Raw genomic sequence first — 265,038 nt, 5'->3', positions numbered from 1 at the left:
AGACATTATAGGTGTCACTAGACTACAACTAAGGATGTAGGAGACTGTCGTTTTAGCTCTGTGTCCAAAGCAGCTTACATATTAAACAGGGGGAAATGGCATTTGAGTTAAAAGTGTTCATTTGAGGGACCGTGACATAAACACACACTGAAGTGAACTTTGGTTTACACAAACAATTGTTTTATAGGTGCACATAAAAAATGACATGCTAGTTTTCAAAGTAAATCATAGCCAACTTAATTACATACCAACTTTACTCATAAGCTTTGTCTTTAAAGACATACTCATACCATCTGCTACATACCCAAACCTTCTGGGGTTTATCCAAAGCTATACGGAGCACATACACAGAAGTTCTCACAGTTAGCTAGATGGTCTTCATAGTGATGTAAGCTCGGAAACATAAGACAATTGTTACTTTCCAAATCCTTTCTTAGAGGAACCAGTCCATCTTTAGATACAGGGCCGAGAGGTGAGAGGTGAGTCCATCAATGGCCAAACACACAGAGTGGGAAACAAATGCTCTTTTTTCTTTTTTCTCTCTTTTTTAAACTGTATTTTATTGTTGAGATAATGTACAGAGGTGTTACAGTTGCATTCATCAGGTAGTGGGTATATTACTTCCCAAATCTTGATACCCCTTCTTATGTTTTTGTCCCCTTTTTCCTTCCTCTTCCCCCTCCCAGTCATCTTGTTTTCCCCCTTCCCTTCCCTATTTCAAATAAACAAATGCACATACAGTATGCCACTATGTAAATTCAGATATAGTAACCTCATGAGATTAACCATAACTGGAAAAGAATAAAGAAAATAAATAACTTCACATATACATTTAGAACAGCAACCACAAAGATAAACCTCTTGTTTCATTAACCTAGAGTTCTTTTTCTTTAGACTCATCCTGTATGACCTTATGTGCACCGTTTTTGAGCTATTGTGATCCTTTGTTAGGAGAGTCCTAAACGTGAGAAATGAGGGAAACCATTGAGCCTATGTTCCTTTGGGACTGGCTTACTTCACTTAAGATGATTTTTTTCCAAGTCTTTCCATTTCCTTATGAATGATGCGCTGTCATTCTTTCTGATGGCAGCATAGAATTCCATTGTGTATAAATACCATATCTTGATCCATTCATCTACTGAGGGGCATCTGGGTTGGTTCCATATCTTAGCTATGGTAAATAGTGCTACAGTGAACATCATTGTGCTAGTAGCTTTAGTATGTCCTTGTTTCTGGACACCTAGCATGCACTAAGACCCGGGTTTGATTCGTTGGTACCACATACATAGAAAAAGTGGTGCTGTGGCCCAAGTGGCAAACCACTGGCCTTGAGAAAGCCCACGGCAGTGCTCTGGCCCCAAGTTCAAGTGCCAAGATTGGCAAAATAAAAATAAAAATTCTAAAAACAAAGATTGTTATTGTGCATAGCAATAGCAGCCGTCCAGACCAGAGTGGAGACAGCAGGGCCCCGTACAGGCAGGCACTGCTTTACAGGAACCAAATCTGTGCTTGGCCTCTGTTTCAAGAGCCTTTGCCCTACAGAGACAAGGTCTTTGCTAGAGGGCCTGCAAACCACGCTACCCTTTGCTCTAGAAAAGAAAACCCCTCATACTGTTAGTGTGGGAACAGTCTTGAAGAGATCAGCTGGTGCAGTGGCAGTAGGTGAGTGCTTAGTCTAAATGCAGAAATGGGGACACTGCTGGGAAAGCCTTCCCAGAAAGGAGGAAGATTGGTGGAAGTTTATGGAGGAGGAAGTGTCGTCTTAGGAAGCCTGGAAAAGCTAAAAGTGTGCATTTCCAGCATAAAGTTCAAAATCAGAGACTGAACAAATCGCAGAAGACAGAAATGAAATGTCTTGGGCTGTGATGAAAGCAGAGGGATTTCAGTAGGTGGTTTATGTATACAACTGAATCCATGGCTGAGGTTGGAAGCTGCTAGGAATCTGGAATTTAATCCTCTGAATAGAATAACAACTCTGTACTACACAAAATGAGGGCAAGTTAGGCCTCTTAGGTCACAGAGATAAGGATAAAGAAAATAGCAGACATACCATGTGGTTCATCCTGGCATTTCTTCTTCCCACAATGCCCTGAGTTCCCTCTCGCTGGCTGCAGGGAGAAGTCAGAGCAGTAGACACACAAGTCAGCAGGCAATCCTGCAGAGCTGGGGGGAGGAGGGTGGGGAGGAGCACCATGGGCATCAGAACCGTGCTCCCAGAGGACTCAGGGAGCAGACCCTAAGAAAAGCCTGTACTCTTCTTACTCTTGCTTTCAAATAAACTTGCTGGGCCAGGAGTGTGGCTTAGTGGTAGAGTGTTTGTCTAGCATGCATGAAGACCTGGGTTCGAGTCCTCAGTACCACATACACAGAAAAAGCTGGAAGTGATGTCGTGGCCCAAATGATAGAGCTCCAGACTTCAGAAAGCACAAGGACAGTGCTCAGGCCCTGAGTTCAAGCCCCAGGACTGGCAAAGTAAATAAATAAATAAATAAATAGTAAATAAATAAATAAATAAATAAATAAGCAAGCTTGGTTTGCCTGCTTTAATCACTGTCCTGCTTGTTAGTTCTTTTATTGGTGAAGAAAGGAACCTGGACCCCTTGACAGTATCCAGAGCATTTGTCAATCTATGGAATTTAAATTTTCTGTCTCCATGCTGTAGGGAAGGTATTGAGACTCAGAGGAATGCCACAGCTGGCTGCTAAGTTCTGAAATGGACACCTGACCTCAGGCCTGCTTCCATCGTCCATGGAACCTCCATCATGTTCAAATGAAGGACTGTTAAGCATAGGAATGGAAGCAGGAAAAGTAATCTTGTTTAAAAAATAAACAATCTGGCCACTGAGAATGTGCTGGGAACATCTCGTCTACTCAGGGGTGGAACGGGAAGGGCCCACTGTCCAAGAGAAAAACTCCGAAGGCTTCACATCAGGTGGTGGTGCTGCCTCAGCACAGTGGCTCACACCTGTCTTCCTAGTGACACCGGAGGGGAGATCTGAGAAGCAAAGAGTGAAGCCATTCTGAGCAAACAAATCATGAAAACAAATCTCCAATGAATTAGAAGGGAAAAAAGCTAGCTCAAGTGGCAGCATATATGTGAATAAAAATAATAAATTGAATAGTGAGAGAGGGAAGGGGAGGGAGGGAAAAAGGGAGAGAGGAAAGGAGAGAGAGATCCTACCTGAAAAAATAACTGTAACTAAAGCTAGAAAGAATGAGAACGTGGCTCAGTGATGACACGTGTGCCTAGCAAGTGCTAAGTTCTGAGACCAAATTGAGAGGAATGGAAGAAGAGTGAGGAAGAGGAGGAAGAAAGGTGAGAAAAAGGAGAAGATATAAGTAAAGAGACAATTTTGCCCTCTGTTTGACCAGCAGTCATTCAGAAAGAATATGATGGCATTATTATTAGAAAAGTTAGCAATCACACCTAGCCCAGGAATAGTGAGTGGAGAAGCCAGAATCTTAACCAGGCCTGCCACTTCCGAACCATCACACCTGCTGCTGCTATGCTGTACCCAGAAAGAAGCCTGCCCATGACTGTCACTAACTAAACTTTAAATCACACAAAAACTTGGCATTTGACACTCTAGATGGGCTGCCTTTCTTCCCTCCCTCCCTCCCTCCCTCTTTCCTTCCTTCCTTCCTTCCTTCCTTCCTTCCTTCCTTCCTTCCTTCCTTCCTTCCTTCCTTCCTTCCTTCCTTCTTGTCTCCCTCCCTCCCTCTCTGTCTTGTTCTAATAAATGAACTAAACTACAGCCCTAAAGTAAAGAAAAAATTGCTTATTTCTTCTGATAAAAATGAAAATATTGATTTGTTTGGGACTTAAACCATGAAGAGGTCAGTTGGCACAGACACTGGAGCAGCGTGGGACCCAAGTTCATGAGTTCACCAAGTGCAGAGCACGTGGGTCCATCAGAGGAAAGACTTGCTGCCTTCTGTCCATTTCAGAGAGCACAGTCTGACTCACTTGTAATCACTGCTGTCCAAACAGCACCCCTGCTGGCCAGCTACTGCTAAAGCAGGATAACACTCCTGCGAATCAAAAGGTAGGCAGTTGGTTAGGTGACAGGTTCTCAGATGCTCCAGTTCTTTCACCACAATGGAACATCTATATGAGTGCCACAGAGCCCATAATGACTGCCCAAGCTTAAAACACAACATATGCATTCTAGCCAGAAGAAAAAAAGTGAGGAGAAAAGAAAGAGGGAGACCCAAATGGTGGGCTCCCTTGTCTCATCCTAGGAAAGCCCTGATTCCACCCTCACAATCTAACCATCACCCAAAGCCCTCGCCTCCAGCTACTGCCACTTTGGACATTAAGATTTCTATTTTGAATTTGGCCATATCCAAGACATGGCAAAACATTTTATCCTTTTAAGAAAGTGATAGTCGCGTGCCAGTGGCTCATGCCAATAAGCCTAGCTACCCAGAAGGCTGAGATCTGAGGCCAGTCCAGGCAAACGAATTTGTGAGAATCTTATCTCTAATTAACTGGCAAAAAGATGAAAATGGAGGTGCAGCTCAAGTGGTAGAGTATCAGCCTTGAACAACAACAACAACAACAAAAACTAAGGGAGACAGCTGGGGTCCTGAGTTAAAGCCCGGTATGAGCACATCAAAACATTTTTTTTTAGTGACAAAGTAAGTGATTTCTGTTTATATTATCAATTTGATTGGACTTTTTCAGATTCTTGTTCCTTCCTTCTTTCCTTCCTTCCTTCCTTCCTTCCTTCCTTCCTTCCTTCCTTCCTTCCTTCCTTCCTTCCTTTTATTTCCACAGTGCTGAACTTAGGGCCTGGTACTTGCTAGGTAGGAGTATAACCACTTGAACCACACATCCCACACCTTTGGCTTTTGTTATTTTCCCTGGGGCTTGCCTTAGACCATAACCACCCTCTTTATGTTTTCCCACAGCTGGCAAGAGAAGCACAGGCTACCATATCCAGCTTGCTGGTTGAGATCCAGGCTTTGCCTGGGTTGGCCCTGAACTGTGATTCTCCTCGTGCCTACCTTCTATACAACAGGAATTACAGACAAAAGCTACCATGCCTAGCTTTAGTAACCGGCTATTGGTCGTCTTCCTCGGACTGTTGTACTGGCGATTAAGCACCTAAAACACACACTACACTAAGCCCTGCCCAAGTGATGAAATTCAGACAAAGAAAATGGCGGACATGAAATCTGACATCCAATTTAAGATTTCAAGTAAAAAGTCCTCCTTCTACTCAGTCTAGAGAAATAGCTGAGCGCAGAACAATCTCCACTCTATGATTTTCAGAAATTCCTTAACTCTTAACCATGTGCTTAGCATAATTTTGACCCTGGCTCTACTAGAAAACAAAGCAATCCTGTGATCCAGACAACTTATGAAAGCCTCAGATCCTTTCGAGAACAATGCATGAACTCATTGCTTCAACCTTGTGTTCTCCTTGGCAAACCATTTGCTCCATTAAAAAAGCATAACATGGGGGCTAGGAGTTTGGCCTAGTGGTTAAAGTGCTTGCCTAGCATGCACAAAGACCCGGGTTCAATTCCTCAGTACCACATGCATAGAAAAGAGCCGGAAATGGTGCTGAGAATAAAGTAGTAGAGCTCTAGCCTTGAGAAAACCCAAGGACAGTGCTCAGGCCCTGAGCTCAAGCCTGGGACTAGCAAAAAAAAAGCATAACATTGTGTACCCGATGCTATCTATGGACATGGTATTGGAAATATAAACACAACTACATAGACATAAAAATCTATAACTCAATAGGTATAATGTTTTATTACATAAACATGTTTTATTACATGGTCTAATTTTAATTATGTTCTAAAATCTAAGTGACAGTGGTTGTATATAGAGATTCCCTTCTTGAACACTTGTTTTTTAAATACGTCATTTGAAATATGATGTAAAAATCAATGTTAATAAAGTCTTTAATTTAAAAAAAAAAGCATAACATGGGCCAGGAGTTTAGCCTAGTGTTAGAGTGCTTGCCTAGCAAGCACAAAGACTCGTGTTCAATTCCTCAGTACCACATACATAGAAAAAAGCCAGAAATAGTGCTGTGGCTCAAGTGACAGAGCTCTATCCTTGAGAAAGCCCAAGGACAGTGCTCGGGCCCTGAGTTCAAGGCCCAGGACTGGCATGAAAAAAAAGCATAACATGTAGCCAGGTGCTGGTGGCTCACACCTGTAATCCTAGCTATTCAAGAAGTTGAGATCTGAGGATCGCTGTTCAAAGCCAGCCCATGCAAGAAAGTCTGTGAGATTCTATCTCCAATTAACCACCAGAAAATCAGAAGTGGCACTGTGGCTCAAATGGTAGAGCATTAGCCTTGAGCTGAAGAGCTCAGGGACACTGTGCCCAGGCCCAGAGTTCAAGCCCCATGACCAAACAAATAAAATCTCAAGTTTCATTTCCTCTTTCCTGCTTACACAGCACAGAAAGGATGATGTGATATCTCCTTTTATAAACAAACATTATGCTGGAAAGCAAAGGTGGCAAAACAGTTGCAGTTATAAATAGCAAATCCAGGCTTCCAGGAAGAAGTGGGTGTTTTCTAGATGGTTTTAACTGGACTGTTTGTGTTGAAAAGCTTCCCATGTGTACATGTAGAGAACAGCCACCTCATCGTGTCAGCCCTAAAGAGACCTTCCGCTGACCCATCCTGGCCACGGAGGTGTGCCTGGCTGAACCACAGGACCCACGACCCAACCACACAGCCCTGTCACGTCGAAAGCTTAGCAGTTTTACTCTCTGGACTGAGATGAAGAGAAATGAAAGAATGATGGTGCATTTCCTTCTAGAAAGGGAGATGTTTGAGATGAGCTTTGGTTCTGTATTTAAAAGTTTGGTTAGCCAGGGAGATGAAAAAGAGGGGGAGAGAGAGACAGAGATAGAGAGACAGAGAGAGAGGATGGAGAAGAGGAGGGGGGAGGAGGAGGAGGAGGAGGAGGAGGAGGAGGAGGAGGAGGAGGACAGAAAGGAGAAGGGAGAGTGAATATAATAAAAAGAAAACAAACCGGACAATGTGAGAATTTAAATGTGAGTTCTTTCCAAGGAAATGCAGCTGAGTTGGAGAATCCTGAGACACAGTTGGGCTGGTGGCACCCACAGGTAATGAATGAGAAGGGTGAAGCAGGAGGAACACGTGTTCAGGAATAGTGAAGTCAAGGTCATTAAGGAATGAAGACTGCAAAGACATTTGAACTACTAAAAAAAAGTGCACACAGGAGTCACTCTGTGATGTTACTTCGTAGTAGTGAATAGACATTAACCTCTAATCAGGAATATAGTTTATAAATATGATCTTCTATCTCAAAAGTGATTTGAGGGTCGTTTTCTTTGCTGAGATACCTTTGTTTGGCTCGTTCTTTAACATTTGAGCTAAGCTTTCTAAACCTTTCATGCTCTCTTCTTGAATTTCTTACAATATTTCTTTTATTTTTGCCAGTCCTGGGGCTTGAACTCAGGGTCTGAGCTCTGTCCTTGGGTTTTCTCAAGGCTAGTTAGAGCTCTACCACTAGGATTACAGGTGTGAGCACTGGTGCTGGGATCAGATCGCACCTCTCGGAATACGGCAGATTTAGTGGACACCCTTGCCTCCCACTTAGCCCTTCTTCAAGGCTGGTGTCAACCAGCACCTCGGCTGGAATCACTCTTGGCTTCCCCCAAACACTGCTGTGCTATTTTCTATTTAATTTCCTTTAAAAAAAATTCAATGGAAATGTATTCCCTAGAATTTATTTGCTATTACCTTGTAATCAGGGAAATAGCCATTTCCCCTGGGGCTATTTTGGTACTGTGGAAATTACCCAGAATGCTTTCTAATAAAATAAAAAATAGACTGAAAATCCTATCTAAGTTTTCTCAGATTTGTCTTGCAAAATTAGCCATCAGGACACAGCTACTAACATAGAACAATAGTATAAATATTGCCACTGTAAATGATATACAGAATGCTGAACATGTTAGGGTTTTTTATTGGGTTTCTGCTGATAGTCTTGGAGATAAAAGACTGGGTTTGTAACAGAAACTAACTTTCTGATCTTAAACGTGCAGATTTAGAAAGAGATCTTCAAATTTATTGAGTATATATTTTTTAAAGCAAGCGTTATTTGTCTTGTTATCAAGAATTTGTGCTCTTTGGCAGCAGAATTCACCAATTGTATTATATTACTGAGCAATAATTAGGAAAACAAATTTGTAGAACAGCTTATCTGGAAAACTATGGCACTAGATATACAGCACAAATTCCAACCTTTGTGAAGTAGAATGCATTAAAGGCAGAACCAACTAATCATGTGTATAGACAATGTGTTTGCAAACTCCCAAGAATGGTCTGCAGATGTATTTACTGTAATACAAAACTGGAAATCTGCCAGGCACTGGTTGCTCACGTCTGGGATCCTAGCCACTCGGGAGGCTGAGGTCTGAGGAGCCTGGTTTGTGGCCAGTGTAGACAGAAAGATCCTCGACACTCTTAATCTACAGTTCACCACCCCAAAACCCAGAAGTACACTTGAGCACTAGCCTTGAGCCAAAGAGCTCATGATGGTCCAAAATGAAGATAAAACAAAACAAACCCACCAAAATTCTGTAATTACAAAGCCAGAATTCATTGTGTGTGTGTGTGTGTGTGTGTGTGTGTGTGTGCGCACGCGCGCGCCTGCGTGTCACACACACACACACGGGATATGTGTGTGTGTGTGTGTGTAGGGGGGGGTAAACTGGGTTTAAGGCCAGGGTTTTCATGCTATCTCTTAGTTCAAGACTGATGCTCTATCACTTAAGCTCTACCTCTGTTTCCTGGATTGGGAGCAAAAGTCTCACAGACGTTCTTGCCCATGCTGGTTTTGAATCACAATCCTCATACCTCAGCCTCCTGAGGAGCTATGATGAGGGGAATGAGCAACCAGTGCCTGGCATCAGTTCCTTATTTTTAACTAAGTTTTGAAGACTATGAGTGTCTGAGGAGGGAGGAAGGATGGGGAGGACAAGACCGAGGTGATCTTTTTTTTCACAGTTCAGGGTCTATGGCTTCTTTACAATGGATGATCATGCCTTCAGCACTTATTCTGACAGGCACCATCCTCAGTGCTTTGTAAAGTCATACAGACTTTACCCATGCATACTAAATGAATACTAGCTCCAAATCACAGGGAAATCCCACGTAATATTGAAGTTGGCCTTTTCAGTAGAAAAATAAATAAATTTGTTATCTGGCTGGAAAATTCTGAGATATGAGAGGGCCCTCCTATTAGACTTGGTTTCCCTATACTTTCTGTCTCTTCTTGTCGTGGTACACGACTGCTCAGACTTTGCCATTTTTTCCACTGTTTCTCTGCATGTGCCAGTGATCTCCAGAGAGATAGGCTGGGCTGCCGAGATGTAGATAGAAATATGGGAGGGGATTTGTGAGGGGAGCTTGCTCCATGGTTACTACACACCTGTAACCCCAGCGCTTAAGGGGTTAAGAATTTGGCATGCATTTAGAGGATGCACATGAAGTTTTCCTGCCTTTAACAAATAGGGGCAACAAATTAAAGAAATGATGGCAGCTTTTGAGTAAGTGGCGTTTATACTGGGCAAAGAGCAATGAGAAGCACGTGTGCTTCTCTTCATGTACCTGCAAAACCAGTGCCATAGGAGTTTGAATAGGCACAGCTTTAGACTGGCAAGATCCTGATACTTTCATCTTAGATTCATAGAAATATTTTGTTCAGTGGCACAAACAAATGTGACATTTCCCTTTCCTCCCTATCCCATACTGCCCTCTAGTGGTGAAATGGCTTCCTTGCCCAGCCTTGTATCTCCCCAACTTAGAGAATGAACAGGCAGGGACTTCCACTTCATCAACAAATCAGATCAATGAATCGGAGCTGATTTGTGAATATGAGTTTCAAGTTAGGTCATTGTAAGTAGTTACTTCTTTTAAGCGAAAGCTATTCTTGTAGGAACACTGGTCCTACCCTCCAGTATGGGATCCTCCTTACCTTTTGTAATGGAGGCCCTGGGAAACTCAAAGCAGGAGGGAAGCCTCCTGGTAGGACCACTTCCTGGGCTCAGGCTGTGGCTGGGAGCAGCTTTCTGCTGAGAAAAGAAAAAGCTCACGGAGACATGATCTGAGTCGCATTCAGACACCATGCTAAGGACCCAGGAAGAACAAGTCAATTGAAAGTCAAAACTCAGCCTGTGCCAGCGACTCACACCTGTAATCCTAGCTACTCAGGAATTAAATCACATCCGAGATGTGGCTGTTCTCTTCTTTGTCAAGACATGGCAACTTACCTGCTGCAGTAAGGTAAGCTTTCACCTCCTTGTCCAGGCCCTCACTGGGGAGTCAAGCTCAGAGCAGAACCCCTGAGGGCACCAGAGTCAGAGTAGGCGTTTCAGTGTTTGTTGCATGAAGAAAATGTGTTCTTCATTCTTTATGCATACAATGCCTTGGGGCATAGGGAAGAGTGCATTCAGGAGTGTCTGATGACTCCACCTTGGGCAGAGCAGCACCCCGACAGGTAGATTCTCAAAAGGTACTGGGAAGCCATTGACAGGAAGGAGAGACCAGAGTCATAAAGAAAATCATGTCCCTGGAAAAACATGACATGTCAGTAACAGAAATGAACCAAATGCTTCTGTGTACATAGATGAGAGCTCACAAGCATGATTTTTTACTGTTGAAACAAACTCAGCTCATTCCAAGCCTAGGACATCTTTGCAGTACTGGCCCAAAATGGCACAAAAGACATCTCATCCCTCGGGCTTCCTTGTCCAATTCTACGTTCTCATATTCTGAGATCTAAGGGCCCTAGGGCGTGTATTCCCTTCTTTAAGGGAAGTGCTATGACTGTGGACTATCACTGTTACTTCCACACTGTTGCCACTGCCGATTCTCCTTTCTCTGCTGGTTAGCAAAGGTGGAAATCCAGCCAGGTGATATATGACCTGGTTAATTGAATAGCTTAGGCTACAAGATTGCTGGTTGGCTGGTTTTTGATTTGTTTGTTTGGTTGGTTGGGAGTTGTTGGAGAGGCTTGTGGTGGATTATTTGGAAGGAAGGTGATACTTTTTTTTTCCTGTTTGTTTATAGATAAAAATCCCTCTGTGTTCCAACCTGGCTCAAGCTCATGATCCTTCTGCCTCTTGGCCCAAGGCTGGGATCATAGATAGAAGCCCTAAACTGGCTCATTTCAATCTTTTAAATTCAATTTTATTGCAGGGTATTGTACAGAGGGGCTACCGTCACATACCTAAAGTAGTGAGGACATTTCTTCTCAAACATTGCTACCCCCTCCCAAGTTTTTCTCCCACTTTCCCTTCCTCCCAATCCCCACCCCCAGGCTCTTTCAGACCTGAATGATGCTAAACTTTATCCACTAAAACTGTGCTAGAGAATATTTTTGGCAGTTCACCAGAGCGCTGATGATAACCAACTGCAAGAAGGATGGCCTCCTGTCAATGGGAACTGACATGATCTCAGGTTCAAAACAGTCCAGGCCAGGCGCTGTGGTTCACACCTGTAATTCTAGCTACCCAGAAGGCTGAGATCTAAGGATCTCAGGAAAAGCCAGACAGAGAAAGTCCCTGAAAATCTTATCTCCAAAAATTCCAGGTGGAGCTGTGGCTCAAGTGGCAGAGTGCTAGCCTTGGGAGCCCTGAGTTCAAGCCCCAGGACTAGCAGAGAGAGAGGGGGGGATGGGGGGAAGAGAGGCAGAGAGAGAGGGAGAGAGAGAGAGGGAGAGAGAGAGAGAGAGAGAGGCCACCCTTCTGTTGTGATGTGGATATGAAGTGTTCCCCTCAAAAAGGTTATGTGTTGAGAATTGTTCGACCATGGACCTAATCATAGAGAAGTCATTGGATGCTGAATCCTCTCCTCTTATCAATATTCATCCCTTGATGGATTCACAACATGATGCTATGTATTATTACCTCTACCTGTACAAAGGTATTCCAATTCAACATATTAATTTATGGGTACATTGCTTCCCAATCAATGTCAGCCCACCCATGTTCTCCCCATCTCTCCCCACCCCACCCATCCTCACACATTATATGGTATTATTGAGGGATAGGGTGTGGTTGGAGAAAGTAAGTCACTGAGAATAAGTGCTAAGAAATTATAACTTGTCTCCAGTCCATTCCTGCATCCTGGCCACCATGAGGTGAGCAACTCTCTCCACTATACTTTTCTGTCAGAATGCACTGGAACCTCTGAAACCATGCACAAAACAGTCTTTTCTCTTTAAATTGCTTTTTTTTTTCAGGTATTTGTCACAGAAACCAAAAACTCAAGAAAATACAGCATTTCATTAGCAGGACATTTATAAGCGAGCACTTTGTATTCACATACGAATCTGTCTGGACAGATAGACAGACATATGAATGTGTTAAGTGTGTAAGTCTGTGTTCCTTCCTTAGCTGATTTCATGTGGGTATTGAAATGATCATTTTAGTAATTGGCTCTCTACCATCCAAGCAATCTAACTAAAATCATTCCCCCTTTGGTGTACTTTAGTAGCATAACATTTTAGAAAACACCTTGGGTTTTGATTGTTTTCTTCACTTAGTTGAATCCTTCAAAGTATCTTTGACTTGTAGAAGATCCTAGTGTTTCAATGGTATGTAGTTGTTGTAACTCCTACATTTTTGGGTATGTGTACTGATACTGGATTTTAAACATGGGGTCTACGTACTGTCCATTAGCTTTTTGCTCAAGGTTAGTGCTCTACCTCTTAAGGTACACCTCCCCTTCTGACTTTCTGGTAGTTATTAGAGATAGGAGTATCACAGACTTTGTTGTCTAGGCTTACTTAGAACTGACAACTTCAGATCTTAGCCTCTCGAGTGGCTAGGACTACAGGTGTGAACCACCAGCTCCCAGCTCAACTACAAATCTGAACAGAATCACAGAAATCTGGGAGAAGACAGAAAAATTTTATGATTACAATTCATCATATGAATGAGAGAGAAAACAGCAACGTTCACAGGGAATCCAGTCTGGGGGAATTCAGTGAAAAATGCTGAGCCTCAGTATAATCCTGACCTACGCGTGAAGTATAGCTTAAATGTAATGGTAGTGTGGTTTATCTATGCATGTTCTCAGCTTCTAGTTCTTGTTAGTAATAGTAACTAACATTAATCTCCTGAGATTGGCTGTTCATATATTAGTTTACAGTTGAGATTGTTGCTAAGTCAATCTTATGGTTATCAGGGGCTAGGAGTTTGGCCTAGTGGTAGAGTGCTTGCCTAACATGCATGAAGACTTGGGTTTGATTCCTCAGTAATCAGATTGCTTACATAGTATTACAAAGCCAGAGATCACTGTAGGCTCTACATGTAGAATCCACATCGCGTGTTGGTCACTGGGAAAGAAATAATGGCTACTCTTTCCATCTCTATACTCCAGCACTGTTCTCTCTGTAACTGAAGATGGCAAAGCAACCTTATTTCCCCAGCATGCTTTTCTCCTTTTACCTGGCCCCATTTTTCTGGTCTCAATTCACACATCACTTACTTGATGTCATCTTGTCTATTTGTAGTTCCCATAATTATGCTTGTGAATTAATTTATTTCTTTTGTCTCCACTCTAAGCTTCCTAAATGAACTTACTGGACTTTTGCACTGGATGCTAAAGAAAGCTCATCTATTTACCAAGTACTTGCCTCCTTCCTTTCTGTTAGAGAAGCAAGAGTTCTGGAGCTAAAGTAGCCATACTGCAGGAAAGAAAACCACACAAGGACAGCAGAGCCAAAAAACTTGAAATGGAGGAAATGACACTGAAGTTGCCCTTCCAGCCCTGACCAAAACTCTGTACCAAGTCAGTTGACAAGGATTTGAGACAATACTATTTCCTGTCTGAGCACTAATAGTGATATTAATATTTAGTGCACAACTGGTATGTGCCAGAAACTATTTCTTGTGCTCTTAAGGCACAAGCTAAGTAAGCCCGTAAGTGGCTTAGCAAGGTTAGCTGCCAATGACAATTCAAGGTCTGAAGCCAATCTGTACAATTATAAGGATGTGAGGGTTCCTGCAAGGCAGGGAAAGCTGGGGAGCTTTCTGTGGGGGACAGTGAGGAAGGCCTCAGGTGAAGAGATGAAAGCAGCTGAGTGGACCAATGGGAAACGGGTAAGGGAATGCAAGGCATGCCAATGCCCCCTCCAGGACACCAGGCTCCTTGGGAGGGAGGGAGGATTTCATTTATGTTTACACTCTGATCAGTGGTCTACTACAAGCAACCAAGCTTACTCAGCACTTAGTCAAACACGGTGAGTACTGCAAGTTTTAGATCAAGTGGAAACCCTGTGGTGCCATTTATTTTAAAGTTCCATCAGGAATTCCAGTTCAGCAATACCTTATTTTTCCATATAATACCAAGTATAAAAAGGTTTCACCCTACAGTGGTGATGGAATGAGCAGGAAATTGGGGCCATGGAGCTTCCTCTATTTAATAATATTCCATTGTGAGCTGAGCATCCACCAGATCCATTCCCACCAATTCTTAATGTAGAGTGCAAAGTCTTGGAAGAGTCTAGAAAGGGTAGGAAGATGAGGAGGCCTTTGGGCAAGGAGAAGACCATCTCTCACCACCTATGCTCACACCACAGAGGTTTAGGGTGAAGGGCAAGTGAAGGTTATCCCTCTCCCCTGGCTTTTTTTTGTGTTTGGGTTTTTTTTTTTTTGGTCAATTGTGAGGCTTGGCTCTGTCCCTGAGCTGTTCAGCTCAAGGCTACCGCCCTACTCCTTGAGCTACAGCACTTCTGGTTTTCTGGTAGTTAATTGGAGATAACTGGAGATACGTTTCAGACTTTAGTACCCAGGCTGACTTTGAACCATGATCATTAGATCTCAGCCTCCTGAGTAGCTAGGCTTACAGGCATGGGCCACCGAACCTGGCTCATATTTTTAAAGTATCTTTAAAACACTACCTAATTTTAGTTTCCTGAGTCTTGCCATGGTCCCACTGGGTGATGCAGCTGTCATGCTCCTGACCATGGTTCAGAGAAGCATCTGAAGCCACTCTCAGAAGTTAAGCTCTGTTGTCACATGCTGACAGTTGTTTCAAGTGTTATCATCTACTGACACCCTAAGTCTGGAAGAACTTTTGGAAATGTGCTAACAATGCTTAGTTTGCCCTTCAAAAGCCAGCAGATATGGCCACTCTAGCACAAATGTAAGGCTACAACATCTGTAACTGATTACTCTTCTGAGAAATATTTATATCACAAACTTCAATATTTGGATATCAAAAGGCTTAATTTGGCAACTTCAGATGACTCAATTACTCCAAATATATTCACTCATTTTACATAGACACTAGTTTCCCCTAGTTGAGACTGAGCTCCACTCCAATCTTTATACTCTGACAAAGCTGGACACCCCGTGTGTATCCATACAAGCTCAACTGGATGGAATACTTTATGTGATAGATTAACAAGTGGAGAGAACAAAAGCAAAAACCCTAAGCTGTCCTACAGCCATTCTACTAATGCCCAATGCATATACGCCCCGGGCCGCAGAGGCCCTCAAACCATCCGATGTGCGATGGAACGCCACGTCTGCTCACAGCTGCCACTGCCATTGGCCTCTGCTGACAGCTTCCTATGGTCCCTGACTGTTATAAACACGCAGGCTCCGCTACAAGAGGGTTTCCCTCCCCTACATGGACATGCCAGCACTGAGCCACATTCTTACACAACTGAGAAACAAAGGAAAAGTACACTCCCAATGCCAAAACTGACCCACTTCTACTACCCCCGTGTTTCAGGCTATCCCAGGACAGAGGGCAGAAAAAGCACTAAGCTTCCACAGTCAAGCCCACCTAACCACAGCAGGCCCATCTGCCCACTGCAGAAGGAACAATATCACTATGTCAGCATCTCCACCCACTTACAAAAATCTCTTCCTGCTTTTTTTTTAAAATGCTTCTAAGACTTATGAGTGTTAAAATAAAAAAAAAGAAAGCATGGTAAAGACCGCTTTATTGTGGTGGTAGTTAGTTCAAGTCAATAAATATTGATCCCCCAGGAAGAACTCCATTCCTCATTACATCACTGGTCCACAGCAGATGAAGGGTGTGGAACCAGGCGACTGTTGCGGGGACTTCAGTCAGTTCTACTTCTTGGGAAAGGAAGCCATAGCCAACTGATATATGGCATATGCTGTTCCTGAAAAAGCAAACAAACAAAGAACTTAAAAGAAATCAGCTCAAGGTTACCACCCTCCCCTTGAGCCACAGCCCCACTTCCCATTTTTCTAGAGGTTCATTGGAGATAAGACTTTTGTGCCTCGGCTGGCTTTGAACTCTGATCCTCAGATCTTAGCCTCCTGAGTAGGATTACAGGCATGAGCCACCTTGCCCAGCTCATAAATTTAAACTTTCTAACACAAATGCTCAAAGCCAAGATTGGCATGAAAGACTATTCTAATGACAACTCAAAAATATATTTTGACAGATGCTGGCCACATTTTCAATATTATATTAAATATTTAATCTAATTTCAACATTAATTTCTAGAGAAAAGGTTACACATAAATGTCAACATAATATGTTATGTCAATATAATATAAACTTGAGCTGCCTGCCAGTGGCTCAAGCCTGTAATGCTCACTGTCAGGAGGCTGAGATCTCAGAAACATGGTTCAAAGCCAGACAGGCAGGAAAGTCTGAGAGACACGCATGTCCACTTAAACAGCAAAAGGCAAGAAGTGGAGGCATGCCTCAAGTAACAGAGCACCAACCTTGAGAAAAGTAAAACAAAACAAAGTGAGAGCACCCTGGCCCTGAGTTCAAGCCCAAGTACCAACACACTCAGACACAAACACGCAAATCAAGAATATATATATAAAGCCTGATATAGTAGCATATGCCTGTAGTTTCAGCAATTGGGAAGCTGAGGCAGGATGATTGAGTTCAATACCAGCCTGAGCTAAATAGTAACAAACTAAAACACAAACACACCAAAACAAGTTGTTTCTTTATTAACCTAAGTTTGACTGGTAAATTGTAAGGATGACAAAAAAGCCTTAAAAATTAGAGGAGACTAGAAATAGGATGTAGGTCAAGGGCCAAGTTCTACTCCCAGGACCACTTAATAAAAAGATAGCATTGCCTTCCCTAATGTGTACTAACAATGGCTTTGAAGAACATAATGTATTATTGTATTAATAAAGCCCCAATAAACAAGCCAGATATAGTGGCTCATGTCTATAAGCTCTGCTGCCTAAGAGCTAGATATAGGATGTAGATACAGGACAATTACAGGCAAAGCCAATCAAGGCAAAAAGTTGACTGCAGTTCAAGGACAGCTGGACCTGGTGGGCACACTTGTAACCCTGACCACGAATGAGGTATAGACAGGAGCAGTGCAGCCTGAGGCCAGCCACGTAAGTGAAAAATGACTAAACAAAAAGGGATGGGGATGGCTCCAGTGGTACATACACTATGTGCCTAGACCCAAATAGATGGCAATCCAGTCAACAGGCCTGCCTAGGGATTATGTAACTACTGCCTCCCGCCCCGCCTTTCAGGACAGCCACTTCAATCCTTCCCCATGCTCCTCTCCATAGAAGCCCACCAACCCTCCACAGAACAGACAAGCACCACAAATTTAGCCACAAATATGTGAGTAGGGGTTCAGATGTTACCTGTCACTGTGCCTAGCAGTCAGTGTTTACAAGAACCTGCTGCAAGAGGCAGAATTCCAGAGCATTCAGTGACATAATCAGAAAGCCCACATCCATTCATCACAAGGTTAACCGTAAGACTTTGTTTTTGTTTTAAAAACACATCAAATAGGCCGGGAGTGTGGCCTAGCAGTGCTCACCTAGCATGCACAAAACCCTGGGTTTGACTCCTTGGTACCACATATACCGAATAAGTCAGCTCAGACATGGCACTGTGGCTCAAGTGGCAGAGCATTAGCCTTTAGCAAAAAATGTCCAAGAACAGTGCCCAGGCCCTGAGTTCAAGCCTCAGGACTGGCAAATAAATAAATAAAATCATGTTAAATGAAAGGGGGAGGGAAGGAATGGGAGAGGATAAGGGAATAGATGGCACTATGTGAAACGAAATGTACTTATTTCCAGATATATGTAAAGGTAACCTTGCTGTATATTGCCTCTAAAACAACAATAAAGCAAATTGGGGAGGGAAGGAAAACACATCAAAATGAGCAAAAACCACAATATGTCTCAAAAACACATCAAAATGCTCTTAAAATTTCAGCATATTTCAATCACCCTGACTGTATCCTTACATGAGATACATTAAGTGAGTCCACTCTGGAGAAAGACTACTTGTGGTAAAACACTACAATGAAATTAAGTTTCACTATCAAAGTTCTATAGACAGCCAGAGCCTGTGAAGGTCTTACCTCCCACTGTGAGAACCATGGTCGCTCTGTACAGGAGAGCATCACCCACTCCGCCCTTCAGATGCACTGGGATTCCATTATCCTCCTAGGTTAGAAAAGAAAAAAGGGTTACTGAATTGCCATTTATTTCTAATTAAATTTGCAGAGATAAATCATTCATATAAAACAAAACAGCAATTAAACCCTTGAAACATTTTACGTATTAAAATTAAAAAGGCCTCTAATTGTCTTCCTTTTATCCCACAATTTCTCAAATTTAAACTCCTACAAGTCAGCATTCCTATCTTAAAGCTAATTTGAGATCCAACAGAGGCATTTTTACCCTAGGAATATATGTAAACATTAAAACTATATAATATACTCATCAAACTACAATTTCAATATGATGGAAAATAACAGTCACACTAAGTCACAGGAAGGGCTTTTTTTCTTCCTCTCCTTATAAAGGAGGATATTTAGGAATATACATTTTTATCATTAAAATTTCACGGGGAAAAAAATCAGAATTAACAACAAAAAGCACTCATAATCTAACTACTTAAAGAAAAATCACTCTACAGCACTCCAAATTTCCAAGAGATAACTACCATTTATATAGCACAGTGCAGATCTCTACTTCTTAATACTTGTATTATCAATTCCTTTATATATATTTTTGTTGTCTAATACAAAATGAGATTATGCTACATGATTTTCCAGACACTATTTTTGCTCAGAAGTCTTAAAAACCATCTTGTTGGTCAACTAAAAATTATCTTATTCTTGTCAGTGGCTACATGGTATTTCACCATGGATAACTATTTCTGAATTAGCCAACCCTCTATTAATGCGTACTTACTTGTTGGATTTTCTAAAACATGCACCCCACTTTCATGTACCTATGCAGTTATTTTTACAGGGAAGTCTTTAAAGAGTGGGCTTTCTGGATGAGAGGGTACCATGACTTGTGTTTAGTACTACTCTCCTAACCTTTTGTCCCAATTACACTGCTAGTTAAGGCAGATGAAAGCACTGGGGATGAATGTACTTATCTCCCATATCAGCTAAACATAACTGGATAAATCTTTCCACTAATTACTGCAGTAGTATCTTGTCATATTAATGTATTTCTTTGGTTTGTTGCATAAAGTCTAACTTTTTTTGTTCCTGTTGCTTTTTTTTTTGCCAGTCCTGGGGCTGGAACTCAGGGCCTGGGCACTGTCCTTGAGCACTTTTGCTCAAGGTGAGTACTGTCACTGGAGCCACAGCACCTCTTCCAGCTTTTGCTGTGAATGTGGTACCAAGGAATCAAACCCAAGGTTTCGTGCATGCTAAGCAAGCACTCTACCACTATGCTACACTCCAAGCCCCAAGCATCACATTTTTTTTTTGTTGCTGTTCTGCTTGATAGACAATTTACTACCAATTAATGATCCCAAATAATGACATTAACAAGTATATCAAAGAAAGTGCACCATTTTTTTCCCAGCATTCCTAAGTTCTTAGATGGGACAAAATGCTTATAAGAAAACAAATTAATAATTAAAAACAAGCAGGTTTATTAATGTGTGCAGTGCACCCTCTGCAGGGGGAGAAGTCAGTCACTAAAGCATTGTGGTAGAGTGTCCAAGCCAAGCATTTTTATAAAAGCTAGCTTTTCAGTTCCAAGAGTGCATAAAGAGAGGGCAGTCTTATGACTATAAATTCAAAGAGTTCAGGATTAGGCCATTGCTTGGTGACACAGAGATGGTTTAACGGGTCAACAAATTTTATGCCAAAGGATTATATTTATTCCTGCCTTTTCCTTTCTCCCTTCCTTTGGCGTAAATTTGAAGTGTTGGCTCCTTCAGGCCCCAGAAAAGGCCTAGGCCCACGTACCACAGGATGGCAGTACTCTTGCTCCAGTCTGGCAGGGCTGGCATACACAATAGTGCACCTGCCCCCTAAAAAATGTTCTCATCATATAATCCTCCCAAATACTTCTTTATTGACCACACAGCACCACTTCTGGCTTTTTTGTGTATGTAATACCAAGGACTCGAACCCAGGACTTCATGTATTGCTAGCAAGCACTCTACCACTTAGGCCATGCTCTTGGCCTCTGCTTGCTGTCTTAATGACAATGAACAGTTAAATTTCCTTATTATACTTTTGCTAATACAAAAGGCTCACTGAAGCAGGGCTCACACCTGTAACCCTCGCTACACAGGAGGCTGGATCTGAGGATCAAAGTTCAAAGCCAGCCCAGGCATAAAGTCAATGAGACTCTTATCTCCAATTAACCTCTAGAAAACAGGAAGTGGAGCTGTGGCTCAAGGGGTAGGGTGGCAGCCTTGGGCTGAAGACCTCAAGGACAGCGCTCAGGCCGTGAATTCAAGCCTCATGACCCACCAAAAAAAATAAATAAATAAGGCTCACTAACAAGCAGACAATTCTAGATTTACTTGTCTCCATATTTTGCAACTCTTATTACCAACCACAATCTCCTAAAAAGTAGCTTGGTACCTGAAACAGCTTTTGTTTTTCTTGAACTTTATTTTCCCAATGCCTGCGTGGAGCAGTGCTGATGGTCCTCTGAGTAACTTGACGAAGAGCCTGAAATGAGAAACCCATTTACATTAGACAGACTTAAGAACCTTCCAAGCTTCTAAGGTGGTTATAAAATCTTTAATCCTTCCTTTTAGAGAAGGAAATGGCAACAGAAACTTGGACCAGCATCCAGATTTTTCAATTCGGTCACCTATCCTCTGCTCTGCTCTCCACATTAACATTCCATAGTCTCCAGGGAGCGCTCATATGCAAGAGCTAACCTCACCTAATGTGAACGTGTAGCCTTGGTGTAAGCACTAAGGAAAACATTGATATAAATACACACTTATGCTCAAATGCTGTCATTTCTCACATTATTAAAAAAAAACTATTATCTGACAGCAAAATGCACCAAGGTGATCCCCTACACTTAATTAAAATGATGACATTCATCACTATATTTATCCTGAGGTGTTTATTTTCACAGTGCTGGGGTTGAACTCAGGTCATGCTAGACAAGCACTCTTATCAGAGCCACATCTTCAGCACTCTGCAAATTTTAACAAAGTGCATGCATATATATATATATATATATATATATATATATATATATTTTTTTTTTTTTTTAAGAAAACACTGGGCGGGCTGGGAGTTTGGCCTAGTGGTAGAGTGCTTGCCTAGCATGCACGAAGACCCAGGTTTGGTTCCTTGGTACCACATAAATAGCCAAGAGCTGGAAATGGTAGGCTTAAGTGGTAGAGCTCTAGCCTTGAGAAAGTCCAAGGACAGTGCTCAGGCCCTGAGCTCAAGCCCAGGACTGGAGGGAGGGAGGGAGGGAGGAAACAAACACTGGACCGGGCTCCGGTGGCTCATGCCTGTAATCCTAGCTACTCAGGAGGCTGCGATCTGACGACTGCTGTTCAAAGTCGGCCCCGGTCTTTCGGCACTAAAGACCTTGAGACTCTTATCTCCCTTTAAGCACGAGAAAACGAGAAGTGGCGCTGTGGCTCCAGAGGGAGGGCGGTGGCCTGGAGCTGAAGAGCTCAAGGACCACGGCAGGCCCAGAGTTCAAGCCCCACGACCAACAACAAAAAGGAAAAGAAAAAGAAAAAGAACACTCCCATTCCAGTTAGGTGCGCTGCTCACGGAAATAAACCCGGTCTCCACTTTCCACAACACACGGTTATTGAACAGCTCCATACGATCTCCTTCATTACAATAACCGTTGTCAGCACGTTCCAGGACGGATTTAGGAGAGCCGCTCAGCCGAGGCCGGGGCGGCGGAGACGGGCCCCGCGGGCGGGGGCTTCCCGGGCCTCCAGGGGCCCTGCCCCCTCTTTCTGGCAGACCAGGGCCCCGGGCGCCAGGTCGGGGAGGACGCGGACAAGGTGACCCCGGGCCGCCCGCTCCCAGGACAGAGCGCCGCTCCCGCGCCCTGGCCTCCGCTCCCCACCCCGAGCCCACGGCCGACGCGGACCAACGGACGACTGACCAGCAAATTTCGCAGCATCTTGGCTCGGTGACCGCTGACTCGATGAGAGAACACCGGAGCGAGAGCCACCACACCGGAACCGGAAGCGGGGCCTCCTGACGGAGGAGGGTGCCGGAAGCAGACGTCCGCGCCAGCCACAGACACCGGAAGCGGAGTGAGAGCGCCCCCTCCCGCCTGGGCCGCTCTGGCCGGCCCGGAGGTCGGCTCGCTGACCCCAGACCTGACCTTCACCCAGGCCGGCGAGAACCGGCCTCCCCGCCTAACCAGGGGAGGGAAGGTGCCACCGGCTGCCACCGGGCAGGCAGCCCTGCTCCGAGGCCCACCCCGCGCAGAGGCGCCGGTAATGCCCGCCGAGGAAGGTAGCGCTGACTCCATCCACCAAGGCGTCCCCCAAGCTGACGCTGGGCCTTGTCTTCCTTGGCCCCGGCTGCCCCTGACCTTGTCTTTACCGTTTTGGCTTAGTTCCATTATGGATTAGCCCTTTTATTTCCCCATGTGGATTGTTACGGGTCAGGAGGTGGGGATTCCACATCCCTCCAGAGTCCACCACATAGGGACGCAGTGCAGACTCGGGAGCTGACACTGTGGCCCTGAGCGGCTCACGCTGGGTTTTTAAGGGCAAAGCCCATGCGGTGGAACCTGGCCACACAGGTGGCCAATGGGATAGTTACATACACAGAGGGGCCACAGCCAGCTCCGGCCGCACGCAGGCAGCCTACAGGGTCACAGCCCAGTGTTTGAATTTACCCATCACGGTAGTTGGATTTGGGCAGGTCTCCACACAAAGCGGGCCCGGTCCATCCAAGCGAATATCCCTCCTCGTGGGGGTGGGGATGAGGTTGCCTGTGCCTAGAAGGGCAAAGGTGGCCTGGCTGCTTTACCACTGTTGACCTTCCACAACGGGGCCGGGAACTCTTGGGCATTCAGGATGGCACCAGTCCCTGCTCTCTTTTTAACCAGGATCCTCCAAGTTTCTGAAGAAACCGTCCCTCTCAATGTCAGCTTTTCCAGCAGCACCACATAACACAGTGGGTTACCGGGTTTGGTTTGGTCTGTGTGGGTCAGTGTGAGGTTTGAACTCCGGGCATGAGTGCTGTCCCTGAACTCTTCAGCCCTAGGCTACCACCCTACCCTTGAGCCACAGCCCCACTTCCTGTGTTCTAGTGATTAACTGGAGATGAGTCCATCAGCTTTGTATTGTCAGATCTCAGCCTGAGTAGTTAGGATTACAGGCCTGAGCCATGGTGCCTGGCCTCACCATTTCCTAAATTTGAAAATACCTTACCTTTCTTTGCTTTGTAAATGTATCCAGTCCCTTGGCTTGAAATGCCATTTGTATGCTGACAACTCTTCAGCTATGTCCGGAGCAACACTGCCCTTTACCTCAAGGCAGCCCCACAGAACAGTCTCATGAGCCAATCACCATTAAGACCAAAAGTGAATTCTGCTTACCATACCTCATTTTTAAACCTCCTTCTCGGCAATTTTTCTCATTTTACGAACCAAATTTTCACTGCTTTCCTTCTTACCTTACACATACAGTAGAAGATTTGTCTGGCTGCAATTTCAAAATGTAATGTGAATCTGGGCACTTCCCAGTTGGATTTCGGCAGAAACCATTCGCTGGTCTTCATTTGCACTCTTACCTTCCATTCATCCATCGACCAAACAGCAGGGGTCCTTTCCAGGAACTTGTTTGATAATATGACAAAACTAAGACCTGTTTAATTTACTGACACACCCCAGGCCCTAGAATAGTAACTAACCCACAGGGCAATATGCAGTAACTACTGATGAAATGGAAAGCATAGTACCCAAAAAAGCTGAAATCTTCCATACTTGGGATTCCTTTCAAACTCACATCATTCATTAACCCCTTGCTCCTGTTGTGTGAATAATATGAACAGAAAAAAATAGGCTGGTACCAAAACATCAGTTTGATTTCCTTTTGTCCTTGTCTTTTTAATAATATAGAATCTCTTTGGGGATTGTCTCTGAAAGGTTCTTTAAAACTATTAACAGCATTGAGGACATTCTATAGATACATGGAAAATTCTAGAATAAGTTGTCAGCCAGGCACAGTGGCTCATGCCTATAATCCTAGCTACTCTGGAGGCTGAGAGCTGAGGATCGCGCGCGGTTTAAAGCCAGCCCCAGCACTAAAGAACTTGAGACTCTTATCTCCAATTAATCACTAGGAAATGGGGAGTGGGGCTGTGGCTTCAGGGGTAGGTCAGAAGCCTTGAGCTGAAGAATTCAGGGACAGCACCCAGGATCAGAATTCAAGCCCGATGTCAGGGAAAAAAAAGGTGGGAGGGTTGTCTTCTCAAGATAGGTATTATATAGGATTGTGACCATATTTTTACAGAAACAATATTGCCCAAAGTTATAGTCTTTTTTTTTCCCCCCAGTCCTGGGGCTTGAACTCAGGGCCTGGGCACTCACTGCCTTGATTACCTTTTACTCAAGGCTAGCACTCTTTTCCTTGAGCCAGAGCACCACTTCTGGCTTTTTCTGTGTGGTACTGAGGAACTGAATGCAGGACTTCATGTGTGCTAGGCAAGGATTCTACCACTAGGCCGTACTCAATCATACACAATCTTCCTTTTCCTGAAAAAAAAAAACCAAGTAGCATAACCTGATTTGGTCCTGCCCATAGCAAAGAACAAATCATAAACTTTTGTGATTTTTGTATGGAGGGGGCTGTAATTCTGGAGCCACACAATGTATTCTCATGACAAAATCATATAATATATAATTACAGTACAGCTTCATGTAGATTTAATGAGTAACCAATTCTTAACTAGTAAGAATAGTTGCCATGTAACTGCTTGGTCACCTTTGGAAATCAGGATGCACTTGATCTTCACTGGTATATTATTTTGTAATTGTTAAGTGGTTTAGCTAATTGCCAAGATCAGATTTTCATTTTCAAGGGGTCAAATTAATGATATTTATCTCTAGCTCTAAGGTCCATAATGTATAGTAAACTCATAAACTGTTTTATATAAACACTCCTTGTTGAATTATTGACCAATTGCAATTGGACAGGGGAATTTGCAATTTAAACAGGGGAATATATATATATATATATTTTTTTTAATCCTTGGCCTTCTGGAACATATCTAATTAGGAATATAATATACAAATAATAAATTTTATGCAGAAACAAACAACTGTCCAAGTAAATAGTATAACAGAAGTTGCCAGGGGATATTCAAAAGGCAATTTTTAGTAGGAGCCAATATACTAAGAGTAAATAATGCAGAGATTAAAAGCATTCCAGCATTCCAATTAACCCACACAAAAAGTGAAAGTGGAGCTGTGGCTCAAAGTGGTATACTCCTAGCCTTTAGCAAAAAAGCTCAGACGCACCAAGGCTCTGAGTTCAATCCCCACAACTGACAAAATTAAACAAAAATTCTAGACTTAATAAGAAAACAACTAATGACCTGGATTGATTGATAACTTACTTGGAACTGTAAAAGCAGAGGCCTAAGAGGAAAGAGATAGTCATAATTGAGTGATATGACTGGTTGTGAATATAGCTCCGTGATAAAGAATTCATGAATCATACAAGAGACCATGGATTTGGTCCTCAGCGTAGCAACATAGTGAAGGAAGATTAATTATGTAGTCTATTCCAGTTTCTTTATCCTTGATAGAAAGATAATAAAAGCAAGATACACCTGGTAGCGATTTATTAGCTTAGGCAACTGGAGATAGAAAAGCTAAGGGACTGGTAGTGTGGCCTACTAGTAGATCACATAGCATGCACAAAGCCCTGTGTTCGATTCCTCCATATCACATACACAGAAAAAGCTAGAAGTGGTAATGTGACTCAAGTGGTAGAACACTACCTTGAGAAAGCACAACGACACTGTCCAGGCCCTGAGTTCAAGACTCAGGACTGGCAAAAAAAAAAGCTAAGGGTTTTTGATTAAAGATTGACTAGTATCAAGAGTTAGCATAAAATTTATCCGTACAGATGAGAATCACTGTAGAGATAGAATCATCGCCCTCCCCAGGTTTGGGATATGACTCAGTAGGCCTTGGGCTCAACACTCAATACAAAAGAAACTCCAAGCTTCTGTGGGATTTCCCCATTTGCCTTATTGGACTTAGATTAATTCAGTGTTAATCTGACCAACCTTTACTTCTCAGTGCAGGAGAGATCTAGTTATAAGACAGTGAAGTCTGCAAAAGGATGGAAGCAGAAAAGATAAGTTGGTGGTTCACACATAAAACCTCAGCTACTCAAGAAACACAGACTGGGAAGACCCCTACCTGAAGCCGATCCTGAACTAAAGCACTAAAAACAGTAACTCAAAGCCAAAAAAGGCCTGGCGTCATAGACAGGCACAAGATTTTCAGTTCAAAGCTGAGGAGAAAAGAGGAGGAGGAGGGGGAGGGGGAGGAGGAAGAAGAGGAGGAGGAAGGGAGAGAGTAAATATAAAATGTTTTTAAAAAGCTTTGTAGGCTGGGAGTGTGGTCTAGTGGTAAGAGTGTGTACCTAGCATGCACAAAACCCTGGGTTCGATTCCTCCATACTACATACATAGAAAAAGTTGGAAGTAGTGCAAAGTCTAAGGCCTAATGGGAAACAGGGGAGCTCCAACAACTGACATAGCAGTCAAGCTGCTGTTTCTACTTTTCTGGTTCTTGAAGCAGTTGGCATGTCAAAGTGGAAAGGAACAGACAGCAGTCTTCCACATTAATCTGGATATTGCAGAAGCCATGTGATAAAATTGATAAGCACCCCTTAGTGTCATCAAAGTGCTATGGAAGGTCATCTTGTAGAGGGTTTGAAAGTTATAAAACCATCCAATGCTGGGCACTGACACCTGAAATCCTAGCTACTCAGGAAGCTGAGATCTGAGGATCAAGGTTCAAAGTTAGCTTGGGTAGGGAAGTCTAAGACAAGTGGAGCAGTGGTTCAAATGGTAAAGCACTAGCTTTGAGGCAAAACAAAAATAAAATCAAGCACCCAAGCCAAGAATTTAAGCCCCAGGCACACATGTACATGTACACACACACACACACACACACACACACACACACACACACACACACACACACACACACTCTATCAAACATGAGAGGTATATTTGTTTCACAATGTTCCTGAAACCATAGGTTGGCCCCCAGCTTTCTCTCTTTTCCACTCTAGGGAGTGAAAGGCATTAAAAAAAAATCTGAGAAAAACTATTATCTTAGAACAGTCTCAAAGGTCAAAGAAGCCAGTGTCAGAAGATTGGGTATGGTACGATTCCATTTATTCTAGAAACCTATGAGGCTGAAGAACAATTCGGAGGTTGTCAGGTCTAACAAATGTGGGATTGGACTTTTGAAGAAATGGTATGTAGGTTTTTAAGAAAGGTTGGCTAACCTCTGCATCTTGCTATGTATTAAAATTTACAGAACTGTCTGCTACAGGAAAATGACTTAAACTTACCATATCATCTTTTTTAAAAAAAGTGTGGGGAGAAGGGGACCGGGAGTTTGGCCTAGTGGTAGAGTGCTTGCCTAGCATGCATGAAGACCCAGGTTCGATTCCTTGGTATCACATACATAGAAAAAAGCTGGAAGTGGTGCTGTGGCTCAAGTGATAGCGCTCTAGCCTGGAGAAAGTCCAAAAGTCCAAGGACAATGCTCAGGCCCTGATTTCAAATTCCACAACTGCCCCCCCCCCCAAAAAAAAAAGTGTGGGGAGAGGGAGCAGATGTAGTGACTGAGTTGGACAAAGGAAGCAGAAACAGCTAGCCATCGGGCCAGAGTCCATAAAAGCATTTAGTACATGACAGGAAATGTCTCTGTATGCATCCCACTTGCTACACATAGACATCTGACTGTACTGATAATTCTGGATGGCCTGTAAAAGGTGTTGAAATACCCACATGGCCCTTGTTAGAAAAATGGTTCCCTATTCCTGATCTAAAGGGGAGGTAAACTACCTAAAAAATAACCAACTCAAAGCAGGGGCTGGAAGAGTGGCTAACAGGGTAGAACAACTGCCCGGCAAGTAAAAGGCCTTGAGTTCAAAAATCAGTAGTAGCTGGGAGGGCAGGGTGGCTCAAGCCTGTAAATCCTAGCTACTCAGGAGGCTGAGATATGAGAATGAGATATGGCTCAAGGTTCAAAGCCAGAGGGCAATACAAAGCCAGAGAAACTCTTATCTCCAATTAATCACTAGAAAATGGGAAGTAGGGCTGTGACTCAAGGGTAGGGCAGTGTCCTTGAGTTGAAGAGCTAAGGGACAGCACCTAGGCCAGAGTTCAAGCCCCATGACCCAAACAAACCAAGTCAGTACTGACTACTAAATACATAAAAACTAAAAGGACTGTAAAAGGAATGCCAATGAGACGCATGCTAGTGATTCACAAGCAGAGCTGAGATTTAGAGGTGAATGTTAAAGCAAAGAGTGGCGGGAGGGGCAAACTTGCAAAGGATGTTAAAAAAAAAAGCATGGAAGTTCTAACCTTTAAGTCCTGCCTCACCTCTCTTCTCAGCTCCCACTGGTAGAACAGAGAAGTTTTTATGGAAGTATTCACAAGAGGTAACTAAAAGAAAATGTTTGCCAAGCACAAATTAAGTGAAGTAGAGGACAAAAAAGAAAGAATTAACACGTTACAAAGGAAGGTCAGCATGGTATCACATGACTGTCATCTATCTCTTCAGAAGGTGAAATGGGAGTACGGTGTAAGTAGAGCCCTTGTCAAACATGAAGCCCTGGGTTCAATCCCCAGTAGCTTAAAAAACTGTAAGAAAACACATGTTGAATGGAAACCACATTGTAAAAATTTTTGTTGATTTTTGTCGGTTGCACAACTTGAACTCTGGGCCTGAGCTCTTCAGCTCAAGGCTACTGCCCTATCCCTTGAGCCATAGCACCACTTCCTGTTTTATGGTGGTTAATTGGAGATGAGTCTCAAGGACTTTGGTGATGGGCTGGCTTTGAACTGCGATCCTCAGAACTCAGCCTCCTGAATATCTAGGATTACAGATGGGAGCCACAGTGCCCCCCTCCACCCCTTCCTCCCACAGAGGAGAAACAATCACAAAGAAAAAGCCCATGCTCATGAGCACTGGATCTTTACCGCTAAGCAGTGGTTCTTAAAATTGTTCTAGCAGTGAATTTTTTACTTTGTCAATCTTCTCATGAATAGCTTAAATTTTGCATTGCTAATGAAACCTATTACTTTTCAAACACTGTTGATAAACACAAAGCATTCCAAAAGTGTTCTGGAGTCTAACATATAAAGATTGTTAAGGCAGGCTAGAATATGAAGGAAGCCATCTATAAGAACAAAAGAACAACAACAAAAAAACATAAACCAAGAAAAACCCCAAATCCTGACATTAACGCAAAGTAGGAAAACAAACAATGATGCATTTGTATCCACAAGTATTCCCAGAAAAATAAGGTATTCATAGGGGCCCTAATCAGAGGATATTTCAGAAAGAAGAAATGAAACAAATCATAGAAAGTAAATGAATTTTCACAATATATTGCCAATTCAACAGAAGGAAGACAGTATTAAAAGATAAAAGTTGAACTCTAGATAATGGCTTCTAAATTTACAAGAGGAAAAGCACAGAAGAAAACGAAGTAGCAATCTAGGAGAAACAACAATCTAAGATCAGGTTACTCACAAGCAGTAACAGAAGCTAGAAGAGTAGAGCAATGTCTTCAAAGTAGTTACAAGTCTTTTGGCTTAAAATTGTATGGGCAACTAAAATATAATAAAATGTAAGGGAGTTAGGGAGCATTTTAAACTAGGCATGGTAGCATATGCTTGTATCCCTGCCTTTGCGAGGCTGAGGTAGGAGGATCCCGACTACGCTGCAAGAGTGACTTCTAGGTCAGTGAGGTGTGTATGTGTGTGGGGGGGTATTTTAGACATGTTTACTGAGAAATTTTACCTGAAATATGCTAATTCTAAGGCAAGAACTCGTGTTTTAAGGAAGAGATCCAGTAAACAGGAGTAAGCTAGGTAACAGGAGACCCACGGGCTGGGTGACATAGTGAGTCATGGGAGAAGAGCAGTGCAGAGAACAGCCAGTTTGGACTGCAGTGAAAATCAGGTCATTGTGGACACTGGGTACAAAATGCTTCAAAACTAGTGATAAGTACATAGTGGACCTGACAGAGAAGTTGAAATTTTAAGACGGATTAGAAGTGAGCTGACTAACTGCAGAAAAAAGCTCTACAAAAGAGAACTGTAACTATGGTACCCTGCCTTGCTCTATAATATTTTTTTTTTCGGTCAGGAGACTTGAACTCTGGGCCTGGGCGCTATGCCTGAGCTCTTCAGCTCCAGGTTAATTGGAGATAAGTCTCACTGACTTTTGTGCCCAGGCTGGTTTTGAACTATGATACTCAAATCTCAGCCTCCCGACTAGCTAGGATTACAGGTGTGAGCCACTGGCGCCTGGTTTATAATATTAATTCTTAAACAATGGCTGAAGTACTAAGTACTATTAACTATATAACAGGAGGTAAAGTGCATCACATGGAAGTATGCCTAAAGGTTAAAATCAAATAAGCAGAATGAAGAAAAAAAATTTTTTGAACGCAGTACCTGAGCATTTTGCTCAAGGCTAGCTAGTGCTCTCCCACTTGAGTCACAGCTCCACTTCCAGCTTTTTTGGTGATTAATTGGAGACAAAAAAGCCTCAAGGACTTTTCTGTCCAGGCGGAAGTCAACCATGATCCTCAGATCTGTCTCCCAAGTGGCAAGAATTACAGGTGTGAGCCACCAGTGCCTGGCAACAGAGAAAAATTTTCATTCGAATGATTACATCTGAGAAGGAAAGGAAGGTTCTGGCAGAGACAACTTCTCACCAAAAAGCATTTGGAACTTGAAGTTGTGCCGCACATTACTGTATTTGATCTATAAAAGCAAAGGGCAAAACAGCAAAGAACATCACCATGGCCTGATTTGTTTTTAGACAATATATTTATTTGGAAATTTCAAATTTTTAACATTAGGAAAAATGTGATATTTCAGTTCACTGAGTCGTCTATGGGTTAAAGAGGTCCTCAAATATGTCACCAGACCACTGGAACTCTGCTCATCACACCTCTAGTAACAGCAGCTCTGCTCTAGTCCCTCCCCCTCCCCTCAAGCTCACCATGTTCTCAAAGAACAAAACTTTACAAGGTAAACAACAAAGAAGGGCCACACAGAATCTGCAAGGCAGTGTCTATCCCTCAAAGGAGGCAGTGGGGCTGCCCCCTCACCAACCCAGCTTTTCATTTCCGGTGCATCGTCCACTGGTTTCCCCATCCGTGGAGAAACCTCTTTCCGTTTACATTCCCCTTCCCATAATTCCAAATGCAGCCTTAGCAGTCTATACTCAGGTAAGCATCGGGCCATAACCTGATAAGAATAGATGCTCCTTAGTATTATAAATAAGGCTTGCCATGCATGTTGCCAGAGACTAATATAGGTATAATAATTTTTAAAAGAATGGCATTTTATCAAATCTATGCGTAGTTAAAACTTATACTCACAGACCCTGTACTTTTAAAACGGAGTGCTAACCATGGGGAATGATGCCAGGACCTTGTTATTTGAGCAAGATACTTTGTTTGTTTCTATTAGTGTAGAACACACTAACAGGATATTAACTTCATGATCCAATAAACATATCACTCTTCTTGAACGATCACCCTATTAGGTAGTACAATTACTTTTCCAGCTTATTTTTTAACTGCCTTATGATAGCAATACAATTTCTTAGCTTTTACTTATTGAACAATTCCTTCAATTGAGAAACTTTTCCTGTCAAAATACTTCCTGACAAATTGATACATTTCTCTCATTTCCTATTTAACCTAGGTTAAAATTAAGACTATGATACATGAATATGACATAAGTGCTTCCAAAACAAAAACGATCAGCTTCCCAGAAACTATATGAATGTTTCACTTCCTTCTACAGCCATTCCCTTGGTGCTCAAATGGCAGGAGGCAGGCAAGAACACAGGCCACCTGTGCCCTTGGAAAACCTACTGCAATCCTACTCACTTTTGCTCAGCAGAATCCTTGCTCCTTCAGTCAGAAAGGAGGTGGAAGATAATAATCCGCCCTCCCCAAAGTTTGAAGAAACCTCTCTTGCGCTCATGAAATGTTCCAGAAAATGAACTGATATGTGTGAGATTATTGGAGGTGGGGGGAGAAGCATGCTAAAGGACTGACTCCCCTTCCCACAAAAAAAGAGGCTACTTTTGATAAGGAATAGTCTGTACTCAGAAAGTTTATAATACCCATATATCAAGTTAACTCATGCAACAATATTTGTGTAAGTTAAAAGTCACTATGAATTACAAGTTCTTTTAACTGAACTTCATTTTATACAAAACTGAGCAAGTGTGGCACATTTCCACTTAGAACTATTTCATTTTTTGAAGCAGATATTATTCAAAATCGATACATTATCCAGACCTTTTGAATGGAAATATAACTGAAGGAAATCATTACAAATCCTGCATAAACAAGCATTCTTCTGCATAAACATGAGTTACTTTAGGTTTATAAAAAAGGGGTTTCAATGTAATTAAATCATCTCTGATTCACACATTATCATGCATGTGGAAAAATATTTTACATTCACTTCAAGAATTAAGTTTCATAGCAAACAAATTACAGCATTTATTCAATAAAGTATATTAAAATAATTCCAGTTAGTAGAAAATAACTTCATAATTTATCATGTACATAATCTGAAATCCTCACAATTTAAGTAAGAAGTTTCTAGAACATCTTTTGAAAGTACATCTTAAGAAAACTTAACCAAAACAATTGCAATCTTAACTAAAGAGAATGTGTATACATAAACACATTTGACCTGTATGTCAAAACTGATGAGAGGAAATTAATCCAAAAATGTGTACACTGTAATAGTACTTAAGCAAAAAACACTTACCTGCCAGTTAAGAACAGCTTGAGGTATTTCCAATGCAGAAGTGATTTTCTTAATGTTAAATACACAAGAATGAAACGAGTCTCCATTGAGCATTTATGAGGGGTTTACAGTGGAGAGGGAAGACGATGCTCTGCAAGCAGCACCCATCTCACCTATGTTCCTGTCTTCACTTACGATGTGTAAAGCCTCAGGGAAACCATCGGGTATGAAAACATTTCAAGTGAGTTGGGATTCCTGACAGCCACATTTGAAATTCTTCTTTTAAGACCTTCTTGATCTCTCTAGACATAAGCATTCATTTCTATGCCATACAAAGTAATTAAGTATGTCCTTTGAAATCAAAGCTAAGCTTAACAACAACAAAAATTGTACATAATGGATAAAATGAATAGACTGATATCACCTTTGAATACAAAGGTGGCACTTTAAGCCTTCACACAAGACACGAGAAAACGATGAAGTGTTTTATTTGGATTTGGTCTGTCTTCATCTTTCCCTAATTCTGAATTGTGAAAGGTTATCAAGTCATGACACTCAAATATCTTGTAATCCTTTCTCTTCACACACTGGGCACACATATACAGCATCATATGTCAATATATTATTATTAACACAGCATAAACATTTAAGCAGTAGACGCATTTCACATGAAAGAGGCTCTATGCATCATGTGGCTGGTCCCAATAAAAGGCAAACACCAGAATGCTATTTAAGCAGTTACTGTGTTGATATGATCAATATAGCTAATTTTTATAATACCCGTCCTATATTTTGATAAGTCATTCATAGATAAGAAGCAAAGGACAAAGACTTTCTTTTTTAAAAAAGAAAACTTATGTGCCAACTTCAAAATGACGTACTAACCAGACATCAGCATTCAAAAGCTAGGTTGAACAGGACTGGCCTTGACGCACATGCAGTAGATTTGTTTTCAGAATATAAAATTATATGGTAATGTCAGCAGTATTACTACTGTTTCTATATTTATGATTAATTACTAGCAGTACAACTCCCAGAAGGAAAGAGATGGATCCAACGGTGATGTAAGCAATCCCCAAAAATGGATTTTTTCCTCCCATCCATGAAATAGTGGTCAAGATCATCCGTTTCCGTCCGTCAAAGGCATGTACTGGGTAATCTGAAGAAGGTATAGGAAGACACTGCCATCTCTAAGTACTTCACACATAAAATACACATTTGTATAATTCTATGATATATAAGTATCTTGTTCATATGTTCCCAATCATAAAAAACATACTATTATCTAAAGGGTTAATGTAACCAATTACTGCTTGTTCTTGCTTGCCTTTCTGTTTTTGGTTTTGTTTTTAGAGCTTGGAGATCAGGCCTTGTGCATGCAAGGCGACACTTTTAACTCTGAGTTCTTTGCATCCCAGACTGAATCTAGCAGATTACATGCTTAATTTTAAAGTAGTAAAAGCCAGCTGGGCGAGATGGCTTACATCTGTAATCCTAGCTACTCAGGAGACTAAGAGCAACTTGAGAGTCTTATCTTCAATTAATCTCTAGAAAATGTGAAGTGGGGCTGTGGCTCAAGGGGGAGGGGGGTAGCCTTGAGATGAAGAGCTCAGGGACGATGCCCAGGCCCAGAGTTCAAGCTCCATGACCTACCAAAAAAAAAAAAGGTAGTAAAAATCAAGAAACTGGCCGTCTCTAGCAGGTCAAGGACCATGTGGGAGAGTGGGGAGAGTGCAGTCATGAGCTGGGCTCTGGGGATGTATCCCTGTAATCCTAGCTGAGACCAGACCACGGTTAACGGCCAGTCTTGGCATACATGTGTGACTAAGCATACCTGTGAGATCCCCTTCTCTGCACACTTTTCCTCCTAGCTATGTGGGACCACAGTTCCAGACCAATCTCAATAGTGTTCAAGTGATTATATGTCAGTGGAGAAATTGGGCCTGGAGACATGTACAGGAAGCATACAATAGTAAATGTAGGGGCTAGGAGCATGGCCTCTAGTGGCAGAGTGCCTGCCTAGCATGCAGAAGACCCGGGGTTTGATTCCTCAGCACCACAAACAGAAAAGGCCAGATGTGGTGCTGTGGTTCAAGTGGTAGAGCACTAGCCTTGAGAAAGCTCAGGGACAGTGTCTAGGCCTTGAGTTCAAGCCCCAGGACTGGCAAGAAAAAAATAAGTAAGTAAATAAATAAATGTTAAGAACTTGTTTAGCATAAAGGGAGCTGTGTAGTATTTCTTCCCGAAAAAAGACTACATGTATCCATGGACTGATCTGACCAACTAGCTACGTGAACTAGACAGGAATACAGCTTCTGGCAGTGGCCAGTGCTGAAGTCATGCCTCTCACTCTTCTAATTACCACCTGTGTAGCCTTCGCCAGGGACTTAATTGCTCTAGGCTCCTGTATTTTTCTTGTCTCTATGGACTGGTATCTACCATATTACTGCTTGAATCAAATAAATAAACTATTAACATATAGTAAGAATGAAATAAATACTGATTATTGAAGATGAACCTAAGTTACTAAGGTAGAAAAATACAGGTACAGGCTGGAGATATAGCTGAGAGGAAAAATGCGTTTACCACGTTCAAAGATCTGGGTCTGGTCTGATCCCCAGCACCACAAAAATTAACTGTAGTACTAACACTTTTCATACTATGAACAGATCAATAATTACTACTTATTTTTATGAATAAGCACATGTGCTGACTTTTAATGTCTTTCCAAAATCTAGTAGAATAGCTTAGTGTTCTTAATATCCATTTGGTAATAGATATATTCATTGCCTTTTGTTTTAATCTCAGTTATAGTAAATCAAGTATCTATATTTTAAGTAAATATCAAGTGATATGCTTGAAACTCTACTATAAAACAGTCACAAATTCAAGACATTTCTGTAAGATACAAATTAAATTCAAACGAAAGTACAAAATAACAAGCCACATAACTGAGGTATGGCTGCATAGACTCCTTTCAAACTCTGAATTTGAATACAAAACCGAAAAAGGATACTGTATGTGATATTCAAATAGTATCGTCCAGCTGGCAATGTTGGATGTAAATCATTTCTTCGTTCTATAAGACGATACAGCTTTCGAAAAGTAGGTAATGCTGCAGTACGCATCCAAACCATAAAATCCTCATTTATGAATCCATTATTATCTTCGTCAGAATCTAGCATGTATACTGGTTTAAGCCAATTTACTGGCTTTGTTGTCCCTTATAGAGAAGTGGAGAACGGGGAAACAAAATATGAAGAGTGTCAATAAAAATTCACTCTACTAGAACTAACATGCGCAATATTCAATCTGGTTATCTTCAAAAATACAAAAATATTTATATTCTAAGAAGTGTTAAAAGTGACTTCTGCCCATAAGAACTGGACAAAAGTTAAAAATTTGGATTATATCTCAAAAAAAGAGAACACAAAAAGGAGAATATATACAAAAGGGCAGATTATTTAGTGAAAAAATTTAAGAAATACTACACAAACAAAAATAAGTTTAGACTGAAAACAGGTTATATAAAGAAACGCTACAGTTTTTAAAACAGTATAGCAGACCTCATAATTCCAGATAAACTGGATTCATGATGTAAGGCAAACAATTCCTTTAGAATTCTAAGATCAGAAGAATATTTATTTCAGTTGGTATGAAGTCAAGAAACAAATGCTTCATTTAAAGTGTTTCATTTAAAACTCTAAAGAGGGAAATGTTAACCTACTTCATTAAAACTCCTAGTTTTCTTTTTAATGGAACATTAGTATTTTACCTTTAAATCGTTCTTCCAGGCTTCCTGCTCCAGGAGGATTCCTGAATTTCACATTTTTATCTGTCCACCAAGCAATACCTTTCTTTTTCAAAGGAATAGGTGAAAGTACAGGGTCAGATTCATTGGCAAGCAGAAACAATTCTAATGTATCTAAATATAAAAGAAGGAAAACATTATTAACATCCATTGAAAGCCCATAGTGTCTGCTTTATTCTACAAGAAACATGGCTCTGATACTGCTCCTAAAAGCATAAATCACACAAAATGTATGGTTCATATCTGCTCTTTATTTTTGATGTGAATTTACTGTGGCCCTTTCATCATTCTATATGGGCTTCCTGCTTCTCACAGAAATGTGATTGTTTAAATATTAACCTAAATAAAAATTCAAAATTCTTATCCCTTCCAAAACATTGCTAAGAAGCCAGGAGCTGGTTGCTCACATCTGTAATCCAAACTACTCAGGCTGAGATCTGAGAATCCCAGTTCAAAACCAGCCTGCGCAGCACAATCCCTAGGAAACTCTTAGATCCAATTAACCACTCAAAAACTGGAAGTGGAGCGATGGCTGAAAGTCATAGAGTGCTAGCCTTGAGCAAAAGTGCTAGGGACAGCACCAAAGCCCTGAGTACAAGCCTCACATCTGACCACCACCATCACCACCAACAAAAAAAAAATTGCTAAGAACTCATGGCATAGCCCGGTGTGGTGGCTCACACCTGTAATCCTAGCTACTCAAGAGGCTGAGATCTGAAGATCTCAGTTTAAAGCCAGCCCAGGCACTAAAGACCTAGAGACTCTTATCACCAATTAACCACTAGAAAACTGGAAGTGGTGCTGTGGCTCAAGGGGTAGGGCAATAGACTTGAGCTGAAGAGCTCATAGGACAACACCCAGGCCAAGGAGTAGAGTGGCAGCCTTGAGCTGAAGAGCTCAGGAACAGAACACAGGCCCAGAATCCAAGCCCCAACGACCACCACGACCACCACCACGACCACCACCACCACCACCACCACCACCACCACCACCACCACCACCACTACTCCACCACCACCGACAATCGACAAACAAAAAACAAAAACAAAACTCATGGTTTATCCATTTCCTTATCAGCACATGTTAGTCAACAGGTTTATTTAGCTACTAAAGTTTGAAGTATACTTAGTACAAGTGAGTATATTCCGTAAGTGTATGAAATACATCAGAATTGGGGAAATTAATACAATTTAATATATGTACATATATGGTATACATATGTGAATAACTTCCACATAATTTGCTGAAAGGATATTTTAGGTACATTGGGTTAAATATAAAGTTTATTTCATTTGTTTCTTTCGAAGATTTTTCCTGTGACTATTAGAAAGTTTTAAATTCTCTACATGGCTCTCATTTATGGTCATGTTATATTTCTACTAGACACAACTATTCTAAATGATCAATTATAATTCACTTTTTAGTACAAATAAAAGTCAGTGAGAATGACAGCTTGGCTATTATTCTCTATGAAATAGGAAGTAAGTACCTCTGTTTCATCTACTAAAAGTTAAAAATCCTATAGATGAGAATGCTTAAAAAAGAGTCATAATGCATTTCAAACCCCCCTTACCTAACTGGGTATTCATCTTCAAGTTGAATTTCTCAATTTCGTTCCTATATACTAAACAATCAAATCTGTCATAAGATTATTCAAACTGTTGTAATTATGATTGTATTTGTATCATACCATTGAACATGCTGTTGGCAATAGCTCCACAAGGAGCAATTGGTTTGTCTTCACTTCTTCGATAAGGCTCACATTCCTTACTAGGATTCTGGTTTGGGAAGAAAAAGAGAAAAATAATTACCTAAGCATATGTCATGTCACCAACATGACAAGCTCTTAAGGTTTTTAAAAAAGGGAAAATATGGTAGAGTGTTTGCCTTGTATGCACTAAGACCCGGGGTTCAATTCCTCAGTATCACATACATAGAAAAAGCTGGAAATGGTGCTGGCTCAAGTGGTAGAGCTCTCACCTTGAGAAAGCCTAAGGATAGTGCTCAGGCCCTGAGCTCAAGCCCCAGGACTGGCGGAAGGGGAGGAGAAGAGAGGGGAATATAATTTACTCTGTATGTGTAAGGAATAGAAAATAAACATCCTAGGTAATTTATGGATGGACCTAGAAAAAAAATCATGCTAAATGAGGTAAGCCAAGCTCAGAGAGAAAAACAGCACGTTTTCTCTCATGCGGAAGCTAGATCTAAAATAGACTGAGACATGATAAATTATACAGGACTCTAGGCATGCACACACAGTGAGACAAAAGGAGGATACTCTTGGGAGAGGAACACAAAGGCATAAAGCCTATCTATATGCCTCTGATCACACAAAATAGACTTATCAAAATGAACTCTAGGAAATAAAAACAAAAGGTTTTTTCCTTTGTTTTTGCTTTCTTTCCTTTTTGTGCTGGTTGTTCATCTGTCTTTGGAAAGGTACGTGTAGGGCCCAGAAATAGAGGGACAAAGGGTAAACAAATGTAACAATGCAAACACTATGTTGACATGAACTATACAATGTATGGGGATAGGAGAGAAAAGATGGGAGAGAGAGAGATGGAAGGAACAGGGTATCCAAAAAGAAATGTACTCTAACTTATATAACTGTAACCCCTCTGTAACTATCTTTATAATAATAAAAAAAACACTTCTTAGTACAACGATGAAAAAAAGTCATGCTCCTTTATTTTATGAGCTTACAGGTAGTTAGGAAAATAGGTACTAGAATTATACATACACAAATTGAACTATGAGTCAGGAATTCTATAGGAGTGATTTATTGTGACAGCAGGAAAAACTGCTGAAGAACAAAACGTTTGTCTCTGAAAAAAAAAATCATAAAACAAGAGTAAGCACCAGCCATGTAACGAAGAGGCAGATGAAGTTTTAGGACTAGGGAATAGCACATGCCATGAAGAAAGTGCTTGACATCTCTGAGGAGACAATGCAATTAGAGTTTGACTTGAAGGAACATAATACCACTGGACACACATGCCTGGGTGAGATCATCTTGGGATTTTCATTTTACACATTAATATGCTATGCGAATAGTCACAATAAGGATCTGATACATATATATTTTATTACAGTAAGTCTTCCTTGACCCTCAATGATGAAAGCAAGTTACCTAAATAATTTTTTTATTGTCAGGATAATGTATAGAGGGGTTGAAGTTACATTCATCAGGCAGCAGATGCATTAATTCTACAACATTGATACATCTTCCCATGTTTTTGTCCCCGTTTCCCTCTTCCCCCCAATCATTCAAATAAACATATAAATGTATATACAATATACCAGGTAACAAAGTCAGATACAGTAACAATATGAGATTAACCATAAGAGCGAAAAGAGAAGAGAAATAATGTAGTACATTAAAAACAACAATCACATAAGATGAAGCTCTTGTTTCCATATCCTAGAGCTCCTTTCATTTAGTCTCATCCTATATGGCCTTATGTACATGGCTTTTAAGCTATTGTAATCTTCTGCTAGGAGAGTTCTAGATGTGTACTAATTATTACAAATGAGGGAAACCACTGAGCCTATGTTCCTTTGGGTCTGGCTTACTTCACTTAATATGATTTTGTCCAAGTCTTTCCATTTCCTTACAAATGTCATTCTTTCTGATGGCAGCATAGAATTCCATTGTGTATAAGTATCTCCTGGATCCATTCATCTACTGAGGGACATTGAGATTGGTTCCACATCTTAGCTATGGTAAACAGGGCTGCAATGAACACCGTTGTGCTAGCGGCTTTAGTATGTCCTTGTTTCTGGACATTTGGGTAAATGCCAAGTAGTGGGATTGCTAGGTCATAGGGGAGCTCTATATTTAGTGTTTTGAGGAATCATCCATACTGCTTTCCATAGTGCTTGAACAAGTTTATACTTCCACCAACAGTGTAGTAGAGATCCCTCCTGGCCACATCCCCACCAGATTTCTTGATCATGACCATTCTAACTAGAGTGAGGTGGAATCACAAAATTGTTTTGATTCATATTTCTTTTATGGCCAGAAATATGGGGCTATCTTCATGCGTCTATAGGCTATTCTTATTTCCTCTTCAGAGAAATCTGTCTTTAAGTCTTTAGTCCACTTTTTTTTATTGTAATGTATAGAGGGGTTACAGTTATATTTGCCAGATAGTAGGTGCATTACATCTCACACACTGATACCCCTTCTCATGTTTTTGTCCCCATTTCCCTCCCCCCAACCTTTAGTCCACTTTTTAATGGGCTGATTGTTTGAGGATTTGTTTTTGAGAGATGCGATTATTTTAGCTGCAGGTATATTTTAGATATGAGGCTTTTGTCTGTTATAAGGCTAGTGAAGATCTTCTCCCCTGCTGTGGGCTTTCTATTTAACTTGCTAGCTATGTCTTTTGCCATATAGAAGCTCTGTAGTTTAATGCAGTACCATTTGTCCAAACTTTCTTTAATATGTTGTATTTCTGGGTCTTTATTAAAGTTTCATCCTGTGCCAAGGAGACCTAGTGTATCTCCTATTTCTTCTTGTAAAGTTTTCAGGGTATCTGCTTTTACCTCAAGGTCTTTGACCCAGTTGGAATTAATTCTGGTACAAAGTGAAATCTTACCAAAAAAACAAAATCATGGATGAGAATGGAAATATCGCAACAGAAATTACCAAGATTCAGAGCATCATAAAGGAATACTTTTCAAACCTTTATGCCAACAAATTTGAGAATCTAGAAAATATGGATGAATTTCTAGTCAACAGTAACATACCCAAACTGATCTAAGAAGACCTATACCAATTTAAACAGACCTATTTCACGTAATGAAATAGAAATGGCAATAGGAGACCTCCCATCCAAGAAAAGCCCAGGACCTGATGGATTCACAGCTGAATTCTATAAGGCCTTCAGAGCAGAGCTCACACCAATGCTCCTCAAACTCTTCAATGAAATTGAAAGGGAAGGCTCTTTGCCAAATTTATTCTACCAAGCCAGCACAACCCTCATCCCAAAACCAGAACGGGACTCATTACAGAAAGAGAACTATAGACCCATTTCTTTGATGAACACTGATGCAAAACTTCTCAACAAAATACTGGCCAATCGTCTTCAACAACTCATCAAAATATTATACAATATGATCAAACAAGATTCATCACAGGGATGCAAAGTTGGTTCAATATACACAAGTCAATTAATGTAATTCAACACATCAACAGAATCAAGGACAAGAATCACATGATTATCTCAATGATGTAGAAAAAGCATTTGACAAGATTCAACACCCCTTTATGTTAAAAGGTCTGAGAAACTAGGAATCCATGGAACATTCCTCAGTATAATAAAGACTATGTATGACAAGCCTACAGCTAGCATTATACTTAATGATGAAAAGCTAAAGCCATTTCCTGTGAAATCAGGAATAAGACAAGGATGCCCACTCTCTCCACTCCTCTTTTAACATAATATTAGAACTCCTAGCCAGAGCAGTATGGCAAGAAACAAACAAAGGGGATCCAAACAGGAAAAGAGGAAGTGAAACTTTCACTCTTTGCAGATGACACAATTCTGGATTTAAACAACCCTATAAACTCTCCTCCCAAGTTGCTTGAGCTGATACAAAACTTTGGTAAGGTAACAGGGTATAAAATTAATCCTCAGAAATCAACTTCCTTCCTTTATGTCAACAACAAGAGGATCAAGGCAACAATCAGGAAGGCAACTCCTTTTGCAATAGCCTCAAAGAAAATAAAGTACCTAGGAATTAACAACTAAGAATGGTAAAGGATCTTTATGATAAAAACTTTAAAATCCTGAAAAAGGAGAAGTAAAGCAGAACTGATCCATGCTCCTGGATCAGAAAAATTAACATCATGAAAATGGCAATCCTGACAAGGGCTATCTACAAACTCAATACAATACCCATCAATATCCCAATGTCAATCTTTAAGGAAATAGAGGAAGCAATCCAAAAATTCATATGGAATAATAAAAGACCCCATTATAGCAAAACCAATCCTTAGCAGAAAGATCAGCCCTGAAGGAATATCAATACCAAACTTTAGACTCTAATAGTAACCAAAACAGCTTGGTACCGGCACAAGAACAGGCCTAAGGACAATGGAATAGAACTAAAGACCTAGAAATCAACCTGCAGACCGGTGGCCACATAATCTTTGATAACAAATAGGATGGAAGAAAGACAGCCTCTTCAACTAGTGGTGCTGGCAGAATTGGTTAAGCATCTGTAGAAAACTAAAGTTGGATCCTTCTCAATAAATTTTTCAGAAGTAGGAAAAAAGAAATATAAATAATTTCAAATCAATCACCAATTCTAAGTCTTTGAACAAACCTAATCTATAATCCCTTCAAAATTTCAAATAGGTCTAGAGGGTTTTGGTATGTCTCACAATAATTATCATCTCATCTCCTCTGAATTAAATCCAAAAAGTGAATTAAAATTTTAAAAAGTGCAATAAAAGTCAAATTAGAAAATTTGGGAGTAAACCCTAGATGAATTAAAAATATGAATTAAAAATACTGTAGACTTAGTCCAAACTCTGTGCATACCAGCAAGTCTCTTAACATACTTGTATTTCTTAGTTTTCTTTAGAAACCAATAATAAATCCAGTTAGTATAACCTAAGGTCCACCTGGCTATAACATAGCAAGTTCACCAAACCTAGGAGACCCCAAATTGCTCTGGGCTTATGAATGTTTGTTGTACTGGCAATAATAACATAAAATGTTTAGGCACTAATTACTACTCTGAAAAGCTATAAACAATAGTCTAAAGTGATGGGCCTAGCAGTGAGTGCTTGCCTAGCATGCACAAGCCCTGGGTTCAATCCCTTCATACTACATACACAGGAAAAAGCCAGAAGTAGTGCTGTGGCTCAAGTGGTATTGTGCTAGCCTTAAGAAAGCTCAAGGACAGCACCTAGGCCCTGGGTTCAAGCCCCAGGACTGGCAAAAAAAGAAAGAATCTAAGCTGAGCTAGACCCTGGTAGCTCATACCTATAATCCTAGTTTACTCAAAAAGCTGAGTTCTGAGAATTGAAAATCAAAGCCAGCCCAGGCAGGAAAGACCCTGAGTTCAAGCCCCATGACCAACAAAAAAAATAAATAAAATAAAAAATTGAAAATCTAAGGTGAAACATCAACCTGGTTGTAATGGAATTTGGATCACTTTAACAATTTATACGTGAGCTATTTTAATATTTCTAACTGGTTATTACATTCTTATTTTAGATACTGCATTTTTTATAATTTTACTTACAAGCAATGCACTAGGATCTCCATTTAGTTGACTATCATCTCGAGATTTCACATAACGACGATGATTTTGATAGAAGCTAGACAGTCCATAATACATAAACACGTTGCCCTAGAGAAAAATGAAAGGGAAGTTTTTCATATGAAAACAGTTACAAATTAGCTTGTTTACTGTGTACAAAAAGCTAAGCAGTCTAGTCTATACTAGCTTACAATCTGTGCTAAGTACTCACCCCAGGGTAGGGTGTACACCTCGGCAGTAGTGTTTGCCTGGCATGTGGGAGGCCCTGGGTTCAACCCCTCACTGTGGGGAGGTGTGGGGGGGAAAACACTTGTAATAAAAGGTTAAGAAGACATGTTCTAAAACCGTAAGGGTGCTGGTAGCTCACACTTAACTACTCAAGGAATCTGAATTCTGAGGATATTGGTTCAAAGCCAGTTGGCGTAGGAAAGTCTCTGAAAAACTTATCTCCAATAAACTACTCAGAAAAAGACAGAAGGGATGCTGTGGCTCAAATGGTAGAGTGCTAGCCTTGTGCACAAAGAATGTCAGGCCTATGCCCTGAGTTCATGCCTCAGGACCAGCATTAAAACAAAACAACAAAAAAATAAAACACCTCTCATAAATCTAGTGGTCCACTCTATGAAACTTTAAAATATTCTCAAATTCAGGTCAGTCTGCAATCAATTAGCAACAGTTCAGAGGGCAAATGGCCAAACTTTCACTTCTTATCTAAGTGAATTCCAAGCTGAATTATAACATAAAACTTCTTAGTGGGACACATTGTTAACAATATATCGATAATTACTACAATATCACTTTATGATAACCAAGAAAAGTACTTTAATGTATTTAGTGTAACCAACTTCAAAATAACTTGGGAAACAAGGGGAATACATATATACCGCAACTATTTAGAGGATGTAAGAAGCCATTTCGAGAACTAAAATTTCTGGAGGTACTGGAAATATTTTATTCTAGTTTTAGCTTCTATTTTCTACATAGTCTATGTTCAATTGAAAGAAATTCAGCAACATTTTGTAAGTGCTTTATTTGATTTGCTACTTTCATGTAAAGTTTAATTTTATTTATTTATTTTTGGTTAGACATGGGGCTTGAACTCTGGGCCTGAGCACTGTTTCTTAGCTCTTCAGCTCAAGGGGTAGCACACTACCCCTTGAGCCACAGCACTACTTCCAGTTTTCTGATGGTTAATTGGAGATAAGAGTCTCATGGGCTTTTATGCCCCAGCTAGCTTTGAACTGCGGTCCTCAGATCTCAGCCTCCTGAGTAGCTACGATTATAGGCGTGAGCCACTGGTGTCCAGCCTTAATTTTATTTTTATTCTTGAGAAGTGTCTCAGTACGTAGCCCAAGCTGGCCTGGAATTCTTGATGCTCCTGCTTCAGCTTCCAGAGTGCTGGTTTTATGAGGATGTACTATTATGTCCAGCTAAAGTTAGAGAGAAAGAGACAGACAGACACACATTGGGTGGGGAAAATCCAACTACTTACCAAAATACAGAATTAAACCCTGTAAACATTTTCATTCTATAGAAAGAAATTATTTATATGGAAACCTTACTTAAGAGGGGGGATATCAAAATTATATTACAGAAACAAGATGAATATACTTTTGAGATAAAAATCATCTCACACAAAACCATTACACTAAAATCAATTTGTTAACTGAGAAACAGCCTTCCAATGAATACAACAAAATAATTAAGTTCCCTGAAAAGGCTTTAGTTCAAAGGTTTTGAAGAACCTACAAAAGAATAAATCTGAGGTTGATTGTTCTTACAGAAGGGGAAGTTCTGAAATAAATTATTTTTGGATAGCAAGGAGACTAAGGAGTTTCTAAATCACTCACATCTCTCAATGCTTCAATTCTGCCTACAATGACAAAAGCAAAATGGACTGAATCTTTACAGTTTATTACATTCAAAAGACATTCAAATACATTATTTCTATTTAAACAGTTAAATAAACTCCTTGCCTCTTTCAAGTGAGCTTCTATGCTTTTGGCAAAGGCAGAGTTGTCCATTTAGCCTGGTGTAAGAGCAGCCATAACCAGCAGATGGCAACCACCTACCTTAGCATCAGACTACTCATCACGTTCTACCTTCAGAAAGCAAAATGCAGAAAAGTCTAAAAAGGTAACTCTCCAGTGCTGCTCACTGAAGAATAATTTTTCAAGTTTGATTTGCAAACCGAAAGCAGTACAAATTAGTCTTTTCAAGCCTATTCTGAATGTTTATACCCCTTTACCCATACTCTGTTACTAAGAATAACAGATCATCATTAATACAAAAAAAAAAAAAAAAAGACACTAGCAGACAGACAAGACACGGGAAGGTATGGAGGTGTGTGATATGAGGTGTATTCCCAAAATACAAAAGGTCAATAGACAGACATGGGTGGAGAAGTTGGGGAGGATCCAATTACGAAAATACAAAAGGTCTTTTCACAAGTTTTTACATTTTTGGTAATGACTTATCTCACAAAAAGTTGGTACATCACTACTTTCCAAAAGTAAAACGTTTTATAACTGAAAGTATGCAAAACACTTTGAGAATTTCTAAATACTAGTAAACAAAAGCATAAACATTATAATTTGGTATAGTTATAAATTAAATTTTGCCTACAAAATAAACAAGCCAGTCAAATAAATGTATTTAACTAATAGACAGAAAACTACAATAGCCAAGTACATAAAACAATCTTGCCCAAAAGAGTATATGGAGTCCAATCAATTAAATTGAGTTTTCTAAAACAAACAACAAAAAAAAGTAGTTTTAAAAGTACAATATGATTGTGTTTTAAAGCCTGGCTTTCCTAACACAAACCTCAAAGGACTTATCCAGTGTGAAGTTGATGGTACAAATGCAAGGTGTCACTTCCGGAGACAAACACTTATGGCAGGGACTAGAAGGCTCTGTTCCAGTATAATCAATCTGCAAGAGAAAAAGTTAGGTAAGCACTTCCTTGTAGAAGGAGGACACCTAAGAAATAACCTTCTATTAAAGGAAAAAAATCAGTCCAATAAAGCAACCAAGAGCCGAGGCATAAACTGCTACTAAGATCATCTACTGGTTTCCACAGATGAGGAATTCAGTACTGAAGTAAGCCCCACTGGTCTTCTCTTGGCTGGTCTTTCCAATCAAAGCTCTCCCCCGACCCCCACCCCATCTGTCTTTTTTACATTTATGCACATAACTAGTCATAATCATAAAACTCAAAATGGCTTGAAGTATAAGGCTATAAACTACTAAAACACTAGCATGCATTTACACATACTCTTCATCCTTGGCTCCTGGCAGGAGGCTTGGCCACTGGCATTTCCCAGGTAATGGGAGGACCTGTGTACACATAAGCCACCTGATTCATACCAGAATTTATGCCAAGATGGGGCAGGAGTCACCAGTACTTTGGCCCAACTCAACTTCTAGTGAAAAGAGCACAGGCCGGGAATTTATAGTTCACATGTGCCATGGTCAGTGTTCAATCAATCATGTAGCCCACTCTTCAGACTGGACACAGGTGTATGGTGTGTTCTTTCTGGAAGGTACACCCACAGAGGTGCTGGGGGGATTGTGTGCTCCAAACACACAGTGAGGGCATAGGAGCTCCACCCCAACTCTTTCACCAAATGTGGGTGGTAACTGAAGAAAAGGCAGTCTAATGTGAAGAGGGGCAGGCATCGCAAGAGGCTTGAGTTTGAAGCCAGCTGACAAGCAGGGGTGGCTAGGTCTAGGGACTTGATTTATGGGGGGGTCAATCTTTCAGCCTACACATTAAAACTGGTGGCTCACTTGTAAACCTAGCTACTCAAGAGCTAGAATCACTCCTGTAAATCTAACTGCTCAGGAGGCTGAGAACTGAGGATCATGAGTTTATGCCAGTCCAGGAAAAGTCTGTGGAACTCTTAAGCCCCACAAGTGGGGCTACAGCTCATCAGAAGCTAGGAACAGTGCCCAGCCACTGAGTTCAAGCCCCAGGACTGGCATAAAAATTAAATAAGAACTTGTGGCACCTGATGGTAGAGTGATTAGTATTAAAACTTTTACTATGACAAATGGACAGGTCTAACTAAATTAAACCTTTTTTTATTACAAATAAGAAATTCCTAGAAAATTGTTATTTTGGAAGGTTCAGTAAACTTTCCTAGATTACCAGCTGCTTAGTCTAAGCAAGCTCTGTTTCCCACCCCCTGACCTCTCACACAAGGATGTACCCTTCCTGTAATACAAACTTGGGACCCGCAGGTTATAAAAGTGAAGATGAACTTCTGGCAAGTAACTATAGTTTCTGTCTTACTTTACTCTTACTAGACTGCTTAACATCCAAACACACTTGTACACACTGTGGAATTTTCCACAGTGAGAATCTGCGAGGGACACACTTCAGGAGACAAAAACAAAAATGGCTCTTTAACATTCTAAGCTTACAACAGGCAGCACTAAGGCACAGAATCTAAAGTCAGCACAGTCTAGATGTTTGTGCTACCCTGAATCAGGAGAGACACACACAGGTGTGGAGATGATTATAGTCCAGCAGCCAATGAAGTAGAGAAAGAGGGAGGGAGGAACTCAACAGCAGTCTGGGCCAGAAAACATTTTTAAAGCTCATTTCCCCTGCCTCCTATCCCAATCTCTATATCCCCATTCATTCTGATTTTGTAGAAAAACTACCCAATGTCCTATAATAAATTCCTTTTCTAGCCTAGCCAGCAGCAGTGGTGGTTACTGCTGTTAACAACAAATTCTCTGAAAACAGGTCCTTTTAAAATGGGTTCTTTTAAAATGCTCTTTCAGAAAGCAATAAAGTTGTTTTGTTTTGTTTTGCCAGTCCTAGGCTGAGCACTGTCCTTGGGCTTTCTCAAGGCTAGAGCTCTACCACTTGAGCCTCAGTACCACTTCCAGCTTTTTTATATGAATGTGGAACCAAACAATCGAACCCCAATCTTTGTGCATGCTAGGCAAGCACTCTACCACTAAGCCAAACTCCCAGCCCCGGAATAAAGTATTTTTAAGAGAAGTGATGAAGTCAAATATTTGACAGCTGGGCCTATTCCCACAGTGGAGGCTTGGAACACTCTCTCAAATAGGACTTCCTGAACACACTCTAATGGGGAAATCATTTACTCACCTAATATTAAATGGGTGCCTATGCATTCTAAGCAATGATAATCTAGCATATCACCTCACCTCCCAAAACTCAGCCTCTGGTAAATCTTTAAAATGGATTGAGTGTTTTGATAAAAAAAAAACCAAACAAGTTTCATGTCAGCAAGTTTCTCCAGGACTACTACAGAATAGAGCTTCCCTAGAGGACCATAGTACAGTACTCGTCCTTGGCTGAGCACATAGCATATGAATGCACCCAAAAGATACATGAGTTTAAGATTTCATGTACAGTTGACTTGCAGAGAAAGATCTGAGTGGGCTGGAAGCAAAACAGGTTCAAGTGGCAAGCATGGGGCCTTGAGTTCAAATTCTACTACTGCTAAAAAATGAGCAATATTTGCACAGTTTCTACAGTGTAGATTTATAAAACAATTGGCCATTGGGAATAAAAGAAACTTAAATCTCGGGGAAAAAATGGTGAAATTACATTGCAAAGTAGAGCTAAAGGTTTTATGATTTAAGTTACTATAAACTAAACAATGTGGCTTTCTAGTACAGGGGGTTAATGGGTAGCAGAGGACCAATGGAGTTCCAGTTGGTAAGGCAGCATGGAAGCATCTAGAATTGCTGGTAAAGGAGAAATGAAGACTGCAATGGAACAGTATCCTGTGAATGGATACTGGTGTTCACAGGAACAGAAACACCAGCAGCATCATGAAGAAGACATTGATATATGCAGACATCAGCCAGGGGCTAGGAAGAATAAGACCTTTCTACAACTGTCTGCAAAAAAATTAACATACAAGTTGCATTCTAATGTCACTAGTTTGACACCACAGGAGCAAATTTCTCTGCTCTGTCACTGAGAAATCTCTGGGTCTTCGAGAATGCTAAGCAAGTACTCTACCACTAGGCCAAACTCCCGGCCCCCAGTGCTGGCACTTTTAGAGCCAGGTCCACGCCTGCAATTCCAGTTATAGGGAGGGAGAGACTGGAGAGATCAAAGTTTGAAGCCAGTCCAGGCAGAAAGTTAGAAGATCCAATCTCAACCAACCAACAGGTATGGTGGTATGTGTCTGTGCTTACAGATAAGCAGGAGGTGCAAGTAGGCAGATTTCGGTCCAAAGAATGTCTGAAAATAACTAAGGCAACTAAGTACAGCTCAAGCGAGAAAGTGCCTGCCTAGCAAGCACAAGAAAAGGCCCTATAACCCCAGGTCCAAAAATTTTAAAAAGGGCTGAAACTTTCAGCCACATTTAACATCTAAGGAGGGAAAGAAACTGAGAGTTGAGTAGATCAATGGCCAACAACAGAATCAATCATGCTAACCTAAGAAGGCTTGAAGGACCTCCCTATGCATGAGCACATGGGGTACTGGAGTAGAGTACACCAGGAAGGCTCCTCCCTTTCTCCCACACCTCTCCCACAAGAACCTCTTCTGTCCAGCTGCCCTCTGCACCCTTTCAATATCCCTAAGAACAAGTTACACAAAGGTGAGCATTTCTATGAGTTCTGAGTTGCTATAGCAAACACAGCAATTCCAGGAGTAGTCAATGGAAAAGTTGATTTATAGTCCTTTATCAGAATTGCAGGTGTTTGGGACTTGTGGCTGACATCTGAATTGGGAACAGTGCCTATATAGCTGATGTCAGAAATACGATGTTGAATGGTGATCAAAACTATAAAAAAACACTTTTGGGGGGCCGGGAGTTTGGCCTAGTGGTTAAAGTGCTTGCCTAGCATGCACGAAGGCCTGGGTTCACTTCCTTGGTACCACATATATAAAAAAAGCTGGAAGTGGTGCTGAGGCTCAAGTGGTAGAGCTCTAGCCTTGAGAAAGTCCAAGGACAGGGCTCAAGCCCTGAGCTCAAGCCCAGGACTGGCCAAAAAAAAAAAAACCAAAAACACACTTTTGGGGTTTTTTCCCAATCCTGCTTTGCCAAGTGCTGGTGGCTCTGAGGCTTTGAGTTCAAACCTCAGTAACTGTCCTCCACCAAAAAAAAAAAAGTAATGCACAGCTTGTACTATTAATCACCAACTAATATTTTCCATGCCATGATTCAAATCACTCTTTTAAGTGAATATCATCAATGTGCAAAATTATCAAACAGCTTTCTATCACACTGAATGAAAGCTTAAGGTCCTTACAGTGGCTCACATGACATGCACCCCAGTACTCTAACACCATCTTCCCAAACCCGCTGCTTCAAACACACTGCCTCAAACATACTATTTCCATCTACTGAGTACTCTGTGCTAGGCTTCGGATCATTTTGCATAAACATTCTCCCCTCAGATGGCAAGATGGCTCAGTCCCTTACCTCTCATACATCTTTACTCACATACCACTTAAATAAGACCTCCCCTGATACATGATTCAGAATTGTAGGCCCGCCTTTCAACTTTATATATTTTTCTTACAACACTTTTCACAATCTAATATACTTTAAAAGCAGCAATAAAATATGGACTGAATGAATGTAGATGAGAATGGACATTATTAACAGGTAATTCTCAAGTACAAGCTTAAACCCTGTTATCAGAATAAAAGTACATTTTCTAGTCTTCACCCAGGGTTACATGTACCCTTGTTACTATGGGGTGATGCATGGTGGCAGCTTTTAACAACTTTCTTTAAAGGGCTGTTGGCCCTTTGCTCTTTACCCGTTAGTCTCACTGTGACCCAGAAAAACACAATTAGAAGTCTAGCCTCCATCTTGAACCTTGAACATGAGATCTAATTCCTAAGAACAACAGAGCAATAAACTAGATGGGATAAAGATTCACTAAAACAGCTTCTCCAGTGGTTTCACACTCTGTTCCTACAGAACTTCACATGAAAATGAAAATCCTGATTATTCATTGCAGAACCTAGTACTAAACCATCTGTATCACTTTCATAGTTTACTGCATTCACTATCCTAAGTCTACCCACAATCTTGAACCAGTTCTTCTCATTTTTATTTTCTGTAGAGAGCTTTCAACTGCCTACCCCTAGATACTCACTTAAATTAATCTCCTTTGTTGGACTGCAGGTAAACTTCTACAAGTTCAATCTGTAGTTTTAAGTTGCAGGTCCGAGCCCACTTTTGGTGTAAAGCTTTCTCTGGCCATTGGACACCAAAATTACTTTTCCTTTGACTTACTAAGACACATGCTATACTTTCCACACAGGATAATGGGTTTTCCTATTACATTTGGCTCATATTCCCCAACAAGGTGCCAGGTTCCTTAAGAAAAACCTTTCAGGGGGCCGGGAGTTTGGCCTAGTGGTAGAGTGCTTGCCTAGCATGCACGAAGACCTGGGTTCGATTCCTTGGTATCACATGCATAGAAAAAAGCCGGAAGTGTGCTGAGGCTCAAGTGGTAGAGCTCTAGCCTTGAGAAAGTCCAAGGACAGTGCTCAGGCCCTGAGCTCAAGCCCAGGACTGGCAAAAAAATAAAAAAGAAAGAAAGAAAAATCTTTCAGGAAGTGGCACTGTGGCTCAAGTAGTAGAGCATAGTCTTGAGCTGAAGAGCTCAGGACAGTGTCCATGCCTTGAGTTCAAGCCCCACAACCAACAAAAAAAAAAAAAAAAAAAGAAAGAAAAGAAAAAAAAAGAAAAGCCTTCCAATGAAAAAGAAAAAACTTTGTTTTGACATCCACTATGCTCAAATGAGATATATATATATGTATATCATACCCATTTCATATATATAGATATGAAATATCTATATATGTGAAATACACAAAAGTGACTTGTCTGATAACTACTATACCCTCTTTCAGCTAAAATTTCAAGGGTAATCTGATCTAACATTCAGGTTGAAGTCTATTGAGTATAGCAACTCATCAAGCTTCAAAAACCAAAATTTATACAGAAGCAACTGTTCCAGACTTAGAAAGGAGGTAGAGGAGGAGACACCATTCCTTTTTTTGTTTTTACATAATTAATAAACCTTAAAGGTCAAAAACACAAAAGACACAGTTCAAAGTACAATGGTTACCTGGAGACCTGCCCCATTAACTTAAATCCAAATGGCAAAGAATGAGAGGTAAAACAGATACGTAGATGAGTGGATTAGGTGGAGAGTTATATATTTCAGCTTTGTTTCCTACAACTGTAATTGTTCCTTTAAATCAAACTGACATGAATTCTTAGCAATTCTATAAATATACCCTATGCCTAAGAAACAGGCTGAATTTAATATGAAGGGAAAGGAGGAATTTGAAGGACATGTTATTTTTTTACACTGTACAAAAGAATGGAAAACTGCCATTTTGAATGTAAATTTATCTAAAGGGAAATCAATATAAGACCTACACAAGTCACTCAACAAAATGCTGAGTAATTAGATAAATCGTTTTAAGTATTCATCAGATTAACATTTTATTTTTAAAGGCTTTTTAAGTGCATCTCTTGAATTGAGTTTACTACACTAGAGAATTTATCTGGAGTCCTTCCTAGACAATCTGATGAAGACAAAAAGTAACTAAAACTATAAAAAGCAATCCTCTTCAGACTGCATGAATTTTACCTGATAGGGAAATGAAAAATGATGTTAAGTGAGCCAAGATCAATGGTAAACTTAGCTAAGGGATATTATATGTACTAAATCTGAGCAAAGGTAATAGAGTGCAAGTTATTACAAGGATCAGTATACCTACTTCAAACCATTATAGAACATTAGAAAGAGAACCTTTACAGCTATTTCTGTAGCAAACACTTTGCTAGCTAAATTTGTTAGCATATTTCTTTTTTCTTTTGGTCGGTCATGGGACTTGAACTCTGGGCCTAAGCTCTTCAGCTCAAGGCTACGGCCCTACCCCTTTGAGCCAGTGCCACTTATGGTTTTCTGGTGATTAACTGGAGATAAGAGTCTCACAGACTTTTTAGTGGGGCTAGCTTTGAACCTCTATCCTTAGATCTCAGCCTCCTGAGTAGCTAGAATTACAGGTATGAGCCACCGGCATCTGGCTGTTAACATATTTCTTTACAACTTTAAAAGTAGACATTTCTTTTCTATAAAGGGCCAGAAAAATAAATATTTCCAACTGCTCAAACTAAGAAGCAAGTTCTTCGTAATAAAACTGTATAATCTGAATCATATTTTTATTGATACAATTCAATTCATAAGATGAATGTAAGTAATTCCTTTCGGTGGGGGGAATAATAGTTCTCACAACTATTCAAAGTTAGTGTTCCCTTCTTATCCCCACACTGAATGTAAATGTCCATCCTTAAACCATGCTTAGTATCTGGCCATACAAAATTGTCAAGCAGGCCATATTTTCTTTGCCATCTGTTGCTCTAAGTACTAAGTTACTTTAGCAATAAAAACACTATTATTGGGGCCAGAAGTTTGGCCTAGTGGTAGAGTGCTTGCCTAGTGTGCACGAAAATCCAGGTTCAATTCCTCGGTACCATATACATAGAAAAAAAAGGCTGGAAGTGGTGCTGTAGCTCAAGTGGTAGAGCCTTAGCCATGAGAAAGTCCAAAGACAGTGCTCAGGCCCAGAGTTCAAGCCCCAGGACTGGCCAAAAAAAAAAACCACTATTATTATAATTTTTTTCATTTCTAAGGGTCCTCTTTCTGCAACTGTAATCAAAATCTTCACACTTAAAATGGCTGACAACCACTAAAAAGCTGTCAACCACTAAAAAACCACCCCAAACCAGAATAAAATGGAAGGAATGGGGGGGAGGGGGAGAAAAAGGGTAAAGGGGAGGAGGGAGGAGATTAGTCAAAAACAAGATACATATTTGAGAAAACTCCTTAGTTTTTCTAACTCTGGACTTAATTCAAAACAATTTCTCCACATGTTTGATACTTAAACTTTTAACATACAAGTGTGCATGCACATGAGTGCAAAGCTTCTACTAACAATTATTTGTAAAGTTGGTACCAAATTCTCAGTGTTAAAGCACTTGCCTAGCAAGTGCATGGTTCTGGGTTCAATCCCCAGGACCAAAAAAGAACACACACACACACACACACACACACACACACACACACACACACACACACCTACACACACACACAGAGTCAAAAACAAAAATACCCAATTATTCACAATTTCCATTTCCTTTTGTCCCCAATGAGATAAATTTCAACACATATCTTTTTTTAAAAATTAAAACTTGAAGTTATAACGTTTTCAAGTTGAACAGCATCTTAGAGATCATCTAATCAGAATTTTTGGTTTGCAAATAAAACCTAGGACTTACAAACATGCCTACATAAACAAGCTAAAAAAGCAGAGTTGGGCCTGACTCAGCTTTTGTGTGTCCTTCTGACAACACTCAGCTGCAACACTTCAGCTTTGAAATCACAACTACACATGAGAACTACTTAAGAAATTTCCACCTCATCAACTATTTAAAGAACAGTACTGCATTTCAGAAACTCCCAAATTTTAAAGTTGTCCGAACTTCAGTAAATATCATTAGTTTTCTTATAATTTAGTAACCATTGAGTCTGTAAAATTCAAATTACTGTTGCTTTTATCACAGTATCTTCAGACACTAAAATGAAATGATTTGAATTTCTAGTATCACTTAATTTTCTTCTGCCTCACCTACTATGACTGTGGTAAGCACAGGACTAGTGTAAAAGGCTAAAACTAGGAATCAAGTCCTACTGTCAAATCTTAACTTGTCTGACATGTCTCATCTGCTTAAGGATGATCATAGCACTACACACTGTGTATCAGCATTGCTTCTAATTCAAACATCTTTAACCACTGATATACAGATATAAATATGCAGATAAATCACTTTATTTACTTTAGTGATGACAAAAGAGAACACTGGAGTAAGTAAGTAAGTAAGTTGCTAAACTGGAATTTATCCCAGCCTCCAATTACACAACTTTGTTCACAAACTGATTATGTGACCCCAGTGTGTCTGGGAGAACAAGAAATACAAGTTGAGTAGTCCTTATCCAAATGCTTAGGAGCAGAACTTCACAGATTTGAGAATTTTCAGATTTGATGGGGGGAAGGGGAAGGAAGAGGAAGTTAATATGAACTTTACCAGGTAAGCATCCTTAATCTGAAAGTCTGAAGTTCAAAACACTCAAAACTTTGTAGGTGCCAAACATGATACACACAAAAAGAAGCTTCATTTTTCTATTTAAAGAATTTATTCACATTGATTTTTTTACATCATATTTCAAATGACGTTTATAACAAACAAGTATTCAAGAAAGGAATCTATACAATCACTGGCACTTAGACTTTGGAACATAATTAAAATTAGACTGAGGGTTAGTATGTCATAGATATGTATTTATGTAATAAAACATGTCTATAGAGAAGCTTCATTTTTTTGAAGCATTCTGGACTACATCTGCAGGCCTATAAAAGAGAGAAAAATAATAAATGGAACAAAATGCATGCTGGAAAAAAAATCAGTGACACTTGCTTTAGTAAATAAGATGAAAATGAATGTTTAGTAAAAGATTTTAAAACTAGACTGGGCACCAGTGGCTCACACTTGTAATCCTGGGGATCCTGGTTCAATGCCAGCCCAAGTAGAAAAGTCCATGAAACTATTACCTCCAATTAACCAGCTAAAAGCAAGGAGTGGAGGCTGGGAATGTGGCTTAGTGGTACAATGCTTGCCTATCATGCATGATACGCTGGGTTTGATCTCTCAGTATCATATAAACAGAAAAAGCCAGAAATGGCACTGTAGCTCAAGTGGCAGAGTCTAGCCTTGAGCAAAAGAGGCTCAGGGATAGTGCCCAGGTCCTGAGTTCAAGCTGCAGGAACAGGCCCCCTCAAAAATAAATAATAATAATTTTAAAACTAGTTGGTGTAGATACTATTAGCAAAACGGAATCAATTAAAAACTATTTCAATCTGCTACACAGGAGACTGAGATCTAAAGATCACAGCAAAAGCAAAGCAGTAAATCTCTTATCTCCAGTTAACTACCAAAAAGCCAGAGGCTTTTTACAAAGCTTAAGAGGTAGGGCACAAGCCTTGAGAGAAAAAGCTTAGGGACAGCACACAGGCCCTGAATTCAAGCCTAAGAACAGCTAGCTCATATACGATTATACAGACAGATGGACTCTGGTAGGTAGGTAAGTAGGTGATTGATAGATCGATATACTCATTCTTGCTTTAGAGATAACAAACCGGGAAAAAGGTTCCCCTACTCCTTACCCTATTTAACAATGGTTAAATATATATTTTGAAATCAGAACAGAAGAAATCTATGGATTACTTGGTATCCATGCTCATACTTTCAACACATAAAATCGCCCTCAAAAAGGAAAGAGGCTTCACACTGGACACCACGCAGTGTTTATTCTAACCTCTTCACCCTGCAGAATGCTGAAAGACAACAAATTAACCCCTAGTGTATTATCGTCATCTCTTCTGTAGGCAAAATGTCAGCATAAACAATACCAGCCAAATGGTTTGTACAGTGTACAACTTAACTCACGGAGTTTACAATGTGGAAGGGGAGAAAAACCTCCCGGGAGGAACGTGGGGCATAATCACTAATAAACTGAGCCTGAAAGCAAAGGCAGCTCTGCAGTTCCGGGCTACCTTTCCCTACAGCACGCGTGCCCTGCCACTCCAAACATTCATTTAGGTCAGCTGTCTGCGAACATCAGCAGGAATCAGTATTCTCGGTCACTCCGGCTCCTCCCGCCACAGAGGCCGAGGTGTTAACCCCCGAGAGGGAGCGCTCGGAGCCTGTCACTTTTCCCCTTCACTTCCATTTCTCGCCGTTGAGCAACTCTTGCAACACGAGGGGGGCGGGGGGAGAGTTGGAGCAAAACCGACCACTCGGGAGCCGCAGGAGAGCGAAGGAACGCAGGGGAGCGGTGGGGGGATCCCGGGGCCCCGGAGCGGACACCCGGGCCCGGCGCGGGCCCCCCGCACCTCCGGAACCGCGGGCCCGGCGCGGGCCCCCCGCACCCCTGGGCCCCGCGCGGGCCCCGGCGCGGACACCCTTCACCTCCGGGGACCGCGGGCCCCGGCGGACACCCTCACCACCAGGGACCGCGCGGGCACGCCTCACCTCGATCTCGCAGATGTTGTTGGAGGTGACGAAGATGCCGATGCCGATGGGGATGAAGATGAGGCCGATCACGAAGAAGGTGGGCAGCACCGTGCCGGCCGTGAGGATGGGCTGCCAAGCGGGCAGCCGTTGCTGTTTGAAGGCCGTGTTGTCCGGCCTCGGGGTCTTCGCGGAGCTCCCCGGAGCACACGGGGGCCCGCCGTCCACCTCATCCTTGGCGTTGTAGCTCATCGCCATCGAGCCCGGGCTACGGCCCGTGACGCGCCCCACGGAGCCGCCGGCCGACCCTGGCCGGAGACGCGCAAGCGCAGGCGTAGGCCCCGCCGCCAACGCCGCCGCCGCCGCCGAGGGCGGAAGGGGCGGGACGCACCCCACGGAGCCACCTGCCGGCCCTGGCGGGAGTCGCGCAGGCGCAGGGCCCGCTGCCGCCGCCGCTGCCGAGGGCGGAAGGGGAGGGACGCGCTTCCGGAGACGGCGGCCCACCCCAGAAGGAACGGGAAAGCGAGGGAAAGGAGGAAGTAGCAAGAGGGACCGGGGAGGGGGAAGGGGAGCAGGAGAGAAGGGGGAAGCAAGAGGCGGACGTACCCTCAACATTGGCGCTGTGACGACGAAGTGAGGGGCTCAGTCCCCCGCCCCCAGCCTGAGGTTACGTTGGCGCATGCGTGGCCCTGAGACTATCCGCGCTTGCTTAGTAAGCGCTCTGGCGCTTCTGTGGGCGCACACCTGCCGGCTCTTCCGGTTGTCATGGCAACAGCAGGTGGCAGGCATAATTGCAGTCTCGCGGAGGTTTCCCCCTCGGGCTGATTTGGCGCCGGGATCTCAGCCTCCTGAGTGACAAGGATGACAGCCCGAGCCGCCGCGCCGGCTGGGAGCGTGTTTCAAGGAGGCCTCCGCCAGACAGGGCGCCGCATGGGCTTGGGATGCTGGTTCCCGGTCCGGCGTGCACGCCGTGACTGGGCGAGCCCCGTTGTGCTTGAAGGAGTCACTTTTCCTGCACCAAATGCCTTCCTGTGAATTCCGTCCGTTTTCTGTCTGACATTCTTTTTCTGCAAGCTAGTTGAGGAGTCTGCAGTAAGCTGTGCTTTTTTCCTCTCTTTTTCTTTTTCTTTTTCCTCCAGTCCTGGGCTTGAGCTCAGGTCCTGAGCACTGTCCTTGGACTTTCTCAAGGCTAGAGCTCTACCACTTGAGCCTCAGCACCACTTCTGACTTTTTTCTATGTATGTGGTACCAAGGAATCGAACCCGGGTCTTCATGCATGCTAGGCAAGCACTTTAACCACTAGGCCAAACTCGTGGGCCCAAGCTATACTTTTTCAAACACGTGATGATTAATAGTATTATGTGAAATGAGATAGTAATCTCAAGGAAATGTTCTTGACAAAAACAGTGACTAAGGATATAAAGTAGTAGCAATAATAAGATCAAATCCAGTTAAAAAGTATAAAAAGTGTTGACCTCCATTGACTGGAGAAAGCACTTTTTCGTTTACACTTTCCTGTGTTTTCCAGAATTTGTCTCCTAGGAACATAGTGTTTGTAACATTTTTTAAAAAATTACTTTCAATCCACATTTTCTTTAACATCTAGACTAGAGAGTAAATTACACCATCTGAAAATTTCCCGAACTTTTTTATTTTTTTTTTAAGATCTTGTCTGTTGTTTTGTATTTTGGAAAGAAACGCAGATGACTGTGGCTCATGCCACAGTAATCCTAGCTACTCTGGAGGCCATGACCTGAGGATCACAATTCAAAGCCCTGCAGAGAAGTGTGTGAGACTCTTAAATTAACCAGCAAAAAAGCCAGAAGTGTAGCTCAAGCCAGTAGGAGTAGCTCAAGAGGTAGAGCATCAGCCTTCACAGTAAAAGCTAAACAAGGGCATGAGGCTTGGAGTCCAAACTCCAGTACCAAACTAGTACAATCCAGAGATGATTTAAAGTAAATGAAAGGTTGTATATAGGTTATATGCAAGTGCCACACCTTTCTGGTCGTTTGAGCTTTGCTACTCCTGAGCCATACCTCCTGACATTTTGTGTTGGTTAATTTTGGAATAAGGTCTCACTTTTTATCCTATCTGTACTTGGACAGCGTTTAGACTTCCTGTCATAACTAAGATTGGCCTGGAACTTGAGTCCTTCTGATCTCAGCTTCTGTCAAAGCTAGGATGCCAAGTATACCACCATATCACATTTGGATTGAGAAAAGGGTCTGAAGAACTTCTGTTTGGCCTGGTCTCAAACCTAATCCACCTATTCTCAGCCTCCCAGGTAGATAGAATTGCAGGCATGACCCATCAGTACTTGGCAATGCTAAAACATTCCATAGAAGGAACTTGAGCCTCAGGATCTGAGGGTCCTCAGGGGGCCTGGAAACCAATCCCCCTTAGAAATCCAGGGACAAATGTACTGTGCTTTTGCTTTTCTTTTTGCTGAATGATTAGGATGCGTTTATCTGCTTCAATGTTTTGTTTGTGCATGGACTAGATCAACCAGTTTCTGTTCATATTTTTTATTTTTAATAATTTTTTTGCCAGTCCTGGGGCTTGAACTCAGGGCCTCGGCACTGTCCTTGGGCTTTCTCAAGGCCAGTGACTCTACCACTTGAGCCACAGCACCACTTCTGGCTTTTTCAGTGCCTGTGGAACTAAGGAATTGAATCCAGGGCTTTTTGCATGCCAGCGAACTCTTCCATTAGGTCACACTTTCAGCCCCCCTCTCTCTTTTTTTTTTCATTTTGTTAAACTTTAATTATTTAAAGAAATTACACAATGACAAGATAAGAGGTACAGAACTCAAGTGGTGACTAAAAGGGGAAAACAGGAAGGAAGTAAAAGAATTGCACAAAGTAAAATATAAGAACCTTTTAGTAGCAATGTCTGTGAAGTAATGCACCTTCTATCTGGTGAGTATAATGTAACCCTTCTATTAATTACAATAAAAATATATATAAAAAGAAATTACACAATGAATTTATACTCCTACATTTTCAATCCCCCTTTCTCTTTTGTTTTTTAACTAGAAATTTTATTTTGGCTAAAGTAGACTTGTAGAACCTTAAGTTTTATCTTTTAAAACATCTTCAGGTGCTCTTCAGATAGATGAAATTACTTTTCAGATCTCTTACTATCCTATTTCCCTTACAGGACTCTTCTGCCACCAAAATATGCTCTTACCCTGTTAACACATGTTTTCCACTCCCTAGTGATTATTTCAGGGACTCAGAATTTCATGATTTGCTTTATCACACATTGTGTTTTCAATAATTTGCTGAAGTAAGAATTCTTTTAGTCATTCAGCATTTCAAGAACAACAAAAGAGAAAAAACTTACAGTAGACTTCCAAACAGTGGTGTGTAGAAGTGAATATGCATGTGTGCTAGACAACATCTGTATGGTTTAAGTACTAGTTAACTTGCTGATTTCTGGTGAAAGTAGAATTTATGTTGAAAATGAACTATACAACTTAGCGATGGGGACAGAAGGGGAACACTGGCATTGTTCAAAAAAGATGTATCCATCTTCTGACTTGGGTAACTATAACCCATCTGTATATAACCTTTATAATAATGCTTAAAATTTACATTAAAGTACTGGAATTTATGTGGTTAAATGATATCAACATAATAATGTTGTATGTAATGAATGCATGAGTCCAAATACATATCCAAAATAATAGAACAGACGCGAACTCAACAATCCAGAATGCATAGATTTGTAACTTTGGTAAAGGAAATTTTATGCAGTTTTCACCCCCTTTTATTTAGCTCAATTACTATAATCTGACAGTTAACCAAAGACATTGAAGAAAATGCACAATAACAACTTTGGTAACCTCCAGAAATGAGGAAGAGGAAACAAACAGATGTGTCTATGGTCTGACCACAGTCCCACACAATTTGCATGTAGGATTCCTTTGTTGTTTTGATGCTGCATCGCTTCTCCAGCCTCCTATTCAAATCATTCCCAGCTGTAGTTTTTGGTTGTTTGGATTATCTGGAATGGGGTGAGGTAAGAATGAGCAAAAAATTTTGTTTCTGTATCAGTACTAGGACTTGAACTCAGGACTGTTGGCTCTCCTTTAATAGAAGACATTTGCCTCTTGTTGCTCTTTCTGGGGCTTGAACTCAGGGCTTGCTTGCTGTCTCTTAGCTCAAGGCTGTTGCTTTCTACTTGAGCCATATTCCACTTACAGCTTTTTGCTGGTTAATTAGAGATAAGAGTCTCATGATTGAGCCATACCTTCACTGCTAGCTTTCTGATGGTTAACTGGAGATAAGTAACACTTGGATTTGTCTGCCTGGGCTGGCTTCCAATTGTGATCCTCAAATCTCAGCCTCCTAAGAGTCTAGCATACTAGGATTGCAGACATGAGCCATCAACAGTCAGCAAGCCATAGTTTTGTTTTATTTAAATATAATTTTAGTCTTATTAAGGTGTTGTCTAGAGGGTTACCATTTCATAAATCAGCTTGAATACATCTCCGTTTTGTTTGGGATAGCATCACCCCTTTCTTCCCTCCCCTCTTCCCCCCTATGCCTGCCCACACGTTACATAGTTCATTTTCCACATTAGTGTGTACTAAATGCCATGATCACATTTATTCGCTCTTTCTCTATTTCTGTGCATCCCTCAAAACACAGGGAAAAAAAAGGCAAAACCAAATACCACTAACACAAATACCACCACTAACAACAACACCTATGTCTAGAGGTTAAATGTTCAGAGGTGTTACCAATTGGATTCCTCCACTAAGGGTAACTTTTCATCTCACTCTGAGTGTCTAGAGCCCTGCATAATTTATTATGTCCTGGGGTATTTTAGCTTTAGCTTCCTCATATGAAAGAAAACATGCACTGTCTATCTCTCTGAGCTTGGCTTACCTCATTTATTCTTTCTAATTGATGAGTAAATTCCATTGTGTATATATACCACTTTTTTTTTTGGCCTACTCAACTATCTGGGCTGTTTTCCATAACTTGGCTATTGTGAATAGTGCAACAATAAGCAAGGACGTGCAGATATCATTATGGTATCCTTGCTTGTGATGTTTTGTGGTATGCAAACTATACTTTTAAATTACATAAACTTCAGAGGAAGTGACTAGAAATGGCTTGAATTGTTTTCCATAACTTTTGCTCCCAACCCCTCCCACCCCACTGAGTTCACCATGGCGGCTTAGAGAACTTTGGTGGGACAAAGTAATAGTATTACCTCAGAGGATTTTCAGAAGAACAAGAGGTAGAAATAATACCATACATTGGATTTTTATATTTATTGCACCAGAGATTGACTGATTCAAACTGCATTCTTAATTACTTGTAGCAATTAACTTTTTCCTGGTTTTATGTAGTGGACTTATTGATATGGACAAGTGGACAATTCAGAAACATTTTGTTCTCACATTGATTGATTAGCTTGAAGTTACTGGCATTGTAACAATTTTGCAAGATGTTGAGTAATCTCTCAGTAATTCAAGTGTTAGTAAAATAAAATATGTCACAGATGAATGTCATTAAAAGAAAGAGCAATAAGCACCGAAATTCCTTAATAGGCAGCCTAAGGATTTGTTCTCTGGGGGAGGCAATGTCTCATGACCCCACTCATTAAGTGAAAGAATAGATTTCTAACAGTAATTATAATAAGAATATAATTCAGACCTCAGAGTTGCTGACTCCCCTTTTGCAGAATCTCTCTTGATTATGGCCCCCATGGCACACATTTTTCATCAATTATGGAAAAGGTCTAATTTTCCAATAGGTTGATAATGAGCTGACAGCTGTTCTGTGTATAATGGAAATATTAATTATTTAAAAGAGGGAGGCATTGGAAAGATGCTTAATTTATGAAAATTATCAAAGCCGAGTGCCAGTGGATCATACCTATAATCCTAGCTATTCAGGAAGCTGAGATCTCAGGATCATGGTTCAAAGCCAGCCCAGGTAAGAAAGTCTCTTATTTCCAATTAACCTTCAAGAAGACAGAAGTGGAGCTGTGGTAGAGCTGTACCGAAGCACTAACCTTAAGGAAGACACTCAGGGACAGCAGCCAGGCCCTGAATGCATGCCCCAGGACTAGCACCAAAATGAAAAGCTCAAAAATTATGAACAAATACAGGAAAATAAACCTTTAAAGTTATATTCTCTGTAACACGTATGTTTAGACTTGTTTGAAGTTAATTTGTTTTAATACTTTTTTAAGTTTTAAACAATTGGGAGTCCTGGAAGGTGGTGATCCTTGCGCCCATGATTTACTTTTTGAAGGCCTTTAAGGCACTGCTTACTGCCTGTGAAGTTCTTCATGGATTTAAAATTACTCCAAGTTATTTATATTTTTTTTCTGATGGGTTATGGGGCTTGATCTCGGCCTGGGCGCTGTCCCTGAGCTCTTCAGCTCAAGGCTACCACCCTACTCTTGAGCCAAGCTCCACTTCCCATTTTCTGGAGGTTAATTGGAGATAATAGCCTCAGGTTCTTTTGTGCCCTGACTGGCTTTGAGCCTTGATCCTCAGATCTCAGCCTCCTGAGTAGCTAGGATTACAGGCATGAGCCATTGCTCCCGCCCCCAGCTCCAAGTTATTCTTGAAGGTGCAAAATGGTCTTGATTGTGAGTCAACTTTATTGTGCAATACAGATTTATGATAAAGACCTCAGGTTTCCTTTTCATTAGCACACCATATGGCAAAGGAGATGGAACGTGGTGACAGTAGAGTTTGAATTCAGAGCCTTGTGCCTTCTGAGCAAATGCCATAGCACCGGTGCTATGCCTCCAGGCCTTTTTGTTTAATTTTTACTTAGGGTCTTTATGTTAAATTCCTTGGACATAAAAGATGCTCCATACACCATGCACTGATCTAGCCTGTCAGTGATCTTACATTTTAGTGTAAGAGACCACTTGCCCACAAGTGAAGCACAGTGCAGTCATCATTGCAAAGATGCAGATACAGAGGTTGCAGGAACACTAGACTACATCCTCTTTATGTTGTCAAAACTTAAAACTATGGGCCCGGAGTGTGGCCTAGTGCTAGAGTACTTTGCCTAGCATGCATGAAGTGCTGCATAACACTCCTTGGTACAACATACACAGAATAAAAGCTGGAAGTGGTGCTCTAGCTCAAGTAGTAGAGCACTAGCCTTGAGAAAGCCCAAGGACAGTTCCTGCCTCAGGACTGGCAAAAACAAAACAAAACAAAAAACACCTAAACTGTGAGTAAATGACTGAGATTGCAGTGCAAGACCCTGGGAATTAACTAAAGGCCTATGCCCACCTTGGATCTGAACCTTTTCTCTGCTTTGCCATCCCTTTATGATCACCTTATTTGCAGAAAGAAAGAGGAGACTCACACACCATCTTGTGTGGAAGGCAAAAACGGCTTTCCAAACAATGCTTTCTTATCATCTTAAAGCAAACAGCCATCTTGTTCCCATTCCAGTAATAGAATGCAGACTTCTCCAGAATGCCTCCAAGGACAAAGACTCAGCTAATAAAAGTCAATCAAGGCCACAGCTGTGACCTGGGACTGTTTTAACTTTGATACATTTCTCACCTCCTGCCCCAATTCTCCCTATCTAATCTGAAGCCTATGTCTGAACCCCTGAAGAAGTCTGAAGATGCATTGAAATGCTGTCTTCCCACAGCTACCATGGTGTAAATCTTCCTCTGCTCTGCACCACGTCTCAATATGGCATTTGGGAGTGTGTGGCTGGACCAAAGCTGGAATTTCAATAGCATGGTTCTCAGAGAGAAAAGAAACACCTAAAGGAGCCTCGCCCTATTATCTGTGCTATGCAAACATATTACCCTGGGTAATCAACTACTTTTTCTCAAGCAAAAGTTTAGCAGGTTATGGTTGTCATGGAGACAGGCATTCCCAGAGCTCTCCAGTTTGTTAACTTATAAGTTCGTTTATCCCATGCCTACTATCAGCAATGGTTCCTGTGGGAACCACTGTCTGGCACTTTTGTGTCTGCTAAGGGCAGCATAGACCTGTGCTCAGGCACTTTGTCTTCACACTCAGCCCATCTCCCATTAGAATCAGTGGCTCTAAACGGCTCTTCATTTCTAATCCCGATGCTCCACATCCAAGAAAGCAGCCAGAACAAGGTAATGAAGAAGCTGTACCCTCCAATGCCCTGACAGGGAACCCCCAGGGGAACAATCTTTCATGGTTAGAAGATGTCATCTGACTACATTGTCAAGGAGAAAAAAGAACAGTACCCAAAGAGATACCAAGTCCAGAACAAGAGAAAATAAATGGCACAGAGAGGTCTTATTGGGGAATGGAGTATAAGGCAACTAAAACAAAAAGTTGTAAAAGGCCTCTTCCCAGCAGCAATTGCCTTTTTATTTTAATTTTATTGGTACCAGTCCTTGGATTTGAACTCAGGGCCTAGACACTGTCCCTGAGCTTTTGTGCAGAAAGCCATACCTCCACTTCCAGTTTTTTGCTGGTTAATTAGAGATATGAATCTCACAAATTTTCCCACCTGGGCTGACTTTGAACTGAGGATTGCATCCTCAGATCTCAGCCTTCCGAGTAGCTAGGATTACAGGCGTGCACTACCAGTACCTGGCCTGGAAATGCCCTTTAAAAATCATTTAAATATGGGGGTAAGGGAGTTGGGGGGGGTGGCAGCACATGACTACCATGTCCAATCCCCAGCATGCATACACGCACACACACACACACACACACACACACACACACACACACACACACTCCAGTATTTTGCATGCAATGGGGAATGTGAGCAGACAAATTGGTACACTGACACTATCCTGAATCTATATTGTCCCCCACAAAGGCCTGTGCACTGAAAGCTTGGCCCAGAATGCCCTTGGGTGATATTAGGGGTGGGGGAACATGGAAGAGGCAGGCCTAGTGGGAGGGATTAGGTTATGAAGTACATGTCATTAAAGGGAATCCTGGGGTCCTGGTACTCCCTGAGTACCTGGCCTCTGTGCTGTGAAACGTTCTCCTTAACACATGTTCTCACCATGATATATTATGCTGCAACAGAGTCCAGCGGTCCATGGACTGAAACCTCTGCATCTGTGAACCAAACTAACCTCCTCCCTACAATTGACTACCTCGGGCACTTGATCACAGTAATGGAAAACAAATACGTAAGTCCATATAAGGTACAATGAGACCAGGGAGATCTTGAGGAGGAAACATTTTTCTCTAGAGAAGTGATCATCTCTGGAAAATATTGGTGAAAATGAAAAAAAAAATCCCTGAAGGGTGAGTCCTAACAAAAAAATTACCTATAACCTCCAGATTCTGGATTCTACCACATCTATTTGTGGACCATATTGTTATGCCTAGAACAGCCAAATTAGTGAGAGTTCTCCCATGTAATGTGCTCGCAGAAAGAGCTCAGTGGTTAATACTTTCATCAATTTCAAAAGCAGATTCTAGCAACCTTAAAAAAATGGATATTGCCATATTCCCATCTGCAGCATGCACGAGGGTTCCAAGAGTGTTGTTGTGGTTTCCTTAATGAGCCTGCTGCTCATTAAAGGTGGCTCTAGCCTGCAGGACAGCAGGAGAAAACATAATATACATCCTGGGGCATTTTCTCTTGAGAAGTCATGAGGACTTTCTTAGACAGTCCTCTTAAAGCAGGAGCACACAGGGTTTCCTTCCTCTAACAAAAGAAGCAGTAGAGCTCTCCTAGAAGGCAGGTGATACTGTGGCATGTATTTTTTTTTTTTTGGCCAGTCCTGAGGCTTGAGCTTAGGGCCTGAGTGAGTCCTGTCCTTGTCCTTCACAAGGCTAGAGCTCTACCACTTGAGCCACAGCACCATTTAGGGCTTTTTTTCTACGTATGTGGTATGGAGGAATCAAATCCAAGTCTTCATGCATGCTTGGCAAGCATTCTACTACTAGGCCAAGCTCCTGGACCTGTGGCATGCATATTATCTGCAGAACATCATCCCTGTCTGTTTTTCTTTTTCTTTATGGGAGGGTGGGAGACAACAGAATCTCATTACTTTATCTCAAACAAGGCAAATATAAGTTAGGATTGGATACAGCATGGACCTCAATTTCTGGCATGGAGGTGACAAACCAAAAGGCTCACACATAACCCTCTGACTTCTCCTACATCCAAGTCTGTGTCAACTATTACCCACACTGCCCCTGTGCAGGCAAATTTAGCTGCTGACAGAATCATTGAGGGATAGGCCTATAGATGACTAGAAGAAAGCAGTGGAGTGATACCTACAAGTTGACTGGCATTAGGTTTGGTAGAGATACAGGGTAAAAGAATTCCTGAACCAGCTCTACCTCCTGGAGATCTTACACCTCTGTCTCAGTGAAGTATCAAATCATGGTATCAATAAGAGGAAAAGCAGCCTCTTTTTTGCCAGTCCTGGACACTGTCCTTGGACTTTCTCAAGGCTAAAGCACTACCACTTGAGCTACAGTATCATTTCTGGATTTTGTCTATATATGTGGTACTGGGGAAATGAACCCTGGTCTTCATGCATGCTAGGCAAGCACTCTACCAGTAGGCTAAACTCCCAGCCCAGCCTTTTTTATTTTTAGCAATCTTCTTGATTGTCCATAATGAAAGAATGCAGAATTAAAAACTATTTTAAAACAAATAATTTCAAATAAAAAGAAAATTGCACATTCCTTTTGAATAATTTTAATTTCATGAATATTATGTTCTCGTTCAGAAAGAATATTGCACCATGCTTTACTATATTTCATTGCTCTTTCTGCACACTGGTAAGATTTCCATAAACACAGTTCACCTTGAAAGTAACACAGAGAGCATCTTTAATTTCAGTCTCCTATGAAAAACTAAAAGTAGGATATTATGTTCACAGGAAAAGCAAACAAATTCACTTGACTTCCATGAAAAGGAATACATTTCTCATGTACTTAGTAAAATTTAAAGGAAATAAAATCAAGAATGGTGTTAGGACAAAGCACATGTCCAAAATTTTTCCAAAATGTTCTCTTCTATTTTGAAGACCTGTTAAATTCTCAAGAATATTAAGGCTAACTGACCACGTTGTAAGTTTTTTATATTGAAAAAGCTAACACATATTTTTAAAAGAAAATCTACATTGGAAAAAATACAAATGTGCACCGTTAGTGTAACAGAACCTTCCAATGATAAGAAAAATTCCAAATAACATAAATGAAAACAATACCAGAAAATAAATGTCAGACCATAGTACCTATAAAGATTTCTGCTCATATGTATAAATCAATTACATTCTTTAGAGAATACACACGTTATAATCAAATTTATTATAGGATAAATGATGAAAGATTAAAGAAAAATGTTCTCAAGTTTTATAAACTTATGACTGACTTATTTTCTTTTTTCTTTATTACCTGCTAATTCATATTTTCAGTACCAGTATAGCACTAGGGATTCAGAATAGACTGTATGCTTTAGCCACGTATTCAGAGTTTTCTAAAGTTCTATTTTAAACTTTTGAGATTTTTAGAACTGTTGCTCACATAATTCATAAACATCCTATTTTCATTACACATTCCATTTATCTCCAGGAAAATTTAACCCTGGCATTTATAAAGTCAAAACCTTACATTCACGTTGCACCATTCACTCTTGCTTTTCCCTTTGATCCTTTCAAAGCTGTGAATTATTTCAGTTTAGTATCTGTGTTCATGCTTAAACCATATAGACCACACAAGGTGATTTTTTTAATGGTTGTCTTTAGATACAATGAGTTTTTTCATCTTATGAACATCGCAAGCATCTGACCTCCAGTGAACTTACTGTATCCACTGTCTTTATCAACTCTCAATGCTTTGCTAAATACTTGAAAACCCATCTGCAGAAGATATGCTCAGTACATACTCTTTTTATTTTTTTACTCTGCAAGTCCTGGGGCCTGAACTCAGGGCCTGGGCACTGTCCCTGAGCTTCTTTTGCTCAAGGCTACCATGTGAGCCACAGCACCATTTCCAGCCTTTTCTGTGTATGTGGTACCGAGGAATGGAGCCCAGGGTATTATGCATGCTAGGCAAGCACTCTACCACTAACCCACATTTCCCAGTCCTGAAAATATTATCTTGTCAAAGAGAAAATTGTAAGGTGAGAGCTAGTAGCTCATATCTATAATCCTAGCTACTCAGGAGGCTGAGGTCTGAGGATGACAATTCAAAGCCAGTCCCAGAAGAAAGGTTCAGACTCCAATTAACCACCAAAAACCAGGAAATAGAGCAAAAAAGCTCAGGGACAACACCTGAGACCTAAATTCAAGCCCCCAGGACTGGCACCAAAAAGGAAGAAAGAAAGAAAGAAAGAAAGAGAGAAAGAAAGAGAGAAAGAAAGAAAGAAAGAAAGAAAGAAAGAAAGAGAGAGAAAGAGAGAGAGAGAAAGAAAGAGAGAAAGAAAGAAAGAAAGAAAGAGAGAAAGAAAGAGAGAAAGAAAGAAAGAAAGAGAAAGAAAGAAAGAAAGAAAGAAAGAAAGAAAGAAAGAAAGAAAGAAAAGAGAAAGAGAAGAGAAAAAAAAGGAGAAGGAGGAGGAGGAGGAGGGAGGAGGGAATACAGAAGGGAGGGAGGGAGGGAAGAAGAAGTATGGGATACAAGCCTATAATCTTAGTACTCTGGAGGTTAAGAAAGAAGAATCTTCAACTCCATGCCAGCTTGATCTATATAAATTCTGGGCTAACCTAGGCTACACAATGAAAAAAAAATCCATCAAATAACAGTTGCCTTGAAATGGAAATATTTCAGAAAAGATGAACTACAAGTATTGATTATGTTTCAGAAAACATTTATATGATTTCTTTTGAAAATTATTCTCATTCGGTTTGGTCACTGGAGATGTTTATATAATAAAAGATCCACAAATCATGTGAGATGATTCCCGGCCAGTAGGTGGAAGGATTGTGTATAAAGGCGGTTTTTCCCACTGGACATGTTAAAAGATCTTGTTTGCTTGGGCTCTCCCAGCAGAGATACAAAATGTAGATAAATAAGGCCATATAGTATGACGCTAAATGTAAGGACCTCCAGGTTATAGAAACAAAAGCCATATAATGAGTGATTGTTGTCCTTAATGTACTGTGTTATCTCTCATCTCTTTTGCTGTCCCTTGGTTATCTCAGATTGTTACAATATTTCACCTTGTTATCTGATATATTTTATCTATGCTTAATTGGGTATTTGAAATAGGATAGGGAAGGAGGGAAATCAAGATGAGCAGGGGAAGTGGGGGAGGGAAATGGGGACCATGACATGAGAAAGGGTATCAATATTTGTGAAGTAATGCACTTTCTATCTGGAGAATATAATGTAACCCTTCTATTAATTACAATAAAAATATATATAAAAGATCTTGTTTGTTAATATTCTCTTGTTTTAATTCAAATTTAATTGACTCATTTTACTGTTTTGTTACTCAGATTCCCTAGAAGTTTAAACAGAGGACTTAATAATATGTAGATAGAAAGCCACTCAGCATTATACCATTTTCATGTTTCCAAGTTCCGAATTCCATTGGAAATTTGAAGAGGAAAAAAAAGAAAACCCAAATATACAGAAATTTTTAGTAATATTTTAATTTAAAGTCAAACTTATTTAAAATCTTCTCTTCTGTTAGTATAATAAGATTTCCTCGAGTTGAGCAAAAGCAATGAATCCTGGTGCACATCTGTATCCATACTGAATGTTTTTGCCATCAGAGATCGAATAAATACTGGCAAATAGAGAATTTAACTGAGTCAAAAAAAGTAACAACACTAAATAAAATCCATTTTCTAATGGAGAATATCTTTACACTTTAACCTTTTCAGGCAACAAAACTGAGTAAGAACAATTGAAAAAGGAATTTGCACACTTACAAACTCTAATTTTCTGAGTAATCAAAATCACAGAAATATTGTGATACTTTCACAATGTTTCAAATTAGAGCAAATCTACTGTAGCATTTTTTACACTTACAAAAAAAAGCAAAACTGATTTTACACTAAATGCAGTTATTTAATGTGCCATACATGCTGCATATGATTTGCTAACTTCCCAAGTTTACATAGGAAAGAAAAGTTAGTGCTTTTTTTCCCATTCTAGACTCTGTGGCTAATAAATTGGGGTATATCGAGTGGCTTAAAGAGATGAGCCAACAATATTACTCTGTGTTCTGGATGCTGGTGGTTCACTCCCATAATCCTAGGTTCTCGGGAGGCTGAAATCTGAAGATGGAGGTTTGAAGCCTGAGTAGGAAAGTCTGTGAGATTCTCATCTCCAGTTAACCACCAGAAAACCAGAAGTGGTATTATGGCTCAAAGTGCTAGAACACTTGCTTTGAGTTCAAAAGCTCAGAGACAGTGCCCAGGCTCTGAATTCAAGCCCGACAACTGACCAAAATGAAAAAAAAAATACTTTGTGAAGCCGGATGTGGTAGCTCACACCTGTAATCCTAGCTACTCAGGAGGCTGAGATCTGAGGATCCAAGTTCAAAGGCAGCCCAGACTAAAGACCTTGAGACTCTTATCTTCAATTAACCACTAGAAAACTGGAAGTGGTGCTGTGGTTCAAGAGGATGGTAGCCTTGAACTGAAGAGCTCAGCAACAGTGCCCAGGCCTAGAGTTTAAGCCCCATGGACAGACAGACAGACAGACAGACAGTCACACACACACACACACACACACACACACACACACACACACACACTTTGCGGCTCAAATACTGTGACATTCGGAGCATCTTTGGTTGAAGCTTAAATAGTTATGTGGCAAGTGCTTTCTGCATTCAAGGGGGAAAAATGTCAATTCTTAAAGTTATCTTGAAAGACCTTATTGAAAACAGGCCCATATTAAGTCTTAAAAGAAAAATAATATAAAACCTATACATCAGAAAGGAAAGTGAATTGTCAGCGTTTCAAGTAGACTTTAGTGCACGTGTTCACATAAAGCTAAATTCAACAGCAGCTTCTGACATGAAAACTGAGTAGCACTGTGCTGATCTTTAACGAATAGATTTTTCTATCTATATGTGGTTATGAAGATCTATCAAAATCAGAGGAGAACGCTGATATATTTTTGCATCTCTATCTCTTTTTTCAGATGCTGACATTTCCTATGTCAGTTTCTATTATTTACTGGGGTAGTATTGAGAAATAAGCTGATTCCCCAATCTCCTTTGTCTTGCATATGTAAATGATGCTAATTAGAAATATGACTGAACTGCCTGGGCACTGGTGGCTCATGCCTGCAATCCTAACTACTTAGGAGGCTGAGAGCTGAGGATTGAGGTTTGAAGTCAGCCCGAGCAGGAAAGTCTGTGAGACTCTTATCTCCAATCAACTGAAAACACACACAAAAAAACAAAAAACACCATAAGTGGAACTGTGGCTCAAGTGATAAAACACTAGCCTTGAATAAGAAAGTTCAGGGACAGTGCTCAGGCCCTGAGTTCAAGGCCCAGGACTTTCTCCCCCTCCCCTGCCCTTACAAAAATAAAAGAAAAAGAAAAAGAATGGAACTGACAGGAAGGTTTCCCTGACGTTAGACTGCCATACATCATATTAAATTATCACATACAAAAATCAGTTCATGTAGATTTTGTTTTGACATAGAGCACCAGAAAGAGCAACGAACAAAGTGGTTTCAAGTTAAAATCAAGTTCCTAGTCAGAGCACTATTACTTTCTAACCATCGAACCACGGATCAGAACTATATCCATTTTACAAGCAAAGATCAAACTTCCTTCAGATTTTCCCCTGTCTTACATTTACCCTGGGAAATAATCACGTTGGGTTTTCTTTTCCTCAAACATAACAAACTGAGAGACAACAAGTACAGGTTAACATTTTGAATGCAGCGATATCAATTCTTAACTGACAGTGTGTCCTACAGAGATAGGTGCCTTCAAAGGTGACAAAAGAAAAGTTCAGGAACAATAAATCACATGACAAATGTATTCTTGAAATAAATTACATAGCTTGAGCCCAGGGACCTAAAAGTTGTTGCAAAAAAGAAGAGAATTTTATCTTGGCACAAGGAGTCTCTGCTTCGCTACACATTAGCCTATCGTCAGCAAAGCTGTTTTCTGCTTTTCCATTTGTATCCTCCAGATGAAAAAAAAAATCACTGGAAGTAGCCAAATTTCCAGTTGTGATCAGCAGCCAGGAGGCCTCGGTGATGATGCAGGGCTGCGGAAATCAGATCCCGGTGAGGGGACACACAGGACGCACATGCACTGAGCATGTGAACTGTATTGCTCATCTGGAGTTTGTCCGCAACTGGTGAATGATGACGCTTTCTATAGGGAGAAGAAACACAATGGTGCTGTCAATTAAACTCAGCATCGGTTCACTGAAAGACTAACGTGAAACAACAACATGAAACAATAGCGGTGTGTTTAAGTACACGAGCTTGCTGTCTTTGGGTAAATTACTGAAGCCCTTTAGAAACTGTATTTCATAGTTTCACAATATGAGGCCAACATTATGGGGGAAAAAAGCAGGAAGATAATGAATTACTATGTATAAGTCTCAGAATGAGAAAATAGCTTTGCAAATTCTTCCTGTACAATATTTGCATTCCTTAAAACTGTCTCTCCCTTCCTTCCTTCCTTCCTTCCTTCCTTCCTTCCTTCCTTCCTTCCTTCCTTCTCTCTCTCTCTTTCTCAAGGCTAGCACTCTACCACTTGAAGCACAGCACCACTTCCTGCTTTTTCTGTGTATGAGGTATGCTAGGCAAGCACTCTACTACTAGGCCACACTCCCAGCCTCCTTAATTTCTTTTTTACTGAGTATGGGTCAAAGCTTTAGGTTTGGCTCTGTTGGCTTTTTTTTTTTGGTCTTTATTGTTTTTTTCTAAATTCATTCTTATAAAGGTAAGTAATAAAAAATAGATTTAATAAATAGGAAAGTCTAGCCATATTATGAATATTTAGAATTTCAATTCAATTGATTTTGATTTTCTATTAACATCTCTTGTGTGTGCGTGTGTGTGTGTGTGTGTGTGTGTGTGTGTGTGTGTGTGTGTGTGTGTGTGTGCCTGTACTGGGTCTTGAATTCAAGGCTTGAGTGCTGTTCCTTAGATTTTTTTGCTTAAGGTTAGTGCTCTACCCACAACTCCATTTCTGGCTTTTTGGTGGAGATAAGAGTCTCCAGGACTTGCTTCCTGGGCTGGCTTTGAACTTAAATCCTCAGTGAGAATTACAGACATGAGCTACAGCTGCTTAGCTGTCTATTTCTTCTTGAATTTGTTTCAACATTATTTTTCCCACATGACCAATCAAGAGCTATTTACTAAGGCTGTACACAGAGTCAGGTAGGTATGGAGCTACCATGGAAAGAAAACTGAGAGTCTTAGCACCAAGCAGAAGAAAGAACATAACAACCCCAGATGACTGTTCCATTCAACCATGTTCTGAGTGCAGAAATCTGTGTCAGTATTGATCAACAGCACAAAGAAATCATATACTATACCTAATATTTACATTTCACTTAGAGAGTTAAAATCTAAGAGAACATTCATCGAACCCCATTATACTATAGAACTATGGTTAAGGAATAATCTCGTGGGAAGTGAGTTTTAGCTTGTCTGGTGACTTTCCTCTTGGTGGCCACTAGGTGGTGGTAGTTCCATTTCTTTTATCAGTCTTCTGGCTTGAATTCGAGTTTTTTGGGTGGGGGGTTGCTTTGTTTGAGAACTTCCAGGAAAACCTTTTTTTTTTTTTTTTTTTTTGCCAGTCCTGGGCTTAGGCTCAGGGCCTGAGCACTGTCCTTGGACTTTCTCAAGGCTTAGCACTCTACCACTTGAGCCTCAGCACCACTTCCAGCTTTTTTCTATGTATCTGGTACCGAGGAATCGAACCTTGGTCTTTGTGCATGCTAGGCAAGCACTCTATTACTAGGCCAAACTCTTGGCCCCAGGAAAACTTTTTAAATGTAAATGCTTATGACTGTCAAATTGTCTTGAATTTGTGACAAATACACAAAATCAAAATAAAATGAACTATATATCCTATACTTTAGACCATTTATGAAGATTTTAAAAACAAGATATACTTAGTACATTCTACTATTTATTAAAGAAAAACTTTAAAATCATTTCCTTTTTCTAATATTGAAAAGTTCTTCTTTCAAGTTCTTTAAATGCCTAAAGATATAGCTAAGTGTTTGGACAAAAATGATTCAAGATTTAAAATGTTATTTCCCACTATTTTGTGTTATTCTTAGGGTTTGAACTCAGAGCCTGGGGCTCTGTCCCTGAGCTTCTTTACTCTAGGTTAGTGCTCTACCACTTGAGCCACAGCCTCACTTCTGGTTTTCTTTATTTCTCTCTCTCTCTCTCTCTCTCTCTCTCTCTCTCTTCTTTTTTTTATTTACTTTTTCTTTTTCTTTTTTATTTTCTTCCTCCTTCTCCGTCTCCTCCTCATCCTCCTCTACTTCCCCCTCCTCCTCCTCTTTCTTCTTCTTGATGGTAATTGGAGACGAAAGTCCCAAAGACTTTCCTACTAGGACTGGCTTTGAGCCATGATCCTCAGATCTCAGCCTCCTGAGGAGCTGGGATTACAGGTATGAGCCCTCAGGCACCTGGCTTAATCTCTTTTTCCCCCCAACTTCTGCAGTAGGCTTCAAAGAATGAAATGACTAGGTCTCAAACCTCCCTTATATAATTAAAGAATCTTTCTCATTCTCAAGTAAGCATAGAAAGTCAGCTTAAAAGCATGGTATCCATAACAGATCTTGGTGTAGATTTAATTCAGAACCTGTTTGCCTTTGTGCTAGCTCTGGAAATCATCTGTAATGCCCCAGGTTGGCCTAAGACTGTATGTGGCTACTGTGTCTTCTCCCAGCTTGAGCAGACATGTCTCCTCATTCCTGGAGTTGCCTTCTCTTAGTCCTACATATTGCAATCCCCAGAATAACAGAAGCTATTAATATTTAGTGAGGGGCTAGGAATGTGGCCTAGTAATAGAGTGCTTGCCTAGCATTCACAAAGCCCTAGATTTGATTCCTTGGTACCATATACACAGAAAAAGCCAGAAGTGGTGCTGTGGCTTGAATGGTAGAGTGCTAGCCTTGAGAAAGCTCAAGGACAGTGCTTGGGTCCTGAGCTCAAGCCTCAGGGCTGTGCTATACCCCCCCACACACAGGCGTGGGTGTGTGTGGGTATATATATATATATATATATGTGTGTGTGTGTGTGAAGTAGGCTAAAGGTTTATCCATAAAAACCACACACAGTGAGTGGGTGTGGTGGCTCAAGCCTGTAATCCTAGTTACTCAGGAGGCTGAGATCTGAGGATCTGGTTCAAAGCCAGCCTGGGCAATACAAAACCGAGAGACTCTTATCTCCAATTAATCATTGGAAAATGGGAAGTGGAGCTATGGCTCAAGGGTAGGGCAGTAGCCTTGAGCTGAAGAGTTCAGGGACAGCTCCCAGGCCAGAGTTCAAGCCCCATGACCAAAAAAAAAAAAAAAAAAACCACAAAACACAAAAAGACACACACAATCTTATAGCTCAATTATTACATTTCATTATTATATATAAATTAGCAACTGATAATCCATACGTATATATGCATTTATAGAGATTTTTATATAAACGTTGCTATTAATATATTGTTCATTGTTATAAAATATAATTCTATAATATAAATATGAAATTCATTAATGTAAAGATTAGTGATTGTATATTAGCATACAACTTATATGATACATAATTACATATTATATAATTACATATCTTAGAAATAGACATATATGTTTATACATATGTAATAAAAATGTCTCAGAAATACTAGTGCCAATTTGTTGTATATAAAATCAGGTTATTGTATATAAATTCTACTTTACTAGTAAAAGTATTTAATATTTAGGTTCACTTTATGTAAATGAATACAATAAAGTCTAAATTATCTTTGTTTTACTTACATGGGGATATATGCCATCTCATTGGTAGAGATAGATGTATAGACAGTCTACTTATTAAAACTTACCTAACAGATTTAATAAATCTAGACTTGCTCTTTATCTATATTTGCACTCAACCTCTCTTGAAATTACTCAAAAATAAGAATTACTCAGCCAATATACAAAAGTGGGAGAATCAAAAGTTCCAGGCCTTTCAATTGTGTAGTCACTCCTTACTGGGCCTGGGCGTTGTCCCTGAGCTCTTCAGCTTAAGGCTAGGATTCTATCACTAGATCTACAACACCACTTCCAGTTTTCTGGCGGTAATTGAAGATAAGAGTCTCCCCGACTTTCAAGCCCAGACTGGTTTTGGACCTTGATCTTCAGATCTCAGCCTCCTGAGGAACTAGGATTACAGTTGTGAGCCCCCGGTACTGGCCCTGGTTGGTTTTATTCCATTTCATGATCTATCTTCATTTCATTCCAGAAGCTGCAAATACAGCTTATTTGAGCCATGTTAGTGATCTCAACACATTAAAGCAAAATTCTGTCATTGTTTCTTTCTCCTTTCTCTTTCTTTCTTTCTTTCTTTCTTTCTTTCTTTCTTTCTTTCTTTCTTTCTTTCTTTCCTTCCTTCCTTCCTTCCCCTCCCCCTCCTTTTTTTGGCCAGTCCTGATCTTGAGCTCAGGGCCTGAGCACTGTCCTTGGGCTTTCTCAAGGCTAGAGTTCTACCACTTGAGCCACACAGTATCACTTCCAGCTTTTTCTATGTATGTGGTACTGGGAAATCAAATCCAGGTCTTCGTGTTAGGCAAGCCACCAGGTCAAACTCCCAGCTCTTGTTTTTCTTTTTATAGAGACACATTTACAAAATTAATAACTTGTAAAGTATTTAATAGTTTAAGATCAAAGATTATGGTTAATTACCACCTCTGTTGTAATATACTCAAAATAACAAAGACACTTAAATATTACACCTTCTCACCTTCTGAGACACATTTATTCCAATAAATGCCTAATTCATAACCATATACATACAAGGGACATTGGACTTTTTCATACCTCCAACATTAGTAATTTAACCAACACATTTATAGATACTTTCCCCTATGCATTTCTTTCAAATGTTATCTTTTTTTCCTCTAGTACAAGAATTGGAACTCGTCCACACATTTGCCAGGCTGGTCCTCTATCACTGGAGCCATGCCCCCAGAAGTGTTATTTCAATGTTTTTCATTACTCAAGAAATAATATATTATTTGTTGCTGTGACATTACTGTGATATCATGGAGATGACTAACTTGTTCTTTTATTACAGTAGCTTTTGGATCGGTTCCATGCAAAGTACATTCAACATATTATCAATTCCTAATTATCCTTGATGTCTCTGACTTTACTAAGTATTCATCTTCTGTGGGAGATACCCCAAACTACTGGCTATCCAGATGATCCAAAGTCATTGCAAAGCCATGTCCAAGAGACAAGATTTGGGGGAAGCCTGTCTCTTGGGTGATAGAGTGAAGCAAACTCACAACAGACTAGAATTCTCTTTCTTCCTGGGAGAGTTTCTTGGCTATGGCAAAGGGAAGATGTTCTGGGAAAGTCCATACCTCCCTCTGTAGCAATGCATACTGGGTTTACTGTGCCAAACTATGTGAGGCAGCATTTGAGCTCCGGATTTTAAAGGCCTGCTCTAATAATAAATTGGATTAGATTAGTTTAATAGCTAAGACTTTCAATTCAGAACACCAATGACAAAGCTTAGCAGAAGATGCAGGACTTTGCATCTGCATAAGAGAGTTGCATATTAAATTACAGAAAACATTTCCTTTCGCATGTTGTATCCATTTGGCTAGCACATATTCTGGCTTTGTGTGATGTAAGGGGCCCAAGACTCTGACAGGATGACCAATACCAGCTTAGGAAGCTTTCAGCTCTCTCCACCAGCCACCAAATCTTTGAGTTAGCTTAGCTGCCCTCAATGCAATTTACCCTTCAGCAAAAAAAAAAAAAAAAAAAAAAGTTCTACAGTCTATAACCTGTGTATCATTTAGAAATAGGCATAGCTACATCTTGTTTATTTTTTAATTTCTTATTTTCATAAACTGCTTCAGGAATCAATTGTACTATTATCACACTCAGAAATTCATCAGGGTTGTGAGAAAACAAACATCTGTTTTAAATAGGAAGTTCAATAAACTTCCTGTGTTGACTTGGACTTGATTTCCTTCTTTTGGATTCCACTCAACTAATTACAAATACTTCCGATACTGAGTTCTGTCATTTGCTCCAGAAAACTCTTGAGCCAGATGATATAAACTCTCTTGAGATTTTTCCCTCCACCTCATAGTCTATGGATTCTTTCCAAATATTTTCCCCACATCACCATCAGCCCAAATCATTCTGTTACCTCCTTCAGCTTGCAGGAGTTATCAATAATCACAGTTAATTAGTTAATACTAATAAACTTCTTTTTCAAATAAGCTAATCCTTCATTCTCTGAAGCATAGAATGCTATTTTTCAGAAGAACAAATTTGAACTGATTGCCTCATATATAGTATTAACTAAAAATTAAAACTAAATCATAAAAAATAGGTACATATTTGTGCCCAGAATATCCAAGTTCTCCTGTTTGGGCACAGCTGGTAAATGTTTTAAATCTGTCTTTAAATTTAGAACAAATCTTTGATTCTGATTTCATCATTTAGAAGGCTCAGGATTTTTCTCTTAATAATAATATATTTTTCTCTTAATCCTTTGTCTTGCAAAGGATGTCTTTTTTGTCTTTCTTCTTTAAGAATAGAGATAATTATCTTCTTGGTCTTTAAGGTTTGACTCAGTGCTTGCCAGCTCTTTGGCTTGGAAATTCTGTCCATAATATTAGCCTAAGTAGAGCAACTCTAAGTACTTTTCATCAGAAAGAGCTGTTACTCATTAGTTCTTAGGAAACACATAGGCAGGTCTGTGAGATGCTTGCTAAACAATAGAGAAGCATATTGTATTATGGCTCAGAGAGGATGCCAGAATCATAAAAAGTTAGAGCTAAATGCTAAACCATAAGCCAAGGTAAGGTGATTTGCAGAGGGTCACACAAGTTTTCAGCAGTGTGAGAGTTACTCTGCCTCCCTCGTATCCAGCCGGTAGGTCAACAGCCTTCTTTGTCCAGATGTTGGCTCTGATATCTACCCCAAATCGATTCAGATTTTTGGGAAGGGGTTTAATGTGTTGAAATAAGATCTTCTTGCTGGGTGCCTATATCCTAGCTATTGAGGAGGCTGAAATCTGAGGACTGGGTGGTAGAAGCCATCCAGGGCCAGAAAGTCCCGGTGACTCATCTTCAATTCATCACCAGAATCAACAGAAGTGGAGCTGCGGCTCAAGTGGTAGAGTGCTAGCTAGTCTTGAGCAAGGACAGTGCCCAGGACCTGAGTTCAAGCCCCAAGACCCCCTTTACTCTCCCCCTCCCTCCCACCAACACACACAAAAGACAAAAGCCTCGGCCCTATTTTAGAAGGTCCTTCATGAATCTGAGGCACATGACCTACGTTTGGACCTTTCTCTTTCCTGAAGTGCCTGCCCATTTGTGTTCTTTAGGGGAGGCCAAGAGGGAGAGAAAAGGCTGGTGGTAACTCATGCAGGTGTTCACACTTTACAGAAAGGAAGTGGCTTCCCACATGTGCACGTGGCTTCTGAGTGGAGAACTTACACCCAGGATTCTTGGCTATCTCGTGTCTATGACCGCCCACTGTGCCACTGAGGGAAACAAAACCAGCCAGAATGGCAGCATATGGATTTCCTCTCATTCCATCACCTCTGTGCCCTCAATAGTCTCGCTCTGGACATGTCTGTGCCTCCTGTGACATTCTCTTAGGTTTGTGTTGCACACGAAGCCAGGAGCCCAGAACACTTTTCTCATCCCACTTCCTGCTAGTTTGGTTACTCTAGTCTACCACCAGGGCCAAGATTTTACAGCAAAGGGTAGGCTGCAAACCCCAGGAAAGGTTCAGAGTGATCTCCCAAGGGAAGCCTATATAGACAAAAGAAACTTTGAACACACACTGTCCAAGGGAAAAGTAGAAACACAAGTAGGGAGGAAGAGCAACCTGGGGTCATTCTGGGGGCCTGGAATGAACAGGGCTCCAGTGAGGGAAGAGGGAAAGGTGTTAGGAAGAGTAGACGGCACAGCAGCCTGAAGTGCCATTCCCAAGGCACTGGCCTCAGATGCCATCTACAATGAGAAACCCGAGGAAGGCCAAGCAGTGACACGGAGAATGAAATGTGGATCTGAGGCTCCGGGACTGGGACTGGTCTATGACAATTTGGGGGGTATCGATATAATACAAGAGGGAAATGATTACAACTGCAATTTAGGCAATGATGGTGGAAATGCAGAGACATTAAAGCCATAGGATAAGCAAGACTTGATGGACTAGTTTACATGGAAGAACTGGGAGAAAGAGTCTACCTGGGGACTGGGGACAGGGTGGGTTTAGGGTGCCTAGGCCAAGATGGAAAATAAGAGAAGATCTGGAGGTAGGATGGAGAGGTGTTAGCAATTGTTTTAGGAAGAAGAGTTGGAGAGCTGAAGTACAAAGTTGAATAGGTCCTGAAGAAAGGTTTGGGGATCATCTGCAGATGGGTGTTCTTTGGAATTATGGGAGTATATAGAATAATCACAGCAAGCCTCTAGCGTAGGAAAAGGGCTTTTGATAGATGCAGGGAACATCATTCTACAATGTAGACGCTTATAATAAGAAGGAGCAAGGGAGATGGAGGTGGAACCATCAAAGAGATAAATGAAGAGCCATCGATGTCTAGATCATGGAGGGAGGGAGAGAAGCATGATCTAACCCATTGTTGCCAAAGACCAGAGGGTTTGTTTTTTGTTGTTTGCTTGTTTCTTTGCACTAGTTTGGGAGCTTGAACTCAGTGCCGGGGTATTGTCTAAGGTTGTTTGGTCAAGTCTAGCTCGCTATCCCTTGAGCCACAGATCTACCGCCAGTGTGTGTGTGTGTGTGTGTGTGTGTGTGTGTGTGTGTGTGTGTGTGTGTGTGTGTGTGTGTGTGTGTGTGTGTGTGACTAACTGGAGAGAAAAGTCTTGCCTGGACTTTCTTGCCTGGGCTGGCTTCCATACACAATCCTCAGATCTCAACCTCCTGAGTAGCTAGGATTACAGGCACAAGCCACCGGCACCTTGCAAGAAGTTTATTTTCTAGAAAAGATAGCCTCAGAAATTCTGGACCGACACACATAAATTGAACAGTAGAGTACAGGGAAGTGTCAAGTATATCCAGGGAATGAGACAGATTCTCAGCTCTCTTCCCAAGATGCATAGAGCCTGCTCCAGGGAGGCTAATGGATGACTTTTCTCTAGAGAAACGACTGGAAGGTGCATATCAAAATCAAGGGTCCAGACAAATGCAGAGAGGAGTGAAATGAAGGAGAAAGAATCAGAGGAAAGGACAACAGGCCTAGAGGAAAATCAGTCCAGACAAAGCAGGAAAGCACAGAACTGCATAAGAAAAGGTCTTCAGGGCAAAAATAGGAAACTACAGTTTTTCAATGACTGGGAAAATTTCTGATAGGTGTTTGGCAAGTTGAATAGAGCACTTGGAGGGAAAAAAAAAACCCACCAAGCACATGAGAAATCGAAGCAATTATTATTTTGTCAGTCAGGGGGCTTGAATGCATGGCCTAGGCATTGTCCTTGAGCTTCTTTGCTCAAGGCTAACTCTGTACCACTTTGAACCACAGCCCCACTTCTGGTTTTCTTGTGGTTAATTGGAGATAAGAATATCATGGACTTTCCTGCGTGGGTTGGCTTTGAACCATGATATCAGCACCTGGACAAGTACTTTTTTTTGGCCAGTCCTGGGGCTTGAACTCAGGGCCTGAGCACTGTCCTTGGGCTTTTCTCAAGGCTAGAGCTCTACCATTTCTGCCATTTCCGGCCTTTTCTGCCATTTCCAGCCTTTTCTATGTATGTGGTACTGGGTCTTTGTGCATGCTAGACAAGCACTCTAACACTAGGCCAAACTCCCAGCCCCCTGGACAAGTTTTTTTTGAAAGTGTGAAAAGTGGAAAAAGGACAAGGCTCAGCAGAGAACAATATTTTTTCCACTCGATATATTTATCAATAATAATAATAATAATAATAATAATAATAATAATAATATATGCTTGTTGGTTGCTAATGTACCCCCAAAATGTGGAGTACTTATAGTGGAAGGATAGGTCATGGGAAAAATGGGGTCAAGTGAGAGTTCTAAATCTTCAACAACCAAAATAATCACTGTGGCTGGGTGCCAGTGACTCATGCCTGTGGTTCTAACTACTTGGTAGGCTGAGATCTGAGGATCAAGGTTCGAAGACAGCCCAGGCAGAAAAATCCAAGTGACTTTTATCTCCAATTAACCACCAAAATGCCAGACAGGAGGCATGGTTCACATGGTAAGGCACTAGTTATGAGTAAGAAAGCCAAGCCACAATGTGAGGAGTTCAAGCCTTAATACCAGGTTCCCCCTTCTCCCACCCACCCCCCAAAAAAGAGGCAGGTAATAAATGTAAGATCAACAAAGGAATTCAAGCATATTATTTAGAACTATGCAAACAAATGCCTGAAGAGTCAGCCAAGAGTTAAGTTTCTCCAGGGAAAACCCTTAGGGGTCCAGGGAGAAAAGGTGAGGAATGGCGGCTCTGGAGTTCATCGTTGCGCACGCACACCGTTTTTGTGGGTTTCTTAAAGGAAAGCAAGAATGGGTGGGTGGGTGGGTGGGTGGGTGGGTGGGTGGGTGGGTGGGTGGATGGATGGATGGATGGGTAGGGTGGGTGGGTGGATGGATGGATGGATGGATGGATGGATGGATGGATGGATGGGTAGGGTGGGTGGATGGATGGATGGATGGATGGATGGATGGATGGATGGATGGGTAGGGTGGGTGGGTGGATGGATGGATGGATGGATGGATGGATGGATGGATGGATGGATGGATGGATGGATGGATGGGTAGGGTGGGTGGATGGATGGATGGATGGATGGATGGATGGATGGATGGATGGATGGATGGATGGATGGGAAGCGTGTGCTGGCGGCAGAAGGGCGCCGGGCTCGGGCTAGGTGATGGCCGAGCTGGCGCGGCCTCCGGCACGGAACACCAAGGCTGGCACACTGGAAGGATGGAATGTGCTGGCATGGGAAGAGCCGCGTGTACATCCGACAAGGAGCGACCGGTGAGAGACAGAGGAGGAACCGCAGACAACAGAGACACCACCACAGGTAGAAAAACCCCACACTTAGACTTCTGGAGAGGCATCCCTGCTCCTCCCATTAGCTCATTCTCTCTAGCTCCCCAGCCTCTGGCCTGGCACACAGATGTGGTCTTTTTCCTTGAAGTCTTCTTTCTCCTACAGTCCACAGCTGTCCCCTGCCCCTCCTCCCCCACGCCCCGCCCCATCCCCAGGCTCCTCCCCTCCTGCCCCTTCTCCTCGCCAGAACCTTGTGCTTGCTGCTGAGCCCTTTACCACTGAGCTCCATGGCCAGCCCTTCCATGCTCTCCCCACTCAGGAAAGTGTCCTCTTTCCCCAGAATGCTGAATCTATGAGAGAAGGAGAAATTCCAATTCAAGTCTTTCTTTTTTTTTTTTTTTTAATATCTTATCATCTGGGACTTGTTTTTCCCTCTAAGTGGTGGTACTGGAGTTGGAAGCCACACACGGAGCCCTAGTGGAAATGGTTTCATTTCACAGAAATTATACTCGCCTCACATTATACATCAAAGTTATCCAAAAGAAGACATTCAAGTCAAAGGCCTGGGTGAATACACTGAAATTTCGAGAGAAGACTTGTTGCCACCCATGGGCCAGTCGCTAATTGAAAAGGAATGATCCTAGGAATTAAGCAGATGACCACGGTAAAGGACGCAGCTTGGGCCCACTGGGACATTCGTGGGGACACGTGGACAAGGCGGCTGCTCCTACAGTTACCACATTGACCACAGCTGAAGGTGGGAAGCACCCAGGCCCTACTTGGTGGCTTGTCCTGTATGTCCTGCATGGCACCTGCATGCCCCTGGAAGGCACCTTGGCATGAAAGGCCATTGAGCTGGCATACACTTCCCATGTCTCCAACTGTTTCATAATACAGCATGTTTCAGGATAGGAAAAGGTTCTACACCTTAACCCTACTCATTCTTACAAAAAAGCCCCTATGCTGTATCCATAAGACATTATTTATATTCACAAATGAAGCTGGAGTCTTGGTGCATTTAATCCTTTAGCCCTCATCCCCAGTGGATTTCATGATGAATGCATGTTTCAAAGCAAAGCTGTCCAACACTGGTAACATTGATTATTCTTGATCATTTCTGAGGGGTGACTGCATGTTGTTGACTCTAGGTCAAGATTTTGATGTGTAATCACCTTATACAGTCACTGCTAAGACTCTGGGACACATTTTCAGGGCAATTGTGACTTCCAGAAGAAATCACATTAACCATGGTGTGGCATGTTAAAAAGAGTATCAGCAACTGACACTAGGTGAGACAAAAGTCATCAAAGAACGGCAGGTAGATTTTAGACTCTAGGAATTTGGGAATGTAGCATTTGTGTTTTGCTTGTTTTGTTTTATGCTAGTACTCAGGGCCCCCACACTCTTGCTTAGCTTTTTCCATTCAAATTTAGAGCTCTACTTGAGTCACACCTCCAGTTCTGCATTTTGCTGGCCAGTTGGAGACAAGCTTGTCCTCCAAGATTGGCTTCAAACCTTGATCCTCGGACTTCAGCCTCCTGAGTAAGTATTACAGGGTATGAGCTATCAGTACCAAGCTAGTGTTTGGTTCTTTTTGGCAGTTCTAGGGTTTGAACTCAAGGCCTTGCACTTTCTAGACTGGTGATCTACTTAAGTCACATCTCTAGCCTCGCTTTTTTTTTTTTGTGGTAATTTAGGAAATGGAGTCTCCTTTTCTACCTAAGCTGATTTTGAACCACAATCCTCCAGATGTCAGCCTCTTGAGTGGCTAGAATTACAGTCATTACAGGTGCTCAATGTTTGATTCTTTTGACTGTCATTGTTCAAATATAGTATGTCGTGGTATGGTAACACAAATAGGTCATGAATGTCAGCTAGATACTGATTAATGTTCTTGTCTTTGAAAGTATGTACTTGGTGAATGGAAAAAAATTCCCTTAAGTGGTAGTGCCATTTGCAATCTACACAAGGTTCTCAGTTCAAACCCTAGAGATGTAAAAAACAAAACAAAACAAAACAAAAACCGCAAACCAGATAAAAGTATTTCAGATAACAAGCTCTCCTCTTTAAACTCATCCAAAATTGCATTTCTCAAACTGTCTTTTCTCTGATTCATTCGTACGTTCCATTTTGTTTGTTGCTTCCTCGTTTTTCCTCCTGTCGTCTTCTAATCCATGCATAGAATCCAAGTCCAAAGTCTGGAAGGCTTGAGGAATACGGTATGGGACTAAGATGTGGAGGGAGCTGCACTCACAAACCGTGTAGGTTTATGGGCCAAATCTAATCACACATCTTTGTGTTTTGCTTTATCTGCCTTTATGGAAATATCACGAGCAGTTGCTATGTAGTTTGGCGGCCCAAAAAATTCAGAAATGAGAAAATAAAAATCGAAAACTATGTAGTTCTTGTAGTTTTGTAAAGTTCACCTAGTTGACTCAAAACTCAAAACCTCACATGGGACCTAGGGATGCTAAGCTGTGCCTTGCCAGCTCTGAGCTCATTACTCATTGACAAAGTTAATCTCACAAATACAGGTGGTATTTCACATTCACACTCTGCTTCATGCTCATTAAAGCATGCTTCAAATGTAAGTAAGTGATTCCAACGAAAGTAAAGCTGAAAGAATAATAGCTGAAAGGAATCATATTCACATACCACACACACATCCCAAATCACAAGTATTCTTCATTTGCAAGGAAATTTCACACATAATGAAGAAAATATTTGAATTCTATTAAGCTCTAGAGGATGTCATCTTTTTTTCTTGGCATTCATGTATCCAAATTTACTTTCTGATGTTTTCTAGCCATAGTTTTTTCTGTTAGCTATAGAGGGCAGGCAGGTATATTCACATTGCTTCCTGATATCTATCAGTTATACACTTGAATAGAGCAAGAGTCTGACATTGTTTCTAAAATGTATTACATATGAAATTCTAGGAGGATTTTAGAGATGGCCAAATCTCCAATGCACATACACACACACAAATAACACAAACTCTGTTTTTAGAATTCCATAGCTCATTACCACTTTATTTCACATCCAAATTGTTTCTACAAGTCATATGAGGGCTTTAATTTTTGCAAATTTTTAAAGTATCAGCCCTTTGAAAGCTATGAGATTCTCTCACCTCCCAGTTTTTGTATCAAAATCAAGATCTGATGGCAGCAAATGACATTTGACTAACAGTACCCTATTTCATAGTAGGGTTCTTTTTTATTTTGTGCCAGTACTGGGGCTTAAACTTGGCCTGGATACTGCCCCTTAGCTTTGTGCCAAAGCTGGTGCTCCACCTCTTGAGCCACACCTCCTTGTTGGATTTTCTGGTGGTAAATGGCAAATAAAGGGTCACAGATTTTCCTGCCCAGGCTGGCTTCACACCTTTAGCCTCAGATCTCAGCCTCCTGAGTATCTAGGATTACAGGTTCAAGCCACTAGTGTATGGGCATAGAGTGTTTGAGAAATTTGGAAAAAATATTATAGGACAAAGCCTATTCAATTTGGTTTACAGTTAGAAATAAAGGGATTCAGTCCTTGCAAGCCAGTAAGACTGCCTCCCCATCTCATTGATAAAGAACCGAGGCTTTCTTCAGGGCTAGGCTGTGGAATTAGGTCCAATTCACCAGTCTCATTTGAAAGAAAACTGAGGCTAGAAGTCACGCCATGGTCCTAGCTCAGCAGCCCCAACAAAACACACCACAAACAGCCTTTTTGCTGTCTCCCCATCCAAACAAATGCACAAAGTAGAAAAGTCACATGGCCATTAGTGGGTTATTTTACAAACAAGAGGCTTCAAACTTCAGCTAGCACACACAGAGTGTGGGCACAGACAGAGGGTGCTTTTCGCAGGCAGGCAGGCAGCAGAAGCATCTGCATGACATACCCACTCAGCCACTGCCCTCAGCCCTTCCTCCTCCGACAGAGGGAGCGATGCTGGCTGCTGGTTTCTTCAGCTCTATTTTCATAGACTGAGTCTCAGCCCGAGGCTCGAATTTGGTCAGATTTCCTGCTCCTGGGGCTGCCATTACCGGCTTTCCCGATTTCATACCTTTTGACACAGGAATGCGGGTGGGAGTAGGCCTCTGGCAGGACCCATCTTGTGCTGACTGCAAGAGAGAACACACAGAGAGAGACAGGAGAGGGGGGGACAGGGGTAAGTGGGGTTGCCTTGGCAACCATGACGTGTCCACCCATCATCTGAACATTGGCCAGATACCTGACACACAGGCACACCCACACATCCACTTTCCCTGATAAACAATGGCAGATAACTTGGAGTGGGCTTCCCCCACTCCCCAGACTCTTAGGGCTTGAACTTGGGGCCTTGGCACTACCCTTGTTTGTTGAAGACTACTGCTCTACCATTTGAGTCACCACGTCTGGATTATTTGGTAGTTTAGTGGATTTTCCTGACTCTGATGGCTTTGAATCTGGATCCTCAGCTCTTAGTTTCCTGAGGAGCTAGGATTACAGGTGTGAGCCTGGCTTGGAGTTGATAGTTCATCTTCTGATGGCTGCCTTTCCCTCTTTTCAAATATCTGTGTTTATTTACTTTGCCTCTCTTCTCAAGCCATCTCCTACCCTTACAGAAAATCTTAACACCTATTTCACAAAAGAAAAAAATAAATAAAAGCCCTCAGCAGGTGGGAACTTTTCACACACAAATTGTTTTATCTTCAAACTGTTTTTAGGATTCTATAGTTTGTTATTTTATATCACATTTAAATTGTCCCCAAAGGTCCTATGAGGACTTTCTTTGAAAAACAAAAACAAAACAAAACAAACTCAAACCCAGGGACTTTAGTTTCTACACATTCTTTTTTTCTGGTTTGGTTTTACTAGACTTGAACTTAGGGCCTTATGGTCTCTGGGCTTTGTGGCGTTTGACTACTTGCGCTATGCCTCCAGTCCAATTTTTGGCCAGTTATTTTGCAGATGGAATCTTGTGCTTTTCTGCCCGGGTTGGCTTTGAATGTCAGTCCTCCAGATCTCAGCCTCTTGAATAGCTAGGATCACAGATGTGAGCCATCGGTGACCAGCTTTCTCACACTTTTATTTATTATCACTGCTGACCACACCCTCCTTAAAGTGTTGCTAAAGTGTTTTGCAAAAATTTCTTAGGTGATTCTCACAATTCACTTCCAGTCTGATGACTCCCTTTCTGTCTCCCTGTCTCTCACATTCCCCGTCTCTGTGTCTTGTCTCTCTCTGTCAGTCATGGGGCTTGAACTCAGGGCTTGGGTGCTGTCCCTGAGCTCTTTTGCTAAGGCTAGTGCTCTACCACTTTGAACCACAGCTCCACTTCTGGTTTTCTAGTGGTTAATTGAAGAAAAAATGTCTCATGGACTTGCCTGCCTGGGTTGGCTTCAAAGTATGATCCTCAGATCTCAGGTGTGAGTACCTGCCCTGGCTCTTGCTGGCTCCTGGCTGTAAATGGGCATGATGCCATGTCTTGTACTCAGTCCTCAGTTCTCAATAAATCTTTTAGATACACCCAAGGAATCTTTGTGTTACTCCTCCCATGTCCAAACCCCATTGTAGCTACTCACTGGATGTTTCCCGTCCCCTCTCCTCTGTTTCCCTCACACCCCGTAGACAGCTCCAAACTAACATGCCTCAGCCAGGCGTGCACAGCACACATCGTAATCCTACTCGGAGGCTGAGATCTGAGGCTCAGGGTTCAAAACCGGGAAGGGAGGACAAATTTGCAAGACTTTTTTTTTTATCTCCAACTGGCAAAAATCCAGAACTAGAGCAAGTTGTAGGATACCAGCCACTGAGTGAAAAAGCCAAGCAAGCATTTGAGGCCATGAGTTCAAGCCCCAGTACTAACACACACACACACACACACACACACACACACACACACACACAATTTTAAAGATGCTATCTTGCCTCTGGGATTGTTTTTCTCCAGTCATGCCTCTCCTTCCTGTTCCTTACACAAGCACCAAGACAACCAAACCAGAAGGCCCAGACACACCTGCTAAACTCCAATCACTCATTCTAAATTTGTTATAAAACCTTATTATTTTCATTTGTTTATAGTTTGGTGATACTAAGGTTTAAACTCAGGATTTCACACTTGCTAGGTAGGCAAATGTTCTACCACTAGAATCCTCCCCCTCCTCTTTTTCTCTTAGGTTACATTTTAGATAGGTTCTCATTTTTTTGCCTACTATAGTTTGAAACTGTGATGTTCTTTTCTATGCCTCCTTTGTAGATGGGATTACAGGCTCAAACCAGGACTCCTGGCTTATCTGTTGACATAAGGGTTTTTTTACTTTTTTTTGCCTGGGCTATCTTTGAACCATAATTCTCTAGGATCTTCACCTCCCACGTAGCTGGTATTACAGGCTTGAACTGCTGCACGCAGCTCTCTATTTGAATATTTTGAGGCACATTCTCACTAAGTAAGCCAGGATGGTCTTTAAACATTAGGAACCTCCAGCTTCCACATTCACAACTGTCTACAGCTGCTACGCTTCCCATTGTCATGCCTTCACACATGCTACTTTGTCTATGCTCCTCTTTTCCTTCTGAAGAATCTTTTCATATCTGTGAAGGCTCCTCTAGTGGGTCCTTTGTGTAGCACTCAACAAACACAGAGTGCTCAGATGAGCCAGCTTCACTGCCTCCAGACTGAGGAGAGCGGCTTAAGCCTTCTGTGGCCCTACATTTTATGGGATCTGATTTGCCTAAAATACATGCACATTAGGTTTTATGCAGGAGGCTGAGATCTGAGGATTGCAGTTGGAAGTTAGCCAAGGCAGGAAAGTCTCCGAGTCTCTGAAAAGCTGGAAGTGGAGCTGTGGCTCAAGTGGTAGAGTGTTTACCTTGAGCACAACAGCTCAGGGACAGTGTGTAGGCCCTGAGTTCAAGTCCCACAACACAGTTGCCACAGAAGTTACGCCTATTTAAAACCTCAAGATGGGGATACAGTGTAATAGCAGCAAACGATGCTCTAAATGACAGTGATTTACACTCTGTCACCTTGGTATGAAGTCACAGGAAGATGAAACACATGACCCAACCTCTGACCTGTGTTCCCTAAAAAATCATTTCTGAGTCACAAGAGAGGGCTGGCCAAGCTGACTGCTATTTCACTGCCCTACAGCCAATAACTAAAAGCTTTACTGGCAAAGCAATTAGTAATTCATACTATAAAGTCTGTCTTGAATCTGTGTTTGTGTCCAGAGAACTAAGGTAAAGTATACTAAGGATAAGGAAAGTAAGCCACTGTTTCTATATTTAAAGTATGAGCTTCCTGTATTTTTCTAAATGGATTTCAATGTATGCTATAGAATTTATTCTCCGCTTAGGAATTATAGTTTTTACTCTATTCCTTTAAATGAATACCTAAATAGTACATGGTCTTCAATAAGAATTTTGGCCCCAAGAATTGAAGATAATTACTGACAGTATTTTAGAAAATATAATTTATTTTAAGCTCTAATTTCTCTACTTTGGACCTATATGTATGTCTTCTTTATGCCTGTTTTTGTTAGTTTGGTTGATTGGTTAGTCTAGTTCGGATTTTGATTTTTTTGAGTCAGGGTCTTGCTTTATAGCCCAAATTGGCCTCAAGCTCATGATCCTTTGTTTCCAAATGGTCTGACTATAGGAAGGCACCTCAACACTGGATTTAGGCACACATTCTAATAATTATTCCAGCTAATTATCAAGTAAATAGTTTTGCAGCATGTATTCCCTGCAAGCTACCACTAAATCTAATTTTTCAACATAAAAATGCAATTCTTTTTTGCCTCTAATTTTTTTGTTATTGTTTGCCATTCCTGGGGCTTGAACTTGGGGCCTGGGCACTGTCCCTGTGCTCTTCTGTTCAAGGCTAGTGCTCTGCCACCTGAGCCACACTTCTATTTCTGGTGGTTTCTTCCTTTTCTCTTCTCTTCTCTTCTCTTCTCTTCTCTTCTCTTCTCTCTCTCTCTCTCCCTCTCCCTCTCCCTCTCCCTCTCCCTCTCCCTCTCCCTCTCCCTCTCCCTCTCCCTCTCCCTCTCCCTCTCCCTCTCTGTCTCTCTTCCATCAGTGTTGCGGCTTGAATTCAGGGCCTGGATACTGTCCTTGCGCTTTCTCAAGACTAGTGCTAGTGCTTGACCACTTGAGCCACAGCACCACTTCTGGCTTTGTGTGTGTATGTGTGTGTGTGTGTGTGTGTGTGTGTGTGTGTATGTTGTACCGAGGAATCAAACCCAGGGCTTTGAGTGTGCTAAGCAAGCATTCCTCCACCACCAGGCCACATTCCCAGCCCCTGGGTTTTTTGTTTGTTTGTTTTGTTTTTTGTAGCTAATTGGAGATGAGAGTATAACAGACTTTTCCTATCTGGGCCGGCTTCGCAGTAACCTTCAGATTTAGCCTACTAAGTAGCCAGGATTACAGGCACAAGCCACCAGCACCTGGCTCGGAATGTTTTTAGTATGAAATCTTTTGATCTTATTTTGGAATAGAGTAAAACTATGACCATGCATAACCACATATTTATCATTTTAGATAAGAAATATAACCTAGGATCAGCATTTTTTTTGCCAGTCCTGGGACTTGAACTCTCTCCCTGAACTTTTCAGCTGGCACCTTACCTCTTGAGCCACACTTCCACTTTTGACTTGTTATGGAAATAAGAATCATTCCTGTGTGGCCTGGCTTCAGACTGGAATTTTCAGATCTCAGCTCCTGATTTGCCAGGTAGCCAGCCACTGGGCACCGGTCTAGAAACAGTGTTATTTTATTTATTCTCTTGCCGGTCCTTGTCCTTAAACTTAGGATCTGGGCACTGTACCTGACCTTCTTTGGCTCAAGACTAGGATTCTTCCATTTGAGCCACAGCACCACTTCCAGCCTTTTCCGGGTTTCACCCATTTTCCTGTCTGGGCTGGCTTCCAACCACAGCCCTCAGATCTCAGAGTCCTGAGTAGCTGGGATTGCAGGCGTGAGCCACCAGCTTAATTCTCCCTAAGGACCATTTCCTCCAGTCTAGACTAAAAAAAAAATCCATCTGTTTCCACTTTAGTATTACTCTGTGCTTCCATTGCAAAGATGCTGTCTTTGAAAGTGTTTGAATAATCTATCCACATATTAATCACCACTCAATTTGTATGTTAGTGTCTGGGACCCAAGGGTGCTGGGATGGGATGGGGCTGGGTCCCTGGGTTAGGGTGGGTGAGGGCTGGGTTTCTCTGTCCACCCTGCCCTCCCTCCATGCCCTCCCTCCTCCCTCTCCTCCTCCTCACTCACCGCGGATGACGTTCCTCGGGTGGAGGAGGCGGTGACGGGGGTGATGGTGATGGTGCTGGTGAGTTTGGCGGCCCCGGCCCGGGCCCCGTGGCCCCGGGGAGCGCGGAGCACAGTGCCGGTGGGCGCCTCCTTCTCGGAGGCCACGCTGCCGCCGACGGGGCGGACGGTGATGACGGGGCTGGAGGCCTCGGCGGCCCCGGAGGTTCGCTTAAACTGAGAGCCCAGGTGGATGTGGATTTTGTTGTCTTCGGTGGTGATGATGTTGGCGTTGGCGTTGAACTTGCGCGCCGGGGCGGGCGCGGGCGGCTTCTCCGGGGTGACCTTGAGGACGGTCCTCCCAAGCGCGGCCTCAGGGGGCCCGGGCGCCGCCATCGCCGCCGCCGCCGCGCCCTCGCCGGGCCCGGGCGCCGCGCACGTGGACACCGTGACGATCTGCACCGGGGACGGGGCGCGGCCGCCGTCGGGGGGCTTCTCCCGGGAGAAGGTGGTGATGGTCACGGGGGACACGGCCCTCTCGGCACCCGGCGCGGCCTCGGCGCCCTTGGTTCTCGGCGCCATGACGTTGGGCGATGGGATAATGGTGATCCTGGGCTTCTGGTTGCCTAAGGTGGGGATGACGGTGGTGCTGGAGAAAAACTCTTCCGACGTGGGGCTGGTGATCTCCAGGGTGGCCGTGCTGTGCTCGTGGTCGGGGGTCACGCGGATGTGCAGCGGCTGGCCCTGCTTGGGGGAGAGGACCAGCTCCCCGGGGTGCCCGGCGTGCCCGGCCCGGGGCGCTGCCGTCGGGGCGCCGCCCTCCCTCTTCCGCATCCACGGAATCCAGGACTTGCGCATGGCCAGCTCGTTGGCGGCCGGCGGGTACCGGTCCAGGACGGAGGCCCGCTCGGGGGTCCGCTTCAGCCCCACCTGCCTCAGGTTGCTCATGATGTGGTTCTCCTCCTGGAAGGACTTTCGGATGAACACGGCCGGCGTCTCGTCCTCCGCGGCCTCGCCGCCCAGCGCGTCGGTCTGGACCCCCGTGGAAGCCACGGGCACGTCCACCATCCTCCGCCCGCTCCCGCTCGGCCGCAGCGCGCGGCCGTAGCGCTTGGACAGCTCCAGCTCTCTGGAGAGACCCAGCATCTCCTGGCCCATGGTTTTCGTCTTGCTTTCCTCCTCCAGAAACCTCTGCTGGAGCACCGAGTAGTCCACCTGCAGCTGAGAAAGCTGGTCCTCCTTGTTCATCAGCTCGTGGATCTTCTCCTTCAGCGCCTGGACCTCGGCGCTCAGGTCTCGACTCCGGGCCTCCTCCAGCCGGAACCGCTGTCTCAGCTCGGCCTCCTGGCTGGCCGCCTCCCCCTTCTCCAGGGCCTTGCTCCTGGCCATCTGGTGCCTGATCTCCTCCAGCTGCTGCGACAGGAAGTTGGCCTTGTCCTGCTCGGTCCGGAACTTCCGCTCCAGCTGATCGTACTCATCCTCCGTCTTCATCAGGTCCCCCTCCACCACCTCCAGCTGCTGGAGGCGCCGCCGCAGCCGCTCGATCTCCAGGGTCAGCTCCCTGGTCCTGGTGTCCTCGGGCCCGGGGAGCTCTGGGCCGGAGCGCGCCCGCCCCCGGCTCAGCTCCTTCTCCACCTCCTCGAAGCCGTCCAGTCTCTTCTTCAGCAAGTCCACGCTGCAGCTCAGCTCCGAGGACTTCTCCTGCTCGCTCTTCAGCTGGCCGGCCAGCTCGTCCCGCTCCTTGGTCAGGCTGGACACCTTGGCTTCCATTTCCGACTTGAGTTTCAACAGCTTCTTGCTCTCCTCGATGAGTTTCTCCGTCACATCCATCACTTTGCCTTGCTCCACCTTAACGTTCTTGTTGAGGCCATCCACTTTTCGCTCCTCCTGCTTGATTTTTTCCATCATGTTCTTCCTCTCGTCCACCAGCATCACGGTGAAGGACTTGAGCTTGGTCAGATCCTCCCGCAGGCCTAACTCGGCCTTCTCCAGGCGACCCTCTGAGTACTCGAGCTCCTTCACTCGGCTCTTGACCACCTCCAATTCATTCAGCAGGTCTTTGGTTAAGTTCTTTTCCTTCTCCAGGTTCAAGTGGAGCTGGGAGCACTCGGATTTGCTCTTGCTGAATGCTTCTTCCAGCTTCTCCAGCTCGGCCATCCTCTTCTGCAGCTTCTCCACTTCCAGTTTGAGCTCTTTGCTGTGGTGCTCTTCCTCCTGGAGTTTCTTCCGAAGCTCTCTACACTGGGACTCCGTTTTGGTGATTTCCTCATCTTTGCCTTCCATCTCCAGCACTCGCTTCCGGAGATTTTCCACTTCGGCCATGAGGCTGGAGTTGCCACATTCTCCTTTGGCAATCTTATCTCTCAGTTCCTGCAGCTCTTCCTCTGCCTTTTGCAGGTTTTTATTGGTCTCTTCGAGCTCTTCGATTCTTTGAGACAGGCCCACCAGCTTGAGTCGAAGTTGTCTATTGTGAGATTCCTGATTCGCCAGCTTAGCGTTCATCTCTTCATGCTCCTGAGAAAACCTCGAGGCCTTGTGTTCGAAGTCCACCTCTAACTTGAGCAATTTCTGCCTGTCCTCTTTGGATTTGGAAGTAATGGCTTTGAGCTTCTCTTCTTCCTCTCTCAGTTTCTGGGTGAGATCTTGGACCTTCTGGCTCTGCAGGCCGAGTTGTTCAATGTGCATCTGTCTCTCATCCACCAGCATGAGTGCGAACGACTTGAGTTTCACAAGCTCATCTCGGAGTTTATTGAGCCGCTTCGCGTTTTCTTTTTCTTTGCGAGCTTGGTAAGCTTTTTCTTGTTCAAGCAGCTTTTTCAGCCTAGAAATGAAACGTAGCTGTACGTTAAAGGAATAAATGCGTCAGCTATGTTAAAAGGAACAAATTGATCGATCTCAGATAATGCTTCTACAACAATCCCTTACTAATCGCTGTAATAGCAATTCAAAATGGGCATTCATTAGTGAGGTCAGAGTTCTGGGTACTTTTCCAAAGATGCAGAAACTACAGGTGGAATGGTCACAGATGGCTGTGTCTTCGTCTGTAGTTCGTGGTTTAGGTGCCTATTATTCAAGGTTTCTCAGTCTCTGAAATTTCACAAGTTAGTTAACAGAATGACTACCTTTCTGCATGGAGATTCCATCTTAAAACCAACTACTGAGTAGATCTGAGGTCATCAGTAAAAACCAGGCTGTACACAGTGCTCTGGGCATTCCCTCAGGTCAACTTTAGCCTCACCTGGGTACTGTCCCTGAGCTTTTTTGCTCAAGACTAGTGTTCTACCACGTGAGTTATAGCTCCACCTTAGCCTGATTTTGCTTTTTTTGGTGCTTAGTTGTCTATCAGAGTCTCAAGGACTTGCCTGCCTGGGCTAATTTTGAATCATGATCCTTAGATCTCAGCCTACTGAGTAGCTAGGATTACAGGTATTAACTATCAGCACCTGGCCTGGGGCTTCTTATGTTGAAGGCTTGTAACTATTATGTGATAGGGACAAGACAAGAAAGGTTCTGTGGCACAAATGCTGACCTACATAAATTGATTTTAGTTAACACACCAACTGTTGTCAAGGATCTGGCCCATTTTATGATTAAAGCATTTTCCCCCCTAAATATAGAACTGAGGGGGAATCTGAAGGAGTATGTGTAAAGAAAAAAAGAGCAGTCACAATAATTACTATGTTTTATATGCCTGAAATATTTTTTCTGTGCTATTGATGTGTAGTTTTTGGGTTAATTTTTTGTGGGTCTTGAACTCAGGACCTGGACACTGTCTCTGAGCCTTTTTATGCTCAAGGCTAGCACTCTATCGCTTGAGCCACAGTGCCACTTCCAGTTTTTGAGTGGTTAATTGGAGATAAGGGTCTCCTAGGGACTTTTTGCTTGGGCTGGCTTTGAACCACAAACCTCAGATCTCAGCCTCCTGGATAGGTAGGTAGGGCACAGGCATGAGCCATCGGCATCCAGCTGCTGTGTAGTCTTAAAAAGTAACTACCATTCTTACTGTGGACAGTTAATTTAATAGTTAGTTTTTATCTACTCAAGTCATATTCATCACATTAGTGTAAGAGTATATTTTGTAATTAGTATACTTAGAAGAAACACATGGTGTAAATATCTACCAACATGTATTTATTTGCTTTAAGTACATTTTATCCTTCTTGGGTTAGTTTATTTAATGTTTATGACTAGGCAAGCTATAAATAGAAATTGTCCCACATTACATTGTGGGACAATAAATGATTGGACATCCATATAAAATCTATACTTAAATCCACTCCTATGTAATTACCATGGAAACTGCTCTGATCATGTCATACAATATCGATACAATTTATTTTTATAGAGCACATTCTTGTCTGTAAACATCTCTTAAATAAATAAATAGCTTCTAAATCATTAGCTGTAGAATAAGAGGAAGAGATTGTTTTCAAATCTTACAGACTCCTGGGAGCAAAATTATGCTAGCTTTTCCAAAGGTGACCCTTTTGTGTGTGAAGGAACATTTTATTGACCATCTTCTTACTATTTGGGGTAAGAGAAAGACTTAAATATGATGGAAAATATAAAGCTTGTGAATAGCTGGACATGAGAGGCTAAAGATTGGGAGAACTGAGATTTCAGCTCAGTTTGAACAAAAGAAGCTTATGCTACTCCACCTCATTGGACGAAGTTGTGTGTGCTGGCACATACCTGTCATCTCAGCTGCAGCAGGAAACAGAAAATAGGTGGATTGTAATTCAGACACTCACCCAAGCAGGAGATGGGACTTTTGTCTAAAAAAGCGAGCCAGGAGGTAGTAGCTCATGCCTGTAATCCTAGCTACTCTGAAGGGTGAAATATGAGGATCATGGTTCAAAGCCAAACAGGGCAGGAAAGTCCTTGAGACTCGTATCTCCAATTAAGCACCAGAAAACCAGAAGTGGAACTGTGGCTCCAGGTGGTAGAGTGCTAGCCTTGAGCAAAAGAGCTCAGACCCTGAGTTCAAGCGCCATGGCCCACCAAAAAGAAAGCCATTATCGAAAGGGGCTGGAGGTATAAATGGTTAAGTATCTGCCTAGCAAGTACAAGGCTTACAGTTCAAACCTCACTACTGAAAAAACAACCATCCCATCACAACAACTTATTATATCATTTATAAAATATGTCATATATAAGCTTTATAAAAACAGAGGAGAAAGCAGAAGGGGGAGATAAACAGAAGGGAGCTGCCATTTTCAGATGGACTTCGGAGTTGCTCAGGAGGAGATCTGTGGACAAATCATGTTTGAACTCCTTGTTTATTTTGTGTCTTTTCTTCTCTAGGCATCTTCCTGAAGTCAATCAAATACAAACAGTTCTACCAGATGCCAAATTCCAAATGATCTAGTAGTTTGGTGAACCTCCCCTTTGTCTTGCATCCCCTACTCTCAAGAAAATTTCTCAGAAAAATTTGTCATTTCTTTCCAAAATGTATCCCAAATTCAGTTACTTCTCTTCTGCTCCATTCCTCCATTCCCTCCCCACAGAAGACGCCTCTCCTATGTGGATTATTTCAAAAGGCACCTAATTTCACTCCTAGCTTCTACTGTCAACCATTGTTAATCTATTCTCCCAGGAGTCAAAGTGGTTATAAAAAAGAAAATGTAGCTGATCAGATCATATCTCCATGGTAAAGAAGGAGAATCAGATTTTGTAGATGTAGGAAAATAGGTAGAGCAGGATTATCTTATGTATCTATGTATCTACCTATGTATCTCTGTATCTATCTATCTCTGTATCTATCTCTATCTATCTCTGTATCTATCTATCTATCTATAATGGAGATTAATAAACTCTGTTTTTCCATATAAAACTAGTCTAGTTAATAAGTAAATTGAGGGGCCGGGAGTTTGGCCTAGTAGTTAAAGTGCTTGCCTAGCATGCATGAAGACCCGGGTTCGATTCCTCGGTACCACATATATAGAAAAAAGCTGGAAGTGGTGCTGAGGCTCAAGTGGTAGAGCTCTAGCCTTGAGAAAGTCCAAGAACAGTGCTCAGGCCCTGAGCTCAAGCCCAGGGCTGGCAAAAAAAAAATAAGTAAATTGATAATGAAAGCATGCTACTGTAAATAAATAAATACCAGATATTGATGGCTCACCCTTGTTATACTAGCTAATTGGGAGGCTAAAATTAAGAAAATCACAGATGTAGGCCAACTCAGCTACTTAAAATAAAAATCACAAGACCTCTCTTTTCAACTGATGGCTGGGAGCAGAGCTTGTCCCTGTTATCCCAAGCTATGCTGTGGGAAGTGAGGCTTGGAAGATCATGGTTCCAGGCCAGCCCAGTCACAAAAGCTCATGAGAGACTATCTCAACAAGAGATGCTGGGAAGCGATGCAGTGACTCAAGGTGGTAGAGCGCTACCCTTGAGCTGAAGAGCTCAGGGACAGCACAAGGCCCAGGATTCAAGGCCCATGACTGACCATACATACATACATACATACATACAAGAGAAGCTGAACCTGGTGGTACATGTCTGTCATCCCAGCTATGGTGGCATGACGAGTCTAAAATAGGAGGATCCCAGACTCAGATGCATGGCCCAGCAGGATGCAAGACCCCATCATCTCAAACACCCAGTGAAAAATGACCTGGAGACATGGCTCAGCAGTAAAGTACCTGACTAGCATGTACAAGGCCCCAAGTTCATATTTAAAAAGAGAGGGAGAGAGAGAAAAGAGAGAGACAGAGAGAGGGAGGGAAGGAACAACGAAGGGAGGGAGGGAGGTTAGGGAGGGAATTTTTAATCACAGGGAAATAATAAATGGCTCTTAGCAACAGATATTGACAGTCTATATAATATAAAGACATTATAATATTATGTATGTATATAATTGTAACAAAAATGTGGCACTTCAATCATAGAAGAAAGGAGAGAGAAATAAAAAAACCACTGCTTGCAGCTATTTGAGTCTGTGATCATTCCCAGTGTGCCACCCAAGTGATGTGTTGTATGGCAGGCAGTGACAACTGGAACCCCTCTTACATTACAAGAAAAAAAAGAATCTACAAATTCAAAGAAATTTAGAAGGTATATCAACTGATTGTTGGACTACTCTTCAAACTATGTGTTTTGTGCCAGTACTAGGGTTTGAACTCAGAGCCTGGACCATTGTCCCTGAGCTTTTGTGCTAAAAGCTGGTGTTCTTCCACTTAGCCACATTCTACATCTGGCTTTTAGTGGTTTATTGGAGATAGGGTCTCAGGAACTTTCCTGCCCTGACTCGCTTTGCACCATAGTTCTCAGATCTTAGCCTCCTGAGAAGCTAGGATTAGAGGAATGGCCCACTGGTACCTGGCTCAAATTATATTTTGAATGGAATACTTACATGAGATGAAATTATGTCATTAAGGAATTACTGCTATATTTTAGATGTGATGATAGCTTATAAGTCTTTGTTCATTACACTAGTCTTTATTGTCAAAAATGACGGGGCCAGGAGTTTGGCCTAGTGGTAGAGTGCTTGCCTAGCATGCACAGAAGACCCAGGTTGGATTCCTCAATGTCACATACATAGAAAAAAGCCAGAAGTGGTGCTGTGACTCAAGTAGCAGACCACTAGCCTTGAGAAAGCCAAAGGATAATGCTGAGGCCCTGAGGTCAAGCCCCAGAACTGGCAAAAAAAAAAAAAAGTACAAAAATTGTCATAATAATTTTTATAATTTCTTCTTTTTTTTTTCTGTACTGAGGTTTAAACACAGGGCCTTGAGCCTCCAGTCCAGCCTTTGGCTGGTCATTTTGGAGGTGAAATCTTTTCTGCCTTTGCTGGCTCCTACCTTCCTCCTCCTGTCTCAGCCTCCTGAGTAGCTAGGATCACTAGCACCCAGCCATGACAAAGTCACAATTTTTCCATCTTTGTTTTAGTTACAAGTATGGATGATTTATTAGTAATAATAATAACAATGTAGTTGTACAAAGGGTTTACAATTCCATAATAGAGGTTTTTTAATCCCCTTTTGGAATCTAATTTCCTTCTATCTGCCAAGACTCTGCCCCTTTAATCTCTGGTCATATTTTGCTTCCCTTATAGTTCTTTGTAACTCTCACAAAAGTCTGTGGCCCTGGGTGACCATTTTATTCTTGTCTTTGTTTAGAATAGAATATTCACTTTTTTTCTTTTTTTGTTGGTCTTGGGGCTTGAACTCAGAGCCTAGGCTCTAGGTCTGAGCCTCTTTGTGCTCAGGGCTAGCACTCTATACCACTTGAGCAACAGTATCACTTATAGCTTTTCCTGAGTAGTTTACTGGAGATAAGATTCTCACAGACTTTCTTACCCAGGCTGGCTTCCAACCATGATCCTCAGATCTCAGCCTCCTGCACAGCCAGGCTTACAGGCATGAACTGCTGGCGCCTGGCTGAAATTTAACTTTTTTGAGCTACTGACTTTCTTCATCATCAGGATCAAATGGATGCTCAGGTAAACTTATTCTAACAAAAAATTTCCTTCACTCGATTTTAGGCCACTGATATTTGTTGATCTATCTTTCCTTTTACACATTTTGGAGGGGGAGAGTGAGAGAATTTCGAATTTCGGTTTTAGCCTTATTTCTCTGATCCAGTTCTTTTGATAAACACCATTCCTGGAAGACTTAGCCTGTGTGTTTTCAGACACGGGCACACCTGTTCACACCCATCCTCCTCTCTCTTCCTGAGGAAGCAAACAGTGTCAAATTCCCTGGGTCATTTTGTCCAACTTTCCTACCACTCCCACTTTTCAGTGATTTCTTCACATTTATCAGCCTTAGTGCTATCACTCAGCATCACCCTAACTCACCGATCCCCATTTTACAACACTGAGATCATGAAAGAATCACCCAACTATTCTTGTGTGTGTGTCTCTGTCCTTCAGGAGACAGGGCACATTAAAACTAGCAAGGACATTACACTAATTAAAACTGAATGAACTTCAAAAGAGTCAAGAGTTCAGGAGCTATTGTAAAATACTGATGTAACATGCTAATTTAAATTTACTGTGAACATTTCTAAAATCACTTGGCATATAGTAAGTAGCTCTTGGTTACAGGGAAATTTAAATCTAGGGTAATGGTTAGTACTGGCTTATAGAACTATAGACATGACACTTTTTGGAGAGGTTGCTGCCAATCTGAAAGCTAGTAGTTGAGAATCCCTGGAGAGAAAGTCTCTGATCAGACATTGTAGTGTGAAACTCCCTGATTCCTATGGAAGTAATACCATGATTTGTTAATTCATTCAAACATTAACCAAAAGCGAAAAATGAGGAACACGGAGTGAACAAATGCAGCAGTGGTGCTCAGTATCCATTATGATGAAAATGAACTCTATAACGTGTGCATGGGGATGGGAGGAAAAACTGGGACAGAGCAAAGGAAGGGGTAACATTATCCAAAAAGAAATGTACTCATCACTTGACTTATGAAATGGTAACCTTTCTGTATATCCTTTATAATAATAATTTAAAAAGGGGGGGCTGAAAGTGTGGCCTAATGGTAGAGTGCTTGCAGAGCATGCATGCAGACCGTGGTTCAATTCCTCAGTACCACATACACAGAAAAAAGCCAGAAGTGGTGCTGTGGCTCGAGTGGTAGAGCGCTAGCCCAAGGACAGTGCTCAGGCCAAGTTCAAGCCCCAGGACTGGCAAAAAAAGAAAGATAGAGAGAGAGGGGGGGGGGAGAGAGAGAGAGAGAGAGGGAGAGAGAGAGAGAGAGAAAGGGGGGAGGAGGAGTGAAGAAAGAAAGAAAGAAAAAAGTTGAGTGCAGGTGGCTCACTCTTATAATTCTAGCTCCTCAGATGGCTGAGATCTGAGGATCACTGTTTAAAGTTGGCCTGGGTAGAAAAGTCTGTGAGACTCTTATCTCCAATTAACCCCCCCCCAAAAAAAAATCCAAACCAAGCCCCAAACCCAAAACAAACAAAAAAATCTCACAAGTGAAGTTGTGGTTCAAATAGCAGAGCGTTATCTTTGAGCATAAAAGCTCAGGAACAACACACAGGTCCTGAGTTCAAGCCCTGGGACTGACCAAAAATAAATATACATAATTAATCAGAGATGGCATGCCCCACACCATTCATCAGGTGCTAACATTGTGTATTAGGTGCTAAGAATAAGGTAACATAAAAGTGCTTTAAATATAAATTTTAAAGAGACATGCAAGGGTGGGAATGATTCAAAACCGCTCTCAATTCTCTTCTCCAGAATTAGGCCACAGATCAGAAAGTGTCTTTGTGAGAACCAGATGAGAATCCCCTTTCTGTGGAACTCATCGCAGGCTCCAGGGTCTGGCTTGATTGTTGGATGAAAACTGGATTTTAGCTCCCGAAAGCCACTGGCCTACAAAACTAGAATGGATTGAATGTTTGTATTCTCTCCAAATCAAAACTCCTAAATCTCCATGTGTTTGCGGTAGGAAGCTGTAAGGAGGGAGCCCTTAGGAAGGAGATTGTACTCTAGGCAAAGAGAACTATGAGAGTTCACTTTACTAATGCCTACCTTCAGAAGATGTAAGGGAAAGTCTGCAGACAGAAACCAAGACGGCCTGCCTGCCTCCATACGCAGTCGCACTGGGAATCCTGACTTAGACCTTCCACCTTTGAGAACTGGGAGAACATTATAATACTTATTTATAAGCCACCTGGGCTATGTTGTTGCTGCCTAAGTGAACTAGAGGAGAGGATACAGTGCACAGTGGCCTGTAGGCTCTTTCCTCACCTCTCAGATGTCCATTCATGTCTTTCATGCAAAGAAGCCAATCAAATGCCTTGTATGCTAGTTTCCAACTTCCTAAAATTGTCCACAGCCCTACATAAATACTTTCTCAGACTGGTGAGATGAACTGTTTTCAAAGCAGGAGAAAACAGACGTTACTCTTTGTTTTGAATGATGCTTATGAAAAAGCAGCTGGGGCCGGGAGTTTGGCCTAGTGGTAGAGTGCTTGCCTAGCATGCTCAAAGACCCAGGTTTGATTCCTCAGTTCCACATACATGGAAAAATGCCAGAAGTGGTGCTGAGGCTCAAGTGGTAGCCTTGAGAAAGTTCAAGGACAGTGCTCAGGCCCTGAGCTCAAGCCAAGGACTGGCAAAAACAAAAAAGGCAGCCAGGAATATAAATTAATAATTTCATAAGGAACTCAATGGGCATTTCTTCATTTTCCCAAAAAATATGTGGCCCAAATTCACCACACCTAATTATCTGGTGCTTCATCAAGAGATACATGCATTCACTCAAGGTACCTAATTCCATGGACATTAAATACTATGGCTGTATTTACCCACACACTCTCTATTTGTCTACCCCTCCTCTTGACTTCAAATACCTCTCCCCACATACTTGCTCTAGCTTCTTGGTATTCATCTTGTTCAACTATGAGTTAGTTGTTCAAAGGAGTTAGACCAACACCCCATGCGTACCCTGTGTACACATACTGTAGGCAATGCACAGAACCCTCAATGGGTTTTCACATACATTTATACTTTAGCTCTAACTTCCTCCCTTTGTCTTCTGAGTCTGACTGGAGGGAAGGGGAGGGGTTGGGAGAGATGGGGGAGAAGAGTGGAAGGTGAAATATTATACTGGAAGTGGTGCTATGTCTCCAAATGGTAGAGCACCAGCCTTGAGTTTAAGAGCATCAAGGACAGGGCCCAGGCCCAGAGTTCAAGCCCTCCACAACCCACAGGTAAAAAAAAGCTGCATTATACTCCTACAGTATACCGGTACTGGGGCTTGAACACAGGGCCAGGGTGTGGATGTGTTCTAGCCATTCAAGAGGCTGTCATCTGGGGATCAATGTCCAAAGCCAGCCCAGGCAAGAAAGTTCATGAAACGCATCTCCAATGAACCACCAAAAAGCTGGAAATGAAGCTGTAGCTCAAGTGGTAGAGTGCTAGTCCTGAGCAAAAAACCCAAGAGACAGTGACTAGGCCCTGACTTCAAGCCAAAGGACCAAACAAATTAAAAAAAAAAAAAAGAAGATTCTACAGGAGTACAAATAAAAAGTGACTAAATCACATCCCCCACACATAAGAAACTCTCAGAAAATGAGCAAAATCACAGGCATAAAGAAAATCAAATCAAAGGATTGAAGAAAATAAGGCAAATCAAAGGGCCTCTCCTGAGGTGGGGGCAGGGAGAAGGCCTTTGGGGCTTGTGTTCTTACAGAGTGTGAGGGTGAGGAGCTGACACAAGTGGGTTTTCCCAAGACAACTGAAGCCAGGCCAGGCATGGAGGATTTTTCTCTGTACATGCAGTTAGGGAGTTATGCAGACTTTATGGTTTTAAGTTTAAAAGTATTGGGAATTCTCAAAACAAAACCATAGTTTATTTTAAAGCTTTGCATGAAGATACAATAAATCCAATTTATCTTCTGGGTAAATCTAGTAGCATAATTTTAAGATTTGTTTAAACAGGTATAAATTAAGTAGCAAGATTAAGTCCATAAATTAGTTTGTAGTTGTGTTGGTTTTTGTTTTTTGGTGTTTTGGGGTTTTTTTGCTTTGGGTACTGGTCCTGAAGATCCCAGAGACTTTCACTTTTCCTTAGTTTTTACTGCTCAAGGTTGGTGCTCTACCACTTGAACCACAGCTCCTCTTCTGGCTGTTTGCTTTTTCACACATTCCTGACCAATCTAGCTTTGAAAAATGGTCCTCAGATCTCAGCCTCTGAAGTGCTAGGATTGCTGGTGTAAGCTCTCACTCAGCACCAGGCATAGTAATGTATTTCTATAAGTTTACTTATTCAGTCAAGAAACACCTCCCTCTTTGAAATGTCACTATTGAATCTAAAAGTCTTTTCAAAGATGAACTTAAAAGTCTTTTAAAATATGAACTTATATAAAATTTTACTATTTTTTAATTATCTGATAATTATTATTATTTTTTTTTTGCCAGTCCTGGGCTTGAGCTCAGGGCCTGAGCACTGTCCTTGGACTTTCTCAAGGCTAGAGCTCTACCACTTGAGCCTCAGCACCACTTCTGGCTTTTTTCTATGTATGTGGTACCAAGGAATCGAACCCAGGTCTTCGTGCATGCTAGGCAAGCACTTTAACCACTAGGCCAAACTCCCGGTCCCCTGATAATTATTTTACACAATTTTGAGACAACTTTAAAGCTAATGGGAAAAAAATATATCAAAAGTCGAAACAATTAAACTCCCAAACCCCAAATTTAGGACAAATGAAAATCTTTTGGTTGTAGAAAGGATATTTAGTTTTACAAGTTAACAGACATTCATGTGGTCACATAGAATTAAGAATCCAGGGGCCGGGAGTTTGGCCTAGTGGTAGAGTGCTTGCCTAGCATGCACGAAGACTTGGGTTCGATTCCTCTGTATCACATACACAGCAAAAAGCCAGAAGTGGTGCTGTGGCTCAAGTGGTAGAGCTCTAGCCTTGAGAAAATCCAGGGACAGTGCTCAGGCCCTGAGCTCAAGCCCAGGACTGGCAAAAAAAAAAAAACAAAAACAAACAAAAAAAAAAACAGCATCCAGGCAGATCAATGTAGTGAACTCAAGATTATCATCACTTTGAGCACTGAGACCAAATATTATTAATAATCCATGTTACACACTTGAAATCTACACAAATGAAAACCAGGCCATCGTCCCTTGTATTCGAGTTTAAAACAAGTCGTATGACTCAACTCACACTATAAAAGTTTGTTTGGGGCCACATGGAATTCTTGTACGAAACTCTTCTGAGCATGACATACAAAACTATTTATTTTCATGTACTCTGCTGAACCCAGACGATTTTTTTTTATTTGTCACTTTAGAAAACCCACTAAAGCGGTGCTTTTCACCAGTAACTGAGTCCAAATTCAAATCCTAGTCCCCCTTTGAAATCAAACTTCTAGTTTCCTTTAGTATGCTGTTCATCGCAGGGAAATCCAAGGGCTTCGAAAGCCGGCTTTCCTTGAATCACTGTGCATTCTCATTCATTGCCAGCTTTTACGGGAGGGGGGAGATCTGTGTAAAGTGCACTGATGACAATGGAAAGGGAAGGTCTGCGACGATGTTCCCGGCCAGGCAGGCTTCTGCTCCCCAGGATCGCGGGGGGAAGCTGCGCGCGCGGTGCCTCCCAAGGCCGCGTTGCACGCTCGGCCCGGCCCTGCCCTTCGCGGGTGATAAGATTCCTCAGCTCTGGTGCCAGCTCCCCCCACCTCCGCCAGGGCCATCACGACCCCGGAACCCAGCTCTCCTCCCCACATCCACAGAAGTGGCATCCCGGTCAGCGCAGGCGCGCAGGTGCGGGGGGGGAGGGGGAGCGGCCGCCGTCCCCACGCGCGGGGTCCCCACGCGCGCTGTCCCCACGCGCGCCGTCCCCGCGCCGCCCACCCCGCGGCAGCCGGCCGCGGAGCCCGGGGCCGGTCGGGGTCGGGGCTGGCGGGAAAGCTCGGGGACCCTGCGGCCGGGCCAGGTCAGGACTGGGAGCCCCGCGCTGGCCCGGGGTGATTCCTCATCCTTGTCTTCTACACGAGGGTCACCAAAGTTCGTCCTGGGCGCTGGCCCTGAGGGTGGAACCCCAGGATAACACCACCCTCGGGCCCTTGTTATGCAGATTTGCTTTGCTCCAGGAGAAGGGGAGGGAGGAAAGGGGGAGGGGGAGCGCGGCCCCCCCCCAACCTGAGCCCCCCATCCCGCTCTGCAGACAAATGGGCCTCACCCCGAGTTTCTGGCTCAGTTTCCCCTGGCCTGCTGGCCTTCACACAGGTGGCCTGCGGGCGTTCACACAGGTGGCCTGCTGGGGGCAGGTTCCAGGACAAGGGGCCACCAAGTGTCTTCTGCTTTCACGCAAAGCCACTTGTCCGTTCTTGGAAACTTTTTTGCTGATTTTTTTAAAAAATGCCCTAAAAATAAATGTAAATGACCCCCCCCCCAATCACAGAAACAAAAGTGAACAAATGCATCCAGCCAAATTTCAAGGAGCTCCCAGGTGATCATCCTACACAGAACACACTCTCAACATCTTCATTTTCAACTTCTCCTCTCTGTTCTTTTTCTTCCCTTCCTCCTTTCTTCCTAGGTGATAAATTCAGTTTAAATTAAAAAAAAAATAAATCACTGGGTAACTTAAAAGATTCCAATGCAACTTCTTTCTAGCCCTTATATACATGGAATATATATATGACGCTTATATTACAAAACTCCACCTTAATTACAAAATAAAAAATATATACCAGGTAGATTAGTAAGATTTACAAAAGTAAATGTCTTCAAAGCATGTTAAAGCTGGACACTGTCTTTTGTATTGCATCCATGTGAGCCACCATGCTTTGGCATCAAAAATAAAAAGACTAAGTGAGTTCATTGCTTCCCGGCATCCTTAGCATTCAATCCTTTCTGCATTCTGGATACATATGACTTCTTGGTTGCATGGACAGACTATAACTATTACTTTATCTTTCAAGGGGGCTATACTAAGTGTGTTCTGATTATAAAGTTGCTTTGGTAAAACTTACATAAAGCAGCCTTCACAACTAAGGTAAAAGTATAACCAGTAGTCAATGTGCATACACACCTACAAATGTGGCACTATTCTTCCTGAAGGGCTGGAGCCCATCTTTCTGTGCAAAGCTTTCTATTACATCTTGTATTCACTCACACAACCAATAGTTACTTGGTTGCCCTCTGTGGAACTGCCACTGGAACGAAGCTGGGTTCGAGTAACCAGGGTCTGGTGGACATCTCTCACCCTACCATTTAAGCGTCCCGTGGAAAGGGAGCATTACGTTGTTTAAAGCAGATGATTGAAGAGAGAGGTTTTCTCTTTGAAGACTGTCCCTGAGTGGTGACATCGAAAGCTGAAGGGTTAGAGGGAACCAACCAAGTAAAAGGCAGAGGCCAGGGGCTTCAAGGTGCTAAAGTTCCGAGATGAGAATGAGTATGGGAGGTTCTAGGCACAAAAAAGACCAGTGTGACCGCAGCACAGAGGTCAAAGGCCACCAAGTCAACCAGAGTCCTTTAGAATTAAAGATAGAAATGTGTTGGGCTGGGAATGTGGTTTAGCAGTAGAGTGCTTGCCTAGTTTATATTTATATTTTCATTTGAAGAAGATGTCATGTTCTGGCCGGGAGTTTGGTCTAGTGGTTAAAGTGCTTGCCTAGCATGCACGAAGACCCGGGTTCGATTCCTTGGTACCACATACATAGAAATAAGCCGGAAGTGGTGCTGAGGCTCAAGTGGTAGAGCTCTAGCCTTGAGAAAGTCCAAGGACAGTGCTCAGGTCCTGAGCTCAAGCCCAGGACTGGCAAAAAAAAAGATGTCATGTTCTTTCTGTGAATTTATGGAACTTTTTCCTGCTTTGTACACACTTTAGTGTACTCAATTTAGCGCCCATATAGAGAAATGTGCACTATTGTTATGGAATGTGCACAAGGGGTTAGTGGTGCAACAATGGGTCCCCAGGCCCAACCCTAAGAATCACCAGAGCCACTTTGGGAGCCCTGGAACTAAGCGCCAGAACAGCCATCTGGTTGCCATGGAAATGTCATGACCCGACAAAGGACTTAAAAGTCAAACCCCTTTTAAAGAATTGTTCCTCACTAAAACTGATCAGGAAAAGAAGCAATTGGGACAGGATTCCTGAACACAGAGAGATCTTGCTGAGCATATGACAAGGGGAAGAGTTCTTCAATGTGTAGTGGCCATTGCCAAGTCACTTTTATTTGTTCTAGTATTAATTGCTGAAGGAAGCACGGGGCCTGATTCCAGAAGTCAGACGTGGAAATGGCACCGTTGTGTGGAGTATTTTGGGTCCCCAGGAGGAGGAAACCCCATCCTAACTAAGAAACGAGAGTCCAGGGCTGCTATGGTCCCTCCTTTTCACTTCTCCCCCACCCCAGCTCCTCCCCGACTCCCCAAAGCTGCAAATCAAAACCTGCGAACAAAACAAAACCAACCCACCAAATAAAATTAACTCTTAATAAAGTAGAACAGAGAACACCTAGGGATTATGCAGAAAGTTCTTTTCTGTTTTTTTTTTTTTTTTTTTCTATCAGTCCTGGACCCTGAACTTAGGACTTGGATGCTGTTCCTGAGCTTTTTGGCTCAAAATTGGTCCTCAACCCTTGAGCCACAACTCTACTTCTGTCTTTTTGGTGGTTAATTGGAGATAAGAGTCTCAGGGACTTTCCTGCCCAGACTAGTTTTGAACCTTGATCCTCAGATCTCAACCTCCCGAGTAGTTAGGATTTCAGCTGTGAGCCACTGACATTCAGCAACAGAGTTTTTAGGGCACATAATTTAACCAACTTAAGAAGAATAAATGAAGATCAAGTCCACCCTAGTTTAGATGCCACTCAGACTCCTATTCAGTCCCTGAGTATTATCTGAAGTTTCTTGCTGAGACTTCCCATCTGAGAACTGAATATGGAGCATCAAAGACCCAGCCTTTGATGAATCTTTTCTGCTGAAACTTTTCACCATCATGAAGTTGTGCTTTCCAGACACAAGCATTCTTGGAAAGAAGAACACACACGCATGGCGAGCCAGAAGAACAGCCTCCTCACACAAAAACTCCACTTTCTCAAGTCCCACCTCCCTCTCTGGAATCCAAGATTTGTAATGCTAATCTTAGTACTTTCTTCTACACTGAAAAAAATGAAATATAAAAATCATGCACATATTTCCTCTGGTGCTAGGAGACAAAACACTTTTCTAGAATTTTTCTTTCTGCATTCTTATTTGGTGGATGATGGTACAAAATATTTTACCTGGCTAGGTGTATTTAAAATGTAGAATACTTTGCCTATACACATACCAAGTCCTGAGTTTATCCTGAGTGCTTAAAAAAAAAAGGTACCAACACATAAAACACTATCCTTAAAAGTATGAGACCTCAGACCTCTAATCCAAGCACTAAAGGAGGCAGAGACAGGAGTATCACAGCCTGAGGTCAGCACCAGAAAAAAAGTGTGAAACTTGCCCTGAAATATTATGAAAGGAATGGTGCTGTGACTCAAATGGTAGCACACTTGCTTAGCAAGTGCGAGGCCCTGAGTTCAAGCCCCAGTACAGTCAATAAAAACAAATCTGTTGGCAACTTTGGGTTTGCCGGCCTAAAGCTTGTTTGTCAGGATTTATAAATTGCTCAACACTCTAATCAACTAGATTATAATTGTTTATATAGATGAGAAAATATAAACAATGTCACTAAGGAAGCATTAGTTATTCACTGTCAATATTTGTCATTCCCTCAAAGTGTCATTCTAATAAGACTGATTGTTGTTTCCTGATGATTTTCATTGTGAGTTTGTTCAAAGCTCTCATCTATTCTCTAAGGGCTCTCAGATTAACAGTGAAACGGAGGACTCAGTTTTTATTGACCTATATTTACTGTGTCATTCACAATTTAATTCTGAGACTATTCTCAAACTTGATACCCGATGCTTTCTCTCATTGGTTGGTACTCCAACAACTGAATCAACTATTTTATCTAAAACATTACACAGTAAACCTCTTCTAGGCTTTCTAAAATAAGTAAAAGTTGCACCTGAATTTCACTAAGAAGGACACAAAGTTTATGTGACAAAGATATGCTTGGAAGTCCTTCAGTTTGGTAGACAGGTACAGATTACCTTTTATCACAATTAAACCAGTTTGTTTATTTGTTTATTTGTTATTCTGTAGATTATTCCAATAACTCAATCTGCGTTGTGTTTAATCTTATTCTTTTTATGATATAAAGTTTCCTATCACGTCTTTCTCATTTAGTAACTTCCTTTTAATGTAGAAGGCAATAGAAACCCAGCAATAAATTTATGACCTCAGCAAAAATTACTGTAGTAATTTTTCTTCCAAAGGATACTTACAGTTATCACTTATTTTACTTCACATAAAACTTTATGTGGTTAAAAATTATAATGCTTTTTTAGAGAAAGTAAGTCATCATTTCCATCTATATATCTTACAAATATGTTTTACTCCTCTAATAGAATTTTTCTATTATTGAGGGTTTACTTCTCCTTTGGAGTCTTAAAAGGTAAATGCTATATTTTCACCCCAAAATAGGCATCTTCTGAAATAGCAAAAAACCAGAGCAAGCCAGAGAAAAATGACCTAAAAGGTCATCAGTGGTTTCCTACGATTACAAATAAATTATTCGTACTCTATAAAAGTGATTATGATATTGGCCATTCTAAGGGACTCAAGTTCTTCCAGCTCACCTGGAATGCCATCTTTAAAATAAATTAACTTGTGATAACCAGCATACTCTTATCTCCAGATAGCCTCTCAGTTCTGTTGATCAGTCTACTCTTGCACTCTTACAAATTGTAGATTTAAGTATAAGAAATTTAGAAGTTCTTATACTAGATACTGGTGGCTCACGCCTGTAATCCTAGTAACTCAGGAGGCTAAGATGAGTACCTCAGTTCAAGACAAGCCAAGACAGAAAAGTCTGAAGTCTGAAATTTGGTAGTAGTTCAGGTGATGGAACACCAGTCTTATAGAAAAAGCTAAGGATAGTGAGATAGTTAGACAAACATACAGAGCATAGATTGATGGAAGAAAGAAAGAAAGAAAGAAAGAAAGAAAGAAAGAAAGAAAGAAAGAAAGAAAGAAAGAAAGAAAGAAAGAGAAAGAAGGAAAGAAAGAAGGAAAGCAAGCAAGGAAGAAAGAAAGAAAGAAAGAAAGAAAGAAAGAAAGAAAGAAAGAAAGAAAGAAAGAAAGAGAGAAAAAAAAAAGAAAGTAGAAAGAAAGAAAAAAAAGAGAAAGAAAATGGTGATCGGGATCTGCTGGAGGAAGCTGGCCCTTACTGGCTATTATAACTGTTGTCTCGAACCAGCCACGATACCTCATTCTTCTTAGCATTATATAAGGATTATTTTACTAATGAAGAGGGTGCTAATTGCAGGCCACAAACACATTTGTGAAATAAGATTATCGTGTGTGTGTGTGTGTGTGTGTGTGTGTGTGTGTATGTGTGTGTATACCAATCCTGGGGCTTGAACTCAGGATCTGGGCATTGTCTCTGAGCCTCCTTATGCTCAAGATGAGCACTCTCCCACTTGAGCCATTACTGGCTTTTTTTTTCTGAGTAGTTAATTAGCAGTAAGAATCTCAAAGACTTTCTTGTCCTGGCTGTCTTTGAACTGTGGTCCTCAGATCTCAGCCTCTTAAGTAGCTAGGATTCCAGCTATGAGCCACAACACCTGACTTACCTTATTTTTCTAAGTTTCTTATCCTTTCTGGTGTTTAATCATTTCTATTGTGGGTCTGGGAGTGTGGCCTAGTGATAGAGTGCCTGCCTAGTACGCATGAAGCCATAGGTTTGATTCTTGGGTATCACATATACAGAAAAAGTTGGAAGTGGTTCTGTGGCTCAAGGGGTAGAGCTCTAACCTTGAGAAAGCCCAAGGACAGTGCCCAGGCCCTGAGTTCAAGCCCCAGGACTGGCAATAATAATAATAATAATAATAATAATAATAATAATAATAATAATAATATCCAGAATGTGTCCATCTTTTATATCAGATCAATTTAACGGCCCTTGTAAAATCTGCATCTGTTATTTTTACTCTTATAGGGTAAAGTCACTGAGCTTTCCTCTTGCACATCATCAACCTCACTGCATAACTAACTGAAAAAAAATGCAACCTAAGTTACAGCTGCTCTTCAAACTCAGCTTCAAAACAAGTCCCTAGGCTCTTTTTTCCCCAGAGACTGTGATTCTGAAACCTCTGCTCTTCATGTGGAGACCACACAGGCTCTCATTTCTCTGGGCTTCTATCTCCACCAACAATCACCATCCTTCCTTTTAAGGTGTTGGCATAGTTTGAACATAGACTACAGAGGGTTCTACTGCACAGGTACACAACACACACATCACAAAATCATGAAACAAGCCATTTTTGCAAGAGGTACATGCGATCTTGTTGAACTAGTCTGGGTCTGGGTCTCCATGGAGACAAGGCCTGTCCCCAGCGCTCCAGGCCCAGGTCTCGTGGTTTCACCCCATAGCTAGTGGCTCCACACCTGGGTTCCGGAGCCCCTGTTTTCTTAGCTTTAACCATCTTTTTCCCTGGAGGAAGAGAGAAAGTGAGACTTCCTTCTAGAGCACAACAAGTAGGCAGAGAAGTTTGGATGCTGGTGCATCCAAGGGAAGGCCCCCTTGCCCTTGCTTTGAGCACCCTACTTTGCTCTCCCAAAGCCCCAGTGGGAGACAAGCTGAGAAGGGTTCAAAGCTTGAAAGCACACAGGATTCTCTCCAGCTTCCAAGCCTTTCTTTGCTGGTGCTCACAGTCAGGGCGCACAGGCTGGCTTCCTAGGAAGTTCTTGGCTTGGAGTTTCACCAAAAAAATAAAAAATAAAAACGAAAGGACCTCCAGGATATGGAAACAAGAGCTTTATCGTGTGTGATTGTTGTTCTTATCGTACTATGTTATTTCTCTTCTCTTTTCTTGCCCTTGGGGTTAATCTCATATTGTTACGGTATCTGACTTTGTTATCTGGTATATCGTATAAATGTGTATTTGCTTATTTGAAATAGGAAAGGGAAGGGGGAAAACAAGATGATTGGGAGGAGGTGGGGGAAGGGAAATGGGGACAAAACATGAGATTAGGGTATCAATGTGAGAAATAATGCAACTACTACCTGGCGAATATAACTGTAACCCCGCTATTAATTACAATTAAAAAGAAAGGCCATTGTAGGAGAATGAGAAGGAAGTGCAAAGAGGCAAACGGAGGATGTGGAACCTTCTATGGAAGGCCCCCCCACATGTGCTCAGAAATATAGCCCACTGAGGCCCAACCCAGCTGGGAGGTAGCTGGGAGCACCAAGAGGGAGCACTGCTTCTAGGGCTGCGGGCTGCATCCAGGCCACTTAAGAAAGCCTGAAGGTCAACTTCCTGCCAACTCCTATAATGACTACAAAAAGGAGGATTTAACCCAAAGTGGATTTCGCAGAGCACTTGCTAGACGGCAGAAATCCTAGGTGTGACCTTTGAGGAAATGCTAGACTCCCCTGTCACACAGATGGCTCACATGCAAGACTTCCATACACCAGCATAAGCCATGAGGCTGGGCCCGGGTTGTTCTATTTATAATGAGGTGTCTGCCAGAGCTCGCCCACGGCCGCATGCAGCAGCTCTACAGAACTGTGCTGAGTAAAAGCACTGGTATAAAAAAAAATCATTAATTAATAAAACCTCATCTACAATGTAAATGTTAGAGCCCGTTGATCAAAGTGTCAAAAGCTATCAAAGTGATTTTTTTTTCTTTTTCTTCTTGTTCAGTTATAAGGCTTGAGCTCAGCCTGGATGCTGTCCCTGAGCTTTTTTTTTTCTCTCAAGGATAGTGCTCTACTACTTTAAGCCACAGCTCCACTTGCAACTTCTGGTGACTAGTTGGAGAGAAGAGTCTTATGGACTTGCCTGCTCAGGCTGGCTTTGCACCACAATTCTTGAATCTCAGCTTCCCGAGTAGCTAGGATTACAGGTGATGGTGTAGGTCCAGTGGCCTTTCCCGGTCGCTTAGCATGCCCCAGTCCAGGCAATACTAGGCTTACTTGGTCAACGCAGTAAATAATCAGTGCTGGCGCAGGCCCCACTTTCCTATAGTTCAGTGTGCTCCCTACACAGGTAACATGGGGCCCTTTGATTAAGGCAGTAAGTAGCTACCTTCCACCCCTTTACCTTAAGATGGCCCTCTTCTGTGGCAGCTGACCTTCAGGCAGCTGCAGACACCCTTATCTACCGGTTGGGCAGAGGCCATAAATCCTAGTCTGACATAAGGAAGCCCTAGTTCTCACTCCACCCCAGGGTCTCTGCCCCCTAAACTCCCACAGGTTATGTAGGTCACCCCAGACAAGAGCTGGCACTTCTCTCTTGTGAAAAGGGGTCTGTGGTCCCTTTGGTGGCAATAAAAACCTTTTCCTTTGTTCTCTGCACCTGGGCGTCTGCATGGTTTTTCTGGCAGAGTCTAAATATTTTCTAACATCAGGGATGGGCCACCAGCACCTGGCTCATTAAGATAATTTGCCAAAAATCATTTTGACTGATCGAATTTTAACATCTCAGTTTTACTCAGGACAGATTGTTTTTATTGTTGTTTTGATAGTATTAAACAGCTCCAAAAGGGGGATTGGATTTGCTCTTCTAAGTTGATGAACATGAGTTAGTAAATAAATAAATTTGGGATAGATCATTGTCTAATAAATATAAACAGTGGGGCCCGGAGTGTGGCCTAGTGGTAGAGTGCTCACCTAGAATGCATGAAGCACTGGGTTCAATTCTTTGGTACCACATACACAGAGAAAGTCAGAAGTGGTGCTGTGGCTCAAGTGGCAGAGTGCTAGCCTTGAGCAAAAAGTGTCTGAGGACGGTGTCTAGGCCCTGAGTTCAAACCCCAGGAGTGGCAAAAGGCAATAATAAATATAAACAAACAAACAAATAAATAAATCTAAATGCTCGGTATTAAACAGATGCAGTAGCTCATGCCTATAATCTCAGCTGCATAGGAGATGGAAATAGAAGGATATCTCCCTATTCAAGGGCAGCCATGGCAACCACAACAGCACAGTGAGACCCTAGCTCAAACAACAAGCCATTTGCAAGTCTGTAATTCTAGGACAAAAGCATGAGGTTCAATCTGAAGATTAAGTAAAGTAAAATGAGTGGGAAATGTAGCTTGAATGGTAGAGTGCTTGTAAGTGCAAATCTGAATTCAAACTCTAGTATCACAAAAAAATGAGGAGGGGACAAAAAGACGAACTCCCTATAAATTATAAAGCTATCATGTTAGTATTTCAGTTACTCTTATAAAATATAAAAATTAGGAAAACAAATATGGAAGCAAAAGAAATAGGGTGTTAAGGGGCCAGGAGTTTGGCCTAGTGGTAGAGTGCTTGCCTAGCATGCACGAAGACCTGGGTTCGATTCCTTGGTACCACATACTTAGAAAAAGCCAGAAGTGGTGCTGAGGCTCAAGTGGTAGAGCTCTAGCCTTGAGAAAAATCCAAGGACAGTGCTCAGGCCTGAGCTTAAGCCCAGGACTGGCAAAAAAAAAAAAAAAGAAAAAAAAGAAATAGGATGTTAAGTAGTCATTCAATGAGCACATATCTCAGTTAAATTAACTTTAAACTAGGATGTTTAGCCTAGGTAGGAAATTGTAGAAAAGACAGAATATCTTAATCTAAAACAGTTTATATAGTGATCAGAAGCAATTCAACCAAATTCTTTTAAAAAAAACATTTTGCTTCAGAAATAATTTATTCACTTATTAATTTATTTTCATGTTACTGGGGATTAAACGCAGAGTTACGTAATTGTTCTACCACTGAGACACATTCCTGTTCCAATTTTAGATCATTTAAAAGACTGGGCACCATAGCTCATACCTATCTACTCAGGAGGCTGAGATCTGAAAGGCTGGTTGGAAGCCAGCCTATCAAAAAAGTCAATGAAACTCATATCTCCCATTAACTACCCCAAAGCTGAAAGTGGAGCTGTGCTTCAGGTGGTAGAGGGATAGCCTTGGACATAAAATCTCAGGGACAGTGCCCAAGTTTAAGCCCCCAGAAGTGGCATACATGCACACGCACACACACAAACATACACACAGAGTAATTATCAAATAAATTACTTTTTTACCCTTGGTGATTGTCATGATTACCAGATGACTGTCATGTATGTAATATACCTGTGTGACATGTATATATAACATATGTAATATGGTTTTTCATTAATGGCGGGATATGAATTCAGGTCATCATGCTCGCTTAACTTCTCTCAGCAGGCATTCTGCTACTCCAGTCATTCAGCCTGGATTTTTGCTGGTTATTTTGGAGGTGTCGTCTCATGTACTTTTTCTGCCTGGGCTGGCTTTGAACTGTGATCCTCTAGATCTCAGCCTGCTGAATAGTTAGCATTACATTCATGAGCCAGTGGTACCTGGATGATATGGGTAATCTATATTGTCTTTAATTTTTGTCCCCTGACTCTGTTTCTAGAGGTTGGAGAGTTCTTTAAGTACTGAAAAGGTGGGATTCTTTCTTACTAGTTACCCCAACATGTCAACCCTCATGAGCTATTTGGTCACACACGAAGCTAGTAAGCCCTGGCTTACAGGGGCTCCCGAGAAAGCACAGCAAACAGAAATTAGGAACACAGCTTCTAAAACCAGTCTTTTGCCTGCATCTAGTTCTCTTTCTTCAAGGCTGCACCAAATCCAAGAAGGAAATCTTGCAACAGGAGGCAAATCCTTTAAAACATGCAACCTGTTCACTTTTATTCTTCTGTTTACTCTTAGTGTTGTTTATTTGTTTTGTTTTTCCTACTCTGTCCAAGACAGGACTTGAGCTTGCTAAGTGACACTTTTGCCTCTTTGGTGGGCACCCTACCAAGGTATTAACTCTACCACTTTCAGCCACAGGGCTGCTTCCAGTTTTCTGGTGCTGATTGGAGATAAGAGTCTCATGGACTTTCTTGCCTTGGACTGGCTTCCAACCAACTCAGATCTTCAACCTCCTTAGTAGATAGGATCACAGGCATGAGCCACCAATGTCTGGCTTTTTTCCTTTCTTTCTTCTCTTTCTTTTTGTCTTAGAAAAATAATGAAGCCAGAAAAGATAAATCTTTTCCCCAGATTGTCAGTTTGCTAGCCCTCATGGAAGTTGACCTGCTTGCTAAATCAAAGCACTTCATTCAATGTCATTGGTTTCAAAGACTGAAAGTGGCAGGGAGGGAAAGGAGAAAAGAATTGAAGAGGTCTCAGAATAGTTCATTACAAAACCTCCAAGCTTTTTGAATTTGGGCTGGGCACTTCCTATCTAGCAATTTTTGGGCCGAGAAAATGAAATACCTAGAAGAACCGATAGAGAGATTCAAAACAGTTTGAGCTCCCTTTGTTTTTGTGACTTTTCCTTTTAGAATTTTAATAGGAATGCATTCTTTAGAAAATGAAACAGGTAGTAATTTATATACAACGAGATATTATGATTTTTACACCGGAATCAAGGATAAATGGTGTTTCTTATAATGGTAAAGTCCAAGAAATAGATTTGCACTTCATCTGCCACAGCATCACATCTGTAATCCCAGCTATTCAGTAGCCAAAATTAGGAAGACCATGGTTCAAGGCCAATTCGGGCAGAAAAGACCGTAAGATCCTTTATCTCTTTAACAAGCCAAAAGCCAGAAGTGCAGGTGTGGCTGAAGTGGTAGAGAACCAGCCCAGCAAGTGTGAGGCCACAAGTTCAAATTCCAGTCTGAAAAAAAAAAAAAAAAAAGACCAGGCCAGGAGTTTGGCCTAGTGGTTAAAGTGCTTCCCTAGCATGAATGAAGACCCGGGTTTGATTCCTCGGTACCACATACATAGAAAAAATCCGTAAGTGGTGCTGAGGCTCAAGTGGTAGAGCTCTAGCCTTGAGAAAGTCCAAGGACAGTGCTCAGGCCCTGAGCTCAAGCCCAGGACTGGCAAAAAAAAAAAGACCAAAGGTAAATTATTTCAAGTAGAAAGCTATTTGTGGGAAGATATGTCAAATGCAGATACTTCCTTGATCAAGTTTAAATATCAGCTTCCTGGTTTGCTTCATGATTCCATGCCTTTCAACATATTTAGAGAACATGCCTGTAAGCCTGGCTACTCAGGAGACTGAGATATGAGGATCACTGTTCGAAGCCAGCCCAGGAGGGAAAGTCCATGAGACTTTTATGTCTGATTATACAGAAACAAACAAACAAACAAACCAGAAGTGGCACTGTGGCTCAAGTGGTAGGGCACTAACCTTGAGTAAATAAAAGCTCAGGGCTCACGACCCAGGCCCTGAGTTCAAGCCCCAGGCCCATAACATGGTTCCCTATTTGCAGACACCCTGAGCATATTCTTGTGCTCATCCCAGGAAAAGCCTGTCTTGCTCTCTATGGTCACATGCCATGCAGAAGCTGGAATTCACTCCTGGACCCCTGTCCACCCCGGCCTGACCCCGGAACCCCTGTCCTGTCTCTGGGAGCACCCTCCCCCCCTCCCCCGTGGCTACCTCTCCCGCTCCTGCTCCAGCAGGTTGGTGAAGTCATCGCTCTTGTTCATGTAGTCGGTGTGCTTGTGCTTCTCCGTCTCCAGCTCGTCCACCGTGCGCCGGTGACACTTCTCAGCCAGCAGCAGCTGCTCCAGCATGCGCCGGTAGGTCTCCTTCTGCTTCTCCTCCAGCCTGTCCAGCTGCTCAACAGAAGCAGCACAAGAGCTAAGTATCTGCTCACATTTGCAGGCCACTTTCTAAGGAGTCCATTTCCACTCACTCAGTGACTTACGGAGCGAAAGGGGAGATGATGAAATGGGATATTTCTGCCGTTTCCTCTATCATTTTCTCTGGCTGTCCTCCAACTTGTAATCCTCACCTTAGCCTCCTGAGAGCCTGGATTTCAGGCATGAACTACCATGCTCCATCCCGTTCATAATGCTCCAGCTTCCTGTCTTCTGGCCTCTCTTTTTTACACAGACAGGTAGGGCCCTTCAATTTGCAGGAGGACAGACTCTTTCGGAGTGTGGAGAGCGCATAGGCCTTGTGCTCAGAGGGAAAGTGCATTATGTTCTCCTGATCCCAGAGCCTTTAGGCCCTTGGCAGTCACATACCCCTCCCATAATCACCACCACCAGCATCTTATTTTAAGGCTTTCAGCTATATGCATTGTTAGGAAAAGCCTCTGAAGGATCCAGAGTTTTCTTTCCGTCTCTCTGTCTCTCTCTGTCTCTGTATCTCTGTCTCTGGGTCCCCCCCCACCCCGCCCCGGTTCTCAGTGTCTTCACTAGAGAGGTGCAATCATTGTGATCATTGTAGGGGGCTGAGCAACAAAGGATTTTAGTCCTTGCTCCCCACTCCCCCATGCTAGTAGCAATTCCACCAGTGGTGACAATCCAGCTGTCACCTCCCCATTTGAAACTACCGATTCTGGTGAAACACAGATTTATTTATAATCCATTCTCAATCCCACCACCTTTACCCCACAGGGGCTGCCTCCCCAGGCATCACCATCAGAGCTGCTCCCTCGGGTGTTTGTTCACCCTTCTGTTAGATGAAAGATAAGGCAGACAGTATTAGCTCTCGCCTATAATCCAAGCTACTCGGGAGGCTGACACCTGAGGATCATAGTTTGAAGCCATACAGGGAAGTTTATAAGATTCTTATCTGGAGGAGTAGTTCAAGGGGTAGAGGAAAAAAGAAAACAAGCCTTGAGTGAAAAAGCTAAAGGACAGTGCCAAGACCCTGGGTTCAAGCTCCAGGACCATCACAAAGAAAGCAAGGAAAGAAGGAAAAGAAGGAATAGGAAGGAAGGAAGGAAGGAAGGAAGAAAGGAAGGAAGGAAGGAAGGAAGGGAGGGAGGGAGGGAGGGAGGGAGGGAGGGAGGGAAAGAAGATGGTATATTTGGTTGTGAATGGATTGAAATCTGGGGCCCAAAGTAAAGGAGAGGTTGGTTGTTCCTGTCATTCTTGGGCTCTTCCTCCCTTATCTCTCAGCCCAGAGCTTAGCAACTGGGGCCCAGTGTAGACCAGAAGACCATGTTAATTAGTAGCAGCTGATTATAGCTACAATGTCCTCTGATTGCTCCCCAGGATGTGAAAGTGGCAGTTCAAGAGGTGTCCCATTTGGAATAACTCCGAGAGAAGCCTCTGAACTCTTTACCAATGTGACTTCGGAGGTCGGAGGCTGAGAGCTGAGGATCACAGTTCAAAGTCAACCCAGGCAGGAAAGTCCCTGAGACTCATCTCTAATTAACCACCAAAAGCTGGAAGTAGAGCTGTGGTACAAAGGGTAGAGTGTTAGCCTTGAGTGTAAAAGCTCAGGGACAGCGCCTAGGTCCAGAGTTCAAGCCCTGGGACCAGAAAAAATAAAAGAATGTGGAACCTTTGAGGGAGTATTTGGAATACAGCTTTTGTTTCTTTATACCCCAGTGAAGGTTATGTTTAGAAAAAGGAACTGGGTGTACATAGCTCAGCCTTTCCTTCACTTCAACATATCATTCATTAAGCCAGAATGAAGCCCTGGGTTCCAGACCCAGTACTGCCAGAAAAAATCCAAATAATGGATCTCAGACCTGACCACAAGAATCATCTTGCCCTGACAGCACAGCTTGAATTTGAGAATTCTGGAAGCAGCTGTCTGTTCTGAATGCATCTAAAGCAGATCCTGTCTCAGACATGGGTCAGCCTGAGCTGTTTCAAAGGTTTCACACGAGTGAGAAGTTAGGAGATCAATTTCTTCAGACTTTTGATAATTTTTATTCTACATTTTATCCAGTCATCACACGAATTTCGTAGCTATGAATTTTTTTACATACATTTTGGAGAATCAAAATAACTAGATCCTTTCCAGGCATGGTGGCTCACACCTATAATCTTAGCTGCTCAGGAGGCTGAGAGCTAGGTTTGTTTTACTTACATTTTATATTGAAACTGCGAATTGTCCTGTTCTCATCTTGAAAATATTCTAAGCGGGAAATATTCTGAGCAGGAAAGTCTGTGAGACTCATCTCCAATAAAACCACAGAAAAAGCCAGAAATGGCACTGTTGCTCAAGTGGTTAAGTGCTAGCTTTGAGCAAAGGACAGCACTTTAGGCCCAGAGTTCAAGCCTCAGGATTGGCAAAAAAAAAAAAAAGGAGGCTGGATGCATAAACTAGTCCCTTGACCTGGCACTAAAGTCCCAAGAGACTGTGTAAAATGCTATCTTACTAGGTGAGGTGGTACATGCCTGTAATCCTTGTATTCAGAAAGCTGAGGCAGGAAGATTACAAGTTTGACTCTAGTTTGGGCTATGCCTTGTAATTATTTTGTTTTCCTCCAAAGAGCCAAGCACCAGTGGCTCATGCCTGTAATCCTGGCTAATCAGGAGGCTGAGATCTGAGGAAAGAGGTTCAAAGTCAGCCTGGGCAGGAAAGTCCATGAGATTCTTCCTTTTTCTTTTTTAATTTTATTTTTCTTTAATCCATGAGATTCTTATACCCAATTAACCACCAAAAAGCCAGAATTGGAGCTGTGGCTCACGTAATAGAACCCCAGCCTTGAGCTTTAAAGAGCTCAAGGTCTAGCTCACACACATACAAAAGTGCATATGTTTTTCTTCAGAAGAGAAAATGAAACATGGTATCATGGATAGCTAAGGCTAACAGCCCCTGGTTCCTAACAAAACCTCATATATAATGATTACGTTTAGCCTGATTGGAATTTCTTTCATCCCAAAGTATTGCTCTAAGTCGTGCATTGAGATTCTGCTTGAATCTGTCATTGTATTTTGCCTGACATATAAGAACTCTTCGATTATGACAGTCTTCAAGATGGCTCCACAATCATAACTCTAAACAATAACATCATTTAAATTTTAAGTTACCAGGGGCCGGGAGTTTGGCCTAATGGTAAAGTGCTTGCCTCACATGCACAAAGACCCAGGTTCGATTCCTCAGTACCACATACATAGAAAAAGCCAGAAGTGGTGCTGTGACTCAAGTGGCAGAGCTCTAGCCTTGAGAAAACCCAAAGACAGTGCTCAGGCCCCGAGTTGAAGCTGCAGGACTGGTTAAAAAAAATTTAAGTTACCAGTTTGATAATAGTCCTAACTGGTTATGGTTAAAACTGACAAACATTCCACATTTTAAAAAAGATATTATACTTTCCTAGAGAAATAAAACAATGCTATACTTTAAAGGGCACATCTGGTATGCCAACCCTTAAATATGTAAAGTCAAAGCTTCTGAAATTCTTGCCATGCAAACTTCTCCACTCCAAGCCCTGGGATTATTTAGTCTGTGCATCAGGGAATCTTGGAAAGCAAGTGCTGAGGCCTGGGGCTGGGGGTGGGAGGCATGGAGGGTTCTAGGGGCCGAGCTGGGGGTGGCTTTACCTCTGAGATGGGTCTTTCATAGACATCTTCTCCTATGGACTTCTCCTGAGCCAGAATAGCATCTCTGTGCAGCACCCGCAGAACTTTCTCGGGCTCTGCAAAACCATAATGAGCCTCCAGAACCTCCGGCTTGGTTTTTTCTGTCTTCAACATATGGATCACATCTTCCCTGGCCTGCGGTAGGAAGGAGAAAGGTGAGTGGGTTGTCAGTGAGAGCCGAGGCCCTGGCTGGCTCACTCAGCACCGAGCTGATCCAAACATCCCCAGCTCTTAAGGCAATTGACAAATTCACTGGGTATTCTGTTCTTTCGTTCTTTTTTTTTTTTTTTTTTTCATTTTCTTTTCTAACCACAGCAGATTGGCAAGCAGATACTCTGCTCCAGGTTGCTAGGAAGCAGGCAAGCAGAAAAGGGACGTGTGCTAATATTAACTGCATTAAAATTGCTTGATGCAAGTTGCGATGCTTTGAAAGAGAGGATGAGCAGGGCTGGTTTGGGGGATCTCTAACATGAGGTCAAATGCAATCTAAAATGTTCTAGTTATGTGTGTGTGTGTGTGTGTGTGTGTGTGTGTGTTCATGTGTACACGTGTGATGGTACAGTAGCTTGAATTCAGAGCCTGAATTCAGTCTTTTAATTTTTGTGCTCTAGGCTGGTGCTCTACCACCTGAGCCACTGCTCCACTTCCAGCTTTTTGCTAGCTAATTGGAGAAAGGAGTCTCTCGGATTTGTGCACTCAGGCTGGCTTTGAACCATGCTCTTCAGATCTCAGCTTCCCGAGTAGCCAAGATTTCCGGCATGAGTTATCAGTGGCCCCGCTTTTGATTTGTTAGTACAGCTTTAACAGCTTGCTGAAGCTCCTGAGAAGATCACATGGCAGCAGGTTTTATGAGAAACTGTTTTGATTTCCATTGGATAGCACACATACATCGGGATGTACTTTCTACTGATTACTTGTGATGATAGTTTTAGTCATGATGAAGCTGGCATTTGCCCAATATGCCTCATGTGGGAACACACTGGGAGCTGTTTCTCGTAATGATGATGGGTAAATTTTCTGACCACATTTCAACTTGTACTAAAGAACAAGATACCCAGGTACTGGTGGGTGATGCCTGTAATCCCAGCTACTCAGAAGGCTGAGATCTGAGAACCACGGTTCAAAACCAGCCAGAGCAGATAAATCTGAGAGACTCTTATTTCCAGTTCACTAGCAACAATGTCAGAAATGGAGGAGTGGCTCAAATGATAGAGCACCAACCTTGACTTGAAAACCTAGATGAGAGTGTAAGACCCTGAGTTCACATCCCAGTATTAATACACACATGCACACACACACACACACACACACACACACACACACACACACACACACACACACGTATACAAGTTACAAACATGTTATGTGGGTATTTATAACACCTGAAAATTGGAACCTACTTTGCTAATAAGTATTGACACCTATTTTAGGTAGTAAGTGTGAGCCAAGATTAGCATCGGTGTCTGTGTTTCTGGGTTTTTTTTTTTTTTTGGATGTGGGGTTCCCCAGGGGGCGAGTAGAGTATGAGAGAGGGAGTGGGTGTCCCATCCCTCCACACCAGGGCCCTGTACTCATTGGTTGACATGTCACATTTCCAAGAATTCCTTCTATTAATGGCTCTCCCAACGAAATAACCGCTCCCAACTACCATTGACCCATTTCTTTTATAAGGCAGAATGCATCTCTTGTAACAAGAAAGCAATCTTGTCGACGCCTATCATTCTAATCACTCAGGAGGCTGAGATCTAGGAATCAAAGTTCAAGGCCTGCCCAGGCAGGAAAGTCCATGAGAAATTTATCTCCAATTAGCCACCAAAAAGCTGGAAGTAGAACTGTGACTCAAGTAGTAGAATGCCAGCCTTGAGCAAAAATTCAAGGGGAAGCGCAAGGCCCTGAGTTCAAGCCCCGGTATTGGTACACAACACACATACCACACACACACCACACATACAAGAAAATCATGACAGAATTGTATGACATTACATGAGATTAAGATGGAGGAACAGAAGTTTCTGAGGATGTCATTCTAGAAGAATACCATCCACAAGCTGAACTCACGGACATGATTTCCTGGAGACAGTGGCCTGAAATCTCACAATGAGCGATTCAGCCAGAGAAGGGCTAGAGGCAGTAAGGTAAGGATGTTTCAGGCCAAAGGAAGAATGGGAAGGTCACGTAGATTTCAGCATAGGATGGCACAGCATGTGCAAAGTCATAGAAACCCTCAGAGGCCATGCATTTTGTCACAGGCAACAAGAAACTTCAGGAGTTTCAATTCACAAGATAGTGGCACAGGCACATTTGCTGATGGAAAGAACATTCATCTGCTGTGTTTCACTGAGTCAGCTGGTCTGTTAGGGCTTGCAGGCTTGTGTTCTACACTCTTCTGCAGGATAGTTGAATGCACCCTGCGTCTGGCCATGTCTTCTCTAAAACTGACAGGTAATTTAGCACTCAGAAGACTTGGGATCTACTGAGAGGCTCAGGAGGGTCACATGATTCCTGGGGGCTTGGCAGGCACAGAGGTCTCCAGATGTTTCTCTGTGTTATCAGTTCCTCTGACAATTCTCCACCACAAACTAAGGGCAGTGGTGTAGGGAGAGAGTATTTACCATTCTTCACATCCTCACTAGTATTTGTTATTTTCTGTTTTGTTTTGATAAATGATATCTCAATATGTGGACGATGCCTCCATTGAATTTCAACTTTGATTTACGTTTCTCTAATGATTTGCAATACTGGGTTCCCTTTCATGTGTCTTCATTTCCTAGAGTTCACCTCAATAAATATCATTTTACATGAGGCATTGTACTTTGTATTCCACTCCTAAGAGTATCCTCCTGTGGTCTCACTGTGTGGGAATGCCTAGAGTCTGTATATTTTATCATGTCCTGATGTATTTTAGGTCTAGCTTCTGCATATGAAGGAAAGCATGCACTGTTGGTCTCTCTGAGCTTGGCTTACCTCACTTAACATGTTTGGTCCTAGTTCCATCCATGTCCCTGCAAATGACATAATATCATTCTTTCTAATAGCTGTGTAAAGTTCCACATTTTTTGGTTCACTCATTTATTGTAGGGCATCTGGGTTGTTCTCGTAGCTTGGCTATTGTGCATACTGTAGTAACACACATGAATGTACAAGGATCCTGTCTTGTGATGTTCTGGGTAGATACCTGGAGTGGTAAATTTTTTTTGTTGTCATTTTAAAATAAATACCCATAAGTAGAATGGCTATATGTGTTAGGTCTGTTTTGTTTTCCCGGAGAGCTCTCCATACGGGCTTCCACAGCAGCAGCTAAATGATTGCATGCCCACCCACTGTGCAAGGCTTCTGGTTGCTCCATATCTTAACCAATTCTGTGGTCTTCTTTTTTTTTTTTTTTCCAGTGGTGGGGCTTGAACTCTGGGCCTGTGGTCTGTACTTGAGTTCTTTGCTCAAGGCTAGTGCTCTACCACTTGAGCAACAGAACCATTTCCATTATGGTGGTTATCTCCAGGCAGGCTTTGAACCTCATTCATCAGATCTCAGCCTCCTGAGTAGCCAGGATTACAGGCGTGAATTGCAGCGCTTGATGATGGTCTTATTTATTTTGGGTAATAACCACTCTAAACAGTTATAAGGCGATCATTCCCCTGGTTTTGATTTGTATATTGCTGATGATAAATGATTCTGGGAACCTTTACCTTCTGGCTTCTTATCCTTTGTGTTATTTGCTGAACTGCTTCAGTAAGATTCCATTGGACCCCGGAGCCCCTGGAAGGGATGGTGTTTGACCATCCTGTGGTTACTTCTTCATCCTGGGAACTCAGCTGCTCTGTTTCTGTTTCTATAAGGTAATTGATGAGTTTACTTGTCTATTTCCTTTTTAAGCAGTGAGCCCCTGTGAGGACACATGCTGGGCCCCCAGAGCATGTCATGTGATAGGCATTCGGTAAATATTTGTTGAAACAAAGAAAAGTATAATTAAAAGTGATGTGAAGTCAGAAAGGTTGAAGAAGGGATCATGAAAATCTCAGGGTAACCTAAGTACTTAGCCTGTTCAAAAGATCCAAACAATGAACATATAAGCTCCTGATGCATTCCACGTCTACCATTTAGGAATAAATTGGTTCTTCCTAAGTTTATTCCAAAAAGAAGATATGTAAACTGAACATCCCACCAGAATGTTGCAACAGGAAGTGGAGTAGCTTCAACTCTCCTACAAATGAAATCACACTACTTAGCCTAGGTCAATAAATACTAATGTTTTAAAATGAATTAAAACAAGCCAGTATGTAATTTATAATGTTATTAACTATTTCTATACAAATTAAACTTGAATTTTAGAAAGCAAAGCTAACATATTCAGTAATAGAACAAACAAGGAGAATATTCGGATATGGTTAGTTTAGAAAGACTTTCAGTGTTCCTAAAAACAGAGCTGAGAGTTTGGCCTAGTGGTAGAGTGCTTGCCTAGCATGCACAAAGACCCGGTTTCAATTCTTCCAGTACCACATACGTAGAAAAAAGCTGGAAGTGGTGCTCAGGCTCAAGCGATAGAGCTCTAGACTTGAGAAAGTCTAAGGACAGTGCTCAGATCCTGAACTCAAGCCCAGGACTGGCAAAAAAAAAAAAGTCCACAACTAGAGGGTTAAAAGTAGCCTAAGCTCTCTGTAGAAAATGTTTATTAACTGGGAAGTGGCAGCTCAAGTGATAGAGTGCTAGCCTTGAGCTGAAGACCTCAGGGACAGTGCCCAGGCCTAGAGTTCAAGCCCTATGACAGACCAAAACAAACAAACAAAAACAACTCAAAGAAAATATTGTACAGGCCAGCTGTCATCCAAAATAAATATCAAATAAACACCTTTTAATATGTTGAAACTTTCTTTAATCATAAGGCACTAGTGCCTCACACCTATAATCCTAGCTACTCAGGAGACTGAGATCACAGTTTAAAGTCAGCCTAGGTAAGGAAGGCTGTGAGATTCTTATCTCCAATAACCACCAAAAAGTCAGAAATGGAACTGCAGTTCAAATGGTAGAGTGCCAGCCTTGAGCACATAAGCTTAGGGACAGCATGGAGGCCCTGAGTTGAAGCCCCAGGATCTGCACCAAAAAACAACACACGCACACACACACACACACACACACACACACACACACACACTCACACTTGCTTTTATCATCACCCTAACAGTTTGAATTTTGAAAGAAAAATATTCATATGTATAATGATGGGTTTTTTTAAGAAATAGAAAATTCTACCCTAAAATTTGTATGGAATCTTAAGAGCCCCTGAAGATCTACAGCAGCCTTGAAAAAGAACAAGTTGGAGGACTTGTACTTCCTGCTTTTGAAACTTAATATAAAAATACACTCAGTAAAATGGCATGGCACTTAACCAGAAAGAGGGAAGAAGTGGAGATATAGCTCAAGTGGTAGAGGACTAGCCTTGAACAAAAAAGCTGAGTTCAAGCCCCAGTACACACACACACACACACACACACACACACACATGCGTGTGCACTTGTGCACATAAGTTAAGCAAAATGCAAAACGTAAGCGCCAAGACTGTAATTTTCTCAGAAAAACTCAGGAAAAGATACTTCATGAGATTGACTCTGGCAATTATTCCTTGGATATGATACCAACATAGAAGAAAATTAGGTCATACTTAAAAGCTTGAGGAGTACAGTCAACCAGGAGAAAAGCCCCTTGTGGACTAGGAGAAATCTACACAAGCCACCTGTCTAATGGACCAATATCCAGAACATTCAAGAATTTCCACCTTTACATTTTTTTAGTGCACAAAGGGCTTGAGCAGACATTTCTCCTAAGACAATACACAAATGGCCAACAAGCCATTTGAAAGGAAGCCCAGTATCGCAAACCATTAGAGAAACGTAATCAAAGTTGAAATTCAATGGAAGCATTTTACACACATTGAGATATCATTTATCAGAACAAAACAGAAAATAACAAGTACTAGTGAGGATGTGGAGAAAACATTGGCATGCCATGTACCATCAGTAGACCTATGAAATGGGGTAGCCACCATAGAAAATATTATGGAAAATTTCTCTACTAGTGAAAACTAGATTAGCAAATGATGCAGCAGTTCTACTTCTGGGTATAAATACAAACTCACGGAAAGTGGATGTTCAAACAGATAACTGTGCATCAGTATGTATTCACAGTTGAAAGTATAAGGAATCCAACTGTCAATCGGTAGATAAATGCATAATCTAAGTGCAGCGTATATATACAATGGAATGTTATTCAGCCTTTAAAAGCAAGGGAATTCTGATACATGCAACTACATCAATAAACCTTGAAACTGTTGTGCCAAGTGAAATAAGCCAGTTACAAAATGTCAAATATTGTATGGGTCCATTTGTATGAATTAGAATAGTTAAATTCCTAGAGACAGAATGGTGGTGGATGAGACATGGGATGAGGGAGTATTGAATATGTTTATTTCCAGTTTAGAATATTAAAATGCAGATGGGTTGCATCAAGAGCTGTAATACATGGTTCCTCATCCTGCCATCAGGGTGGGTGTCAGACTGAGCTGACACCAGGGGATGCGGATTGACAGGCAGAAGAGGGGAACCCAGCGGGTTCTGAGGTGCTGCACCACTGACAGCATGACTGATGGAGATGGGGGCAGGAAAATGGGCAGAATAGCAAATGCTAATACAAGGCTGGAAGGGTGAGTGTGTGACACAGATGCAGATCATCCACCTTCTTTGAAGAGGCCTAGAATTTCTACCAACCAGGAAGAGCAAAGACAAAAGAAGGAAGAGACAGCTCCATAGTCTGTTTATTTTTATCCTCCAGCTCTCAGAGTGAAGGAATGCGGCTAGTCTTCCTTCAAACAAGAAACGATTTCAACCAAACAAGATAGTGCTACCCTAACTAGAGTGTATTCAGGTTTATTTGAATCACTGAATTCTAAGGGGGTATACTACATTTTCCCATCTATTGTTTACAGCTAAGGGAATTGTACATTTGCGGTATATATTTGATCCAATAGCCAAAACTGCATTTTAAAAAAATACAAGAAAATACAAGGCCGGGAGTTTGGCCTAGTGGTAGAGTGCTTGCCTAGCATGCACGAAGACCCAGGTTCGATTCCTTGGTACCACATACATAGAAAAAAAAAGCCAGAACTGGTGCTGAGGCTCAAGTGGTAGAGCTCTAGCCTTGAGAAAGTCCAAGGCCAATGCTCAGGCCCTGAGCTAAAGCTCAGGACTGGCAATAAAATAAAATACAAGAAAATCTCAGCCATTCAGAATCCATAGGAGGTATCCAACTGAATAGTTGCTTTTATTTTTAAAAGAAGAACTCAAGCCTGGTGCTGGGGGCCTATAATCCTAGCTATTCAGAAGCTCAAGATCTGGTAATTTGCAATGATTTCAGGTAGAAAAGTCGAAGAGGTTTTATCTTTAATTAACCAAAACATCTGGACTGGAGACATGAGTCAAGATGCCTGGCAGTGAACAAAATGCTAAAATTGAGGCTCTGAGTTCAAGCCCCAGCCAAAAAAAAAAAAAAAACGAAGACGAGGAAGAGAAAAAGGAGAGGAGAAAGAGGAGGAGGATGAAGAGAACAAAGAGGAGAAAGAGGAGGAGAAGAATAAGGAAGAGGAGGAGGAGGAGGAGGAGGAGGAAAGAAGAAAGAAAAAGAAGAAAATAATATTCTAACACTCTAAAACATTTCCAGGAGTTTGAAAACAGTTGAAACAATTTGAAAACAGGATAGCTGTGTACAAGTGGCTCACAACTATAATTCTAGCTACTCTGAAGACTGAGATCTCAGGATCAATGTTTGAGGTTAACCCAAGCAGGGAAGTTCAAGGACTCTTATTTCCAATCAATGAGCCCTTTCAAAAACAAAGAAAGAAAGAAAGGAAACTGGAGGTGCCGCTGTGGCTCAAGGGGTAGAGCAGTAGCTTTAAGCAAAACAAAACAGGGGGGGGGGAATACCTCAGGATGATCAAGCTGTATTTAAGCTCTCTCTCTATATTTTTTCATTTTTGAAATTAAAAACCAAGTTACAAGGCTTGGACGATACCTAAGTGGTAGAGTGCTTGCCTAGCATGCATGAAGCACTGAGTTCCATACCTCAGTACCACATAAACAGAAGAAGCCGGAAGTAGTACTGTGGTTCAAGTGGTAGAGTGCTAGCCTTGAGCAAAAGAAGCTTAGGGACAGTGCCCAGGCCTCTGAGTTCAAGCCCTAGGACTGGCAAAAAGAAAGAAAGAAAGAAAGAAAGAAAGAAAGAAAGAAAGAAAGAAAGAAAGAAAGAAAGAAAGAAAGAAAGAAAGAAGGAAGGAAGGAAGGAAGGAAGGAAGGAAGGAAGGAAGGAAGGAAGGAAGGAAGGAAGGGAGAGAGAGAAAAGACGAAAAGAAGAAAAAGGAAAAAAAGAAAAAGAAAGACCAAAAGAAAAAGAAAAAAAAAGAAAAGAAAGATTTAAAAACCATGTTCCTACTGTGAACTTAGAGCTAGTATCTTGCTGACATTACTTCTATCTGTTACTCTAGAGATTCAGTATGGTTCAGAAGTATGCACTTTAGAGTCTGTTAGACATATGAATCATTATTGCTAGCATGACCTTGACTCTGTGACTTCGTTTCTCTGAACTTAAGTCTCTTCATCTCTAAAACAGTACCGTAGTCACTATTCTTACAGAGGTGTACACCAGCTAGTGTATACAAGATACCCGGTCAATGTAAAGTCACTACTCAGGAGTCAGACTGCGGAGTCAAACAGTGGCTCTGCTGTGTATGGGTTGCTTGACTCTGAACTTTAATTCCCCAACTTGCATGAGGATAAAATGTCTGTCAAATCACTTCTATGGTGCCTGGTGTGCAGCAGGTATCTAATAAAAGCCACTTTCCCCCTTTTGTTCTGCCCTTATAGTAGTGCATTGGCTGCTGTGGAACGTCGAGATCTTTTGGGCAATAATACCTAAAAATACCTGTCCACAAATGGAATCAACAGGCCATCGCTGTGACACTCAGTAACCAGTGACTGCCTCAACCATTTGTAACTATGCCTGTGTCTCCCGTGCCATGAACATAACAGGCCACTGGCAGTGCCAGGGCAGTTGATGGCTGCCTTGCTGAGCCTGACAGCTATTTAGAGCAATTTAGAGCTGTCTTTAAGCTTTGATCTCAGATCTCAGCCTTTTGCATAACAAGGATTGCAGGTGGGACCACTGGCATTCAGCATAATTTAGGAAATTTTAAATAAATATATTTTTTTAATTTTACATTGCCTTTCTTGAGTAGTAGGAATCAATGGCTCATGCCTGTAATCCTAGCTCCTCGGATGGCTGTGTACTGAGCACTGAGATTTGAAGCCAAACCAGGTAGGAAGGCTTGTGAGACTCTGATCTCTAACTAATTACCAAAAAAGCCAGAAGTGGAGTTGTGGCCCAAATGGCAGCGTTAAATAAAAATAAATAAATAAATAAAAAAGCCAAGATATAGTGCCTAGACCTTAAGTCAAACCCCAGGACCAGCACTGAAAGAAAACAAAAAGTTTGCTTTTCTTCCGAGAAAGTTTACATTTCAAAATACATTGACTTATTATCCATTTAAGTTCACAAAATCATTGCAAAATACCCCCACAATTTAGGTGCTTCATTATATATGAGGAATGAATGAAAATGAACTATTTATTCTCCCTATTCATAATAGATACGTTTTATACCGTTACACCAACACTGAATTAACAAATACTAAACCACTGCTTTGACAAGAAAAACAGAGTTAGGTGTCTGTGAGCTCTGTCTGCAACAATTTTGTGAATCAATCAACCCATTACCTTGACTTACATATTTTTCTGTTTAAAGACATCTTATTTAATCTAAGTTGCTGGTTAATTAGCACTGAATTCAGTTGATGACATTACCACAGATGTCTGAAGGAAGGTTACCGAGTGCACATATTTTCTCCTGAGAGCATATCAGTTTTTTGCACTTAGGAACAGACTTCAGCACTATGATTGGAGTCATTTTAAAACTACCATCAAAACAGTCAGCAACAACAAAAGCACAAAAATGTAGGGAACATGGGGCTGAATATCTCAGGAAAGGTAGCCAACTACAATATGAAAGCAGTGATTGGAAGTCCAGGCAAAACCTGACTTGATAGCCAGCAAAGCAAGGCAATGACTGACTTACCTATTACTAAGAAAACTTTAGCAAGTTCTGAGTTTCAGAAGCTCAAATTAGGGAGGATCAACTACATTTTACAGCCACCAAAAGATCATGAGATGGAGGTGTGGTAAAGACAATTTCTGCTTATCAAATATCCATGGCGGTCCCATGGAGTGTTGGGGATGGAAGAAGTCTTGGTGAGTAGTTGTCAATGAATACTTTAAAAAGTAGAACTCGAGAAGATTAGTGGGGTGCTGAGGGCTCATTCCTATAATCCGAGCTACTCGCTAGCTGAGATCTGGGGATGGCAGTTCTAAGGCAGCTTGGGTAGGAAAGTTTATGAGACAGAGTCTTATCTCCAATTAGGCACTACAAATCTGCAAGTAGAGTAGTAGCTCAAGTGACAGAGCACTAGCCTTGAACAGTGCCCAGACAGTGCCCAAATCCTGAATTCAAGCCCCAGGATCAGTACACACACGCGCGTGTGATTAAAACTCAGGTAGCATAGCAGCTCACCTTTGTAATCCCAGCTACTTGAGGGACAGGATATAAGGAAAAAGGCAGTTCAGACCAAGAAAAAAAATAGAAAAGTAATCAAGACCTTATCTCAACAGATACACTGGGGTCTGTGGTGCACATCTGTCTTTCCACCTATGCAGAAGGCATCAGCAGGAAGATGGCCACGCCAGCTAATCTTGACAAACCTCAAGACCCTATCTAAAAAAATAGCTGAATAAAATAAAGCTAGAAGCATGCCTCAAGTGATGTCCTCATCTAATAAGTACACCTTGAATTCAAAACTCTATTGTTGCCCCCCCCCAAAAAAGAATAACAGAAGTTAAAACAGTCTTTTTTTGCCAGTCCTGGGGCTTGAACTCAGGGCACTTTTTGCTCAAGGCTAGCACTCTGACACTTGAGCCACAGGTCCACTTCTGTTTTTTTCTGTGTACGTGGTTCCAGGGACTTGAACCTAGGGCTTCGTGCATGATAGGTTAGCATTCTAACACTAGGCCACACTCCTGGCCCCAAATAGTAATTTCTTTAATTATATAGTTTTATGGTAGGATAGATAAATGAATGAAAGATATTCAAAATAATAAAAGGTCCGCACTCAAAAACTGAGAAACTGAAGCAACACCTTCTCCTCTTGCCACTTTCTCCTTTTGAGATGTTAAATTATAAAAATAAGAAACACAAAAGGGCTGTCCGTAGTTGCCTTCTCCTGGGCCATGTCTCAAAGCTGCAACTTGGGTAGAGAAACCAAATGGAAGCTTGCAAACTGCCCTTCCTATGTTTTGGGTAGGCTTGGATCACACTTCCCCATTGGAAAATAACAAAAAGCTGCCATCTTGGCCATAGATTGAATAACAGGCCCACCTAGAAGCTATAGTTTCTGACTAGGGGTTGCTCTGGCTATACCACATGACCACAGGTAACTAGTGTTGGAGTGGGGAGGGGTTGAGGTCTAGAGAAGACAATGGAGAGGAGAAGGGTGGAAGAATGCAGTTATAACATTCAGTGTGATCATGTGAAAATAGAGCAGGTAGCTTGACAGAAGGGGTGAGGTGGGGAGGGGAGAGATGGGGGAGAAGGATGGAAGCGGTGCCTGAGTAATTGAAGCTCCTTTGTGCAACTACTTAAGAATAATAAAAATGAAAATACAATAATAATACCAACAGTTAAATGAAAATATAAAAAAAGCAAGAAGAAAGGCCCCAGGGAAGCAGAATGAGTTTTTACCCTGCATCTTGCGCGGAGAACAGGAAATGTTTCCTCCCTGTTTCTGTTTTTCCCCATTTTGCCTGCTATACTAAAATAGATCTTTGCTAAAATTTCTATGTGTGAGACTCCTTTTTTTGTGAGACATCCTGAAATGCTTTTTATGACAGATCTTAAGTTTTTGTGATTTGGGGGTAAAATTGGGAAGCTGAAGAAGCCCTGTCGTCTGTTTCTTTCTGGGTACAGTTTAACGAGAGAAACAACAATTGTTGCACAAATATGGGGTTATTTATAGCACACAAACGAGAGAAAACTTAAGCACTCAAAATATATGACAAAATATTATACAGGGTTTGAAAATTAATTTGCTAAGTTGTTGAATGACATGAGATATGCAGTCATACACTAATAGCCTTGAAACCATAGAAAAATACATGTGAACAACAAGAACAACAATCCTATAATATTTGAAAGTGCTCTTTCAAGTGGTAAGATTATGGTTTACATTTTTCTTTATAATTCTTCATTTTCCTAAACTGTGTTTTGAACAATTGAAGTTTTTTTCCTTTTTCTCTTTCTTTCCTTTCTCTCTCTCCCTCTCTCTCCCTCTCTCTCTCTCTCTCTCTCTCTTTCTTCTTCTTCTTCTTCTTCTTCTTCTTCTTCTTCTTCTTCTTCTTCTTCTTCTTCTTCTTCTTCTTCTTCTTCTTCTTTTTTTGTGGGTCATAGGGCTTGAACTGGATCTGTCCCTGAGCCTGGGTGCTGTTCCTGAGCTCTTCAGCTCAAGGCTACTGCCCTACCCCTTGAACCAAAGCCCCACTTCTGGTTTTCTAGTGATTAATTGGAGATAAGAGTCTCTTGGTCTTTTAGTGCCTGGACTGGGTGTGAACTGTGATCCTCAGATCTCAGCCTCCTGAGTAGCTACGATTACAAGCGTGAGCCAATGTGTCCGACGCCCGACTGAAGGCTTTTTTCCTTTATTACACTCTCTACAGTGTGTGTGTGTGTGTGTGTGTGTGTGTGTGTGTGTGTGTGTGTGTGTGTGTGTGTATAAACTCCAGGCCTTGAGCTGTCTCTTGGCTTTTTGCTCTGAAGGCTGGCAGTCTACTAATTGAGGTATATCTCCACTTCTGACATTTTGCTGGTTAATTGGCAATAAGAGGCTTTCAAATTCATCTGCCTGGTTGGCTTTGAACCAATAATCCTTAGATCTCAGCCTCTTGAGTTGCTAGGATTACAGGTATGAGCCACTGGTGCACAGCTCCCTTTACAAAATTTTATCACATATGTACAGTACATATGTTTACCATACTATGGCCCATCTGAGGGACATAAACCATTTTCACATCTGAAACTTTTTAACATCTCCCCTTTAAAGACACTTAGAAGTAATAGTGAAATAGTGAATTCATTGAGAATGAATGTTGGACTTGTGGTTCAAGCTGCATAGCACCTCCTCTACCTAGCATGAAGCCCTGAGTTCAAATTCACTACTAAGAGAGAGAGACACACACAGAGAGACACAGAGAGAGAGAGAGAGAGACAGAGGGAGAAATTAATGCTATAGTGAACTAATTGGAATTTATTTTGTTTAGGTAATTTAATAATAGATTGTTTTGTGGTCGGTTGTGGGGCTTGAACTCTGGGCCTGGGTGCTCTTCAGCTCAAGGCTAGCCTTCTATCACTTTGAGCCACAGCACCCCCTCCTGGTTTTCTGATGATTAACTGGAGATGAGTCTCATGAACTTCTATGCCCGGTCTAACTTTGAACCACAATCTTCAGATCTCAGCCTCCTGTGTAGCTAGGATTCCAGGTGGGAAGAAGGAGGCTGTCTGGCATTTCTTATACAAGTAAACATCTGTTTTAGCTAATAGAAGCCTGGCTCTAGATATGTAATGGGAACCTAATATATTTTACAGGGAGGAGCAGAGTTGCATTTAGTAACTGTACATTGGGGTGGACTAGAAAAATAATTTTTAGGGGTTTTTACTAAATATAGCTTTCTCCACTGCCTTCTGCAAATGAAGAAATGATGACTTGAAGAAACGAAACTCTTGCCTCAATTTACCTTTTTAGTAGGAAGCCAAGTACTAGATTCTGAAATACATGTTCCTCCCATTTCACTTTGCCCAGGAACCATTTCCTGTGACATGCTGAAGTAAACACAGAGCACACACCCACGGTGGCATGACCCTGGCTGGGTAAAGGCTTCCCAAGTGACACCTCCACCATCTGGTCCAGTTTCCCCAATACCTCACCTCACCTCACCAACAGCTGCCCCACATGTGCTCATCACTGACATCCGTTCTAGAAATTTCCCTCAAGTACTCCACGCTGGGATCTTCACGATAGTGTTGGGGAGACAGAAGAGGCTTCTCTGACACTTTGGGGCCCCCATCGGAGGAGGGGGGAATGAGCTGCCTTCACCAGCTCACACAGCCCCAAGATGATTTCCTGCCATGGACTTTGAAGTGGAAAATATATACTCCTGCCCATTGTTTCTTGCACTCCCAGTTTTGTTTTTCTTTCTTGCCAGAGAGTTCTATGGATGATGTCACTGTTCTCTGAAGAGAACAGGCTATCAGAGCCTTTTTTTCACTGACATAATTAATTATCTGTAGCTTGATTCAGAGCCAGAAAATTCTCAAGGCACAGCCCCCTAAAGAATTAACTCTACTGTGCTTGCTAGGCTTTCACTTTTAAAGAGACAGGGTACCATATCTTTTCTTTTCTTTTTTTCTTCTTTTAAACACTGGTATTTTTGTTCAGTGATAACAAGCAACAGAAAGTGCATTGGGCTGCTATTCTGGGATTTCACAGGAAAGACCTTTCGTTTCAATGGGCAATAAACTCTGAAGGTCATTGCAGATCAAATATACAAAACAAAGCGTGTAGGGTACTGCATGGTACAGGAATTCAGAACAGAACAGACTCAATTGGGTGAGTCTGAAAACCAAATGAATAAGATCACAACCAAAGCTCATCATAGAAAATGACCCACGAATTAAATAGTTTAATGATTAGTAATAAGAGCCTAAAACATCAATATATGTAAATCTTGCAAGACATACAAAGTTTCCACAATAGTGATCCTGTATTTTGAGGCTTTCTACATTTTTTAAACTAAATATAGATTCGATGGGTTTGAAGATTTACAAACTAATCCAGTCAACTTGAAGGAGTAACTGAGATCAAAGATTTGAATATGAATTTAAATATTGTACCCCTCTACCAGCAAAGAATCTTTATGATTCCTCTGTTGCTTTAATTTTGCATTAAGAAACTTTATGGTCTCTCTGGGCCCATTTAAACTTATGTTATCCTTTTAGATCTATAGTGTAATTTTTTAAGATTTTAAATTATGAGGTAATAAACATTTGTTGTTAACAAAATAAAATCACAGATGTGGTTAAAAAAAATAAGAGCTATATGACTAAGCTTCCTATATCCTGGCAGAGACTTAGGATGTATTTTTCTCCATTAAAAAAGTACTAAGCTTTATCTGGCAGCATGACATTGATTCTGGTGTTGAAAATATCTGTCACACTATCATCGTTTTGTTTTGTTTTGTTTTTCTGTTTTTCTGAAATAAATGGCCAAGCCCCACAGGCCAAGATTTCCAGCAATAGCTGAAAACTTGCAAGGAAAAACTTTCTCGATTATGACACAGTGGATAAAATAGCTCAGAGACCTACTCAGCCCCTCCTCCAGTTTATTTCATTACTAAGCTGCCAAACAGTATTGCTTCAGACAATGGACATGCCCTGACCTGGAGGAAGCTTTGTGGTGAGGAACCTTATCTAAGCTGTCATCATTGCATTCCCTCATCCACAGCGACTGGTCAGATGAAAGCCTGGGGACATGACTACATAGAAGAAGCAGGTGGATGAGGTCAGTCCATTTGGCATTGCCAGATTTCTCAACACTGAACTCACTATTTCACGTTCAACTGAGATGGTTCTGATTCAATAATAGGATGGGAATGTCCCCAGATTGCTTTCTATTTTCTCCATGACCTTGAGGATGGCAAGAATGCTGTATGGTGCCCAATCTTATGCCACTCTTCACCTATGCTTCATCCCTAGAGCTAACTTGGCAAGACATCATGGAGGCTCAACAGTGTGAACATTGGTTCCAGCAGAAGCCCTGGTGGCTGTGTCACTCATGGTGTAACTCTCTGTATCCAGTTCTGAAGGCCTCCAGAGGACCTAGCCTCAGAAAAACCACTGGCAGCATTTCTGCCTGAATTATCTGGTATTCTTGCTTTCCCTGGCGATAGCTCAGGATTCATAAAAGGCACCAACAAAGGAAAGAACTATATACTGCTGTTGCCACTACCAAATAGGAGGTATTCCATACTTCACAAAACCAGAAAAAAATGCACCCCCATTCTTACTCTCCAAACTCAAATGGTTCAACTTCTACATTTCACTGATTCCTCCAACTTTTCTGTTGTATACTAGAAATCCGCATACAACTACAACTAATAATGTTCCTTTCACCTCTTTAGTCTAAGGCAGTGACTCAAATGCAACAGTATTTTGTAGTCACCTGAGCTTTAACACACACACACACACACACACACACACACACACACACACACGGAGCCAAAAGTTAATAGCCAAGCTAGGGAATCACTGTCCCAACAGAATCATGATGATGCTGATTGCTCAACAGTACAAAAGCTCTCCTAGTCCCCAAATATTCTCCAAGTAACACTAGGTATGGAGGTAGAATGGTATGGACTGTCTCCTCATTGCCTCCAGATCATTCTCCCTTCCTGAAAAGTCCTGAATCTTCCCTTACATAGAACATCATTGAATATCCTTTCTATTTGTGGCACTCGTGCCTCCAAAGGTCTTTCTTCTTCCTTCCTTCCTTCCTTCCTTCCTTCCTTCCTTCCTTCCTTCCTTCCTTCCAGATTTTGTAGGGTATTGCTTTCTCTCTCTCTCTCTCTCTCTCTCTCTCTCTCTCTCTCTCTCTCTCTCTCTCTCTCTCTCTCTCTCTCTCTCTCTCCCTCCCTCCCTCCCTCCCTCCCTCCCTCCCTCCCTCCCTCTGTCTCTCTATCTCTCTATCTCTCTCTCCACTCTCTCTTTTTCCCACTCCCCTTCTCCCAGTACTAGACTGCAATGCAAGCCTGGAGACTTCCTGTAGCTTTTTGCTTAAGGCTCTACCACTTGAGCCACAGCTCCCCTTTTGGTTTTTGTGGGGGAGATTACTTGGAGATAGGAGTCTCATGGACTTTTCCTGCCTCAGCTGGCTTCAAAATACAATCTTGAGACCTCAACATAAGTAGCTGGGTATAAAGAAGAGACACAAGCCAGTGATGCCTAGCTGTTATTTTCTCTACATTACCACTGTCAAATTTCTGGGTAAGTCCAATGTTCCCTTAGATGATAATTTAGCACCCTAGCCTCCAGGTTTCCTGAATTCTGCTATGATGATTCTGCTCTTCATAGGAATTCAGTTTAAAGACCTCAACAGCCATATTTTATCCTTGCCTTATTACAGAAATCCCATCCATTTATAAGTTTGACCTTTTCCCATCACCTCCTCTTCTTCCAGCTCACTCCCCATAGAACTTTAAATCTAACAACTCTTGGATGACAGGAGGAATGCTCAGTCCTCTGATTTTGCTATCCTTTCTCTGGATTTCACCCTCCCTTTCTTTTTATCTAACTTCAATTTTATTTGCATCCTCCCTCATTTTCATGTTCCTTTCCTTACTTGATTTGCCTCTCATGGTCAAAAGAACAGTCCATGCTAATGCTCAACCTATAACTAGAGGAAAATACACCACGTCACCTAACCTCATTTTAAATATCATGGCTACTAGCTCTTAAGTGGCCTGTAAATGCCACCAAGATGGCAGGCTGTATCCCTCTATTCCATCTCCATGTATACTATTATTCTAGAACTTCTGTTCCTCTGTCATGTTCTTCATACATTCTCTCCTTCACTACCTAGCTCACTGAGACAATGAAAACAATCAGGAATAAACTTCCAGTTTCCCATCACTTCCATACAGTTACTGCATCTTAGCTTAGAAGTGTAACCTTCTTTCCCATTCTTCCAAGTGAATGATTAGTGGCTTCTAGCTAACTCGGTCTTCTTACTCTGGTCCACTAGATCCCTTCATCTCTTGACTGCTCAGAACAATACTTCAACATTTCACTAATCACCCATCTTTCTGTTTCCCTCCAAACTGGCTCGATTTCATCAGAATGTACGGCTGCAACTTTCCATTGTTGTGACAAAATATTTGAGAAAATCAAGGATTGTTCTCTGGCCCAAGGATTCAGAGTTTTCCATCCATAGTAACTTGGTTTCTGGCAGACCTGTGATGAAGCAGAAATCATGGTGGAAGAATGCGGCAGAGAAAAGCTGCTCTCATGGCAGCCAGGAAGCAATAAGTAAGAGGAAAGGGCCAGTATCCCACTAGGTACTTCAAGGGCACCTCCTCACAATGACACACTTTTCCAAACCTCCTAAGCTTCCAAGCCTCCTCCCTATTGGGCACTGTAGGTTGATGCTGGCGAAGGTGACTGTACCAGGAGTTCTTACGAGATGGGGTGGGGGTGGCCGTTCTACATTTAAACAATAGCAGTAGGCAAACATATTGTTACTCCTTCTATCTGAGCAAGGTCATTTCATGATCCTATTCCTGTCATAGATCTTACTTCATTTCTCAAGGACAGGGTAGCAATGCTTGCTCTTTCCAGAGTTCTCTCTTCCCAAATGAGTGGGATTCATTTGAACCCATTCCAATCAGGCATCTCTCAAAACACTCCATGGAAATCCTTTTTATCAAGGCAAGCCATGAACTTGCTACTAAAGCCAATGGTTAAGTCTCATGCCTTACTTTCCTTGATCCCTTAGCAATATCTCAATCCCCTGTTTTCATTGTTGTTGTTTCTTTGATGTGTTTTAAATCTTTGCCTCAATCTTAAAAATTAAACTTTGACCCCAGGAAAATCTATTTTTTTGACTTCCTTCTAACTTTGTGTGTGTGTATGCATGTGCACCCTAGTCCTGGGCTCAAACACAGTGTCTGTGCACTGCCCCTGAGCTGAGCTTTGTGCTCAAGTCTTGGACCAGAGCTCCACTTCTATTTGTTAATTAAGTCAAGACTCACGGACGTTTGTTCCTGGGCTGGCTTTAAACTGCAATCCTCCTGAGTATCTAGGTGTGAGCCACCAGCCCAACTCAAACATTCTCTATCAGTTTTACTTCTAGAATTATATTTTCATGTTTTGTCTGAAGTTTGAACTCAGGTTTATTGCCGAGATAAGACTCCAGCCACATAATTGTTCTGTTTGATCATTACATGGTCCCGAGAATGAGCTTACAATGCCAGTCTTCATTTTAGAGTGGAGGAATAACACTTTATTGGAGATAAAAATCTCCAAACACCTGGACAGAACAAAAATCCTCTCCCATGAGTCCTTGGAAGAATAAGCAAACAAGTTACAACAAATAATAGTATGATATTTTTAGGTCAACTGATTGTAAATGTTTGTATGGAGAATTACTCTCCTGTATAATATCCTCCAATCTGTGTAAGAACAACATGAAAACAAAGTCAGACAAAAATCAGTGAAGATACACCAAGCTCAGCTCTCGCCAGCCAATCTTTACTGTGTGGAATATTGCTTCTTTTTTCTCCAAATCATTTGCATATTACCTAATGATAGAGAACATCCTCTAGTAAAGAAAGGCTCCACATCTGTAATCCTAGTGTCTTAGGAGGATGAGATTTGAGGGTCACGGTTCAAAGGCAACCCAGGCAAGAAAGTCTGTGAGACTTATTTCCACTAAACTACCAAAAAAGCCAAAAATAGAATTGTGGTTCAAAGTGGTACAGCAAAAGAAGCTCAGGGAAGAGCCTAGCCCCTAAGTTTGGGTCCCAGGACCTGCACACACACACACACACACACACACACACACACACACACACACCAGCAACAATAACAAATCACTAAGATGAGATTCTAAGGAGGTTTGATAGAACCATGGATTAGGGGGATACCAGGAAAAATGAGGCTGGAGTAGGGAAGAGAAGCCCTCCATGACAGTGCCTCAGGGCTTAGGAAGCCTCTGAGAAGTTTAAACAAAAGGATAATTAACTTTGCATTTGAAAAGGCTACTTGCTATACTAGGAAGAATTACCAGAAGACTGTCAACACCGCAGGTGGCACACAGCAGGGCAGAGAAGGTGAGTGGAACTGAAGAGCATGGTCACACAGACATCTGAGGTGAGGGACAATATACAATATGACTTATTCTTCCCTACTTGGTTTAGTGCTGTTTTCCTTTCTTTTCTTTTTTCTTTTATTCTCCTCCCTCCCTCCCTCCCTCTCCCCCTACCCTCTCTGTCAGTCATGGGGCTTGAACTCTGCTGTCCCTGAGCTCTTCAGGTCAAGGCTAGAAGCTCTACCACTTTGAGCCACAGTTCCACTGTCAGTTTTCTGGTGGTTAACTGGAGATAAGAGTCTCATAGACTTTCCTGCCTGGGCTAGTTTCAAGCCCTGATCCTCAGATCTCAGCCTCCTGAGTATCTGGGATACAAACAGGAGTCACTGCCACCCTGCCTGCTTTTCCTCTTAAGCTAATCGCAATAGAACTTTGGAGTTAAAAGGGTGCTTTTATGATTACTAGTTATAAAAGGCAGGAAGAGAACAGAGAAACTAGTAAACTTTGTGAGTGTTAATCCACATTTCCTTTCAATTCCTTGATCAGGAGAAGGTTTAACATCTGAACAAGTACTCCAGGAAAGGAATGGCTGCTGTTTGGAATGGCTGAGAGAAATTCTTCCTGCCAATACAAACATTTGCAGTGGTGCAAAAGGCGAGGCCCACACGAAGTGAAGAGACCCAAAAGATCCTCCCCTCTAATCAGAGTTTATGCTCTTCCTTTTGATTTCATACTAATTTACTGATGGAGTGATCTCAGCTGTTTTTAGCAGTGCTCCATGTTCTAAATACTCCCAGTGGCATTAAGTATTTTCCTGTGATGTTCCTTTTGAGTCTTTTGCTCTTTGGAAGCTGGCCTATAAAGGTTGATGCCGTGTCTGGGAAGTCAACTTTTAAATTCTAGTTGGGATAGTTTTGTGTGTGCTTGCAAACAGACCTTGCAATCCTAGAGATGTTGAAATCACACAAGGCTCACAGCAAACCTCCATCAGCACTATACGAAGAGAAACCTCCTGAGCATCAAGGAAAGAGAGAGCAACAGAGAGGAAAAGGAAAGGAGCTCCTAAAATCCACTCATGAGGCAAGAGCCTGTGGCTCATGCCTGTAATCCTGGCTACTGAGGAGGCTGAGATCTAAGGATCAAAGTTCAAAGATAGCCTGAGCAGGAAATCTGTAAAGCTCTTATCTCCAATTAACCAGCAAAAAGCTATAAATGGAATTGTGGCTCAAGTGGTAGAGCACTAAGCAAAAGTGAAAAAGCTAAGGGACAACGCTCAGGCCCTGAGTTCAAGCTCCAGGACTAGCACAACAAAAGAAAAAGAAAAAATTGCTATCTCTTATTTGTTACCCAGTGATTATTTTCAAGAGTATAAAGCCAAAGAACAGTGGAGACATTATCAAGGTACATTATCAAGACAATGATGTCTCACTAATTTTTGCTTCATCAATTTTAGTTCTTTATAGTCTAGATCTTTGTTGCTTATTTATTTTTAAGTGTTTTATTAGCACTAAGGATAAAATCCAGACCTTTGAACATGCTAGAAACATTCTTTCTCTTTGGACTACATCTCCAGTGTCTTTAGGCCAATACATTTCATCTTAACATTAACTATTAATATACACTAATTACACATGTGGATAGTTTTGACTATGACATTTTTTTTGGTTGTTTTTGGTGTCAGTCCTGGGGCTTGGACTCAGGCCCTGGATGTTATTCCTGGTATTTTTGCTCAAGGCAGATGCTCTACCACTTGACCCACAGAACTACTTCCAGCTTTTTAGTACTTAGTTGGTAATAAGAGTCTCATGGACTTTCCTACTCAAGCTAGTTTTGAACTGTGATCCTCACATCTCAGTCTCTTGCGGAGATGGGATCAAAGGAATGAGCTATTGATGCCCAGGTGATAAAACAGAGTTATTAAAACACAAAATACTAGAGAATGAACAGTTTTGGGAAAGTTTATGGGGGTGGGAGAAGCACTTAAAGTAAACTTTTGAGTAAAGATTTAACTGCATATTAAAAAAATGTTTGGGTTTTAGCTGGGATTTTATATAGCTTATATTTTAATTCTTTGGTTCTTTGCTGTTTCTATTAAGCCAGAGCATTATTTTAATAAATGTTATAATATCAACCTAAAAATGTTTTCAATCATCAGTTGGACAACTGAATTGCAAATGATTCATTACAAATGATTTCTAATGGTAGGTTGTTGAACTCTTAGAGACGCAGGAAAAGAAAAACAAAACAGAGCAAGCTTTTGCTGGGAAACTGAGCAACTCAAGCCAAAGAAATCAACCAAAGCTTGAAATTCAACAAACCTCAAAATTCCTTGTTTTGTATGGGAAAAGAAATCGTGTTGACAAACAATTTATGCCTTTTCTTCCTTATCTGTGAAATAGGATTCTTTTTATTTTTATGGTAACTTTGGTTTTGAGCTTAGACTACTGAAACAATAGTAATATGTTATTTTTCTGGCACGCACTTGACCTTTTTATACAATTACTTTTTTTTGTTTGTTTGTTTGTTTGTTTTGGTTTTTTTGCCAGTCCTGGGCTTGAGCTCAGAACTTGAGCACTGTCCTTGGACTTTCTCAAGGCTAGAGCTCTACCACTTGAGCCTCAGCACCACTTCCGGCTTTTTTTTTCTATGTATGTGGTACTGAGGAATTGAACCTAGGTCGTCGTGCATGCTAGGGAAGCTCTCTACCACTAGGCCAAACTCCTGGCCCCTACATTTTGTTTTTGTAAGAGATTTAAAATTATTAAGTCTTTAGCACGAAGTAGATTTTGTGTGTGTGTGTGTGTGTGTGTGTGTGTGTGTGTGTGTGAGAGAGAGAGAGAGAGAGAGAGAGAGAGAGAGAGAGAGAGAGCGCATGTGCCATAACTGGGGCTTAAACTTAGGGCTTTCATGCCATTATTTAGCTTTTATTCACTCAACGCTGGTGCTCTACCACTTAAGCCACAGCTCACTTCTGGCCTAATTAGAGTCTTATAGACTTACCTGACTTAGAACTGCAATCCTCAGACCTCAGTCTTTGGACAGGCGTGAGCGATTGGTGTCCAGCTTACAAAGCAGAATTATTTAAAGACAAAATACTAGAAGAGTAGATTTTTGAAAAAGCATGCTTTTCCTTCCTTTGGGGTCTGGAGGACACAGCAGAACTTAAACTGAGGTACCCCTGGGGGTTGAATCCAGGGCCTCAGGCTTGCTAGGCTCTAATCCTGGTGCTATGCCTCCAGCCCAAGATTTTTCTTTCCTTTTTTGGCAGGAATCTTTTCTTCATATATTTTTTATTGTAATTAGTAGAAGGGTTACATTATATTCACCAGATAGAAGGTGCATTACTTCACAAACATTGATACCCTTTCTCCTGTCTTAGTCCCCATTTCCCTCCCTCCCTGCCCCTCATCTTGTTCTCCCCCCTTCCCTATCCGATTTCAAATAACCAAATAAGCATACATACAATATATCAGATAACAAGGTAAAATAATGTAACCATATGAGATTACCAAGGGACAGCAAAAGAGATGAGAGATATCATAGTACATTAAGGACAACAATCACTTATTACTATGGCTTTTGTTTCTATATGTTGTTTTTTTAAACTTTGCACTATGGAAAAGTTTTAAACACACCAAAAATAAACACAATCACATAATGAGCCATTCTCTCATCACATATATTTTGAGGAGAATGTGCTGGAGCATTTTAGCGGAACCCCCAGATCCCCTATTATGTCTCCCCAACCTTCGGGAAATTACTATGATGTATTCTCAGGGCAGGAGTCCTTCTGGTTTCTGGTTGAAAGACAGCTCTGCTGCTGACATTGGCCTGACACACCCAGTGACAAAGTACATGAAGGGATACGGCGGGCAGATAATGTGACAGACAGGAAACAACTCAGGAAAGTCACCATAATGTGCCAGTTCCTCATGATTGTCATGCCAAACAGTCCCAAAGCCAGCTATCTGGATTTCACATACAATACCACTAGGCGAAAATCAAATTTCAAGCCACTTTTTAAAAGCCTTGCATGGGACAAATTTTAACAACAAAATCGTTTTCCAAAAGTACCCAGCAAGGGCTTCATGAACAAGAGATATCCTTAAACAGTTCACAATTTACAACTCTTCTCCTTTCTTCTCCTTTCCTTCTCTTTCCTTTTCCCCTTCCCCTCTCTTCCCTTCCCAGATGTTGTGGGGTTGGAATTCAGTGCCTTATACTTACTAGGTAGGTGCTCTACTATTTGAGCCACAAGCTCAGCTCTACAATAATGGTTTTCTTTTCATTTTGAAAGGCACTGAAAGAGAATTCTTATCAAGAATAGCAAAAGAGTATGGGTAAAATGTAGAAAACTTCTCTAAGTGGGAATAAAGGGATCTGAATTAAGTGGAGAGAGAAAAGAAGAATCAAAAGATTAGTAGGTACCTAAATAGTCAATGTCCAGATTCCCTGGGGACAGGGCTTGGTGACAATGGTTCAATGTGTAGAGAACCCCAGAGACTTTGACTATTCTAGCTTCCTTTATGTAGACCGCTCCCATTACCCAAAACATGCTGCTACTACTGCTACTCACAGAAGAACCAGTGGGATGGAAGAGGGGGATTCAGGTGGGGAGGCAGGAATAGAAGAGCAACAAATCAATCTAAGAAGGAAGTAGAACCAGGCACTGTGGCTCACATCTAGAATTTTAGTTACTCAGGAGACTGAGATCTGAGGATCACGATTTGAACCCAGTCCTGGTGGGAAAGTCTGTGAAACTATCTCCAATTAACCACCAAAAAGCCTGAAGGGACTGTAACTCAAGCAGTAGAATACCAGCCTTGTATGAAAAAAAGTTAACGGACAGTAACTGAGCTCTGATTTCAAGCTCCAGGACACACACACACACACACACACACACACACACACACACACACACACACACACGTAATAGATCAAGTCAATGGAACTAACTTTGACAAAAAGGGACTGTAAGTGAAAGGAAGTGGGAAGAAAGAGAAGATAATGAATGGAGATGCCAGAATAGAAAAAAGTTGGTTGCTAAGACCCCAAACTCCTAAATGAAATAGATCAAAGCATCTGTATACAGGTAAACAGAGAAAATTAAGGTAATACTCAGCAATAGAAGCCTGTAATTAGCACCTATAAACTTTTCAAATGTCCTCTACAAAAATGAAACAAAAAGCAAGCTGCTTGTGGCTTATACCTGTAATCTTAGGGACAGGAGCCTGGACTTGTTGGGATCATGGCTCAAATTGAACTCTGGCAGAAAAAAAAGTTCACAAGATTCCTTTCCTTTCCATGTCTCGGTCAAACAGTGCATGCCTGTTAGCCTCACTTCCTGAATCTAATGTACGGAGGTCACTTAGTCCAGATAGGAAATGAGACCTTAATTCAAAAGTAGTCAGCCAGAATCAGGAGTGGAATCTCCAGGCATGGTAAGAGCTTAGCAAGTGTGCAACTTTGAGTTCAAATGCCCTAGTACCTGGAAGAAACAAATGCCTTTCCCATGCTCTACTCTTTCCTCAGATACAGCCAGCCAGCTTACTCTAGCCCCAAACTTCTCAAAAATGAAGTTTCCCTAAGCATACCCAGACACCCGCTGTGTGCTATCAACGTCACCATTCCTTTACTGGGTTTTTCTTTGTTTGCTTTTATTTTTTGTTGGGGTAAATTGGAGATTAGCATTGTATGGACTTTCCTGCCTAAGCTGGCTTTGAACTGAGATCCTCAGATCTCAGCTTCCTGAGTAACTAGGATTACAGGTGTGAGCCACCAGCTTGTGGCTCACCATTCCGTTGAAACCAAACTGAAAGTCTACACACACAAAAAAGCCAAGTCTCCTCAATTCTTGCAATGGCTCAGGTGATAGTCTTGAGAAAGACCAAGGACAGTGCCCAGGCTCTGAGTTCAAGCCCCAGGACTGGTGGAAAGAAAGCAAGGAAAGAAGGAAGGAAGGGGGGAAGGAGGGAGAGACGGAGGAAGGGAGACATATAAGGGGCCATGTATATTGATGTATGCCTATAATCCTAGTTACTTGGGAGGCATACATAGGAGGATCAAAGCCAGCCTCGGGCAAAAACATGAGACTCTATTCAAAGAATAATGAAAGCATGCAAGGCTGGTGGTGTGTCTCAGGCATCAGATACCTGTCTAGGAAGCACAAAACCCTGAGTTCAAACCCCAGTTCTACAAAAAGAAAAAAAAAGATATATAAGAAGAAAAGGCTTAGATAAGCAACATGAGTTTGTATGTGTGAGTATGTGTGCCAGGATTAGAGGAAAACACCAACAGTGCCTGCTTGCAAAGAAATGCTCATTTAATGGAAAGCTAAAGGGGTTTCACACCGAGGCAGGGGCCAAATTATAAATAGCTTTTTCAACCCAGTCTGAGTGATTTAGATCCCAAGCCAGTAAGGACCGCCTGTAAATTCCTAAGCCACAGATGAAAATGATTGAGAGAAACACTTCAGTCAAAGCCGTCTGGCAGCAGTTTTCCAGTGACCTTCTGCTCCTCAGCCCTCATAGTCATTAACTGATACAGCCAGGCCTCCCCCCACAAATCCTGCCATCATCCTGCCATGTTTCAACATTCAGTGAGAGGTCTTGGCAGGATGCTAACTTCACTATTCCTTAAGCTCATTAATTCCACTACTTTTACTGTTGCTCTCAGCACTACACTGAGACCTTGTATTATTCATGAAATCTGTGTCACATAGAAACCTTACATGCAAACCGCCCACCTTCCAGTCTTTCCCAGCTCTTTTCTGACCATGCCCATTGGCCTGCATTCCTGTCAATATTTCTTCCTTGCTGAGTATGGTCTCAGCCACACAATCTATTGTACCTCTGTCCCTTTCCTGCAGCCATCTGAATCGCAACTTGAGATCCGGTGCTGTAAAATACAGCCCAGGCTTTGACACAGGATGGTAGCATTTGCAAATGCATAGACTCACTCTCTGTAGAATCCTGAAGTCTGTCCTCTCAGTGCCTGTATTTGTCCACAATAATCTTCCTCTAAGCCAAGCCCCAGAGGCTCATGCCTGTAATTCTAGCTCCTCAGGTGGCTGAGATTAGAGGATTGAGGTTTGAAGCCATCCCAGGCAGAAAAGACCACTGGAGTCTTCTTTCCAATGAATACATCTAAAGCCATAAGTGGGGGTGTGCCTCAGGTGATAGAGTTAGCCTGGACTGAAAAAGCCAAGCAAGAACATAGGGCCCTGGCTGGGTGTGGTGGCTCACACCTGTAAACATAGCTACTCAAGAGACTGAGATCTGAGGATTTGGGTTCAAAGCCAGCCTAGGTACTAAAGACTGAGAGACTCTTATCTCCAATTAACCACTAGAAAACCGGATGTGACACTGTGGTCGTACAATTTTTCTTTCCTGCTTTGGTGTGGATATTAGGGCTTGAACTCAAGCTTTCACACTCACTTGGCTTTTTTGCTCAAAGCTAGCACTATCCTCTTCAGCCACACCTTTATTTCCAACATTTTGATTAAGAGTTTCATGGAGGGGCCAGGAGTTTGGCCTAGTGGTAGAGTGCTTGCCTAGCATGCATGAAGCCCTGGGTTCCATTCCTTGGTACCACATACACAGAAAAAGCTGGGGAAGTGGTCCAGTGGCTCAACATGGTAGAGCTCTAGCTTTGAGCTGAAGAGCTCAGAGACATTGCCCAGGCCTAGAGTTCAAGCTCCATGACTGAAACAAGGAGGAGGAGGAGGAGGAGGAGGAGGAGGAGGAGGAGGAGGAGGAGGAGGAGGAGGAGGAGGAGGAGGAGGAGGAGGAGGAGGAGGAGGAGGAGGAGGAGGAGGAAGAGGAGGAGAAGGAAGAGGAGGAGAAGGAGGAGGAGGAAAGAAGGAAGGAAGGAAGGAAGGAAGGAAGGAAGGAAGGAAGGAAGGAAGGAAGGAAGGAAGGAAGGAAAAGAAAGAAGCCAGAAACTCCAAAAGCACAAGCTAGAGAAGAACTCTGGTAATCCACAGGCATGTTACTGATTTCATAAATTGAAAGACCTCTGCTAGTTGCCTCTGATTTGTCTGCGTGGCATGTCAGTGATTCTCACTTAGCCTGACACAAACCAAGTCCAAATGGAATGGGAAGGCAAAGCCTTCTATAATTTCATTATTGAGTTTTCTCTGACTTCTTCCATACAGGGAGAAAATAGCTAACTCCAACAGCAAAGGGAGAAAAGGGGAGGGGTTGGGTTCTTTCCCCAACTAAATATATCCAAATATCCAGGGAATTTATTCTAGACATGGCTTTATTTCTGCATCAAGAATTTGCATCAAGTTCTCAAATCATTTCATAAGAATATACTTACACTGGTTTGACAGTATGTCTGTTCACTTCCCCCTTGCCCTAGCCTTCCCTATTTGGCTTCTGTTTTTAATGTTTGCCCTTCCCCAAATTGGGATTTTTACTACAAATGTAAAGCTCTGGGCCGGGAGTTTGGCCTAGTGGTAGAGTGCTTGCCTAGCATGCACGAAGACCCGGGTTTAATTCATGGGTACCACATATGTAGCAAAAAGCCAGAAATGGTGCTGTGGCTCAAGTGGTAGAGCTCTAGCCTTGAGAAAGCCCAAGGACAGTGCCCAGGCCCCGAGTTCAAGGCCCAGGACTGGCAAAAAAAAATCTAAAGCACTTTCAATGTTATACTGATTAAATCAGTCCCGCAGTATTTGAAAAAAATATATACTTTTAGCCAAGTCTTTTGTGTTATGGTTTCTTTTTTTGTGGGAATACCATTTCTTTTGAAGTTTTGTTGTTTTTAGTATGGCCAAGTTGACAGGCTTTTAAAAAGTGCTATTTTTGGATAAATACAAGAGGAAATTAATTGTGGTGCCCAAGCGATAGTCTGGGTGTGTGATTTCATTACTTCAGCTTAGTCTGGGAACCATGGAACCAGTTGTTTACCCAGAGAGTCAAATGTTCCAGTTTACTAGAAAGCCTTGGTTAGTGAAGCAGTGAATGACAGAAGTGTAATAACCAAAAATATCCCAATGCAGGCAATTGCAGGCCAGAATTATGCTGAAACCATAGCCCTGCATCCGCTGAGCCCTGCGGGAACAGTTTAGAAGATGTCCTTTCCTCCAAAAAGGTTCAAGACACCATCAGTTCTAAACAAGACTCCTTTGGCATTGGAGAACTAGGATCCCAGTTCAAAGCCAGCCTGGGTAGAAAAGTTCATGAACTTCTTTAATGAACTAGCAAAATGCTGGAAGTGGAGGTGTGGCTTAAGTGGTAGGGCACCAACCTTGGCCAGGAGAGGCAACTGAGGGCAAGAGGCCTTGAGTTTAAGGCCCACTGTCAGTGTGCACTATTGGATATGAATCTAGAGAGAATGAGAGAGCTAAAAAGGGAGCCTCAGAAGAAAACCAGCATGAAAATCTCAAAGGAGCCTCCGTATCCTCTCCCCCTCTCCCTACGCTCATGTAAGGAAGATCTATAGCCTGCCTATAGTGTGCATGGCCCATTATTTCTCCTCCTTTTTACCCAGTCACCTCCAAGGCCGACCTCTTATGGGCAGACTTGACCTTGATCTGTCACCACCCTGATTCCACTGGCCTATGGATGTGAGGCTGAGCCATTACACAACCATGTGGACCTCGCCATGTGCACAAGAGCCCACCGAGTGTGAACCATGTCAGCACACATGCCTGGGGGCATCCCTGTCACCAAGCCCAGGAGCTCCGATCCCATCCCATCTTCCTGAGGCCAAAGGCATCTTCCATTCCTCTGCCCTAAAAGTTTGATCTTTTCACCAACTGACTTTGCTTTGTGACTTCACAATGGACATTTGCATGAAGAAGAACTCAGAGGCTGAGAATAAATATAAAAGTCCTGAACTCCAACACCCTTATCTTCTCTGGTATGGAAGTGATGTCACAGGAAAGGTATGAAGTGACAACAGGTGGAGCCCAGCCAGATGGCAACCAAGTGGAGAGGAAGGAAACTGACCTCGCAAAGCTGATCTTTGTCCTCCTCCCAGAACCAGCCCTTCAGGCAGACATTTTTATTTCATTTTATTTATTTTGGTGTTGATACTAGGATTTGAACTCGGGGACTCACCCCACTTGAGCCACCCCTCCATTTCTGAGCTTTTACAGGTTAGCTGGAAAAAAACAGTCTCAGGAACTTTTCTTCCCCTACTGGCTTCCAGTTGCTACCCTCAGATCTCAGCCTCCTGAGGAGCTTGGATTACAGGGGTGACACACCAGCACCCCGCCCAACTAGAATTCCTTTTCACATCACCCATCTGTCAATTTTAGCCAAGTTTCACTAGCATGCTCACATTTGTGAATGGGATCATTTTCCACTCAGCTATAGCACTTGAGTCACAGCACCAGTTCAGCCAAGGCACCTTTTCGGGTTTTCTGGTGGTTAATTGGAGGTAAGAGTCTCGCGGGATTTCATTCCCAGGCTGGCTTTGAACCGTGATCCTCAGATCTCAGCTTCTTGAGTAGCTAGGATTATGGACGTGAGTCGCTGGACACTTTTGACTTACTTCTAACCTCTATGAAATGTGCATGAAGTAAATTATCTATGCTCCTAAAATTCTGTTGAAAAGCCAAATACATTTCTTTGGAGACTATTAGCTACTTATTTCAGTTTTCCCTCCATATGAACTTTGACTCTGATACCCAGGATCTAGAATTATGGCGAGAACCACCATGTATCTAAAAACCATGTGAATTATAAATACCCTATAGCATTTGTCACATTTGCATGGTGCCTTCTACAGAAAGCAGCTTCCGAGGGAGACAAGTGCCAACCTGGTGGGAAAGAAATGAACAAAGTTGCTGCAGATGGGTTTCTGTGCTTCCTTTACTAGTACTCACATTGACAGCTGTTGGAGTAATTCTGCCTCCTATATACACCATAAAAAATAATAGACAAAAGGAAAACCCCATGAACTTCATTTCCTGGCATGATGGAGCTATTTTTAGGAGTGTGAACACTCTAGAAAATTTCATCTTTCTCTAAAACATGTAGTGTTCCCATAAGTGCAGTCATATTTGGCTTCTATTTTCCAACTTGAGTTTTGTAAGGGTTTAGATTCCCTCTATCCTTCGAGCGCTTCCTTATGTATACAAGCACACCAAGGAGCATAGGAACTGAGCGGCCTACCCTAATAAGAGTGAGTTGTGAATTACCTCACTGACATTCACAAGGATAGGAAGTCAAGATTTCCTTTCATGCAATTGTTAAAGTTACCTTAGAGGTTCATGCAAGTGAAACCCTAACAAAAAGGGAAATAACAACTTCACTTTTTTTTTTTTTTTTGCCAGTCCTGGGCTTGAGCTCAGGGCCTGAGCACTGTCCTTGGACTTTCTCAAGGCTAGAGCTCTACCACTTGAGCCTCAGCACCACTTCCGGCTTTTTTTCTATGTATGTGGTACCGAGGAATCGAACCCGGGTCTTCATGCATGCTAGGCAAGCACTTTAACCACTAGGCCAAACTCCCGGCCCCACAATTTCACTTTTAACTTGGCTCAAATGTCTAAAGCTAAGGAACCAACCAGGAATGGGTTGAGCTCAGGAATACTAGTAAGGTGAGTGAAGCAGGCTGCACGAGTTCAAGACCCAGGGTAAGGAGGCCTGGGATTCGATCTAGACGAGGCACGTCTCAATTCTGGGCCTCAGCTGATTCAACCTAAAAACCTATATAACGACACCCACATTGTACTGATGGGCTGGATTTGAAATGTTTTAGGGAGCTACTAAGAAATGACATTCAGGAGCTGGTGGCTCATGCCTATCATCCTAGCTACTCAGAGGCTGAGATCTGAGGATGGAGGTTCAAAGCCAGCCTGGGCACCAAGTCCATGAGACTCTTATCTCCAATTAACCACCAGAAAACAGGAAGTGGCGCTGTGGCTCAAGGGGTAGAGGCTAACCTTGAGCTGAAGAGCTAGGGACAGCACCCAGGCCCAGAGTTGATGCCTCATGAATGAGAAAGAAAAAGAAAAGAAAAGGAAGAAATGACAAAGCTCTGCTGATGGCTCTCCATCTCAACTCCTATGACACTGCAGCAAGCTCCAAAAATAAGAAAGCACTAGGCGGTAATGCTGGTTTGAACATAGCCTTTTTCTCTTCTCCACCTCTGCGTCCCTTTCCTTTCTCTCTTCTCCCCCTGCTCCATCTCTGCTTCGCAGGAAAAGCAAGAATAATTTTCAGCTACAGTCTATGTTCAAAGTTAGATTGCCTTATTGATTGCATGTTAAGTACAGGAATCTGTACTCTATGATTACAAAAATCCCACTGTGAGGAAACCTGCATCTTCTAGAGAAGCTTGAAGTTGAACTCCCCTTCTGTTTACACATCATTTATTGAACAAATATGTATTCAGTACGAATTTGGAGCAGGCAGCAGGGATTTAGAAATGAGCAAGGAAAAGAGTCATTTCCCCAGAGATATTCCCAGTCCCGGTGAGGAAGATGGATTTAAGGTTTTGTTGTGTTTGTTGTTTGTTTATATGGCATGGAAACTAGAAACCCAAGAGCTGAAAGCTTGGACTCTACCTGCAATTCCCCTTCCATTATACTGAGGAGCTGGATAAGATCTTCTCTAGATAACTCCAGAGATTTCTTAGGCTTCCGGATACTTTCTCCAGATGTCTTGAGATGTCGTTTGACTGTTCCCGAAGCCATGACATCTTCCTCCTTCCTATTCGATTTGTTCTTCTTTTTTGAATCTTCAGAGAGTCTTTTATCATCCTCATTGCTGATGACGGAGGACTTCGGGCAGGAAATGTGCCCATTCGATGGACTTTCACCGGCTTGGTTTCTGGATCTCATTCCCACCTAGAACACATGCCAAGACATAAAATCAGGGAACCAATTTTGCCACACACATAGAAATTTATAGCAACTTTGCAACCTGACTAATAAAGACCAACAAAAGCTCAGTCTATAGTTAGCCTTCCTGTACCTCTAATGAATGTTACTAAATTCTTTGAGAAAAGACTGGTTCCTGGTGGCTCACACCCATATCTTAGCTACTACTCAAGAGGCTGAGATCTGAGGATCTCAGTTCAAAGCCAGCCCCAGAAGAAAAAAAAACATTTTTGCAGTCCTGGGTTTGAGCTCAGGGCCCGAGCACTTTCCTTGGGCTTTTTCAAGGCTAGAGCCCTACCACTTGAGCCACAGCACCACTTTAGGCTTTTTGTATGTATGTGGTACTGAGGAATTGAACCTGGGTCTTTGTGCCTGCTAGGTAAGCACTCTACCACTAGGCCAAACTCCCAGCCCAGTTATGAGACTTTTATCTCCAGTTAACCACCAAAATAGCTGAAAGTGAAACTATGGCTCAAGTGGTAGAATGCTAGCCTGGGCAAAAATGCTAAGGGAGATCATCTTGGCTCTGAGTTCAAGCCTCAGTACTGGCAAGGAAAGAAAGGGGAAAGGAAGAAAGAGAGGGGGAGATGGAGGAACGAGAGAGACAGAGACTGAGAGACAGAGGAAAGAGAAAGAAAGAAGGAAAGAAAGAAAGAGAAAGAGGAGAAAAAAGGAAGGAAAGAAGGGAGAAAGGAAGGAAAGAATTGTAAAATGCTAGGTTTAGCAAGAGAAGGATAGAAGGGCTGGAATGGATCAAGATGCATTGAACATATAAACTGGTGTGTTGAGTTGAAATTCCTTTGTAGAAGTACTTAAAGAAAATTAAACAAAATAATTCAAAGGGGGCAAAAAGCATTGGGTTTAGAAGGAACACAGCACAATATTTCCTTTCAGATAGTATTCAGATCTTCCAGTTTATCCTGAAATCTATCATTCCCCTCCTGAGTTTCGAACTGAGCCCTTCAAGGCAGTGTGAGTGTGAAGCTTCTTGGGGCACTAAGTTTAAATAAAGAACAGCGGTGGAAGCAGGGCTGACACCTGCTTTCAGTTCAGCCATGATTCCTTCTCAACTTTACAGCCTCTTTGCGTCACACACAGAACAAAGACTAGACGATTCTTTCTAATGGAAGCCAGAGCACTTTGGAGCAGATCTCCTGTATTTCATCACAACTTATCTGTAGGCTTACTGGCGCCTCAAGACAAATGAACAAAAGAAACAGAAGTGATGGACAGACTTTGTGATATAACTTGTGACCTGTTAAACACCACAACCCAGTTTATCTTATTAAATGCAAATTATGTGACTATTGAGTGGCTATTAAAAAGCACTAATGGCTCCTGTCCACTCAGGAGGCTGAGATCTAAGGATCTCTATTCAAAATCAGCTTAGGCAGGAAAGTCTGTAAGACTCCTATTTCCAATCAACCACCAAAAAAGCCAGAAGTAGAGCTCTTGGCTCTACTAGTCTTCAACAACACAGGGTCAAGGACAGCATTCAGGTTCAAGCCCCAGAACCACAACCCAAAAAAATAACAATCATAAAAATTAAGGAGCCTGGACTGGGATTTGGCCTAGTGATAGAGTGCTTGCCTAGTGTGCATGAAGACCCGGGTTCGATTCCTCGGTACCACATACATGGAAAAAAGGTGGAAATGGTGCTGTGGCTCAAGTGGTAGGCTAGAGCCTTGAGAAAAGCCCAAGCACAGCACTCAGGCTCTGAGTTCAAGCCCCAGGCCTGTTGAATCTTAGATGTATTTCCTTCACCTGCCTGTCATCCTGCAGGCACAATGGGCTGGATTTGAACTGAGATCCTTAGCCTCCAGAGGAGCTCTGATTACAGATGTGAGCCACCAATGGCTGGCCTACTCTCTCCTATTTTGTAGAGGAAAATGGCATTCCTACAACTCCTTTCACTCTGTTGCATTTGGTAAGATGTGTACTTTCCTTTGTTTATATTGATTCTGTCTATTAAGTGTTAACGTCGGGAGCATACGACTACCCTGAAGTAGCTGCTATGATTCTTAGGTTTAATGATGAGACCAATGAGATTTAAAGAAATTAAATATATTTTCCTAAATTACACCACTACTCCAAGAGAACACAAAACTAGCACTTGAGTTCATGTCTGACCCCAACCATGTCTGGTTTTCTCTAAGATTTTTTACTACATACAAATCAAAAGGAGATCATGATGGAAATCAGAGGATTAAGAAAAATTTACAAAATGTTCACTGAGACAAGTTTCTACTCCATATTACAGAATTTATGAAATCCACATACACACACACACACACACACACACACACCTCCCAAAACAATTGAAATCAGGTTGCTAACCAACAATACTTTTTCTTAATATCAGTTACCTGCGGCAAAATTTCTAAAATAATGAATCATTCAGAAGCCTTGAGGGGAAAACTCTAGTCAAAACTCAAGTACAAAAACAGGATGCAAATATGAACAGCAAGCATTACTAATTGTTAGTAACTTATTGTGTGAAGAAGCTGGGAGCTGGAAATAGCATTTAATCAGAGCCGGCTAACTCCAGCCCATTGTGCCTACAGGACGACAGGCAGGTGAAGGAAATACATCTTAACTTTTATGATTGTTATTTTGTTTGGTGGTGGTTCTGGGGCTTGAATCTGAATGCTGTCCTTGACCTTGTGCTGTTGAAGACTGGTGCTTTATCATTTATTTGAGCCAAGAGCTCTACTTCTGGCTTTTTTGGTGGTTAATTGGAAATAGGAGTCTTACAGACTTTCCTGCCTAAGCTGATTTTGAATAGAGATCCTCAGATCTCAGCCTCCTGAGTGGACAGGATTATAGGCATGAGCCATTAGTGCTTTTTAATAGTCATTCAATAGTCACATAATTTGCATTTAATAAGATAATCCTTTTTTCATATATATTTTTATTACAATTACTAGAGGGGTTACAGTTATAGTCACCAGATAGAAGGGGAATTACTTCACACACATTGATACCCCTTCTCATGTTTTTGACCTCATTTCTCTCCCCTACCCCCTAAACTTCCTTTTTAAGAAAAATCTTTAAGTTGTTGTACAAAGTGGTTTCAGTTCAACCTGTCAGTGTGTGAGTACAGTGCATCTTACTCACTATCATCCCTTCCATCCTCTCCCATCTGCATTCTCCCACCCTTCCTCTCTCCATGTATCCTTCCTCCTCCCCCGTTCCTCAATAGCCCAGCAAGCATGTTTTTCTCCTGGTGTTCATTTTTGTTAAATTGTAAGTTCAAAGAACACACCACTGGAATCCTCCCCTGTGTATATAAACTTTACACAATTCGTGTAGATCTGCTTATGACCCCATATGTGTTTTAATGTATGTGTAGAATTTAAGATCTAACTTCCACATGTGAGAGAAAACATGTTCCTTTATCTCACCAAGCCTGACCTACTTCAGCTAACAAAAGTTTTTTTTCCAAAGCCATCCATTTATCCTTACTGATAGAACAGTAATGTACACACACATATATGTGCACATGTACATATATACATACATACACACATATGTATATATAATTCCATTGTAGATATAAGTTCCTTGGCATATATATGATTCCACTGCATATATATGTATCATATTTTCTTATCTATTCATCCATGTAGGTACATATAATTCCATTGTAGATATAAGTTCCTTGGCATATAAATATATATAATTCCATTACATATATGTATGTATCATATTTTCTTATCTATTCATCCATTGTAGGGCGTCTGGTCTGTTTCCTTATCAGTGTGGCAGTGAACTGCTCTGATGAACTGGGTGTGTAAGTGTCCTTACTGCATCCTGACTTGTAATCTTTTGAATAAATGTCCAAGAGCTAAATGTAATTCTACATTTAGCTTTTTAAAAAACTCTCCAAACTGCCTTCCATAGTGCTCTATTCCAATCAACAATGTAATGGAGTTCTTCCCTTGTCCCCTTCCAATCCCTGCCTGTATTTGTTATTGTTTGTATTCTAGATGACAGCCATTCTAAATGGAATGTGATAAAATTTCAATTATGATTTGCATTTTCTCTATGGCCAGAAATATTGAGAATTTCTTCCTGTGTTTATTGACCATTTTTACTTCTAAGAAGTCTCTGTTGAGCTCTTCTGCCCACTTACTAATTAATTGGATTGTTGATTCTTCGGAGGTGTAGATTTTTAGTTTCTTATATATTCTAGTATTGGGTCCTTGTCAGAAATATAGCTGGGAAGATATTCTCCCATTGTGTAGGTTATCATTTTAGCTTAGTAACAGAAGCTTTTTAGCTTGATCTAATCCCATTTTTTCAATTCTTTCCCCTATTTGTTGAACCCCTGAAATTCTACTTAGGGAGTTCCTGCCTGTGCCAATAAGTTCTCATATTTTTTTTCTTTCTCCAAGAAGATAAACTTTCAGAAAGAAGCCAACATTGGCTCATGCTTCTACTCCCAGCTGCTCAGAAGATAGAGACTGGAAGGAAGAAGATCCAAGCTGGCCCTGGCAGAAAGGACCAAGGGCATGACTCAAATGGTACAACAACCTATCTAGAGGTCAAGGTCTCAAGTACTGCTTGAAGAAAATTCTTCTCAAGAAAAAGGTATAATAAATGGAAAACTCATATCAAAATTTGTAACTTAAAAAATGTCAGGGTTATTTGGAGAACAAATTCTCCTAGTTCATGAAATGTATCTACTTTTCCTTTCTGAGTAATCAGTCAGCAGTTCTCTGCATGGAATTTGCTGGCTACAGTGGAATGAAGAAAAGGAATAAGCAATGTTATCCTACATCTCTTTCTCTTATCTATGGTCATCTTGCCTCTTTCTTCCCTAGTCTCCCACTTTGGGCAGTTACCAGAGCATTCTATCAGATGAGTAAGACCACAGAAATCAGAAAGGGCAAACACTTCAGACTTATTTATGCTGAACCAACAAGTATTTCTAAAGCCTTTGAATGGGTGTAAAGGAAATACATGTGAAAGAAAAAATCTATAGCATTTAAATATGTACTCTAGTTCCCAAGCTTCTTTGGCTCTTCCATATCTTAACCTTGAACTTTCCCTAACACTCAGTCTTCTGTAGTTGCTCCGTATCAGATCGGTCCTTTCCTGTTATGATTCAACATTGGTCAAAATGCTCCAGATTCCCACCAGCAAAAAAATTTTCTGTATAAATTAGATCTTGGCACCTTTCTTATGCTTATCAGCATCTCAAACCTCCAATCTCTGTCTCTTCCTTGTTTCTTTGTTCTCTATCTGTAATTTCAAGAGCGTATCTGTACACCAGATGCAAAGCCACATCACAGAAAGTGTGTATATACTAATTTTTTCTGTTTTAAAATTATAGGATTATTGGGGGAAAAGTATAAGACATAGTAAATAGGTGATTTCCCATTACAGAAAGGCCAGTGGCAAATAGAGTTTCCAAATCATTATCACAGAGCAATCCTCATTCTTTCTTTTAGGCATAAGTGATAATACCCAAAGGATCAAAAACTAGAGGCAGAAGAAAATATCTGTCATTAATCAGTGCATTTTTTTTTGCTAGTCCTAATGCTTCAACTCAGGGCCTGTGCACTCCTTGGGTTTTCTCAAGGCTACCATTTGAGCCACAGCACCACTTCCAGCTTTTTCTATGTATGTTGTACCAAGGAATCAAATCCAGGGCTTCATGCACGCTAGGCAAGCACTCTACCACTAGTCCACACTCCAGGCCCCATCAGTATGTTTTAAGATTGAGAAGACCTAGCATATCCAGTCTGTTCTCAATTGACATCAGATTGTTTCTTGTGTGTATCTGATTCACTTGGTTTGTCTATGTGGAAATATTCAAGTGTTTTTTCATGATATTATCTCTCACTCTAGCTTCATATACTGTTCAGAAATGTTCCTAGGCTTGCCCTAATTTTTTTTATTAATTTAGCAATTCTCTTTAATTCTTTTTATCCTGTTTAAATGATTTATATTTACTCTGATTCTCTGCAAGTTTTGACTTCTTTAAAATGTTTATTCTACTAGAATGGACCACACTGGATGAGTTAAAAAAGATTCCTGTAAATAATTTCACAACATGATAGAATTAAAGAAACAGAGCTCTCCCAAAGTAACTGTACTTCCATTGAAGTCAAAAGGCCAAAGAAAACCCCATAACTGTGGCACAATAGGAAAAATATTATTCTCCCCCAGCCTAAAACTCTAGTGAAACTTTCTTTATGAAGCACTGTTTAATATCCTTCAAGAATGATATCAGACCTATAAAACTTTTATAGAAGAAAGAATAACAAGGGACTAGGTAAAGGAATTGCCACAAATTTTAAAATCTTGTTGAATTAGCAACCTGAATCTGAAAAAAAAAATTGTAGAACTTTAGGTTTGAACTCCAATTATGAGAGGTAATTAAGGTCATGCAATGGATGGTCGAGCCGCCCAAGTTGATTAACTCTTTTATCATATAGTCTTCCTGCAGCTGCTCTGTTGTGTCCTGCTGCTAGAATGCAGAACTGGAGCTTCTTGCCTGAATCCCTGCTTCAGCCTGGCATGTACACTAGAAACTGTACCTTGCCTGCCTTCTTCAGGAAGCTGAGGCCTGACTATCCCATGTGACAGGGAGGGCTTTGGTCCAAGAGTCCTTAGGCTTGTCCTTGTTCTTTTCATTTCTTTCTTTCTTTTTTTCTTTCTTTCTTTCTTTCTTTCTTTCTTTCTTTCTTTCTTTCTTTCTTTCTTTCTTTCTTTCTTTCTTTTCTTTCTTTCTCTTTCTTTCACATACACCATGCCTTAGGGCCTGTGGCCATCCTCCCTGGGTGTCACATTTTACCACTTTTCTTTATTTCTGTATCCATGGCAGGGCTCTATTTCTTCCTTAACAGTAATAATGACCAGGTACAGTAGGTCTCACCTGTAATCCAAGCTGAGAGGTAGAGACTGGGAAAATGGTGGTTAGAAGAAATTGCCCCCCCCCCCACAGATTTCAATGAAGAAGCTACATGTTGTGGAGCTCATCTGTGGTCTCAGTTACTGGGGAGGCAGAGGCAAGACACTCTTAGTCCAGGCCTATCCTGGCCAAAATAAATAAAGAAATAACAGACCCAACTGGAAAATAACTAAAGAAAATAAAAGCTGGGGGGAGGGGGGCGTTGGAGATGTGACTCAAGTTGTAGAGCACTGGCCTGGCAAGCCCAAAGCCCTGAATTTAAGTCTTTAGACTGTTTTATTATACCTACTGATGACTAGATACAGTATATCAATAATCACGGATTATTACTTGAAAAGGAAGATCTTCAAGTTTATGTGATTATAATCTTTCATTGCCTGATTCATCTCCCACCCCTTCCTCAGACATTTTGGTAGCACTGGCCCCTGCAGATAGTACGGTAGCAAAGAGGATGTTGCCATTTCATTTAAATTAAAGTTGCTGGCTGTTTCCAGATGCCAAGTTAGGCAGGACAGGAATGCCTTCCTGCTTTTCATCATTCCTAAAAACTCCCAGTCTCAGGACTGAATCCGTTGCTTTCCTGTCATTAACAAAACAAGCCCAGAAAATTCCTGCACCCAGAGAGATAAGGACTATAGACGTAGAAGTCTATATCTGCTGCAAATTTCTTGAATATTACCATAGCAATAATAATAGCTGACCTTTATGGAAGAGCTTTTCATACACAGTGCCAAAGACAGCAGCCACCCTCTCAAGAAACACTGGCCCAGTAAACCACCCAGTAAAGCAGGCACTGCCTTGTACCATGGCATGAGTGAATTCCCAACCACCTTTGTGGGACTGAAATAAGTTTAGTCAATGGAGATTCAACCCCCACGTACCCTCAACCATGAAAATGACTAGAAAAGTCTACTGTCCCAACAGACTTCCTTCCCTAATTTCTATTCATGTAATGCCTTACCATTTGAAGGCCACCTTCTCACCCCCTCTGTCCTTTAGATTGCTTTTGTACTCCATGAGGCACATTTTCAAAGAAGCTAAAAAGTAGCTTTTCCCTGATTGTCTTGTATCTTTATTTATTTTTATTTTTTTATTCATTTTTATTTTGGGGTCTGGGCCTGAGACTTGAACTCAGGGCCAGAGTACTCTCCCTTAGTAGTTTTGCTCAAGGCTGGTGCTTTACCATTTGAGCCAGAGCTCTACTTGTGGCTCCTTTTTCTTTTAGGTGGTTAATTGGAAATAAGACTCCTGCCCAAGCTGGCTTTGAATTGTGATCCTCAGATCTCAGCCTCCTTAGTAGCTAGTATTATAGGTCTGAGCCATTGTCACCTAGAAGTTTTGTGGGATTTTTTTTCCCCAAATAGAAAACTCACTGAGAGCTGGACTGGTGTTTCAAATGGTAGAGAACCAACTAGGAGCAAAAAAGTTAAGTAAGGAAAGTCATATTAAGTGAAGTAAGCCAGACTCAAAGGAATATAGGCCCAATAGTCTCCCTCATTTGTCATAATCAGTAAATACCTTGGGCTCTCCTAGCAGAGATTTACAATAGAACAAAATCTAGAGACATTAGGCCAAATAGTATGACACTAAATGTAAGGACCTCCAGGATCAGGAAACAAAAGCCATATAATGAGTGACTGTTGTCCTTAATGTACTGTGTTATCTCTCATCTCTTTTGCCATCCCTTGGTTATCTCAGATTGTTACAATATTTCACCTTGTTATCTGATATATTTTATATGTGCTTAATTGGTTATTTGAAATTGGATAGGGAAGGGAGGAAATCAAGATAATCGGGGGGAAGAAAATGGGGACCATGTCATGAGAAAGGGTATCAATGTTTGTGAAGCTATGCACCTTCTATCTGGTGAATATAATGTAACCCTTCTATTAATCATAATAAAAATTTTTAAAATATTTTTATTCATAATAAAAATTATTTAACAAATAAAATAAAAAAGTAAGAGCCCAAGGCCCAAAGTTCAAGCCCCTGTCACTAGCAAACACACACACACACACACACACACACACACACATACACACACACACACACATAATGAGACTTCTGGAATGTAATAATCGATATAACAACTGGTTAGGACCTGAACTAATTTTTTCATTAATTTTACCTTCTGGCTTAACTAATAATCCTATAAAGACAGCTGTGGAAAGGTTCATGCTGGAACACAAATATTTGTGTTTGCATAGGAAGTATTCTGAAGTAATTTTACTGCATGAGGCAATGCCCCGTGAGGACCATGACAGCCTGCACAGGCGAAGGATGCGCAGTGCTTGGGTGATGTCACCACTGCAGGCTGTCAAGGGAACCAATGAAATACTGACCCACCCACACCATCTGGGCGACCATGATTTCATGACCTGTCTTTGTCTGCCAAGCGTCAGCTGCATTCAGGTGTCCTATAAATGCCTTTCCTTTCAAAGCCCTCCAGTGTTCCTTAACAGAAAAGAATACCTGAAGTCAGCTATAATGAATGGCGTCCGGGTAGGAACTCTTCCTAACATCTAACCCCAGGCACTTCCTGTTTTATATTAAATCAAAGTAGAGCGCATCTCTATTGGATATAAGTAAAAAAACAAAAAAACCATTCCCACAAAGGAATGCAACCAAACCACATGATTGTCGGTGCGATGTTGAGGATGTTGCTGGCTCTGGTACTCTACTAACAGGCTGTGGTGTGATTCTGTGTCCATCAGCCATTGTTCAGGCACTTAGTTTCTATGTGAACTCGAAATCTGGCAGGAGTCAGAACGCTGGGCAACTCTTGTGAAGAGCGACTTAATTTGTGAGAATAGTTCGATTGGTCAACTGGGCACTGGTGTTCTTCTCTAATCCTAGCTACTCCAGAAGCTGAGATCTCAAGAAGGCAGTTTGAAACCAATCTGAGAAGGCAAATCTCAGAGATTTTATTTATTTAGGCAAGTCCTGGGGCTTGAACTCAAGACCGGGGCACTATCCTTGGACTTTCTCAAGGCTAGTGCTCTACTACTTAAGCCACAACACCACTTCTGCTTTTTTCTGTGTATGTGGTATGGAAGAATTGAACCCAGGGCTTTGTGCATGCAAGACAAGCACAATTACCACTAGGCCACGCTCCCAGCCCCTTGAAAACATTTGTCTCTAATTAACCAGCAAAAAGTCAGAGGTGTGACGCAGGTGGTAGAATGCCAGCCTTGAGGAAAGTGGGCCAAAAGGCCCCCAAGTTCAAATCCCAATACTGGCACCAAATAACAACTACTTTTATCTAAAATGCCATGGCACAAGGCAAATGTTTCAGGCTCTGTGTGGGAAGAGGAAATGTGGAATAAAATGAATCTGTACCTTTCAAAATCACCTTTTCAAAGACAGTATGATCCTGAGCACCGTTCCTTCTTCACCAGCAGATCTCCCAACCCCCACATCAGGCCTCCAGCTATAATCTCTTAGAATTCCTTTTTCTAACTGGCAGAAGCTTCCTGAAGAAATTTTCCTTTTAACTCCAAGGAATCAAGAAAGCTGTATCCCTAATCACACATGTACTCTGTAACTGTGGACAAGTTAGCTTTGCAGCTGCAGTTTCCTCATCTGTAAAGCAGGGGTGGAATGCATCCAGTGCTCAGAAGAGCTCTCCCTGTGCACGCTGACCTGCCTCCCTTTACCATCAGTCTATGCTGGTGAAGCTGTTGAGGTCAGCAGACACTTCTACATACTACCACAGAGTTATCACCAGGACAAAACCATTTCAACAGTGCGCATGTAACAGAATTAGCAAAACTTTTTTTTTGTAGAGGGGAAAGCATTAACTATTTAGATTTTGCAGGTCATCTGGTTTCTGTTGCTTCTTATCTAATTCTGCAACTATAGCACACAGGTAGCCATTGACCATACAGATGGAACCAGATTTGGCCAGATTCGACCTGTAGCTCTCAGCTTGCCAGCACTGACCTGGGTTGTATTAGCAGCAATGGGCGGATAGATGACTGAATAGATGGATGGAAGGATGAATGGATGGATGGATGGATGGATGGATGGATGAGTGGGTTGGGTGGATGGATGGGTGAGTAGGATATGTGGATAGGTGGATGGATTGGTGAGTGGATGAAAGGATGGATACATACATACATACATACATACATACATACATACATACATACATACATTTAGGCTGGCAGAAATGAAAATGACTTCTTCCACTGCTCACCCAGTTTACAGTAAAAAAAAAGTTGTTGAAGAGCTAAGAACAAAACCAGGAAAGGACAGTGTGCCCAACCATTCTCTTTTTTCTTCCCAATAGGTGTCAAGAAGAATGCACATAAAAGGAAAGGAATTCCCACAGAGCTTGAGGAATGGAACATGAATGAACCTTAAGGAAGGAACCCTGGCATGAAGGCAAACAGAAAAGAACAGACAGATGAGAGGGACAGTGACCTGGTGGAGGCAATGCTCTCTCTTCCTAAAGACTCAAGGAAACTGAGATAAGCCCTCGTGAAACAATGCCTCGGATCCAGGCACACTCTCACAGGGCCAGGTGACCCCTCCAGATGCCAGAACATACAAGACTTGTCCAAATGGACTATAAAAGAACTCCAACCAGGTGCCAGTGGCTCGCACCTGTAATCCTAGCTACTATGGAGGCTGAGATCTGAGGATCACCGTTCAAAACCAACCTGGGCAACAAAATCCATGAGACTTATGTCCAATTAAGCACTTGGAGCAGTAGCTCAAGTGGTAGAGTGCTAGCTTTGAGCATAAAAATCTCAGGGACAGAGCCCAGGCCCTGAGTTCAAGCTCCAGGACCAGCACATACACACACACACACACACACACACACACACACACACACACACACACACGGAGCCTAATGCCCCTGCCCCTAGACAGAAGCTTCACTAGTGAGTGGCTAAGGGCAGGTTCAAGACAGCCAGAGAGGCAGGGGCTGCTCCTCAGGAAGAGCTGAGAGCATTTATCACCAGGAGCCAGGCTGGAAATGGCAGCAGATACAGCCAGGCAGGATGGACCTCTAAGGTACGTGATCCTAAATGAGCAGCTATACTGAACCTTTGCTCGGTTGCCTACTCTGCAATCACTGCCTTGAAATTCTTAATGATTTTTTTCCAGATGATTTTTATTTGGCATGGATCTGGTGAGGACAGCAGCTGAATTACCTAACAGACACCCATTGGTTCCACGCTGCCACACCCACTTCCACCAAGCCCAGTCATTTTCCCCCCCTCACTGCTGATGCCACAGAGCTGTGTGACACCCCCAAACATAGAGGAAGGATTGAGAAGAGAAAACAAAACATGGCACAAAATTCTGATTTGGTTGAAGACTAAGATATAACTGGTGAATGTTACCAGATAATACTGAACTCATCAGGAAATATCCCGGTTAGGTTTTCTGTGTGGGGAGGAGGTTGGATGAAGAAATACAGAGAACTAATGCAGAATCACTGATGTAGAAATCAGATCATCCAGTTGTGCTCCTGAGTTTTATGGGGTGTCTCAACTTTAAAATACAAAACTGGCTATAGGTTTTTGTTTTGTTTTGTTTTTTGCCAGTCCTGGGGTTTGAACTCAGGACTTGGGCACTGTCCTTGGGCTTTTTCTAAGGCTAGCACTCTATCATTTTAGCCACAACACCACTTCCAGCTTTTTCTGGATATGTGGTATTAAGGAATCGAACCCAGGGCTTCATGCGTGCTAGGCAGGCACTCCACCACAAAGCCACACTCCTGGTCTGGCTATAGGTTTTATAAATCATAAATTACTAGAGAAAGTTCAGGCCATGTATGAAAAGTACTCCTTTAAATCTCAGCTCTGTGCTTCCCACAGAAAAAAGAATAAATTGGACACTTGTGAAACCTGGAAGCAGCCAGAGCATTGGAACTTCCCAAGGACCATGATAACAAAGTGGCTCCAGTGGCTCTCACAGGAGGCTGACAAGGAGCTTGCTTTGGATAAAATAGGCAAGAAACGCAGCTCTAAAGCTCTCCATTGCTCTCTCCCTGCCCCGCCTCTCCCTCGTGCTTCCCACCTATGCTCTTCCTATCCATCCTTTTTACTGGAATTATAAAAAGAGTCCAGGGCCGGGAGTTTGGCCTAGTGGTTAAAGTGCTTGCCTAGCATGCATGAAGACCCAGGTTCGATTCCTTGGTGCCACATACATTGAAAAAAGCCGGAAGTGGTGCTGAGGCTCAAGTGGTAGAGCTCTAGCCTTGAGAAAGTCCAAGGACAGTGCTCAGGCCCTGAGCTCAAGCCCAGGACTGGCAAAAAAATAAAAATAAAAATAAAAAGAGAGTCCAAGCTAGGAACCAGTAACTCACACCTGTAATCCTAGCTATTCAGGAGTCTGAGATCTGAGGACCTTGATTCAAAGCCTGAGCAGGTGAGACTCTTGTCTCCAATTAGTCACCAAAATGTCAGAAATGGAGCTGTGCCTCCAATGGTAATGCATTAGCTTTGAGCAAAACAGGGGAAATAGCACCCAGGCCCTGAGTTCAGGTGGCAGGATGAGTTTAAGGGAAAAAAAAGATGTCAATAATTACATTGTGTTCCAGCATCAGCTTCCGGCCCCATTCCTCACCCACCTACTCTTTCAACTAGATTGTGGGCCCATTCTTCTAAGCAATATCATTTCTGGGACAGCGAGGACAAGAATTGAACTTGTGCCAATGGCTCATGCCTGTAATCCTAGCTACTCCAGAGGCTGAGATGTGAGGCTTATGGTTCTAAACCAGCTTGGACAGGAAAGTCCATAAGACTGTTAATTCCAATTAGCCTGTGGAATCCTGAGATGGAGGTGTAGTTCAAGTAGTAGTGTACTAACCTTGAGCAAAAAATGCCAAACAACAAGCAAAAGGGTGAGGATTTGAGGGCAAACTACAGTGCTAGCATGCACACACACACATGCACATGTACACATGAGCACACACACACAAATAAAACTGGAACTTTCTTCCCTCTCAATATATTTAACTTCCAAATTCCCTTCTTTTTATTTTTTATTGTAATATATAGAGGGATTACAGATACATTCAGCAGATAGTAGGTGCATTACACATTGAATTTTGCCAAATTCCCTTCTTTATGCTCAGTACCAGCTTCCTCTTTTGAGCCTCTGTCCAATCTTTCTTTCTTTCTTTTTTTTTTGCCAATCCTGGGGCTTGAACTCAGGGCCTGGGCACTGTCCTTGGACACGTTTTGCTCAAGGCTAACACTCTACTACTGAGCCACAGTGGCTGTATGTGGTTCCAAGGAATCAAACCCAGGGCTCCATGCATGCTAGGCGAGCAAGCTACCACTAGGCCATGCTCCCAGCCCAATCTTCTTTTCTTATACAGCCAGTGGACGCTGTTCACATACCAGACATAACTTGGCTCCTAAAACCTGAGCTGCAGGTGGGGGCCATCCAGTGCCCTCCTGATGGAAAGCCCCCAGTGTTGGGCTCATGCCTATAATCCTAGCAATTCAGGAGGCTAAGATCTGAGGATGGTAGTTCAAAACCATCCCAGACAAAAGTTTATGAAACTCTTAGCTCTAAATAGCCTCCTCCACCCCCATCCCTCAAAAAAAAAAAAAAAAACCCAAAATCCAGAAGTGGAGGTGTGACTGAAGTGTGAAAGTGTGACAAGCCCCTGCCTTAATTGAAAAAGCTAAGCAAGAGGGCATACGCTCTAGAACCTGGCATAGAGGTGCTGCCTTGTTTGGGGGCACCAGCAATGCTGAGGAGAGGCCAGGAGCACAGAATCGTGGCCCCAGAGCCTCAGAATCTGTGGGGTTGTTGTGGGGGCCTGAGAAAGAACATTTCTGATCAGTTCCAGGGTTTCTGAGGACACCACATTGGGAAAGAATGTTCTAGAGCAAGGTGCCACCACATCATATCTAACTGTGCAGTCAGCAACTCTCTACCCTTCCCAAGACTAACGAGAAATGTTTAGTCGCATTGAATCAAGCATATTTACAGTAACTGTGTGCATGTCACATGATCGACACTGGGACCCACTCTGCTTCTGTGTAGTTACTATTTCATCTGTTCTGTTTCTTATAGTACCGAAATTCTTCTTGCACCCATCCATAAGAAAAACAAAAGCTCTACCTTCTGGACAAGTCTGAATGACCAACAGGAACGCACTGGGTAAAAGAGAGATAAGGAAAGACCTGGTGGTGGATTGGACAAAGCATCCCAAAAGTGGCCAGGCACTCGTGGCTCATGCCTGCCTGAAATTCTAGTGATTCAGGTGATTGAGATCTGAGGGTGGAGGTTTGAAGCCAGTTCAGGAGGGAAAGGTCTCAAGATTTTTGTATCTCATTAACCAGCAAAATGGCTCAGGCAGTGGAGCACCAAACTTGAGAAAGTGTGAGGCCCTGAGTTCAAGCCCCAGAACTGGCATAAAGGAAGGAAAAAAGGAAGAAGAGAGAAGGAGAATAAAGGAAAAAGGAGAGGGAGGAGGAAGGAAAAAAGAAAGGATGGAAGGAATAAAGGAAGGAAGGGAGGAGGAAGGAAGGAAAAAAGAAAAGGTGAAGGAGGAATGAGGGGAAAAAGAAAGAAAATAACAAATAGAAATGTTCAAGGAATGGAGAGAGAGGGGAAGGAAGGAAGGAAGGAAGGAAGGAAAGAAGGAAGGAAAAAAGGAAAGAAAGAGAGGAAGGAGGGTAAAAGAAAGACAAAGGATGGAAGGAAGAGAGAGGAAGGAAGAAAGGAGAAAAGCAAGAGGGCTAGGAGTGTGTTTTAGTGGTACAGTGCTTGCCTAGCATGCATGAAGTCCTGGGTTCAATTCTTCAGCACCACATAAACAGAAAAAACCAGAAGTGGCACTGTGGCAGAGTGCTATTCTTTTTTTTTTTTAATATTGTGAATGTTTTTAATGCTTTCAAACTTAAAATTTTTACTTACAGTGAAAAACACTGGTTCATTCCTACCTTATTCCAAGTTTTTTTAAAAATATTTTTTATTGGGCCTGGAGTTTGGCCTAGTGGTTAAAGTGCTTGCCTAGCATGCATGAAGACCCGGGTTCAATTCCTTGGTACCACATACATAGAAAAAAGCCGGAAGTGGTGCTGAGGCTCAAGTGGTAGAGCTCTAGCCTTGAGAAAACCCAAGGACAGTGCTCAGGCCCTGAGCTCAAGCCCAGGACTGGCAAAATATATATATATATATATATATATATTTTATTGTAATTAATAGAAGCATTGCATTATATTCACCAGATGGAAGGTACATTACTTCACAAACATTGATACTCCTTCTCATATTTTTGTCCCCCCACTCCCTCCCCTCATCTGCTTTCAGAGTGTTATTCTTGAGCAAAAGAAGCTCAAGGACAGTAGGCCCTGAGTTCAAGCCCCAGGACTGTCAATATATTTGCATATGTATATGTACATATATATTCAATCCCCAACTATGCATAGTTATTTTTTTTTGCCAGTCCTGGGTTTGAGCTCAGGGCCTGAGCACTGTTCTTGGACTTTCTCAAGACTAGAGCTCTACCCCTTGAGCCTCAGCACCACTTCCGGCTTTTTTCTATGTATGTGGTACCCGAGGATCCCGGGTCTTTATGCATGCTAGGCAAGCACTCTACCACTAGGCCAAACTCCCAGCCCTGTAGAGTTATTTTTAAATGCTATGCTAATCTCATAATGTTTTCAGTATATTATAAATTATATCCCAAAATGAATATTGGATATATACATTATAATAAACATTATTCAAGTTATTATAAATAACTATAATGAACACCCACACCCCTCCCAAGGATTTCTCATGCAACAATCTGCCTAAAAAACACTTCACTTCATTTATAAAACAAAGAACACCTGATACTGTTTAACAGCACTCTTGGTCTCTGAGAAATAACTAGACAAGCTTCAGAGTCATTCTTGAGGTGCTAGGAAATTTGGAACATGCAAAAACAAGGCTAAAGATCAGGACAGATCCAATCTAGAAGGACTATTTGAGTGGTGGTATTTCAGCTGGTCCCCCAACTGAGGACCAAACTCCTCCCAGACTGTGAAAGAGTACAACCACAGGCACATAGAACAACCCAGGAAAACAAAAAGACAGAGGACAAGCTGGGTGCTGTTGGCTCATTCCTGTAATCCGAGCTTCTCAGGAGGCTGACATCTGAGGATCACAGCTTACAAACGCACAAATCCTCAAGACTCTTATCTCTCCTCCTGGATGAGCCAAGGAAAAGCGTAAAGCCCTGAGTTCAGGCTTCAGTACCAGTACACACACACAAAAGTGGAGAATAATATGCCTAGATATTTATATTCAGTGTGTCACAAGACATGATGGTTAACTTAAGGCAAGTTACACATCCTAAGAAACTAAACTGAGTTTGCCTTTTCACACCTCCTTTTTATCTTCCCCACCAAGGGAAAACATAGTGAGCTTTAATAGTAGCCATGGTAGCTAAATACTGGGAATCAAAAGGGCAGAGGAAGGTCAAGGAATGTTGTATAGTTACACATCAAGAAAGGACAGAACAGGTTATTTTTAATGCTGGCTATACTCCTGATTTTTAATGCCCCAAAAAAGTAAGGCATACATAAATAGTAAAGTCTGTTTCTCATGTAGCCATGAGAAAAAACAGTTTCCCAAGTAACTCAACACTACCTTCTTAGTTTGTTGCCATCTTATTTTCACCAATTGGCATTCAAGCCAACAAAAATGCTCTAAGTGAACATTTTCCAAATTTGTCACTAGGGAGGGATTTGTCACTGGTGTGAGTGTCCCTGTCCCTTCTTGCTCTTGTTTTCTGTGCACCTCTGTTCTCAGTACACCAGATGACTCACCAGCCACATGGCGCAAACAGAATTGCTTTTCTAAGCGTTAGTGTTTGCCTTCACTCATCTATATTCTCTTTTCTAATGACCCTTGTGGCCAAAGATGAAGATTTACTAGGCTGCTGACAAACCAGAGTCACTGTGTGGCACAGCATACTATGAAAGGGTTCACCCTCACCCACCCACCAGAGTACAGCCAACTTCCCACAGCAGAATCAACCTGTCATTCCAGACTCTTGATATGGCTGAACTAACAGGCCTAGATAGCTCTCTGTCCTTTTCTACATGGGGGAATGAGTCCCATAGTTGATAAGAATAAAACACATGTACCCAGTAACTTGGAGAACAAACAGAAAGACAAAAACCTAGCCAGGCACTGATGGCCCCAATCTGTAATCCCAGCTACTCAGGAGTCTGAGATCTGAGAGTTTTGATTCAAAGCCAGGCCAGACAGACAACCTGGAGTCTCTCCTCTGCAGTGAACCAGTGGAAACCTGGAGGTGGAGGTGTGGCTCAAGTGGTGGAATGTCTTGAGCAAAGAAGCTAAGGGACAGCTCCTGGATCCTGAACAGGCGTGCATACACACACACACACACACACACACACACACACACACACACACACACACACACACACACCCAAACAAAACGAAATCCCCAAATCCTAAACCTTAGAAGACCAGAGGGATACTTTTCAAAAAATCACTTTTGTTGGACAGTTTGGAGATTTCTCAAAAAAAAAAAGATCTAATGATCGAAACACAATTTTTCTACGATCCAGCCATACCATTCTTGGGCGTCTATCATGCACATTTCAAATCAGGATACAGTAAAGATGTTTACACATCCATGTTTATTTATGTACTAATTCACAATAGCCCAGTTATGGAAACAGCCCAGGTTCCTTACAATGGATGAGTGGATCAATAAAATGAGGTATTATCCACAATGGAATTTTACTGATCCATTAGAAAAATATGGCATTTGCAAGGAAATGGATGGCTGTAGAGTAAATCATATTAAGTTAGGCAAGCCACGCTCAGAGAGACAAATGGTGCATGTCTTCTCTCACATGTAGAAGCTAGCCCTAACATACAAGCATACATGGTAACTATCCAGGGCTCTATGCATTTATATACAAGCAGACTAAAGGAGGGCATACCTAAGGGAAGAGAATAAAGGTGTAACTCCTCCAAAGTACTATATATCAAAATAAATGTCAAGAAATTGGAACATGTTCATTTTTTTCTTTGCTTTGTTTCCTGCCCCTCATTTGGGGATGGAAAAGGGGGGAAACACAAGAATGTGTAAGAAAAATCTGGGAAGCGAAGGAAGGGGTGATTTTGCCCAAGAAGCTTGGTGCTCATTATCTGACTCAATGCAGATCCACAGTTTTGTGCCTCTGCCATTCGACAGAATGAGAACTTAAAAATCCGATTTTTCTAGAAGTCAACGTATAGCTCTAAAATCTAATTTTCTACCCATGCAAAATAGGCTTTCATCAAAGATCCTCACTCAGCTGTTGCTAGATGACTTCAAGTGTAAAAGCAAGTATCCAGGCTTCTTAGTGTCCTGGTAGCCTCTGAGAAGCATTCTTCCATCCCTTTACCTCTTACTCTTCTGCCAAGACACCCTTGATTCCTGTCCTGTCACCACTGAAACTGCTGAGATGCCAGCAAAGTCAATCTCAGGAAGATACAGACCCGCTCCCCACACTCCAGAAAAGTTCCCATGCATGGAAAGCAATGGTGAAATCAGAAATCTCAACACCCTTGGGCTCACAGATGCCCCTGCACGAGGCAGCACTTTGGCTGCAGGTGTCTCAGAGCTGGGAGAGGGAGGGGTGGCCCTTGAGATGGATGGAGATCCAGTTGTGGAAAGCAAGCTGTGTCACCTGCTGGTGTTCCTTAATCCTGAAAAGGAGGCTTGTTCATGGATATGATGGGACAAAGAGAGCCCTGGTCCCAAGCTATCTTGCAATGCTGACACAGGTGGAGAGAATTCATCCTCCTTATTCAATTTGGGTTGTCACATTGTGCTGACAGTATGCTGTGAGTTTAGTACAATTTTATGGGATAATGGCAGAAATCCTTTGAGGCTAGCCAAAAAAGAATAAAGATATACTAATAGAAGATATACTAAGAAAACAGCTCTAAAAAACACAATGGAGAAGAAAGAGGAGGAGGAAGAGGAGGAGGAGGAGGAGGAGGAGGAGGAGGAGGAGGAGGAGGAGGAGAAGGAGAAAAGGGGGCTGGGAATGTGGCTTAGTGGTAGTGTGCTTGCCTAGCATGTATGAAGCCCTGGGTTCGATTCCTTAGTACCACATAAACAGAAAAGGCCAGGAATGGTGCTGTGGCTCAAGTGGTAGAGTGCTAGCAAAAGAAGCTCAGGGATAGTGCCCAGACCCTGAATTTAAGGCTCAAGACTGGCAAAAAGAAGGAGGAGGTCGGGTATAGTAGCTCATGCCTGTAATCCTAGCTACTCAGGAAGCTGAGATTTGAGGATCGTGGTTCAAAGTCAGCTTGGGAACTAAAGTCTGTGAGACTCTTATCTCCAATTAACTACTAGAAAACTGGAAGTGACACTGTGGCTCAAGTAGGATGGTAGTAGCCTTGAGCTGATGAGCTCAGGGACAGTGCCCAGGCCTAGAGTTCAAGCCCCACAACCAACCAAAAAAGGGGGGGCAGGAGGAGGTGGTGGAGTGGGGTGGGGATAGGGGAGGGGAAAAAAGAAGAAAGCACAAAGAGAAGGGGAAGATCCCTGCTTTGTGGCATTTGCGGATTTCCTGGTGGGCATTCTCCAGCAAGGCTAATTTCAAGCTACCCAAGTGGCCTCACTGAACACAGAGACAGGAGGAGATGAACCAGGCAGACCCTGTGACCAGGGCCCGTGAGCTACAGCACAGCACTAAGAAAGGACCAAGCAACTCCTGTAGCCTCAATTCCCTGCCCATACTTTTTCATACCAGATATCTATCTATCTATTTATCTATCTATCTATCTATCTATCTATCTATCTATCTATCTATCTTTCTATCTATCTCAGAATTTTCCCTTCAATGCCAAGTAGAAGATTACACACAGTCCTTGGGAAGACAAATATAAAGTAAACATGACATCTTTTGATTAGAAGAAAATGGCTACTTCCTTTTTTCAAACCCCCTCAGGTGCTAGGGAAGATGAAGCACATTAACCAGCCAAGACTCAGTCCAGAGCATTCTTGGCTGACTCTAGGTCATATTTCTATTTCAAGACTCTTAAAAGTCTGGAGAAGGAGGAGAGTGAATGCAGAAGGAAATGGTTTGTCTTTTGAAAGTATGTGACAATTAGCTAGGGAGAAAATATTTAAGTCCTGTATGGCCAAACTTAAAACAAACAGTCCTTGTCAAGAAAACAAACTTGATTTTGAACTGAAGTCAATGTTTTGTTCTTGAATGCCTTTCTTTTATTAGAAATAACGCTTAGTTCCTAAAGATACTGGCTTTGTCATCTTCCTTGCCCTCATTTTTGCAATCCTCTTGGCCAGAGCTGCCCCGGGGGGGGAGCCTGCGTCTGTGATATTTCTGTCACAGTTACTAATGGGTTGATAATCAGGGATCTCTCTGTGCTTTGCTATGAGGTACCAGCTCCAAGTGGATCCAAAGAGATGATGTCAGAAATATGCATGTCCAAACAAATGATGACCTTGAAGCTGGCTAGTGTGTTCTCTAAGGCAAAACACAAGGCAGGGTTCTTCCTGATTTTCAGAGAAAATATTTGAACTGAGGGAGACATGTCATCAGAATCAAGACTTAGTCATCAGCAATGTTGGCTAAAAGATGAACTGGGCATTCCAAAGAAATTAACTGCTAAGTGTGGATATTTCAAGAAAATTAACTGCTTGCTTTTTGCCTCAGTTTGTACATTTAAGGCAGAAAATTACTAGCTTGTCCTTTTTTCCTGAGGGTAAGCTAGAAAGTTCATGACTTCATGTATTAAAAAGAATGATGGTGGGTGCCGTGGCTCATGCCTGTAATCCTAGCTGCTCAGGAGGCTGAGATCTGAGGATCACAGTTCAAAGCCAGCTGGGACAGACAAATCAGAAAGATTATATCCAACTAACCAGCAGAAAACCAGAAGTAGAGCCATGGCTCAAGACTTGAGAGCTTGGGACCAAGTGAGAGAGTGCTGCAATAATTCCAGTGTTAGCTTCTTCTCGTAGCACAGGGGCTGCAGGGACAGCCAGTTTCATTGTCACAGAGGCAGAACAAGGCTTTGTGTGGCAGGGCCTCCAATTTCAGCCTCCTGAGGCACTAAGATTACAGATGTGAGCACCAGGTCCAGGCTTCAGTGGATTTTGGGGGGGCAGGAAACAGTGGAAACAGGCTCATGGGTCCACAGGTTATGTGGATAGAGTAAAGTCATATGAGACATGGCACTCCACTTCTGTCATGTCACCAAGCATGATGTAAAGCCCACATCTGGTCTTCATGCTTTGTGGCAAGGCTATTCAGCCTGGGACGTTTGTTTTCCTTCTTTATTCTACAATGTTCTGTTTAGAAAGTTGAAGATAAATTTAACTCAAGTATAAAAATGGAAACAAGATGAATTTCTTTTGGAGGATGTATTAAAACTTCTCTGTGCCCAACCAGTCCCAACAGTTCTCCAGTCTTGGAATTCTCAAGACTCGTAATACCCACGTTTTACAGGATAACAATTCCCCCAAATTTGTGCAGACAAGGAAACCTAAGTTCCCAAATGCTTTCAGTAGAAAACAAGAAGACACTAAGCAGATACAGTCCAGATTAGAATGTGAAAACCCATGTTCTTTGTCTCTTAAGGCATACATAAGCCATGCCCCATATTCATTCTCACATGGGATAGAGGCTCAATATTTAATATTTACTTTTTATTTCACAGTTTAACTCTGTTCTAGGCACTATATTGAGTGTTCATTGAATCAAGCCCCTGTTTTCAAGAAAGTCACTCATAGGCAAATAAAATTGGCAACTATTTCAGGTATGTGAAAATTAAAACATCCAGGGAGAAGAGAAGGGGAAAAATAATCTGAATAAAATGAATTTCAAGAGGGTCACAAAAAATTGTCTAGATTGTCTCAGGTTTTGTTGCCTAAGATATCACTATGCAGACATTAAAATTTTAATTTTTTAGAAATATACAGAGCAATAGCATTGCAGGTCAGATTTAACTTGTTAACACATCTTTTGAAGAGCAGATAAATATAGGCCAGTCACCTACCGGAACAAGTGTATTTCAACTTTCCTATTCATAAAACAATCTAATATAATAAGTGTGTACTTAAAGAGATGAGCTACTATGTGGTAAGTGATAGATGGTTCAAGAACAGCTTTGAAAGGTGAGAACAATGACGTTGTGGAGTCCTTTGTGGACTTGTATGTGGCTAATGTCTGATGAAGACTAAGTTCCCTGCTAAATTGGTTAGTTGTGGTCTTTTGAGAGAAGATACTGGGGTTTAAACTTAGAACCTGGAGCGAAGAGATCATCTGGAGATCATCTGGTAGGCAGATGATCTACCACTTGTATCATGCCTCTCCTTTAGTTATTTGTATATAACAAGACTAAACATGAGGCTGGAATGTGGCTTAGTGGTAGAGTGATTGCCTAGCATGCATGAAGCCCGGGGTTTGATTCCTTAGTACCACATAAACAGAAAAACAAAACAAAACAAAAAAACAGAAGTTGCGCTGTAGCTCAAGTAGTAGGGCTAGCCTTGAGCAAAAGCAGCTCAGGGACAGTGCCCAGACCCTGAGTTCAAGCTCCAGGACTGGCAAAAATAAAAATAAAAAAGATTCATACAAGATGGATCATGTACTTAGCCAGTGCATTATGCACAGTGAAAGCCTACACAAATCAAATATGCATAGCTGCTTCAACCAGTGGGAGACACAGGGCTCAAAGAACATTGCTTCGAATTGGCTGCCTTTCATGTAGTAATCCAACTGCAAAGTCTCACTCAAGCAAAGTATATCTGAGAATTAGTGGTACATTGTTAGTTTTGAAGGGGAGGGGAAGGAATCAGTCATGAGTCATAAACTTAAAGCCTGAGCACTGTCCCTGAGATTTTTGCTTGTTTGTTTGTCTTTTGCTCAAGGTTAGTGTTCCACTTCTGGATTTTAGGTGTTTAATTAGAGATAAGAGTCTCACAGCCTTTTCTTCCCAGGTTGGCTTTGAACTGTGATCCTCAGATCAGCCTCTTGAGTAGCTAGGATTACCGGAGTGAGACTTCAGTGTCCAATTTGATTTTCTTCTTCTTTTTTTCTTTCCTTTTCCCTCCCTTCCTCCCTCCCCCGTCCTCCTCTCTTTTTGTATGCTAATGTGAACTCAGGGCCTGGTACTCTTGTTTATCTTTTGCTGCTCAGGGATGGTGCTTTACCACTTGAACCACACCCTCCACTTCCAGCTTCTTGTTAGTTGTAGGTAAGACTGTTTTCAACTCGTCTGCTTGGGCTGCTTTGAATAGAGATCCTCAGATCTCAGCTTCTGAGTAGCTAGGATTATAGGCGTGTGCCCAGCTTAGTCAGTATCTTTAAACAAGACCAGTTCTTCATTTGGAAGAGAACAGCAGCTCAGCTCTGGTTTAGCTTGGGTTGGCTATCGGGGAGTTAGGGGAGTTACACGTATCACGCGCCCCTCATTCGCTTTTGTGGGCAATGCTGTGTCACACACTTCTGCCCACAAGGCTCTGTGCACAGCTGCCTTTACTGCTCATTCCATCCTGTCCCTATAAAACGCCAGTGGTGGGCAGCTGTTACTATTATTTTCCCCATACTCAAATAAAGCTTACATTTAGAGAGGCTAAATGGCTCATTTGCTGTATTTGTATGGTTTGACTTAATGTGAAAATGTTAAAACTAAAAGGAAATGTAGAGATAATCTATCTCTTTCATCCAACATATAGATGCCTAAATATGATGAAGGAAGAGTAAGATGAAGACTCCCTGCCTTATGTGAAGGTTTGGGGGCTCACTCCGTAATCCTAGCTACTCAGGAGGTAGAGATCTGAGGATTACAAGCTCAAAGCCAGCCTGGGCAGGAAAGGCTTTGAGACTCTTATCTCCAATTAACCATCAAAAGGCCAGAAAGAGAGCTATATAAAAGCTGTAACCCATAGCTTAACTGCCAGCCTTGAGTAACTGGAGATTAAGTGGAGATAATTAGAGTAAAATAATTAGAGTTAATTGGAGATAAGAGTCTCATGGACTTTCCTGCCTGGGCTAGCTTTCAACCAAGATCCTCAAATCTCAACCTCCTGAGTAGTCTGCATTACAGATGTGAGCCACCAGGGCCCAGCTTATTGCTTTTAATAATACATGGACCTTCTTCGGAGCATTTAGCTGATGGTGTTCTGAAAGATTTTGAGGCACCATTGCAAAACTAAGGTCTTCTCAATGTTTCCTTGATTCAAAACCTAAAATGCAAAACCAATGCTCGTTTAGTTTTCAAAATCGACTATTTCTAGTTTCCTTAGACAACAAGCCACTCCCTTTTTTCATCCTGTGGGTTTTTCAAATCTGCATTTGGAAAATAAACCTTGGTCTGTAACTGCAGAGGTGGACAAGGCTGACGCCCTACTCAAAACCAGTGCTGGAGAAGCAGGGGCCCCTGTTCTATCCCTAGTTTCTTTAGATGACTTTGACCTCATCCAGCATTCTGAGATGTGAAGCATCTGTTCTTGCCCCAACTTACCACATAGGATAAGCTACAGTTGTCATTGAAAATGCTTCCTGCTAATTAAAAATCAAGGCAATCAATGTATATTGTAACTGATTTCTACAGACTTAACTTTCAAAATTTATTACCAGTGTTTCATAAAAAAGCAAATCTTAAAAAACAAAAAACTTTTTAACCTTTCAAACCAATTCTTGTCTTTACTCCTGGGTGTGGTCAAACTTTGTTTTAGTTAAAAATGTGTTTAGGCTCAGGTTTATAGACTTGTTTCTATCAGGTCTGGGCATTAGTGATTTCTTTTCTTCTGGTCGGCGCTGGGAAAGGTGTGTTGAATAAACACCTCTGGGAAATAATACACTACTTTCTTGGAGGTAACTTGTCACTTTATTTGATAGGATACTATCAGGGATGTGAATACTGGATTTTTTTTTTTAAGCAAAAGGGAAGGTGTTTAAAAAGACTGGGTAGATTCTTGGCATGAAGATTTTAGAAGAAACTGGCTCACTTAGCCAATACAGGAAATGTGCTGCACAGGGCGAGAAGAATCTGATTCCCCAAATTAGAATGGGGGGGCAGCTGTGCCCTGTGTTTACATTTCCCCAAGGGAAATGACGCCATCTAGTCCTTGGCTCCGGAGCAAGGAAGGCTTCATCATCTTCTCGGGTGACACTGGGACGAGAGGAAGCTTCGTCTTCTTCCCTCAAGCCAGCCAGAGATGGATGGCTAGAGGAAGAAAGTATGCAGGAGTTGGCAGTTCTGGCGTCCTTGAACTTTCAGGTTGGTCCAAGTGAAAGTCAAGGGTGTGAAGCCAGGTAAATAAAATGTGCACCGCAGACCAAGCCACCGTGGCTTGGAAGTCACTGCGGCCGGCATTGTGTATTCATAGAAAGGCCGGGATTGCGCTGAACTCATTTCCAGGTGATCAGATCTGCAGGAAGGAGCTTAGACTTAGATGAGCAAAGCCACTCTGATCCTAAGAAACTGCTGCCATGCTGTGGAGACTCGGGACTTCTCGTTTTGTCCCAAGGCTTGTGGTACTTTGTAATGCCTGTGGCTGCAAACAGCCGCCTCCTCATAGCGGTTAGAGGAGTGCATGACTGCAGCTGTGAAAAGAAGGATTTGAATAGTGAATAGAACAAGGTGGGGGTTCTCCTCCTAAGAATCTAACTACATCAACAGCTTGACAAAAATGTATTTGTTGGCTGAGCACTGGGACTCGCGTCTGTAATCCTTGCTACTCAGGAGGCTGAGATCTAAGACCATGACTGAGAGCCAGCCCAGGTGGGCAAGTCGGGAGAGCCTATCTCCAATTAACCATCAAAAAGTCAGAAGTGGAGCTGTGGCTCAAGTGGTAGAGTGCCAGCCTTGAATGGTAAAAGCTAAACAAAAATGCCACTCAGGTCCTGAGTCCAAGCCTTAGTACACACCACACACACACACACACACACACACACACACACGATAATAATCACAACTTCTGAGACTTTATCTCCTTAACAGGTAGTAAGAAGTGCAACTAGAAACTTACTGACAAATATTTGGATTCCAAATTCTAGAGCATTAGAAACAAATTAAATGGCCAATAATGAAGGGCTTTTAAGTTAGTTATGGTTTTTTCATATCTTAGGAAATTGCACAGCAAATAATTAGATACAAACTGTATCTTCAGTAAAGCACTGATTTTGTGGCTGTGATATCTAAGTTATTCAGAAAAATAAACCTTGAAAAATACACTAAAACTATTCAAAGTTATTTATAGATAATACAAATGTAAACAATTTGGGGGGTCAGGAGTTTGGCCTGCTGGTAGAGTGCTTGCCTAGCGTGTACGAAGACCCGGGATTGATTCCTCAGTGCCACATACCTAGAAAAAGCCAGAAGTGGTGCTGAGGCTCAAGTTGTAGAGTTCTAGCCTTGAGAAAACCCAAGGACAGTGCTCAGGCCCTGAGTTCAAGTCCCAGGACTGGCAAAAAAAAAAGTAAACCATTTTTTTTCTCTTTCTCACCCAAGTAGCTTATATAAATATGTATTCCTTTCACATTAAAATTTGTATTTGCTGATCATGGTGCCTATAATCCTAGGTACTCAGGAGGCCAGGATCTGAGCAAGCCTGGGAAGAAAAGTCTGTGAGACTCTTATCACTATTAACTAGCAAAAAAAAAAAAAAAAACAGGCCGGGAGTTTGGCCTAGTGGTTAAAGTGCTTGCCTAACATACACGAAGACCCGGGTTCGATTCCTCGGTACCACATACATAGCAAAAAGCCGGAAGTGGTGCCGTGGGTCAAGTGGTAGAGTTCTAGCCTTGAGAAAAAAGTCCAAGGACAGTGCTCAGGCCCTGAGCTCAAGCCCAGGACTGGCAAAAAAAAAAAGAAAAAAAGAAACAGTAGAATTATGGCTCAAGAAGATAGAGCACCAGTGAACAAGTCAAATGGCAATATGAGGCTGAATTCAAGCATCCTTTCTGGCACACCACCCCATCCCCACCCCCACCCCGCTCCTTTTTTTTTTTTTTTTTTCGGTCATAGGGCTTTTACTCTGGGCCCAGGTGCTGTCCCTGAGCTCTTCCGCTCAAGGCCATTGTTCTACCCCTTGAACCACAGCACCACTTCCGGTTTTCTGGGGTTAATGGGAGATAAGAATATCATGGATTTTCATGCCTGGGCTGGCTTTGAACCGTGATCCTCAGATCTCAGCATCCTAAGTAGCTAAGATTACAGGGGTGAGCCTCTGGCACCCAGCCAAAAAAATTATGTGTGTTTATGTGTATAAATATATATAATACAAGTATCTATTTACACATATAAATCTATAAGTATGTATTATATATGTATTATGTTTACCCATAAGTACATGTTGTAAATATATATGGGTTTATTTGCATATAAATAAACAATGTGATGTAAAATTATTACATATGAAAGGGTCATATGTACATGAAAGGGACCACCAGCATGGAATCATGGGCTAGCTGTTGATAACTGAGACCCAGGCTCTGATGAGAGGTGTTACCTACTAGAATTCCCACCAGAATTTCCACAGCAGCGTGGAGTGCATCTGACTCAGGAGCTTCACCACCACGCTCAAGCCACGAGTGCAGAGCAGCCGCCACCTCGGATCACCCTGGGCAAATCTGGGGGCCAGTTCTGTTGCTTATGTCTTTTTTCTTTATGTCCACAAGTCTTCTCTGAACGACACCTAATAATCTGAAGTGTGAGCCAGGTGCTGGTGGCTTATGCCTGTGATCCTATCTACTCAAGAGGCTGAGACCTAAGGACCAGTGTTGGAAACCAGCCCGGGCAGGAAAGTTCATGAGACTTTCATCTTCAGTTAACCATCAAAAAGCTGGAAGTGGAGCTGTGGCTCAAATGGCAGAGTGCTGGCCTTGAACAAAAGCTCAGGAAAGCTGGGTGCGCACACCCGTCATCCTAGCTACTCAGGAGGCTGAGGTCTGAGGATCACGGTTCAAAGCCAGACTGGGCACTAAAGATGGAGAGATTCTTATCTCCAATTAACCACCAGAAAACCAGAAATGGCCCTGTGGCTCAAGGGATAGGGCGGCAGCCTTGAGCTGAAGAGCTCAGGGACAGCGCCCAGGCCCAGAGTTCAAGCCCCACAGCCCACGACAAGATCAACAACATAAAGCTCAAGTACAGTACCCAGGGTGGAAACATAGTTTGGAGTATGCATTGTCTACCTTTAATTCTAGCTACTCTGGTGACCGACAATATAGCAGTTCAAATTCAACCTGGCCGGGAAAGTCTGTCAGATTTCATTTCCAATTTGTAATCAAAAATACCAGATCAGAGGTGTGGCTCAAGACATAGAGTACCAGCATTAGCAAGAAAGTTGTGCAGGAGTGAGAGAGCCTGAATTCAAGTCCTGATACAAGCAACAAAATAAAATAAAGTATGCATTGCTATGCTGCCATTTCACATTTGAAATAGATTGTCTATTTGGGGAAGGTCTCTTTTTATATTGTACTTACTCGGGTCGATTTTTTTTTAAACTCCACAAAGAAGAGAGATAATATTGAAAATTCATCTGCAGCCCACTCAATCATTCAGGAAAAATGTACTGAGCACACATTATTATATACTTGAGGCACAAGGAATAAACAGGTAAATCTGTGTGTGTCCCAGATTTGCATTCAGGGCCTGAGCCCTATCTCTGATCATTTTTGCTGAAAGCTGGCACTCTACCACTTTACCTATAGCTCCACTTCCAGCTTCCTGGTGGTGAATTTGAGATAAGAATCTCACAGACTTTCCACCTGGACTGGCCTTGAACTGTGATTCTCAGATCTCAGCTTTCTGCATAGCTAGGATTACAAGGCATGAGCCCCTGGTGCCTGATGGTAAATGAAATTTTTAAATAAATCCATATTCTCAAGGGCTTAAAATTTAGTTGGTTCCAGGTCATGTCACAGGAGACTCCAATCCACAGTAAATTATGACAATGGTAAAGACAGTAATGAAGATAGAAGCATAGACAAAATCAGTACGTTGGTGTCTGTTGTTGCTGTGATATATTAGCACAAACTTCATGGCTTAAAACAACACCTCCTGTTCTTTCTACCTTTTTTGTGGGACTTGATCCAGTGTGGTTCAGCTGCCTCGATCCTCAGTCATGAACCCCACATCTCAGGGTTTGAATCCTCCTCACCCTCGGGGTCTTTAACTTCTTTGGCCACATTTCTCTTGCCTTTAGCTAAACCAAGTTCTCTGTGATGCATCTACTCAGGAGGCTAAGATCTGAGGATCAGAGTTCAAAGTCAGCTAAGCCAGACTTGGAGACTCTTATCTCCAACTAACAACCAAAACAGCCAGAAATAGAGGTGGAGGTATGGCTCAAGTGCCAGCCTAGAGTGAAAAAAAATCAAACAAGAGCTGCTAGAGTTTAGACCACAGTAGGACACCAAAAATAAAAAGGAAATAGTATGAGTTAAGACCTCTAGAATGAGATATATCCAATCAGATCCACCTCTGTATTTGTGCATGGTTGGACATGATCAATCAGATTTACTTCTGTCCTTGTGTGCTAAAACAGGGGAACCAAGGAAAGAAGCCTGGTGCAGGGACAGTGCCTGCCCAAGCCACCAAGTAATCATTGGAAGTCAGAAACTCACTCAGGCTCCATAGTATAATGACACTACCAAGAAGAATGGAGGGACTCCCACTATTCTGGAAGGAAGGAATCAGGGAGGAAAGGGAGGAAAGAAGGGAGAAGAGGAAAGGGAGGGAGAGAGGGAGGCAGGGAGGAAGGGAATGGAGGGAGGGAGAAAGTGAAGGGAGGAAGGAAGGGATGGGAGGGGGAGGGAGGGAAGAAAGGGAGAGAAAGAAGTTTGTTAAGGATACATGAGATTAGATTAGATTAGATTAGATTGGGCCCAATTTGCTGGTCCAGATGATCTTGTTTTGTAACATAACCTTCATTGAATCTTCAATGTCTGTTTGGCCTTTCACCCTACCATGTGTCTGGGAGCCAGGGAAGACTTCTTAGGGAACCATTCTGTCTACCACAAGTATGAACCATGAGAAACAGCTGCATAGTCTACTCCTACCTGAAATTACAGACTCCACTCAAAAATTTAAAAAAATTCTCTAAGGCTCCATGTCTTTTCTTTTCATTGGCGTTCAAGTCCGACTACCCAAAAGAGAGCCAGGGCAGGACACTGATTGTGGAGGGGTCAGTGCCAAGTTGAAATGACAGAAACTCCTTGAATGCTTGTACGGCTCCAGTGATTCATCAGAGGTGGCAAAGGAAATGCAAACAGACTGAATCCCAGACACAGAAAGGCGCCCATGCCAAAGGCCTCTCCATGCCCAGGATACAGTGTACGTCTTTGCCCACAAGGTACCAGCTGTCCAGGGCCACTGATGAGATCATTGTGGAGAGATTTTTTTTTCTGTGTTTTATTTTTTCATAGCTTGAAATATACTAAGAGCTCCTTTCCACTGCAATGTAGAAGCAAGAAGGAAAAGAGAAAAAAATTTGAGGTAACTGACATTGCATTATTATAAGAATGATTTATAGAATCCTGATAAAAGGTGCTCTCACAAGTGAGACACAAAAAAGACTTTCTGAATGGGTGCTGGAGGTTCATGCCTACAATCTTAGCTATGCAGCAGATGGAGATCTGAGGATCTTAGTTTGAAGTTAACTTAGGCAGGGAAGTCCCTCAGACTTTTTTTTTAGTCAGTTGTGGGGCTTGAACTCAAAGCCTGAGTGCTGTCCCTGAACTCTACAGCTCAAGGCTAGTACTGGACCACTGGGGGCACAGCAGGTTTGTCTAGGCATTCTCACCACAAACACATTCGCCATACTACCCGTTACACAAGCTGCGTTGTCCACAGGTGATTTTCTCATCTCTATTGTTAGAATTCCTCGTCCAACATGCAGTTCACTGTTGACTAACATGTTATTACGAAGGCTGTGACTTAAATGTTATGGGTCCAAGTCACAAGATAAGTCCTATTATAAAAAGACAAAAGATTGAAATACTACTGTTTCCCATATGAGCTATAACTAAAATAAACTCAACTGCTTGTACCTACACGTAGCCAGAACTTTTCTACTTTGGCATCTTAGTCATGTCACTTCTATCACAGCTCCACTTCAGATTTTTTGGTGGTTAATTGAACTTAAGAGTCTCATGGACTTGCCCTCCCAGGCTGGCTTTGAGCTCTGATCTCAGCCTCCTCCGTAGCTAGGAATATATGGGGCTCCACCATCACCTGGCTGATATTTTCTTTCTCAGGGGATACCTGACAAGGTCTCGAGGCATTTTTATTGTCACAGAGGGGATGGGTGTATGATTGTCACAAGCAAGTAAGAGCCAGAGATGGTGTTAAGTATCCCACAATGTACAGGACACCCCCACAAGAAGAAACAGAGCCAGTCCCAAGCAACAAGAATGCTGAGATGACCCTGTATTCCTGGAACAGGAAATCCATGAATAATCTCTCTGGATCTAGCCTATGTTTCTTTATGAGTTTTAGAAAATAAACATGTAGGAATCTTAATTGTGAATCTCAGATGGAGAAAGTTGTGTGTTCCTATCATTACTAAGTAATTTTGCAAAAAGTAATTTTCCACAAGTCAGGTGATGAGCATAATACCTCGTGATTAATGTTTCCCCTTCCCTCATTCACCCGGATTCACCCCCCATCCTTACTTGAGTGACATGGTTCATTTCATTACACTCAGTGTACATTCATAATATACATTGGGTATAGTGACCACATTTGCTACCCCCTCTCCCTCCAATTGTGTGCCCCCCCAAAAATACATGCTTCTACTTCCTGGTATTCATTTTGATAAACAGTACATTAGTTATTCAGAGGAGTTACACTTTTAGATTCCTCCCTTAATCTTACTTGTAGTCAGTTTGTGTATATAAGCACAGAGCATATGTGAAAAGAAAAAGTTCTTAACATGTGTGTCCCACTCGATATTTCAAACATAATTACTCAGAAAATGTTACTAAGGGCCAGGTGTGATGATACTTCTCTGTAACCCCAGCTACTTGGAGAAATAGGGAGGAGAATTGTGAACCAAGGTTAGTCTGAGGCAAAAGTTTAAGACCCTATCTGAACAATAACTTAACCAAATTGGGAGCCTTGTCATGGGTTCAAACCCCAGTCTAACAAAAAAAAAACCCAAGCATACATTTGTTCATTTGGTATTTTCGCTGTCACTTTCTCTATCTGAAAACAAATTTTTTTTTTACCTTTTACTCTTGTTAATTGGACATAACTTTTCTCCTAGTATAACATTACAACAAGAAGCAGCCAGAAATAGAAATCTAACATTTCCCTCATATATTAATGGAATGTACTTTTACAGTATGATTTATGTGATGCTTTACTGTAAAATTGTATTACATATACCCATTTATTAATCATGATAATTCTAATGTCAATAGAAACTCAAATACTCTGTAGTGTGAAGTCTGTAGTATCATTTCAGTACTGCCACCACATGCAGCTCTTTTCTTGAGTACCACCTGCAGGGCTGAATGTCAATGAACATTTTTTTTTATTGTAATTAGTAAAAGGGTTACATAATACTTGCCAGATGGAAGGTGCATTAATTCACATACATTGATACCCTTTCACATGTCTTGGTACCCGTTTCCCTCCCCCCCCACACCCCACACCCGTCTTGGTTTTCCCCCCTTCCCTATCAAATTTCAAATATCCAAATACAAATAAATTCAATATATCAGATAACAAAGTGAGATACTATACCAATATGAGATAACCAAGGGACAGCAAAGGAGATGAGAGACAACATAAGAAAACAAAATTCTTTTGCTAACAGTTATTGCATGTTTTCTCGCTCTTGAGTACAATGAGTACAGGAGACTTACAATTCCCTGCCTATTTTTACCAGAAAAAAACACTTCAAGATTCTCTATCTTCATGTTAACTCTTCAAAGCCATGCCTTCCAGACTGCAGGAAGTATAGTAGGAAAACGAGCCAGGTTCTAAACTGGTCAATAAGTCTGGTTCAGGTTGAAAAAGCTACGTGTCAGGTTTGACATCGAACAAAGATGTGACCCTAAATCTTAGTTTCCTTTGAATCGTTCATTTCCCGCCCACACACTTCTTGTTGGTTGTTGGCAGGATCTGGTCTTTCTGTATAGCCTAGGCTGGCCTTGAACTTTCAGTCTTCCTGCCTCCACCTCCTCTGAGTTTAAAGGCATGCTCCAGCATGCCTAACCTCATACAGATTCTTTACAGAGCTCTCTCTTCATAAAGTCTGGAGAACTTGGAGTGGGAGAAAGAGCACTCCCCCACCCCTCTCCCCACTTCTCACCCATCCTCAGAGGAAATTTACTAGTGACTGAAAGGAGTGGTAGGAACAGATATGTTTATGGCTACAAAGGTAACCAAAGAGAAACATTTCCCAAAATCTGATCTGATGAAAACTGACCTATGTCTGTGTGATCAGTCTAATCCAGAAAACTTCAAAGAAAAATAGATCCATAACTTCTTTTTTAACCTAGAGTTACAACAGGTTTCAATGGAGTGGAGAATACCATTTGGCACCCCCATCCCTAGTAAGGTTGCCAAATATACCATGTAAAAAATTAAAGTTTCATATCTGAAATCTGAATTTCAGATCTGAATTAACAATATTAGATGTAATTAGATATAAAGCATTCAAGAGAACTTAGCCTAGTGGTAAGAGTGTTTGCCTAGCATGCACGAAGACCCCTGTTCGATTACTTGGTACCACATACATAGAAAAAACCAGAAGTGGTGCTGTGGATCAAGTGACAGAGCACTAGCCTTGAGAAAACCCAAGGACAGTGTTCAGGCCCTGAGTTCAAGCCCCAGGACTGGCAAAAATAAATAAGCAAATAAATAAAGTATTCATGCCTTATGTGGTAGCCAAAGCTAACTGACAGTCTGTTTTCAGTCCTTCAACTTATCTAGGGATGTCTTTAGGTATCAAAGGTAGAGGAAAAACCATTATATATGTTCATAGAGAAGAAATGAACCTAGATTTCCCCCACTGCAAGACACATACTGCGACTGAGCTACCCTCTGTCTGGAGTTGTTAAAATAACTTGCTGTTAGCCTCCCACTAATTACTTTCAAAGTTGGTTGACTTGGAGGTAAACCCAGAAAATGGTTCCATTTCTGTGTGGCCCGGAAATGCTCCCTTCCGAAGACAGATACACTGAAGCCATCCAAGAGTAGATTCCTCCAGATGTTTCTAGAAGAGATCACCAACCAAGCCTCTGGGTGGCCCCTGGCTGCCAAAAAGGGAAGGTATAGGATTTGGGGATACAACTTTTCATTCAAATATTGTTCTAAATATGATTCCCACACCCCCAACTTTATTTACAGGAAAGGAAAGAAGGGAGGAGGAGTGAGTACAAAGCTGTCTTGGAATGTGAACTCTGATTATTTCTACTTTTTCTCCCACATTTTCTTTGACTTACAAAGATATATTGTTTGAGTCTTTGAGCGAGCTTAACTTCTCAAAATTTTCAAGGCTCTCTCTGTTGCTGGATGTAGGAAAACCATCCAAAGAATTTATTAAATATTACAAAAGGAAAATGAAGGCATTGATGGGGGGGGCAGATGGCCAAATGTCAGAGGTCTGAGAAATAACAGACATGGTGTACTGAAAATGCATTCAGACGTCAATTCTTGCCGCATAAAGTTTGCTAGGAGGTCCCAAAGCAAGCAACGTGGTTCATCTAAGGAAAGAGCTAGCCAAGATAATCTAATGACATAAGAATCGAATGACGCCACACACTTTCTGGCGATCCTGCTTGGTTTTATTTTCACAGTCCAAATTATTTTATTACTTCTCTTCTGAGAGTGTCTGCTCTCATTCCTGCCACTACATACCCAAACATTTTCTTAACTTAGGACCTGATTTCCTTAAAGATAGTTTTCTGAAAATTATTCAGCATATTATTAATTAACAGAATGGATTCTTCATGTCAAGACTGGACTAGAAGAGAATAACTGCTTTAACTATATTACCTAAGAAAATACTCAGACTCCAGAAAGAAATTTTTCCATGAGACAAGCATAGTTTGTGCGCACGCACGCGTGTGTGTGTGTGTGTGTGTGTGTGTGTGCCATTCCTGGGGCTTGAACTTGGAACCTGGGTGCTATCTCTGAGGGTTTTTGCTCAAGACTAGTGCTCTACCATTTGAGCCACAGCCCTTCTTTTGACTTTTTGGTAATTCAATGGTATTAAGAATCTTACAGACTTGGCCAGGAGTGTGGCCTAGTGGTAAAGTGCTTGCCTTGCATACATGAAGCCCTCATGTACCACATGCACAGAAAAAGCCACAAGTGGCGCTGTAGCTCAAAAAAGTGGTAGCTTTCAGAAAAAAAAAAAAAAGACAGAGTCTAGGCCCTGCACTCAAGCCTCAGGACTGGCAAAAACAAAAACAAACAAACAAAAAAAAAAACCTCACAGACTTTCCTACCCAAGCTGGCTTCAAACTGTGCTCCTGGAATCTCAGCCTCCTGAGTAGCTAGAATTATGAGCACAAAAATGGTCCTTTAAAGGGCGTATTCTATAGGGGAGAGAAATAAGATGTTGCCATTTACCTGGCCCTTTGTAGACTTGCTATGATCATTGCTTTTTAATACTTTTTGGAGTATCACTGTGCAGTTGTTATTTATACAAATCTCATTCCCTTGTACATTCACTTTCTGTTATTCTTTTGGAGCCAGAGACTGAATGCGTTCTGCATCTCATTTACAGTCTACCAGCTGTCAAATATTTCTTCTCAATACTGGGGTGACCCACAGATTCTGCATTCCCAAGAGAATTATAAGATGCAGTTCAGAATCTTCAAGACATTTCTTTGTGTCCTGCAGGGCAAAGGTTTCCAAATATGTACATGAACCCTGTCTCCAATAGTTAAGTAACTAGAAGTAATTCAGACCTGATGTTATGCTATACCAGGCACTGAAGGCTCATGCCTGTAATCCTAGCTACTCAGGAAGCTGAGATCTGTGGATCGAGGTTCAAAACCAGACCAGACAAGAAAGTCCGTGAGACTCTTGTCTCCAATGAACTGCCAGAAAACCAAAAGTAATGCTATGGCTCAAAGTAGTAGAGTGCTAGCCTTGAACACAAAGGCTGAGAATGGCTAGGCCCTAAGTTCAAGCCCCACGACCAACAGAAAAAGAAAATGCTACTGACTCCTGGCTCAAATTTTCAAAAGACCTCAGAGCCCACTGAAGCCAACAGAAGCTAGCTATGTTCCTATGACCAGAAGCCCCCCAAATCCTTCTGCCCCTGGATCTCCCCCAAAACTACAGGAAGTCTCCTTAGCCCCATGAGCTGGAGTATGCCTGGGGATTCTGTGGGTGAGCCCTACTAAATATTTGGTGGGGGTCCCACATTTGTGACCTTCTTCAGAAAGTGTAAGGTGCCATTGAACTGAGGAGAGCAGAGCTGCCAAGACATCTTTGCTAAGTCTCAGGAACCACGTGAAGGAGGGACAAAGACAGACACACTCTTTCCAGAGGAGAGCAGAATCCTTCCAAAGACACCTTTTTACTATTCCAAAGGCACTCAGCTCCAAGAAACATGATTTTAATGACAAGGCCAATTTATACAATAACATGGTTTTAGAAGAACCTTAATATTGTTGGGGAAATCTATAAAGCATTTAAGGAGTTGGATTTTACCTAGTAATAATAGCACATATTAAATCATTCTGGGCCAGTGCTGAAGTCTCATGCCTGTAAAATCCTAGCTACTCAGAAGGCTGAGATCTGAGGATCAAAGTCCAAAACCAGCCATGGCAAGAAAGTCCAGCAAAAAGCCAGATGTGAAAGCATGGCTCAAGTGGTAAAGCTCTAGTCATGAGTAAACACAGTTAAGCAAGAGTATCAGGCCCTGAGTTCTAACCCCAGCCAACAACCACAGGATTACAGGATTACAAGCATGAGACACGGGGATATGGCTAGAAATGAGATTTTATGCACTATTTCTGCTGTGAATTGTATGTTGTGTGTTCTGCCATTAATCTCCAAACAGAAATAAGGAAATGAGGTCACGGGACACAAAAAAAGACGGGGATGTTCTTTTCTTTTTTTTTTCTGGTCCTGGAGATTGAACTCTGGTCTGTGAACTCCTGTTGCTCAGGGCTAGTACTCTGCCATTTGAGCCACATTTGGCTTTTTCTCTGATTAATTGGAGATAGTCTCATGGATTTTTCTGCCCAAGCTTGGTATGAACCACGATCCTGAGATCTCAGCTTCCTGAGTAGCTACGATTACAATGTGAGTCACCAATGCCTGGTGAATGCTTCTCAGTGTTTCATTTCTCCAGCTTTAATTAACATAATTCACTCATAAGTGATAAGCCATAGTACTGACACAAATAAGAACTAAGCTGGCCTCTGATGGCTCCTGCCTGTAAGCCTAGCTACTCAGGATGACCTCAGGCTGAGATCAGAGGATCCTGTGCAGGAAAGCCCAAGAGATCTTTAAATTCAGAAAACTGGAGAAGAAAGTATGTGCCAGCAGAAGTAGGGACAGGTGGGAGTGATCAGGAAGTACCCTCTCAAAGGTACCTACAGAAACTTGAAAGTGGGGATAAAGGGTTGGCAAAGATATGGCCATCCCAGAGGCACAGTGGTGTTTGTTCACAGTACCCTTCCCTGGTCTGGTAGAAACTAGCAGATTCTAGTTTCTGCTTCCTTCCTTCTCTTTCTTTCTTCCTTCCTTTCTTCCTTCCTTCCTTCCCTCCTTCCTTCCTTTCTTCCCCAGTGCCAGGGTTGAAACTCAGAGCTTTGTATTTGCTTATTGGGCTGCTGCTCTACCACATGAACCTCTAGTCAGCTTTTTACTAGTTTGGAGAGATAGACTCTTGTGAACCTTTTGTGCCTAGGCTAGTTTTGAACCTTGATCTTCCAGCTTTTATCCTCCTGAGTAACTAAGGTCACAGCTGTAGGTCAGTGGCACTAGGTGGGTAGTGTTTCAGCTCTCTGCCCACCAGTCAAAAGAAATGCCAGCCAAAGTGATAAGTAAGTCATGGCTCGGAGGCCCCTCGTGCACAATGTTTACACCTTATGATTCCTGCATTTGGGAGTGGGAGTGAAGAATCCCAGAGGAAAGAGGACACACCCCTGGGAGATCAGGTGTGTGGTAGTACATGTCTGTCCCCTGGCACTAGTAGGCTGAGACAGGAGGATTACATGTTTGAGGCCAGCTTGGGCTGAAAAAAAGAAAAAACATCTTCCTCGCTCTAAACTCTAAAAGTTCTGCCTTAGGTTCACGCTCACAAGCATCCCAACTACTTCCCATTCACTCCATTTCCCCGGCCAGTGGGGGACCCAGCAGAGATGGGTCATCCTGTACAAGCTGCACCCATTCTTTTATTTCATCTAAAAATGAAGAGCCCAAATCTCCACTGCAGGACCCCAGTTCCCAAGAGTGCAAGACCCTGGGGAGGTTAAAAGCTATTGCTGCTCAGATGCTTGCTAATTTTTCATTGTTACATGACTGCATCTATACCTGAGATCTTTACCATTGTATAGAATAAAAAATGAGGGCCGGGAGTGTAGCTTAGTGGTAAAGTGCTTGTCTAGAATGCACAAAGACCTGGCTTCGATCCCTTGGTACCACAGACATAGAAAAAGCCAGGAGGAGTGGTGCTGTGGCTCAAGTGGGAGAGCCCTAGCCTTGAGAAAGCTCAAGGACAGTGCTCAGGCCCTGAGTTCAAGCCCCAGGACTGGCAAAATCAATAATAACAATAATAATAATTATTCATGCATTGCAGGCATTTCTTGGCACTTAGCCTCCAGTGTAGAAAGAAGCACATGAGTAGGTGAAGTCTTCGTTGCATTATAACCTGGTCGGCAGTGTTTGTTTGGGAAGGACATGAGTCAGGTGTGGTGGGATGAGAAAGAGAACTACCTAGCTAATCTTGCCAACATATGTCAACATGGCAAAATATCTTCCATAAATATGCCGCTCATGGTTACTCAACTAGGTCAACAAATCAGCGGAAAAGAAACACTGAAAGAGTTCCCTACATTAACTCACCTGAGACCTCTGAAGAGTTTTCTAAGATTCAGGATATCCGGGTCCCCTGCATGACATAGCCCCCCAGAGAAGTTATTCGACCAAAGGGATCATGGAGACGTCACAAGAAAAGTTCACATGGCACAGGAACCAAAAAATGCATTTCTCATCTTACTGTGTTTATAATAGGTCTCTATATTTCATGATCCTGATGTGTATGTTGGTGGAGATTATGTTGGTTACTATGTGCTTTTTGTTTCTTTGTTTCTTCTTTGTTGTTGTGTACCTGTGCTGGTACGTGTGCTGGTGCTGAGGCTAGAACTCTGGGCCTGAGGTGATGTCCCTTAGTTTATTTGCTCAAGGCTGGTGCTCTACCACTTGGGTCACTTTTTTTTTGTGGGTTGTGGGACTTGAACTCTGGGCCTGGGCACTCTCTCTGAGTTCTTCAATTCAAGGCTACCACCCTACCCCTGGCCCCACTTCCCATTTTCTAATGGTTAATTGGAGATAAGAGTCTCACATTCTTTAGTGCCAGGGCTGGTTTTGAACTGCGATCCTCAGATCTCAGCCTCCTAATTATAGGTATGAGCCACCACACCTGGCCTTCTTGTTTTTCTTTTATAGTAAATTAGCAAAGACTATATTGAACAAAGAGAAAGCAAAGCCTGCTTAGAAGACTGAAAGCAGGGCCGGGAGTTTGGCCTAGTGGTTAAAGTGCTTGCCTACCATGCAGAAGACCCGGGTTCGATTCCTCAGTACCACATACATAGAAAAAAAAGCTGGAAGTGGTGCTGAGGCTCAAGTGGTAGAGCTCTAGCCTTGAGAAAGTCCAAGGCCAGTGCTCAAGCCCAGGACTGGCAAAAAAAAAGACTGAAAGCAATGGAACCAGAAACACATCGTCCTTCTACATAAACTTTCTTATTCAGAGATAGAAGTCCATATTTTTTTAACGAAGGAACTAACTAACCTGTCCATGTGAGAAGTTAACAGAATTAAAAGTACAGCAGAGAGAGAGAGAGACAGAGACAGAAACAGACAGAGTGCAGAGGACAGTTGAAAAAAATTGCTGCTGTAGCTTTGAGGAGGAAAAAAAAAGCCCATGCTTTATGAATTAAAACCATGGAAAACGATCATGGTGTCTAAATATTTAAACGGAAATATTGTGCTTTGCAGAGGTCATTCTGGCACAGATGTGGAACTGCTCCACATCTGGCCTAAAGAATCCAAGACTTCAGACCCCTGACGTCATCCTTTTAAGATTAGAAAGCATCACGATTGTGATTAACTTGTTTTTATGAGACACGGGCCTGCTACTCAACTATTTATATTTTGCTCTTCCATTCTTTCACATTCACACCAAGAACTTCTTTCCTAGGACTAGAAAGAAAATATTTATGTTACAGTCCGCAGTGAAAATATGCTAAAAGTAATTTGGGTTTAACTGCTAAATATATGACAGGGCTAGGGAGGAGATGATGCCTGCATAGTTCCAAACACGGTGTTGATGTGAAGAAAAGAACATTGATCCGTTCTGTGAAAATCAGGAGAAAAAAAAAAAAACACTTGCACACTAAAACATCCAGGCCTGATGGAAACATTTCTTCCTTTTTTAAAAAAAGCCAAAATTAATGGCTGAACGTTTTGTGAATGTTTACAAAGCAAAACTTATGAACAGGTTTCCAGCTCCTGCTAAGAACAAAGCAGTGTTTTTATTGCAACTCATAGCCAGTCAACACACCTTGTGCTGGACAAAGCCAGCCTAGGAGTTCACTAGCAGAGAATATATTTGCTTACCCATTATGCACTCTGTGTATGTGTTTGCGTGTGTGTGTGTGTGTGTGTGTGTGTGTGTGTGTGTGTGTGTGTTGGTCCTGAGGATTAAACTCAGGGCCTGGGCACTGTCCCTCAGCCTTTTTTTTTTTTTTTTTTTCGCCAGTCCTGGGTTTGAGCTCAGGGCCTGAGCACTGTCCTTGGACTTTCTCAAGGTTAGAGCTCTACCACTTGAACCTCAGCACCACTTCCAGCTTTTTTCTATGTATGTGGTACCGAGGAATCGAACCCGGGTCTTCATGCATGCTAGGCAAGCACTTTAACCACTAGGCCAAACTCCCGGCTCTCCCTCAGCCTTTTTTGCTCAAGAAGACTAGTGCTCTACCACTTGAACCACAGCTCTGCTTCTGGCTTTTTGTTCATTAATTGGAAATAAGAATGCCACAGTCTTTCCCACAGGCTGGCTTTAAACTGCAGTTCTTTTTTTTTTTTTTTCAGTCTTGGGCTTGGGCTCAGGGCCTGAGCATTGTCCTTGGACTTTCTCAAGGCTAGAGCTCTACCACTTGAGCCTCAGCACCACTTCTGGCTTTTTTTCTATGCATGTGGTACCAAGGAATCGAACTCGGGTATTCATGCATGCTAGGCAAGCACTCTACCACTAGGCCAAACTCCCGGCCCCCAAACTGCAGTTCTTACAGTTCAGCCTCCTGAGTGTTTAAGATTGCAAATATGAGCCACTGGTGCCCAGCCTCGTAACACTCTTTACCCTGGCTTGGTCTCTCCAATATACCTTTGCATAATCAGCAGTCTATACAACTTCTCTATTGCCACATGAATGGACATTCCAAATTCAACATGTGTGAAACTCAATCGCTAGTCTCACCCTTAATCTGTTCCTCCAGCAGCCAGACTTCTAGAGTCTGACCACTTTTCTCCATGCTAGACCTAGCCACCTCAACTTTTACTTGATATTGCAACAGTGTCTCCAACCAGAAGTACCTCTTGCTCCCCCCCTGGTGTCACTGCAGTGTGCCCATCTATGACTTTTCAGACATGGTCTACAAATCCACACCAGTTCTGCTCATTCTACTGCAGGCATTGTTCCTGTGACCTGCCAAGACTGACCCTAACCTGGACTTCGGGCTAGCCTTCTGTACTACCCAGACATTCGCATGGCTGACTGGTTAAATATTACCTTCCCCACACAGTGTAATCTGACCTTCCTGTTTAAAATTGTAATTCTCAGAAATAGCACACTGATAATAATAGACTTCAAGACAAAAAAAGTCAGAAGAAACAAAGAAGATCACTTCATATTAATAAAGGAAATGATCCATGAAGAGAAAATTACATTTGTTCACATTCACGCACAAATAACGGCACATCCAGCTTCAGTAGATAAATGATTCCAGTTTTACAAGTGCTGATAGATTCTAATACCAATAGTGGGAGATTTCAGCACCTGAGTCTCAACAATAGTTAAGACATCCAAATCAAATAATTCCTATTTCCTGAGTTATACCCAACTTTTCTGATTCCTCTTACCTTGCTTTACCTTTTATTTCTCATAGCACTTGTGATATGGTTAAAACGCATGATATAGTTTACTTAATAACTGTACTTACCATTTTAAAAAATATACCCCTTTGCATGTAAGTTCCAGAGGGGCATACTTTGTCTATTTGCTGATATATCCATAGTATCTGAGCTGTACCTAGCATCTTGGGGTACTTGATAAATAGTTGTCAAGTTCATGAATGGATGAATGACTGTTGGTGTTCATCAAATGATGGGGATTTACTGTTAGTCTTCATTCACGTATCCATCCATTCATCAGAATTTTATCCATTCCCTAACACCTATTCCATAATAGGAGTTCACAGTCTATCTTCCCATTTGACTCTGGTAATTAAAGTTGGGGGCCACATTTCATGCAGTAAACCACAATGATTGGGGGTGTAAATAATAAAAAGAGAGGTAGAGAGAGAGCATCTGAGCCAACACTACAAAGATGAGACATTTCTGTGATAGCAGAAGCCATCCATTTCTCAGGTATCCAGGCCAGTGGCCAACAGCCACCCAGAGCAATGGTGCAAGCACCTGGGATGTGGTTAGTATACTAAGAACTGAATTATTTATTATTTCACATTCATTAATGTAAGCCCAAATGGATATATGTAGCTAGTGCTACTGGTCTAGACTGACTACACAGCCCCAATCTCTCCTATCTTCTGCCTAGGGATTTTCCTAGATGCACAAGGCAAATTCTTATATAGCACTTCTTCTTTTTCCTTTTCTTTCTTTCTTTCTCTCTCTCTCTCTCTTTTTTTTTTTTTTTTTTTTGCAAGTCCTGGGGCTTGGACTCAGGGCCTGAGCACTGTCCTTGGGCTTCTTCCTCAAAGCTAGCTTTCTACCATTTGAGCCACTCAGCACCACTTCTTTTTTTTTTCTGGGTATGTGGTACTGGGGAATTGAACCACAGTCTTTGTGCATGCTAGGCAAGCATTCTACCACTAGGCCACACTCCCAGCCCTGCCACTTTTTCTTTCTCAGAAAAGATAGTAACAGCTTGTAACTACCTTCCATTAACTATCCTTCTTGTGGTCCCTGAAAATACATGCAAACATGCTTTCAGAATTTTGATACTCTGCCAGTTAGGTTCAACTTTACATCTAAGATAGATAGATAGATAGATAGATAGATAGAAACCTCCCAGGTTCTGAGTCAATACTCATGGTAGAAATACTATGTACAGCTAGAGGCTGGTGACTCATGCTTGTAATCCTAGCTACTCAGGAAGCTAAGATCTGAGAACTGCAGTTCAAAGCCAGCTCAGGAAAGTCTGTGAGTCTCCAATTAACCGCCAGAAATCTGGAAGTGGAGCTGTAGCTCAAAGTGGTAGAAGACTAGCTTTGGGTATCACCCAGACCTTGAGTTTAAGCCCATTGACCAAAAACAAAAACAAAACTAGGTATATGTGAAATGACTAAATTTTACAAGTTTTCAGTGGGCATACATAATATAAATTAAGCATCAAATGACTAGGGAGGCTGCTTTCCCACGGGCAGAAGAGAAGGATTCCCCTCCCCTTCGCTTTCTTCTGTAGGTGTGATGAGACACTGAGCTCAATTCTCACTATGGCTCACCACCTTAGGAGCACATACAACCACATATTTACGAACGGCAACTGGTCTGTAAAACTTATTTCAAAATATCCTCCCAAGATTGTGGAGATTACCATCTGGCTTGCACTGGAAGGTGGGAGAGTGGAAATGGATCCCAATCTCCTCTTCCCACTGCAATCCATTAAAATGGGAGAGAGGATTTTTTTTTCAAAATCCATGTAGCTGGAAAACAATAACAAATGTGGGAAGTCCATAAGTTGAGAAGCTGCTTGAGGTTTTTGTGTTTTTCATCATTTATAAGTTTTGTAGATTAGAATGAGGATGGTTATTACTAGGAAAGTAAAAATGTGATTGTAACTTTAGCTAAGTATAACTACACCTCAGTGCTGTGGAATATATGTAATTATGTAATCTCAATAAAGAAATCTTTGGTGGGGGGAAAAGAGGTGTTTAATTACCTCAATAAATTACAATTTGATAAATGAAGTGAAAATTTAAAAACAACAAAAAAAGATGGGAGGCAGGTGGTATTAGAATAAAGACTCAAAACAAGTAGAGTGCTTGCGGAACTACTGGGCCTTAGTGAGGACAGGAGTGCAGGCAGATCCCTGGAAGAGTCACAGCCATTGGAGGGTGGCAGCTACAGCCAGGAAAGGAGAACAGGGCAGGTCACCTCCCCTAGCTGGGACCCAGGAAGCTGGGGTCAGCAAATCAATGCCCTAAGAAGCCAGCCAAGGAGAAGGAGGCCACTGCCCCATCCCCACCACCAAAGCCAGGCTCTCAGGTACCACTTCCTGAGGGCATCCCTCCCACGTGCCCTCCAAAAAGACTGCCACACAAGGCTCAGTCACTTAGCCCACCCTGGTCTCTAGGCTGGTTGTGGGAACACACAGAATGGGGGGCCCAATAAGGAGTGAGCACTCGTGAACACTCACGAAGCACTATGCATTGGATGAAGGTCAAAGCCACTAAAGAGGAAAAGTACCAGGTGCTCACGGCTCACATCTATAATCCTAGCTACTCTTGGAGGGTAAGATCTGAGGGTCGTCGTGATTTGAAGTCAGCCCAGGCCTTCCTCTCCGGGGTCGGGGTGGGGGAAAGGGGACCTTGAGACTCAGACTCTTACCTCCAATTAACCACTAATAAGCTGAAGTGGAGGTGTGGCTCAAATGATAAAGCAATAACCTTAAGGAGAACTAGCCAAGTGACAGAGCAAGCCTTGAGTTCAAGCCCTAGTGCTGAGGAAAAAAGTAAGGGAGCAAGTGAGCAAGAGGGGAGGAAGGGGAGAGGGGGGAGAGGAAGAAAGGAAAAAGGAAGAGAAAGGTGGAGGGAGGGGAGGGAAGGAAGGAGGGAGGGAAAGGAAAGCTGAGGGGAAAATGTATCTAATGCTGGCATGCGCTAGTGCCTTACTTCTGTGATCCTAGCTACTCAGGAGGCTGAGGGCTGAGGATTGTGGTACAAAGCCAACCTAGGTAGAAAAGTCCATGAGACTCTTATCTCCCAGTGACTAGTAAAATCCAGAAGTCGAGGGGTAGTTCAGAGCTACTTGAAAAAACCAAGTGAGGAAATGAGGCCTTGAGCTCAAACTCAAATATCAGCACCAGAAAAAGATGGGGGGGGGGGTGGGGAGGGAGGAATCACAAAAATGTAAGCTAAGCAAGACTCGTTTTTCTCTGAGTTCATGAAGGCAAAGTCAGAACAAGGCATATTTAACATTCAGAGCAGATGCCATTGGGAGAACACAGTGGCTGTTTCTTGAGCTTCTAGTTAAGGAGAATGGGAGTCAAGTGGGAGGACAGAGACACTGTAAACTCTGCCTCTGCTATGTGCGCATCTGAATGCTACTAGGATTCAGCAATGGTTGTCACCACTTGGGGTCCCTAGTGAGAGATGAAGGGTGTAGATAAGCACCCCACCTGCAGAGCATGCCCCCCCCCCACGACACAAGTCATGCACTTCAAATGTCACCATGCTGAAGTTGAGGAACCTGCCCACGCAAGACCATCAGAGTGAGATTCCCCACTATGATTCACAAAGCCTAACAGGCCAAGTGAGGAACAGTGAACAAGGATGACATCACATGGAAATCTAGATCAGCAGATGGCATTTCTCTATCAATTAAGTTATACTTCTGATAGCCAATGTTTTTTTTTGACAAGCTGAACAGACATAATAGAAGAGATGAACTTGTTCAGAATACATTGTAGGCATCCATGGAATTGCTCCAGTGAAACTCTAGCATATTAGTTTTGTGTGCTCATGAAAAGTAGCATTAGAAACAGTTCTAGCTTTTTGCTGGTTAATTAGATCTAAGTCTCAAGGATTTTCCTGCCATACTGGCTTTACACAGAGATCCCCAGATCTCAGCTTCCTGAGTAGCTAGGATTAGTAGTTCTCTACTATTAAACATGTTTGTTTCCAACTTGGCACTAAAACAAAATGGGTGCAAATAAAGCTATGATTCAGTCAATGTTTTCAGCTATATTCACATAGTTTACTGTCACTTCCCATAGCCCCAGAACCAGAAGTAAAGGAGGAGGGAACCAACTAGATGTCAGAAGCAACCATGTTTGGCTTTCAAGAATAATACAGTAAGGAGTTGGTGGCTCACACCTATAATCGGAGACTGGGGTCTGAGGATCTCATTCAAAGTCAGTCAGGTCAGGAAAGTCTGTGAGACCTTATTTTTAATGAACCAGCAAAAAGCCCAAGTGGACATATAGCTCAAGTTGGAGAATGTAAGCTTTGCATGAAAAAAAAAAAAAGCAATTATTCGGTCCCGAGTTCAAGCCCTAGCACCGGTAAAAGAAATAAAAACAATAATTCCTGGGTCCAGCGGTACATGCCTGTAATTCCAGCATTTGGAAGATGAGGAAGGAACTGTCTATGCTTCACAGCAAAATCCAGTCTCAAAAGTAATAGTGGGTGTCAGGAATGTGGCTTAGTGGTGGAGTATGGGTCTAGCATGCAGAAAGTCCTGGTCTCGATTCCTCAGTACTACATAAACAAAAAAATGCTGACATGGAGCTGTGGCTTAAGTAGTAGAGCACTAGCCTTGAGCAAAAGAGGTTCAAGGTGAGTGACCAGGCCCTGAGTTCAAGCTCCAGGACTGGCCAAAAACAAAAAAATAATAATGGTGGCTGGGAATATGACTTAGTAGTAGAGTATAATAACCATTAAAAGTTTTATAATAATGAAAATAAACTTCATATCAACATATTTAATACATTATCATATTCAATGTAATTATTTCTGTATGTAGATCATATACAACCTAGGAGAGGACACATGCAACCTTTCATTCATCTGTGATCTAAATTAAACAAATCAATCATCATTAGTGAAGGAATTAAGTAGAATTAAAGACAGGAATTGCATGCCAATCTTATGTAGAATCTTATCAAAAATATTTTAGAAAACAGTACCCAATCTATTCCGTGTGTGTGTGTGTGTGTGTGTGTGTGTGAACCCTAAGCTTCTTTTGCCCAAGCCTAATGCTCTACCACTTGAACCACAGCTCTACTTCTGGCCTTTCCCTTACTTCATTGGAGATAAGACTTCTTAGACTTTCCTGCTGTGGCTGGCTTCAACCCCAGTCCTCATATATCAGCCTCTTGAGTAGCTAAGGTTACAGCTGGAGCCAGTGGTGCCAGGCCTGTGTACATACTTTAAAATCTCCATTTATAAATCTCCTTTTAAGGCAAGACCATTACGTCAATTCACGGATGAAAAGTTCTGGAAGTTCTCTGAGTACTTTATGTAAGCAAGATTCCAACCTTTTCTTAGTATATTAAACATATTTTACAACTGAAAACCAGCTTTGCTTGGGTTAGCCTTGCAGAAGAGATTTCTTCCATAACGGCTTCCCCAGGGGAGAGAGGGGCTCTGGGACTGGACACACCTGTGCCCTATTATGTAGGAGGAAGGAGAACTGAGGGTTCTGCTGGCCTCTCTTCTACCCCCAAAATAACCTGTGAGGGCCTGGTGGTATCAGAGGCTGGGTGGGAGAGAAATGGCGACCACATCTACAAGCCAAGCAATGATTCTAGATTCTGTAAATTTGTGTGTCAGCCATATCTATCAGAATCTACCACTGTTAGATTAAAACAAGTTTTTTTTCAGACTAGTTCATGAAAGGAGAAAACTACTTACAGCATTGAGCCTTGGAATCCGTACCTGGATGGATTCCCTCAGCAGTTTGTGCAGTGATCAAAGCAAGGAGTTTCCCACGTGGGTGACTCATCTTACCCCACACCTGTCCTCACCCACATAACCTACGCATACATGTATCTGTTTTTACTCCATTTATATCTTGAAAATAACATTACACAGGAAATAAGACAGAATCAAGAAATATTGGAAAGCTGGACACCAGTGGCTCACACTGTAATCCTAGCTACTCAGGAGGTTGAGAGCAGGTGCAAAATGAGCAAGTTCATTAAGTGAAAAAAGCCAACAAGAGCACTCGGCGGTCAATTCAAGCCCTAGTACTGACTGGTACACACACGCACACACACACAGAATTATCGAATACTTCAGTGATTACCACACGGCCTATGTGCCTTGTTTCAGCAACTCTGATCTAGCAAGTTTCCTCCTAAGGAATCTTATCAAGTAATGGAAGAAGAACTATGTGGGCCTCTCTTTTTGTAAAAATAAAAATACAATTTAAAAAAAAAAAAAAGAGCCTCTAGCCAGGTGCCAGGGGCTCACACTTGTAATCCTAACTAATCTGAGGGGTGAAATCTGATGATCACTGTTCAAAGCTAGCCCGGAAAGAAAAGAAAAGTTCCTGTGAGACCCTTATTTCCAATTAACCACTCAAAAACTGGAAGTGGAGCTGTGGCTCAAGTGGTAGAGCATTAGCGTTGAGTACAAAGAGGCTCAGGGATAGCACCCAGGCCCTGAGTTCAAGCCCCACAACAATAAGCCTGGACAAAAATAAAATAAAATAAGAGCCTCTAATGCTGAATCCTTAGAGGTCAATAGGCAAAAGTTGAGAACAAGAAGAGAGAAACAAAACATAAACTCAACTGCATCACGTTTAGATTCTTTTGGTTTTCAGAACAAAGTGTTCTCATTTCTTTCTTCTGATTGCTAGAATTTTGCTGTATATATTGTTAAAGAAATGCTTTTCAGTTGAATTTCCCAGTAACAATATTCATTTCCCTATACCCTCACCAAACTAGGTATTAAGTAATTTTTATCTTTATATTAATAATGTGCTGGTTGCAAATGCTGGAGGGAATGTATGGGGAAAGAAGCTCTAACACACCGCTGGTGAGAATGTAAACTACTAGTACAACTACTCTCGACAGCAGTGTGGAGGATCCTCCAAAAAAAAAAATAGGGGGCCAGGAGCATGGCCTTGTGGTACAGTGCTTGCCTAGCTTGTACAAAGCCCTGGGTTCAATCCCTTGGTACCACATACACAGAAAAAGCAAAAGTGGTGCTGTTACTCAAGTGGGTAGAGCTCTAGCCTTGAGGAAGCCCAAGGACATTGCCCAGCCCTGAGTTCAAGCCCCAGGACTGGCAAATAAAAATTAAAAAAAAAACAACAACAAAAACAGACCTTCCCTATGATCCAGCCACAACACTCCTGGGCACCTGCTCAGAACATCACAAGCCAGGAAAACCATAAAGACACTTGCACATCCGTGTTCACTGCTGCACTACTCACAGTAGCCAAGTAATAAAAACAGCCCAGGTGTCCTACAATAGATGGGTGGATCCAAAAAAACGTGATACCTATACACAATGGAATTTTACACAGTCACTAGAAAGAATAATGTGTCATTTGCAGGGAAGTAGATGAACCTAGACAAACCATGTTAACTGAAGTAAGCTAAGTTTAGAGAGACAATGAGTGTTTTCTTTCATATGTGGAAACTAGATCTAAAATACAATTGGACACAAAATATTATACAGTTCTCTAGGCATTCATCCACAGTGAGGCCAAAGGAGGATACCCTTGAGGAGATACACAAAGGCACAATGCCTCTGTGCCTCTCCTGTTGCTTTTTTTTTTGTCAGTAATAGGGCTTTGAACTCTGGGACTGGGCACTGTCTCTGCGCTCTTCAGCTCAAAGCTACCGCCCCACGCCTCTGTGTCTCTCATCACATACTATTTATTAAAATGAAACGTTCGTGTTGGGTGAAATAATACTATCCTCCTTTCATTTGAGTTTTTAATTGATAGTAAGATTAACAACTTTTTTCACATTTGTGGCAAAGTATTTGTCATTTATCCACTTTTATTATTTTGCTTTTATTTATAAGAGCTCTGTATTAAAGATATTTGTTTATTATTTCACCATATGTTGTGTTTTGTTTTTACTTTATGAAGACTGTTTTGGGGGGGAGTTAATTTGCTGTGTAATTGTTTTCTTTCGTGTGTGTGTGTGTGTGTGTGTGTGTGTGTGTGTGTGTGTGTCTGGTCCTGGGGCTTGAATTCAGGGACTGAATGCTGTCTTTCAGTTTTTTCACACAAGGCAAGCTCTCTACCACTTGAGTCACAGTTCTACTTCCAGTTTTCTGGTGGTTAAGCGAAGGTAAGAGTTCAATGGACTTTCCTGACCAGACCAGCTTTTTTTTTTTTTTTTTGACAGATTGTGGGGCTTGAACTCAGGACCTGGGCACTGTCCTTAGCCTCTTTGTGCTCAAAGCTAATGCTCTACCACTTGAGCTAGCACCATTTGCTGGACTGGCTTTGAACCATGATCTTCAGATCTCAGCCTTCTGCATAGCTAGGTTTACAGGTGTGAGCCACTGGGACTTTTTGCTTTATGGGTTGTTGTTTTTTTCAAATCCCACTACTTTTGTTTGTAAATCTATTTATCCATCCTTTTTTGCTACATATGTTTATGAATATCTTACCTTTTCCACACTTAAATTTCTGATCAGCCATGCATATATCGCTATGATATAAAAATTTAATTTCTACTTTTTCCTCCGTCATTTCAACCCCATTGATGGTTTTAGTACAGATTTGGAATGTCTCCACGACCTAACACTAAAGTTTTCTGTGTTAGTCTATATTTTTAGGGCTTTCTACTATTTTTCCCTTGCTCGCCTCATCTGAGTGGTTTCATTTGTGTGGTTTCCATATTCATTTGGGTATGTGGGAAAGCGACACTTCAGGGTTGTACTTTCAGGATTTCCTGGCTGTAACGTGTGGATTGCCTACTTCAGCTGCAGAAAGGAGCTTGAAGGAGAGTATTGAAAATATGTAAGTATTTTTTTCCAAGTGCACCAACTTGTAAATGTCCTAAAGCAAATACTTTTATAGGAAGCATTCATCACCCCTCTTTACACGGGGTGAGAGTGACCACTGTTTTGAAAAACTGTTAGCAGTATGGAGTGGGGGGCAGTAAGGAATTTTCCAGTCCACAGGATGCATATTTACCAGGCTCATTAAGGCCACGCATGCATTAAGAATAAAAATCTGGAGGCCCAAGTTTGGCCTAGTGGTAAAGTGCTTGCCTAGTATGCACAAAGATTCAGGTTCAATTCCTCGGTACCACACACATAGAACAAGCTGGAAGTGATGCTGTGGCTCAAGTGGTAGAGTTCTAGCCCTGAGGAAAACCCGAGGACAGTGCCCAGGCCCTGAGTTCAAGGTCCAGGACTGGCAAAAATAAATAATTTTTAAAAAAGAATAAAAATCTGGACTCCATTGGCTCATGCCTATACTCCTACTCAGGAAGCTCAGATCTGAGGATTCAAAGCCAGTCTGAGCAGGAAAGACAGTGAGATTCCTGTTTCTAACCAAACACCAAAAAGCCAGAAGTACAACTGTGGCTCAAGTGGTAGAGCACCAGCCTTCAGTGAGAAAGCTAAAGGACAAACACCCAGGCCCCCATTTCAAAAAAGGATTTAAGAATGACGAATGGGGGGCCGGGAGTTTGGCCTAGTGGTTAAAGTGCTTGCCTAGCGTGCATGAAGACCCGGGTTCGATTCCTTGGTACCACATACATAGAAAAAAGCCGGAAGTGGTGCTGAGGCTCAAGTGGTAGAGCTCTAGCCTTGAGAAAGTCCAAGGACAGTGCTCAGGCCCTGAGCTCAAGCCCAGGACTGGCAAAAAAAAAAAAAAAAAAAAGAATGATGAACGGGTATGTATAGAATAGATTCTCTTTCCAACATTTTTTTGTTGAGATAATTGTATAAGTGAAAGAATCTCACTAGTTTCCTTCCCATGTGCAGCACTCAATAGCCTTGTTATAATATAGCAGATGTTTGAGCTTCTTGATCATTTTTGTTTCTGTTGCATTTCCCTAGATCTTATTTGTGAGGGCTTCACCATTTTCCTCCTCTGCCCACCCCCCTTTTCTCACAGCAACCCCTGATTTACCCTGCACAGGATCTCAAGACCAATCTCTACCCACCTTTAGCTCTAGTCACAAGGCATTGAAATTGCCTTTGCTTCTACTCTATCCCCTGTTACAGAATGGAACTAATATAATATTAATACCAGTTTCTAACTCAGGGCCTAACAAGTGAGTCTCCACAAACACTACTGGGCCAGACACCAGTGGCTCACACCTATAATCCTAGCTACTCAGGAGGTTGAGATCTGAGGATCAAGGTTCAAAGACAGCCTGGGCAGGAAAGGCCATGAGACTCTTATCTTCAATTTACCACCTAAAAACTGGAAGTGGCATGATAGCACAAGTGATAGAATGCTAGCCTTGAGCAAAACAAAACTCAGGGATAGTACCAGGCTCTGAGTTCAAACCCCAGGACTAATGTGAAGCACACACACACACACACACACACACACACACACACACACACACACACACACACAAACACACATACACACTACTGAATCAGAGAACAGTGCCTACTAAACGTGAAGCAGAGCCTCTCATTCAGGACTTGAGTTTGGTAGCAGGTTGCTTTGACATTGTATTTGGGTTTTGGCCCCTGAGTCACAGACTCCAGGATTGCTTGTCCGCCACAGACACTGTGTTCCCCACGCCCACCTTGCAGCTCTTCACTCCTTGCTCCTGTTTGTCAGACAGAGCCAGAGCTGAGCTGCACCACCTGTCCACCAGAAGACCCCATCACTACACGGTGACCGTCACGTGCCAGCTGTCCACTTGGACCAGTTTTGGCCGCTGAATTCCACTGGGACCTGTGTGCCCCCGACTTCAGCTCCAGCCCAGCTGTCTTTTCCAGCCACAAGGCCTGAGCCATGCCTGACCGAGCCCCACGCCATGTTCTTGGAGGTGAATAGCAGGAGAGCCACATCTTAGCCCAAAGCCTTTTCCTCTCTCACACAAGAACAGCAATGGCACCACATAGCCCCCACTCCTTTGAAAGTGTTGGAAACAGACTTTGAAACAAGCTGATCACTAGTGGCTCATTCCTGTAATCCTTGCAACTCAGGAGGCTGAGATCTGAGGATCCAGATTGGTAGCAAACCCAGGCAGGAAAGTCTGTAACACTCGCATCTCCATTGAATCAGCAAAAAGCTGGAAATGGAGATATGGCTCAAGCGGTAAAGCATCAACCTTAAACAAAAGTACAGTCCTGGCACACACACACACACACACACACACACACACACACACACACACACAATAAGTTGAAATAATATAACCCATGTGAAAATGTAACTGTACGATTCTAGTGTTTCATCCATATGATATGGCACACAAAAGCTCTGTATTTTTTCTCTTCTCTTTTTCAGAAGAGCAAAATTCATACTTTCTGGGAAACTACAAGTCACTTTCTTCAGCCCCTCCCCCAGCTTCTCCCCCCTCCTCTGCTTGAGCTCATCCCTTCACATGCTTCTTCTTGGTGAGATTCCATCCTAATACATCACCAGGAACACACGTGTCCCCACAGGACTTTACTGCCTGGAAGATATGGATGATGATGTCAATAAAGGCATCCTTAAAATCTGGAGGAAAGGATGGGAGAAAGAAAGCTGTGCTGAAATAAGGCAAGAATCAAACAACTGCACTGTACATTTCCTCTTGGAGTGATGCACAGAGGATGGACCCTGGCCGAGAAGTTCAGCAATATTCATCAGCTGGAGCTGTCAGCAGAAGCATTAATTAAATGGCAGCTGTTGCTTTGCCACTTGTAGAGGGAGTGGAGCAATCTTAACTCCAAAATAGATTTCTGAGGATGAGAGCATTTCCAGCTAATGAACTCCAATAAGAGCCTGGCTGGGGATTTTGTTTGAGACTTTTTTTTTCTTTTTTTTTTTTTTTTTACCATGAACTTAGTGCAAATATAATTGGTAAATAGGTGTCAATTTGGTGGGTTAATAGTTGTATCTGTGCTACTGTTCTGCAGGGTGTTCTGGCTTGTTCATGGAAATACATCTACACTGAGCTGATCAGAGATAGACCCCACCTCTTAATATGGCATTGGCTACTCACTCAGACTGCTGAGCATTTAGATATTAATTAATTTAATTATAGACGTATTAAATCACCATTAAACATCACCATTAAAGGGTGAGCAAAAACTTAGAAGCAGGAGAGAGATTCACTCACTGTCCCTGACTATTATTGCCATGTGTATGGAAAAAGAAAAAAAAAAAGATTAGGCTCAGGTCTTCAATAAAAACTGACTGGGAAAGTGGAGCTATGGGTCAAGTGGCAGAGTGCTAGCCTTGAGCACAAAGGCTCAGGGTCAGCACCCAGGCCCTGAGTTCAAGCCTCAGGACCAGCACCAAAAAATTAAATAAATAAAAGCTCAGTAGCTGGGCAATGGTAGCTCATACTTGCTGTCCTAGCTACTTATTGTGAGATCTGAGGATTGAGGTTTAAAATCAGCCTAAAATTGAAGATAAGAGCCTCTTATTTTGAATTATCCACCAAAAAGCCAAAAGCAGAGACATGGTGCAAATGGTAGAGTGCTAGTTGTGAGTGGCAAAACCAAGAAGTAGCCTGGGGCCCTGAGTTCAAAACAAGCAAACAAACAAAAAGATTAGTAATATTTAATTTCTCAATTTCATGATTTTTAATGGATTGAACTTAAAAAATACTTATTGAGCACTTGTTTTGTGCATGATTATTCTAAAAAAATCTAAAGTCAAAATGAAGTCTAGGGGCTGGGAGTTTGATCTAGTGGTAGAGTGCTCACCTAGCATGCACAAAGACAGAGGTTAGATTCCTTAGTACCACATACATAGAAAAACCTGGAAGTGAAAGAACAGTGCTCAGGCCCTGAGCTCAAGCTAAGACTGGCAAAAAAAAATAATAATAATAAGTCTAATTATCACATTATTACCTGTAAATATTCCAAAGTCAAAATTAAATGTTATTTAATTAAATATTATTTAACTTTTACCTATAAAAATTTGCTACCACATAATTATAATAATCTTAAATTTTCTGCTTTGTTTTTATTGCTTAGGAAATCTTTACTCTGACACATTGGCATTGATTATTTTTATCTTGAGAGTCACTTAACCAAGTAATACATAAAATTTTATTTTATAAGTGAAAAATCTTGTTCTATAGAATTTCAAGCTTATCAAACCCTTTTGTAAATTAGTTCCATAGACGCCAGCCCAACAAGAAAATCCATGAGACTCTTATCTCCAATTAACCAGAAAAAAAATTATGTGCCTTTGTATATCACTTTTATCACAACAATTTAAAGTTAAAATTCCAAAAAAAAAAAAAAAAAAAAGACATGTGAACACAAGGCTTTAAGTGGCAGAGTGCCACGCTTAAGTGAATGAGCTAAGAAACAGAACCCAGGCCTTGTGTTCAAACCCTAGCATTGGCACCAAGAGATAAACAAGTAAATAAAAAGTTCTTCAGTGTCACTACACAAACCATTTGCTTTTACTGCACCTGCTACAGCAGGAGGGAACCGATTCATCCCTTCTGATTGTTGTTCATTTGGTGAGAAGGTGAGGGGGAGCTATGAAAGACGAGCAGAACCCCAGGAAACATGGAAGGAGAAACCAACCCAAACTCGCAGGGGAAGGTCAAGGAAATAGGAAAGTTGAGTCTGGACCGTTTATAGAAAAGGAAAGAAAATATTTTCCCAAAGTAGTGCATTCAGTCTTTCGTCCCTCCACCCCCCCCCCCCCTCCCCCCGCCCCAAAAGCCAGAACAGGAGCAACATAGTTTCTGGGAGAGCTCAAGTGACCTAAAAGCATCCTGAGGGGCTCAGGTTCCATCCATTGGCCCATGGGATGCCAATGCAGAAGAGATGGGGCCCCGATCCTAGTCAAGTAGGAAAGCCAGCCTCTGAGGCAAAGCCAGCTGCTGTGGACCCCCCAGTGTTCAAATAGGGGAGCTGCTGCCACTCAACACCTCCGGGTCTCCTAGCAAGCTCCAGAATAGCAATGTTGATTCAGAGACTAGGAGCACAAGCCAAGGAGCCCAGCTGCCTGGACTCACCCCAGCACTACCACCTGCTTACTGGGGAGGGCAGGGAGGAATCTCCTCCACCTCCTTATCAGTAAAATAGAGGGGTGGGCCATGTGGGGATGTTGGTACAGAATACTTAGGAGACTCACTAGTGACAGCCACCATCATGCTTATTATAATTAAGTTGTGGTAGAAAGAGTAAGAGACTGAGATTCCGATTAAGTTGGAGTCCTTGCTCCACCTTTGGTTCTTCCTGGGTAACTCTTGAACAGATGGATATTCTTGAATAGATGGGTGGATATTGTACCCACACAAAAGCTTCGAAAGTAAGCCAATATTTGGGACCCCTCTCAAGCCACCTTGAACTGGAACTTCTGGAGGAAAAGCCCAGACATCTGGGGCTTTTCGATCTCCCCAGAAAACTTAAGATACAAAAGGGGTGTTGAGGACCAGCTTAGGTGGCCCGATGGTCCTTTTCAGATCAGACCTCCGAAAGAGCCAAGTCTATGCACTTCCTCTCATCAGTTTTCTTCTCTCTTTCTGGGTAAAGAAACCAGGACTAAAGTGCTGGCCTCCTTGGTAGTGTGAAATTCACTGTCCTCCACCTGCTTACTGTCAGACCCAGGACAGAAGTGCCAAGAAAATAAGGAAATCTTACTGAAGTCTCAGAAAACACTTGAATGAATATGATCAATTGTTAATAGCTTCCATTTAGGAGGCATTAGCAGAAGACTAATGTGAAAATTCACTCTCAGAGTTGTTGCCAAGAAAACTATGTCAAATTATTGAAGGAGAAAGCAAACAATACTTCCAGAAGCCAAAAAGCAGAACACTAATGGTTTTCTTTCTTCTTTTCACAACATTGTCTTTTTACAAAAAGACAGGAAAGGACAGAGAGAAGTTTAGTTTATTCCAAGAAAGAAGAGAGATCATGTTAATGCAAAAGAAAAGCTTGATGAAATGATACATCTCTGCCTACCAGTCTGTGAATTCTAGAAATAAAAAGTGACTTCAGGAAGAAGATGACGCAAAGAAGATAGCTGCAAAATGGAGGGAGAAGTGCCCAGTTTTTTTCCTGCTTTTGTTTACCCATTATTGCACATTTGTAGGCCCAGTGATAAGTTAGTGCTTTTAGAAAATGTAGTTTTTAAGTTGAAGATCTATCTCTTGAGTCCCACCTCCATTTCCAGCTCTTTTTATTTATTTATTTATTTTTATTTTTTTGGCGGTCCTGGGGCTTGATCTCAGGACCTGGGCACTGTCGTTGGACTTTCTCAAGGCTAGCACTTTATCTACCACTTGAGCCACAGCACATTTCCAGCTTTTTCTGTGCATGTGGTACTGAGGAATTGAACCCAGGGCTTTCTGCATGCTAGGCAAGCACACTACCACTAGGCTACTCTCCTAGTACCATTTTCAACATTTTGTTGGTTCACTGGAGACAAGAGTCTCAGAAATTGGTCTGTCTGGGCTGACTTTGAATGACAATCCTCAGATCTCTGAGTAGCTAGGATTACAGGCATGAGCCACCGGTTCAGTCTTTGAGGTTTTGTTTGTCTGTTTTTGTTTTGCTATAGAATCTCTGCTATGTGTTTTGATGGAGTACCTTGCTATGTTGACAACTCCTTGCCTGATAGTGTTAGAAGGCCTTGCTCCCTCTCCCTCTCCCTTTCCCTCTTTCTTTCTCCTCTAAGAAACATTATGGCTCACACCTGTAATTCAGGAAGCTGAAATTGAAAACAAAGGTTCAAAACCACCTCAGGCAGGCAATCCATAGACTATCTCCAGTGAAACAACAAAAAGTTAGATATGGAGGCTGGTCCAAATGGTAGAAAACTAAGTGAGAATCTGAGGCCCTAAGATTGCCCCCTGAATAAAAGAGAAATAAAGCTGAATGATCTTGCTTTGAGTTTTAAATCTGTTGGACAAGTTACTTAGCATTTATAAACCTTATATTCCTAACCTATTAAAAAAAAAAAAGGAAACTTTGGGTACCTATGGCTCATACCTGTAATCTTAGCTACTCAGGAAGCTGAGTACTAAGGATCTTGGTACAAAACCAGCCTGGGCAGAGACTCTTATCTCAACTAAAAGCTGCAAGTGGAGGAGTACCACAACTGGTAGAACACAAGTCTTGAGTAAAAAACAATCCAGGAGAAAAGGTAAGCTCTTGAGTTCAGACCCCAGTATTAGCACAAAAAAAAAAAAAAAAAAACAAGACAGACTGGAAGAAAGGAGAGAGGGGGAAGGGAGGGAGGGAAGGAAAAAGAGAGGGGGGGAAGAAAACAATGAACTTAATAAAGAATTTAATAAATCTGAAAAGAAAGAATTGAATAAATCTGAGTTTTTAGCACAGTAACAGGACAATTGCCTACTATATGAGAGGCCATCTCAATCCAATCTCCAGCACCTAGCACCTAGCAGCAAGTACGTAGGTATCTTAGATAGATAGATAGATAGATAGATAGATAGATAGATAGATAGATAGATAGATAGACAGACAGATAGGCAGGTAGGCAGGTAGGTAGAGATAGATGATAGGTAGACAGAGTCAGACAGAAGACAGGCAAACAGGCAGAAAGAGCATCTCCTTGAGTTGTTTTGAGAAACAGCATCATCCACATAAAGTACTTAGTGCAGTAATATTGAGTTTGTATAGTTTATTATCATAATCATTTACACACACTAAATCTATCCCACATGTCCCTAATATAGTAACACGTGTGACTCCTGTTTCCACAGTGGTCCCGCGCAGCGGCAGGAGCACACATGGGAGAAGCACCCAGAGGGAAGGGAAATCCCAGGCCAAGCTGAGGGACTAAGGCCCAGGCACTCTCCTCACTCTACCCCCAGAGCCAGCCAGTGCAGCTGGCTCACACAGCCAAGCAGGCAAGCAACTGGCTGTGCACCAAAGCAGTTGGTTTGGTGGTGTCCAAACCAGAAGATGGTATCTAAAAAAGACAACATGGGGAAAATCCAACCTCTGTATAATGCCCACTCCCGGATCTAAATACCAGGCTCATCCTGAATCATGTGTCATGTACTAAACAGTTTCTGAAACACAAAGAGCTGTGCATGCCTCCAGGGTCCCATTTCAGACTTACAGAATAATTAGGAAAAATCAGAGCTGGCAAAAATCCTTCCTGGCTCAGCCTGGTGAGCAGAGCATCTTTGTTTGCCTTTGGTGAGGGCTGTTGTCCCAGTAACCAAGAGACACACGGGCCAAGAGGGTCATTTATCCTCACCCACTGGGTTGCCGCACTGAAATAGCATTATGAACTCAACTATGCGGCTTCCTCTCCTGCCTACCTCAAGGCCCAGAGCTCCAAACTCACTGACTCCAGGAGGAAGTATATTAAAGGAAAAACAAATCCCTCTTCCCCTTCCATGGTCTTCCTTAGCACTTATCAGCATGATTGGGAAAATCGGATTTCCGCGAACATCTTTCATATAAACAAGACAAGGTGGCAGTATTCTATTGTCCTGGCCATGAGCACAATCTACTGTTTTCAAGCATATTAACTCTAGTCTTAAATTTTTAGAACGTTCTGTAGGTTTTGGTTTTTGTTCGTTTGTTTTTGTTCTTTTTCCTATGCTGCTATTGTGGGCTTGAGGTAAAGACCCAGGTGCTGTGTCTGAGCTTTTGCACTTAAAGGTAATGCTCTACCACTTAAGCCATTAATGCCTCTTACAGCCTTTTGGAGGGTTCATTGGAACAAACTAATGAGAGTCTCAGCGAGTTGGCTTTGACTTTCCATCTTCAGAACTCAGCTTTCTGAGTAGCTGGGATTGCAGGTGTGAGCCACAGGGCGCTGTCTCCCAGACAATTATTTGATAAGAAATGCATTTGGTTAACTGTTATGTTCGCTTCATGACTTCCTTCCACCTCTCCTTCACAAAGACAAAGAGCGGGTTATGCATTTATTTAAAGTAATTTGGAAGACTGAATGCCAGTGGCTCCCACCTGAAATCCTGGCTGCTGAGGAGGCTGAGACCTAGAGGACTGAGGTTCAAAGTTAGCTTAGAAAGCGAAGTCTTGGAATTCAGCAAAATGCCATACTGAAGGCATGTCTCAAGTGCAGAGTACCAGCCATGAGCTATAAAGCTGACCAAGTGAGAGGCTTTAAATTGAAGGTCTGGCACTGGCACGCGCGCACACACACACACACACACACACACACACACACACACAATCTATTTAGTTGCAGTGAGGGCAGGGGCAAGGAGAAAGACTATTTTCAAGTACAGAAGTTGAAACAACAATCACCAGTTTCATGTTTTGGATGAAAGTAAGTAGCTACCTGTATTAAGTTAAAAAAAAAAAAACTAAAAACTAAAACTTCTTGACTCTTAGGGCCTCCATTAAAGTCAGATCCCTCATGATAAATTCTGCATTAACTTTAAAAATCCTTTTCAGTGTGTCTTCCCCAAGCCTCAGAAACACATAAATCATCCAATATTATTCACATTGACACCATTACCCAAAAAAGGAAAAGCAACACAAACCTTCTTTTGACTTCTCAGTGTTGCTGTGGCTTAACTGAAACACTCAGAGACAGCAAGAGGGGGGTGGGGGATGCTGGTTAGGGGATGTTCCTCTGCTTCTCCATCCAGAGTTTCTTAAGTTCTGCAATCAACCAGCTACCAGCCAGCTAAATCTGTTCGATTCATGTTTGACTTTCCTTCTAAGTTTGGCCACAACAGGCTGCCTGGACTTAGAAACTGAACTCTCCAACCATGACCACAGAGATGGAAAAGCTGTATTCTGCCTGAAGCTTTTTCACTTCTCTCTTTAGCTACTGAGGAACACAAATCACTTAAGGAAAAAAAGACCCCCCCAAACAAGAACAGAACACAGCCTTGAGCTGAAGAGCTCAGGGATAATGTCCAGGCCCAGAGTTCTAGTCTCACTACCGACAAAAAAAAAATGTCCTTGCCTTACTTATTATGGATGATTCATGCATTTTTGTTAAATTAAGCACACAGAATATTATGCATCCAAGCACAGAGATGGTGATCTTTATGATGTAACACAATTTTTTTTCTTTTTCCCAAAATATATTTGATATCTTTAAGACTGGATAGTATTAAGAATAGTGAATGACAAGAACTCATTTCTTGTTGAGCACTGGTGGCTCACACTTAAAATTTTAGCTACTCAGGAAGCTGAGATCTGAGGATCTAGAATTCAAAGCCAACCTAGGTAGGAAAGCCTCCAGGAGTCTCTTATCTTCAATTAGGCACCAGAACCAGAAGTGGTGCTGTGGCTCAAATGGGTAGAGCACTGGCTTTGAATATAAAAAGCTCAGGGACAGTGCCCAGGCTCTTGACTTTGAGCCCCACAATCAACAAAACAAAACAACTTATTTCTGCTTGGTCAGACTGAAATTAGTATGATGTAAATGTTTGGGTTCTTTTTCTTTTTTCCTCCTTTCTCTTTTCTTCCTTCCTCCTTTTTTTTCTTTCTTCTTTCTTTTTTTTCATTTTCTTTCTCTTCTTTTATTTTGTTTGACCTTGGCCTAGGCATTGTTTCTGAGCTTTTATGCTCAAGGTTTGTTCTCCACCACTTGAATCACAGCTACTTTTGGCTTTTTGTGTGTGTATGTGGTTAATTGGAGACATGAGTCTCACAGACTTTTCTGCCCAAACTGGCTTTGAACCTTGATTCTCAGATCTCAGCCTCTTGAGTAGCACCCAGCTAGGTCTTTTCATTTTTATATTAGTAGGTTAATAAAAAAATCATCTAAAGGAAGAAATAGAGATATGGAAATTTTAACACAGTGTCCCTACATAAAAGTCTCCATTATACTTATGAACAAGGATGCAGGTGGAAAATGGGGGAAAGTGAAGGAAGATGTGACATTTCCAAAAAAGAAAAAAATGTATTCATTACCTGACTTACAAAATTGTAACCCCTCTGTATAACATCTTAACAATAAACAATTAAATTATATATTTTTTAAATCTCCATTGCTATTTACTATGTATAAACAAACATACTTTATCTCTGAGTGCAAATAGATAAGAGCATGGAACAATCTATATTGTGAGTGAGTGCTTATCCTCTTTAATAATGCTTCTCTCCAGAAGACAGCAGACTGCTCACTGATAAGGAAGGGCTTGAAGCAAAAATTCCATACAGAATTATTGGCTGCCATTCAAAATGTGTATGCTTAGAATACTCAGCTGCGAAGTTTGTCCCCATCAACATTCCAAATTTAAAAAGTGTATTATGCTGTCTGTCCTCTGATCTGTGGAATAGCGTTCACAAACAGTTATCCAAGATTTTTCTTTCTTTCTTTTAAATTATCTTCAAGTAGTTGTACAAAGAAGTTGAATTCATTGGGCCGGGAGTTTGGCCTAGTGGTAGAGTGCTTGCCTAGCATGCACGAAGACCCGGGTTCAATTCCTTAGTACCACATACACAGAAAAAAGCTGGAAGTGGTGCTGAGGCTCAAGTGGTAGAGTTCTAGCCTTGAGAAAGTCCAAGGACAGTGCTCAGGCCCTGAGCTCAAGCCCCGGACTGGCAAAAAAAAAAAAAAGAAGTTGCATTCAGCAAAGCAGTTTATGAATAGGTGAATACTCCCCATTTGAGAATGTGTGATATCCAGGATTTTTAAATGCATCAAACATTAAAATAAATAATTGCACTTATAATATGGCAATAAAGCAATAATAGAATAATTTAAATGAAAAATATACCAGGAAACTATATTTTTTGCATTTATCTTTCAGTTTACTTTTTGTGCAGGCAATGGGGCTTGAACTCAGATCCTTGTACTCTCACTTAGCATTTTATCTTGAGGCTGATGCTCTACCTTTTGAGCCATATCTCCTACTGGCTGCTCTTTGCTCTTTAATTGGAGATAAGAGTCTCAAGGGCTTTTCTGCTCAGGCTGGCTTTGAATTGCAATCCTCAGATCTCAGTCTTTTGAGTAGCTAGGATGCAGATATGCCCAGCTCTGATAATTACACATTTCCTTAGATCATTTAATCTTTAAAACAACTCTATGAGGAAATAGCATTATTATTTCATATTACCAATAAGAAATAGGCTTGGAGAGTAATATGCCCAAGGCCGCAGTAAAGCTGAGATCTGAATCCAGGCCCTGTGGCTTTTCTCTGTTGCCTCCTGATTCTCTGTCTCCTGATTCCTTTTTCCATGAATATTACTATGTTATGTCTTTGACTCAGATTCAAAGAAACAAAATATGTTTATATTAGCTCATCTTTTATTCTTTTGATGTTTATATTAAAGAATATTTACTATATAACAAAATCATTTCACAGACTTTTGGGGTAAGGATGAACTCAGTTCAACCCTCTTCCTCTTGAACCATACCTCTAAATCAGCTTTTTGCTAGTTATCTTGGAAATGGAGTCTAGCTAACTTTTCTGCATGAACTGCCTTTAAATTACAATCCTACAGATTTTAGCATTCTTAGTAGCTAGGATTACAGGTAAAAGCAACCAATGTCAGCAATTTTGCAAACTTGTGTGTGTGAGAGGAGGAAGGGTGTTCTGAAGCTTGAATTCAAGGCCTGGGTGCTATCCCTGAGATTTTGTGCTCAAGAATAGCACTCTATTACTTGAGCCATAGTCCCACTTCCAGTTTTGTTTTGTTTGATTAATTGGAGATAAGAGCCTTAAAGACTTGCCTGACGAAGCTGGCTTTAAACCTGCATCTTCATATCTCAACCACCTGAGTAGCTGGCAACTCTGCAAACTTTTTGACATTTTTTTTTGTTGAAATAGATCTTAACCTCACTTTGCCCCCCCTCCCCCCCGCACCCAACAAGTTTAAAGACACAAGAGAATTAGATAAATGAGTGGAAATCTGTATCAAAGTCTACAGAAGACTAAGAATAGACCACCTGTTTTTTAAAAAAGAAACACCCATCTGGCTAGTAAGCAGGTAAAATACTATTTTCTAGCCAGGCACTGGTGGCTCATGCCTGTAATCCTAGCTACTCAGGAGGCTGAGATCTGAGGATCACTGTTCAATGCCAGCACAAGTACTAAAGTCCATGAGACTCTTACCTCCAATTAACCACCAGAAAACCAGAAGTGGTGCTGTGGCTCAACTGATACAGTGCTAGTCTTGAGCTGAAAAGCTCAGGGAGAACTCACCGACTCAGAGTTTAAGCCCCATGACCACCACCAACAATAAAAAAAAACAAACATGACTCATCTGCCTACTTAGGAAAAACAAAATTTGTGGGTACTGGTGGCTCATTCCTGTAATCCCAGTTAGTAAAGGTACTGAGATCTGAGGATTACAGGTTGAAGGCAAGTTCACAAGATTCTTATCACCAAAAAGAGCCACAAGTGGAGCTATGGCTTAAGTGGTAGAGCACTAGCCTTAAGCAAAAAAGCTCAAAGACAGTGGCCAGGCCCTGGACCAGGGCCACACACACACACACACACACACACACACACACACACACACTTGCACACACTCGCATGCACAGAAAAGAGGAGAAAGAAATGAAAAGCACAATTATAATTCACAAGCACAAGAGTTTCACTTTTAAAGATTAAGTGAAAACTATAGCTAAAGGAAAACTATTGTTTAAGAGATATGAGCTGAGGGCTGAGAATATGACTTAGTGGTAGAGTGCTTGCCTAGAATGCATGAAGCCCCATGGTCGATTCCTCAGTAACACATAAACAGAAAAGGCTAGAGGTGGTACTGTGGCTTAAGTGGTAGAGCTCTAGCCTAGGGCAAAAGAAGCTCAGGTACAGTGCCCTAGGCCCTGAGTTCAAGCCCCAGGACTGGGGAGAGGAGGGGGGATGAATATTTCATCTAACTTATTTAAACATTTTAACATTAAAGGCTATATTCAAATTTATAACCCCACAGATAAAAGGGGTTATGATTTAAATAATTTATACCAAAGGTCATTATAAAAATCTGACACTAAGCCAGGTGTGGTGGCTCATGCCTATAATCCTAGCTACTCAGGAAGTTGAGATCTGAAGATCAAGGTTCAAAGCCAGCCCAGGCACAGAAGGATCTGAGACTCTTATCTCCAGTTAACCTCTAGAAAATGGGAAGTGGGGCTTGGCTCAAGGGTAGGGTGGTAGCCTTGAGCTGAAGAGCTCAGCGACAACACCCAGGCCTAGGGATAGGACAATAGCCTTGAGTTGAAGAGCTCAGGAACAGTACCCAGGCCAATTTCAAGCCCCATGACCCACAAAAAAAATCTGACACTAAAAGATAAGAAAAATAGATGATTATAGCTTGGTGTCATTGGCTTACTCCTATAATCTAGCTACTCAGGGACAGTGTCCAGGCCTCAAGTTCAAGCCCAGAGAATCAAGGTCTATGTGTATTCACAGGAGATATAGTTTCTCTTTCATTTTGATATATACAACATCATCTCACAATCACAAATATGCTTAAAATTACTTGTAATTTTTCTATTCATGATAAAGTTACAATAACTTTGCCTGAGAAATGGAGGATTCTTTTTTAGGTAAATAACTATAATTTTTGTTTTGTTTTCTGTGCAGGTATTAGGGCTTGAAATCAAGGCCTCCCATTCTCATTTGCCTTTGCAGCTCTAGACTGGGAGTTTCTCACTTGAGCCACAGCTCCACTTCTGGCTTTCTGTTGGTTCTTTGAAGATCAAAGTCTCGAGAAACTTTCCTGCCTGGGTCAGTTTCAAACCAGATCTCAGCTTCCTGAGTAGCTAGGATTCCAGGCATGAGCCCCCAGTGCCTGATTTTTTGCAGTTTTCTTAATTTCATTCTCATCCATACTTTAATCACATTTTCACCTGCAGAAATCTAAAGCCACCAACGTTACCAGAACAGACCCACTGGTCACAGAACTGAGGTGCTCCAGAGTCACGGGGGTTCTTAGGGTCATACCTATACATACTTTATAAAATCATTCTGGACATAAGGAAATGAAGCCAGGTCCAAAATGTCCCAACACTAACAGAGAGCCACAGTGACTACAGAGCAGTCACTTCCCGGAAGTATGATCCAGAAAAACCACTGTGACAGTGGAAGTCATCCACTCTTACACACTAGCCCAGGTGTGTATTGGAATAGAGAGCTGGGCGTGTGCCAAGCAGGGGGCCAAGGCTAGCACAGGACACAGGGAAACCATTCTCTTGGATGGGCCATCGTCTGCATACCTAAAGCCACGACTAGACCTTGTGTCTGAATGGTTGGAATGAGAGTGGAAAAGTTAAGTAGGTGCCAGATGATGCAAGGCTTTCAAAATACCCAGCTCAGGTGGTTGGCAATGACTGGGGGTTCCAGAAGTTAACTGAACAGTAGATCCACCTGTAGGGCAGGGCTTTAGGAGAACTGGCTTCATGATCCCAGGACAGGATGAAATGGATCCCCCTGTGAGCAGCTGGATTTCTATCCAGATAAGAGATGCAGAGATGGGGCCATGGAATCTACCAATTCTGGGGAAGAAACGTTCTCCCAATTGACTAGGAAAGTAGATGGTGGAGAACTCGACTGTGGATTGCTGGAAAGCCTGTGGTTTAATGTGAGGGAGCTCTCCTTGGTTCTCAAGAAAATCATTCATAGCCAGGTGCTTGGAAGCTCACGCCTATAATCCTACCTGCTCAGGAGGCTGAGATCTGAGGATCACCATATGAAGCCAGACCATCCAGGAAAGTCCTGAGGTTCTTACTTCCAAGGAACCAGTCAAAAGCCAGAAACAGAGGGTGGCTCAAGCAGTAGGGATCCAGTTGAGCAACACAGACACGTGAGAGAGTGACCACCTGAGTTAAATCCCCAGTACCAGTGCCTCCCCACCCCCCTGCCCCAAAAATAGAAGAAGACAATTCATGATACTCCAAACGCCACTGCAGCAAACATGACTTTCACTCATGGTCAGACTCTGCTCTGTTATCTAAAAGCCATCCCTCTGACTCTTAATAGAAATTACATGCCTGAAACTAATGGTAGATTTTGGCTTCATACATGCATTTATAAGCCAACAATGTGACCCATCCTAGGGTAAAAACAAGAAAAATGTAACACATTTAATTCTCTGACTTTTGAACTCTTTACAAGACAATAGTATTTCATCCCCAGTAAAGCAGCAGGAGTTTCTTCTCCAATCCCAAGCCTTCCAGAGTACACATGTGTTTGAATTTGTGCATACTCACTATACATAATTATTGTCATTTCATAAACTAATCAAGTAATCAGAATTATGAAATATAATACTTAGCAAAATGGGTAAACAATTTCACTTTGCTGAATCTGTACTATATACATGATTTTTTAAAAGGAACATTTACCAAAAAGGCTAGCACTTTTTTGCCTTCACTTTCTTGTGGTGCCAGGAATTGAACCCAAGGCCTTTTGTATGTACCAGGCACACACTTTACCCTGGAGCTACAGCTGAAGCTGTATTCACATGGGTGTTTATGTATTCTTCCTTGTCAACAGTCTGTTTGAGACTGCTCATGGGTAAATTTTATACTTGTATTGCCAAAATCGACTCAACTAATTTCTTTCACAATTGCCTTCCACATCTACTTTGACATTATCACAATTACATAAGGAAATATTATTCTTTTATGCAAATTCAGGCCAGCAACAGACCACAAGGTAAAATCCCTAACGAGGGCACCGATATTCAATCATATAACCTGTCACATGCAATATGAAATTGCTCACTGGAAGCAACTCTGACAACATTGTCTGGCAACTCATGAAAGGACAACAATAAACCATTACAGGAAAAAAGGGACTTCTTTTATACTAATATATACACACACTCACACACACATATATACATTTGTACAACTTTCAAAGTTTGTTTTTTAAATCCTAATTATTTCAGTTCAAGATTCGAAATAGCAGAATCTATAGTATCTATTTGAAAGTACGTACTTCTTTTTACAATACAGACATATGATCTTTAACAGCTATAATCAACAGCGGCAGAAGTAGTAGCTCCACACCAGACATATTAGGAGCTGGCATCTGGGGTCAGATCCGGCACTAGGTGTCCCCATGTAATGAGAGAATGGGGCGAAGGAAGAGATAAAGCAGCTAGCCAAAAGCACAGTAGTACAAACACCACAGCGACTTCTTCTCATGGAACCCACAGGTTGCTCCCCTGGTTTCAATAAATGAAGGATTCTTTTCCTCTTAGGGGCAAACATCTGTGCCATTCTAGGGGTCCTGATTGAGAAAGGAACTTTGCAAGGATCTTTTATCCCATTTCTGTTACCTGTGGAAGAGCAATCCACTGAGAGAACTATTTTGATGATTATTAAGTCATCCCAGAATTCTTTGGGGCTTCCAAAGAAATTGATAGGATTCTGAGAAGCAAATGAAGTTCCTCATTAAAAAAAATAATAATTCACAATGAAGAATTCCCAAAGGTGTTATAAGCATCATTGAAACGCAAGACAGCGCAAAGGGTAAGGGAGGAGAACTGGAGAGAAAAAAATCCTTCTAAGGTGGAAGCAGCCATCTGCTAAGACAGTAAAGAGCTATATCGTTTGGTCTTACCTGCCAGCAGCTCTTTCAAGCAGTTATGTCCTGTATGCAAGTGGTGATGTTTTCTTTTGAAGAACTTGTCCAGGGGCTTACTCCACAGCCCCCAACCCAACCTGAAGTCCTGGGGGGGGGGAACTCCCCAGCCCCTGAAGAATGGAGAAGAAAGAATTCTTCCCACTTGCTTTCCTAGGACTAGCCAACAGCTGAAGTCATGCAGGAAAGAGGGCAAAAGGCAGGCGTCTCTCCCAGAAATCCTGAGATTCCAATCGGCACAAATCCCAGCTTCTTCTGTATTCTCTCACTCAGACTTTTTGTTTGAAAGGTTGATTTTTCTGTTCCTCCCTCCTTTACTGTTGCTAGGTGTTGTTGGGTTCCGAGATTAGGTTTCTCCTCTTGGGTTGCTTTCCCAGCCGGGTCTCCGCACTGACTTTGCTGGGAGCTGAGCTCGCTGCTATATTTAAGCAGTGTTCTCAGCAAGTCACGCCTGTCAACAGCTGAGAAGTTTCTAGCCGGCTCTCCCCGTCCCTGAGCAGTTGAGTTATCACTGACCACCCTGGAAAAGACTGCTGGAGGAACCGGCAGACCCTTTTAAGGACCTCTGGTCTTTCCCTAGAGGTAATTACTGTTTGGAGCTTTTAGCTGGAGATGGTGATGTGGGAATTAGGTTTTCAGATCTGAGAAGAAACAGAGCCTGGCAGTTGTCTTTGGGCAGAGAGCAATTTACCAAGGCAATATTCTTCTCAATTAGACGCTGCAGATAAGGCTTTGGAAAAAAAATTTTTTAAATGTTTGACAACTGTTAGGAAAGTTCACAGTAAGAGACGGTTTCTGAGCAAGGCTTAGATGTGTTTTATTTATAGATGGATCACTTCCTCATTCATAAAAGACTTGACCAACAGAGTATCTGAATGCAACAACAACAACAACAAAAAGCCTTAAAGAGGTTTCTGTAACATTAAAATTTGGAAAGAAGTAAGATTGGAAGGGGAAAAAAAGTACTGAAGTATTGTCACTCAAGTCCCACATTCAAAGTAATGTACGATGAAGGAAGGAAGCCCAGAGAGCAGAGCAGCTCTGCCTAGAAGCCCCACCTACCCTTAACCCTCCACCTCCCAAACCAGAGAAGCCTCAGGCTCGCCCTGAAACAAACGTGTATGTATATATGTACATGTATGTGTATATATACACCATATATATGTACATATGAGATATAGATAGGGTATATAGATATATCTTTTATCTATCATAGGTAAAGTATATAGAGATAAATATATATATTTCTCTATCTACATATATAGAGATATGTATGTATTTTTATGTCAACAGATGATCTCTCTCTATATATATAGATCACCTGCCTATAGATAGATCTTTAAGTGCATACAGCTATATCTAAATATTTAGAGATATAATATGTACATATGTGTGAATATGTATTTATATGTATATATGTATATGTTCATTCGAGAACATAAATCAGTATAAATCTGCCAAGATGAAGACTCAGAAACTAGGGAGGAGGGAAGGGGATGACCTTGATCAAGTTGCATTGTACACATAATTGTCATGTTGGACTGAATCTCCTCTGTACAACTATATAACGATAATAAAATAAATACTTTTCTAAACAATACAAAAATGCAGTCAATTCTTGGAACTCTTTTACTAATGACTTGTGGGCAATTACTAGTAAGGGATTTCGGATAAAGCCCTTTCAGTTACATGTAGAGTAGGCAGAGAGAGAGAAGCAAAGCATTACTGGATAATAAACTAGAATAGCAGCCTTTAAAAAAAAAATCTCATTATATGGGCCAGGAGTGTGACCTAGATGGAGAGTGCTTGCCTAGCATGCACAAAGTCCTGGGTTTGATTCCTTGGTACCACATACACAGAAAAACAGAAAGCAGGAAGTGATGTTGTGGCTCAGGTGGTAGAGCGCTGGCCTTGAGAAAGCCCAAGGACAGTTCCCAGGCCCAGAGTTCAAGCCCCAAGACTAGCAAAAAAAAAAAAAAAATCTCATTATATGAGCCAGGAGTGTGGCCTAGTGGTAGAGTGCTTGTTCAGCAAGCACCACATAGACTGAAAAGGCCAGAGTGGTGTTGTGGCTCAAGTGATAGAGTGCTAACTTTGAGCAAGAAAAAAAAGCTCAAGGACAGGGCCGGGAGTTTGGCCTAGTAGTGGTAGAGTGCTTGCCTAGCACGCACAAAGACCCGGGTTCAATTCCTCATTACCACATACATAGAAAAAAGCCAGAAGTGGTGCTGAGGCTCAAGTGGTAGAGCTCTATCCTTGAGAAAGTCCAAGGACAGTGCTCAGACCCTGGGCTCAAGACCAGGACCAGAAAAAAAAATAATAATAATTTTAAAAAAAGCTCAAAGACTGTTCCCTAAGTTCAAGCCCCAGGACTAGCCCCCCCCCCAAAAAAAAATGTTGACACCTAATTTACCAAGTTAAAGATACTTTCTTAGCCTGGCGCCAGTGGCTCACATCTGTAATCCTAGCTACCAAGGAGGCTGACATCTGAGGCTCAAGGTTCAAAGCCAGCCCAAGCACAAAAGACTTTGAGACACCAGTTAATCATCAGAAAACCAGAAGTGGTGCAGTGGCTCAAGTAGTAGAGTGATATCCTTGAGCTGAAGAGCTTAGGGACATTGCCCAAGCCCAGTGTTCAAGCCCCATTACCTACCAAGAAAAAAAAGAGGGGGGAGGATACTCTCTTTTTAAATCAAGACTGGAAGCACACACCTGGGAGATTGAGGCAGGCTGGGCTATATAGCTGCATAGCAAGCCTGAATCAATCAGTGGGTCAACTCTGGTTACTCTCTCTGTTCTTCCCTCCCTCTCCCCCTCCCTTCTCCCTCCTTCTCCTCCCTCTCTTTCTTTTCCTCTTCTTTCCTAACCTCTTCTTTATTCTGTACCAAGGCTTGACCTCTTGCTTCTCAATTCCATCATCCATGGCTTGTGCTCTACCACTGAGTCATACCTCTAGTCCACTATTTTTTAGGTTAATTGAATATGGACTATCTGGGAAATGTTTTTGTTTTTTATTATTTTGCCAGTCCTGGGGCCTGAACCCAGGGCCTGAGCATTGTCCTTGGGCTTCCTCAAGGCTAGCGCTCTACCATTTGAGCCACAGCACCACTTCCAGGTTTTCTATGTATGTGGTACCAAGGAATTGAACCCAGGTTTTTGTGCATGCTAGGCAAGCACTCCACCACTAGGCCTAACTCCTGGCCTTTTTCCCCCCCTTCTTAGGATGGCTTCTAACTGACATCCTCCTGTGTATCTAGGATTACAAACATGAGCCACAGTACTCAGCTCAACTCTCTTTTTGACATGCAAGCTGCAGATGGGCCCATGGATTTGAGATTTTGAGAATTTCCCAGTAGCAATAAGGAGTTTACATGGTGGGGGGGAATGCATAACTGAAGGGATGACCCTCAGCTTTGAAGTTAGCCGATTCCATACCTCCACTGACATCTGTTTCCATCCTCACCAACACAATGACAGCCAATGTCTTTTCCCCTGAACTTACTTACTACTAAATGCAGGTAAAATTGCATATTTGTAAGATGGAGTCCTTCTGGGTCTGAGGCAACCCTGATTTTAAAAAAATATATGTATATTAAAATGAAGGTTCTTGGGTGTGAAATAAACTCTCTCTTCTAGAACAGATATCGTAGAAGCGTAGACAATCCGCATTCCCTGAAGGTGGCTTCTGACATGGTGAAGCGTTCATACGGTTACTACACTGTAATTGCATGCCATCAGGACAACATTCTGAAAGGACTGGATTTGGATATTATTCTCTGGAAAGCACAATCCCCACATGAATCAGGTGTAGCTTCCCCAGGAGAAAAACCCTGGAGAACTCTGGGATTGTATGCTTCACCCTACACCCATGTTCCTTGCAGATGTCTCCAGTCCCAGTGAAGCAGAGAAGAGTGAAGCTCAAGATGAGCTACCTGAGTGGAAATGACAGTGTGAAGCTCAAGATGAGATACCTGAGTGGAAATGACCCAGTGTGCCTTTCTGGACCCAGAAAATACCATTAGAAGGCTAGTAGTTTCTTCTAAAAATAGCCAGATAATTAGAAATTCAGTCCTTAGTCGCTATACACTGTTGTGTTTTTACTTTGGGGATTTTTTTGGTGGTGGTGGTTGTGGGGCTTGAACTCTGGACCTAGGCGCTGCCCCTGAACTCTTCAGCTCAAGGCTAGTGCTCTACCACTCTGAGCCACAGAATCACGTCCAGTTTTTTTTGTTGTTGTTGTTGTTTTTGTTTTGTTTTGTTTTGTTTTTTGCCAGTCCTGGGCTTGAGCTCAGGGCCTGAGCACTGTCCTTGGACTTTCTCAAGGCTAGAGCTCTACCACTTGAGCCTCAGCACTATTTCCAGCTTTTTTCTATGTATGTGGTACCGAGGAATCGAACCCGGGTCTTCATGCATGCTAGGCAAGCACTCTACCACTAGGCCAAACTCCCGGCCACGTCCAGTTTTTCTCTGGTGGTTAATTGGAGATAAGAGTCTCTCAGATTTGCCTGGCTGGGATGGATTCGAATCATGATTCTCAGATCTCTGCCTCCTGAGTAGCTAGGATTACAGGTGTAAGCCACCAGCACCCAGAATGTTGTTGTTTTGTTGCTTTGTTTTGATACAAGTACTGAAGCTTGAACTCAGGACCTTAAACTGTTTCACTCACAGTGGGTGTTCTACCACTTGAGCCACACTTTAGGTTGTAGCATTTTCCTGGTTAGTTGGAGATTAGAGCCTCTCAGATTTGCCTGGCTGGGCTGGATTCCAATCTTGAGTCTCAGATTTCAGCTTCCTAGTAACTAGGATTATAGATATGAGCCAGAGGACTTAGAAAAGACCTGGTATTGTTGCACTTTGTGAAAACAAGTTATTCATCATTGTGGTGGGGGGAATTTATACTATTCTTTGGAATAGATGTTCAATATTACTATGTTTCTTTTGTGTATATGTGCCTGTACCAGAGCTTGAACTCCGGGCCTAACACTAACTTGTTTGTTTTTGTTTGTTGTTTGTTGTTTTTGCTTAAGTCTGACATTCTACCACTTGATCCACAACTCCTTTTGATGGCTAATTGAACATAAGGTTCTCAGGTTTATCTGCCCAGGCTGACTTTGAACCACACTCTTCAGATCTCCTGAATAGCTAGGATTACAGATGTAACCCACCAGAGTCCAACCTTGTTTGTTCTAAAATAATGTAGTGAGAAGCAAGGCCCGCAGAGCATTTCATCTAGTTGCTACCTTCAGATTATGATCTTTAGTTTCACTAGTCATATACTGTATGTGCAACTAACAGGTCAGCATTTTATAAGTCTCTGTCTGTGTCCCTGTCTCTCTCTCTCTCTCTCTCTCTCTCTCTCTCTCTCTCTCTCTCTCTCTCTCTCTCTCTCTCTCTCTCTCTCTCTCTCTCAAATTTATTTTGCAGTCTTTCCCCTGGAGAGTCATTATTCATACTAAAGCAGTTCCTACACAATCCACAGAGGAAGTATGCCATTAAAAACTATTAGAAATGTGTGCTTTGTACACAGTCAATGAGGAACTGATTTTCAACACACATTGTTAATACATGGCTGCATCCTTTCCCACAGCTCCAGTGTGAGCATCCTGAGAACCGTGCGTGAACTTTTCCCAACTTCAAGGAGGAGGAAATCATGAGATGCATTTATTTTTAAAAAGAAAAAAAAAATGAAGGAATGCGTTGGAGGGGGCAGGGCGGATGCTGCCAGGAGGGAAGCAAGTGATATAGATAAGAGTGTACTTTCATGCCTACGTTTTTCCTACCCATGCCAGTACTGGGACTTGAACCCAAGGCCTCTCACTCTCCTTTGGTTTTTATTTCATTCAGTACCGGAACTTTCCCACTGATCACAGCTCTACTTCCAGCTTTTTTTACTGGTTAATTTGAGATAAAGGTCTCATGGAATTTTCTGCCTGGCTGGCTATGACTGGTAATCCTCAGATCTCAGCCTTCTGAGTAACTAGGATTACAGGTGTGAGTTACCAGTGCCTAGCTATATGATTTTTAATTTTTTTTAAATAGAAAAACATATTGCTTTGCTTTTGTTTTACCATGAGCTGTACTCCCAGCCTAAAAGAAGTCCATTTAACATTCCACAGCACTAGAGGCAGATGGGGGTAGAAGAGTGAGATAATTTCATGATGAGCATAGCAAAATAAAAACTCATTGGAACTGAAGTCCTTTTGAATACCAGAGAAGAGAAATTTGGACTGAAAAGAAGATAATTGCTTTAAGAAAAAAAAACATCTATTTTTAAGCAAAGGATATGAGCTATTTAGCATTCCCTCTAAAACAAGCAATGCATGATATCCTATGATGAATGAGTTTACTGCTTAATGAAATCCTACAATTATGTTCTAAAAATAGACTTTGGGACCATGATTTGATAAGCCATTTAAAAATGTTTGTGAGCTCTGTGTTCACAACCAAATCATCTCAAAGATAAAACCAACAACAAGAGGAAAAAAACACAAAAACAAGGAAGGAGAAATTATACATTAGCTTGTTATTTGGCATGAAAAGGATGTTGTGTTGTACTGGATATAATCAGGTTTTATAATTTGGAAATGCTTGCCTTTTCTATTGATCTAATTATGCTTCTGTTTGGATTTTATCAAACTTTAAAAGGAACAATGCTCATGGTTTGTATTATCTGCAAATATTCATAATTAAATATCTACTAGTTCTGCTAATAAAGAAACACTGTCACACCTATAAATATTTATGAAATACTAAATTTAATTTTTAAAACAGAATGAGACCAATTTAATTGTTAGAGGATTGAGACTACATAGGCCAAGCTGGACTTCATCCCAAGATCTTCTTACCTCAGTCTCCCAAGTGCTTCAGGCTAAATTTATTTGTTCATTTCTTTGTTTGCTTGTTTACTTGGTGTGTGCACGCTTTCACACTAGTCCTGGGACTTGAACTGAGGACCTGGGTGCTATCCCTGACTTCTTTTGCTCAAGGCTAGTGCTTTACCACTTGAGTCATAGCTCCACTTCTGGCTTTTTGGTGATTAATTGGAAATGAGTCTCACCAACTTTCTTGTCTGGGAAGCCATCCCAGAAACCAAAAGCCTTGAGCCCAAATCTTCAGATCTTACCTCTTGATATCTAGGATTACAGGCATGAGCCACCAGAACCTAGCTTAGAGACTAGTTTAAGATTCAGGTAGAATATAATTTTTTGTATTTGCCTGAACAAAATAAGCAGTTGAAAGCATGTATTTGACACTAAAACTCCCATTTTCTTGCCTGTGCGCTTGTGAATAAGTGATCAAAGTTATTACATTGCTGAGCCCCCTTACACAGCACCGACACCCTACTATTTTTTTTAATAAACTGGATAATATTCTTGCCCTATGTATTTTTTGCTTCCTTTCCTGTGCCTGTCATGGCACAGGAAAGTAGGACTTTAAAAAAAATGAACTGAAAGTCCAGTGATTACATATAAATCCAAACAGAACAACACATTTTTCTCCACAAAGGTTCTAAGTTTGTACAAAAGCTCTGCATAGATAACTGCCAAGAAGAGAAGGAAATTTTCTTGAAAATAATGTCCTAGCTACTCAGGAGGCTGAGAACAGAGTTGTAGTTCAAAGCCAGCCTAGGCAGAAATGTTATGCTACTCTTATTTCCAATTAACCAGCAAAAAGCCAAAAGTGAAGGAGTGGATGAAGTGGTAGAATGCCTTGAGCAAATATGCAGAAAGATAGCACCCAGTCACCGAGTTCCAGTAAAAGCCCCAGTACTGGCACACACACACACACACACACACACACACACACACACACACACACACACACACACACACCAGCATGGTGGAGAAAAGGGCATAATGCAACAAAACTGGTGTCAATTATCAGCTGACAAAAATGGTTAATGACAATACTACCCTTTCAGTTTTCATGTAGGCTTTAAGTTTTCTATAATAAAATCTATTTTGAGTGGGGCAGCAGCTCACCTGTTACTCCAGCTTGTGTGATAGAAATCAGAACATTGGGGCTGGGAGTGTGGCCTAGTGGTAGAGTGCTTTCCTAACATGCACAAAGCCCTGAGTGCTATTGCTCAGTACCACATACACAAGAATCATGCTGGCTCAAGTGGTAGGGCACTAGCTTTGAGAAAAAGTGCAAGGACAGTGCTGAGGCCCTGAGTTCAAGCCCCAGACACTGGCAAGGAAAAGAAAGAGAGAGAGAGAGAGAGAGAGAGAGAGAGAGAGAGAGAGAGAGAGAGAGAGAGAGAGAGAGAGAGAGAGGGAGAGAGAGGAAGAAGGGAGGGAGGGAAGGAAGGAAGGAGAGAAGGAGGGAGGAAAGGAAAACAAAGAAAGAAAAGAAGGAAGGGAAAGAAATTAGAAAGATTGTGGTGTGAGGTTAACCTAGTCAAACTGCTAGTGAGACCCTATCTCAAAGAACAGCAAGAATGGCACTTAATGTCCACATTCTCAGCTACTCAGAAGGCAGAGGTGGAGGATTAATGCCTGATACTGGTCCCAAAGAAAAGCTCAAAATTCTGTCTGGCTCATACCTGAAATCCTAGCTACTCGGGAGGCTGAGATCTGAGGATTGGGATTCAAAGCCAGCCTGGGCACTAAAAAAAATGTGAGACTTTTATCTCCAATTAACCACCAAAAAATGGGAAATGGCACTGTAGTTTAAGAGGTAGGGTGTCCCTTGAGCTGAAGAGCTCAGGGACAACACCCAGGCCCAGAGTTCAAGTCCCACAACCCACCAAAAAAAAAAAAAACCAGCAGGTAGATTCATGGACTAAATGGTAGAGCACTTTCTTATCAAGTATAGAACCCTAAGTTCATAGCCTAATACCTCCACTTAAAAAAAGAAAGAAAGAAAGAACTCTTTGGATCCAGCTAAGTGTTTATATAGAAGTTACATGGTGTCATAACATAGAGAATGAAATTAATAATACTAATATGTATATTAGCAACTATTATTAAGCATTAATCAAGCAGAGTAAAGAGTAAGTTATAATTCCAGCTACTCAGAAGCAAAAGAAGATAAGAATTACAATTCAAGATGAGAGCAAAAAGGCAGAGAGACGCCCCACCATCGCAATCAGTAAGCTAGGTGTAGTAGCGCAAGCCTGGAATTCATCTGTAATAGCAGGATCACAGTCCAAGACTGAACCAAGACAACAGCATAAGACTGTGTCCAAAACATAAATTACAGCAAAAAGGAAATGAAAGCATGGCTCAGAAGATAGAGCATAACCTCAAGAAAGACAAAAACAAACAAGAACAAAGTAAGGAAACTGGAGAGGCCTGACTGAGAGCGTTAGTTCATAAATCACCGGAAAACGGGCTTCTTCCTTGCTTTTGTTCTCAAAATCCATCAGCATATTGTTATGTTATGCCTCTCTGATAATCAAAGGGGAAAATACCAAGAAAATCAGGCTGCTGGACAACAGAGGCTTGCAGACTAGGGGAGAGGGGGAGAGCAGGAAATGTCGGTACAAAAGACAGACTCTCTGGAGGAAAATCTCCAGAGAGAAATGTTCACAACTGTTGAATTTAATATTTGTTTTACCGCTGAGCAAGCCCGGGTGTGCTTAATATTTGCATTTTTTATTTCCTTTGTCTAAAAATGAGGTCATGATCCAGGTCCCAGGAGAAATGCAACTGATAATGGGAGGCAAGAAAGGGTTTGGAAATCAGGGACCGCCTAAAAACTTGATACCTTGCTGCTTTCCTCTCGATCACTGGCTGTGAGGACTGAGAAGAAAACCAACCACACATTGAAATAATGGAAAGAATGTGTCAAAAGGCAGTTGAAGTTTGAATAAACACAATGGAGACAAACATGTAGAGTGAGACAACCAAAAAATATGTGAAAATGACAAAGCAGAAACTCTGTAGAGGTAATTCTGTTTTTTAGAAAGAAAAGATTGGGGCTGGGAGTTGGGCCTAGTGGTAGACTGTTTGCCTACTATGCACAAAGACCCAAGTTTGATTCCTTGGTACCACATACACAGAAAAAGCTGAAAGTGGTGTAGTAGCTCAAATGGTAGTGTATGCTAGTCTTGAGAAAGCCCAAGGACAGTGCTCAGCTCCTGAGTTCAAGTCCTGCGGACTGGCAAAAAAACAAAAAAGAAAAGAAAGAAAGGAGAGAGAGAGAGAGAGAGAAACTTAACAAAGACAAAATCAGAAAGTGAATCAATCACTGTAGTTACTTTCCTTGTAAGATAGGACCAAGGAGATGGATAGCCAAAAAAGAAATGAGCAGTAACCAGTTACCTGTACGTGTGTGTGTGTGTGTGTGTGTGTGTGTGTGTGTGTGTGTGTGTGTGTGTGTGTGTCTTTTGGTCTCTTTTGATGGGGTGGGGATGAGCTAAAGCCATGGGAAGACAAATATGGTATATATGTCAAGGATATACTATTTTATTCTTGATTCTTAACAAGAGTTAATGGTGGGAAATAAGAATAAAATAATTATGGATAACTTTTTAGCCATTAAAAATAGCATTATAAGAACTGTACTAAAAATAAAATCCAACCGCTCATGAAAGCAAAAAAGAATAGCATTATAAGGTGATAACTGGTGACTCACACCTAAAATCCTAGCTACTCAGAAGTCTGAGATCTGAGGATTAAAGTTCGAAGCCAGGCCTGGAAGGAAAGTCTGTGAGATTCTAATCTCTATTAACCACAAAGAAAGGAAGGAAGGAAGAAAGAAAGAAGGAAAGAAAGAAAGAGAAAAGCAAGCAAGCTGGAGTTATATCTCAAGTGTGAGAGTGCTATTGTTGAACAACAACAAAAAACACAACTGATATACACATGCACACAAAATAGCATTACAGAAGAAATAAATTATTGTGAATTAGAAACAAATTCATAGAAAGTTCATTGAAAATGACAGATAATAAAAGAGTATTGAGTATTAAGTAAACACATAACATACGTATAGGCATATTGTATGTTACATGTATCTGAAATACATCAACCATAATTGCAAGGGTTATTTATTCTAGTGTTTTCTTACTTGGCATATTGACATTTTTGTTGTGGTGACAGGAACTCGTGACTCATGCCTAAAATCCCAGCTACTTGGGAGGCTGAGAACAGGGAGATCACAGTTCCAAGGACATCCCAGTTAGAAAAGGTCACAAGAGCTCTACCAGAACTGGATGCAGTAAGGTGAGCTTGGTGAGAAGCCCAGGTCAGAGGGCAGAGGTTCCAAGCCAGATTGAGTAGAAAAGCCCTCCCCTCTCCAGAGGGAAACTGAACATCTGGCTATGGCCTGTGACCCCCACCAGTAAATACAATGCCTACAGTGGGAGGACTGCAGTCCAGGCATGTACCAGGCAGAAAATGAGACTCAATTTCAAGAATAAATGGTGAAAAATAGCATTGGAGGCTTGATTTATCTGTACAGCACAGCTCTAGCAAACACAAGGCTCTGGGTTCAAACCCCAGTATCACCAAGAAAAAAATACCACAATCTTTATTTCCCCTTGCTGAGTTGATTTTTGAATATTTGAGATTTCTGGTTGGTACAGCCTGCCTTTCCTGTAGCTAAGCAAGATTTCAATGAGTTGGTCTCCAGATGATGAGATCATTGAACAATGAATGCAGAATAGTGTGTGTTGTGGGTCTGGCATTCAACATCATTCACTTAATCCCCCTTAATATTCACTCCTAGAAACAAAAGAAAAGATCACCCCATAATTCTTCTTCTAAATCACGCCATAATTCCCCCCACATTCTTCATGATTCTTTGCTCCTTGTGCTGTCTCGGGTTTTCTGATCTTTTATCCTTCAACTGTCTTACATCTTCAGAACACTTCAGTACTGAATTTTCTTCCCTGGCCTTCTCCAGTGACATTTCCTCATGAGCCACCCATTTCCTGTGGGAGCCTCTCACGCAGGGGACAGGGAAGCATTTTTGCTATTAGTGTTTCCCGAAAGACAGACTCTCATAATTCTGCTGCTGTTGGGTCCTTAGTGAAAGAAGACAAACACCGTGGACTTCCTTGGCAGAAGCTGGAATGTGGCAGCATGAATTGAACATGTCTACTGCAGAAAGAGCATCTGGGAACTTGGGGTAATCCTAGCTACATAAGAGGCTGAGATCTGAGAAAGATAAATTCATGAGACTCTTATTTCCCATTAACCAGCAAAAATCCACAAGGAGAGCTGTGGTTCAAAAGATAGAGTTTGGGGGCTGGGAGTTTGGCCTAGTGGTTGAGCGCTTGCCTAGCATGCATGAAGACCGGGGTTGGATTCCTCGTTACCACATACACAGAAAAAGTCAGAAGTGGTGCTGTGACTCAAGTGGTAGAGCTCTAGCCTTGAGAAAGCCCAAAGACAGTGCTCAGGCCCTGAGTTCAAGCCTCAGGACTGGCAAAAAAAAAAAAAGAGGATTCAAAAGATAGAGTTTTAGCTTTAGGTAAAAAAATCTAAAAGATGGTGCCAATATGAGTTTAAGCCCCAATACCCTCATGGAAAGAGAGAGAGAAAGAGGGAGGGAGGGAGGGAGGGGGAAGGGGAGCTAAGCACCAGTGGCTCATGCCTGTAATCCTAGCCACTCATGAGGCTGAGATCTGAGGATTGTGGTTCAAAGCCAGCCCAGGCACAAAAGTCTGTGAGACCAACAGAAAACCAGAAGAGACACTGTTGCTCGAGTGGTAGAGTGCTAGCCTTGAGCTGAAGAGCTCAAGGACAGCACCCAGGCCCCGAGTACAGAGTTCAAGTCCCATAACCGACAAAAGAATGAGGAGAAAGAGGAGAAGGAGAAGAAGAGAGTAATGAAGGAAGGAAGGAAGGAAGGAAGGAAGGAAGGAAGGAAGGGAGGGAGGGAGGGAGGGAGGGAGGGAGGGAGGGAGGGAGGGAAGGAGGGAGGGAGGAAGGAAGGGAGGGAAGGAGAGAGAGAGACAGAGAGAGAGAGAGAGAGAGAGAGAGAGAGAGAGAGAGAGAGAAAGAGGAAGAGAGAGAAGGAAGACTTGGCACTGCCCCCAGCATTCAAGATGGTGTTAATGATTTGATTGTTCTTTATCCATTTTCTCAATTGTTAAATGTTCATGGCAACATATGATCTCCATATTCTACCACAGACTGGCAGCCTCCACCATCACCAGCCCTTCCCCTCTACCAGTGATGATAGCAGGGCCTGGGAGTGCTGGAGCCCTTAGAGTGGGAGGTGGGGCCGGGGCAGAGAAGGCAATGTGCTGTCAGGTTCAACTTACTCCACGCCTAACATCACCTAAACATCATTTCATTGCCTAAAACTATTTGCATTACCTACAATGTGTTACTTGTTATGAGCTTTTGTTTCTAATATAAACATCTTTTTTACAAACATATTTTATTGCTTAGGTTTTTACACATAATTCTAAACTGTTGAAAACATTGTCAAATATATGAACATAATGAAACAGGAATGTTTCTCTTCAAAAATCACTGACTTGGGGCCGGGAGTTTGGCCTAGTGGTAGAGCACTTGCCTAGCATGCACAAAGACCCGCATTCGATTCCTCGGTACCACACACATAGAAAAAAGCAGGAAATGGTGCTGAGGCTCAAGTGGCAGAGCTTCTAGCCTTGAGAAAGTCCAAGGATAGTGCTCAGGCCCTGAGCTCAAGCCCAGGACCGGCAAAAAAAAAAAAAAAATCACTGACTTAATTAGTTGTAGCTTGGCTAAAAAAATATATTTTTTTTTTCAAGGCCAAATTTTTCTTGTGTGTACCAACAAATTCTACTCTAGTCTTTTAGTCTACTGGAGCTTGAGCTCAGGGCCTTGCTCTTTTGCTTAGCTTTATACTGGAAGCTGGCACTCTACCACTTGAACCACAACTCCACTTCTGGATTTTTGCTGGTTAATTGGAGATAAGAGTCTGTCAGATTTGTCTACCCAGGCTAGCTTTGCATGGGCCTTCAACCTCAGCCTCTTGATTAAGTTCCCAGTGCCTGGCCTGTTCTTGTCATTGTCACGTGTCCTTGGAAGTTTAGTCATCTATAAAACAAGTGCACTGGAACATAAATTGAACAACATTGGTGAGAAAATGTATATACCCAGTATTAAAATACTGAACTTTAGCTATATGCCAACATGATAAAACTCCAAGTGTTTTCTTATAAACAAGTAGATGAAAATGAGAGAACAGGCTTTAAGGAGGTTGATAATTAGTGGTGATATTAGGCATATTTTGTCAAGGGAATGTAGTAACAAACACTACTCAAAAGGAGCCAGGCACTGGTGGCTCAAGTCTATATTAATCAGCTAATCAGAAGACTGAGATCTGGGGATCATGGTTTAAAGCCAGCCTAGGCAGTAGACTCTTAGAAGGTTTTCATCTCCAATTAATCACCAGAAAAATAGAAGTACAGCTGTGGCTCAAAGTGGTAGAATGCTAGCTTTGAGCACAAAAGCTGAGACAGCACCCAGGCCTTCAGTTCAAGCCCCAAGTCTGGGCTTGAACTCAGTGCCTGAGTGTTGTCCCTGAGAGTTTGTGTTCACTAGTACTCTACAATTTAAGCCAGAACTCTACTCCTGTCTTTTTTTGGTGTTTAATTAGAGATAAGGGTCTTTTGGACTTTTCTGCCCAGGCTGGCTTTGAACCAAAATTCTTACGTCTCAGCCTTTTGAGTAGCTATGATTACAGGTATGAAGATTGAAAATTCTTTAAATGAGCTTGATATGCCACATTTTTTTAATGACTTTTATAAGATACTTTATCAGAGTCATTAGATCTTCAGACATGTAAGTTCAACTGTTTATAGCTCTAAAGTCCTCTCCTAACTACTGTACAATGTCTATGGTTTTGATCTTTGAAGGGCCCCAAATGGTTAGGAATCAGTTTCCACTTAGGGCTTTTCTTATTCATTCAAGTATCTCAAACCTAAACATCAAGTCTTAATGTTTTAGAGTGATATTAAATTGAGCTCTGCTCTTTACTGGAGGTTTCTAATGCTTGTGATGCTTCATTTTATGGTCCATTATTCTATTTATTCCATTTAGCCATAGGTGTCAGCATAGGTGAATATGGCAGCAAATGCATCTTAGGTATACTGTTACTAAAGCTGATTCCAGGTAAACCTAAGCAAAACTCCTTCTAGTGCCTATGTTCCAAATATAAGCAAATAAATGTACCGAAGCCCTATGACGAGGGGAAAGGAAATAGCAAAGAAGCAGCAGTCAGGTGGAGTTTGTCTGGAAAGGCTTATAATGCTTTTATGATTAATCAACCTAAGGGAAAAATCCAAAGCATGTTTGAAATGTTAAGAATGAACTATCAGAGAACAACTGTGCTTCAAAGAGTGGCAAAGTATGCAAGGCAGTTTGGGGGAGGGATATTTACACCCCCAATTCAATCCTTAGAAAGGAGGAGAAGGCCTGGTGGCTTAGTGCCTGTAACCGTACCTCCTCAGAGAGCTGAGATCTGAGAATCCAAGCTAGCTTAAGCAGCAAGACCACGAGACTGTGATCCCAATTAACCATCTGAAAAACCAGAAGTGGAGCTGTATCTCAAGTGGTAGAGCATCAGTCTGGAACAACAAAAAAAGCCACACAAAAGCAGGTAGCTCCAGTACTGGCACAAAATAAACATAAAACAAAATAACTTGTGCTTATAATGTCACTGTGAATGGAAGTGAGGGGACTTGCAATAATGATGTCATTCATTCCCATTTCATTTCCCTTTGTCTCAACTAATGAATAAATACAAGTTATTTGTTAGGAATTGGAAAAGAATAATAGTAGGCAGGCCCCAATATGAATACCTTACTGATAAGTTAAAACCTTAACACAAATGAATCTACAGAAGTATGAGAAGTGCAGGCATGTTATTAGGTATGCCATTGTCAGAGGCAAAATCTCAGGCAAAATGCAAAAGAGGCTCATTAAGGGTATAAATAGAGCTGGAATTTGATTTGGGTAAAAGGTAGCTTTCAAATTGACAGCCCCATATCCTGCCCCTTTTTCTGTGAAGAGATACACAGGAAACTGATGTGCAACCTAAAATAAATACTACAAAGATATAACTGACATTCTCCCTTTTGATTAGGTTCTAGTTAGATCCTTAATTACCCAGCTAGCTGGTATTTCCTAGACGCCTCTGCAAACAGATCTGGCCTTTAAGACGGGAAGCTCTGTCCACACACACAGAAGTGTTGTGCAGGATCTAGACCCAAGATAATCTACCTTGCATCCCTGTTACAAATGGCTCTGGATGTTGGGGTGTGTTGTTGGAATATGGACACCAGCTCCAAAGGAGCTGGGCAAGGCAAAGTGCCATCAGCCAAAAATCTGGCAAACAAGCATGAAGAGCAGGTTAGCTTCTTCCCTTTTATCCCAGACAAAGCAGGCCCCGCCCCTCTTCTCTGTTTGGCGAGCTCAGGCTCACTATCTGTCCATGATTGGCTAGCCTGAAGAAGGTTAGGATGTGTTAATTACTCACACCCTCCTTGGCTATTTCCTTTATTTGATGATATTGTCTTAGCAGAATAATCAAATGGAGCCAAACTGGTGGCCAAAGCTAAACCTGTTGAGCAATCCACTTTGATAGAAATGACAACAGCTTTTCTCACAATCCCCAACCTCCAACCCCTTTTCCCTTTCCACTGACTGAAATCTACACAGCGAGCTATTTTGGCCATATAAATTAAGATACAGGCCGGGAGTTTGGCCTAGTGGTTAAAGTGCTTGCCTAGCATGCATAAAGACCCGGGTTCAATTCCTTGGTACCACATACATAGAAAAAAGCCGGAAGTGGTGCTGAGGTTCAAGTGGTAGAGTTCTAGCCTTGAGAAAGTCCAAGGACAGTGCTCAGGCCCTGAGCTCAAGCTCAGAACTGGCAAAAAAATAAGTAAATAAATAAATAAAATATAAATTAAGATACTACCCTTGGAGTCATTTAGCAAGAAGACAGAAGGAATCACCGTGTAGAGTGGGTCTGTCACACTGCCATCTGCATGTCTGTGCTTCAGGACTCTTTGAGCTCTGGGTAGGCATAGACTTAAGTGCTATGTGCTAAATATTTCCAAGAGTGGCCTTCAGCTTAATAGCTCACCTCTTCATTGGTGTATAATGTTCCAGCTCCTTCATCCACCCCACCCCTGAATAATTCTATGGTGTGCTTTGCATCATTTTTCCAAAATATCCATACAGAATTAAGCTCCAGCTGCCCTACATGGCTTACTCACATTCCCCTTATTGGTTGCTTCCCTGACACTTTCTCCATTTATTAGATTCTTGGAATCAACCAAATAAGACCATTGTAATCAAATCTTTATGTTGAGGTCTGCCTCTGGGAGAACCCAAATCTTAATTTTCTACAGCTAGTTTTATGTTCCTCTAAAAAAAAAAAAAAAAAAAACACTTCCCTAGGGGCCAGGAGCATGCACAAAATGTACAGGGCCCATAAATTTGAACACAGGATCTGAACCAGGAATTCAGCCTCTTTACCAATGCAACTATGCAACTCACACAATATGATTTTGCAGTTTCAATGATGAGCCAACAAAGAAAAGTTGAAGGTACTTGAGGAGCCCAAGTCCTACGCCTGTTAATTCTGTGTCAGGCAAAGCATTAAAAACAAGCAGTGAAAACCTTTCCCCCTTGTATTGACAGTGTCATCCATACATGCTTTCCCAGCTAAGTGAATAGTCTGGCAGGAAAATCCTGCAAACTTGTCACAGCACACTGGGTTAAAGTGATGACACTGTGAATAGCACAGAAGTATTCCAAGACCTTAGAGGGAAGGAAAAAAGACAGTGTTTACTCTTCCCCTTTAGATAGAATCTGAACATCACATTCCTGAAAGGATAGACAGTATCAACCACATTCAGCCTGAGCAACTGCATTCCTTCTGGTCAGCGGAATTCTGTGGCAGGATCTTAAGCACTGGCTATTTGAGGTAAGTGAGGCTGAGAAGCACCTGCTTCATTTAAAGCAACTGGGTGATCATGGGGACAGATACAGAAAGCCTAAAAACATGGATTATTTTCAGAGCCATTAAGAGTCATTATTTACCTTTTACTAATTTCAGATTTCATTCTTTTATTTTTCTATAATGTCAGATGCTTTCAAAATTATCTGTAAGTAGTTGTACAATGCATGTCCGTTTGAGAGCACAATGTTGATGTCAGATTTTTATAGGCCACATTCATCATCTAATGGCTGGGAAAGTATGTGAGCCAAAGCAAGCAACGCTATCATCAGAAAGTCTTCATGCTTACAATAGATGAGGTTGAGCGAATGTGATCACGTTTATGATTTTTTTTTTTTTGGCCAGTCCTGGGCTTGAGCTCAGGGTCTGAGCACTGTCCTTGGACTTTCTCAAGGCTAGAGCTCTACCACTTGAGCCTCAGCACCACTTCCGGCTTTTTTCTATGTATGTGGTACCAAGGAATCAAACCTGGATCTTTGTGTATGCTTGGCAAGCACTCTATCACTAGGCCAAACTCCCAGCCCACATTTATGATTTTGATTCAGACTACAAGGGTGTCTACAGAGCTACAGACCACAGAGTGTCCGTGCTGGAACCATGTACTTCTCTACCTTAGAAACGGAATATATTGGAAACACATACTTATCTATTTTATAATGGCAGAAAAAGTTATATACACATCTAAGTAAAGGATCTTCTCTGCAAAATTCACATTTCAGGGGCTGGGAGTTTGGCCTAGTGGTAGAGTGCTTACCTAACATGCACAAAGACCCGAATTCGGTTCCTCAGTATCACATACATAGAAAAAAAGCTAGAAGTGGTGTTGAGGCTCAAGTGGTAGAGCTCTAGCCTTGAGAAAGTCCAAGGACAGTGCTCAGGCCCTGAGCTCAAAAAAAAAAAATGATTTAAAAATATTCACATTTCATTTATCATAGATTATAGAAAGATAAACATAGATTATAGAAAGATAAACAATGTTGCATTAACCTAATGAAATGAATATTATATGGATCCTAAATCTAATTCATCTTCAAAAATCTCTCTTGCCAGCTGGGCGCCGTGGCTCACGCCTGTAATCCTAGCTATTCAGGAGGCTGAGAACTGAGGAGTGAGGTTCAAAGCCAGCCCGGGCACTAAAGACCATGAGACTCTTATCTTCAATTAATCACTAGAAAACTGGAAATGGTACTTGGCTCAAGGGGTAGGACAGTAGCCTGGAGCTGAAGAGCTCAAGGACAGCACCCAGGTCCAGGGCCCAGAGTTCAAGCCCCATGACTGACCAAAAAAAAAAAATTTCTCTTGTTAGATGCTAGTGGCTCATTTGTAACCTAAGAATCTGAGATCTGAGAATCATGGTGCAAAGCCAACCTGAACAGGAAGCTCTTACCTCCAATTAACCACCCCAAAGCTGGAAGTGGAGCTGTTTGCATTGAATAAAAAAGCTCCGGTACAGAACCCAGGTCCAAAGTTCAAGCCCCAGGACCCTCCCCCACCACACACACCAAAGGGGGGTGGGGATAGGACTTCAAATGCTTTGGAAAAAATGAAGACTAAGGGAGCATAAAAGAAAACAATTATGAATAATGCTAGTGGTTTATGTCTATAATGGTATCTAGTGGGGAAGTTGAATCTGAGGATCATTGTTCAAATTTGAACAATGGGCAGGAAAGTCCATGAGACTCTTATTCCCAATTAACCATCAAAAATTCCAAGTGGAAATGTGGTACCAGCCTTGAGTAAAAAGGCTAAGGGACAATGCCCAGAAAATAATAGTAATAATAATAGTTCACAAATAAATGATAATCTCAGTCAGGCACTGGTGGCTCATGCCTGTACTCCTAGCTACTCAGGAGGCTGAGATATGAGAATCAAGTTTCAAAACTCATGATACTTTAATCTCTAACCTCCAAGAAGCCAGAAGTGGAGCTGTGGCTCAAAGAGGCTCTTGAGTGAAAGAGCTCAGGGACAGTATCCAGGCTCTGAGTTCAAGCCCAATGACCAACAAAATAATAACAACAACAACAACAATAATAATAATGAATAGAAGACCTTCTCTATAAAAGTAGTATTTTTTACTTTCATCATTTTTCCATATTTTCAAAGCAGTCTATAAAGCTGGTAGTAAATGAAGGCTTTCCCAGAAACATCCAAAGGGAAGATGTGCTTCTCATAACCTGTCTACCTTTGTCTATATCTCCTCTCCGCATGAGAGAAGTTCTGGAAGGTCTAATCTTTTTTATAACAACAACAACAATAATAATAATAATCTTATCTGGAATCATTTTTCTTAGCTACGCTCTGGAGGCTCACACCTGTAATCCTAGTTACTCAGGAGAGTGATTAAAGTTAAAAGCCAGCCTGGGCAAAAAAACTTAAAACTCCATCCCAAAATAAGCAAAACGTTGGGCTGTAGGCATGGCTAAAGTGGTGGAGCACCAGCTGAGCAGGCATGTAACTCTGAGTTCAAGTTCTGGTACCAGCAACAAAACTGGTTTTCTTAAATTTAATTTTACTTTTCCATTAGCATACAGTAATAGTTTGAGTAGTAATTCCACAGTGTACAGTATCTGACATATTTTTTTGAGACAAAGAAGAAATGTCAGGGGTTTTGTAGCCCCAGACAGCCTCAAACTCCTAATTCTCCTCCCTCTGCTTCCCAAGAGCTTAGAGGTGTATGCCACCACCCCAGCCAGTCCATTTTTTGTTTGTTTTGTGTGCTGGGACTGGGGCTTAAACTCAGGATCTGGGTGCTGTCCCTGAGCAATTTTTTTTATTTTTATTTATTGTAATTAATAAAAGGGTTACTTGATATTTGCCATATAGAAGGTGCATTAATTCACATACATTGATACCCTTTCACATGTCTTGGTATCCTTTACCCTCCCTCCCCCCCCCGTCTTAGTTTCCCCCCTTCCCTATCAAATTTCAAATAATCAAATACAAATAAATTCAATATATCAGATAACAAAGTGAGGTACTGTAATAATATGAGATACCCAAGGGACAGCAAAGGAGATGAGAGATAACATAGTACATTAAGGACAACAATCATTCATTATATGGCTTTTGTTTCAATATCCTGGAGATCCTTTCAATTAGCTTCATACTATATGGCCTTATGTATCAAGGTTTTGCTCTATTGCAGATCTCTGCTAGTAGAACCCAACGTTTCTACTGGTTACGATGAATGAGGGAAACCATTGAGCCTAAGTTCCTTTGAGTCCCTGAGCAATTTTTACTATCACTTGAGCCACAGCTACCAGCACCACTTCCAGATGTTTACTGATTACTGGGGGATAAAAATCTTAAGAACATTCCTGCCCAGGCTGGCTTTGAATTTCAAATCCTCAGCCTCCTAATTAACTAGAATGAAGGCATGAGCCACCAGGACCTAATATTTTGTCCTTTTTAAGACAGAATTGTTATTATCATTATGTTTGCAAGAATTGGTCAGTATAATTATAAGATGACCTCTCTTGGGTTTTTTTTGCAATGTACAAGAGAAATAAAATTCAAGCCACCAATGATAATTTTTTATGTAAAACTGATTTTAATCATGGATTCCTTCACAGATAAAGAGGAAGTTCTTAACATTAAGCCCTTTTGGTTTTTAGCAGTTGGTCGTTATACCATTCTACACTAATCTGAATATCCATTTTGTCCTCTCACTGCTGAACGGCCTATGAGTGCCCTCTGCCGGTTAACCTGTTCTATAGCATGAGTCTGATCCAGCCTGAGGACATTGCACATTATCAGACCCAAAATCCAAAAGCCAAATGAAAATAACATTACTAGCCATATAAGAAACAATCAACTCAAAGACTGTACAATCACAAGTCTCACAGGACTCCCAGTAGTATTTTTTTATTGGCGGGGGGGGCTTCTGTATTTTTGGTTATCATAAAGGTGATGCACAGAGGCGTTAGCTACTTGAGTCAGGTAATGAGCACATTTCTTCTTTAACATGACCACTCCTGAGAATTTGATTTTCCTAGAGGTGAAAATGGTTAAAGAAGCTCCTTATTCGAAGGAAATGCATGCTGAAATAACAGAATGTTTCAACTTACTGCAAATGGTTCAGAAAAATAAAATACACACACATACACATGTGCATATGTAACGGGTAACCTATAAGATGCTTTTTCTGGGCCTGTGAATTAACTAAAAGTCTTCCACCTTTGTTTTTTTGTTTGTTTGTTTGTTTTTTTTGCCAGTCCTGGGCTTGAGCTCAGGGCCTAAGCACTGTCCTTGGACTTTCTCAAGGCTAGAGCTCTACCACTTGAGCGTCAGCACCACTTCCGGCTTTTTTTTCTATGTATGTGGTACCAAGAATCAAACCCGGGTCTTCGTGCATGCTAGGCAAGCACTCTACCACTAGGCCAAACTCCCGGCCCCAGTCTTCCACCTTTGTATCCATCCCTTTTGCTCAGAGCTAGTCTCTGTGGTGTTACTTTGCAATCACCTTGGATTTCAATGAAGAGAAAACCCACTGATAAGTTACTTGTGGCAATGCCTTCTTCTCACCATCTTAAAGGGAATAGCCAAAACCTCAGAAGATCCACCCCCACCTCCACTGCCAGGCAATGTGTTCCAGTTCCATTCTAATGGTAAAGTAATAACTATTCTAGAACTCCTCCTAATAACTATTCTAGAACTCCTCCAAGAGCAAAGGTGGAGCTGAAAGTCAATCAGGCTACAACTGGGGCTTTGGACTGTTTTAACTCTGCACACCTTTCTCACTCACACCCAGCAGTCCTTACTTTTTTAACCAAAACCAATGTCTGCACCCTTGAGAATGACTGAAGCTGTTCTAAAGCCTGGCCTTCCCAAAGCTGTTACTTAATATATCTCCATTCTCTGCCCTCTACTGTCTTCTCATTTGTATTTGGGTGAGTCCAACATAAGGTCTAGACTTTGGGCCTAGAGTCTACAAACCTGATCTCAAATACATTATAGAAACCTACTCACATGGGGCCGGGAGTTTGGCCTAGTGGTAGAATGCTTGCCTAGCATGCATGAAGACCAGGGTTCGATTCCTTGGTACCACATACATAGAAAAAAGTCAGAAGTGGTGCTGAGGCTCAAGTAGTAGAGCTGTATCATTGAGAAAATCCAAGGACAATGCTCAGGCCCTGAGCTCAAGCCCAGGACTGGCAAAAAAAAAAAAAAACCTACTCACAATAGTTCCACAATGATATGTTATACACGAAACTTCCATTCTGAGGCAGGATAGCTTGACGTGGAGACAGGGAAATTACATTTTTTAACAAATATTAAAAGCCCCAGACACAGAAATTAGAACCAGAAAGTAAACAAAAGTACTAGATATTGACTTACAAGAATAGAAAGGGGACCAGGAGCCAGTGGCTCACATCTGTAATCTTAGCTACTCAGGAGGCTGAGATCTGAGGATCTCGGTTCAAAGCCAGACCCGGCACGAAAGTCTGTGAATCTCTTCTTTCCAATTAATCACCAGAAAACAGGAAGTGGTACTGTGGCTCAAGTGTAGAACACTAGCCTTGAGCTGAAGAGTTCAGGGACAATGCCTAGGCCCAGAGTACAAGTCCCATGACCAACAACAACAAAAAGAAAAAAATAGAAGAGGGCCCAGGAGTGTGGCCTAGTGGTAGAATACTTGCCTAGCATGCACAAAGCCCTGGGTTTGGTTCCTTGGTACTACATACACAGAAAAAGCCAATCACAGGAGAGAGCTACCAGGGCATGTCTTTGAAAGTTGTTTCTGCTGAGTACAAGAATTGACTAAAATATAAGAGTGAAGCTTGGCATCCTTGGGCATGTGTTTCTCTGGGCTAAGCCATTCCTTCTGTGGTCAGTTTGCAATCACCTTGGAATTCAGGACGATGTATCCCTCAGCAGCAACATCTCTCTGGGCCTCAGGATTGCTCTCAAGGAGCCATAGATGGTCCTCGAACAAACCACCCACCAGGCAGCTAGGAAACGTTCATCCTGACCAGGGACGCCCACAGCTCCTTCCAGACCCCTCACAGCGCAAGGACTGGAGTGAGGATGGTCATCCAGGTCCAGCTCGTGACTGTCACCCATGACTACACATCCCTTTAGGCAGTGCCCCGCCCACCCATCTACTTGAGCCTAGAGCTCACGCCTGTACCCCAAAGGTGGCTGAAAGGTACTGAAGTGCTCTCTTCTTGTGGCTGTCACAAAATAAATCTGTTCCTGTCCTCCACCATGTCTATTAGACATATAGGAATGGGGGCAGAACTTGACACGTGGAAGTCTTTGGGCCTGGAGTCAATAATCTCAAGTTACAATTTGAGAGGGAGCAAAAACATTCTAAATAAATAAGTAAACCATATATATGCTTGTGTGTATGAATATATGTAAGTATATATGTCTCGATGTATATGCATATACAAAAACTATATGTGTATATATTTCTATGCATAGATATATATGCATATGTACATGCATCTGCACAAATACTTATGTACACAGTTTATATATACACATATACTATACATGTATGTACATATCTATACCTATATACATATGTATGTACCAACTATTGCATGCTTTATTCATACATTCATTCCTTTAATCATTGTGGTACAGAAATTGAACCCAGAGCTTTGTGCAGGTCAGGAGAGCACACTATCACTGAGCTACACCCCTAAGCCTTCAAAATTAAAAATGTAGGATTGATTGGTCAGTTTGGACAGAGAAATTGCTAGATATGCAAATGGAAGAAAGATCTGGGCACCAATGTGGTCTATGCCTGTAATTCCAGCTACGCAGGAGGCTGATATCTGGAGGATCATGGTTTGAGGCCAGCCTAAGCAAAAAAGCCCTTGAGATTCCAGCTCTTAAAATGGCCAGCAAAAGGCTAGGTGACAGACATTGCTCAAGTGGTGATGGGCCAGCTAATCAAACAAGCCAAGCAAACACCAGGCCCTGAGTTCAAGTCATGGTACTGGCAAAAAAAAAAAGAAAAGAAATGAAGAGAGAGAGCTAATGAATGAGTCCAGACTCTGGAGAACCACCCTCACAAAGCTGGAACAGCCTCAAGTAAAGATATTTTATTCCTATATCTGCAAAGACGGAAATTCTACAACTAACCTTTATGAACAAAGAAAAGATTCTTCCCACCCCCAAGTCTCTCGAAACGTCCATGGCCCTGTTCCTCTTTAAATGTTTACCCCCCTGACACCTATACTGACTCTAAGACAGAAAGATAAACATTTATTCTATTTCAACATACAAGTCACTTGGGTGCAAACAGAAGTCAGGGTGTGTGGCATCATTCCACTAACAAGAAATGCAAATCAAAACAACTCTAAGATTCCACCTCACTCCAGTTAGAATGGCAAGGATCAAGAAAACTAATAACAACAGATGCTGGAGGGAATGTGGCCAGGAGGGATCACTACTACACTGTTGGTGGGAGTGAAAACTCATTCAACCACTATGGAAAGCAGTATGGCAGTTCCTCAAAAGACTAAACATAGAGCTCCCCTATGACCCAGCAATTCCACTACTTGGCATTTACCCAATTGTCCAGAAACAAGGACATACTAAATCCACTAGCACAACGATGTTCATTGCAGCACTACTTACCATAACAAAGATATGGAACCAACCTAGATGTCCCTCAGTTGATGAGTGGATCAACAAGATGTGGTATTTGTACATAATGGAATTCTATGCTGCTGTCAGAAAGAATGCCATCACCCCATTTGTTAGGAAATGGAAAGACTTAGAAAAAATCATATTAAGTGAAGTGAAGCCAGACTCAAAGGAACATAGGCTCAATGGTTTCCCTCATTTATCATAATCAGTAGAAACCTTGGTCTCTCATAGCAGAGATTTGCAATAGAGCAAAACCTAGATACATAAGGCCATACAGTATGATGTTAAATGAAAGGACCTCTAGTATATAGAAACAAAAGCCATATAATGATTCTTGTCCTCTTTTGCTGTTCCTTGGTTATCTCATATTGTTACAGTATCTCACTTTGTTATCTGATATATTGGATATATTTGTACTTGGTTATTTGAAATTGGATAGGGAAGGGGGGAAAACAAGATGAGGGGTAGGGATGAGGGGTAGGGAAATGGGGACCAAGACATGAGAAAGGGTATCAATGTATGTGAATTAATGCACCTTCTATCTGGCGAATATAATGTAACCCTTCTATTAATTACAATAAAAATATATGAAAAAATACAACATGTAAGGCAAAAAAAAAAATATTCCTGACAAACCAGTAGAATGGCCTAGTGGTAGAGTGCTTGCCTAGCATGCATGAAGCCTTGGGTTCAATTCCTCAGTATCACATACGCAGAAAAGGCCAGACGTGGTGCTGTGGCTCAAGTGGTAGAGCGCTAGCCTTAAGAAAGCCCAGTGATCAGGCCCTGAGTTCAAGCCCCAGGACTGGCAAAAAAAAAAAATCCTAACAGGCAGCAGCTAGCTCTGAATGATGGAGAAGAGAGATGATTCCTAGAACAATAGATCTTCCTTTGACCTGGGTCAACAAACCTTGCCATATATGTCAAATTTAGAATTCAGTTAACTTCCCACAGCCTCAGAATAGTGACTAAAGGATTGAGCCCTGCCATATTCCCTCAGGGTCCAGTAAAGCAGCAAGTGCATGCTCACAAGCTTGTCTGCAGGCAGGTCATTCTGACCTTAGTCCCTGGGGGATAATGGCCCCACACCCCAGGTGGAGCATTCCACTGTGGGCCTGGCCAAGAACATGGCCCAAGAGACCATAACCCATGTTTAAAAAAAATTTTTTTTTGCCAGTTCTGGGCTTGGGCTCAAGCACTGTCCTTGGACTTTCTCAAGGCTTCAGCTCTACCACTTGAGCCTCAGCACCACTTGCAGGCTTTTTTCTATGTATGTGGTACCTAGGAACCGAACCCGGGTCTTCGTGCATGCTAGGCAAGCACTCTGCCACTAGGCCAAACTCCTGGCCCCCTGTGTTTTAAATTTTTGCTCCCTTGTTAAGCCCTATATAAGTCTACCACCAAATCCAGTCCCAGACGCAATCTCCAATCCCACCGGAAGATCTGTAGCCCTCGCTGTTTCTCAATAAACAGTCCTCGACAGTTGACCATTCCCTTTCCATTCAGAATGGATTTAACTCATCAAGCGCCTTATATGTTAATTAAAATGTGGTCTGGAGCAAAAATTATTCTCCTTTTCACCATCTGAGATGACCTGGTTTCAATCTATGGAAAATGTATTCCAGCTGGGCACTGGTGGGAGACCAGACCCCTCCCACCTCTGCCTGTGAGTCAACAAAGGACCCCAGAATCTGAAGTCACTACCTGAATGCCTCCCCTCATACCTCCCTTAGACAGTGAGAGGCTCCCCTAGCTCTGAGATCACTTCCACACCCCATGTGGTCTTGCCTCCTTCCTTTCTCTACATAATCCCTCTAACCCACAGTCTCCTTCTTTTTCCTTCTCTTCTCTCTGCACATTTCCATCTTCTGCAGGCTAGGCAGGCAGCTTGCTACCCACCACGCCCCACCAATAAACTCTTTTCTGCCTGAACCCTGTGCCAATCTCCTTTTGGCTCAACCTTACAGCTCACCCTAGCTATTCAGGAGGCTGAGATCTGAGGAATGCAGTTTGAAGCCAGCCAGGCAGGAAAATCCATGAGACTCTTATCTCCAGTAAACTACTCAAAAAAGTTGGAAGTAGAGATGTGGCTCAAGTGGTAGAATACCAGCCTTAAATGAAAAAGCTAAGGGAATAGGGCCCAATTTATGCCCCAGTCCTAACATATATATAAGTAGGGAAAGAAGGGAAGGAGAAAGGGAGGGAAGGAGGGAGGGGAGGGGAAAGTATACTCTTTTCCTAATAAACTTTCCTATAGCTTTCACTGCTGTTTTATGTCTTGCCTGACAAAAATAAAAAAATAGAAAATCAAAATAGAAAGCCACTCTGACCTTCTAGAAACTTACTTGTTTCAGATTAGATCTGAGAGTGGGTGGGGAGAGGAGAGAGAGATTCCTGGAGGATATTATATAGAGGGATATGTATTGTATCTATATATATGTGTATATATACATTCTATAGTATATAAGTATTTTTTTTCCTCCCCCAGAGGATACAATACTTTATTTGGCCAACTCTGGCCAAATAAAGGGAACTGGGAAGAAAGTAAAGGGAAGGAAACTGGATTACAGATTCAACCCTGCTCAGTCTAAACAATACTTTATCTGCTTATACCCAGTAGGCTTGGAAGGATTTTTTTTCACACTGCAAAGCAGTGTGAATCTTCAGGGTTTCCTCATCTGTGTAATTGTTAGAAGCAACTTGAAAGATGCTTTTACCAGGTCCTGTGATCTGAGCTATTCTCTGCTGCAGTCTCTTTGTAAGCATGTAGTTTAGAGCAGGAAGATATCCCTGGTGTACAGAATGCAAACTGCCCCTGATCAAGCAAAGTTCACTTGCCATCCTAAAGAAATAGCTGACCTTTCAGAAGGCCACCTTGTTTTCATTCTGCTCCAAAAATAAAGTGATAACTCCTCCAAAATTCCTCCAAGGACAAAGATTGAGCTAAAGGCCAACCAGGCCTCACTCACTTGTGACCTGGGACTGTTTGAACTCTGCATACCTGGCTCCACCTCCTGACCCATTTCCCTATTGCACCAGAAGCCAATGTCTGTAGCCCAAAGATGGCTGAGATGTTTGGAAGTGCCATGGAGTGAACATCCTTTCTCTGCCTTTTACCAAGTCTCTGTATTTGTATATGCAGATCAGTGGCTGGGTCTACCTTGGGATTCCTGAACTTTGAGTCTGGAGTCTATAAAAAATATAGCTGTTATAATGGTCATTTATAGAGTTATTATAACAAGTGCATAAAGTACTTAATACAGTATCTGACTTGAAAAAAAGCTATAGATACAGATATGTGTGTATAAATTCCAAAAATCAATCTATATTCTTCAAAGTGCTCCTTACCCTATAATACCAAATTCCAATATTTTATTAATTATTTAGTAACATAATCATGGCATAATCATGACCCAGGAGATAAGAAAAATTTATATTGTTAAGCAATTGGTTTAAGGATTGATCTATGCAATATTACATTTGTTCTTTTCATTTTAGCTAAGTCAGAAATCTAAGAATGATTTCAAAAATCATACACTTTCATCAGTCACATTCTCAGTTTTTAATTAGGAGTCATTAGTGAGTCATTAACAACAACAACAACAAATCCAAGAAATAATGGAATAAAGTAATACATGGAGAAATCTTACCATAGCCACTGTCACTGTTTTCCAGAAGCTTCTGGGCATTGTGTTTTGCTAAAACTGTTCAAAGATGGAAGGCTTTCAGAAATTGTTTCTCTGTGTTTAAGTACCCGACAGAAAACAGACAGGCAAATGTCCTTCGTTAGTTTAAAGGCAAAGTAACAGTGATAAAGTACAAGTCAGTTCCTCGTGTGGCAGCAGCATCTGGTTGTACATCCAACTTCAGTGCTAGTGTTGCTTTAATTTGTGAGGCTGTGTGGGAAGTTTTGTCTGGACCCAGGCATGCTGGTTATTTGCTCAGAAGGGAGACTCAGAAGAAAACAAGAGAGACAATCTCACTTGCCTTGATAGTGGGAGGCAAATATGTGTTGAGGAAATAGTTGTCATACTCACCACATTTTTCACATGTAATTGTCTGCAGAGCCACTGAACAGCTTAGAAAGGCTGCCATGACTTCTAGAACAATCTTCTCAAAATCCCAGCTCTGGTCCGGGAGTGTGGCCTAGTGGTAGAGTGTTTACCTAGCATGCAGGAATCCCTGGGTTCCATTCCTCAGTACCACATATACTGAAAAAGCCAGAAGTGGCACTGTGGCTCATGTGGCAGAATGCTAGCCTTGAGCAAAAAGTGTCCAAGGACAGTGCCCAGGCCCTGAGTTCAAGAACTGGCAAAAGCAACAACAACAACAACTTCTGCTATCTCATTCTGAGGCTAACTTAAAATTCTTTTATTTTTTTCATGTGTTTTGTTAATTGTTGTTTCCTTTGGTTTTTGAGATGGAATCTGACGGAACATCCCAAGCTGTCCTTGGACTCAGGCCACCGCTGTTTCTTCCTCCTGTGTGCTGGGATGGAAGACGTGTGCCATCAAAGCCAGCTCCAACTTTTCTCAAAGTAGGCTTAGTGTGGTGGCTCACACCTGGAATCCTTGGTACTTGGCAGGGGAAGAATAAGTAGATCTCAGATTGAGACCAGCCTATTGAGACCTTTATGACACTTCATCTCAATCAATAGCTGGTTGTGGTGGTATCTGCTTCTCACCCCAGGAGCTTTCATTCCAGCCACAAGGGAGGTATAAACAAGAGGACCTCAGCTGAAGCCAGCTCAAGTATAAATATGAGATACTATCCCCCAAATGACTAAAGCACAAAGGGCTGGAGAGTGGCTCGGTGGTATAACTGCCTCTGTTCCAACACCACCTGTCCCCCCCAGCTACTTGAGATGGAGATCAGGCAGATTGTAACTCAAGACCCATCCAGGCATAAAAGGTAACAAGATATCATCTCAAAAAATGAGCCAACTGAGCATCAGTGGTTCACACCTATAATCTGGGGAAGCTTAACTCTGAGGTACACAGTTCAAAGGCAGGAAAGCCTGTGAGATGCTGATTTCCAATTAACTATCAAAATAGATTAAATAAATAAATGGCTGAGAGTGGAGCTGTGGCTCAAATGGTAGAGCTTCAGCTTTGAACAAGAAAGCTAAAGGACAATGCTCAGGACCTGACTTCAAGCACTACTGATGCCACACACACACACATACACACACTCCAGATATGATGATGTGTGTTTATCTGTAATACCAGCTCCTCAGGAGGCATCAATTAAGGAAATCATGGTTTGAACCTAGGCTGGGCAAAACCATGAGACCCTATCTCAAAAATAACTTGAAGGGGAGCAATGACTCAATATTTGCATATCCAATGTTATGGACATGGTATTGGAAATATAAACACAACCACATAGACATAAAAATGTATGACTCCATAGAGATAATGTTTTATTACATAGATTAATATGTATCTATGACATATGAACCCTTAGCTTAATTTTAATTATGTTGTAAAATCTAAGTGCCAGTGATTGTATATAGATATTTCCTTCTGGAATACTTGTTTGTTAAACATGTCATTTGAAATATAATGGAAAAATCAATGTTAATAAATTCTTTAATAAAAAAATAACTTGAAGGGGAAGGAATAGCTGTGGTATCGCTAAGCTGTAGAACATCTGCCTAATGTAAGGTCCTAAGTTCAAATGTGATAACTACCAAAACTTTATTTAAAATACCTACTCAGATGCATAGGGAACATGTTAGAGATGGCAGAGGTACAGGTGAAGAAATAACACACACTTTTGTGTGCGTTGGGTACTGGGTCTTGAACTCAGGACCTTACCCTCTTGCTTAGCTTTTTCTTCTCAAAGCTGTCATGCATGCCACCACTCAAACCTCAGCTCAACTCCCAGTGTTTTGTTGGTTAATTCAAAATAAATTTTCCAGATTTGTCTGTCCAGGTAGTTTCAAACTCCTCAGATCTCAGCTTCCTGAGCAGCCAGGATTATAGGTGTGAGCCATCAGCACCAAATTCAGAAAAGATGCATCTTAGATCATTCTAGCTTTGATAAAAGATGGTATCCAGTTGAGAATACATTTGAAAAGTAGAAATAAATCTATAGAAAACACCAGCAAGCAAGAAACAAAATCATGTTCTCAGATTCTCTAGTCCTAAAAGTATCCAAGATAAAGATGCTAGTGGTGGGCTGGAAATGTAGCTTAGTAGTAGAGTGCTTGCCTAGCATGCATGAATCCCTTGGAATTCTCAGTACCACATAAACAAAAAAAGCCAGGTGTGGCACTATAGCTCAAGTGATTGAGTGCAAGCTTTGAGCAAAGGAAGCTCAGGGACAGTGCCCAGGCCCTGAGTTCAAACACCAGGATTAGAAATAAAAAAAACTTAAACGAGAAATGTGACCTTTACTTAGCAGTAATTCCTTATTGTTTATGCTCCTCTTACAAAAAATATTGCACTAAAACATTTGAAATGGAATATGTCATATTTGGTAATGACCAAATACAGATTTTTTAAATTCCCCACAAGACTAAGCTGATGAAAATTTCACACACTCATCTTACCTACCTCCTACCTTCTTAAAAAAACCAGGCACCAGTGGTTTACCTCTGTAATCCTAGCTACTCAGGAGGATGAGACTGAAGATGGCAATTCAAAGCCAGCTCAGGCAGGAAAGTGAGACTCTTATCTCCAATTAACCACCAGAAATCTGGAAGTGGCCCTGTGGCTCAAGTGGTAGAGCACTAGGCTTCAGGGACAGTGTGCCCAGGCCTAGAGTTCAAGCCCTATGATGGACCAAAATATATATACATATATATATATATTCACTTGAACCAAAGATGTGAAATAATTATGTGCTCAAAAAGCTATGAATTCATAAAAATAGAAAAGACTTGCCTATAGAGATGTACAGAGATGAGAGAACAACAGTGTCTTCTGAGAAATACAAAATCTTCTAAGGAAGCAACTCACTGGTATCCCAATGGTTTTCCATATAGAAGATCAAGACCTGAGAATGCTCCGGACACCCTTGACTCGGAGAGATATCCTTGTACCTTTCAGTGAATTTCCATTCCTTCTTAAACCTTGACTTAGTGAGTTTGTTATTTTCCACTACTATAATCTTGGCTTAGACCCAAGGTAAGCTTAAGTTTTAATTTTCCTCCTACTAGTTGTCCTGAACAAGTAATATTTTATTCTTCTAGATACCTGAATACCACTATTACATAATAAAATTTAACATGACCACAGATCATATAGCTTCTTACCAACAAACAGAGTAACTATATTTTGTAAGAAGAAAAAAAGAAAGCCATTGATCTTGATGCTTAGATTACAAAGAAAATATCTTTATGCAAATCTACAGAAAAATACAATCAGTACCTCATACCTGTAATCCTCGCTGCTCAGCAGAGATCTGAGGAACAGAGCTCAAAGACGGCCTAGACAGGAAAGACTCTTATTTCCAATTAACCAACAGAGAGCCAGAAGGGGAGCTTCTGCACAAGTGGTAAAATGCCAGCCTTGGGCAAAAAAATCTCAGCAAGAGCAGGGGGCCTTGAGTTTAAGCGGTGCTGGCGCATGCACACACACACACACACACACACACACACACACACACACAGAAATGTTGGATTTTAAATTCTGCAGGTATGCAATGTGGACATTTTTCCTAATTAATTATTTTTCTTGCCAGTCCTGGGGCTTGAACTCAGGGCCTGGGCACTGTCCTTGGGCGTTCTCAAGGCTAAAACCCTACCATTTGAGCCACAACAACATTTCTGGCTTTTTCTATGTATGTGGTACCAAGGAATCAAATCCAGGTCTTCGTGCATGCTAGGCAAGCACTCTACCACTAGGCCAAACTCCCAGCCCTACACATACTATTTGTAAGCACAATTATGCTAAGCTAGAACTATAACCAGAAAAAGTCAACTGGCAAATAGAACAAGAGCAGGAAGTCTGTGAGATCTCTGACAAACTCTCCATGGCTTGTTCAGATGAACCCCACTGTTGATGCATTTAAGTCTACACATAAAATCAAGATAGAACTTGGAAATAATTAAATTTAAAATACAAAACATTTACAGAAGGATTTCATCTGACATCACGCACAGCAGCCTGCTTCAACCTCCTGGTAGTGAGACCGCAGGCGTGCCCCACCATGTCGTGCCCCACCATGTCGTGCTGATGGGTGCACTGGTCATTTTTCAGCACCATTTCGCTTCTTGCGCCTCCATTTGTTTCCTTTCATCTCCACCCTGTTTCTCATTTCATCATCCTTTCCGGCTTTCCCTAACAGTTTCACATTTTCTACCCACTATCATGGAGCCCTAGTCACAGTGTAGAAAGAGATACACAGAACAGTTGGTATAAGCTTCTGGTTTTAAGGAATAATGATAGCCAGGTGTCTTTTGGCTCACGCCTGTAATCCTAGCTGTTCAGGAGGCTGCAATTCGAGGATCATGGTTCAAAGCCATTCTGGACAGACAAATCCAAGAGTCTCTTAGCTCCAATTAACCAGCAGAAAGCTGGAACTGGAAGTGTGGTTCAAGAGGTAGAGTGCCAGTATTGAGAGAAAAACAAAAAACCCTAAGCAGGAGCACAAGGCCCTGTGTACAAGCTGCAATACTGGCACAAAAGATTTTTTTTTTGCTAGTTTTGGGCCTTGAACTCAGGGCCTGGGCACTGCCCCTGAGCTTCTTTTGCTGAAGGCTGGCACTCTACCACTTGAGCCACACTCCCAGCTCCCTTTGGCTATTTTTAACACCAGATTTAATGCTACTACTTACAAATCTAGAACCAAGGTTATAATAATTAAAACACAAGTACTTACTAGAGATGTTTTCCATGAGTTTGATCATAAATACCTTAGAGAAGAACCCAAAGGGGAGCTGACAAAAATTTACAACAGCTCAAGTCAAAATTTTTTGTAAAGCTGATTTTATAATTGACAGGTATCTTGTCATTTCCATTGTATATGGCATTTGAGGATATTAAGTATGATTGACAGCATTACATCAGCACTGGGCACTGGTAGCTTGTGCTTGTAATCTTAGCTACTCAGGAGGCTGAGATCTGAGGATCATGGTTCAAAGACACCCCAGGCAGAGAAATCTCCATGAAACTTTTTTGTCCAGCCTGGGGCTTGATCTCAGGGCCTGGACACTGTCTTTGGGCTTTCTCAAGGCTAGAGCTCTACCATTTGAGCCACAGCACCACTTCTGGCTTTTTCTGTGTAGGTGGTACCGAGGAACTGAACCCAGGGGCTTGTGCATGCTAGGTGAATACTCTACCCTAGGTTACGATCCCGGCTATCCATGAGACTCTTATCTCCAATGCAAGCACACGTACTTGTAAAAGATGAGTGCCACTCACAATTTAGAGATCGCTGGTAAAGTGTTGGCAAAGTGTTTCCCTGAGTCTGGCATATTCTATATATTCTATAGAAGTGTAGTTAATGCCTGCTACAGGAGTCAGCAACAATTAGCATTATAGTTATACAGACAGCATGTTAATTTAGTTTTTACCTTGGGAGTAAAGTTAGAATCTTTGGCTAGGTACAATAAATGCATCTTATATAACAAAGATTTAAATTTCTTGTAAAACAGCATCTCTTGGACACCAAAGAGGTTTGTGTATTAGACGATAGACAGATGTGCGCAGCATGTCATGTACATACAATAATGTCTTCTTAGCTCAATGTGTCATGGATAACAAGAGCACTCAATGGTTTTTTGGTATGTATAAACACACATAACCTCTAACACTATACATTTTGGCATAACATTTAAATAAAATAAGCTACCAGTGTCTGGACGAACAGAATTTGTGTGTGTGTGTGTGTGTGTGTGTGTGTGTGTGTGTGTGTGTGTGTGTGTGCGCGTGTGTGTGTGTGGTAACTAGAGCTTGAACTCATGTCCTCTTGCTTGCATAGCCCCAAATCACACCTCCAGCAGCCTTGTAGATCAGGGGAGGAGGCCTTTGTCTTGATTGTCCCTTGCTAGGCTCTTCTGCTATCAGGTGGCCTGTTCATATATCATAGGGATCTCAACTTTTCTCAAAATGAGAAATCAAATCAAATGGAAAGTTAAATACAAGAAATAAAACTAATCCTTTTCCAGCGTCTGACATGGTAAGAAGTATTTAGTTATTTGCTAACTTTCTTTATATCTTCTTTAACATTTTTTTGCCAGTCCTGGGGCTTGAACTCAGGGCCTGAGCACTGTCCTCGGACTTGCTGAAGGATAGAGCTCTACCACTTGAGCCACAGAGCCATTTCTGGCTTTTCTGTGTATTGGTACCAAGAACTCGAACCCAGGTCTTCGTGCATGCTAGACAAGCACTCTACCACTAGGCCAAACTCTCGGCTCTCCTCTTCCTTCTTTCTTCTTTCTCTTCCTGCTCTTTCTATCTGAGTCTATTAACCTTAATAAACTCAGGTTATGGCCAAGGCTCAATCTCCTGAATTAAAAGACAAGTGATAACCTTTCTTGTGTAGTAAGTGGATCCATCCTTAAGCACTGACTGGGGCTCTCTCTGGTGACAGCTGTCACTCAGGAAACACCTCTGTGAGGAAAAGGAAATCTATCCAGGGACTCTTTCTTCTAATGTATACCCACAGTCTTTCTGAAATGTGCATTTTTTTTTACTAGTTTGATAGCAGCAAAACAAAGTGAAATTAACCTTTGTTAGACAAACACTATGCATCAAGTAGCTAAGTAGTCTGCCAAAATAACTTCGTGGTGGAGCACAGAAATGAACATTCCTCTGAGGACTTCCCGTAGGAGTGAGACTGAATGGATGAGTCAAAACAGGAGACTTTCAGCTTCCAAGAGATAGTATTTCAAGTTCCAAACCCACAGTGCTAGTCTACCCCCTTACTTTTTTGATGCTTTGAAGACTTAAGTTTGTTAACCTTTATAAGTTTAATAAAGATAGAGCAATCTGGGTAGCACATTGGTGGCTGATGTCTAATCCTAGCTGCTCAGGAGCCTGAGATCTGAGGATCGTGTCTTAAAGCCAGCCTGGGCAGAAAAGTCCCTGAAAGACTCCAATTAAGCACTTAGAAACTGGAAAGTTGTGGCTTAAATAGTAGAGCACTAGCCTTGAGCAAAGTGCTCAAGGACAGTGCCCAGATCCTGAGTTCAAACCCCACAATCACCCCCCACCCCCACCAAAAAAAAAAAAATAAAGACAGGCAGGCAGGCAGGAAAGAAAGAAGGAAAGAAAGAAGGAAGGAAGGAAGAGATAGAGTTAAGAAATGTAAAATCTA

General features: G+C 41.9%; 3 protein-coding genes across 3 annotated transcripts; all 3 read right to left on the bottom strand.

Moving 5' to 3' along the window:
- Window positions 1-15,946: 15,946 nt before the first annotated feature.
- Window positions 15,947-22,456, bottom strand: Cox7a2 (cytochrome c oxidase subunit 7A2). Its single transcript, XM_090338542.1, has 4 exons — window positions 22,358-22,456; window positions 20,842-20,931; window positions 18,358-18,442; window positions 15,947-16,149 (listed from the first exon to the last, which is right to left on the bottom strand). The coding sequence occupies exons 1-4, from the start codon at window positions 22,373-22,375 to the stop codon at window positions 16,097-16,099; spliced, it is 246 nt and encodes an 81-aa protein (XP_090194668.1). The 5' UTR covers window positions 22,376-22,456; the 3' UTR covers window positions 15,947-16,096.
- A 10,145-nt stretch (window positions 22,457-32,601) lies between these two features.
- On the bottom strand, window positions 32,602-58,798 carry Cdc50a (cell division cycle 50 P4-ATPase accessory subunit A). Its single transcript, XM_090338541.1, has 7 exons — window positions 58,483-58,798; window positions 47,183-47,290; window positions 44,339-44,446; window positions 38,769-38,856; window positions 37,043-37,192; window positions 36,284-36,490; window positions 32,602-34,426 (listed from the first exon to the last, which is right to left on the bottom strand). Exons 1-7 carry the CDS (start codon window positions 58,717-58,719, stop codon window positions 34,233-34,235), a joined length of 1,092 nt encoding a protein of 363 aa, XP_090194667.1. The 5' UTR covers window positions 58,720-58,798; the 3' UTR covers window positions 32,602-34,232.
- Window positions 58,799-89,557: 30,759 nt separating this feature from the next.
- Filip1 (filamin A interacting protein 1) lies at window positions 89,558-257,542 on the bottom strand. Its single transcript, XM_090337781.1, has 6 exons — window positions 257,421-257,542; window positions 158,255-158,536; window positions 125,634-125,807; window positions 121,780-121,958; window positions 94,828-97,628; window positions 89,558-89,688 (listed from the first exon to the last, which is right to left on the bottom strand). The coding sequence occupies exons 1-6, from the start codon at window positions 257,457-257,459 to the stop codon at window positions 89,558-89,560; spliced, it is 3,606 nt and encodes a 1,201-aa protein (XP_090193907.1). The 5' UTR covers window positions 257,460-257,542.
- Between the last annotated feature and the right edge of the window lie 7,496 nt (window positions 257,543-265,038).

Source organism: Megascapheus bottae, chromosome 8 (genome assembly GCF_031878675.1).
Source record: "Megascapheus bottae isolate mThoBot1 chromosome 8, mThoBot2.hap1, whole genome shotgun sequence".
NCBI lineage: Eukaryota > Metazoa > Chordata > Mammalia > Rodentia > Geomyidae > Megascapheus > Megascapheus bottae.
Note: the sequence above shows the minus strand (reverse complement) of the source record. Positions and strands in the feature narration are given on the sequence as shown.

Bases quoted from the DNA above. Each gene is read 5' to 3' on its own strand.
- Cdc50a (XM_090338541.1), bottom strand. From the start codon at position 58,719: ATGGCGATGAGCTACAACGCCAAGGATGAGGTGGACGGCGGGCCCCCG. The intron at 44,447-47,182 runs GTTTGTGTTAGG...ATTTTTCTCTAG, and splicing joins CACTGGATAAGTCCTTTGAG to GGCAACGTGTTTATGTATTA. The intron at 36,491-37,042 runs GTAAAATACTAA...CTTCTCTATAAG, and splicing joins CCTGGAAGAACGATTTAAAG to GGACAACAAAGCCAGTAAAT.
- Filip1 (XM_090337781.1), bottom strand. From the start codon at position 257,459: ATGCCCAGAAGCTTCTGGAAAACAGTGACAGTGGCTATG. The intron at 158,537-257,420 runs GTAAGATTTCTC...CATGTGTTCTAG, and splicing joins AAACAGTGACAGTGGCTATG to GTGGGAATGAGATCCAGAAA. The intron at 121,959-125,633 runs GTAAAGCCACCC...TCTGTTGAGCAG, and splicing joins ATGAAAGACCCATCTCAGAG to CTGGACAGGCTGGAGGAGAA.
- Cox7a2 (XM_090338542.1), bottom strand. The intron at 18,443-20,841 runs GTACCAAGCTAC...TTTCTAACCTAG, and splicing joins AAAAACAAAAGCTGTTTCAG to GAGGATAATGGAATCCCAGT. The intron at 16,150-18,357 runs GTAAGACCTTCA...TTGCTTTTTCAG, and splicing joins CATGGTTCTCACAGTGGGAG to GAACAGCATATGCCATATAT.